Source organism: Ochotona princeps, chromosome 6, assembly GCF_030435755.1.
Source record: "Ochotona princeps isolate mOchPri1 chromosome 6, mOchPri1.hap1, whole genome shotgun sequence".
NCBI lineage: Eukaryota > Metazoa > Chordata > Mammalia > Lagomorpha > Ochotonidae > Ochotona > Ochotona princeps.
The window spans coordinates 9,827,493-10,115,850 of record NC_080837.1 but is presented as its reverse complement, the minus strand read 5'-3'; the positions used below and the strand labels follow the sequence as shown (position 1 = coordinate 10,115,850).

The window sequence follows — 288,358 nt, the reverse complement described above, 5'->3', positions numbered from 1 at the left end:
GGAGATCTCTCACAGGAAACTCTACAGGCAAGAAGAGAATGGAGTGACATATTCCAGATTCTAAAAGAAAAAAATTGTCGGCTCAGGATAACATATCCAGCAAAGCTTTCTTTCGTCTTTGAAAATGAAATAAAATTCTTCCATAGTAAGGAAAAATTAAAAGAATATGCCTCTTCCAAACCTGCACTACAAATGATACTTCAAGATGTTCTCTTGACAAAGAAGAGAATTAGCACCCACCAAAACCAAAGGCAAATGTGAAGAATATCCCAGTAGAATAACAACAGAAGACAAAATCAATGAACAACCCATTGCTAAAATGACAGGACCAAAGTACCACCCATACATATTAACCTTGCATGTAAATGGCTTAAGCACAAACGTCATAGATTAGTAGACTGGATTAAAAAACAAAACCCATCTATTTGTTGCCCACACAAGACACATCTCACCAACAAAGATTAGTGGAAACTGTATCTCATGGATTTTGATGTTTTCTGTTAGTTTCATCTCTTCAAAACACTTTCTTTTGATTAAATCTTCAATGACTCATAGATCATACAGTAGCATCATTTTCTGCAAGAAGGTTCTTGATCTTCATTTCTTCAGCTGCACATTAGTCATTTAATAGCATGTTATTTAACTTCATTGTGTTGTTAATTTCTTTTTTCTTCCTGATGTTGATTTTGTTTTGGGACTTCTCATTTAAGGGGATGTATTGTAACTATGTAATGGAGACTGTCATATCTAGTAACATGTCATTTAACTTCATGGCATTGTAAATTTCTATTTTTCTTTCTATTGTTGATCTTATAATATGACTTCTCATTTGAGGGGATGTACAGTAGCTGTGAAATGGAGACTATCATATCCAGATGTGAGGATACAATGTAGTATGCATTTCTACTTCCAGACAAAGATGGACTTACAATGAAACTTTACTACTATATCTTGACAATAGGACTCTGGACTCTGCCATTGTCCATGCCCGCAATGATGGATGTATGACTGTGTATGAAGAACTATACTTTAGTAATGACATAGAGGAACTGGGGGCGGGGCAGAATTGGGGCTGGGATAGGGGAAATGCCAGGAGCCTATGGAACTGTATCATTAAAAGATAATAATAATAACAACAATAATATTAAAAATAATTTTAAAAAATTGAGGCCCATAGTTTTCAAAAAGGAGGAATGTGTGAAACTCTTCTTCATTAGATCTGATGCCAAGGTCCCAGTATTGTTGCCACTAAGTTCTTTCTAGAAAATGCATTTACAGGTTTGATGGTTCTCCGATGGGAGTGGGGGAGAAACAGATGGAATCTACAGCAGTTGGGTCCTGGACGAAAACCAAGGAACCCAGTTTCCCAGCTTAGAACCTAAGAGTATGGTTTTGGCATGATGGGGGAGGGGCAAGCTCAAGCTATCCTCTTAACCCAAGGTTTTGCCTGCAAACCCCAACCAGAGCTAATCTCCCTAAGTGCCTGTGGCACAGGCCAGTGGGGGTGGACTCACAGGGTCCCACTGCTGTGGCCCCTTTGTAGCCTATGCTCACAGCAAGCCTTTTAGATGCTGGGTCACATGCTTTAGGTTCATCCTCCTTGTAACCACACTGGAAAGAGGGTTTGGGGGAAGAAAGGAAGAAAGCAAGGAAAGGAGCACAGGGGAAAAGGGGCCTACCTTTACCGGAAACCTCAGGCTGACTCCTTACATCATCTGTGGCAAGGGAGAAGCAGGGCAGAGCACCTCCAAATCTCAGGAACTGAAGACAAAAAGGGCCATTCCCTGAGGAAACTGAACCCTACATTTCACATGTTCCCTTTCAGGTCCTCTTACGTTTGATTCTGATCTTTCTTTGAAAAAAAAAATGATTGATTTATTTATTTGAAATGGAGGAGTGAGAAAGTCTGACTTTCTGACTTTCCATCTATTGGTTCATTCCCCAAATAATCTTAATGGTTAGGTCTGAGCCATTCTAAAGCCTAGAGCCCAGAACTCCATCTGGATCTCTCACACAGGTCGCAGGGACCCAAGCACTCACTCCAGCTCCCGCTGCCTCCCAGGATCCATTGCCTGGAAGTTGAACCAGAGGGGAGTAGAAGAGACTCAAAGTGGAACTTGTATACAGGATGAGGGCATTCCAAGCAGTGACTTATCCACTGTGCCACAATGCCAGTTCCTGGAATGATACTGGGGTGGGGAGGAATCCTCAGACCCTTCCCGTAGCCCTGTCTGTCCTCCATTTGTTATTCATCTTACTTATACAACAGAGGCAGTCATGAAATTACCAGCAGCGACCCTCAGGTACAGCAGAAGTCTTACCTACCATTATTAATTCCTGCCACTGGAGGTAAAATTCCACCTGTAGCTGGTATTGCAGGAGGTGTACCTTTTCCATCTCCATAAATATCCCTTACATGAGGGTCCCACATACCTCTGAAATGAGTGAGGATGCTGCATCCACGAACTTCAAAACCCCATGTACAAGACCGGAAAGTCAGCTGTGGCATTCCCAAAGCCCACGGAACAGGGCTGCCTAGTGGTTACCCAACAATAATGTGTCTCACTGAGCTGATGACAGCTGTCCCAACAGGCTCACATGGAGGGCATGGGCATGGTCAGTGCAACGCGGGAAACTAGAGGATGTCTTGGGACAAAGGATCAAGGCAGTGGGGGCAGGGGCTGGTCTGGCTGGGGAGAAGGGGCTTTTGTACCTGGTGACATGTATTGCCCACATAACCGCTAGTGTTTATGGAATCATCGACCATTCAAGAAAGTGCAATTTTTCTTGAGGGGTTTAATCTTCAATGTTTTGGCCCATATACACACCAGTATTACAAATTCCATGTCTGAGATGGCAGTACAATAACAGTGCTTTCTGGCTCACTGAGCAGAGAGCTGGGCCTGATGGAACCTGTGGCAATCTGTCTGCTCATCTCTCAGCACATGTTGTAACTCACAGCAAGGACCCCGACTGTGGGTGCCAGCAGGTTAATGCACCTGCCTTGAGAAGTCAGGGTGTTCGGGCCCTATTGTCTCCCTGCCCTACCCTTTGCTGGATTCATTTAGCAATGGGGAAAGGAAAGGGTTTTTATACCTCAGCTTCAGGGCTGTGCTTCCTCTGTGCTGTAGCAGTGGCTCCATATGAACCCAGTAAATGGATAAAGGAATAAGGAACTGGAGAATGCCTTCCTTGGCACCTACAAAGTGCGAAATGCTGTCCTGGGACCTGGATCACAGCAGAGAACTGACAGCCAAGGTCCCTGAGCTCTGCAAGTTTCCAGAAGGAGAAATGGAACAATAAATAAATGAGGAAGTTCAAGAGTTTGAGAAACGAAATCGAAAGATTAAGTTTGCTTGGGAGCAAAAGTGTTAAAATCCATTCAAAATTGCTGCAATAGAAAAATGTGTGTTTAGCATCTACTGTGTGCTAGCCAATCCAGACACAGATGCTGAATTCATGCAGAGTTCTTCCAACAACCACATTTTCCAAGAACTTTGTGAAGAGCATGTGTATGCATGCATTTCCAATTGTTTTACACTAAAACGTTATTCCATTTTCCATAAAGCTAATAAGAAAGTGTGCATTTACTTGTTCTTGTTTGCTTATTTAGTTCATTGAAAGAGTCAATTATTTTAAATGGAAAGCAATGGAGAAAGCAAAAAAGAGAGAGACATAGAGAGATAGAGACTGAGAGAACGAGAGAACCCTTTCATCCTTTGTTCTAAAGATTTATTTATTTTATTACAAAGTCAGATATACAGAGAGGAGGAGAGACAGAGAGGAAGATCTTCCGTCCGGTGTTTCACTCCCCAAGTGAGCCGCAACGGGCCGGTGCGCGCCTATCCGAAGCTGGGAACCCAGATCCTCTTCCAGGTCTCCCACGTGGGTGCAGGGTCCCAACGCATTGGGCCGTCCTCGACTGTTTTCCCAGGCCACAAGCAGGGAGCTGGATGGGAAGTGGAGCTGCTGGGATTAGAACCGGCACCCAGATGGGATCCCGGCACGTTCAAGGCGAGGACTTCAGCCGCTAGGCCACGCCGCCGGGCCCCATCCTTTGTTCTAATCCTTAAATTAGCTACAATATCCATGGCTAGGTCAAACCAAAGCCAGGCTCCAGGAACTCTGCAATTCTGACTTTCAAACAAATCTTTTTTTTTTTTTTTCTTAAAAAGTAACATCACAAGTGCATTTTACAGCCAATCTCTAGAGATGTGCTGATGTTAAGGAGATCCATGGGAGATGGCTTCAGTGGGTGGAGCTGGGCTGACAGCACTATGAAGCCAGCATTCAGGGCTGTGGAGGCAGCCGCCTTCCCCTTGCTGAGCATAGACGTCAGATGTGTGTTAGGGGTTTTCAAAAAGGTTATGGGAAATGGCTATCATGGAAAAAAATGTGAATTTCAGATTTCTTTTTGCACTAAATCACATCTATTATTTCAGTTCCTTTTCTACAGATGTTTGATTTGATTTGTTTGCCTGAAAGGCAGTGAGATGTGGGGGCGGGATGGAAGAGAGAGAATCTTTCATCTGGTGGCTTCCTCCCCCAAAGTGTGCACCCAACCAGGGCCAGGCCATAGCTGGGAGCCAAGGACTCTACCAGGTCCCTCGAGAGGGTAGCAGAAACCAAACTACTGTGAGCCATCACAGCTGCTTGAACCAGCGCTGCTGCTGCCTGTCAGGGTGCACATTAGCAGGAAGCTGGGATCCAAAGCAGAGTTCAGACTGCAACCCAGGCATGCAGGTGTGGCATGCAGGTGTCCCATGGGGCATCCTAACTGTTGCTCCAAACACCTGAGCCTCCTGCAAGCTCTGTGAAGTGCCCTTTATGGGAGCTTATTTTCCTAAGGGGGAGGGAGGTAGATAGGCTCGGGGGACAGGGTGCAGGTGGAGGCCATGGCCAGGATGTGGGATGAGCCAGATAGAGAGGGTGAAGGACAGGGGAGTTGCATGAAATGAGGTAGACTCTCATGGCTCCATCTAAAGTCTCTGTCTCCCCTTGCTTGCTGGATTTCCATTGCCCTCCATGCTATGGAATTTCTGTTCCCTCCTCCCCCAACCCTGGTTCAGTCTTCTGTTCAGAGCGGGCTCATTAGAATTGCATAGAATCCCTTAATTCCCCCTTCTCAACAGTGCCCTTCTTTGCTCATAATGTGCTGTGATTTTTTTTTTTAAGGCAAATTTCAGGCTGGATGTGAAACGTGAGCTTACTTCCCACTTGGCTGAAAGCAGCACAGACTCCAGTTTTCTCCATTTGTTTATGTGAATGCTCCAGGGCTTAGCTTGCCGCCAGCTTTGGATGGATGAGGAGAAAGGAGCCCTCCTTGTTTCCCATTTTAGCACTCCCTTTTATTTTCGTGCCTGCACCGTGCTTGTACTGGCTATTCTCTTGCCATACAAGGAAGTTGTGTTTTGTAAACACCACTAATCATGCAGATAAGACTAGTCAGGAGCTGCTTTCTCTCCTATTCATAGAAATTTCCTGGTGAGGAATGGAGAGGACAGCCATTTCAACTCGATTACACGGGTCTAAGAGCTGCCTTCAGAACCTTCCACGAAGGCACCTTAAATCTCTGCAACCTCCCTAGTGGGCTCTCTTCTTGGCTATTCAATTGTCTTCCACTGTAAAAGGTTATAAATATGTGTTAATGTGCGCCGGCCCATCTCCCGATGAATTTCCCATGCTTCCCAATGGCTGTTAATCATCTGTCCCTTTCACTCCTGCAAATGTACAGAAGATTAAGCATCGGTGTGTGCACACACTCAGCATACAAAATAAGTGTGTGGTGGGGGGCAGCCATCCTTGCGCTGCTAAGGCAGTGAGTTCATGGGTCCTATAGGGATGACCTTCTAGGATCTGTTGGTCAACTCCAAAGTGCCTGAAGGTGAGGATGGATTCAGTAAAACATGCTCACATGGAAAACGGGAGAAAAGCAAGATGGAGACGGATGACATGTAAATACTTTCTATCCTAACGCTCTGCTGTCTGTCTGTCCAATTATCCATCTGATTAACAAGGACTTGGGAGAGGGGAGAGTTAGGGATAGTTCTGGATGAAGCATGGCTATATTCAAAGGGCTTCTCATTTAGGGTTCTTTGCAAATGGACCTGGGCAAACGCATGGATCCAACCAACCCTAGATCAGGCCACTATTTTTTAAGTTGTTTGCTGGACTCTGGGCTGGAAGAGTTTAGAAGATTATTCCAACAGACCCATTCACTTTGTTCCCTGCATCCTGTGCCCTCCCTCCCCACTCCCTCCCCCACAAAAAAATCCTAGTTTTTGAGCAGAGCAATCGTGCAGGAGTATGAAGCACCCCTTTCACCTTCCCCAGGCCTCCACATCAGAGCCAGCCCTACACAGCCAGTCCTATGTCTCCACAGTGCTGGGCATACCCTGAGCTATTGATGACTTTCAGAATTCCATAGAGTCTTGCAAAAAGTCTCATTCTCAAAGAACCAAAACAACGGGTGGCTTTAAAACCACCTTGTCACATCGCGTTCATAAATTTGTTGCCAACGCCTGACAGTCTTGCACCTGCTGTATTTCTGTGTTTTCATATTTTGGGGGAGAAACACTGGGAAACCTTGTTCCCAGAGACAGGTAGTCACTCAATTTTCAGCTCTTTCTGCCTAATGTGTCCAAAGAGGTGTCCTTAGCTGTCCGCAAATGTTTTTTGAATGAATGAATTAGGTCCCCCTGCCAGGTTGCTCAGATGAAATCATTAGAAAACAGCTTAGTTGTAAACTGTGTTCCTCATTCATAAATGCTATCTCTTACTTACATGTCTAGAAATTGTAGCAAAGGCAGTAGGTGATACGTATTAGGAGGCTGGTAATTATACCCATCACCCCTTCACTGTCAGGCACTGTATTTAATTAAAAATGGTTGAGAACATGAACAATTTACTTTTAACATTCCACGGTGAGCACAATGTTAGTTTAGAAAATATCCTCATCATTTTAGTACTTTGTAAATATTTTTAGTGTGGCTGAAATCCTGAAACTGCAGACTCAGCATACTCAGCACTGCCCAGTTAGCAAAACCTGTCTTTGTGGGCAAAACATTCAATCCCAACAGGCCTGCTCTCTTTCTCCAATAAATTACAGGCTAAGCTGCTGCCACAATGCTGGCATCCCATGTGGATGTCAGTTCATTTCCTTGCAATCCCACTTCAGATCCAGCTCCTGTAAATATGCCTGAGAAAGCTACAGAACATAGTCTAAATGCTTGGGCTCCTGCCACCACTTGGGAGACCCAGATGAAGCTCCTGGTTCCTGGCTTTGGTCTCACCCAATCCCAGTCATTGCTGTCTTTGGGGAGTGAACCGCAGATGGAAGACCTCTCTCCCCCTCTCGCTGTCTTCTTTCTAAAACTTTCCCTTTCAAACAAACAAACCACTAAAAAATTACAAGTGACTGGTTTTAATTTTTTTAGAATGTTTTTTAAAATATTTGAAAACAAACCAAGAAGCAACACATCTCGTAAGACATCATACTAAAAGCAACCAATTATAAAGTGATGAGTGTGCTCATGTGCGATAAGAATGTAACTTAGTAATAATGAAATCTATGTGGCTAAAATAGTATTTAATAAATTAAGCACATGAAGAAGAACACTGGAAAATGTGTACAGATTTGTGTGTCGAAAACTATGACTGACTGAAATAATTAATATATGCAAGTTAGAAGTGGTCAGTTACATGGGATATCATGATAAATATATTCCTTATGCATTTATTGGAAGTGTAAAAATAAACCAGTCTGATTACCAATGTAGGATGTTATTTCTGTTACAATGAGATAGAAAAATATGAAGCCTTTCTGAAATTAAATATGATAGTGGTAGACTAACTGCAATAAATTTTTTAATGATTCTGTTGTGTGAAAATAAAACATAGGGGCATAGTAGGCTAACCTTCCACCTTTGGCTCCCACATTCCATATGGGCAGATTAATGCTCTGGCTGCTCCAGCTCCCATCCATCTCCCTGCTTATGGCCTGGAAAAACAGCAGAGGATGATCTTTTGAGCTGTTGCACACATGAGGGAGATCTGGAAAAAAATCTTGGCTCCTGTCTTTAGATTGGTTCAGTTCTGGCCATTACAGCCATTTGGAGAGCAAACCAGTGGATGAAGGAATCTCTCTTGGGCCCAGTACAATGGCTCAATTGTTAAAATCCTCACAAGGGGGCCCGGCGGTGTGGCCCAGCGGCTTAAGTCCTCGCTTTGAAAGCCCCAGGATCCCATGTGGGCACAGGTTCTAATCCCGGCAGCTCCACTTCCCATCCAGCTCCCTGCTTGTGGCCTGGGAAAGCAGTCGAGGACGGCCCAAGGCTTTGGGACCCTGCACCCACGTGGGAGACCCGGAAGAGGTTCCTGGTTCCTGGCTCTGGATCAGCGCATACCGGCCCGTTGCGGCTCACTTGGGGAGTGAAACATCGGATGGAAGATCTTCCTCTCTGTCTCTCCTCCTCTCTGTATATCCGGCTTTCCAACAAAAATAAAAAATCTTAAAAAAAATCCTCACAAGGAAACCTGCCAGTAAGGGAGATAGACAAGAGGCTGCCTTTAGCGTTGGATCCTTGGAATCAAGATGTCTAAAAAGAATGCCCTCTCCATGCTGAGGGGGACAGGTGCACTTTCTGCAGCTCTTTTTTTTTTTTTCCTGTTTCTACAGGACAGGTCTTCAAGAGTGATGCTTTCTTTGCAGTATCTATGGGGATGGTAACGATTGCATTACCAGACAAAATGTCCCAGCCCAGAGCATCTTCAGGCCCTGTGATGCTCTGTTCACCCTCACAGAATGGTCTGCAAGTCTTGTAAGGGAGGAGAAGCCCACTTGTGCTGCTTCCATGGATCAGGAAAGAGAGGGCCCTGAAGACAGTATTCCCAGGTGCCCCTTTGCTTGGCTCACTGTGGTTATTTAATAGCTCAGGGGCAATGCACATATTCAGGGCAGATGAGAATGTGTTTTTCTAGTTTGTCAGAAAAAAGATAATTTGAAAAGGAAAATCTACAAGCTCCTGAGGCTTCCTCTTTAGACAGATTTGAAGGTAACAATTGAGATATCAAGTAAAGCTTCTTTTTTTTTTTTCCTTTCCAAGATTTGGACAGGCAGCGGATTTCTTCCAGAAACCATCCTGGAGTGCATTGGATACTGCCTGGCTCGGGTTTTCAACACCAGGTGGCAGTCTTCCCTAGCTGCTAGCAGGCTCTATGGCTGGGGAGACACTGGGCAAGCCTGCAACCTTGGCAGCCTTGGACTACTGGGCCTGAGCCAAAGGCAAAGGGCACACAAACCCCAGGAGCCCCAAGAAGAGGACACTCTCAGCATACAGAGACACATCACAGTCTCGTTTTCTGCTCACTTCAGCAGAGACATGTCGGGAAATGCAGGTGCACGCTTAGCAGAATGGGAGGGAGGCGGCATGGTTGTCTGGGGTCAGAATGTTGAGGGGTCTGTAAACAGGTCTTAGGAAATGTGCATTCTGAAAAACCTCTCCCCCGAATCTTTGGATCAAAATAAGTCTATTTGGGCCTGGCGGCGTGGCCTAGCGGCTGAAGTCCTCGCCTTGAACGCTCCGGGATCCCATATGGGCGCCGGTTCTAATCCCAGCAGCTCCACTTCCCATCCAGCTCCCTGCTTGTGGCCTGGGAAAGCAGTCGAGGACGGCCCAAAGCCTTGGGATCCTGTACCCACATGGGAGACCTGGAAGAGGATCTGGGTTCCCAGCTTCGGATAGGCGCTCACCGGCCCGTTGCGGCTCACTTGGGGAGTGAAACATCGGATGGAAGATCTTCCTCTCTGTCTCTCCTCTTGTATATCTGGCTTTCCAATAATAATAAATCTTTAAAAAAAAATAAGTCTATCCTTTTATTTCCGTTTCTCCCTGTTTGAAGTACTCCTATAAAGAGTTAATGAGATACTGGTTACTCAAAACCATGTCAATTCCATAATATTGCAAATTGCTGTTGATGTTATATTGGGACTCTTAATTGACTGGGATGATATTCTACCAGCTCTAACTTCAGACCAGAAATGGCCTCCCCAAGAAACTGTTCAACCCATCTGGACAATAAGTAGCTGGATTCTATGCTTGGTATACGTTTGCAAGGAAAGAATCTTGATTGAATTTGAACTGTAATACTGCATCAAGGTGGAGGAATCCACCGGGGGGGAGGGTAGGGGGAGGGGTGGGAGGATTCCCAGAGCCTATGAAACTGTCACATAATGCAAAATAATTAATAATAAAAAAAAAAGAGTTAATGAACTATTGCCAGGGACATGGCCATCCAACCGGACACCTGGTCTGTTCTGGCTTCACCTGCTTGGTAGGGACCTCTGACCCTCTCTCAGTCGCCAGAAGCTCCTCTGCATAAACTCTCCACTTTGGCCTAGAAATAATGTGTTATGGTACAGAATGTGAAGCTGCCACTTGGGTCACCCACGTCCTGTATCAGTGTGCTGGTTGGAGTTCTGGCTGCTCCGCTTCCACTTCATCTTCTTGTTGATGCACCTTGGAGGCAGTGCATGATGCCCCTGCCCCATTTCCCTCCCACCCAGCTTCCTCACAGGTCAAATGTCTGATTCAACACTTGCAAAGTAAAAACCCACTCTGTCCCCACACAGATTTAGAACCAGAACAGCACCAGCTCCAGGAGCCCTTCGTGTCTCTTGTTCATATACTAACACATTTTTCCCACGGTGGCATTTATGGGAATTGGTTATTTCTTACTTTAGTTCCTGCATTTTCTTTTAAAAATTAAATGTATTTGAGAGAAAGAAGAGAAGGCAGAGAGAGAGAGAGAGAGAGAGAGAGAGAGAGAGAGAGAAACTGACTCCCTATTAGCTGCTTCACTCCCCAGATGCTGACTTCAGCTGGGACCAAAGGCAGGAGGCAGAAACTCAGCCTAGGTCTCCCATGTGGGTAGCAGGAGCCCATCTATGGAAACCATCACCTGCTGCCTGTTGTGAGTGTGTAAGGTAAGGATCTGGTTCCACTGGACTCCTCCAAAGGATTCACTGGTTATTCCAACCCCAAGGGGAAGCCTCCCTCTCCCCCCTGTATTCTGCGGTCATCACATGTCTACATTTAAGGGGACCCACTTCTAGGTTCTCTCTTCTCATCCATTGTGTCTATGGATTGACTGGAGATTTGGGAATTGTAGCATCACGTAGGACCCATTTCCCTAAAGGATGGCCTCCAAGGTGTCTTGGCTCCTCTTGGCTTCTTGTATTTGGATGTAAATGTTAGAAACAGCTTATCATGAACACAAATCAACTGGACAGCGACTCCAAGTCAACCCTCTTTAGGGATTGCATTGAATCTACAGGTTGGTTGGGGGAAATGACAACTTGACAAAATGGAGCTTTTCCATTTCATTCCTTTCCAGCTTTGTGAATCTTCTTTAAAATTCTCTCAATAAAGCTTTAGATTGCTCTGCTTATAGGTTTTATATATCTCTTATTCTCTAGATTCTAGACATTTGATATTTCTGGATGCTACTGTAAGTGGCATTTAGACTTTTTCATTTTTTTTTTTCTTCTTGATGGATTCAAGGTGCTTCTAAATCTGTGGAAAAATTGAATTGAAATCTACATTTATTTTAGGCAAAATATTTGCAATGTATGCATTTTTTATAATATGCACTTTCTACATACAATGAAATTTTTGCACCATAATAAAGCCATATTTTTATTTCATTTTTCATAATTCTTTTGGTGTACCCTCATAAAGTAAAATTTTGCTAATCTTTGTTATTCATTTTAGTAATCTCTCTGAAGCATTTCTGGGCATTCTGTGAGTACAGTCATAGTATTGCAAATAGAGGGATTTTGTTTTTGTCTATTCCTGCCTTCATGCAATTTTTTTTTCTTGCTACTTTGGGCTGCCTTGGCTCCAAGTAAAACAGTGAATAAAAGTAGTAAGAACGTATAGACTCATCATTTCCAATTTCAGAAAAGACAGTCTTCAGCACTTTATCACCTTCTGTCTTATTACTTACATGACCTCAACAGCCAAATTCAGGTCATGCCAGAGCTAGGAGCCAGGAACTCCAAACTGGTTTCTCACATGGATGGAAGGGGTCCAGGTGTTTTGGACCACCTTCTACTTCCTAAATGCATTAGCAGGGAGCTGGATCGGAAGTGGGGCAGCTGGGACTTGAGTGGCATCGCGCCAGCTCCTCCTGTTTTGTGCTTCACCTCCATATGTTTTGAAATTTGACGTGAACTTATTATCTTCACAAATAGAATGATTAAATCATTTGTAATGCCCTTCAATTCTGGCCTGTGGGTCACAAATCCTATCTAACAATTTGTCTAGCCGTGCCTCTGTTTCACTTTCCTTTTTGGCAAATGGTTGCGTTTTGGTGCATTAGAGATCTGGAACGAGAATCACTTGCCTTCTGCTTGAGGCCGTGAGCAGTCTCTCCCTGCCTGACAGCATTTCCTGCATGTGCTGGGTGTCCCACAGCATTACCAGAAAGCTGAGGCATCCCTGTCAGTGACGATGCATCTTTCCCATGTCACAGTGCAGATGTGTGGTGATGCTGGTGGACGCCACCTGTACTGTCTGTCCCATGCAAGTCCAGCACGCACAGTAATGTTCAGTGGTAATGATAATAATGCATCATGTGATTGGCCTGTACACTTGCTGTACCAGAGTTTCATCTTCTTCTGGAGTGCATTTCTAGTTACTTAAAAAAGCTGGCAGTAAAATGATCTCAGATGACCCTCGCAGCGGTGTCCAGAAGAAGGTGTTGTGAGCACAGCCTTGGAGGGTTCCATGCCTATTGCTGACAACCTTGAAGCATGACAAGCTGTGGAAGTGGAATAAGGTGGTGTTATGGATCCAGACCGAAGGCCCAGACTCATGTACATGTGTGTCTTACTTTCCAATGAAAAGGTTCAAGAAGTAAAAAAAAAAAAAATGAAATTAGTGCACACCATGGTATTCTCAGCACAAAATTACTTAACAGTATGGTTCTCAGAATGCATCCTTGCCATTAACCAATGCACAGATATTTATTGTTCCAACATCTTTCAATTTCCATTTAAATGTTTTAAAAAATTACTTTGTTAAAAAAGTTTTTTTTTTTTTTTTTTTTTTTTTTAAAGGCAGAGCTGCAGAGAGAAGGACACACACACACACACAGGGTTGTCTTCCATCTGCTAATTCACTCCCCAAGTGGCTGAAACAACTGGAGCTGAGATGACCCAAAGCCAGGAGCCAGGAGCTTCTTCTGAGTGTCCCACACAGGGACAGGGACCCAAGGACTTGAATTGTCCTCCATTGCTCTCCAGGGTCATACATAGCAGGGAGCAGGATGGGAAGCAGAGTAGCTGGGATTTGAACCAGCGCACATATGGAATGCCAGTGCCACAGCTGGAAGTTCAGTCTCCTATGCACAGTGATTTTCATTTATTATTATCACTATTATTTATTGTTAAGAAATTAGTTTATAGACTTTATTTCCTTTGCAATATTATTTTTTTCTACTGATGAATTTAAAGATTTTCTCTTTTGCCTTTCTCTTGTTACGTGATGATGTATCTAGATGTGAAATTCTTTCTTGCTTAGGATTCATTGGACTTTTTTTGGAGCTGTACTTGAATGTGAGCAGCTGGAAATTCTTTTATGATCATCTTTTTCAGTATTATCTTTGCTGTCTGGTCTCTGGTTCTGATTTCCAGTCAATGCTTGTGAGACTTTCTTATTGCCTTTGTCTATTCTTTATGATTCACAGCCACTTCTGGTCTCTCTTGTGGCTGACTGCTTTTCCCTTCAGTTACGGTCTGCCGTATACTGCTGTGAAAGCCATGCTCTGAGTTCTCAATGTTGTTGAAGAATGATTGCAGTTCTGGAACTTATCTGCTTCGTTTGTGATGCCACCATGTCACTTCTCCTTGCTCTGCTTTGATTTTCATTGTTTCTGTTTCCTGCCAAAACACTCAAGCTTGGTTTCTTTTTCTTTGAATATTGCCATGTTAGTTTCAATATCTCAGATGATTGTGCAATAACTTATATTCATTATTTCAGAGTTTTCCCCTTCACAAAGTCTTGTTTATAGTGTGCTTAGTTAAACTATTTTTTTTTTACTTTGCATCTGAAAAATTGGAGATGCTGAGGATCTGGGAGACACGGCACACCTTCACACTCAGGACCCTCCTCAGTGAAGTCCAAGTTTGGAATCCCCTAAAACTGTCCAATGACATGAATCTAAAGCCCGTACAAGGCTTGCTTTGTGGCTGGTTCATCTTTTCTGTGAGCTGAAATTAGGATTGCTGTTATCTGACTCCTGGTTGTCTCCATAAGTGAAGCTGAGCTCAGAAGCTCTTTCTTTCCCTCTCTTATATCATGGACAAGCCTCCTCTGTAGGAGCAAAGCTTATCCTGCTAGCTTTGCATTTGCTTCTAAGATTTTAGCCCAGTAGGTTTCCATTGCCTTGTTAGTTCCTTGGTCTCTTAATGGAGAAGCTACTTGGATTTTGAGCAATGTATTGAGAAGTTTTGTTCAATAATTTGAAAGGATGAGACTCAGTGATCTTTTCTGCCAACATCAGAATGGGAAACATCCAGTCTTACTAACCCTGGATTCCAGGAGACAAAACTGGGCATGGCTGTTCTGAGGCAGGGCCTGGATTTGAATGTTGCCCGTAAGACAACTTCATGGAGTGGCTACTATGCACAGGGGCCTCTACTAAGGGCATGGGTTGCAGAAGTGAATCAGAGAGCATACCTGTCTTCCGGTCATTCTGGAAGAGGTGTGGAAAACAAGAACAAAGTGCTGCAGAGGAAGCTGGCTGTTCTGCCCGGTGACATCTGGGGAGGCTGAAACAGAAGTGATTATTATCTTTTTGTCAAACTGGATTGTGTAGGAAGGATGAGCCAGATAGAATCTAGACTGGGGAAACGAAAGACCAAATAGTGAAGGCTGAGAGGGAATGCAGAGAATTTCCCCTTTGGTTCATCTGGGTGTTCAGATCCCCCTGTCGCTGTCCTTTTGTTTTTAAATAAATGTGCTTATTTATTTGAAAGAGCAACAGAGAAGGAGGAAGAAGGAAGGGGAAAGGGAGATGAGGAAGAAGAACAAGATGATGCTGACACTGATGAAGAGAGAGAAGGAGGGAGGGAGAGAAAAAAGGGAGGGAGAGAGAGAAGGAAGGAGAGAGAGAGAGAAAGAGAGAGAAAGAGAGAGAAAGAGAGAGAAGAGAGAGAGAGAGAGAGAGAGAGAGAGAGTTAATCCATAAAACTACTCCTTGAATGGATACAACAGCCAAGTCTGGGTCCAAGCTGAAGTCTGGAATCAGGTACTCCATCCATGTCTCCCACATGGGTGGTAGGAGCACAAGCATTGGACCACTTTTTATTGCCTTTTAAGGCTCATTATTAGGAAGTTGGATTGAAAGCAGAGCAGCCAGGACTCAAACTGACACTCTGATGTGGCATGGTGGTGTACGGAGGGGTGACTTATCCAGCTGTGCCATGATGTTGACCCTTCTGCTTCCCGTTACCTTGATTTTTTTTATTATTATTAGGGGAAAATTCTTGCTAAGTGTATCTAATAATGCTGTCGAAATCTGGAGTGCTGGGCATGGGCCTGGACAGCCAGGACAGGTGTAAGGAATGTTGTGTGAGTGAGGATGGGGTAGGGATGGAGTAATGGGACCAATGACATTTTTTAACTTTAAATTTTAATTTTCCTTTTTAATATTGTTTACATAATTGAGAGGGATGCATGCCCATGTGGGTCTCTGCTTAGAGTGGAGAGGATCAAGGTATGGAGAAAGGTGAGTAAGATAAATGTTTCAGTTCTTTTCTTTCTTTTTCTGCTGTGTTCTTTATGGGGAAAGAGGAGAGACCACTTCTTGCTGTTAAACTACATCAGCTCTCAGGAATGGGGACTAAGGTATCTGATGATGCCTTGGAGATCATCAAATGGGTAAGAATCATGAGTAAGATCATCTTGGGTAAGAATGTTCTGCGGATGTTATTTGAATGGCTTTGATAGTTCTGAGGCATTGGTGGCTTTGAGAAAAAAATCTTTCCAAGGTCTATTGACTAACCAAGTCCACCTTAGTGCTTTCACAGACCCAGACACTTGCTTCAAGGCTTGGCCAGGAGAGCTGTCCAACCTATTCTTTTTCCCATCCTCTGATGAGGCACTCAGTATCCTCTATTTGCCTCGATAGTCTGGCTATCATGTCTCCTGTATACATTTGGGCATACTCTCCATTGCATAGGCATCAGCAACTGAGGAGGTCTAATCCAGACACATGTGCTCCAAAGTCAGACCACATAACGTGTGATTTTCCCTGTGGCAAGGGTCTGAGTCCAACAATCTAGTTGGTGATTCATCTCAATTTCCTAGGAGTAACACTTGACTCTTGTGTGTGTCAACCAGTGTAGGGTCAAGTTTGGTCTGTCGCTCGCACCAACCAATGCACAGACTGGTAGATGAAGCTGCCTGGTCAGTTCCACTCCCAGCCCCTTCTCTCAAATGAACTGACAGGTGCTATGGCCTAGCCCAGCCCAGTCCACAACAAGTCCAGTCTTCACAAACACCAATGGGTGCCACGGTCTAGTTGAAGTGACCCCCAATAACTTCCACCCACTCCATCCCCAGTCTCTATTTTTGCACGTGCTAGTATAAGTTGTGATCTAGCCTGGCTCATTTTATATTCCATCTAGCTTTCATGCACACCCATGTGTACTCAACCTGACCTTCCCCAGCCCTGTATCTCATGTTTACCAGTAGGAGCTGCAGCCTAGGTGGGAAGTACCCATTGTTCTCTTACCAGGCCTGTACCCAGCTCTGGATCTTGCACTTGCCAGGGGGTACTGCAGTCCAGCCTGACATGACTTGAAACCAACCCTGGTACTTGCCAGTGGGTGCTGCAGCTTAGCAGCTTAGCCTGGTTTTCCTGCACTCATTATGGCTCTTGCATGTTTCAGCAGACACAACAACCTAGCCCAGCCTGGCCTGTTCTCAGATCCAGACCACATGCCAGCTGATAGATACTATAGCTCTTCCCAGACTGACCTACCTCTAGTTCTAGCTTTCACATTCACCAGGGGAAGCAGTGGCCTTGCAAAGGTGTCCATGCAGTTCTATTAGGTCTGTTCCCAGCCCTGAGTCTTGCGCATGTTGGTGGCTGCTACGGCCCAGTATGGCATGGTCTGCCCCCGGTCTCAGCATCTGCAAGCCCTGCCCACCACAGTCCCAGCTCATGCTGGTAGGTACAGCAGCTTATCCCAGGTTGGCTCTCTGAATTGGCAGGTGTTATGGCCCAACTGGCTTAGCCTGCACCCTGAGCAATGACGTTTCTATCATACATGAGCAAGGCTGCCTCAGTCTCTGAAAAGCTCACTCAAAAAGGCCTTCTTCAGAGACTGGCCTGGTTAAGTCACAAGCTATGACACTGGCATTCCACATGAGCACGCATTTGAATCTTTGCTGCTGCATTTCTGATTCAGCCCCTACTAATGCACCTGGGAAAGTAATGGACAATGGTCCAAGTGCTTTGGCTCCTGAACCCATGTTGGAGATGCAGGTGGAGTTACAGGCTCCCAGTTTTGGCCTAGCTCAGTCATGACTGTTGTGACCATTTGGGGAATGAATCAGCAGATGGAAGATTCCCTCTGTCTCCACCCATCTCTCTCTGCCTGTCAAATAAATAAATCTTAACAGCAAGCGTATGTTTAAAAAGCTTGCTTTGCTCAGAGACTTCCCCAATGGCTTCGTGTGCCTTTACAGGACGTCAGCGCTTGCAGAAGGCCTGCCATCTCCATGCATCTATTGTGACAAGTCTCTCTTGGTTCTGATGACTGAGTCTGACTCATCCTTCTACTGACAACCCAGGGTTTTCTGAAAAGTACACAGGATCAGGGAAATTTGCAAACAAACTTTACATGTTAAAGTCTAGCTGTTACTGGAGCAGCTGCTGTTGGACCCACAGGTTGGCACTGGCATCTCACTTCCCATCTGCTCCTGAGACCACTGATGGAGGGTTGGAGGATCGTTTTCAGTGTGCACAGGCCCCATCTACACTTGGGCTCTCCCGGAGATGAAGGAGGGGCTGCCAATGGGGAGGAGGCCCTTGCATTCTCTGCCCTGTTATGGTGTCTCATTCCTTATCTTAGAGAAAATCCTTTGAGCTCTTCCCCATTCAAAATTATGTTGGTTGCTTCACTATATTAAGATGTGTTACTTCTATATTTAATTTTCCCCCCAGGTTTTTGCTATGGATGAATGACACATTTTATAGAATGTCTTTTTCTGTATCTTTTGGGGTGAGCATATGAGTTTCGTGTTGCTAACAGGGAGTACCAATTACATCCACTAACTTGCATGTGTTGAAACCATCCATGCATCCCTGAAATAAATTTCCCAGTGCTCATGATGAATGATCTTTTTGATGTGTTGTTGGATCAAGCTTCATTGTAGCTTTTTCCTCTTTCCATTGTGGTCAGAAAACAAAACAATTATAAACTTGGGTTAGTTGGTCTCTTAATACCAAAATATCAATTTATTGAAGCAGGCACTTAATCAAACTTACACGCCCATCCTTACCCATTTCTCTATGTTTTGGCATTGTTTCTTCTTTTTCACATCTTCTGTTTTTTTAATGAATCTGCTAGTGAAAGTCTGTGGGTGGTGGTGTCAGTCTTTGAATGTTGACAATGCAGTTATTTTGCTCTTTTTCCTAAGGAACCCTGGGTCTCAGAAGAAATGCTTAGATGGAGACTGCATGAGTCACGCAGCTCAGCTGTTGCTGATGGGAAGTCACGGTCATTCTGAATGTCAGCCTACCTGCTTGAGAAATGCCTCTCCTAGTGTTGCTTTGATATTCCTCAACTCAGGCAGTTCCACAAGGAGGCAAAAACAAATTGCCTCTCCGTCTTCTGACTTCCGTATCCAACATCTGTTTTTATTGCTTTATTCATGTTTCCTACCTGAGTCCTTAGAAGATTCTGAAGTTTCACTCTATTACAAATATTTTGCCTCTGTCGTTCCTACTCTACAATTTCTTTTGCAGGAAGTCTTTCAAAATTGGTACAAAATATGAATCACACACAAAAAAAAATCCTCATGAGCTTATAAAGGCTTTTGCATCAAAACAGACTTATCCTTATATTTCACTTTGCATGAACTTCTTGAAATTTCTTCTTATTCAGGTGGGAGCCCTTACATGTTCCAGACAGCCATTGTTGTATAACCAATCACCTAAGCATGTGGTGCTGTAGAGCCATGGCAATTTCATTATGCATATGGATCCTATAAGTTGGGATTTTATATATACAGTGAACATGTCTGGAAACTGAGTAGCTGAGGTTGACTTCAGTAGCTAGGGCTAGAATCTTTATCCTCATCTCTGGCATGTGACTGGCATGACTCAGTGGCCATGTTCAGTGGCAATGCCTATTATAAAAACACATACTTTGGTCATTTCCAGGAAGCTTGGTAGCCTCTTCAAGGCATGGTAGCCCCAGTATAGTCGGACTTGTTACATTGTAAGTATCCCTGGGGTGAGCAAGGTGGAAGCTGCCTGGAAGTGTGAACTTGCTTTAGAAATCACCTGGCATGTCTCTTTTCATAGTCTGTTCTCCAAAAGTCTTTTGTCCTTCAGGACACTCACTTTGCTATTTCACGTTCTTGTCTGTTCACTTCATCCTTTGGTTTCTGTGTTGGAGACCTTCTTGCCCTCTAGGGATAGCTGTTATTTCTTCTGTGCTTTGTGGGGAAAGGAAAAAAAAATGTGCTCCTGAGACACACATCTTCAGAGTGGCTGACTGTGCACTAGTCGGCCAGGCCCCTTTCATCTGCTCAATTGTTTTGAGTTGTGCCATCTGCCTGCAAGAAGAAAGGTGGCAATCCCGTCACAATAACCCCCTTCCTTTTGGAGTAGCAACCAGAAACAGAAAATTGGCTGCCTATTTCCTGGTTGGACTCAGAGCTGGAAGTGATGAAAACACAGAGAATCAGAGTGTAGGCCTATCTTTGATCATGGTGCCTGCATTTTAGGAAGAGTAGATGGGCAAGGTGGCCATGAACTACGCTTGCCTGCTGTTGGCTTCAGCTACTCATCACTAAGATTCTTGAATCAGCCTGTGAATCAGTTAATCAGTCAATACGCACACATCTGTTTGCATTTGTCTGTATTTTAATAAGATATCAGAGAAGATAGTACTGGAGATTCTAGCCACGTGTCATTTTGTACCAGAATTCAGGACATAATTTTTAGTAGATTTATTTTTGTTTCTTTAGAACAATCTTATGCTCATAGAAAAACTGAGTGGAAAATACAGAGTTCCAATATGCCTTCTTCCCCCAGCCCCATCCATAGGCTCCCATCCAGAGTGGCATATGCATTACGATTGATATAGCTATGTCAACACGTTGTAGCCATCCAAAGTCCATCGCTTCTATTAGCGCTCACTTTTGAGACTGCACACTCTCTGAAGTCTGTCAGTGAGATGAATCCATCATTGCGGTCACACAGTGGGTTACCTGCCTGTGGACCCCTCTGTATTCTGCCTGTTCATTCCTGCTCCTCCTCCCTCCAGCCCCAGGCAATCACTGATTTCCTTTCTGTATTCACAGCATTGCTTTTCCACGGAGTCGCCCAGCTGGAGTCATACACGATTCAGACTTCTCAGTTTGGCTTCTTTTCAGTTAATAATGTGCTTTCAGGATTCTCTCTCCGCTATAAAGCTTGTAGCTCGTTTCTTTTGAGTGCTGACTATTATTCCCTTGTTGGGATGTGCCACAATTGATCCATTCACCTGCTAAAGAACATCCTGTTTGGGTCCAAGTTTTGGCAACTGAGTGAACTGTACACAGCCATAGGCAAAATTTTGTGTAGACATGAGTTTCCAATTTACTTGGGTAAATACTAAGAAGCATAACTTCTAGATGATATGTAAAAAGCATACATTTTAGTTTGGTAAAACATGGTTGAACTTGCTTCCCAAAGTGACTGAATCATTTTGCATTCTCACTAGTAATGAGAGTTCTTGCTGTTCTAGTCTTCTCCAAGATGATCATTTCCAGGATTCTGGATTTTGGCTATTCTAATAGGCATGTAGTGGTATCCGCTTGTCATTTGATTTGCGAATCTCTAATGACCAGTGATGTTGAACATCTTTCCTTATGCTTATTTTCCATGTTTTTGGTGAAGTGTCTATTTTGTTAATTTTGAATCAAAGTGTTCATATTCTTACATTGATTTTTAAGAGTAATTTGTATATTTTAGATAACAATCATTTGTTAGGTGAATATTTTGCAAATTTTTAAGACTTTTTAATTTATTTTATTTTTGTTGCAAAGTAAGATATACAGAGAGGAGGAGAGACAGAAAGGAAGATCTTCTGTCCAATGATTCACTTCCTAAGTGACCACAAATACCAGAGCTTTGCTGATCCGAAGCCAGGAGCCAGGAACTTGCTCCAGGTCTCCCACGTGGGTGCAGGGTCCCAAGGTTTTGGGCTGTCCTCTACTGCTTTCCCAGGCCACAAGCAGGGAGCTGGATGGGAAACAGGGCAGCTGGGATTAGAACCTGCGACCATATGGGTTTTTGGCACGTTCAAGGGAAGGACTTTAGCTGCTAGGCCATCATGCCGGACCTGAGGTGAAAATTTTGCAAATTTTTTCTTTAAGTGTATTCTCATTCTCTTGACATTAATTTTTTTATGCTTTTAAAATTTATTAATTTATTATTTTAAAACATTTATTATTAAAAATTTATTAGTTTTTATGCTTTTAGAGCACAATTTTTTATGCTTTTAAAATTATTTGAAATGGAGAGTGATATGGAGAGAGAGGAAAGGAGAGATGGAGGGAAGGATAGAGAGGAGAGATGATGTAGAAGAAAAAGAATAAATAGTAATAATGAAAGAGAAGAAGGAGGAAGAGAAAGAGGAGAGGAGGAGGGAAAGGGAATAGAAGAAAAGAGGAGAGAATAGAAAAGGTCCTACCCATTGGTTCACTCTGCAAATACCCACACTGTTTAGGCCAGACCAAAGCTGGGAGTCAGAAACCTAGTCCAGGTCTCCAAGGTCGATGCCAAGGACTGACTCCCAAGGTCTGCCTTAGCAGGACACTGAATTAGTGCAGAATCCAGATCATCAATTTTGAGATAACGGTGAGGGGGTTCCAACTGGAGTTTGAACCACTAGATCAGACACCCATCCCAAAGACACACTTTAAATTTCAATTTCTACTCATTCATTGCTAGGATATAAGGAAGTGATTGATCTTTAGATATTAGCTTTGGGTACTACAAATTGGTACAATCATGTGTTAACTCCAAGAGCTTCTGTCAGTTCTTTCAGATTTTCTACGTATGCAATCTTGTCATTGGTCAACAAAGATATTTTCTGGTTTTATTGAATTGTCCAGGGCTTCCAATATGGTATTGAGAAATAGTATTGAGACAGAATATTTTTGCCTTGTTCCTGATCTTAGTGAGAAAACTTTGAGTGTCTCATTATTAACCACAATGTTAGTTTTAGTTTTGGGGTAAATGTTCTTTAGCAAGATCAGAAAGTTCCTCTCTATTCTTAGTTGGCTGAGCAATTATTTTTTAATAGTCATTAATGAGTGTTGAATTTTGTCAAATGCTTTCCTGTATCTGTTGATGTGATTTATTATCTTATCATGTAATTTACATGAAATTATCATGTAATTTATCATCTTTAGCCTACTGATGTCACTGATTTTTCAATATTGAACCAACTTTATATCCCTGGAAGAAATCCAATTTGATTACGTTATATCACTTTAACACATTGTTGGACTTAATTTTGTAATGTATTGTTAAGAATTTTTCAACCTCCAAGCAATATTTGGGTTTGGTTTTCTTTTGCAGTACTATTTTAGACTTTCTAAAAAAATAGGCTATGCTGGTTTTAAAGAATGCATTGGAAGTGTTCCTTCTGACTGTATTATTGCAATAATATGGGGAAATCAGTTGGTAGAACGGATTTTGGGGAGGGGGTAAGGGAAATCCCAGAGCCTATGGAATTGTATCATAAAATTTAAAATAAAATAGAAAAATGTTAAACATTTAAAAAATGAAATGCCATCATGAAAATTAAGTAAGTCATGGGAAAAAAAGAAAAATACTATTCAGTATCAACTTTGTGATCATGTCCATGATTTATTTCTGTATCAATACACCATGTATTATTATTATTATAATATGAGAAAAAGAAAGTGCTCCTTCTGCTTTCTTTTTTTGGAAGAAATTGTTCTGTTCTGACGTAACTTCTTCCTTAAATATTAAAATTCACAAGTGAATCCATTTGAGCCTAGTATTTTGCAAGAATGGTTAACGTTTTGATTTCTTTATTGGGTGCAGATGCATTGGGATTCTCTTTGTCTTCTTGTAGTTTGGCAGATCATAGCATTCAAGGAATTCACTCATTCATCTATTGTCAAACTTGTAAGCATCTTATACACAGTGGGTCCCATGTAATTTTTTTTTTTCATTTCCATGTGGTGATTTTTGCTGTTTCTTTTCCAATTTTATGAATGGGTGTCTGCTCTCTTATTTCTTAGCCTGGCTAGAGGCTCATTTATGTTATTGATCTCTTCAAATAACCAGTCTTTTGGTTTTGTTGATTTTCTTTAGTTCTTGTTTTCATGTTCATTGATTTCTCTCATTTTCGTAATTTCATTTCTGCTGCTTACTTTGAACTTAATTTGTGCTTCTTTGTCTAATTTCAGGAAGCAGTTTTTAGATCATTGGGCATTTGGCAGGTGAAACAAACAGTGGGGGTGGAGTTCTCTCTTTCCCTCTGTCTCCAGGTGTAGAGGAGGAATTTTGGGCCTGAAGCACTGGCTCCTAGCATCTGCAAAGAGGTGAGGTCTGAATCTGTCACAAGGGAAGACTCCTGAGCCTCAGAGATGCTTCAGGGAGGCCTCGTGTCTGGGAATGGAACTTGGGGAACAGAGAAATGTGGTTGAGAGAAAGGAAGAGAGCTCAGAGAGAAAGATTTGAGAAGTCAGGGTATTCTGGGTCCAGCAATGGGATTATCTCTTTGCTGTGTGGCTTTGCATAGATCATTTGGCCTCTCTGGGCTTCTAGGTGCCTCACCTTCCAGATGGCAATTGTAAGGATCTCTGCTCCCAGATGTGTTGAGGGAGTCAAAGTAGAATGGATACAGAAGTACACTGCGTAGGGACATTAGAGGAACAGTATATTTTCTGAGGCCCAGAAGGAGGACCCACAACTTTTCCATGTTCACATTTTTGTCCTGCTGTCTTACTACAGCAGAAATTAGGAAGATGTAAGATCTCCTGGCTTGATATAGATTTATTTGTTCACATTCATAGCCTCTGTCTCAGGTTTGACTATATTTATTTATTTATTATTATTTTCTTTTGAAGCCAGTAACTCGCAAGATGTAGAAGCAACAAGAAATCCTTGGTGCTTGGACACCCACATGGGGAGGCACCCTGCAGTGAAAGCAGGCAGGCCCAGGAGCTGTGGTCAGCAGGTGCAGAGAACAGCTTTTCCTGGGAGTGAAGGTATATTTGTTTGTAGTCCAGAGGAGCTGCTGTGGAACCTCCTGGCTCAGTTCAAGGTTTCCAGATTGTCACTGCCAAGTCTTCCAGCCAGAGGATGCCCACACAAGTTTCTATAGATGAAACTATTAGAGACAATCAATGTGTTCCTGCATTTCTCATTATAACCCAACCGGAATGCCCCAGATACAACCCTGGGTGAATCAGGAGCTAATGATTGGGCAAGGGGGAGGGGAGCCAGGCAGTGTTCTGCAAGTCAGAATCCTGGTTTAGAATCTATGCAGATGGAACGATGCCACACGGATTTGCGGAAGGGCGATTTCCCATCTCTACCCTCAGTCTTGCCCCAGGGTTGTCAGAATAGAGTCCTCACATCTCTCTTTCAGAACTGATATTCTCCCCTCTTCAACTGACCATTTGGACTGATAAGAACTTTTTGTCTGAATGTTTTCCTCTCCCTTCTGCTTGTCCTGGAGAGCACTGTCTGGCCTTGTAAGAGGGTCTCTAGTTTGCCCCGGAGCCTATTGTGTGATCCACAACAGTGTGTCTGAGTGAAGAGGTTGAGGTGCTGGTTTGGTTGCAGCCAACTACAAGTTCTAGTCCAGTTGCACATGCGCATTGATATGGAAAAGTTCTGAGTACAACTCTTTGTAACTGCAAAATAAACCAGTGTATTGACAAGAAAATGGTAGCTTCCTTTCCCCTGGAGGGAGTCAACTAATTATCTACTAACCTGTGCTGATAAGCGGGTCCTGAATTACAAGATAAGATATTGTTGATCAAGTTTAGTAACATCCAATAGTTACTAGTTAATATTATATAACTATATGGTAATATAAGGATGAATATTATTTATGAGAACAACCTAGTGTACTTGAATAGGTTGTCATATTTCCTGTCTTTGCATGCCTTTTGTATTCTATGACCTTAACACACACACACACACACACCCTACTACCTGTTCATTAAAAAACAAAGCATTTAAGTGAAGCAAGTTCATAGAATAGACTTCGGGTTCTTTCCTATTCCCTTCCAGAAATAAAACATATGTCTTGTTCCCAGTCTACCTTTCCCTTCGATTGTCACCCTCTTTGTTCAAGAATAGAAGATGCTGAAGTAAAATGACAAATAAGCCATTTGATTTTCAGGAGGACACTAAGAAGTGTGCGAAGGTCCAGCCCTCAGCAGAGAAGAGTGGAACACTCTCTTGGAATTGCCTCTTCTTACTTGACAAGAGCACTGGCAGGGGCTGCTGTGGTGAGGCCCATCAAGCAGCAGCAAAGATAGCAGGGATGCCAGGCCCAACCATCACTGCCATCAGCTGGAGATACATTTAATATCAAACTCCAGCTATTTGGGACCTATGGAATGTTGCCTAAAGATTTCTCATGGGTGTCTAGGCTTCAGATGGTGGAGAGATAAGGAATATATCTTATCTGTATGCACATTTCTACAGAGGTATGTAAGGGAACCACTGCCCCTCGGATAGAGGGGCAATAAATGGTGCAAGCTGGCAGCAACATTTCAGCAGCAATGATGTGCTTCTGAGTTCCAACTCCCCAACTCTGTTGTGATGCAGCGCCAGCAATAGGGCCCACCTTTTACATGAGAAGGCATGTACAAGAGGAGAGTAACTTCACAGCAGGGTTTGTGATGTGGTCGTGACCTCTGACTTCAGAGCATCCTTTGTGGATTGGTCTTTCTGACTGGATGTGCTGGTCACTCACAATGAGCAGAAGCCAATTTGTCTGACCAATCCTAGGTCACCAGGACTTTATCGTTCATGAAAAAGTGTCACAACATGCACTTGGCACATAAGTTCTCTGCCTGCCTGACCCCAGCCATGCTTACGTGTGCTCATCCTTCCCACCAAATGAGGTTATTCCCAAATAAACACATCCTTTCATTTTCCCACAAACTGGTGAAGTGCCTGCTTATGTGGAAAGAATCCAGGGAGGTGGGAGTAACTCACCTGGGCTTGCTTGGGATAAAGCAGGAGCTAGAACTTAATATACATTATGGTTCTCAATAGCACCCACTTCTGGAAGTGGAAGGTATAGACTTCTTGGCTGGGGAAGGATAATTTGGGTCAGCATTCAAGGTCAGTTCTTCTTCCAAAGACGCTGGATATCCAATAGACAGAGCATGCTGAGGGAAGACATTCTCCCCGGCAGCTCATGGTTCCAGCTCTCATCATCTGACTATTTTTATCCTTTGAACAATTATGAGATTCACAGAGGACCAGAGACCAAGGACCTGAGCTCCCTCCAAAACATCGAGCTGTCAATCATTTTGCAACTCTGGCAGCCGTGCTGGGAACTCTGCAATTCACCCCATCATTGACCCAGCAAGGAGTGTGACACACGCCAGCTGCTCTGCTGAGCCCGGTGGAGGCACAGTGCTTTGCTCTTCCATGGGGGACAAACAAAAAACCTTGATCAGGGTCTCGGTGGATTCTTTCCACGAACCTCCAGATTAGAATAATCTTCTCTAAACAGATTCAAGATGCAGTTTGAAACTGAGGAGAAGCAAGGGACTCTGGCCTGGTCCCAACTTAACTGTGTGGAAGATGTGTTCCTTGGCTGCAGACACCAAGCCTGAGACTGGGAGCATTGACGGAATGGACTACACGCAGCTGCTGTTCTGGCAGACACTGCACAGTCTGATTAGGAGAAAGAGCTCTAAGCGGGTTTTGGGCAGTACCTATATCACAGCCTCTTCCAGGGGTGAGGATGCCATAATCCTGACCATACTGTGACTGCACTACCTGGCAGGTCTGATTCGATCATAGGTCTGAGCATATCAGACTGTTTGAAATTCACGCTCTTCAGTGTGTCACACTGGTGCCTATGGATGTGGATGTTCTCCAGCACCTGCTCCATCTTCTGTTGAAATCTCTCCCAGGGGATACTCTCTGGGTGGTTGCTTACTTTGTCCTACCCTCGTTGAGGGATGGAGCAGCTCTGGACCATTCATATTCGATGTGAATTACAAAGAGGGAAGCCAAAGGAATGATGAAGTTGTTTGGGTCCCCATACTTGTCACTGTCAGATGTCTTCTCTGACCTGGGTTTTCCTGCCTTTCTTTATTTTCTGCAAGCAATCTCACACCTTCCAATCAGTTGCCCTTTTATTTAAGCTGTTCATACTGGTTCATATCCCGATCTGCTCCATTCCTTTCCAGCTCCCTGCTTGTGGTCTGGGAAAGCAGTAGAAAATGGTGCAAGGGCTTGGGATCCAGCACCTGTGTGGGAGAGCTAGAGGAATATCCTGGCTCCCGGTTCTTTCCTTCAGATCAGCCCAGCTCTGGCCATTACAGTCGCTTGGACCTGGGATCACAGTTGAGGATGGTCCAAGGCCTTGGGACCTTGTACCAGTGTGGGAGACCCAGAGGAGGCTCCTGGTTTCAGATCAGGTCAGCTCTGGCTGTTGCAGCCACTTGGGGAGTGAACCAGCAGATGGAAGATCTTTCTCTCTGTCTCTCCTTCTCTCTGTAAACCTGACTTTCCAATAAAAACAAATGAACCTTAAAAAAAAAAAAAAGACTCCTTTGTACTAGCCCCCTACCGATTGGCCTTTACTTACACATGGACTACTGATCTCCCCATTCCCACAAAGAATCAACGCTCAACCATTTTTTTTTTTTTTGAACAAATGTGTGAGTCAACAATGTGATCAGGTATAATGACGGATCTGGGCATGTGACGCAGTCAAGGCTGAAACTAGGAGAGCCTGGAGGAAAAGACAGGCAGCTGTAGGTAGGAGGGAAGCAGGAGGTGCCCAGCAGTGTGATACAAGTTGAGTTCTGGTGGGCAGGTAAGATTCAGAGTAGGGTAGGTGAGTAAGTGAAGGTGAAGGAAGATGGCACAGGTAAGGGGACTTACGTGGTTGAGGTATAGTGTGTGGGGTGGGGGAGCTGTGTGTGCCGTTGGGGAGCTTAGGAAAACGCACCCAAGTCAGAGCAACTGCGGGAAATGCTAGGAGCATAACAGGATGGTGGGATACGGGCAACTAAGGACACAATCAAACCTTCCTAGGAAGGCTTGCAGGGAGTTGGGCCTCGCTATGGCTGAGAAAACATCAGGCCTCTTCAGCACAACACTTGCCTCTTTGAGACGCTAGTTAAATCTGCTGCAGCGACTCACCCAGGCAAATGCGCTGTTGCTCATCACCCAGGTTAAGTCACCCATTCTGCTTCAGTGTGCTTCTGAAGAAACTACACTGCTGCTCGAGATTTATTTTTTAAGAAGAGATTTTTTAAAAAAGATTCATTTGTTTTTTTATTGAGGCAGATACACATAGAAAAGGAGATACAGAGAGAAAGATCTTTCATCTGCTGGTTCCCTCCCCATGTGGCCTCAACAGCCAGAGTTGAGCTGATCTGGAGCCAGGAGCCAGGAGCTTCTTCCAGATCTCTCACGTGGGTGCAGGTACCCGAGGCTTTGGGCCATTCTTCTTTCCCAGGCCACAAGCAGGGAGCTGGAAGGGAAGTGGAGCATCCAGGATTAGAACTGGTGCCCATATGGGATTATAGCAGATGCAAGGTGAGGATTTAGCCATTAGGCTATCGCGCTGGGGAAAAACCAAAGCACAAAAAACAAAAATCCATGTTCTGGGGCCCACAACTATGCTCAATGTTTCACTATTTACTCCTGAGTTCCTGTCTATAATGTGTGACATGACATTGGCCATGTCCTCCCAAACACAGGCTCCTCTTCTGAGTCCCTTACAGACGTGGCACTGTCTTCCCTCAGGAGGGTGGGGGGTTCCTTAGACATCAGTGTGACACCCCCTGATTCCATTGGTAGAATAAACATCTCTTTCCTATAGCCTCAACCTTGCTCTCCTTATTGTGATCTGGCGCTGTTGCAAGGATGGGACTTCTCGTAACAGGGCACATATCACTGCAGCTCAGTGTAGGGCTATATTCAGCTTACCAAGATGTCCAATGCTTAAGCTGGTCCCATCAGTGATAAAACATAGAGCTTCCCCACAAGGTTGCAGAACACAAGGCACACAGTTCAGCATGACTTTTGTCTGGGAAACAGAGGTTGGAGGTGAGAGGTTACCCATGTCAGGAAGGGGAATGCACAGGGGAGCCAAATGGGATTCCTCGTGCAGTTGTGGGAAATCCGTTGAGCGGTTCAGGATGATTTGACTGGTGGGGGTGGGTAGTAATTTCACTTGGATAGGGATAGGAACACTCAACTCCCTCGCCATCCTGAAACCCGCAGGCACCCACAAGGACAATCCTGGTTCAGGAATGAGGGTGCTGCATCCTGTAGGCTGCCGGTGGTTGAGCAAGGGTTGCTAGCTCCATCCGAGTACGAGTCATTTTTAGCAAGGCAACAAATGGGACTCCTTAATATGCTCTGAAACATGAAGTAGCCTACAGATCACCCGCTTCTTATCTTGCTAGTAGCAATTTCCTGGTCATATTTGTTCTTGAGAGTTCAGGCAGGATCTCATTGCTTATTATTCTTTCACCATGGGAGGCTGAATTCTTGTGATCCCCAAGCCAAACTGTTAGCAGTCATGGGAAGGTCTTAATGCAGTGGACCTGGCTTTAGGTAAGGGTGTGACCGGTCAGAGGTTTTCTCACTCAGGTGCAGTCAGAACAGCCTTCCCCAGGGGTCTGGCTGGATCTTTACCTCCTTGCTGTGCTGGGACAAAGTCAAGAAGGTCATGAATCATGAAATCCAAATTGTTATTACTGGCTGACAACACAGTTGGAGACCTGTAGAGATCTCAGGGGACTTAAAAGATGAAGGTGCCATGAGATGGGAGAAAAACATGCTTCCCCTACCTCCTCAGCTCCCTCCCCTTGTCTTATTCCCCTTTTCCACTCCCTCTTCTCCTCCTCTTGGTTTTCCTCAAGCTCTTTATTTAGCAAGGTAATATCTGCAGCCAAAGTTTTGCAGAAAAACTAGTAACTATGATTCCCTCAGCCCACCCTGCTACCATTGCTCTGTGCCTCCCAAAGTTTTGTTCATATAAGAGGGATTTTCTTTGTTGGAAGGTAATGTGCAAGCACATGATTCTTTTTGTGTTTTGTTTCTTAAAAGATTTATCTATTCTTATTTAAGAGGCAAGTTTTATGGAGAGAGAATGAGAGAGAGAAAGTTTTCCATCTGCGAGTTCACTCCCCAAGTGGCTGCAATGGCCTGAGCGTACCCAGGAGCCAGGAGCTTCTTCCGGGTCTCCCATGTGGGTGCAGGATCCCAAGGCCTTGTTCCATTCTCCACTGCTTTCCCAGGCCACAAGCAGGGAGCTGGGTGGGAAGTGGAGCAGCTGGGACATAAACCAGGAGGCTGACACCACAAGGTGGAGCATTAATCTGATGTGCCACCTCACTGGTGCTTTTTTTAAGTTTCTTTAACATAGCATATCCTAAACATGTCTGTTTCAGAAATGAATTTCATGTAGGCAGTTGTAGAACACATTTTCTGAGTGAATTTTAAAAGTGTACTACACTTGGGCCCAGCGTGATAGCTTAGTGGTTAAAGTTCTCACCTTGCACACCCTGGATCCCACATGGTCGCCGGGCCCATCCAGCTCCCTGCTTGTGGCTTTGGAAAGCAGTTGAGGACGGCCCAAAGCCTGGGACCCTGCACCCACGTGGGAGACCCAGAAGAGCTCCTGGCTTCTGGTTTCGGATTGGCTCATCTCTAGCCGTTGCAGTCACTTGGGGAGTGAACCATTGGATGGAAGATCTTCCTCTTTATCTCTCCTTCTCTGTGTATATCCGCCTTTCAATAAAAACAAATAAATATTTTTTTTTAAAGTGTACCACACTTTAAAAATCTTCCTCCTCACCCTGGGATCTTGTTCCTAGACACCCCTATGGACAGTGTTGACTTCCTACTATTCCTTTTGTATAAATGAGCCTTGAAATGCCCAGTTAAGTCCAGGATCGGCAGCTGCTCTTGGAATTTCAGCACCTGGCCAGGTTCTTACCCAATTGTTGAAGAAGGAGGAGCTGATTTGTGACAGAGCAGGGTTTTCCACCAAGCATCCCAGCTGGCCACTATCAGCTGCTGGCTGGGGGACTTCTCCCTGGGCGTCCTGACTCTCATTCAACAGATAAGAACCACTTCATTGAGAACAACCAGGAACTCTGACCAGGCTGCTAGGTAAGGAGTCCTAGACACCTGTGATTCTGGGGATAAATACCCCAATGTTACTGCAAGTTCTTGCCTCCACAGAGAGAAGAATTCAAATCAGAGATGTAAAGATAGTACGCAATGAGATTAGGACTGATGGATTTATGTTAAAAACTTCTTATTTTGAAGGCAGTGGTGCAGGGAGGTGGATGGGGAGAGATCTTATATCTGCCTTTTCACTCCTCAAATGGCTGCAATGGCTAGGATTGGGCCAGGCCAAAGCCAGAAATCAGGAACCTCCTCTCGGTCTCCCATGTGGGTTCAGGGGGCCAAAGATGTGGGTCATTCTCCACTGTTTCCCCCAGGTGAATTAGGGAGCTGGATGGGAAGTGGCGCAGCCAGGACAAGAATCGGTGCCCACATGTGATGCTGGGATCACAGGTGGGCAGGCTTACTTGCTATGCCACAACGCTAGTCCCGAAAGCAAGATGCAAGGTGAGAGAGTAGCTGTAGATTCACACTAGAATGTGGGCCACCTCAGGTGAGAGGCACCAGTCATGAGTGGGCTGGACTATCTAGGAGAGAAAGAGGAAGTACACGAGGCCAGCGAAGGATCCACATGCAAGGCTGAAAAGCAAGAAGGGATGTTCCCACTTGAAGAAGTCTTGTTAATGAGGTAGACAGGGGTACCTTAATTGAATATCTAAATGGCGTGGAGTGTGGGAGGGGGGGTTAGTGTGTGTGAGCCTGGCCGTCACAGCATCTCCTTTCTGGTCTCCGAGGAGACACAGGTGCATCATGGGAGAGTGGGAGTCCTAGATTGACAGGTCGGGGTGCAGTTTCAGAGCAGAGCCATACAGAACCTAGGAGCATCCTCCTGCCCACATGTTCTTATCTAATCTTCCTGCCCAAGTTCCTTCATATCTTTGAGGAGCTTGATCTGTAAAGCAAATACCAGCGTGCCTACAAAGTTTGCACTAAACGGGATGAAAACAGAGGTTTATTTTGTTGTATACAAATTGGAAAGGCATTCACAGCCTTTTTTTTTTCTTCTCCTAATATGTGTTTTTCCCTGGGATGTTTGAGGATCTCTTGTGCAGAGCTGAGGGTGAAACTCAGCTGTGTAAGTTACTGGAAATACTCAAGGAAGACAGGATAGAAGTAGGAAAGTGAGAAGACACAATAAATATGGCCATCTGAGGGTACTTCCAAAGATTCCTGGAAAACAAGTTTATTTTGCATGAAAAAAAAATTTCGAAGTTCACATACTTTCCAGAAACTTGTGGGAAATGGATATTGGATTTTAATTTTTTTTCCAGATTGGAATAAGCTTATCTTTTGTTCTGCCCACAAATTCACCACAGTTGGAAGGATAGGCGGGGATCCTGGGAGCTAACAGGAGGATGGGACTGTCCCTTTTCAGTGCACCAAAATGCCTGGCCTCCCAGAATATCCACCCTTAATCTTGTTATCCTCAGACAGAGGTCATGCATGGCGGGTGTGAGTTCTTCCCCCATGCGTCCCCAGTTCATCCATCTGGACTCACCTGTGGCCTGGGACACCAGCAGGATTCCTCAGGGAACCCGAAAAATCTCTGCCTTCTCTGGGAATCACAAATCAGTCCCATAGGTAAATAGCTGTCAGACCTTATTACCTTTATTGCCCAGGCACCTTTGAAATAGGTGCTGGCCTTGCCCTGTTCCTCCCACACAGAGGGCAGACTTCTGTTCCAAGTTCATTGCTTGGCAGTAGACTGCTTTCATCTTTCCTGCCCACTCAGACATACGGATTTGACTTGCAAATAACACTAAGTCCCCATAGCTCAGCTCTGTCTCCCTTAGCCATGGGGAGACTGTAGCGCGCAGTTTCAGAAGCTGTTAAACATCGGTCTGTGAAATGGCATACAATCCCAGGCACCACTGTGGGTCGAATCTTATTAACTGTGGTTAATAATCCCTTCTTCTAGGTGCAATATTTCTCAGCTGGGGCTGGACTGAGGCATCCTCTGTGATGCTTATAAAATATATGGATCCTGAAGACAGGCTTCTCGTCCAATGCGATGAGGCTGATGGCGAAAGTAGTTTGTCAGTGTCTGACTCAGGATGGAAATGCTACCTGAAAGGGCTTCTCCCCCATTCATTACAGCTCCCCACCTGGGCCCCTATCCTGGTTCTTCCCTCAGCTTCCCTGCATTTTTTCTAGGTGACTGCAAATCCTCTGTCTGCTGCCACGAGGTCAGAGCTGCACATTTCGTTTCTGCTGCAGCATGGGTTACCCATATTGTATGGGCCATGACACTGTTTTTTTATTTTCCAAAGTTTGGAGCAAGCACACATGCAGGCCATAGGGGAGGTAGCCAGACTTTGGGCAGATGACAGGCCTGATGGTCAAGGCTGGTTGGTTAGACACCGGTTGCTGGGGGCTGCCACAAGCTGTGCTTGGAGAATGCTTGCAGGGCCTCAGCAAAGAGCCACCTGTCTCTTAAGGGTTTGGAGCCGTAAGTGGTGCCATCCACACTGTTCACCTGAGGTTATGGTTGACTGGGCAAAGATAAATGTGGGTCCCACCCTTATACTAGTGTGCTTTCTAAATGAGCATTATTCAAGCTGATGAGACTTTACCATCATCCCCGGTGCAAGGGTAGAGACTGGGAAAGGGGGTGAGGGTCACTGAGTGAATCTCTTTGGAGATGAAGAATGGGATGTAAAAGGGGAGCTATGGGAATCTGGGAATTGGATGTGTCATCCTGTTGGTCACACACGGCTAGTGTCTCAAGTGGAATTGTAGGGGTGCAGTGGGTTAAATGGTTGGATGGGATGCTCACATCCCATGTTGGAGTGTTGCTTCCAGGCCTTGCTACTCTGCTGCTGACTCAGCTTCCCTGCTAATGCCTGCCCACCCTGGGGACAGCAGGTGATGGCTCAAATGATTGCCTTTCTGCAGCCCACATGAGAGACGCCAATGGGGTTCTGCGTTCCTGGCTTCAGCATGATGCAGCCCTGAGCTGTGACCAGTGTTTGGGGAGTGAACCAACAGATGGAAGATCTCCCTTTGCCTTTCAAGTAGGTAAAAATAAACATTAAAAAAAAGTAAAGGAAAAAATATAGAATTTTAGACTTGAAAGAAAATTAAAGATCACTTTGGCTAGTTCCTTCTTTTTACTAGGGAAAAACAGTTTCAGAGACATGAAACATTGTCCAAAGCTGTGGAGCAAAGAAAAAACTGGAAGCCATTTCCACAAGATGCCTTTGAAATGACCTCTTAAAAATGCCGATGTGGGCATGGCATGATGGCAATGGCTAAATCCTCACCCTGCAAGCACTGGAATCTCATATGAGAACCAGTTCATATCCTGGCTGCTGCACTTCACATCCAGCTACCTGCTTGTGGGCTGGGAAAGCAATGAAGATGATCCCCATCCTTGGGACCCTGCACCCATATGGGGGACCCAGAAGAAACTCCTGGCTTCAGATTGGTTCCTCTCTGTCCGTTGGCAGCCATTTGGGGAGTGAGCCAGTGGATGGAAGATCTTTCTCTCTCTCTTTTTCTCTGCAGATCTGGATCTGCCTTTCCAATAATGATAAATCAATTCTTAAAAACAAATGCCACTGTAAGCATCATTTTCATATTGCTAATATAGAATCACAGGTTCCTTGTCCACACCCTGTCTATCCACAAACTCTAGGAAAAAAATAAATTGAAAAAGTTCTTAAGTAGCCACCCTTATCAACCATACTGGGTACTCTGGGTTGTGAAGCTGTGTAGGGTCCCTGGAAGAGGGAAGCAGAGAGGCAGCCACTGGGGAAAGCCTATAGCAGCAAAAGGGAGGGGTGACTGGGCGTGGGCTCACTGGGAAAAGGAGATTTCACTCTAGGTGATGTTTGTTTGGAGGAGTTAAACTCTGGGTTGGAAGACACACAGCTGGCTCTAGTGGGATTCATCAATTGAGGTGTTTGGAAGGGATGGGCAGCATACGGGGGTAGCTGACAGCTCCTGCTGTGACAGGGAGTGGATGTTTACATCCAGATGGTTGGCTGCCTGGCAGCCCTACCTATTCACCCCATAGTCAGTCAGCCTGTGGAGTGAGTCATTCACCTTCTCTCAGGCTAGCAGAAAGATGAAGTCTGCGGGGTTCTCAGCTGAGACATGCATCCACAGTGAAGAGCCACTGGAAGACAGCCAGCAAAGAGGACGTTCAACCCATGCAAGACTCCCATGCTTGGGAGACCCCCAATATGCCACTGACGCGCATCGAGGCACATCATGTGCCAAAGGCTTTGTTCTTACTGTTTGTGGGGATGGGGAACAGTAACACAAGAAGAGACGGCAAGACCAGGTAGGGGAAAGGCAGGCAGGGACCCTGGGAGGCAGAGAACTCTGCCCCGCCTGGATTTACTGTCCAACTGCACTGATAAAATGGATATAAACTAGCCCAGAGAGTGCTCTTGAAGTGGGAGACCTGCATTTAATTCTTGACCTCTGGCTTTGGCCTGGCCCAGTCCTGGGTGTTGTAATAAGGCATTTGGGGAATGAACCAGCAGATGGGAGATCACTCTCTTTCTGTCTGGATTTCTCTCTCTGCCTTTAAATAAACTGCAAAACGAAGTGGTTTGATTACACTAGAAATCTTAAATATATTGTAATAGGAAAGGAAATAACCACAAATGTGATGGCAGTTTAACATCTGGACAATAAATACATAGAATTACAGCAAGTTTTGTAAACAACATTGACAGCTCACCGTGAACTCAAGCAAATCATGATTATAAATAAATGATTGAGTCAATAAACAAGTTATGAAAGACAGATAAACTTATGTGTTTGTTATTTGTAATAACTCAAAATAATTTATATAGCTATAAGAAGACTTAAATAAGTTTACAGAAAAGGGAATTTAAAAATATTTATTTTTGTGCAACATTTTCTGGAATTTGTACGTAGTTTTTTTTCATAATATTTGTTTCTCATGAACTTTTTGAAGACTTTTCAAAATGTTTTGAAGTAAAATGAATGTATGTTTAAATTCAAGTTTTTCAAAAAGATTTTAGTTATAGAGAGAAAGAAATTTTCCATTTGCTGGTTCATCCGCCAAATGGCTGCAACAGCCTAACAAGGCCAGGCCAAATCAAGGAGCCAGAAGCTTTCTGGGTGTCCCATGTGGGTGCAAGGGACAAACCACTTGGGACATCCCCCGCTGCTTTTCCAGACATACTAGCAGGAAACTGGATTGGAAGTGCAGGGGCTGGGACTTGAACCGGTGCCCCTAGGGATTTGCTGGTATCTCAGGCAGTGGCTTAACGTTCTACCCTACAACATTGGCTTCATTGATGAACTTTCTGAAGCACCCTTCTAGTCCAGCCACGAGAAGGCAGAGCTTCACTCCTTGCACTGTTACGAATAGCCCACACGTGGCACCTCCACTCCAAGGGACTGCAGCATGGAAATGAAGTGAAAGAGAACATCCTGGGTTGGAGTGCTGGTTTGAGTTCTGGCTGTTCTGCTTCCAACCCAGCTCCTGCAAATGTGCCTGGAAAACAGAGGAAGATGACTCAAAAACTTGAGTTCCTATTACCTGTGTGAGGGACCCGGATGGGGTTCCAGGCATTTGACTTCCATCTGGCCCAACCCCAGCTGTTGCGGTCATTTGGGAGAAAGAACCAAAAGATAGTAGATATTACTCATTTGTATCTCTCTCTCTCTCTCTCTCTCTCTCTCTCCCTCCTTCCATCCCCCCCTCTCTTTCTCCCCTGTGGTGTTCATCTTCCTCAGTCCCTCCCGTGTCCTTCTGCACTTATCATTACCCTGAGTAACCAGGACTTCCTTGATGTTTGTCTTCCCCAGTGGCCAATGAGATGTTTGAGGAGTGAGGTCAGGAGTCATCTCAGTGGAGTGTAGAGATTTAAACAGCACATTAGGAGTCAGGTTGCTAGGGCTTTGAATTCCTACTCCAGCTCCCAGGAGACCTTAGGGAAATAAGTGAACTCCTGGGTGCCTCTGAGTGGTCATATTGTCTGCCTTTGTAGGATCTTTGTAAGGGCACGTAATGGGGCAGCTCATCTCACATTCAGGGGCAACTGATCGAGAGCCTGGTGCATGATGGCAGCACTTGGAGATTCCGGGAAGCGAATCAATAGATGCCACCCTGTGACCTAGCGCCAACAAAGCTATCTTCCCTCTGCTTAGCAGGGAGATCATTCTGGATGATTCAAGCATTTCCGGCAGCCAGGTAGTCCTGATAGGATCAAGGAGGTGGTTATTTCGGTCGATACATGGAGGCCTGCCGGTTTGTGCCAACTCTAAAAATACTTTTTGTTTATCTCAGGGATCCAGACAATGGGGGGAGGGTAAGGAGAAGATAATACGAATCTCAGAATGAGACTTAGTTTCCAGACTTTCAGTTCAAATGGCCTGGCTTTATCTGATCCCAAACTAGCACTGAAGCGCCAGCCACCCAAGCACCCCTAAATGGATTTTTTTCTTAAGTACTCTTCCTGATTGAGTTTCCCTCCACCGAGCTTTCAGGGATGGTGACTGGAGATCCAATTTCTTTCTGAAGTGCAGTCTGGTGGGGAAGAGGTTAGGTCAGCAGTGGAAGAGCGCTCCCGTGTCCAAATGACCTTGGGGAAGTTGTATTCACAGATCAGTGGTTTTCTTCTCCTAATGGTGATAAAAGATCCACACAGGGACCAAGCCCTTACTGAACATGAGGCCATTGGGAGGTTGATGTCTACCGTAGGCTGAGAATTGCCAAGATCAGGAGCCACAGAATCAGAGTTGGTTGTGCAAATGTGCGCTGAGCATGTGCGTTGTTCTGGGACTTGCCCCAAGTTCTAGGGGTTGAGCAATGGATTAAGTTCATGCTAAATAGTGTCCACAAGGACACCTAAGTCTGTTGGTGAAAACTGATGACCTCTGACACTATTTCAAACCCTAACTTCTGTACTTGGCTACACCAGGGGGGTCAAAATCTTTAGGAAGTACACCTGCTGCTTTCCATGTCACTTGGAAACAATTCCTAAGATGCTGCTGGGAAGATGTAGCTGATCTCCACTGCTCTTGGGACTCGATTTCAACCTCCTTCTTTCACCACAAGCAATGGCATCTGTGGCTTACACAAGCATTCCTGCCGACTTGTAGTCTCAGAAAATGGGAATCACAGCTTTTCCTTAGCAAAGTGTCTGACTTGTCTATTTGAACACTGAATCAACGGACAGTAGGACCGACTGGGTGTCCTAAACTACAGTGCCTGCAATGCATTGATGTCCTCAGTAGACCTTGATGGGGGGCGGGGGGCGGTGGTAGACAATGTCAGACTCCTCCTCCACCTCTCAGTGAAATGAAAGGACTCACACCTTGGGACAAAACAAAACTTTCCTCTTCCCACTACTGCTGCTTCCCCTTTTTACTCCTTGGGTGGCAGCTCACCCCCAAAGGCATCACTCCCCGGGACATCAAAGCCAGCAGCCAGGAGGTTTAGGCACTGCTCATCCTCCACACATCCCATACTTTGTAAATATTACGCTGGTCAAGAATGCCTGAAGCAGTCTCCTCTGGCTGTAGTTTAAGAAGCCCAGAGAGAGAGAGTGCCCTGCAGGTGACACAGTTGGAAATGATGCAGCTGGGACTGCATCCCAAACCTCCCTGCTCAGGACCCCCCACACTGAGTCTTACACATCTTAGGTCCTGAAGCAGACAGGGAAGCAGCAAGAAGTCCCTCTGGCATGGTGGCTTCTGCTCCAGTGTGGCAGGGCACTCTCAGTTGAGCCTCCCTGCTGCTTTCCCATCTGCAATTTGGAGGGCATGGTGATTTAGGGTGCAAAGCCAGTCCCTCATGTACTCATCAAGGTTCTATGTTGCCAACATCAGATGCTGACTAGGCTCTGCTTGGGTGAGAAAGAAGTGCAACTGAAGCATGACACGAGCTGACTGACTCAGTGGTCAGACTGGGGCAGTGGACTTGGAAAAGGGAGGACACAGGGCGGGAAGCAGCTGGGATCACAAGCAAGGTCTCGCCACAAGGCATTCCCACCACAGGACTGAGACCATTGCATCCCAGCATGGCCAGGACAGGGCAATTTTCCAGCCTGTCTGTCCCTGGCTTCTTCAGCAACATGGATGGCTGTGGATTTGTGGCCTCCACCAAGAAGCACTGGGTGGCACAGCCTGGGGTACTTCCCTGCTTCCCCGCTCCAGTCTCAGGAGAAGGGGATGCGAAGTTTCACAAGGGAACCTTCTCCAACAAGATACTGTGGAATCCGGGCAACCAAAAACAAAAATAAACTAACCAACGAATAATTGCTTTTAGGCCAGTTACCCAATGCCTCCTCCATCACCCCCAAAGAAGGCACTTCTTGGAAAGGACATTTTTCTTTTTCCTTTCCTCTCCTCTCCTCTCCTCTCCTCTTCTCTCCTCTCCTCTCCTCTCCTCTCCTCTCCTCTCCTCTCCTCTCCTCTCCTTTCCTTTTCCTTTTTTCCTTTCTTTTATCTCTTATCTCTCTCTCCATCCATCCCTCCATCCCTCTCTCCTTTCTTTTTTATTTCTTTTTTGAAATTTGTTTTATTTTTATCGGAAAGTCAGATAAGCAGAGAGGAGAAGAGACAGAAAGATCTTCAAACCATTGATTCACTTCCCAAGCAACAAGAATGACTGGAGCTGCACCAACTGACAGCCAGGAACCCAGAGCCTCTTCCGGGTCTCCCATGCAGGTGCAGGGTCCCAAGGCTTTGGGCCATCCTATACTGCTTTCCCAGGCCACAAGCAGGGAACTGAAAGGGAAGCGGGGCTGCTGGGATGTGAACTGAATCCCGTAGGGGATTTAAGCCACCAGGATACTATGTGGGGTCCCCTTCTTCCCTCCCCTCCCCTCTCCTCCCGTCTGTCTTCCTTCCTTCCTTCCTTCCTTCCTTCCTTCCTTCCTTCCTTCCTTCCTTCCTTCCTCCCTCCCTCCCTTCCTCTCTCTCTCTCTCTCTCTCTGCCCCCAAAATGTCGACTCACAGAGAGGGAAAAAGAGACTGGGAGAAAGGAAAATCTTCCTTCTACTGGTTTATTACCCAAATGGCCCTGATGGCCAGAGTTGGACTAATCTGAGGCTGGAAGCCTGGAGCTTCTTCCCGATTTCCCACAAGGGGGCAGGGACCCAAGAATTCGGGTCATATGTCACTGTTTTCCCAGCTTCAGTAGCAGAAAGCTGGATCAGATGTAGAGCAACCAGGCATCAAACCAGGGCCCGTTTGGAATGTCAGCACTGCAGATGGGAGCTTCACCCATTAGGACACAGTGCTGGTCCAGAAATGACCTTTATAAAGGACAAGAGTAGGACCCAGAAGATCATGGAGTAGCTCAAGTCGGAGTATGGGCAGCATGGCTCCCTGGTGGGCCCTGCCTACCAGAGATGCCATGAGGATTGTTACAATCACCTTGCTCTGAAGATCTGCCACCCCTGCCCCCTGCAGTTTTCAACTTGACTCAGGGAGCCCCCCGACCAAATCCGAGATACTCTGAGCACCACTCATAGAAGCATTTCAGAATTTGTGATCTGTCCCACTGGGTACACTGCAGTGGCTTCAGAAATCAACTCCAGTTTGAGATCTGTTCTAATTCACAGAATGACTTGGAAATTTACTTCTTTTGGATCTTACTTCTGTGGTAGGCCATCTGCTAATGTCAATCTCTTAACTCGCAGCCATGGAATCAGGGTCAGGGGCAGCTGTGTACTCTGTCTTAGCCCCTAGTCTGTGTGTTCTCAGTCTCCTCCTGTGCTAGGATGCCTGTCTGTGTTGGGATCTCCCTGGGAAGAGGAATCCAATCAAAGAGTCTGTTCTTGGGTGATAAAACAAAGATAGAGGCCAGTCTTTCACTGTTTGGAGCCAACGTCTGAAATGAATCTGAGATTTATTTCTCTCGATCCTTTTAGGTACTCTGATATTCTACAGGACAAGGGAAGATTTGGAAAGCTGGGCTTCCACAGTGCTGCCCTGGTGATGACAACATCGGAGGACACAGCTAAGGATGCAGGATGCTTGGGCTGTGCAGAGGGGAGGCAGTGCGTGAGCTATGGAACAGTAACCATGGGGCATGAAGTACCCATGCCACGGCCACAATGGCATTATTGCTTTCTTTTATTTTCTTCTTCTTTCTTTCTTTCTTTCCTTTTTTTTAAAATGTGCTGCTTGCCATTGTGTCAGCCATCAAAGCAACATCTCCACTCAGGATTTCAAAGGAGCTGATACTTCAGTTCAATTCAGCCCTGAAGAGGGAACCATTTATCCAGGCCCAATCCCTTAGCCACTGTGATGGTCACGTGTGTACTTTGAGGCCCTCTGTCCTGGGTGGATTCTTCCTTCTCCTCTAAAGAGAGGAGCAGCAATGCCTAGACCTGCTCAATGCAGAAGACGGAGAGGAGGAGGTAGGCAAGGAGAGACATAGGAAGGGTGGTGTTAGGGAGAGAACTGGGAGGATAATGGAGGGTAAGGATTTGAGACAGCTGGGATGAGAAGGAGGTGTAGGGAGGGATGCAGCCTCTGAGAAATCCCAAGTGAGGACAGGATTAATTGACACATTTCTTTTGGCTGCAGGACTCAATTTTGATGAACGGAAGACTTCTTCATCATGCAGATACCCTGGATTTATAAGGGCTTCCTACTCAACTTGAGCTTCCCTAGAAAACACTCATGATTCCCAGAAACATGGTTGTTGCCCCCTCAACGGAGACTCCCCATGACACTCCCAGAAGCCCAGAACTCTGTTCTTTTGTTATCTTTTCTTGCCCACTGCAGAACTCTCTATTTTATTCTTTATTTTTGAATTTTGAAAGATTTAGTTATTTTATTGGAAAGTCAGATATACAGAGAGGAGGAAAGACAGAGAGAAAGATCTTCTGTCCAATGAGTCACTCCCCAAGTGGCCACAACGGCTGGAGCTGAGCCCATCTGAAGCCAGAAGCTTCTTCCAGGTCTCCCATACAGGTGCAGGGTCCCAAGGCTTTGGACCATCCTCACCTGCTTTCCCAGGCCACAAGCAGGGAGCTGGACGGGAAGCAGGGGCTGCCTGTACATGAACTGGTGCTTATATGGGATCCTGGCACATGCAAGGCGAGGACTTTAGCCACTAGGCTATCATGCAGCCCCCTCCCCCTCTCCCAACCATTTTATTCTTTACTGGTAGATTTCAGTCATGCAAATCAGGTAACTAAATCACTGTTTCCTAAACTGCCATCCTAGGCTTGCTTCCCCATTAAGGGATCTAAATCCATTTCCACTAGGTGGAGACTGACTCACTGAACCACACATACACCTGTAGATGACAACCAGAAAATGACACCCACCTCATGGAACCAACAACTGCTCTATGGGTTTCCACAGACCCAGGCACACAGAATCCTGCCACAGATCTCAGAAACCAGAAGGTGTCCCAATTCCTCTTGATTGATCTGCATAACTTTCTAAGACCCCCCCAAAGCCCCTCTGCAAGCAGACAGCGCTGGGGTTTCACCTGTGTCTCCAGGCTGGCCCCAAAGACTGCATTGGCTTTATACGCCTCATGAAATTGGCCTCATTTTCGAGCTCAAATATCCTCTCTAATTAGGACCCACCATTTCAGGGATTAGAGGTCCAAAGCAGGTCAAGTTCACACAGAGAATTCTTATCTTGTAACAAATGATTAAAAGCAGAGCCTCCACATCCAGTCCAAACACAGCACTGCTTCCCTTCCAATACGCTGGGGCTGGTTTTGCAAAGTGAAGTTGGGGCTCTGGGTGGGGTGTTGCTGGAAATGCAGGGCAAACGGATGCTCTGGATGCTCTGTAGTCACTGGCGGGGGGGGGGGCAGTAATCCCATGCTTGACTTCATGGTCTGGTACCCTGGGAGCTGTGATGCCATGCATTGAAATGTTCCCCCATCCCTAACGTCTGTCTTGGGTCCACACCTGTCGGGTGACTGTGACTGGATACTCTAGCACACAGGCTGAAGCTGTGTTTCCCCAAGTGGGCAAGACCAGTTGAAGTTAAAGATGTCCCCTGTGTCTATAGAATGGGGGATGGAGGTGTGGGGAAGCAGAGTACTCACCTCCTCTCCAGAGGGACCCCTGAGCACCATCACTTGGCTGAGGAGACCAGACTGGTACTCTCAGAAGGGCTGTGTGGCCAACCAGAAGGGAGAGGAATCTTTGCTGATTTAAGGAAGTGTTTCTGGGAGGCAGGCTTGGGGGAAATTCAGTACCTCGAATGGGAAAGGGGCCAGCTGTTCATTTTTGTGTGTGTGTGTGCAAACATTAAGTACCAACTTCTGGCTCAAATTCAAGTGGTGGCAAGGCCAGAGTAACAGCTTCTTGCTATTTTCAGTGGTTAAACAGTTCCAATTGGTTCCCCCCCCCTTTTTTTTAAGAAAATGTGGCAATTTGACCTCTAGCCCACCTGAGCTAAACTCAGGGGAGAAAAAAATGGGTTTTCCTGCTAGAACTTGGCCTCCACATTAGTGCTTCTCAAAGGACTGGGAGAAGCAGCACAAAACAGAGCAAGGCAAAAGTGCAGGTGCCACGGGGCTCCCTCTGCCAACTGTTCTCCCTAAGGGCCTATTGTTCCTGCGCCTGGGAGAAAGACGGAAGAATCCTTCCAGAAGTTTGTGGAAAAACAGAAGTTCAATTTATTCCAGGTGCAACACATTTTGAAATTGTGTTCATTTTTTTTCTTTTATTAATTTCATTGCATTATGTGACACACATTTTTTTATGCACTGGAATTCCCCCCGCCCCTCCCCAAACCCTCCGCCCCCCCATGGTGGATTGCTCCACCCCGCTGTATTTCCATAGTTCAAACTCAGTTGAGATTCTTTCATTGGAGGTTTTGACCAATCATAAAGTCCAACATCTTATTGTCCTGGCAAGTTCAATGGCTTCCTGGTGAGACCATCCCTGGTCCAAAGGCAGAACCAGCAGAGTATCATCCCAATCAAGTAAAAAACTCAACCTAATATTTACAACCATTTACAGCATTATGGCATTAATTGACATGGTATTGATTAACCAATATGTTACTAGGAAAATGCATGTTCTCGACCACAACCTGTGACTTCCTCATAGACATTTCAACTTTGGTTTACATTCAACCATGTTCTATATACCTTAAAATGGCTATAGATTGCTATTCAGCTGTCTCTTGTCTATTTCAATTTTATAGCATTGAAGCGTGATTTTGTTGAACCTGGCTGTTTTTCGGATAGTCCAACTCTATAACTTTAACAGGACAAATGTCAACAGTTCAGGTGAATGTTTTTGGGAGGGGTGTGCAGAGAAAGCCTCAACACTCCAGAGAGGAGTATCTGATGAAATTGTGTTCATGAAAGACGTCTTCAAAAAGGTGATAGAAATTGTACATTATTAAAAAAATAAAAAGCGCTGATACAAAAACTCATGTTCCCTTTGCCAGAAGCACTGCTTAAGTGACTGGGCCAGGAGGAGAGAGCTCGGCCAACATAGCTTCCTTCTCACTCTCTCCAACCGTTTGCGCTCCCAAACCGAGACTGAACTCGCTGCGCAACGCGATTAGAAACGCAAACGCATCTTAAAACTTGGGCGGAGATTAGCACTGGGGAATCCAGCCATGTACACTTTAATGAGGTATTGTCGGAAGTGTCCTCGCAGCCAGCCGCAGGTTCGCTTCTGTCCGGGAGTTAAGACCTGCGGGCCGCCCGCCACACCCCCCTACGCTTTCTCCGCCTCAGCCCTCCCACTCAACCTAGGCTGGCGCTTAGGTCCCAGGAGGGCAAAATCGCAGCTCTTGGAATAGCCACGGACCGAGTGGCCCAGGGGCTGGGGATTCGGTGCAGGCGTTCCGAACGCCGACTCAGTGCAAAGGCTTTGCTGTCCTTTTGAGATGAGATTCCACGGGACTGCGTGACCGTGCCTCCGTGTTTGTGCTTTTCCCAAGTGCTGCTGTCGGCGCGAGCTTCCACGCCACGGCAGGGACAGGACCAGGCTAGGTGGCAGGCTGCGGTCCTGGCGCCACTGCAGCGCCGCAGGTGACTTGCGGAAGGCCTCCAGGCTGAATTCATGGAGCCAATGGGACTTTGGAAAATCCATAGCGGATTTGGGCACAGTGCGTGTGCGTGTGCGTGTGTGTGTGTGTGAGTGTGTGTGAGTGCGCGCGCGCGCGTGTGGAGGGGGGTGGCTGAAAGGGCGAGTCACGTGGCCGCCAGTCTCGCCAATCTGGACACAAATTAAGCCGACACCGGTCAAGAGGGAAAAAAAAAATCAAAACCAATGAACGAAGTGACCACTTCGCCTTCGTTTTGCAAAGCACTGCGGAGTCAGAGGTCCGGGCAGGGCCAGCCCAGGGCAGCCGGGGCGGGGGGAAGAGGAGAGCCGAGGACGCGGTTCACCCCGACTAGGCCGCTGGGGGCCGCAGTCACCTTCAACGCAGGGAAGTGCGGAGACGCGGGCCCTGCGGGCGGCTCCGGCCGCCGGCTCCCTCCAGCGCGCAGTCTCTGAGATTCGCTCTGCCCGCGTCGCAGCAGCCACCCAGGGACCAAAGGAACATCGCCTCCCTGGGAGTAGGGGGCGGGTGTGAGGTAGGGGAGGGCCTGGAGGCATCCCTGTGCTCACCCTTCTAGGCTGCAGCCCAGAGCAGGGCACCTCCTTGGCGCGTTCTTCGGACCCGCCCCCCCACACTCCCGGGTGCGCGCAGTCACCGCCTGTGCTCCCTGCCAGGCTGCGCGCACTGGGCGGTGATGGAGAAGCCCAGCCCTGTCCGCCGCCGCCGGGCTCCCAGTTCGCGCCGCATGCAGCCTCCAAACCCATGATCCCGCGGCGCCAGCCAAGACACAAAGACCAAGTCTGGGGCTGCACCTTGGAGGATTGGGGCTGCGTCCCGGGACCGTCGTGAGCTTGAGAGCCATGCGAGCTGCTGCAGGCTACCCGCTGCCCGCGAGGACCCTGAGCGCTCCCTCCAGGCGCCGTGCGTCGTCCCCAACTCGGGCTGCAGCCAGGTGCGCGCTGCGCAGGTGAAGGCAGGGGCGGCAGAGGCTGAAGCTGCTCCGGCTCTCCCACTTCACCCTCCCGTTGTGGGTGCAGCCTTGGGGAGGCGCGGCTCCGGAGACCGAGCTGGCACCCACCGAAGAGCAGCTGGAGATCGCCGGGAGGCGTGGGCCCTGCGCCTGGGGTGCCTCGGAGGTAACTTTGGAGAGCCCTGGACTGGCGGAAGCGCATGTGCGCTCGTGTGCGGGGTGTGCTGTTCGTGTGCCCGCGACTCGGTGCACACGCGCGATTTGTGAAGTCCTGTGCTACGGGAGACTCCCGCCCCCCGCACATGCCTGGAATGGGAAGGGTGTGTGGGATGCTGGGTTTCACCGTGTCTAGTGAAAAGATCACAGATTTAGGGAGAGAAAACCACTGAGGGGAGGGGAGAAATGTGGGAAAAAAAAGATCAGGTAGTTTGGGGCAAGTTTCATGATTGCTAATTTGCTTAGTAAAGCGGTATCTGGAGGGTTAAAAGTGCGAACGAGCTTTGCTCTAAAGCCTGGCGAGTTAGAGGCGCCAAGTGAGGTGCAAAGCCTAACAGACCACAGGTAAACCGGACGAGCCAGCAGGACTTGGAGCTGTTCCGTCACTTGGGGTGTAGCGGCTCCCAGTTCTTCCCCAGGGGACCCGCGCAGGCTCCACCTCACCTGCGGAAATCCACCCAAGCCAGGCTGGGCCTGCGGGGTGCTTGCTTGTTTGCTTACTTGGCGTTGGCCACCTCCTGCCTGCGCCGCGCTCCCCACCTGCTCCTTTGCTGCCTATCTCAGAGCGCACATCCCCACCCGGGACGGGGGAGGGGGCTCCCAAACCCATCCGGGCCACTCCTAATTTGCTGCTCTCTGGGGGTGTACTAGGGCGTTTCCGGTGGTGGTTTTTGGGTAGCTCAACTCTAGCTGGCGTGCTGGCTGGCGTTGTCTGGCAGCAAGATTGCCGCTGGGTTTTGTCGTGGTTCGCATAGCCGGGAAGGCGATCTGCTCAGGTACTGTGTCCAGCAGGAACGGAGTGACATCTGGCGAAGACCCAAGGGGAGGAGAAGATTCCATGTGGGCTCTGAACCCTCGGAATCTAGCCTGGCGGGAAGGTTTTCTGTCAATTTCTCTGGCAGGTGGGGTGATGTCTTGGAGCAGAGCTGGTGGAACCAGGCAACCTCCTCAGGGCCGGGCCTGGGGATGTGTGGCTGGGATCTGCTGTGATTCCGAGCCTGACAGGCAGAGTTGCCATGGGGAGTTTCAGCAGTAGCGACTGCCACTGGTGTTGCACCCTGTCCTCCAGCAAGCAAGCTGCCTGCACCGCCTCTTGCTGATGGACAGGATCCGGAAATGGCCTGCCCTCCCCATTCCTGAAGCTTCCAGAGTCATGGGAGCCTGCCCTGCAGGTAGAAGCCAGCTGGCTAATGTGGCCAGTGGACGCCTTGGGGCTGGCGGTCCAAACCAGCATCTCTTTGGGAGCTGTACTTGGCAGTAACATCCCCAGGACTGTTGCAATAAGACATGTGGATGAGGTGGGGCAGGGATGCGGAGACAGACAAACCCTTGTTGGTGGACTTTCTTTTTACAAAGCAGAAGCGGGCGGAAGCAGAGAGGGCGGTGAGTCTGCCAGAACAGTTAAATATTGAAATTCCTTTACGTTCCTGGAGCATGCAGAGAAAGCCTTAAATGTCTGGTAAACAAAGTCTGATTTTTATTGAGTGTGTCGGAGAGATTTGTATAGGCGTGGGACTGTGTGAAAATAAATGTCAGTTGCCTGCGAAAGGGTAGATCAACAGTTGATTTGCATTTCTGATGACTTCGGTGAGAATGTGATGTGCAGCACTTAACACCCAGCAGACAGACTAGGGTTTCTTTGTTGGTGTTGTGGTCCTTTTGGATCTTAAATATATGTCTATTTTCTGGCCAGGACTAGTAGCAAAATTGCTGTGTCTTTCCAATTTGCAGAGGACTTTTATTTGTTAATTCTCTGATTCCCTCTCTCTCTCTCTTTCTCTCTCTGTAACATTTGTGTCTCTCAGGGGCTGAGATGATGTTCCTGGGCTTGTCCATGGCACACAGAGCCAGCTGGTCCCTGGTCTTCTCCCTCCGCCGTCCCAAGATGAGCCCTCTCTCAGATTCTGCCACATGGGAACCAGCCATGAGGGCTCAGGGCTGCTGCTGGGCAGGAATGTGATAGGGCATAGATGTAACCAGCCGGGCAGGCCCCCATGGTGGGTGGAAGAGGGAGACCCTGCTCTCTGCTCCAGCCTACCGGTGGTGTGTGGCTTCAGCCAGATCCCCTGTGGCTGTGTTTCTCAGGCCTTCCAATCAGCTTCCCCACTGATATGGATATCTCAGTTTCCCAAACCTCTCCTGTAGGCTCAGTGCAGATTAGAGATAGAAAGAGAGGGGATAGAGGGAAGGAGGAAGGGACAGAGTGAGAGAGAGAAACAAGAAGAACAAAACAAGAGAGAGAAGAAAAAAGGTTTTTGGAGTTTAAAGCCAGTAGAGGCAATTGGTTTGCAACAACAGGCATGACTTTGGTCAGTCACTTAACATTTCACACGCACACACACGCACACACACACAAAGGAGCTTCAGATACCATCATTGCACTCTGCCCTCTCTGTCTTAAAAAGTGCAGAATCTGTTAAAATAATTCTCATATAGAAGTGAAGTACATGGAATCAGTGGGAAGCAAAGGAGAGTCCCAGCAGCTGGCCCACACCCAGTGTGTTCCTGGAGTAGTTACGGGAACCCCCAAGGGCTCCTCGGAACACAATTTGGAAATCATGAGGTCTCTCTGCAATATGGTGTGCTCCCTCTCCTAGTGTTTCCAGATGCAACACCATGTTGACAGTGCTGAGCTGTGAGTGTGTTATGCCATGGTTCCCTAGTGCTGAGCCATGACTGTGTCATGGATCTTTCAACTGCCCCCAGATGGGAAACTGAGTAGTTCAACAGGGCAAACCCCAAGGCACCCTTCTTGGTTATCTCTGGGACCTTCTGAGTCCCACACAATGCCTGACCCATCACTAGGTGAGGAGTCTATGCTTCCTGAATGGATTAGAAAATGAACGGAAGTTGCTCTGTCTGAACAAGAACTCATGGATACGAATCTTAGGAGGGCATGAACTTATATGTATTTGTTGTCATGTCCTCAGGGCATGGCCTGGCACTGGAGATGAGGGTCTTTGCAATAGTTCAAGTGGGTACCTGGAAGTGAATTATTCCAGGAAATGATAACCAATCTATGGATGGTGGTCGTGAATTCTGATGGTAATGATTCTGGCTCTCTCTCTCTTTCTGGACTTTTCCTTACTCATGTGTGGTTAAGCACAGCACTCTGGTGTTTTTGGAGGGACAGTGCACACAGAGAAATATGCATGGAAACTTTATGAGTCAGCAGCTGCCTTTTCCTGGGCTCCAGGGCCAGTGACAACGCCAGAAGGCAGGGACCTGGATTGGGTCTGATCTGGAGTGAAACATCTAGTTGACTTACATGGAACTTGGACAGCAACTCTTGGTGTGCAAAGCCCTTGAGATCTTGGCATTGGTTGTTGCTGCAGCACAGCCTGGCCCATCCTGACCAATGCAGCACAAACATGACAGGGGCTGGTGCTGGCTTTTGAACAGAGAGTGGCAGGACAGCATCATCCAGCAAGCCCAGCGGCAGTGGATGAAACAGGGCTTCTTGGCAATCAGACCTGGGCTGGGACCACCAACACACAGACACATGTGCTGGTCGCTTTAGCTAGATAGAGAGCTAAGTTAGTTGTATGAACCCAAGGCCTGAGGCATATGCTGTAAAGTGGCAGTTGAATAGTTTAGAGGGAAGAACATGAATGTTCCCCAGTCAGGGGGAAATGCCCACCAACAGCTAGATTATAAAGAGAGGATGCTTTGTGAGCCTGGGATCCAAGTTTCGGGAAGTTGAAGAAATGTGGGGAATGGCCAATGTCACACAACTCCAGAACATGGTTTGTGGGACATAACTTAATGGCCTTTTTTTTTCCTAACAAGGACGTCAAGTTGCAAAAGCTCTCAGTGAGTTCTTTGGTGGCCTCTGGCTTAAAGTCCTTCCATCTTGTGGCTTGCTTTGTGCTCCAGTGAGCAAATTGGACCTACAACCACAGATGTGCTGTGATGACTATAGGCTGGAACTGGGATTTCAAAAGAGAACATCTCTGAGAATGGGGAGAGGCTTTATGGAAGTTTGGGTTAAGTAGGTAGAGGTTGGGGTCTGGGCAGGGAGGGGCAGTGAAGGTGTGGGGAGGTAGAGAATAGTGAGGGGGTGGTTGTAGAGTGAAATGTTAGTGAGAAGTGAGGGATTTGGGAAGGCAGTGGCTTGGAGCTTGGGTAGGAGTCAATTAGTTAGGATTGAATATATATGGTTAGACAGTGAATGGTGTGGGTAGATGGTGATTGGGGAGAGAGGTAAGTAAGTAATAAATGATGAGGGGTGGTTGAGAACTGAGTGGTGTGGGATGTGAATGGGTAGTGAGTGTTATAGGTATGGGTGGATAGTGAGTGGTGTACAATATGGGTAGGTTGTGAAAGATATGGGTGGGTGGTGAGCAGTGAATTGTGAGAATAGGTAGTTGGCTAAGGTGTGGTGCATGGTAAAAGGTATGAGTGGATAAAGGGTGCAGTTGTGGGTAGTCAGTGAGTGGCATACGATGCAGCAGTTGGTGAGTGTTGAGTAGGCAGTGACTGTGTGACTGTGGGGAGGGAAGTGGGTAAGTAGCAAGTTGTGTGGGATGTGGAGAGGTAGTAGGGTATGTTTTGTATAGGTAGTGGGTTTGTATAGATGAGATTGGGGGTGTTGCAGGGTCTGGGGAGGTAGCAAGTGATGTGGGTGTAAGTAAGTGATGTTGCTAGTAGGAAGCAAGTGGGTGAGCTCCTGTGGCAGGCAGTTGCTGGAGGTATAGGTAGTTTGTGGCTTTGGGTATGGGACGTTGGTGGGTAGTGAGTGGTTGATGTGTGGGTAGGTAATGGGTTTGGGAGTTATATGTGGTCAGTGCTAAGTGATATGGTTGACAATGAGTGAGTTCTGGTTGTGGCAGGTGTCTAGTGGTGTAGGTTGTGGCCTGTGGTGCCTGGTCTTGGTCCCTGTTTCCATTAGAGCCCCTATAGCCCTGTGAATGCTGGGAAGAATGGGACGAAGAGCTTTCTTCATTTTGTGCTGGCAGCGAGTCCAGTGTCTGGCCCAGGGGACAATGCCAGGATCTCCGTTGGGTCTTCCCAGCACACAAGGAAAGGGCCTCCATAGGGTGATTTTGAGGTCTCTGTGCTGAAAGGGAGAGGCTGTCTCTGTAGCCAGTGTAAGGGGCAGCCCCTCTGTGTCCCCCACACCCTCAGCTCAAGTGCTCCCTATGGTGGCCGCCACAGGGTCCTGAGCTGATTCTTGCATTCTAGAATCACGCAGGGGATGCTGCCCTGTTCTGCAGTTCCCAACAGGCAAGCACTTTTCCTAAGAGCACAGGGCATATTTGGGCATCTGCCACAGAGAAGCACCAGCTCCCAGCCGTGCCTGGCCCATGGATCTGAAGCCGCTGGGGGTGGGGGTAGGAAGCAATGGCTGGGTTGGAACACCTAATGATGTTGGTCAATGCAGATTTCATGGCCTCATCCCAGACCTGTCAAGTCCAAATGAATTTCTGGTTGGTGAGGTTGGAGACTCGGTTCATCCTCCATAGCTCCCAAATGTTGCTGTGAGTCACCCGAGAAAAACAACATGGGGTCAGAGATCAGACCTTGCACCTTCCTCTCCTTCAACGCTGAGGGTGCCGGCAGCTGTGAATGGGGTGTGAGAATCATGCTCAAGTCCTGCCTTCTCTATTTCTTCTTGTATAAGATTCTGGGACTGTGAGATGTACTTCAGAATGAGTTCTAAGAGATACCTTGTCAACATCCCCAGCTGTCACTACCTCTGCTGCCTGCCAGTAGAGCTTTCTAAGTGACAGAAGGCTAGGTGGGTCTGATCTGATTTCATCAATGTGTGCAAAGTCTTTGCCACAAGCCAAGGCTGCTGCCATACAACTTTGCCCACCCTTGATGGGAGGACTTGGACAAGGCAGGTGGCCTTTCCTTCTCTGTGGGCACAGGTGGCCAATGATGCAGATCCCCTGCTCACAGCCCCCATGGTGGAACATCATAAAAGATGTCCATATTCTAATCTGCAGAGGCTCTGAGCCTGATTCTTTGCATAGCCAAAGAGCATTGAAGATGCGGTTTGTTTAGGCCTTAGGGTTGGGAAGAGAGAGCTCACTGAGGAGGGTACGCTTGGTGTAATTACAAGGGTTTATGCATAGTGAAAGGACAGAGGAGTCAGAGGTGATGTGATTGTTGCAGTGGGGGTTGGAAGGATGTAACTGCTGGCTTTAATGTTGAAGGAAAATGTGGTGAGCGCCCCCCTGAGGGCTGTGAATGCCAGGATACTGGTTATCTCTCAAGGTGCTAGAAGGAGGGCACTGTGAGTCTTGAAATCCCCTGTGGGTACCCAGCTACCACAGCTATGAGATGATAAGCCTGTATCATTTTAGTTGACTTTGGGTATTTGAAAAGCAGGGAAAGAGAAGAGGTCTTCCTTTTGCTGGCTAGCTGGCAAAATAGTCTATTATAGCCAGAGATGTGCTTGGCTAAAACCAAGAACCTGGAACACAGTCCAAGTCTATGTTGCTGAGAGGTTCAGGTAAGGCCTTGCTGTGAATTGGGTGTAAGAATCACGCTCAGGTCCTTGAAAATCAAGGTAGCCTCTGTATTCCTTCTCATTCAAGACTCTGGGACTGTGGGATGCACTTCAGAATGAAGACATACCACTTGTCTCCCAGAGAGTGCAAGAGGTGGCAGCTGGAATAGGGAGCGGAGTTTGAACTCAAACCCAGGTGCTTCTGTGTAGCATGTGGGCATGGAAAGCAGCAACTTAAGAGCTGCACTCAGGTTATTTTGGACTAGCATAGCACAACCTCTGGGATGCTCAGGGTTTGTCCCTGAAATGTGAGGAGGTAATGTGGAAGAGCCAGAGGCGCAACCTTATCCTCCTTCCTCTGAGCATGGCATGTGTGGTCAGTCTGGGCTGATCTTCAGCCTTTTCAGTGTTTCTTCAGTCTCAAGATTTCTCCCCTGTCTCATGTGAGCTCTGGGAGCCCAAATGTTCCATGGAACCCGCTTTGGGAAACCTCCGTAGGACTCCAGGGCCAGCCCCAAAGAGAACACAAGCTCTGAATCTATGTGCACTGAGATGTGTCACGGAAAACAAAGTAAAACAACGTGTAGAACAAAGGCAGGGGACTGTTTGTGTAAAGGGGTTGAGAGCTGCTGTCCTAAGCGAGGAGTCAGAGCATTCTGAGCTGGTAGGCAACATTCGGCTTTCCCGGTGGTCCAGATCAGCTCCCATCATCCAGTCCCAGGTCTCGCACCTTTTCCTGGGAGGTCAGAGGTCACTTAGGAGTGGCCTTTGGTAGACAGAGTGGGATGTGGAAGGCTCCAGTATCGATTCCACTCTCAGGTGGAACACAAGTAGTATCTGAATATTGGGAAGCTATTTTTAGAGACGTTGTGGGAAAGCACAGAATCCCATTGGAGCTAAATATTACATCAGAGGTCATGCACAGATAAGTAAGGAACGACTTTTGCACATTTGCTTTTATAAAGCTCTTCCATGAGCTACCAAACACACCCGTCATGCTTCCACTTCTGGGAGACACACTCCTTCCCCTTCATGGGATGAGAACCTTCCTCCTCTGCCCTTCCTCCCCACTCCCACCCCCCAGGTGGGTGCACGGCTTGCTCCATTCCTTTCTTGAGGACTTCAGCCTTCTCTGAATGTCTCATTACAATTGCAGTCCACTGCTTCTCCTTCTAAAAACCTCACCTACTTTTCTCCATTGCGCTTTCCACCATCTTGTATACTAGGCATTTTAAACTTTCTAATTTTGCTTATTATCATTCTCCCCTGCCAAAATATAATCTTGCCAGAGGAGGGTTTTTGTTTCGTTTCCTATCTAATGTATACCCTGTTGTATTTTCACTAGCTCTAACAGTGCCCAACAATGCCTGGCGCAAAAATCAATATTTTTTGGAAAGAATGAATAAATAGACGTTCCATTTGACCTTGTTAATAATCCAAGGGGGAGGAGTTGGTATCTTCCTTTCCTGGCTGAGAAGCTCAAAGATTAGAGAAGACTATTTGCCTAGGTTTTCGTTGCCTTCCCTTTTTCGTTGTTATTTGGAGTCACCGTTTTAGAATGTTTAAGCTGGGTAGGTATTTGACAGCATGCTTCTTGCAGTGCCCATGTCCCCTGTCAGGGTAACCTAGGTTTGGGTCCTGGCTCTGCTCCCAGGTTCCAGTTTCCTACTAACACACCCTGGGAGGCACCAGTGCCTGTGTCCCTGGCCCCCACATGGGAGACCTGGATGGAGTGTCAAACACCTGGTTCTGGCTTGGCATTTAGAAGGTGAACCAGGAGATGGCTCCTCTCTCTTCCTTTCGAATACATAAATTCATTAAAAAAAGAAAGCTCTCCAGAAGTGTTTTTTTTTTTTTTTTTTTTTTTTTAAGAAAAGGGGAAACAGTTAAGTAATACAGAAACAATCATTTTAGCAGAGAGGGTATGCATACACACCCACACACACATACATATGTATGTATATTGTTGTATTATGTTGTATCATTTAGTAAAATCCTTATTCACTTAAGATTAAACCATTAAAAAATTAAGCATGACAGTAAATACATTTCTACAACAAGGCTTATTCATGCTGATAGCATTCTACCGTATCAATTTCCTATGATTTTTTTATATAACTAGTTTGGGATACAAAGGCTATTGCTGATTGATTTCTTGTTTTAAGGAACGCGAGACAGACTGTACTTGTGGCACCTTTTCACATTTGATCCTTTCCTTTGGATAAATGCTGAGAAGTGCAGCATTTATTTATTTATTTATTTATTTATTTATATTTTCCAGTTGTATTGCTGATTTTTTCCTATGAGAGTCACTTGAATTGATACCACATGGCAAATGGGCTTGCCTATTTCCATCACTTTACCCAACATTGATAACTTTGGTTACAAATGCAAGCACTAGATACAGGTTATAAAGCACAACTCAAGCCAATAATCACCATCAGATTTACCAAGACAATGTCAGATCTACTGGGACACTGTCAGATCTACTGGAACCCTGTCCGATCTACTGGGACACCGTCAGATCTACTGGGACACTGTCAGATCTACCGGGACAGTGTGCCGAAACAAAATTATGTTTCAACAATGGTTTTCAGGACAGCAGCCCAAAATATTAGGTGATGTGCTCGTTATAGAATCAAACTGATCCCATTGGTGACAGCTTCCTTACAGACTTTAAATTAACCATCTGCTTAACCTAAGTCAACACAGTGCTCCAATCTTATGTTTAGAGGCACTAAGAAAAAGAAAAGTGTTTCATTGATAAATATTAAAGGAACAAAACATTACTGCGTCGATTCAGAAATGATGTTAAAACGGCATTGTGAGGACAAGGAACATCGCATTCCACGTCACTGTTCTTTCCGTTGCCTCAATCTCACAATATTTGTTTTGCTGAATATATTGAAGAGTTCTGTTGGTTAATGTGCACAACGTTGTGTAGAAACAGCACCTACAAGATGACAAAGGTTGATTTTATGATCATTTAATTCCAGTATGATGGTAGTAGGGATGTTGGGTGACGTAATTTCTCCCTTCATTGAGGTTGGACTTAAACTACTTGAAACACAAAACGCAACAATTTAAGCTTCAGTAAAATTTTTCTTGGTAAAAATAATAAAAGGGCAAAAATTCTATTGTATTGAGTACTTATCTACTTCAGAAATAAAATATTTTTTATTTTCTTTAGACATAAATAATAAATGAGTCAAACAAATCATTGTTTCCTTTGCTTTCTGCATTTATTATGATGTATGTGTTTTCTTTGTGCCTGTCCGTAAATTGATCATTTTCTTTTGGATGGTTCATTCTTCCTTATTAATTTTTAAGAGCTTTCACTAAGATAGAAGTTTCTGCATTCTATTGCTTCAATCTTCATATTGTCTATTGATGTGGTAGGTAAATAATTTTCATTTATCCAAATGGATTAATCTTTCGGTTAATGATTTCAACATTTTGGGTCTTCAGACTCAAATGACCTCAATTTGGACTCAAATTTTCCTTTTTTTTTTTGTTTCAATTGTAATTAACTTGGTACCCAGGTCTTGCTAGCTTAAACAGTTTGCCATTTTGTCATCCAATTTTTGCAGTAACAGATAACTTACAAATGACATGTTTGTATTTATTGAGTAAACTACTGTTTTCTTCTTATTGACCTGAAATGCCACCTTCAGCACACATTGAATCTTTATCTATATCCGTTGTCTCCTTCTTGTCTCTGTGTCATTGATTTACCTGTCAAATTATAATTACAGAAGTTTTGAAGTTAGTTTTAATCTTTAGCTAGCCATTTTGGTCATGATTCTTATTTAACATAGAGCAAATGCTTATTTAGTATTCCTTCTAATATGCAGTCTCTTTTCATAGAAATGAAAACAAAACCAAGCCCTGCATGGTATTAGTGGCCCCTGTTCTTTTAGGATCTTTTTAATGAAAAATTTCCTTTGGCTCCAATGTTGACAGATCTCAACACAAACAAGTAAGTGGGAGCTTGTTTTCCTTGTCTTTAAAATTTCCTTTTTCATTAGACTCTATTTTGTTAAAGCTAAGACGAGTACAGTATGTATCTATCTATGTATCTATGTATCTATCTATGTATCTATCTATCTATCTGTCTATCTATCTATCTTTATTTGGAAGGCAGGTTTTACAGAGATGGAAGGAGAGACACAGAGATAGTTCTATTCACTAGCTCACTCTCTAACTGGCTGCAAGGGCTTCAATGGCAGACTGAGCTTATCCAAACCCGGGAGCCAAGAGCTTCTTCTGGGTTTTCCACATGGGTGCAGGGTTCCAAGGACTTGGACCTGTGTTCCAGTTTAAGTGCCATCTGTTAACCATTTTGCTTTAATTACCTGCTTTTTACCCAGAATTCCCAACCAAAGGTTATAGGGGCTGCTAAATATGTGATCTCCAAGGCTGGATGGAGAAGATCCACAGTGATTCATTAATTGCCTCTACTCATAGCTCATGGAGAGGCAGGGGGTGACCCTGACTTTGGCCAACGGTACCTGGAGATTGAATGGGGAGACAGAGAGAATGAAAAAGGTTGGTGAAAGGTGGCATTGTAGGATCCCGGGGAGAGGTAACAGGTTCTACAGGAGGATGTGTATGGCTTGCTGGAGAATTCTGTGGCCTGGCAGGGACTCAGCTCCTGCCACTCAGAAACAAGCAGGGACTCTGCTTGGTCCTTTGACCCAGGAAGGATGGTTTGGACAGGAGATCTCATCTGGGCGAGCAGAGTGGGAGGTCAGCTTGTGAACAGATCGTCAAAAGGCCCCGCTTTTACCCCATGTTAAGCCTTCAAGTGTGGGGGCCTTGGTTTTAGGCCTTCCACTGCCTCTCCCACCTTCTCAAAATAGCTATTTCATTTCCTTATTTATCGTTGTGCTCTCCTTACTGTGCACATCCCTAAACAATCTTGTTTTTTTTTTCCAGACCACATCAATGATGTGATAGATCTGTATGCAGCTTTCTTTCCCCATGCATTCTTATGTTTATTTTTAACCTTATGAATTTATTCATATTAGTGGCTGTCTCATGCCATTTATATTGACAAACTCAAGTTTACTCTCCCACTGTGGTTTTGTCCCATTAAAGAGTATTTACTAAGAGTTTTGCCTTCTTATGAATCCCTATTAGTATTCTTTTTCTTTGCTTCTTTATTATTTTTCCTGCCTTCTCTAAATTGATCCAATTTGATTTATCCCATTGTTTTCGCTGCACTGGCTTGGAAAGCTTCTGCAGATTATCTAATTTCTTCCGATTCTTTTAATGATTCTCCATTAATTGTTTTCTAACACACTTATTAGACTTAACATCTAAACTTATTTAACATCTCATCCCTCTTCCTGAAAATACAAAGTAATATTTAAAAGTTCTAACTCTGATCACTCCTTCTACCACAAAGAAATAAAACCATGTTGTAAGGTTGCTATATGATTAGCGTTAACCATATGTGTTTCACTTTCTCTTCTCTAGTCTTCCTTTTATTTTTTTTTAATTAGTGACAAACTGTCTATCTGAAAATTAAAAATCTTCACTCCTGTCTGGTAAAGGAATTGTGGATTCTATGTTATTTTCTTTTGTACTTTAAGGAACTTATTCCTGTGTTCTGCCTTTTTAAAAAAATTTATTTCTTAAGGAACATCTGGCTTTAGTTTTATTCTCTTTCAGATAATTAATATGTTAGGTAGAGTTTTCTTTTTTGAATTCTGTTATCTAAGGGTTATCTGTATCTTAGGGTTTTTTGTGTGTCTTATTTAGTTTGGATGTTCCCAGTAGCCAGGCATGTTCCAAGTGTCGTGATCATCTGCCTGTCACAGTAATCAGTACTTTTTCAGGAACTGGCTTTGGAAACATTCAGGTTGCTTCTGGTATTTGAAAACTCATGTTATAAATTCTGGAATATTCCTAAAATAATTATCTTTCTGACAGTTTCTTTTCTCTTCTCTGAAATTACTACAAGAAAATTGCTAGGAACTACATTTCTATGTGCATATCTCTTAAATTCAGCTTCATATTTTTTTAATCCTTATATCTATTTGTGCTGTCCTGCTAAATTCCTTAAATCTATCTTCCAGTTCCCTAACGTTCTCTTTCCATAATATCTAATATCTCATTTAATATGTCCAATGATTATTTCTCCTGTATAAGTATTTAATTAATTTTCTATATCTGTAGAGTTCCCCCCCCCCCAGCAGCATGTTCTTCTTTTATGTGGATTTGCTCATTCTCTTACATTTTTGCTGACCTTAAGTGTATCTGTGCCTTTTCAAGGTTGTGGCTTTGTTTTTGTGAAGTTGGTTCTTGGTTGTTTTGTGTCAGCTGGATCACTGTGGACAGAAGTTTCCAACAGCGGAACTCAACGCTGTTGTGGCTTCCCTCTTGTCTGTACACTTTGGTTGTTCTAGGTAGTTTTGCTCTTGTCTTGGGGCTCACACAGATGGATACTGTCAGCATGGAACTGATCTGTGCATGAATTTTGTACCTCAAGAGCTCTTGGACCCTGTGGCAACAAAACTTGGTTTGGGGAGGGGTGGGGAGAATCCCAGTACCTATGAAACTATGCCGCATAATACAATGTAATTAATGAATAAATTTAAAAAAAGAGAGAGAGGAAAAAAAAACACAAAACTTGGGTCCCACAATACATTCAAGACATTAGGCTTGTGTTGTATTTCCATGGATAATTTTTTAGCTTAACCCAGCTCCTTCCTGCCCATGCTGGTAAGTCCAGTTCCTTTCTGACCATACTGCTTTGTGTTTTGATTTCATCCTTTCCGCTTGGCTCAGAGAATAGTGGCCCCAGGTGCCAGCTTTGTGTCCACGTCTCCCAGTATCTCCACTCTGCATGTGTCCTAGGCAGCTGCAGGACCCATTCTCTTGGTCACCTTTGTGATTTCTGTTTTGGATACCTGAGTTGTTTAGTTTGCTTCAATCTAGGTATTTGTTTTAATTTTCTAAGCGTGCCACCTCGCCTTATCTAGAACTTGCTGCATGATATCTTGACTTCTCAAATAGGGACTTTGCACCAGGGTCACACTCCATAGGAATCCATCTTGGCCAAAGGGAGCCTGGCCCTGCCCATCTCCCTATCCCCCATCCTCTGCAATTGGGTGCTTCCCCTAATAGCAGATTTATGGGGAGGAAGGCTGCCTCTTAGACTGAAAGAACCATCTCTCCCTTTAGTGAATTGGCTTTAGAGGCAACAAAAGGAAAATAGAAAATCCCAATCACAGTTTAGAGTTTTCTAGATTGGGTTTCTGTTCATAGTCCTGACTACCCCTTAGTCAACAGCCAGAATCCAGAGGGCGCAGGGGGAGGAAAGAGGTAAAATTCAAAACAACAAGCCAGCCAGGAGTCACACAACCCTGCAGGTGCATTCTCTTATTGTGTGCTTTTTGTGGGCCCAAGTTAGAACATTGTGTTCCGTGATCTCTCTGCAGTCTGCCGGTTGTTCAAAGATCAACGTATAAGGATATGTGGGAATGCTCTAGTAAGAATCCTTCAGAGCCGAGGCTTGTTGATCTGGCTCAAGATTTCTACCATCCATCCTTGTCAGGTGTTGGACTTGTTGGATGATGGAAGGGAAGATAGAAACTTTAAAAGAGCCAGCAGAAATGAAACATGAAGTGCTTGTCTTGGGGCCACAGATTTCCAAGTGATTCTGCACGTCCTTTCTTCTTCTGCTCGGTGTAGATGAACACTTGGTGTTGGCAGTCAGAATGGTCAGAAATGCTCAAGGCTGTGAGTGGGAACACACATCCATTTCAGCCCACTCGATCGGGCAGCAGATGCGTGGATCATGCCAGGAATAGACAAGGTGCCACAGGGTAAATGGGAAAAGAAATTGAGCATCTGGTCCCTGCCCACCCCCTAAAACTGCAGACAGCTGCACTCTAGTAACAGCCACACAGTAGAAGTCAGAAGCTGTGCATATGTGGATGTTCTGGAGAGGGGAGGACAATGTGAATCTCAGTCAGTGCATCTTGTAGCCTGGAGGACTTTCTCAAAAGCCTGCACCTGACCCCTCCAGCAGTTGCTCCCCCAGAGTTTCCAGCTCCAACCACTCACAACAGCTAATTCAGACTCCCAGCCCCAAGTTCAGTGTCGCCCCCGCCCCCTACACTCCACCTACTTGTCCTACCCCTACCCTCCCCATCCTTCCTCATCAGACTCCCACTCATCTGCTGTATCCTCTATCCCCCTGCTGTCTCTCTGGAATACCCCCCATTGTCCCTGTCTCAGCTCATCCAACAAACAGCCTCCTCTGCCCTTTCCCAGCTAATCCCACTAGCAACAGGTCACGCATGTACTGGCTGCCCAGAGAAGGACGGAATGCCTCTGGGATTCTTGAAGGAGACAGGAAAAGGTGTATGGGGTGGGTGCCAGGTAGTGATGAGCTAGGAGTCATGGAAGATGAGGGGGAGCAAGCGGATACCCTGATTATTCTGAGATGACCATTGCAACCTCTAGTCCCAGGACTTGCTCACACTGCCTATTTAATAATAAAAAGAACAATGCTCCCCACAAGAGCTCACTTTCCCTCCACTCTGATGTGAAGGGAGGGAGGGAGACAATGACACATCTTAAGAAGGTTGGAGGCTGTCTTTAGAAGAGTTGAGAATGTATAGGTAAGGGACCCCAAGTTCAAGCTCTCACTTGTCTGAGAGGATGGAGTTGTTTTCCCAAGCTGATCTCGTGTGCTGCTGGAAGTGCAGCCACCAGAGTGTGGAAAGGGGAGGGTCATCTTGATGAATGGGTGCAAAATTATAAAGGTGAACAAGCTCTAGATTTCTCTAGCTATGCATATTATTGTCTATTTCAAAAGAGCTAGAGGAGAGGGTTTTGAACATTCCTACATAAAGCAGTGATCAATGTTTGAGACGATCAAAGTGCTTATTTTGCCCTGTTTTGGTCACCATGCAGGATACACATGATTGAATATGACATGGTACCCCCTAAATATGGACAGTGATTAGACCATTTAAAAATACTGTGATACCCCCATAGCCTGCAGGGGGTGCTGTCAGGCATCAAGCCATTGGCGCTGCCACAGCCTTTGCTGAGAATGAGGGAGGATCAATAGTCAAATGTGCAATGGCTGTCTTAGGGACATCTCTTTATTAAGTGCTTAAGAGGACTGCTCATTAAATCCACTGCTGCAGGAGAAAATGAGGGCTAGGGGCTGTGTGTGGGCAGGGCTGGGGGCTGAGTCCTGTTCTGTGTGTTACCAGCACTCATCCACCCCAGCCATCAGGTTCCACCACCTTAGCCACTCCCCTGTCAATCCCCCAGACTAAAGGGCCATGCTCAGAGACTGGGGTGATCTTATGTCCCAGAACACTCCAAGAGATTCTGATTTGCCTGGCTGGGGGCAGAGTGGCCCTTGTCTTTGGATGTTTTAAAGCCATAGCAGGTGACTCACCCAGTTACAAACTCCTATATGACCAGCACTGTTCTTGGGGTCCCAGAAAAGGGCTGCTGGGTACCCAGAGGGATGGTTCATGAGGAAAGTTGTGTTACATGGAGGCCAAGGTTGGGCAGACACCACAGGGCATGTGGCGGCAGGAAGTAGTGGGTTTATAGGAGACATTTGAGAGAATGTATGGGCTGTGCTGGGTAGTCAATTGGGCTGGGAGCGGAGGGCCTGATGTGTTCCAGCTACCCTCATTGGGTTCCTGGTCATGTCCAGCTCTCAGTGGCTCTCTGGCCATTTGTGGAGGTTTCCTTGCCTTGAGGGCAGAACCCAAGTAGCTGGCAGGCAGGGTGGGCTGGGGGCCATGTGACTTGCCTTTTGGAGCCTTCACAAAGACTTTGTTGCTGGACCTACCTTCTGTGGGTTTCCACTGTGAAGAATGGATTATTGGCAGATGATGGACAGCCTCCTGGGGTGCAGCATCTCAGGCCACACTATCCTTTTGGACAGGCTGCTAAGTGCCAGGGAAGGTAGATTTGTTGGTCACTTGGTTTTTTCCAAAATATGCTTCCATATATGCCAAGAACTTAAGGATGATCAGAGCCAAGAGATATGCAGGAAAGTGGTGTGTGTGTGTGTGTGTGTGTGTGTGTTTGTGGTGTGTGCCTGTGGGTGCATTTAGGTTTGTATACAAGTATGTATACAAGTATGTGCATGTGTCTTTAGATGAGGAGCTGAGGGCACTGCAGTGTGTCACTGTGTGGCTGGTATGTGTACTGGGTCATGGAAAAATGTGATAAAGAGTGGGAACAAGTGTGTAGGTATGAGTGTCTTGAGTGTATGTTTCTGATTTGGTGTGAGTGCGCATGCACCACATACATGTGAATGCCTCTGAGTCTGAGTGTATGAGTTATGTCCATGTGTTTGAATCTTTGTCTATCTGTGGGTGAGTGTAGGTGTTTCTCTGTGTGAGTCTGTGTTCTGGGTGTTAATGTGAGGCTGTGAGTGGCTCTCAGAACATGAGTGCATGCACACACATGTGTGTTTGTGGTCTGAATGAGAGACTCAATCTGAATGTGTCTTGGTGTGTGAGTCTATATGTGTCTGAGTGTTCTTGATTTTGAATCTGGGTGTGAGTGTATGTGTATGAGTGTGGCCCAAGTCCACCCATGTGGGAGATCTGGAGGAAGCTACAAACTCCTGGTTTTGTCTTAGTTCAGCCCTGGATGTGGGCATCTGGAAAATGAGCCAGTGGGTGAAAGATTTTTTTTCTTTGTATGTCTCTCTCTTTGCGTCACTCTGGCTTTCATATAAATACATATCTCTCTCTAAAAGAAAGAGAGAGAAAAAGGAAGAAAGAAAGGAAGGAAGAAAGGCAGAATGACAGAGAGACACAGAGATCTTCCATCTGCTGGCTCACTCCCCAGATGGCTGGGGATAGGCAAGATCAGGTTGAAATCAAGAGCCTGGAACTCCATTTGGGTCTCCCTCGTGGGTAGTAGCGGCCCAAGTAGCTGCTCTCCAGGTGCATTGGCAGGAGGATGGGATGTCACCAGCACAAGTGGAAGCTTAGCTCTCTTCACCTTGGATTCCTAATTCTTCCACCATGCATAGTAGGACGTATAGTTGAGATCGCTCCCAGGATCTTGGGTTTTCCAGGGATGCAATGTGTGCCAAGCTTAGTAGGCCTGGCTTGAAATGTTATTTATCTACACTACCAGCCAACACTTGGGTTCTCCAAGGCCATGTCCTTATCTGTGCAAGAGTCATAGTAGAAGTACAAGAGGCCTCCCAAGGTGTTGCGAGGGACTGAAGGGATGCGTGTGTGCGAAGGTGTGCATGCCACTAAGTCAAACGTGCTGTGTGCTGTGCTTTGCTGCTCCCCCTCATGGCATGCATTTGTACTCTGTGCTGGCAGCCACACCTATCTCTGTCCTTGGAACCTAACTGAGTGAGGTTGTCCCCACCTGTAAGGAGCCAGAGCATCCTGATGCAGAAGGCTTTTTATTAGTCAGGCTCATGCGGTGGGATAAATCACGGGTGGGACTGGATGGGGGCTGTCTCCAGGCATCCATGGGAGACACCGCTCAAAAGTTGGAAATCTGGTTGAAGTTCACAGGGGTTGGCTGTCCTTGGGGGGAAGGCCTTTGGGCTCAAGATGTTGAAAGTTAGTCCTAAGAAAATAGGCTGGACCCACAACCATGGAGTTAACTTTAGAATCATTTAAGTTGAAGATCAGAATGTCTTTTGTTCTTTTTCTTTCAAAGATTTATTTATTTTTATTTGAAAGGCAGATTTTACACAGAGAGAGAGAGAGAGATCTTTCATCCACTGGCTCACTCCTCAAATGACCACAACGGCTGGAGCTGAGCCAATCCGAAGCCAGGAGCTTATTCCAGGTCTCCCATGCAGGTGCAGGGTCCCAAGGGGTTGGGTCATCTGCCACTTCTTTCCCAGGCCACAGGCAGGGAGCTGCATGGGAAGTGAAACAACCTGGCTGTGAACTGGTACCACATGGAACTTACAAATGTTGTAAGTGGCAGCATTACCCACTAAGCTCCCAGAGAGGCCCCCCAATTTCTTTTCTACATGGTATGTGTCTAGGCAGTGAACATGTTCTGTACTCTGTCAATCTTAGAGGCCATTTCCAGATTTATTAATGAGGGAACTTATCTTCTCTTAGGAAATTTTGTGAAAGCTTGGCACATCAGTTGGTGTAGATGCTTTTTTCCTCTGTTTTTAAATAAGGTTCACTTATGTCTGTGATGAAAAAAAGTTGTATGTGCTCCCTGTAGGAATTTTAGAGAAGCTTGAAAGTTAAAAGAAAAACTAAGTCACCTACCAAAAACAAGTTAAAAAAAGAACCATGAATGACCAGGAAAGGGCTCGGAGGAATTTTGGGGAGCAAAATTCTTTATAAGGGGTTGGTTATAACACAAGTGTAGGCTTTAATCAGAACATCAGCCCATGTACACTCAGCATTTCTATACTGCTCACTGTTTGTGAGCTTCATGTTAAAAGAAAAACTGCACACATGATGGGACTGGGTCAATAGTATGCAAGTTGATGTATTTAGAGGTGAATAAACAGATGACAGTTATGTTGAAGGATATCAAAAGAAGACAGGTTGATGATGCATGGACACATGATAAAGCAAATCCAGGACAACGCTAATGTGAAGATCCATTGGTTGGCTTATGAGAGTTCACCATAGACTTCTCTCAACTTGGCTGTGAGTTTGAACATCTGAGTGGTAACACACTCCAGGGCTGGGACAAGGAGGAAAGATGACCAATTCAGATCAACATTCATGTTTACCTTTCAAGCTCAACCACTACTGATATTTTAATGTAGAATATTTTCTTTCATTGTGGCTTCCAAGAAGAGATACCATTGTCTGTCATGAAGATATTATCAAGGTAGACACATATATTTTCTAATTGTTTTGCTCACTCTTGTGTCCTAGAAAGTTTTGTGTGATTTACAAGTTGGGGCATCATTACATATGTTCAAATGCACACATTTTTAGCATGGAGTTCCATAAATTTTGACAAAGGGTATAGGTGTGTAACTACCACTGCAGCAAAGATATAGGATGCTTCTATTGTTCCAGAAAAGTCTCTTTGTGCCTCTTTAAGGACAACTGTTGCCCTGACATCCAGCCCTGGCAAACATTCTCCTGTTTTGTTGAATGTCATTACAGGGAACTCACATACACAGGAACTTCAAGAGGTCACAGAAAATGGAATTAAAAGCTGAAAGCCTTGTATTAAAAACATTTTTTGAAAAGGATTGAAAGATTGAAAGATTGAAAGGCAGAGTTACAGAACAAGAAGGAGAGAAAGAAATTTTCCATCTCTCCATTTCCCAAATGGGCGCAAGAGTCAGAGCTGGACCAATCTGAAGCCAGCAGCTCCTTCTGGTCTCCCACATGGGTACAGGGGCAAAGAGGCCATCTTCTACTACTTTCCTAGGCCATAAACAGAGAACTGGAACAGAAGTGGAACAGCCAGGACTCAAACTGGTATCGTATGAGCTGGTAACACTGCAGGTGCAGGCTTAGTTCACTATGCCATTACTCCGACCCCACCAAAAACATGTTATACTTTCATATTTCCATGAGCCGGTGGAGGTGTCTTCATCGTGTGTAGCCTTTTGGTTCTGGTTTCTTCTGCTTGTGTAGAATATATTTGAGATTCACCCATGACATGGCATGTCCCATTCACTGGAACATTTTAGTTGATGAGTAGTACTCTGTTGTAAGGATGTTCGATAATGTAAGGCTATTCAATAATGTAAGTTTATTAATATTTGCAAAGATTAATGATATATTGTAGTCAGTTTTACTTGTGGTGTTCCCGACAACTGGGCTATCTCAGATGTGTGGTTTTCCTTTGATTATAAATACCTTCATAATGCACATCTTTGTGCACTGTCATTGTCATTGATCATTTCTGCAAGGTGGAATGTTGGGAAAGGAATAGAGATGTTTTTAAAGTCCCTAATATGCTTTTAGCCACTAAAATTCTTTTTTTTTTTTAGTTGTTTATTCTACTTGAAAGGCAGAGTTACAGGGAAGCAGAGGCAGAGAGAGGTGGAGTGAGCTTCCGTCTGATGATTAATTTCCCCAAATGGCCACAATGCCTGAGGCAGGTTTGTCTGAATCCAGGAGCCAGGAGCTTCCTGTGGGTCTCCATGCAGGTGCAGGGAACCAAGTCCCTGGGCACTCCTCCACTGCTTTCTAGGCATGTTTGCAGGGAGCTAGATTGAAAGTGGAGCCACCAGGACTCAGCCTGTCACCCAGGTGGGATTAGAGCACTGCAGGCGATAGTTTTATCTGCTTTGCCATGGCTCTGGCCTGAAGATGTTTTCTTTCTGTGTGTTCATGGCATGACTGACTGAAAACTGCAGTGACGTTTTAATAATCCTCTTCCCCATCCCCCCTCTCTTCCCATATCATCCCTGTAGACCTGGCCTGCAGTTTCTGCATCGTCTGCACGCTCTCCACATCTTAATAATCATGGAGGTCAATCAGGAGACCTCTGTCTTCCTGGTGAAGATCTTGGAGGAGCTGGACAGCAAGCAAAACACCGTTTCCTATCAGGACCTGTGCAAATCACTGTGCGCACGGTTCGATCTGTCGCAGCTGGCCAAGCTGAGGAGCGTGCTCTTCTACACGGCTTGTCTCGATCCCAACTTCCCAGCCACGCTGTTCAAAGACAAGATGAAATGCAACGTGAACAACCAGCAGTCCAAGAAGATCATGGTGGCGGCCGACATCGTGACCATTTTCAACCTGATCCAGATGAACGGGGGCGTGGCCAAAGAGAAGCTACCTGCTGGCCGCCAGAAAATGCGTAAGAAGGAAGCCTCCTTTGAATCCTGCCGCTCAGACACGGAGATCACAGAGATCTGCTCTGCCGCTGACTGCGAGTCACTCAACTGTGAGCTTAACGACAGGCCTTTCAGCCGGGGCTACCCCACCAGGCAATCCTCCAAGAGCCGCAAAATGGACTGCAAGGACTGCCCGCAGTTCGTCCCGGCCTCTGAGCCCAACTTCTTGCTGGGGGTCAGCAAGGAGGGCAAGAGCCGAGCTGCCTCTCTGGACCGGCTGCAGGCCCTGGCCCCCTACTCCGTGGCTAGCCCTCGGCCCTGTGAGATGCAGCGAACCTACTTTCCCATGAACCTCGAGAGCGAGTCCATCTCCGACCAGGACTCGCTGTCCCTCAGCCAGGGCCTCAAGGAGACCTTCCTCTCCAACGAGGAGCCCTTTGTGGTCCAGTCTTGTGTGCAGAAGAGGAACATCTTCAAGCAGGACTTTCACAACCTCATGCCTGTCTCCCCTAGCTTGGTGGGCCCCCCCGGCAAAGCAGATGGGGAATGTGGGGAGCCCCAGAACCGGAAGGAGCCTCACAAACCCCCCTTCTTCAATCACAGCTTTGAAATGCCCTACAACAGCCAGTACCTGAATCCGGAATATTCCCCTATACCCGACAAGAGGAGAGTTAAACATGAAAGCCTGGACGATCTTCAAGCCTCCACCTATTTCGGACCTACACCAGTGATCGGAGTCCAAGAAGCCCGGCGCTGCCCAGGGCGGCCCAGCAAACAGACCCCATGGCCAGCCAAAAGCTGGAGCCTCAACACGGAGGAAGTGCCTGACTTTGAGCGGTCTTTCTTCAATAGGAATCCCTCTGGGGAAGAGAAGCTACGCTACCCCAGTTCCGGCAGCCAAAGCCCTGCTTTCCCCGCTCCAGACAGACGCCCAGCTTACCTGGTGCCCAAGGACCAGCCGCCCATTCTCCAGGTTGGCTATGCAGCCAAACCCAACGGGCTCAAGGCTAAAGAGATCCCGCCCCCCATCGACCTGGAGAAGCACGAGCCAGTCAAGAAGTTCAAAGACAAGAGCATTGGCTGCACCAGTGGGCAGCTCAGCTCGGACACCAGTAGCGTGGGCACCCAGACCGAACAGCAGGTTCTGGAGTCCAAGAAAGGCAAAGACTTGTGCAACTCTGGGCAGGGCAAGTACAGTGACAGGCATGCCCTGAAGCACTCCGACGACGACTCGGAGGTCGTCAGCGATGACATCAGCGACATTTTCCGTTTTCTCGACGACATGAGCGTCAGCGGGTCCACAGGAGTGATGCACTCGTCCTGCTACAACAGCACTGGATCCCTGTCCCAGCTGCCCAAGTCGGACTGTGATAGCTCTCCTGAGCGCCACCTCCCCAAACTTGCCAATGGGTTCCCTGGCAGCAAGGGGGACAAGGTCAACCGACCCGAGCGCCTCCAGCCCTCGGAGGAGGAGCTGAAAACCAGTGTGTGCAAACTGGTGCTGCGCATTGGTGAGATCGAGCGGAAGCTGGAGTCGCTGTCTGGAGTGCGTGAGGAAATCTCCCAGGTCTTGGGCAAACTCAACAAACTGGACCAGAAGATGCAGCAGCCCGAGAAGGTGAACGTACAGATGGATCTGAACTCCCTGACAAGTGAAGCTCCGTCCGACGACACAGCCTCCCCACGTGTGTTCCGGGCGCACGAGAGCTCTCACACAGCCCCGTTGGAGAACAACCCGGAGTGGTGTTGTTCAGATGCCAGTGGAAGTAACAGTGAGAGCTTACGCGTCCAGGCCCTGAAGAAAAGCCTCTTTACCCGTCCGTCCTCCAGGTCCCTGACTGAGGAGAACAGCGCCACAGAATCCAAGATTGCCAGCATCTCCAACTCGCCCAGAGACTGGCGCACCATCACCTATTCCAGCCGCGGAGGCCTCAGCGGGGAGGAAATGAAAGATGCGGGCCCGGCAGTGGAAAGTAAGGACTGGCATCGGAAACCCAAAGAGGTAAATGAGTCAAGTTCACCTGGGTAGGCAGCAGTTCATTCTAGCCTGAGTGTGTGGGTTGCAGCCAACACACCTTTGGCTTGGTTTAACCTTGCCTTGGCAGGTGGGTGGTCCTTGCGAGGAAGGACCCACATAGGGTGGGAGTGTGTTCCCCCAGAGTTGTCACTCAGCTGGAATGCTTGCAGGCTGCCACACCGCCCAGAATAGAAAGCACGGTGGGCTGCTGGACAGTTGGTGTGGGCAAGCTGGGTCAGAACAGGTAGGTGCATTGAGGAGGGCCAACCATCCTTTGAAGAAACAACAGATCACAGTACAGATGAATGAGGACAGTGATTGTTGAGTGTGCGTGTGACCCGTTCCTGCCGGGGACTGCATTACATACACCATGGTAAGCCCCTTTTCCCCTTTAAGGAAAATGGTACACTCTGCCCTAATTTTCTTTAAGAAAATTATGTATTAGAAAGGCAGTCAGATGCTCCCAGGCAAACCCAGGATGTAATGTCTGATACCATCAGCTGCTGCTTCCCAGAGTCAGAACTCAAGCCTGGGGCCTGGCGGCATGGGCTAGTGGCTAAAGTCCTTGTCTTGAACGCCCCAGGATCCCATATGGGCGCCGGTTCTAATCCCGGCAGCTCCACTTCCCATCCAGCTCCCTGCTTGTGGCCTGGGAAGGCAGTCAAGGATGGCCCAAAGATTCGGGACCCTGTACCCACGTGGGAGACCCGGAAGAGGTTCCAGGTTCCCGGCTTCGGATCGGTGCAGCACCGGCCGTTGCGGCTCACTTGGGGAGTGAATCATTGGACGGAAGATCTTCCTCTCTGTCTCTCCTCTCTGTATATCTGACTTTGTAATAAAAATAAATCTTAAAAAAAAAAAAGAACTCAAGCTTGGACACTCCTGTGTAGGATGCAGGTGCCCAGGCAGCATCTTAAACACTAGACCAAGTATCCACCGCCCAGGTATTATTCCTGGTTAAAAGTAAGAATGTTTTTGTGAGAAGTGGATGGCTAGCAAGAGCATAGGATGAGTGGGGAAGGGGTTCCTGGTCCTACCAGGCAAGATGTCAGTTTGTAGCCTATGTCTTCTATAGTTCTTAGTTCTGCATGAGCTGTTCCTGCTCCTTGTGAATGGACCCAGGGTGCCTTCTTGGGTCACAGGGAGGTGATGTCAGTGTGCTGCTTGTCTCCGTACCCATTCCTGCTTCTGCCATATTATCAGAGAGAACCTTAGTGCCTCCTGACTTCTCCAAGGAGGGAGAGAGGGGAACGGAGAGAGAGAGAATATGAGGTAGGTTGCAGGCACTTAAATCCTGAGGGTTCAGAGTTCCCCAAATACAAGGGCGTGACTCTCGCCGCTGAGTTCTGCCTACCGAGCCCAGCGTGGCACTACCTAGGGGGTTGGGCAAAATGGATCCTATCAGGGAAGCCCCTTCCAAGGTCCTTTTGCCTTGAGGAGTGAGAAAAAAGAGGCAACTCCATTTTCTTGCTGAGATTTTTGGACAGTTCCTGCTGCATTCTGTGTCTGAGTCAGCAGTCCTGATGGTTGGAAAGGGATGAGTGTTGGGCTGGGATTGGGCAAGAGCCGAGATGCTCCTGGGCGACCTGTGGGCCACACACACATACACGTGCTTCTTCCTTCTCTGCATGGCTCACTCCTGTTGACTGTGCTCTGTTTCACTTCTATAATTTGACATAGTGGCTTTCTCATCCCTGGATACTCTCTAGCTGTCATGTCTTCTCCACAGTGGAACTCCACTGACTGGTCAGGGGAAAGAGGCTGAGTGGGCAGCCTCTGCCTTCTGGGAACTCACAAGATGTCACAAGGTGGCTACAAGATAGCAGAGGGTCTGTGTGTGATTTTAGAGATCGCACAGGTGGGCATGCCCACAGTTACAAAGCTTCTGAGGGTCCACTGAGAACAGAGGTTCCCAGAGAGTGAGACAGATGAGCAGTGCTTCTTTCCCTGATACAGTGGCTCATGCTCTTCCCTGGGCTATGCTAGTGTCTCCAAATAAGGACTCAGCTGTCTTCAGGAGCTTCTAAACCATATGCTCTTTAGTGTAGCTTCCTCCTTCCAGGGAGACCAAGAAGCATCCATGGGTTCAGTTGACCCAGCCCAGAGGGGGTGTTCATGGACACTGTTGCCACCAGCACTCGTTGAAGCTGGAAGAATCAGGCTGAGAACCTGGGGCCAAGTGATCTTGAGTGTTTCCGGCCTTTGGGGTTTCTACGTGTATAGTGAGGGTTCATGATGGGAGTGATGCCATGAGGATTTCTGGTACAGACAGATGCGCTCATGCTAGGACTGACAGTGAGGGAGGAGGGGGACAAGAGATTTCCTTTTTGTATGCACATGGGCCATGATTGGTGGAGTCTGAATGTCTACAGGGCCTGGGGCTGAGAGCTGCTGGCTGCTCTGCATCACTGGGAGACCCCACGGCATTCGTGCTGCTTCTGTGCCCTTCTGCAGGCTTCGCAGCACCGCCTACCCAAGCAGCCCAAAGACGGCAGCTTCCTGGTGGAGCAGGTGTTCAGCCCTCACCCCTACCCCGCCTCCCTCAAGGCCCACATGAAGAGCAACCCTTTGTACACTGACATGCGGCTTACGGAGCTGGCTGAGGTGAAGCGGGGCCAGCCCTCCTGGACCATCGAGGAGTACACACGGAACACAGGCGACAAGGGCAAGCTGACAGCCCTTGACCTCCAGGTGAGCCCCTTGCTGTCCTGGGTGGGGGGTGGCAGTAGCGGAGGTCACCCCAACTGGGCCCTGGCGAGTGCACAGGTCGAGAATGGTTTCGGCCAGCCCAACCCTGCCCTCTCCAACATCCTGGGTTCCCTAACTCCAACCCCAAATCCCTACCCCACACGGTGTAATTTGAACTTGAATGAGTCATGTAGCCCAGCGCACAAGGGGTTGGTGGTGTTTGCTCTGTTTGTGGATTCCCCGGGCCACTCTGACCTGCTAACGATGCATTTAAGACTCTATATATGAGTACAGATTCTAGTCTTTGCTCACGAGACCCGCGCCAAACTGTTTCCCGCCACACAAGCTGATTTCTCCTTCTGTGTGTAGCGCGTGGGATAAGCATATTGGTGGGAGCCCAGCTATGGACTGTGTTTCCATATGGAGCGGCCACAGGTAAGAGCCATCGCCGGGAGCTCTGTGAAGGCTGTTGTGGCCAGAGGGCATATATTTTGTCCACTCACAGGCAGGGCTGGGTTGGGGTCACATTTTGGTCCCATTCATATCGCATCTCTCTGTGTCTTCCTGTCACTGCCAAGGCAGAAGAGGCACCCAGTTCCCCACTGTGGGCTCAGCCTTGAGCCAGTCACCTTCAGATCTCGGGGTGAGAGTGTATGTCCATCAGGCACAGTGTCAGAGAGCCGCCTGTAGGGGTCAGTGTGGCCGGGTTTTGCAAAGACCCAAAGGACTATGGGAGATGCCTGATCCCTGGGGATGACCTATGATCTTTAGTTCACCTGCTATGCCTGCATCCTTTTCTCTCTTAACTGGGCATAATCATGCAGGACTTGAAAAGTCATTGTGAAGATGGAAAATAGTATGTTTAAGGTGCCTGGTGTTGCTTAAGGATTTGGGGTGGGGGTGGGGGGTTGCTGCGTGATGCTTTGCATAGTGGTGTGTGTCCAGCAGGCTTCCAGGCCCAGGTAGTGGCAGAAATTTTGTGACTGCTCCCAACCTTACAAATGAGAAACTGTAGAAAACACTGGAGCTTTCCATTGGGACCAGGCACACCCAAGGCCGCATTGAACCCTCACACAAGGAGTTTCGTACTCTCTCCTTCCTGTTCCCTCCACAGCGTTCTTCCTCAGAGGCTTTGGTGGCGCTTCCTGTCACACAGTGCCTGTAGTGTCATTTATTGGTTTATCAGAGTCCCTAAATGAAAAGCAGTTGTGGGGCCACACACTGCAAGTGAGGTTTGTGGGTGTGATCTCCTGAGCCCCTTCATGCAGTGCAAGTGCATTGTGTGCCATCACCTGTCCATTGGAGCTGACTCCTCTTGGGTCTTCTTGCTGCTGGCAAGCAGGTTAGACAAGGATTTGATTCTCCCCCAGTTGGGCTTCTGTGCAGCTCTGTTGTGGGGTCATCAGGAGTCTTGCAGTCAGCAGGTGTGGATGGCTTAGCGGGTGTGATAAACAATGTTTGGGCAGTGTTGTGGAATGATCTTGAGAGGGTGAGTCATCAAACAACTCACTGGCTGAGGATAAAATCACACACACACACACACACACACACACACGAGTAAAAATAGGTACTTTGGTTATGGAGGTGATGTTTAGCTACATGTGCAAAGGCCAGCCTCTCCAGTTGCACCAGCTCAAAGGAGGAATGAGGGCTCAGGACTCCTGGGAGAGTGCCCGTAGGGAAGCAGGGACAGCCTGGGGCATTTAGTAAAGTCAGGGAGGCTATGCAGGGACTTGAGCCTGTGTTAGGGCAGTTTTAACATCTGTACTCTCTCCCTGGGCTCCCCCGTGGCCAGTGTGCAAACGCGCCCTCCGTGGTGCTCACCTGAGAGAATGGGCAAAGTGTGTTTATTTTTATTTCCAGGCCCCATTCATAGCTGTGTTCACTCACCGGGGTCCCTGGGAACCTCACAATCACCTCTCTGCTTCCTGGTGCCATTGGAACTTGCAGATACTAAAAAAAAAAAAAAAAGGAAAAAAAAAAAAACCTAATTAAACATAGAGTAGTTCCCAGGCTGAATCCCAGCCTGTACTATAGCGTAGAGAGCTATGAAAGCAAGCCAATTTTCTCCTGCCGAGCTGGAGGCAAACTGAAAAGACAGTTTGGTTGTCATTCGCAACACATGTCTTCTGGGCCAAGTAGGGAGGATGATGGGTCGGGTCAATGGTACTGCACCCAGGCTGAACCTGACACCCACTGGGTGACCCTTCACCCATTGTTTCAAGTCAGGCAGCAGATCCACCATGGGCCACATCTTCTTGGCTGAGCATCCACTCCACTCCTTCCATGCCAAGAACAGGCTGATTCTCCATGTAACGTGGTCCAAGTATGAGGACATGTTTTCTGGAGGCCAGAACTACCCCCACGCAGCTCAGGACAGCCCCCTCCCACCACCAACCTCCAGCACAAGGTTCTGTTGCAGATTTTTTTTCTTGCAAAGTCTGTGTGATTACGCAGAGGACCTTATATGAGGGGAATTTTTCTAAAAGATTGTTGGTGAGAGGACAGTAATGAAACCCAGGAAGGGGCAGGTTTTGGCTCAGTGGTGAAAGCGTTGGTTGTGATGCCTGTGTCCCTGACTATAGTGCCTGGGTTGGATTTCTGTCTTTGGTTCCTGACTCCAACTTCCTGCTGATGTGGTGGCAATGGTGATGGCTCACAGAGTTGGGCTCCTGCCATCCACGTGAGAGACGTAGGTTGAGTTCCTGGCTCCTGGAGACTTCAGCTCCAGTTCAGCCTCGGCTCTTTTGGGCATTTGGGGAATGAACCAGAGAGTGGGAGCTCTCTCTCTCTCTCTCTCTCTCTCTCTTCTATATTTTTCTGTCTCTCTATCATCTTCATCTCTCTGCCTCTCCAATAAAAAGAGATAAATAAAGCAAAGCCCAGGAACCCACAGCATGTTGGTTGCCAGCCTCCTGGAAGGAAGTAGATGGATGCTCCCAAGGGGGATGGGGGAGGGAAGAGAGGAGGGTACTAAGCAGGGTGCTGTTTGGTGGTATGAGCAGGTGGGAAAGGGGACATTGTCCATAGCCAGTGAATCAACTGAGGGATCCATTCTGGCGAAAAGCATTGCGACTGCTGGGTCTGAAGGGTCAGGGTCTCAAACCCAGTGCTTGAAGCGTGGGCCTGAGAATATCTGAGCAGTGGGCAAGTGAGTGAGGCAATGGTGAGTGCAGGAATAAATCCTTCAGCATCTCTCTCCCTATTGACTGGGAACAACCGGAATGCATCCATCCCAGGGAGCAGAAGAGCAGAGCACAGTTGTGAAGGCAGGTGGAGAGTCACAGGCCTGGGTTAGAACCTTACACATTCCACGACCATGTGGCACGCTCTTGTTTGAAGTCTCTGGGGGTCTGAGCCTCTGTGTGTGGTTTTTAATGCACCTGTGTTTATGAACATTTAAAAAAAAACAGCAACAGGAAAATCTTCAATATTTGAGGATTTTAAAGATGTAGCTGACTGCTTCCCTCTGGGTTACAGTGTGGTGTTGCTTTGGGGTGACACTTATTATTCAAGGCTGGCCTTAAGATGAGTGCCCCACCTTCCTTATGGGAATGGATGCAACTGTCCACATCCATGAGGAGTGGGATGATATCAGGACACAGAGGTGCAGGAAGAGGCTCCTGCAGGTGGCTGACCAATCTGAGGGGAGCTGGGAGTCACATGGGTGGGGGCTCTGTCTTTGGCTGTAGTGGCACCAAGTTGGGAATGGTCACTTAAGCCTGGTATGGGGACGATCCACCCAGAATCTCTAGACCTTGAGTTTAAGCTGTGGCCTGAGCTGGCTCAGCCCAAATGTTTGAAATGGAAATATTCTGTGTTTTGTTTGAAGCACTGATCTTAGAGTTGCCTTTGATTTTGGTGGAAGCTTCTCTGAGCAAAGAGATGATAGGGCAGTCTTCCTTCCAGCAGGGCCTGTGGGTAGAGACTACTTTCCAGTGACTTTCCTTGCAGGGAGGAGTATGTCCAGGGAGCAGCCTGCTCTTGGTTGTCTGCCTTGAAGTCGAGAACCCTGTTTGTCTCGGCTTCACTTCGTTTCTCCACACACAGGAGACCCTGAGTCAGAACCACGGTGCCATTTTTAGCAGGGGAGGGAGCTGCTGTATTCCAGAATGTGTGGGGTGGAGGACAGTTTCAAGTCCCTGTTCATCTCTATCAGCTGCAGAAGACCCAAGGGCTTCGTGAGTGACACGATTGTCCTAACGTCAGGTTCTTACTGTGTTTCTAACGTCTTCTCATTTTCAGACACAAGAATCTTTGAACCCAAACAACCTAGAGTACTGGATGGAAGATATTTATACTCCAGGCTACGACTCGTTATTAAAGAGGAAGGAAGCTGAATTCCGACGAGCCAAGGTGTGCAAGATAGCAGCTCTGATTGCCGCCGCTGCATGCACCGTCATCTTGGTCATCGTGGTCCCCATCTGTACCATGAAATCTTGAGGTCACAGACGCCACAGTCACACACGGCTCATGGCGACCCACGTCTTCCTCTGTATTTGGAGAGCTTGCAGCAATGAGGCCACTGTTTGTCACCTGGAAGATACTGCCATGATGGCGAGGTTTTGAGGACGCTGAAGGTAGCTAGCTGATTACACCTTCTCGAGAGAGAGCCACCTATCCAGTAGCTTGGCTTACTTACCCCTCCGATGCAGTTTTTAGAAGTGCAATATCTTTTCCCACAAAAAAAAGGTCATGGAGTCCCAGTCAGTCCCAAAGGAACATTTCAAGCAAAAGAAGGGGAAGATGAATGGGAGTCTGTTTCCATGAGGTTTCTGGGTGAGGGGATGAGGGATGAGTCACAAAGAAGGTATTGAATGTATGCCTTTTTTTGTAGAAGTTTAGGGAGGTAGCAAGGGGGGACCAAGCTAGGCCCTTTTCCTTAAGGTTGGTATACCATGGCTAGGGAAGGAGCAGGACCCATGTCCTGCTAGAATGTGACTTCTTTGCTGACTCTCACCAAGGGCTACCGACTTTTCCCTCTTGCCCTTCTGTTCTCACAGCAACTGAAGGTCTGCATCCTTGCAGATCTTCTTGGAAACTTCTGGAATCTTCCTCCTTGTTCCCAAGGCAACAAGGAGCTGGACTGCCAAAGTCCGGCTGTGTTGTCAGGTGTCCTTTCTTGGAGACCTGCATGTCCCCAGCCCCTTGCTGATGGCGTGAGGGTAACACTTGACAAACATGGCTACCCCCGAAGGATCCCATGTCTTTGCCAGGGGGATATGGCCGCACTACTGGATTTTCTGTCCTGCTGGTAGCAGACGCTCTGCTTCTCACACCTGAGTTGAGGAGTTCAGGACTTGTCCTTGTGCCTTGAAGAGTAGAGATAACGGCTACATGTTGACATTCTAACTGCAACCTGTGGTTTCTGCGTGCCACTTTCAGTGGCTTTAAAACGAGTCTGAAGCTTGTTCAACCCTATGATAAAGGCACTGAGATCTTCTCAAACATGTACTCCAGAGTTTTGAATACTTGTCAGCTGTGCAAAAAAAATCTATTTAACCATTTATCTATCTATATGCCTGTCTAAATGCCAATTTCTGTTTATTGTCTTCTCTGTTCAATAATTGAGAGCAAGGTTTCTCCAGTGTGCGTGAAGCTGTTGTAATTTCACGATCATTTGATCTCAGTGTCCACCTGCGGGATGGTGCTTTGATAACAAGTGAGCAGAAAGGATCATTAACCACATCTGATTCTAATGTTTTGTTTTAGGTTAAAGAAAACAAATCATGAATGGCAGAAGCTAGTCCCCTGGGTGGCATAATTAATTCCTGCAAGTGGGACCTCAATCTTTAAAGCAATAGGTGTCCAGCATTCGTCCTGATTCTAAGTAACCCTTAGCTCGCCCTGTCCCATGCGACTGTTCACCAGGAAGGGGTCATCAGGGAATTTGGTGATGACTTATTCTAGAGGTCTTCATGTTTGTTTCTGTGGTCATGTCTGTGTGTCAGTTTCCCATTAGGTGGTTGGAGTGGAAGCCCTAGTATAGAAAACTGAGGATTTACCATTGCAAGTGAAATCAACAAGTATCCTGACATCAGAATTTTCACCCTTTGGTGCTCTGCTTTGGGTTGGGCACTAGAAACAAGTTTTTGCTTTCCTTCCAAATCCCCTTCACCCATGAAGATGCCGCACCACCCCCTATGCAGATCCCGCCATGCCCTGCTTAACTGCAGATTAAGCTGTCAGAGCTCCAGAAATGGTGATTGTAAGCCTTTTGTTCTGTTATGTGGAGAAGAGCAGTCAGACACCTTCACAGGACTGGAGAAAATTTTGTCGAATCCCAACCATATCCCTCCACCTAACAACTAGGACCATGGGGAGGTAGGACCAAAACACTTTAAGCACTGCCCTGGGTGGAGTCTATATGTCCTTCCTGGGCCTGATGTGGGCCAGATGCCAACCCAGCTACTTAGTGGAGGACATGACTAGCAGCCCTACCTTAAGAAAGAGATGAAAGAACTCCACAGAATCTTCTGCAGTTTCCATCTCTAGCAAAGAAATTTTGTCTTGCTCCAAGTCTGGAGAGGCTTTAAAAATACAACCCAATGTCATCATCACATCATGGAAACATCCATGCTGGCTACTATCCCAGGAAAATGATCAGTGAAAGCCAAAAAGTAAGGTGATTTTCTCTGGCAGGGGTCACTCTCACTCCAGTGGTACAGTGGTACCATGTCTCAATTTGAGGTTACAGACCTTTGTCACGACTTGAGGCAATTGGACGCTTGGTGTCTTGGGATGAATGGAAGGAAACATTCATAGTTAGATCCTTTCCCATGGTTGATTCTAAGTCTCACCAGACTTGTGGACCTATACTAGTTCCTCTAGTTTGCAGAATGGAGCAGATCTCACTGGGGCAGGGACATCTATACCCTTTTGCTCCTTCTGCAATGAGCTGTCTGCTGGTGACCCACACACTGTCCTATTTATCCCTTGATTTGGGTGCCATCTTCCACCACTGGCATTTTTACATAAGGCAAAATAAAATGTCTTTGAAGTTATTAAAATTCATTTTCTTCTTTTTTTCATTTTAAACACTATTTAAACTTAAAGCTGGAAGGAGAGAGAAAGAAAGAGAGAGAGAGAGAGAGAGAGAGAGAGAGAGAGAGAGAGAGAGAAATCTTCTATCCAGTGATCCACTCTCCAGATAATCACAATAGCCAGCACTTGGCCAGGCTAAGCCAGGAGCCAGGAGCCAGGAACTCCACCTGGGTCTCCCCTGTGGGTGGCAGGGGTCCAAGCACTTGAACCATCTTCTGCTACCTTTCCCAGGCCATTAGGGGAGCTGGATCTGAGGTAGAGCAGCCGAGTTTCTATCTGGCACCCATGTGGGATGCCAGTTTTGTAGGTGGTGGCTTTATCTACTATGCCACAACACCAGCCCCTACTTACATTTTTAATTTTTTTAAAAGATTTATTTATTTTATTACAAAATCAGATATACAGAGAGGAGGAGAGACAGAGAGGAAGATCTTCCGTCCAATGATTCACTCCCCAAGTGAGCCGCAACGGCCGGTGCGTGCCTGTCCGAAGCCGGGAACCAGGAACCTCCTCCAGGTCTCCCACGCGGGTGCAGGGTCCCAATGCATTGGACCATCCTCGACTGCTTTCCCAGGCCACAAGCAGGGAACTGGATGGGAAGTGGAGCTGCCGGGATTAGAACCGGCGCCCATATGGGATCCCGGGGCATTCAAGGCGAGGACTTTAGCTGCTAGGCCACGCCACTGGGCCCCCTACTTACATTTTTAAAACACACAATGCAATTGAAGGAATTATTTTGAAATCCAATTCCTTATCCAATGATTAAATTTAAAATTGTTTCATTCCTTTTTTTCTAATCTGAATTGGTTTTGGACACAGCCTGGCAGAAAAAATTTCCCAGCCTACAGTTTCCAGATATTTTATATAGGTCCTCCTTTCTTTACACTGCAAAGACAGTCAAGCAAATCATATTCATGTCTTTCAGTACTACCTGAAGGCAAGTTGTTTGTATTTTACAGCATGCAGCTATACAATTCATGTCTGCAGGGCTAGTTACATCAATTGTTCTGAGTCTCTGGGCCCTAGTTATGATCTGTTTTTTGGGGGGGAATTAAGGCAGTGCTGATTTGTCCTCAGTTTATCAAAGATAAATCTTGTCTGGAAAAACAATACAGCTCAGCCAAGAGTGAAAGACTCAATTCAGCGGTATAGGAATTCGTGAAGGTTGAAATGCAACCTGCTTCAGAGTGTAACCAACCTGCAAGGATATGATGGGTGATAGAGTGAATATTAATTCATTCTCCTATATATTATACTATGAATGTTTGTGTTTCAAGGCACAAATGAGTGTCATGGTTGGTAGGGCATCTGAGGGAAGAGTATTTGATATTTATAAAGTAACGAAGAGAAATGCAACAAATTTCTTTATTTATGCCTTATGAACAAAAGAGTGTGAAATGCAAGGTGCCATTGTATGTGGAAGAGCCCCACATGCACGGGAATGTCTGAAGGCCGGGACAGTGTCTTCTCTGTGTGTGTTCTGTACAGCTCTCAGCACACTCTTGGTGCTTGATACATGTTATATAATACCAGTAACTAAGCACATTTTTAGATCTTTTTTCAAATGGCTTGTGTAAAATTTGGTTAATGTACAATGGTTGGTTTGAAGCTATTATGTAAAATCTGCCTCTTCAAAATATAATCGTAAATAAACGGAAAAATAGAAGATCGAGCTGTGCGGTTTCATTCTCTGCTTAAGTGGTACCTGTTCAGTCTTCCATTGTGGAGCCCAAGTGTCCAACTTGGATTTTTTTTTTCAGTTTGAACAATTCCATGTCATCAGTGCCTAGAACAAAGCCACAGATTATTTGAATGGCCCATATAGACATTACCACACTCTCTTCCCATTAAAAACCTGCCTGCCAAGAAGAATTCTACCCAGACTTGTAGGCAGGTTTGTTTGGCCTCTTTTTGAGCTTGAGGCTGTGCACGGTGGACTCTTGTGTGTACCGATCACAGCCATGGGGTAGCCGTGTGGTTATGCATAGTTGTGGCTTCTCGCTACCACTACCCCACTCATTGTAAATGCATCCCAGTTCATGTATCCATTCTATCATGGAATGGACCTTACAGTAGCTTCCATAAGCTTGGCCCTAAACTTCTACCCTTGACACGATTGTGTCAGTGTGCACTATCACCAGCTAAGTGTGGTTTCCCCACAGTGATTTCAGTGTCATTGTCTCTTCCATTTCAGCCACTTTGCTGTCTGTGTAGGTGCAGCTACTGTGTTCTTGGTTTGCGTTTCCTTGATGATGATTTAGAATCGCTCCTTTCTGTATGTTTCTTGGGCACTAAGACATTCTGTTTTGTGAAGCATCCAATTACTTTTCTGCCCAGTTGTTTATCAGACTGTTAGTCTTTTTCTTATTGATTAGGAAATTGTTTTATGCATTATGGAAGCAAGTTCTTTGTCAGATGTGAGTTACAAATGTATTTTCCATTCCTTGAGCTGTACTTGTAACTCCACGGATGGTGACTTTCTGACGAATGTTTTGATTTTTAAACAGATACACATTTTAAATTTTTAAAGATTTATTTATTTTTATTGGAAAGGCAGGCTTATGGAAAGGAGAGACAGAAAGTTCTTCCATCTGATGATTCACTCCCCAATGACTACAACAGATGGAGCAAAACAAATCCAAAGCCAGGAGCCAGGAGCTTCCTTTGGATTTCCCATATGGGTGCAGGGGCCCAAAGATTTGGGCCATTCTTCAAGCTTTCCAAGGACATAAGACGGGAGTTGGATGGGAAGAAGAGCAGCCAGGACATGAACCTACACCTGGGATGCCAGTGCTTGCAGGTAGATTAGCCAGTTGAGCCATCATGCTAGTACCCCATGTTTTGATCTTAATATTTAGACATTTTTGAGTTTTTCTCATTAGATAAGATCATTTGGGTCCTTTTAAAGAATTGTTTATGGAATCCAGGGTCAGGTAGATGCTCTGTGTTTTTGTCTAGGAGCTTTTTAGAGTTCAGTCAGTATTTTTGGAATTCATATCTGCCTGTGATGTGAGGTAGGGTTCAGCTGGGTTCTTCCTGTTGGGTTATCTATTTACACATACCCTTCATTAGGAAGGTCTTCTTTCCACTCTGACATAAACTGTCCAAAGCTTGTATGATTGTCTGAGCTTTCTACTCTGCTCCTTTGATTTGTCCATGGGATCTGTTGACATCAACGAGAATTTTTCCTTCCCAAGGGCTTTCCTTGACTATGAAATCCTAGTTGATTTGCACTTTAGCACAAGCCTTAATGGTAAAATTGTGTCATGGAAGATGTTGAAGAGAGAATGAGTCTGACTCTATTATATCCTTTTTGCCACTCAAATGTCACTAGCCTTCCTGCTTGAGTCATTAAAGAAAAGTGATTAAGCATGAGTCACAGCGCGTTGCAATTAAGAATGTGACGTTGGCACCCAGAAGGCAATCTTTGACAAGATCTTGGAAGTGCTTGTACAATGGAGGGGGGGGCATTAGTAAAGTATTAATTTGGGCCCATACATCCAAAGTTTGCATTTGGCTGGGCTAGTATGAGCTTGTATTTTTGCCCCTGTGCTCTAAAATACTGAATGAAGACAACGCATATCAGTAATCTTGCAGGGAAAAATATTTATACATGCTACAAGGACAAATCAATAGACAATATGCTATTGCATGGCATTTTAGTCTGTCACTAATTTAGCTTTTCCTTCCAAGTACCAGCAAACGTCAATACTTGGTTAACTCACTTCACATTATTAAATGGACTTTTAAAACATAGATGCCATCTCTCAGGGCTCTAGGACTCCAGTTTGAAACCACTCCTGTGAGCTCTCTCCATGGTGAGTCTGAATAGTGGCAATGGTGCTGCACCCATGTTTTGTTTGCATCTCCACGAGTCCTTGTGACAGAAAGGAGGAGGACAAGGTGCACATGACTTCCAGAGAAGGGAATCCTCAGTGTGTGAAACAGACACTGACAATGAAAAATAAGAGGAGACTGTCTGGGTTTACAGCCAGAACCAGGCCATACATTTCTGTCCTTGCATGCAATGCCTCTCTGCTCTGTTAAAATTGACTTCTAGTTACACTGGTTTATGAACATTCCTGACAGATTCATTAAATCCTGCACATCAAGTTATTGTGAGAAACCAGCAGTGCGAGAGTAGTTAATTGCAAATACAGTTTCCTTTCATTTGTTAAGGAAAGCACTTCATAAATTATGCCTAATAGGTTACTGAGTAGTCACCCCGCTAATAGAAGAAATGTTCACAGTATTTTCATGCTGGTTACTCCCAGCCATGTCCCACATTTTAATGATTCTTGTATAATTCCAGAAGTCCCACGGAGGGAGCCTTTCTCCAGCTCATTTTCCTCTGGACCAATGTCGTTTGATCTGTGTGTCTCAGCCAGTCAAGATTAGCATTTTTGTTGCTTTACAGTTAAAGGTCACTTTGACCACTTGCACTGAATATGTGACGTATGCATTTCTTTCTGATTCAGTTTATTTCTGACCCTTGATTTATTCCTTTGTTTTTTCAGTCAACTGATATTCATTGAGCAATTAGAATACGCGAGGCAGAGGTCTGATGCCAAAATATTGCTGCTGTCGTGTCCCTGAAATGGGCTGTCTTGTCCATTCTACAGGTATCTATTGAATGAATAAGTCAACACATGAATAAATCAAAATCTTAGACCTTCTGTGTTAGAGTGTCCACTCTCATGGGTATGTGGGTGACCATCAAGTAAGCAAATAGAGCAATTTTAATCAGCAATGGGTACAATGAAGGGGAGGGAAGGGAATGTCATAAGAAACATGAACTTGGGGCCCAGCGGCATGGCCTAGCAGCTAAAGTCCTCGCCTTGAACGCCCCAGGATCCCATATGGGCGCCGGTTCTAATCCCGGCAGCTCCACTTCCCATCCAGCTCCCTGCTTGTGGCCTGGGAAAGCAGTCGAGGATGGCCCAACGCATTGGGACCCTGCACCCGCGTGGGAGACCCGGAAGAGGTTCCTGGTTCCCAGCTTCGGATAGGCACGCACGAGCCATTGCGGCTCACTTGGGGAGTGAATCATCGGACGGAAGATCTTCCTCTCTGTCTCTCCTCCTCTCTGTATATCTGACTGTAATAAAATAAATAAATCTTTAAAAAAAAAAAAAAAGAAACATGAACTTGGAGAGGAGTGGAAGCAGCCCTTGGGTTAAAACAGCCAGGAAAGGCTTCCCAAAGGACAGGGCCAAGAGGGGAGGAGTATTTCTGGTGGAAGGCGCTTGCCTGCCAAGGTTCTGTTTGGGTGACATGGAAGGCATGGGAAGACATGGAAGAAGGCCCTTGCCATCAGAACTTGGCCAACCAGCTGAGGAACATGATGTGAGGAGACAGCAGTGATGTAGGCTGGGAGAAGATTATGTAAGCCCTTGCAGACTGCCTGAAGGAGGTGAGGTTTCCTTTTAAATATAATTGGAAGACTCTGGAAGGCTGCAAGCCGGAGCATGATGTAATCTGTATTTATATTGTTAACACAGCCCTCTGGGTGCAAGTTGGAGAGCTGAGTAAGGGGAATTGAGGGTGGAAACTGAAAGAGCAAGTCAGGAAGCCATTGTGGTAACTGAGGACCAGGAGGAGGCTGTGGAGCCAAGTTTGCATTTGTAAGTGCAGACCTCTGGACCCATTGGTGAGGATGGTGAGGGGCTCAAAGTTAGGAAGAGACACTTTGAGGAGTGGGAACTGCCTTTCTACATGGGTGGTTTATGACTGCCTCAAGTGAACCTGGCAAGTAGGGATCGTTATTGCAGACCAAAGACTTCCAGCACCTGTGTTTTGCCCTGATCTTATGGAACTCAATCTGGGAGAAAACCCAGTTTGCTTTCACTGTAGGTCCCCAGTGAGTTTAAGCTGGAGAAGTCCAACTACTCTCTGAGCCCAGATAACAGAATCACAGGCATGGATTCATATTGGGAGATTGAATTAGCTGGTTTAATCCAGCATATCTCTGTTCAAACAATGGCCATGAGACATCCAGTGCCCAGGACATGAGACAGCTGACAGGATGATACAGAAGGGGCAGGGTACTTAGAACCAGGCATATGTGGGGGGTCATGGAATCAGCCACTTTCCTTCTAAACTTGAGCAGATTTCAGCCTCTCTGGACTAACTGTGATCTCATAAGGCTTTCAGAGGATTAAGTGCAAATCCATTTACAAAGCACCTGGCTCAGAACAATTACTCAGCAGATGTAAGGTGCTTTTCTTCCATTCAAGAGGAAAATAGGCAGATGGGAGGTCACGAGCACATGAAGCCAACCTGGAAGGCCAGTGAGGTGGCAGGTGAGGACCAGATTAGATACCAATGTCCTGACCCACCATCCTAAAGGCTAGCAAGATTAGTGAGTGGTCCCAAATCCCCGCCTTCCCCCTCACCCTTGAGTAAGCCAAAAACTGAGCATCCTCTGGAAGAGAAAGACAGGAATTTGAGCTAACTTGGGGGATCTAGCATCAGGGACCAGGCATCCCTAAAGAGAGAGAAGCACCAAAGAAGCACCAGGAAGCACCAAAGAACATAAGGAACTGGCCCCAAAGGCTAAGCCCATGTTTGAAATGTGCAACAAAGTTGGAGGGGGGAATCAATTTATTGAACCCTCACGCTCAACCACTTACTGCTTATTCAACTCACACCCACAGAGCACTGTCCAGACCAGAAAAATGGTAAGAAAAGCACAGTTGTTTTCTGTAGCAGTTTCTAGTCAGCCATAGGAGACAGTTGCATCAACAAACACAGCAGAGGCAGATGTAAAGGGTATGTATGTTGTTGGGAGAGAAGCCAGTGCAGGAACACTGGGGAATCCAGAAAAGTGTGCTGATCTCCAATTCTTGTAGGAGGAACAAGAGGTCTCCAGAAGAGAAAAGAAGGGATGTGAATCCCAGCAGAGGGAGCAGTGCAGGCCAGTGAGTGCATAGAGATGTCTACATAGCAAAGATATGTCTAGAGTTTGGCAAAGTTGTATCCCACAGGAGGACATGGTTAGGTGGGGTGTGCACATAAAGGAGGTGAGTCATTGTCCCCACACTCCTACTGAAAAGGAGGGCCCTTGTCTAGTCCTGCATAGAGAAGAAGTAGAGGAGAGAGGGGAACCAACATCCTTTCCTCCTTTGCCCCCAGAGCCGGACATGCTTCCATCCTAGTATACTCTGCTTCTATGGAGGGCAGTCTAACAATTAGCTTCTAAATCAGCACTTTGGAGATCAGGATAACTTTCCTACATGGCTTCAGCCATGGCTGATTTGAGCAAAATAAGCAGTCCAGATACAGCTACCACTGCATGTGAATGTAGGCATTCGGACAAGGATCTTGTACCTCCAAGGAAACAATGGATTATTGCGGAAATTGGATTAGCACAATTGGCTGACCATTTGAGACAAGCTAGATGATGCTTCATATTGTTCAGCAAAATAAATTCTACATGGGTGAAAGAATTTAATGTTGAAAAAAAAGGAAACCATTATGGCACTGGCAGAAAATATGAATAAATGTAAAGATTTTCTAAGCATGACACCAAAGAAATTATAAGGAATTGTGTTGATAAATAGAGCAACATAACACAAATCAGTCAAAGTAGATTTCTACCTGCTACAGAAAAGCTTGAACCAGACTTCCTCTCCCAAAGTAAAAATCTAGAAAAATGGACAAAGTATAGCAAATAAATGAATCCATTGTTTTATGACCTAACTGGTATGGCAGAAGGCACAGGAAGCGATGTTTGAAGCTGAGAGTGACAGCAAGCTAGGCATTCTGGTCACCCCAGCTTTTGATCGAGAAGCTCCTTTTGGACTGGAGTACAGGGGCAGGAGCCTGGGAGAAGAATTGCTTATCTGATGAGGTCAGAATTCATGGGGAGCCAGAAGCTGGGTGCAAGGCAGAGTTCTGAAGGTTAGGGAGCCACACAATGAAACAGAAGAACTCCAAGTCTGCAGACACAGCTTACCCAGAGTTTGGCTGACTACTGAGCAGCCTACATTTCAGCAATAGGCAAAGAACCCTCTACTGGGCATCTGTGAGGTAGACAAATCTCAGAACCTACAGGGTCAAGGGGGTCTCTGACTCCCATCTACTCTAGTGAGGTGATCTCACAGAATTCTCAAGATGCCCAGAACAGATGACACAGGGGTCCTACCATATCGATAGGGCTCCAGCAACTTGGAAAAAGATTGCTCAGAAATTGTCCTAAACAATGTATCCAACAAGTCTCCAGGAAACCCCAGGAGGTCCACAGTAATGTGACCTATTCAAGCAAATGCCAGCACTCTTTCATTTTAAGAAAGAGAGAAAAAAGATTTAGTGCATTTATTTGAAAGGCAGAACAACAGAGACAGGGAGAGGCAGAGAAAGAGATCTTTCATCTAACTGAATCACTTCCCAAAAGACTACAATGTCAGGGATTGGGCCAGGCTAGGGCCAGAAGCCTGGAACTCCATCCAGATCTGGGAGGTAGGACCCAAAGTGCTTGAATCATTACCTGCTGCTTTCCTAGGTACCTTAGCAAGGAGCTGGGGCGAGCAGCAGGGACTGGAACTGCTGCCCTGATAGGGGATACTGGCATGTGCAGGTGTTGGCTTATCCAACTGCACCACAATGCCAGCTCCAATTTTAGTGCTCTTCAAAAGACACCAAAATCATGTAGATGCTAAATCATGAAACATTTACAATGTCAAGTACCCAGGAAAAACTGCTAGATGTATGAAGAAGCAGGGAAATACGAGCAAGGACCTGTGACCTGTTTCAAGAAAGAAAATTATTCAGTATTAATAGTGAGTGTGTGTGTGTGTGTGTGTGTGTGTGTGTGATGGGATATTGTCACTATCAATGATGAAGAGAGAATCACATATTAACAGAATAACAGTTCATGTACTATGTACAATAATGAGCAAAATTTCTAGCATTCACAACAGCAAACAAATGTTGTCATTGGTAACAAAATGATGGAACCAAAGATCATTATGATAAATGAAATAAGCTAAAAACACAAATTTTGCACTTTCATCTGTAGAAGTTAATATAAAGACAATCAAAATTGTGTGGATGGCACATTATTTGGCACATATATATATTAGTTACAAATATTGTCTCCACTGAATTATACCATCTCCATGACAATATCTTTTGTTTCCCACTTTAGAAACATCACAGATCCCACACCATATGTATATGATAATAACATGCATGTTTTCAATTTCAAGAAAAGGTAGTATGTATGTGTGTTTATATGTACATATGAAGTGAATATGATAAATTATGAAAAACAGTAAATTTGTAAATGGTTTCAAAAGCACAAAAAAGTCACACCAAACTCCCCAAATATGTATAATTATAGTTGGTAAAATATTTGAAAAATGCTTCCAATTAATTCATCTCTCTCCTAATGAGTTTGACATTTTATTTAATAGAGCAGGATTGGAGCTCACTGATCTTTCTCTATCGTTTTTCTGCTTTCTAGTTCATCGAATTCCACTGGGACTGTTGTCATTTCTTGCATTTATCTTGGCTTTATTTATGCCTCCCTTTCCTTGCTTTTTAAAGTGGAAGCCAACTTCATTTAGTCAAGAACTTTCTTCTTTTCTCATATAGGTGTGGAGGGCTATACATTTCACTTTAAGTACTGCTTTGGTAGCGTCCTACACAGCTTGAGCCATTGTGTTTTCATTTTTGTTCATTTCCTTCTGCAGCTAAATTTTTTTAAGGAAGAGTTAGTCTCCGGTCAATCCCAACGTTCTTTTCAGGGAGTAGATCCTGCTCCTTACACTGTTGAGGCCTTGCCTACTGTAACTTGATCTGCATGGTATGTGTATGTGTATGTGTATGTGTATGTGTGTGGGAGGGGTTCCAAACATCCCTGGTCATTACTCTGAGGATTCTAAATGTCCCAGTCGCCTGGGACTCTCAGTCATGTCTCCTTCATCCAGGGTTCTGCTGGGTTCCCTCAGAGTTCTCTCTCCCTGGAAAGTTCTTTAGGACAATGAGCTTGAGACAATTGGTCTCACTCTGCTTCCTGTCTCTTAAAATTCAGCATCTTTTAATTTCTGTTCACTGAAGGATCTGAAGTGTAATGTTAGCCCTGCCTGTCCTGTGAGTCTACTGCAAGTCCTGAAGGTCTTCTAGCCACTCAGCTACTTAGATTTTTAGATTTCACAGTTGGCCTTGGTGATAACTTTGTTCCCAAGCGTTGGGCTTGCTGCTCTGTATACTTCATTTTTCCCTACATAGGGTTAGTTGTTAGCTTTCAGGTACCTCTCATGGTATTTTTTAAAAAATATTTTGATCCACTTTTCTAAGTGTTTCCCACAAATGAATAGATTTGAAATAAGCTAAGGACCATAGCTAGAAACAGAACCCCCTTCAATTTCAATTTATAAATATTTAAATAGAACTACATGTTCACACCTTACAGTCCTGTGAATCTTACTTTCAAAAGAAGATATCTTTTATTTTGTTTTGAAAGAGTTGAGAGGGAGAGAGAGGAGAGTAAGAGAGAGCTTCCACCAATTGGTTCACTCCCCAGATGGCTGCAGCTGCCGACACCAGGTCAGGTCAAAGTCAAAGTTTCATTCAGGTCTTTCATATAGGTAGCAGGGGCCCAGGCACTGAGGCCATTTATCATTGCTTTTCTGATGCCATCAGCAGGGAGCAGTATCAGGAGTGGAGCAGCCAGTACGGACACAAGCACTACATGGATGCCAGTGTCACAGGCACTGGTGTTACGAACTATGCCACAATGCCAGCCCTAAATCTAATTTTCTAAAGCTTATTTCTTGGAAGCTTATTTAAAAGGAGTCATTCTGATTGTACTTCGCATGTGTCTGCCTTTTTCTGTCAACAGTATGTTTATGAAAACATTCATATTCGTGTTTTATTTAGATGCAATTTGTTCTAAGATGCTATTGTTGTGTTACAGTATTTTCTGCTAAAATATATCGATATTTCTTTATTATTCTTTTGTTGATGGGCATAGAAGTGACTTATAATTTGGGGGTTAATACAGCTAGTTATGCTATGAAAGTGCTGTGTAACACCTCACTAAAGAACATACACAGATGACAACTGAGCATAAAATAGCTGCTTATCATCAGGGAATGAGCCATCACTACACATTTATTACAATACCTAAAATCTAAAACACCAACACTACCAAATATTGATCAACATTCAGAACAACAGGATCTCTTATTCACTGCTGGTGTGAATGCAACATGGCAAAGCCACTTTGGAAGATGAACTGGTAGACTCTTACAAAGATAAACATAATGTGGGCATATACTCCCTCAGTCATGCCCCCTTGGTATTTACCCAATCGAGCTGACATTTTGTGTCTTTATGAAAGTCGTGAGCACGCATGTGTTTATAGCAACTTTATGACCACCCCAAACCAGAATCAACCAAAATGTCATTTCATTAGTGAATGGATAAATGATATTATGAGAATACAAGGAAACGTTATTCAACAAGAAATGAACATGAACTCTCAAATGAAGGTAATTATGAAGAAAACTTAAATATTGTGGTAAGGATAGCACCTTCTATGTTCTTCCTCCCAGTAACCCACAATCCCTGTTTTATCCTTAAAAGCTTCAGACACATTTCAAAAGCAAAAATGTGCTCTGAAGAACTCAAAACTGTCAAGGTCACCCAAATTGGGAATGTCTGACAAACTTCTACAAGGAAGAGGGCTTTAGGGAGACATGGTGACTAAACGGAATGCAGCTTTATGGATGGAGTCCTGGAAGAGAAAAGGAATAGCATGCAAAAAAATAAACAAGCAAACAAACAAAAAAAAGCAAAGAAAGTGAACAAACTATGGACTCTGGTCAGTATGAAGATCAATTAATGAACTTACATCCCTGTGTTTTCATGTGTCTATTAGCCGCTTGATTTATTCTTTAGAAAATTTCCATCACACATTTCTTGACAGAGTTTTTTGTTGTATTGTTGAGTTTCTTAAGCTCTTTGTAAATCCTGGATATTAGTTCTCTATCTGTTGTGTAATGTGCAAAGATTTTCTCCCATTCTGTTGTTTGCTTCTTCACTTTGTTGATCATTTCCTTTGCCGTATAGAAGCTTGTTAGATTGATGTAGTTCCATTTTGGCACTGATTTCCTGTGCTTTTGGTGTCCTTTTTTTTTAAGATTTATTTTTATTGAAAAGTCAGATATACAGAGAGGAGGAGAGACAGAGAGGAAGATCTTCTGTCTGCTAATTCACTCCTCAGGTGGCCATAATGACTGGAGCTGAGTCAACCTGAAGCCAGGAACCAGGATGTGTTGTTTATTCTGAAAATTAACTAGGATTATTTTCAGTTCTCTTGTCAAAGCTTAGTTGGCCATATGTATGTGGGCTTCAATCTGTTCTTATTCTGTTTCATTGATCTTCTTTATTTCTATACCAATACCAGACTGTTTTGATGACCACTGCCCTATAGTTCCTCCAGCTTGATTTTTGTTCTTCAGCATAGCTTTGGCTATTCGTGGTCTCTTGTGTTTCCAGATGAACTTTTGTATATCAGCTGTTCTATTTCTGAGAATAAAGTTGTTGGGATTTTGATTGGGATTGCATTAAATCTGTTCATTACTTTTGGCAATATAGACAATTTGATGATGTTGAATCTGCCTATCCAGGAACATGGTAGGTTTCTCCATCTTTTAATGTCTTCTGTTTCTTTTTTAATGTTGTATAATTTTCATCATAGAAGTCTTCCACATCTTTGATTAGGCTAATTTCAAGGTTTTTAAATTCTTCTCTGCTATTTTAAAGAGAACTGTGCTTGGAAGTTCTCTGCAATAGAGGTTTTTATGTATGCTAGCACCATCGATTTATGTACATCAATTTATGTACAAAAACATTCTGCCACCTGTCAGATTCTTGTGAGTTCTAATACTGTCTTCATTGAGTCTTTTGGTTCAAGTCATTTGCAAACAAAGATAATTTTATTTCCTCATTTTTTATTTGAATTACTTTAATTTCTTTCTCTTGCCTAATAGCTATAGCTAGGACTTCCAACACTATATTTAATAGCAGTGGTGAAAGTGGGCAGATCTTAGTGGAAAAGCTTCCAGCCTTTCCCCATTCAGTATGATGCTGACATTGGGTTTTTCAATTATTGCTTTGATTGTTTTGTAGAATGTTCCTTCTATGCCTATCTTTTTTTTAAGATTCATTTTATTTTTATTGCAAAGTCAGATGTACAGAGAGGAGGAGAGGCAGAGAGGAAGATCTGTCCAATGATTCACTCCCCAAATGACCACAATGGCCGGTGCTGCACTGATCCAAAGCCAGGAGCCAGAAACTGCTACCAGGTCTCCAGTGCGGTCACAGGGTCCCAAGGCTTTGGGCCATCCTTAACTGCTTTCCCAAGCCACAAACAGAAAGCTGGATGGGAAGTGGGGCCGCTGGGATTAGAACTGGTGCCCATATGAGACCCCAGTGTATTCAAGGCAAGGAAGCCGCTAGGCCACCGTAGCAGGCCCTTTATGCTTATCTTGTTTAGTGTTTGTAATAGTTCCTGATTATTTTATGTATGTCTGATGTATCTGATCCTATAAATCATTTTTCCCTCCCTTTTCTGATTTTTTTGGGCTAGTGGAGAATCTGTTTTGTTGATTTCTCAAAGAACCATCTTTTTGATTCATTTATCTTATGAGTTGTTTCTTTGGTCTCTATTTGATATATTTATGTATCAAATATATATATATATATATACTGCATATTTCCCTTTTCCTGCTAATTTTAGGATTGCTTTCCCTGTATTCTAGATCCTTCAAATGTATGGTTAGTTCATTTACTTGGTGCTTTTCTAATTTCTTGACAAAAGCATTGATTAAGATGAACTTTCCTCTTATCACTGCATTGATCATGTCCCATAAGCTTTGATATGTTGCATTAATGCCTTCATTTGTTTCAGGCAAATTTTTTATTCCCCTTCGATTTATTCTATAACTCGTTGCTCATTTATCAGCAGATTGTTCGTCCTCCAAATTGCTGCATATCTTCTTTGGTTTGTTCTTCAGCTTCACTCCATGATGGCCTGAGAAGATGCATAGTATAATTTCTGTTTTTAGAAAACTGGCTGATGCTTGTTCTTTGACCTATAATTTGATCAATCCTGGAGAAAGGTGTATATACTGATGAAATAGAAGTGTATTCTCTGTAGAAAGAAAGGCTCTGTAGATATCAATTAAGTCCTTTTGCTCTGGTGTTTGGGTGTGCTCTGTTGTTTTCTTGCTGAGTTTCTGTCTCATTGAGCTGTCCATTGATGTTAATGGAGTATTAAGGTCCCACACTATTATTGTAGTAGAGTCCATTTCTCCCTTTAAATCCATTAATATTTGTTTCAATAGCTAGGGTACCCTGGCATTTGGTGTGTCTACATTTAGTGTGATCTCTTCTTGCTGAGTGGAATCTTTGATCATTATGTGGGATGTCATTTTTCATCTCTTTTAGTGTTTTTCATGTCAAAGTCTATATTATCTGATGTAATAATGGCTACACTGCCTCATTTTTTCTTTCAATTATCCTGGAATATCTTTTTCCATCCTTTCACTTTCAGTTTTTGCAAGTATTTGTTGATGAGATGTGTCTCCTATAGGCAACAGCTAGATGGGTTTTGTTTTTTGATCCAGTCCTCTGATTTATGACATTTGATTGATGAGTTTAAGCCATTTACATTCAGTGTTAATATGGATAGGTGGTACTTTGATCCTGCCATTTTAGCAATGGGTTATTCATTGATTTAATCTTTTGTCATTTTATTGGAATGTTCTCCCAATCTCACATTTGCCTTTGCTTTGGTAGGTGCTATTCCTTTTCTCTGTCAAGGGAATGTGTTTAGTATCATTTGTAGGGCAGGTTTAGAAGAGGTAACTTCTTTGAGATTTTCTTTACTGTAAAAGAATTTTATTTTATTTCCAAAAACAAAGGAAAGCATTGTTAAGTACATTATTCTGGGCTGACAATTTTTTCATTTTAGAATTTGGCATAGATCTCAACATTTTCCTCTGACCTGTAGCATTTCCTCTGAGAGGTCAGCTGTGAGTCTGATTGCCATTCCTTTATATGTTACTTTTTTTTTTTCATACACATTTAAGGATCTTCTGCTTATATTCAACTGAAGAGAACCTGATTGTCATATGTCATGCTGAAGATTGCTTTTGGTGAATCCTATTGGGAATTCTGTGACCTTTCTGCATTTTGTTTCTCAATTCTTTCTCCATATTTGGGAAGTTTTCATTTATTATTTCATTGAATACATCTTTAAATCCAGCGTCTCATTCTGTGCCTTCTGGAACTTCCTTAATTTTTATATTTGGCATTTTAGTTGTGTCTTTTAACTCTTGAATACTTTTCTTTGCTTGACTCAGTTCCTCTTCTCCACTGTTTCCCCATTGTTAGAAGAAATATGTTTCAATTCTGAGGTTCTTACTTCTGCCTTGTTCATTAAGGTTCTCCAATGAATTTTTAATTTGCTCATTGCATTCTTAATTTCTAATATATCAGCTTTCATTTAATTACTTGTTGTTATTTTTGTGTGACATGTCCCTTGAATTCTTGTATGTGCTTCTCATTGTTGATAAGAAGTTTATAACAAGTTCTCTGAGTTCTGCATCCCCCATCTCCCTCAGTTCTGATTTTGCTTGTGCTTGGATTAAGTGAATTAGCAGGATGCGCAGTTCTACGCCTGGGTTCATGTCGCAAGCTCCCGGTGAACCCCCCTTTCCCGCTTGGCTACCAGCGAGCTCCTATCATTGATTGCTGCAACATCACTTTGCTGTCTCCACTGCTCCCCCATGCCCATGGGATTCCAGCTGTCCCTCTGTTGTCAGCCTGTCCTCTCCTATTCTCCAGGATCGTGCCCTCTCCACTTCACCCTAGCTAATAATTCTCTATCTTTAATCCTATCCTCACCCCATTCTGCCATTTTTGCCTCCAGCTGCTCTACTTCTGATCTAGCTCTCTGTCTTATAGACTGGGAAAGTAAAAGAGGATGGTTCAGGTCCTTGGGACCCTGCACCTGTGTGGGAGACCTGGAGGAAGCGCCTGGCTTTGAATTAGCTCAGCTCTGGCCATTGCGGCCATTTGGAGAGTGAGCCAATGCATGAAAGAGATTCCGCTCTGTGTGTCTCTGCTTCTCTGTGCATTTGCCTTTCCAGTCAAATTAAATAAATCTTTAAAAAAAAAAAAAGAAAGAAGTATCTTGTGTTTACTGAGTAGTAAAGATGAGATTGCAGCTCTGGATTTCTTGTTTTCTGGGACAGCACTTAAAATTTTTTTTTTGTAAACAATTTACTTCTAATTTTACCCAAATCTGAAATGCCTGGGTGTGATTTCACACATGGAAAACCACTGACTAGCCCCAGAGGGAAGCCAAAGCTCCTAAGTCAATGGTTGCATCATCACACTTCTGCTGTGGAGCCAAAGGTCTTTTCTCAGAGAAAGTCAAGGCAATATCCAATGTATAAACAAAGAGCAATTTCCTTGAATTTGTGCTATCTGTGGAAGGCTGTGCTAAACCATGAAGTCTCAGCAGAACATGAAAGATGGAGCCATTTTCTTGCAGCAGTACTAAAAATAGCATTCTCTTAAAATGTTACCTTTCTCCTCCAGACGTGGCTTTAAAAGACACCACTTTAGGCCCTGGTAGTGTAGTCCAGTGAGTTAAGCTGCTGCCTGCCTCTAACACCAGCATCCCATATCAGAACACCAGTTCAAATCCCTGCTGCTCCATTTCCAGTCTAGCTTCCTGCTAATGCATCAAGGGAGGCAGTGAGTGATTGCCCAAGCCACCCATATGGGAAACCTGGATGGAGCTCTTGGCTTCTGGCTTTGACCTAATCCAGCTCTAGCTGTTGGAGATAATTGGAGAATGGACCAACAGACAGAATTTTTCTCTCTCTCTCTCTCCGCCCCCCTCTCTTGTCGCTTGACCTTTCAGTCAAATAAATCTTGAAGGACTGGGGAGAAATCTCTGGATAGATTTGCACTCTGGGGTTTGATCCCACCAACCTTTCTGTGGGAGGCACCCCTGAGCAGTTGTTCATGTTTTGTCTTCTATTTACAGAAACTAGGTCTCTTCAGTGGCAGATACAAGAAGGGAGGAGGAAGAATGAATGAGGGAAAGGGGGAGCTTCTTCATTCAACATGGTAACTCCTGTCATCTGTTGAGCTGAACTCAACATCAGTCCTTCTTTGAGATGCACTGATCTGTGAAGTGAGAATAGCTCCTTAGGATTCCCAAGAAGATGGAAACGAAAATACGTATATGGCACAATTCTGGGAGGAGAAGGTCAGGAGTAAAACAGACCCTGTTTTAGGTTTCAGTGATCAAACAGGTCTGGAGTGAGGTCTGGAGTTTGATTCAACTCCATTCCCTTGTCTGGAATGTGAGGTCAGTGTTGTGACCTGGGAAGATGGTTGCCTCCTCTAGGGGACAAGAGCTGAGCTTCCTTCTCTTCAGCTCTGCTGGCAGATGCCTTCTCATCATGGTGGATGTGTTGACGTGTTGTGACTTCTGTTCCAAGGCGATGGAAGTGCCTGGAGTTGGGGTGGTGTGGTAGCAGGGCATGACCTGAGGCCTGGAGACAGATCCCTGAGGAATATCCATGGATGATGGATGACCTTGAAGAAAGTTACAAGAACATTGGTGGCTAGGAATGAATGGGGAGAAGATTCTGGGAGGCTTTGCAACACACAAGCATTACATCAAGAGGCACTTGGCATGGAATCCTTGGATCCACCCAGCAGGTGAGGGCTGGTCCAAGGTTGCACAACTGGGAGGTATGTGAGCCCAACCAGCTCAACCCCATCCTGAAGGCCATGTGGGTGGTGCCACCAGCATCTTGAAGACCTTAAAAGGCTTCAGTTTGCTTGGACACTAGAGCCCCTCCAGGTATTCAGGAAAGGAAAAACCCCATGGTTTAAAGAGCCAGAGCTGGAGGGAGGAAAGGGATTATGAACACTGAAAATATGGTGTTAGTCCTGAAGATCAGGGTGAGGGGAGGCAACTGAGAGGGTTGGCAGGAAGGCTTCTTTAGGAAGCAAAAATTTTGCAGGTGCTAAGGTTCAGGGGTCAGGAGTTAGGGGCAGAAGCCAAACTGAGGAACAGCCTAGAGGTTGGGAAGGAAGATTGATTGGGAGAGAGATGAGGGAGACTTGCCTCCTCCAACTCTGCCTGAAGTGGGAAAGGAAGAATTTTGTAAGGGCTGTGTCTGGGCACTGGCTGGCCTTGGCACTCCTCCACACCTTATGTCACTCATCTACTTCCCTGGGATACAGATGACCTCGTTGTACCCATCCAGAAATTCACAATCAGCCAAGGGCTAGTGCCCTGTCAGATTCTATGGCCAGAAAGTGCCTAAACAGGAATCATACCAACATCTGAAGACCTCAAATCCTGTATGCTTGGTTCCTGTGCCACACACTGCCCCCAACTATTGCTGAGAAGGAAGAAGGATGCCAGGGCAGGGATTCCTGCTTCCAGGAAATAGAACCAGGAACATTGAGGTGCAGCAGGAGAAGGAGTACTCAAGTCATCTCACTGAGGCCCTTAATTTCCAGTGGATGGGGAACAATGGTGATCGCTTTCAAAGGAACAGTACTTTAGGTGAGTGGGGGGAGGGTTTTCATCTGTGTTCTCTTCAACCCCTGCTCTGATTGTGAGTCCCTTGTGTCCCTAGGGAGGCGACACTCACAGGAGAAACCACTGGGGGCTACCCAGACCCCCACCCACATCGGGCAGCACCTCAATGAGAGACCTGTAACTCTCATTCTAAACTCTCAAGGCTTGGACGTTTCAGCTGTTAACACCAGCTCCTAATCTATCATCCCAGTATAACCAAATAACATCAGATTAAGCTGCTACTGGGGATACCCGTCTCCCATGTCAGAGTACCTGGTTGGAGTCCAGGCTCCTCCACTGCTTTCCATCTAACTTTCTGCTAATACACTTGGGAGGCAGCAGAGGATGGCCCAAGTACTAGGGTCCCTCACACTCACATGGAAAACGTGGGTGGGCCCTGGCTGTCATAGGCATTTGAGGAATAAACCAGTAAATGGAAGGTCTCTCTCTCATTCTGGAAAGGAATCCTTGAGGTCATGGACTGTATGGGGTAAGTGCACCTGCTTGCCCCATGTCCAGCGTGTCCATGTCCAGAATGAATCTGGTTGCTTTGCAGCATCAGCCCGTATAAGCCTGCATGGGAGAGGACCCTACATTGGTGCAGATGGGGTTACCTCAGTGGTGAGCACAGGAAGGCAAGGCCAGTAGCCAGGCATGCACTTTTGTCAGAAACAGAGATCCTCCAAAGCTTCTGTACTCTGGCTAGTGAGATGTTTACACCCGGTGTTTACAAGTGTGTTTTCAAGAATGGGAAAAAAAAAAAGGAGTTTTGATGTGTTCCAAAGGCCTGCTGTTGGACTTTGTTCCCTAGGGCAGGAAAGTCAGCAGTCACAATCCTGCTCAGCTGGCAGAAAACTTGAAACTCCCCTTGAGTCCTCACTGTGCAGCTTCTCATCAGTTCTCCTGAAGCAGGCAATGGCAGAGACTTTAACAAATGTCAACCTCAATGTGTAAATTAATTCATGGCCATGCTGCTGCTACTGGGTCAAGAGGTTGAGTATCACCACAGAAACTAGCAAGTGCTTTAAAAAAAATCAGTGCTGGAAGTATAGGGATGACATAACAGCACAGTGCCACTCACAAGGCTGATGTCATGATTTGGAGTGCTGGTTTGGGACTAGGCTGCTCCACTTCCAATCTAGCTCCCTGTTAATGTACCTGGGAAGGTAGCGGCAGATGGCTCAACACCAGTAGATGGGTCCTAACAACAGGATGGAATTTCTGGCTCCTGGTTTCAGCCTGGTCCAGACCTGACTGCTGAGGCTGTTTGGGGAGTGGATCTCTCTCTGTGTGTCTCTCACTCTTCCCTTGATCATTTTGCCTTTCAAGTAAGTAAATAAATAAATGCTTTTGAGAAGATGGGTGATGACACAAAAACCCACTGATTAAACCATGGGTTGAGGTGCCCGAGTCTGATGTCAGAGTACCTGGGTTCAGTTCCTGACTCTGGCTGCCAGCTCCAGCTTCCTGTTCATGCAGACCCCAAGAGGCAGCAGTGAGGGCTTAAGTAGTTGGGTCCCTGTCAATCATGTTGGTGACACAACTCCTCAACCTCAGCCCAAGCTAGTCCCAGACGTGCTTATATGGAGAGTGAACAACATATGGGAATTTATCTTTTTCTCTCTCCCTCTTCTCTTTCTCACTCTGTCCCATTTCAAATAAATAGGAAGAAAAATACAGATGTAATTACATTTATGCTTAGTTCTTTCCCTGCTATTTGTAGTAGTGCAGTTGCCAAAGCGATTTGAAGAGGACTCAGAAACTGAGTGCTTGTTCAATTGTGTCAAATATTTCCCTGGTATCCACTATTGATTGACACAGCAAGCCAACCCAAAGGAACTCAAATGAATTGCCACACATCTCCAGCTAATGCAGCTTTAATTCTAAGACACATGGAATCACAGTGGACTTCAGTGAACTGTCCAGATTTCCTTCTTTACGTGTGCTGGGAGGACCACTGAGTGTGGGATTAGCAGGTTGGGGGTTGGCGCCTGGTAGTTGTCTCATCAGCGGAAATTCTGGGTCTCACGGTGTGCTCGCTGTAACAGGATCAGACCGGCATCCCACATTCTCTATGTTAATCAAGCAGTGCCTGTGGATGCCAGCTCTCCATAGGACATAGACTTCCTCAGAGAAGACAGTTGTCAAGTCTCCATCCTGCTGCGTCTAAAATCAGCGAAAGTAGCATTGGCTGACTTTCCTACATCCTGTACCTAGAGGCTTCTGCTTATCTCTGTGAAGTCGATGTTAGAGATTCTATGCATTTTTAAAAGATTCATTTATTTGAAAGGCAAAGGGAGAGCCAGAGATTGAGAGAAAGAGAGAGATCTTCCATCCTCTGGTTCACTTCCAAATGGTTATAATGGCCAAGACTGGGCCAGACCAAGAGAGACACCTACAGTTCCATCATGGTCACCCATGTGGGCAGCAGAAACCCATCTTCCACCGCTTTCTCATGAGTGTTACTAGGGAACCCAAACTCGATTGGCAACAGAACGGACAAGACTCAATCCACAACTCTGATATGGGATACCAGTATTGCAGGTAGCCAGCTGCCAAACCCACTATACCACATACCAATCCCAGGATATTGTAGAAGGAAGTAAAATCATAGACAAGGGATGAGACCCACTGATTTCTGAAGCTCTGCTCAGTTCTCCAACCCTGGAATTACATAAGATATCAGTAGTTTAGCTAAACAGGAAGAGATGACCCAATGATTAGTATGAATATGGGTCTGCAGCTTGCCAATGCAGTTTGGGGAACTCCGTAATTACATGAGCCGTTTTCTTAGGACGTACTATGTATATTCCTCTCAACCCAGCCCAATTTGGCAATGACCCCCATTTTGTTTAAAAAAAAAAAAAGATGTTTAGCCATTTGAATTTCATCCTTTGAAAAACGGCTGTTCATGGCCTTTGGTTATTTCTTAACTGGATTGTTTGTTTTGTTGTTGATGAGTTGCTTGAGCTCCTGAAATTTAATCCTCTATTATATCCTTTGCAGTTCAGAAACTTCTTAGTTTGATGTAATCACATTTGTTTATTCTGGCTTTATTTACTTTTATTTGAAAGTCAGAGTTACAGAAAAAGGGAGAGAAAAAGACAGAAATCTCCCATCCTCTGGTTGGCTCCCCAGATGGCCACAACTGCTGGACCTGGGCTGATCTGAAGCCAGGAACTCTCTTTTGTATAGAAGAGAATAGAAGCTCTAGAACTTAGACCATCCTTGGCTGCTTTCCAAAAACACATTATTGGGGAGCTAGAATAGAAGTGGAGCAGCCAGGACTCAAATTGGTGCCCATATTGGGTGCTGGTGCCACAGGGAGAGGTTTTACCCACTGTGCCATAGTGATGGCCCAATGACCTTTAAAGTTTTTGTTTTGTTTTAGGTATTTTAAAGTCAGAGCAACAGAGGGGAGGAGAGACAAAGACAGAAAAAAAAATCTCACATCTGTAGTTCAACCCCCACAGGGTCACAGCAACCAAGGCTGGGCCAGACCAAAGCCAGGACTCTATCCAGGTGTCCCACATGGATGCAGCATGGGCCAAGCACTTGGGTCATCTTCTGGTGCCCTCCCAGGAACATTAGCGGAGAGAAATCTGAAATAGCCAGGATTTAAATCAGTGCTCAGAAATGGAATGCTACTGGTGTTACAAGTCACATCTTATCTTGTTGAGCCACAACTTTAGTCCCTGGCATTGACTCTTGTAAAGTGAGTTGTCAAAAGTCTGTGGGTTGAGTCATGGTACAGCAGAGGACTAAGCCACTGCTCCTGATACTGACATCCCTTATTAGTTCAAGTCCCAGCTATTTCATTTTTTTTTAATTATTTATTATTTAACTTCATTAATTACATTGTATTATGTGACACAGTTACATACTTGGGTTCTCCCCACCCCTCCACAAACCCTCCCACCATGGTGGATTCCTCCACCTTGTTGCATAACCACAGCTCAAGTTCAGTTGAGATTCCCCCATTGCAAGCGTATACCAAACACAGAGTCCAGCATCTTATTGTCCAGTCAAGTTCAACGGCTTCTTAGGTATACCCTCTCTGGTCTGAAGACAGAGCCAGCAGAGTATCATCCCAGTCAATTGAAAGCTCCAACATACCATCAGCAAAAATTTACATCATTATGGAATTAATTGACATAGTAATGAGTAACCAATATGTTAAAAGTAAATGCGAGTTCCCAGCCACCTTCTGTGACCACCTCACATTTTTAATCAAGTTCCATGCTGGATGAATTGCCTGGGAAAGCAGCAGTGATGGCTCAAATACTTGGACCCCTGCCACCTATGTGGAAGACCTGGATGGTGCGTCTGATTTCAGCTTGGCTCAGTCTTGGCTGTGATGGCCATTTAGGGAGTAAACCAGCAGGTGGAAGACCCCTGTCTTCATCTCTGTCTCTGTTGCTCGGCCCTTCAAATAAATACACAGTTTTTAAAATTGGAGGTTGTAAATCCAAGTCCCCTGATCCTTGTAGAAAGAGAAAGGACAGCTCTCTCTCTTATTTTGAACCATGTCTCTGTGAATGTGGCCACGAGAAGACTTCAAATAACTCTCCAGGATCTGTGGTTTCTTCACTTTTCAATGAAGAAACTTAAAGATGGACAGAAATTGGCTCAAAGCCACCGAACTACAAACTGACATAAATGAAAATCTAAGCATCTGATTTCGACCCAAGCCATTCTCCTGGGTCCTGGACTGTGGTAACCTGAACTATCACATCATGTAACGAAGCCATCCAGCCTGATTCCCAGGGACCCCTGAAGGGTGGATCTCAGTTCTCTTGCCTTTCTCATGGCTTTTCTTCACCCCACCAGCACCTGGCAGTGACCCTTCCTTATTAGATCCAAAACCAAAGCAAGCAGTGGGTAAATGTCAGACAATGTCAGCAAATGTCAGAGCCCCGCTGTCTGTCCCCAGTCTACAACTTGCCCACACCTGAATGCTCTCCTGCTACACATGCGTCTCAGAAACCAATCACTGTTTCACAACATGCTAGAATTGCCACCTGCCTCTGTACTGGCGGTAGAGGAGTTCACAGTGTTTTATGCAGGAGATTGGACACACCAGCCTTGGGCCAGCTCTTACAGTTTCATCACTAACACGCATGTGCTGGTCACACTAGGAGAGTGGCAGTAGCACGTGGGGTGTCAGGGCTGGGGAGAATCACACCTTCCCTTCTGCTTTCCCCTGGCTCTTGGGGAAAAGAGCACATTTCCTGATGACTAGAAACATTGGAACGAAATTACAACTTGCACTTTCATGAATTTTACAGAATTTTTGTTTGTTTAATTTGAAATGAAGAGAGAGATTTTTCACCCACTGGCTCACTTTCCAAAAGCTGGTTCATTCTACACATGCCCATAACAGTTGGAGTGGCAGCCAGAAGCCTGGAGCTTGATTGTGGTGCCCTCATGGATAGCAGGGAACTAAGTACTTGGGTGCCTCCTAGCATGTACATTAGCAGAAAGCTGAAGTCAGGTGCTCTGGGGCCGGATGCAGTCATCTCTGGGGTTGTCTTAAGCCTTATTTCTATCCTTAGCAATGAAAAGCATATTTGGAGGTTTTCACTAGGGCCTCTCACCAGGATGCAGAGCTCCTGCCCATGACCCATGATGGCCACAGAAGCAGAGCTCATTATGGTGGGATATGTCATCACATTAGGACCAGGGGTGACCACAGGGGACAGAAGTGTTTCTCTCTTCCATCCAGTTTCCCATGGCCAAAACAGGGCATCCTTTACCACCACAGAAACACAAGGTACAAGCCATTGTCAGGGGTGGCAGTGCTCTGGGGTTGGGGTCAGCCCTAATATTCCATGACCCTGAGAAGTCATCTTACTTTTCTGGACCTCATTTTCTTCGTTAGAACCAAACACAAACAACAGGTTCCTCAAGGTGATTTAGCCTGAAAATGAATAAAGTCCCCGTTAAATCTTTCTTGAATGATGCAATGGCAGACCCTAGCAATGTTTTCAGTTGCTTTGGTGTGATACAAGACAGCCCATGACTGCTCTCAGGTGACAGGCAGTTTCCTAGGCATTGGATTTGGGAAGAGAAGTTGTTTAACTGCATGATATTCCCCAAGAATGCAGCTGCCAAGGAATCCCATTCTGCAAACCTTCATGATACCCTGAGATTTCTCACTCATTTCTTCAAGGTGGAGGTAGAAGACCTTGTGCATACCAGGACAGGTGCAGGTGAACAGGCAAGCCACGAAGCTCAGAGATGTTCCATCTCCTTTTGTCCTCACTGGATCTCTATTTCTGAATACTGATCTTTCAGATTTAAGTAAAACACCCAGAGGTTCCAAGGAAGTGGACAAATGGAAGAAAGGATGGCAGCATGGCCCTCTGCCACGGTGCTTCCAGCAACTGATTTATTAGATGACAGAAAAGAAAATTGATTTATAAATGCCCTGAGAAGGCGAGGACTGCATCCTACATTCTCAAATTAATGTTTAATTATATATGAAGTCCTTAATTACAGATGTAATCCTTAATTACCCAAGCAACATATGATCACATTTTTTTCAAAAAAGATACATATATATATAAACATATGTGTGTACAAACACACACACACACTGAGACAAAACCCAAGCCATCTCTGAGTGAGTCTTTTCCTTGTCTTACCCTGAGCTCCTCTTTGGTGCGATCCATCTAGTATCATTTTCCTTGCTGTTATGTGATTTTAGACACAGGTAGATCAACCTGTTGCTGAGCAGTATACTTCTTGCTGTTGGCTTTTTAACTGCATGCAGAATTATTGTATAAGCCCTACACAATTTACTGTCTTCACTTGATTCCATAACTGGACTTTTCAGTTGCCTGCAAATGTTGATGGTGCCTTTAGATATTGTTTTAAACTTGACCACAATGAAACCTTTTGCTCCTGCCACTTTGTGCACATGTGGGTCTTGGATTTTATTTTGTAGTCCCACCACTTCCCATTGAAGCATTAATAATTTTATTTCCAAACGCAGTTTAGCAGTTCTCTGGATATAAATGGTAGCTCATTATCTTAAGTTGTCATTAATTAGCAAGAGTTGAGCATCTTTTCAATGATGTGATTCTGTTACTGAGCATACTCAGTGGTCATCTTTCTTTTTATTAATTTATTCACATGTCATTGACTTTTAGGAATACTGTAAACTTCCAGCTATTTGTTGCAAAGATTTCCTCCCTGGTTGTCAGTGTGCTTCTCTTTCTCCTATAATAGCTTGTGGTGTTTTCTCAAGAATAAAGATATTCTCCTGGGACTGGCACTCAGGCACAGTTGGCAAGCTGCCACCTGCAGCACCAGCATCCCACTTGGGCAAAGGTCTGAATCCTGGCTGCTCCCATCTCCCTTCTGGTGGTTTGGGAAAGCGTCAGAGGATGGCCCAAATCCTTGGGCTCCTGTACTCACATGGAAGACCAGGAAGAAACTCTTGGCTTCAGACTAGCCTAGCTCTGGCTGTTGCAGCCATTTGAGGAGTGAACCAACAGATGGAAGATTTTTCTCTGTTTCTCCACCTCTGTCTCTGAAACTCTACCTTTAAAAATAAATAAATAAATCTTTAAAAAATTTTAAAGATATGTTCTTGAGCCTGGATCAATAGCCTATTGGCTAAAATCCTCACCTTGCATGCACTGGGATCTCATACGGGTGCAGCTTTGTGTCCCTGCTTCACCATTTCCCTTCCAGCTCAATGCTTGTGGCCTGAGAAAGAAGAATGGCCCAAAGCCTTGGGACCCTGCACCCACATGGGAGATCTGGAAGAAGCTCCTAGCTTCTGGCTCCTGGCTTCAGATTGGCTCAGCTACAGCTGTTGTGGCCACTTGGGGAGTGAACCAGTGGAAGGAAGATCTTTCTCTCTGTCTCTCCTTGTCTCTGTAAATCTGTCTTTCCAAAAAAATAAATAAATCTTTAAAAAACGAAAAGATATGTTCTTAGGCAACCATGGTACCACTATTTTAGTTTCAGGAAATGTAACATCAGTACTGCCATTTCATCTACTCTACCATCCTATTCTAATATTTCCTTGCGCCAGCCTTACCTTCAAGTAACCCTCCTCCTCAATGCAAGGTACAGTATCCTAACTTTCTCCTGCTCTCCTAGGCTCCTTTCACCTTAACAATTCTATAATGCTCCATGTCTTTCACAACCTCGACATGTTTGCAAAACTGGAATTAGTCCCATTGTATCACATGGTGCTTTAGCTGGCTTTTTCAGGTGCTCATTTGTGGCTAGGGGACAGGCCATTGACAGAGGCTCACAAAAATGATCTTCTGTCCTCCAAGGGGGTCATATCTGGAGCCTTGCCACATCCATCTGTTCTCCCTGGAGGCATCAATTTTGATTACTCAGTGTTCCTGGCTTCTCTCAGTCCTCACCAGGCTGTCTACCTGGATTGAGTGCTGTTTGGCGATTCTTGCCTGAACCAACCTTTGCTATGTCTGTTGCAGAATGGCCATTTTGCACTCTGCCTTCCACATAAGTCATTTTTTTATTGTAAAGAAGAGCTCCATGTCTCCCTCACCCGGCACTCTTTCATTCTTCTTCCTACCATTGATCTAGCTGAACACATTCATGGCTTACAGTTTGGTTCCCCAGTTGCTGTGAGTTGGGACCCATGAGTTTGCTCTGCTTGCTGAAAACTGCTCACACGTCAAATAACGCACACTTATTCTCACCCTCTCTGAAATCAGTCACAGTGAGTCAAGGGGTGCAGGTTCTGGGGAGAGGCTGTTTGCACTCTTCACATTCCTCCATTTTCAAAGCCAGTAGGACAGCATCTCGCCTTCTTATTCCCAACTGCTTTCTTTTTCCTATAGTCACTTCTCCCAGGGTCTCACTTTTAGAAGGACCTGGTGAAACCATCTGGACTCATCAGTAAGTCCTCCCTGATCTTCCCACATCAAGGTCTTCACCACATCTTCAAAATCCCCTTTGCCATACTAAAAGAACATCCACAAGTTCACACATTGGAACTTGGGTGTGTTTGAAGGTCATTTTTCAGCTGGCTACATTGCTTTTGATTTGTTTTGATGCTTCAATTATTCCAGATTTGACCTGTAGGATCCCCTTTAAGCATCTCCTTTTGTCCCTTTGACATCACCACATTGTTTGATGTGTTTGCATGCTTATTTATTGGAGACCTTTGCTATTTTCTGGCACCAGAAGCTATTGCAGCCTCGTTTAGGACTCTTTGTCTCCTAACAATCCTAGAATCCGCCCTTTCTCCAAGGAGCCTGGATGCTTTCTGTTGGAAAGATATTTTAAGAGCTCAAGACCCTGATTGACCATCACAGAGGCAGCATCACCCATGAGACCCTGCCTGCAGATGGAGCTAAGCAACAGGTATTCATTTATATCCTTGTGTCTCATTCAGCTCCAATAGGATCTTCTCTGCATTCCCCTTTCTGTATCTCCCTTTACTCACAGTGTATTAAATGCTATTGTAAACATAGAGTAGTTTAAAAATGCCACAATGCAAAATAAGCCTACTTCTCTCTCTTTCACAATAATTAAAGAAATCTTTAGGAAGAAATGGGGGTCCCAGCCTGGTAGTCTAGCAGTTGAAGTCCTAGCCTTGCATGTGCCAGGATCCCAGTTCTACGTCTCAGTAGCCCTGCTTCCTGTCCAGCTCCCTGCTTGTGGCCTGGGAAAGCAATCAGAGACGGCCCAAGGCCTTGGGACTCTGTACCCACGTGGGAGATCCGGAGGAGGCTCCTGGCTTTGGATTGGCTCAGCCCTGGCTGTTGTGGCTGCTTGGGAAGTGAATCATTAGCTGGAAGATCCTCCTCTCTGTCTCTCTGTATATCTGGCTTTCTAATAAAAATAAATCTTTTTTTAAAATGGGACTGCCATTGTGGTGTAGTGGTTTAAGCTGTTACCTGTGACACAGGCATTCCATACTGCTGCATGTGTGTCCCAGTTGTTCCGCTCCCTGATAATGCAGGGATTGGAAAAAGTAAGTGGAACATGCCCCCAAGTACTTAAGACCCTGGTGCCTGGGGTCTAAGCAGCATGAGTTGGCACCTACCTACAAGGCAACATGAATGCTGGCTCTACCTTGGGTGGTGTGGTCATACAGACAAACCCATACCTGTCTCAGCAGTGAGAGATACTCAAGTAGGGCCCAAAGGAAGGCAGAGCCTCTGTGCACCTGGCTGCTGCTTCCCACCTGCAGGTAGGCCGCCAGCTCATCAACAAGCTTGAGAATTGCAGGGTGCTGCTGCTTCCCCTGGGCCTCCTGGTATTATACCTTTTGGTGTCTATTCTAGTCAATCAGGTCTCAGGCACAGTTTAGCCAAGTTCACAGGCTCCTAAGTCACCCCAGAAGGCTGACTTCTGAGTGTCTCTAAATCATGGCACGGGATCTTTCTGTCTACAGGAACCAACTCCTTCATTTTGTTCCTCTTCGTAGGGTGGTTTCCAAAGCCATAACCCTAAGTCTCACTGTTGAGCGACTTTCTTGCAGCAATGGAATCCCATGGAAGTGGTAATGTAAGAACATGGACTTGAGGCTGCACCTGACTGCATGTCTTTGGCTGCACCTGACTGCTTCCCCACAGTTCCCCTCTCCCTCTTCTATTGTTCCTTTGTTTGAGTTCCTTCCCTTGCCCTTGTCCATCACTCTCGTATCCTCACCTTCTTCTTCCTCCTGGACACCGTGAGTTGTCACTCAGATACCCCTCTTACCAATCCCCCAATGTGTCCTTGCCCTTTGCTTTTCATCTGAATGCACGCAAGAGGAAAGGAGCCAGTTGCCTCGCACTTGTTGTAAGAGCAGCAGTCTTCTTTCTACTTATGTACCATTTCCCTCTTCTTAGAACATCTTGCTTTAACTCTATCAGTTTGTCCTTTTGATACTTTCTCTGTTATTATGTTATTATATTCCTATTTACTCTGAAGTTTTCAATTTCAGCTGCCTTTGGACAATCCTCTTAGGAAAACAAGACTTGGCTCTTCCATTCTCCTCTCTGCTCCTGATTATGCATGCTTTCTTTCTGACTCTCCAAGCTCCGATGTGGCTTTTTGGCCATTGACCTACATTTAGTATTCAGTGTCAACATAATTACATGACTGGATAAGTGCTACTGAGATTGAGTCATTTCTACAAAGCTTTGTGACTGGATCAAAGTTTGTGTTCAACTTCCCTATTTTTGTTTTTCTGTCTTTGTCACAAAAGCAGTCACCATTGCTTAACATTTAGTTGCCACAAGTCTATTTATTTCAACTCCTCCAAAGAGATTGGAGGGGCTAGAGATCCTGGCTGGTTGGTTGTCCACAGCTGTGGCATGGCTGGTGTGCTGTTGCCACTTGGGGAATCCCTGTGCCCCTGTACCGAGTCCCAGGTCCTCCTGTTCCCTGGCATTCCCAGCTGCATTGTCCTGTCTTCTTTTCAGCATTTCTTCCTTTTCCTCCACATGGCAGGTTCCCCTATGATCATCCTTTCCATTTTCTTTTTTGTCCATTTCATGTAAGACCATCTGTTCAGGTGTCTGGCATCTCACTGCCACCCATTTCTGTCTGAAAGCGGAGCCAACAGAAGTTGAATGGTGCCATGAGTACCTTGCTGGGATGGCTCTCACCTTGCAGTGTCCAGCTGGCTTCTCTCACTGGACAATCCAGCTGCCAGGAGCTCACATCTCTCAGCTGGTCAATTCCTGGACAAGGCTCTTCTAGCTCCTGGCCAGAGAAGGAAGGGCAAGTGGCCAAAATAAGTGGGAGCTGCATGAGAGAAGCTGCAGCACAGGTGTCTGCTTCATTGGCTTTCCCTTTTCCAATAAACTCTGCCTGTTTGCATCCCTGCCCCTTATTCCAGAATCCAAGCATCTTCTGACCCCTTCTAGAAAGCACCTGCAGTCTCTGGCTGGAGCACTGAAGGGCTCAGCCAGTCATTTGACACTGCTCTTCAGCTCCCAGTTTGTTGTTGATGTCTTTCCTTTTGTGTGTGTGTGATCCTTCAAGTGTCCATTTTTCCACAAGGAGCAAGAGTTGATGCCTGTGCCCCAGATAGCACTCATGAGTCTCCCTCACACACCTCCAGCAAAGCACCGACCCTCAATCAACTGCCACCATCTGTAGTCATCCCTGAACTACTACTAGTGAGCATCCCCCAACTTCATGGCATTGTGCCCTGGAGAATGGGCTTTCTGAAACCACAGCTGACAGGCAGATTGCTCAGCCATCCTTGTGTGCTGTCTTTGGAAACGGCCATCTCCGCTTCCCACCCAGCCCCCAATTTCTCCTAATACCCCTGTCAGTACAGCCTGTCATCTCCTGCCCCATAGGAAAAATTAATTCATCTGCTGGGCCATTGGCCTCCCTGACCTCACCCTTGTCCAAGGTCAGCTGCACCTGTGCCACAGCTGCTCACAGTGGGAAACGTGCTCTCCCACAGTGAACCGCAGCCTTGCGCCTTTGAAGTGGGACACAGTCCTAGGTTTCCCTCCCTTCATAACTCCAGCCTTGCTCTCCTTTGATCCCTCCCATCAGTAATGTGTTCACAAGACCCCTCCCTTCCTGGTTCATTCATGCCTTCTCATCCCCCCCACATCCCCAACTCCCACTACAAGGATCCAGCCATGCAGACCATGTACAGGTGCTTAATAGACACCTGCTCTGCACTCCAGGCCTCTGCAAATGCTGATCCCTCCCTTCCCCTGGACTCTGCTCTCCTCCACACCCATCAGACCTGTCCTTAAGATCCTACTTAACATGAAGGTGCATTCCTCTCCAGCCTAAAATTTGATGGTGTCACTCCTGTGAGGGCTTACTTCGTCTACTGTATGGCCCTTGAGCTGCTGACCATTTTGACTTAAAGCAAACTGTACTAGGCCACAGACGCCCTAGATACAGGGATTGAGTTGGTTAGTGAATCAGCTGTGCCAATTCAGTGCTGGTGCATGGTGGATGTTGACTTCTTGTCTCTGTGAGCTGATTCTGGTGCCCCCTCCTGTGCCAGTTGGTTTGTTAAAGCCCTAATCCCCAATGGGATAGTGTTGGAAGATAGGACTTTGGCAGATGACCAAATCATGAAGGCAGAGCCTCATGACTATGACTGGGAAAACCAAGGAGCCCCCCAGAGCTTTTACCACACAAGGATCCCATAAAAAGGCACCATCCATGACCCTGCAATTAGGCCCTGGCCAGGCCCAAAGCCTGCTGCTATTTAGATATTGGGCAGAATCCAGAATGCAGAACTCTGAGAAGTTTCTGTGGCTTAGAAGTGAACCAGGATAGAGTAATTTGCCATCACAGCTTGAGTGAACTCAGACACTGATGGACCTCATTTCTCCTGTGGGAAGAATAAAACCTTCATGGGAGCAGCAAGCAAAGGAGAAAATAAGCCCAACTGCAGGACACCTCAGGTTGTTGCCCAGGGGAACTGCTCACCTGTTCTTCTTTCCACCTACCTACACAAGCACAGCTACATGGAGGTGACACTCTTGATGTGCCCGGGTGTCCCTCAAATTCCCAATTTGTGGGTATACCAGAAGTGAAGCTAGACAGACCTCCTGTTATGTTATTCATCCCTAATCAACTTGTGTTTGCTTCTCTGATTCATATGAGGAGGCAGACTCCATCATCAGGGTCACAGCATAGCAGGTGCCTACTTCAGCCTTTACCCAAAGCTTCACTCTGAGGTCCATCGTGCCTTTACCCCTGAGATCCAGAGAACACAAACTTGCCTCAGCTCCACAGTACCCTTTCACCTGTTTCTACATTAGTTTCTCAAGTTAATATGCTAACTGATTGCATTACTAATGTCTAGTTTTGGTCATCTCCTTTCCTCCACTGCATTAGATCTACCCATCTAAATAAAACTGTTTACTCAAGAATAAGCACTCAACAATTACAAAACAAATGAATCTCAGTCTACCTTTTAAAATTATTCACTTATTATTTATTTGAAAAGTAGAAACACAGAGACAAAAAGGCAGGGAAGATAGAGCTCTTTCATCCATTGATTCACTTCCCCCATTGGTCACAACATCTGGTGCTGGATCAGAGTGAAGGCATGGGCCAGAAACTCAATTAGAGCCTTTCCCATGAATGACAGAGGCCCAAGTGCTTGATCCATCACCCTCGGATTCCTAGCATTTGCATGAACAGGAAGCTGGCATCAGGAGCTAGGTAGCAAACATGGGCACATTGATACGGGATGCTCGTATTTAACCAGAATCTTAGTCTTTGGACCATCAAGAATATTTTCCTTCCCTTCCTCACTTGTTCTGTGTGCAATCCTTGGTCCTGGTTTGGCACATGAGGAAGACCAGGGGTATTTTGTATTGAGCTGCAGATCAGGGCTGGAGATGGGATTAGGAAAGGCCTCTGAAGAAGCTGCTCCAACTCAGCAGCTGATATTTACCCTGGTGAGTAATGTATGGAGGTGGCAGTGTGGAAACGGCAGCAGATGATTCTGGGGAAGTGGGAGCCAGGCTTTCGACAAAGACATGCACCATTTATGCAAACCCCAATGCTTCTGCTAAAAATAGATCCCTAGTGCTGAATGCTCATTCCTGATATGAGAACTACAGAGATAATAAAAGTTATTTTTCTACCTGTCTTTTGCCTGGGCTCCTGGCCCAGATGTTTATCATCTAACAGCCAATGGCATTATTTTCCAGGGACCAATTTCAGCATTTAGGCTATGGAAGTAGCATGGTGTTCTAGTCCCAGCTCCTGATGGTCTGGGATTCATTTTATTGGTAAAATGAAAGCGAAAGGGGATAAAAGAAACTTTATCTGACGCTTTATGGATCTAAGGAATCGTTTGGGATTGGTGAACTGGATAAGAAGGGGCTGTTTTTCACTTCCAGGAGGTGAGCATGGTATTGCTTGTAGCAGGCACACAGCAAATAGGTAATGAGCACTTTTATGCATCAGACTGCTCAACTTGAATTTTTATAATTATGGAAATCCATGCAGTCGGAGAACAATGAGCTCCACAAGATGCAGGCAAAAATCTGTTAAACTAGAAACTCTGTGGGCCCCTTATTTGAGGGAGACACAGTCCAAGGTCCCCAGCAGACGCCTGAAGCTGTGAATAGCACTGAAGCCATGCCTGCTCACCTATGATGAAATTTAGTTTATAAGGGGGACACAGTAAGAGATTAGCATCACTAACTAACCATAAAATGGGAAAAAAAAAAAAAAACAGAACAATCACGATCAGACAATCCGTTTTAAGCATTCAACAATCTGTTCTAACAATGAAATAGAACAATGATCACAATCACGTCCCTTTAAGATCATCAGCAAGTGAAATAAGCAAGCAGAGACTCTGTCAGTACATCTGACACTCAAGATGGTGAGTACGTGGCTAACAGATAGGTAGCATTAGCAAAATGGACAGGGGTCAATTCACTTTCCAGGCAGGATAGCAGGGAATTTTTCCCCCAAAGTACTCACATGGGTATGCAATTTAAAACTTATATGCTGCTTATTGCTGGAATTTTCCATTGAATATTTGCAGACTGTGTTCAACCACAAGTAACTTAAACTGTGTCAAGGAAAGTCAAGGATATCAACTCTTCCTTGCAAATGAAGAATGCAAAAATAAACAAAGGAAACAAAGAATTTTCTTCTTCTTCTTTTTTTTTTTTCCTTTCTAATTACATGGCTAAGGTGTGGGGAAAGGTGGTTGGGACTTGCCCTTGCAGGTGAGTGGTGCAGTAGCTGACACTGCTTAGAGTGTCAGATCAGTGCCTGAGTTGGAGTCTCAGCTTCAGATCCAGCTTCCTGCTAGACATCCTGGGAGGCACCTGGTAATGACTCAAGAGGCTGGATCCCTGTCACCCACATGGGAGACCCAGATGGAGTTCCATGCTCTAGTAGTAGGCTTGCCCAGCACTGGCTATTGTAGGCAATGAATTAGTGGATGAAAGACCATCTCTCTCTCTCTCTGATTCTATCATTTTGTCTTTCAAATAAGCAAACATAAATAGATAACTAATAGAAAAGACTATGGTGGACTCACCTTGAAACCTCAGCTGATGAAAGAAGACTGTACATTCCTGCCTACTGCAGGTTAAGAAGCAAGGGAGACTGTGGAGAAGATGATTCCCCTGGAGGCACAGGGGCTCCTCTGGGATGGAATGGATCTACCTGTTGCAAGGAGTTTTAGGTTACATGACACTTCCCATGAAACAAGCAAGGTTCTGTCTGCTGGTCTCACTGTTGGGATCTCCGTGTAGACAGAGACAAGTGTCAAGAATACAATAAGCAATGCCCTGTGGTGACTTGAGGGTGTGGACTTAAAAGAACTAAATGCAAATTATGCCTTAATCCCATATCGGAGAGTCAAGTTCTACATCTGTGTTTACTCCAGTTACTAGCTAATGCACATGGGTGGCAGTAGCAGATGGCCCAAGGGGCTTGTGTTCCTGATGGTAGTATCGCACACCCAGACAGAGTTCCAGACTACTGGCTGTGGCCTGGTCCAGCCCCGGATGTTGTGACATTTGAGGAATGAACAAGAGGATAAAAAAATATCTCTCTCTGGAAGAAACAAGATGGTGGAATAGGGCAAGGACACATTTAAACACACAGAGAATAATTAGCCAGTGTGAAGAAGAAACGGCACAATCCAGGAAATAGAAGAGGACAGAACAACAGCAGAGGGGTGACTGGAGACTGACAGAAACAGGAAAGTAGCAGACACAATGGTGTGGTGTTGCAGTGACTGATACCCCAGTGGCATTTAGCGAATGGAGATCTGACCTCCACCAGCAGCTGGGACTCCACCAGCAACCAGGAGGGAAGAGACATTTACTGGGAGCCCAGGAGGTGAACCCAGACAAAAAAAAACTGCTTGTCCTGCTGGTCTGTTTGATTTGAGCAGGAGCAGAAACAGAGCAGCAGGTCCCAGATGAGCAGTGCAGGAAAAAGAGTGAATTTCACAACCCAGTCCACCTCCTAGAGCCATATGGAGAGCCATTTTGTTTAAGGGGGCAAGGACTACGGGGCAGGACTGCACATGCACTGAGCTGGGGGTGAACCCATTTCTGACTCAGTGAACTGCAACAACATGGCACCCTACAGGTTCCACCCAAGACAGGTACGGGTAGCCCACAGGCCTGACGGCCAGCAAAACAAAAACTCTAGTAGTGGGACACCAGGCACCATTTCTTACAGTGTGGCAAAGAATTTAAGACTGCAGGGAACAACAGTGAGCTGCGCATGTGCTGAGCTTGGTGAGAACTCACTGAGTTCACTGGATTGTACTGGTCCCACAGGAAAATAATACTGACTATGCCATTGTTTGGGTCAAAATAGGTCTGTGTGGCCCTCAGACATAACGGCCAACAGATTATGGCATGATCAGCATTACCAACAACCAGCTATATAGGACACCTTGTGTCTCCCTCATCCTGGGACCTGCTCCAACTGGAAGTGGGAGAAAGGTTGTATGAATAACAGTGTAGCTTCAGCACGGTATCACAGGAAGTGGAACATGGTGAGCCAGGACCTGGGGCTACAGAGACCATGGCAGAAATCTAACTTAAGAACCCAGATCTAGAACTCACTGGAGGGATTGGCAAAAGTGGCTGCAAACAAAGAGCCAGGTACCAACTGCAATAAATAAAATTGAACTGTAGACCTGTGGGTGACAGAGCTTAGAAACCTGCCCCAAGGAGAAGAATCTGGTAACCAAAGCACAATGACCAAGAACAAAAGAAGAGACAGAGGCACAATGAATATTACTGAAGACTCCCCTGCAAAGGAACAAAAGCCTTTTGCCAACCTCAGAGTTCACTGAGGAAGACATCAAGAAAATGGGGGATACAGAATTCAAGACATTTCTTATAAAATTTCTTATCAACAATGAGAAGTACATAAAGCAGACAATCAAATAATTCAAGACATATGTCACACTGGAAATGAATCAAATGAAAGCTGATATATCAGAAATGAAGAATACAGTGGAGCAAATTAAAAGTACAGTGAAGAGTCTCCAAAATAGAATGAAGCAAGCAGAAGAAAGACTCTCAAAATTAGACGATATTTCCTGTCACCAGGGAAACAAACAAAAAGCTGGAAGCAGAGCTGGATCAGGCTAAAAGAAGTATTCAAGAATTGAAAAACACTATTAAAAGGCCAAATACAAGAGTCATGGGAGTTGCTGAAGGTGCAAAAGGGGAAGCTGGGCTTGCAAATGTATGTAATGAAATAATAAGGAAAAAATTCTCTCATCTAGAGAGAAAATTAGGAAACAACATCCAGGAGGGGTACAGAACTCCCAATAGTTGACCAAAAGCGATCCTCACCATGACACATGCTAATCAAGCTCTCTTCAATTGAACATAAGGGAAAGATCCTTAAATGTGCATGTGAAAAAAATCAACTGACATACAAAGGAATGCTAATTACACTCACAGGAGACCTATAACAGGAAGCTCTACAGGCAAGAAGACAATGGAGTGACATATTCCAGATTCTAAAAGAAAAAAAAAATGTTGGCCAAGTAGTCAAGGATGGCCCAATGCTTTGGGATCCTGCACCTGTGTGGGATACCTGCAGGAGGTTCCTAGCTCCTGGCTTCAATCGGCACAGCACCGGCTGTTGCAGTCACTTGAGGAGTGAATCATCGGACGGAGGATATTCCTCTCTGTCTTTCCTCCTCTCTGTATATCTGACTTTGTAATAAAAATAAAATAAATCTTAAAAAAAAAGAGGATATATGGTGTCTGTGTAATGGAGACTATCATATCCAGATGTGAGGATACAATGCAGCATTCATCTCTATTTCCAGACAAAGATGGACTCTCAATACTGTATCTTGACAAAAGGATGCTGGACTGTCTGCCATTGTCCATGCCCACAATGATGGACATATGATTGTGTACGAAGAACTATACTATAGTAATGATATAGGGGAACTCAGTGAGGGGGGAGGGAATTGAGGAGGGGATAACGGAAATCCCACGATCTATGGAACTGTATCATGAAATGATAATAATAAAAATAAGTAAAATTTTAAAAAGATCTCTGTTTTAAAGTAAATAAACAAATCTTTTTACAACAACAAACTGCACCATTTACCATTTTATTCCTATGTAATTGGAAAGAAGTGCATTTTTAAAAATTACCCAATTTTGCCTAAGTTTTAGTGAAATAGCTACTTTTGTGCATTGCTAAAGAATTGATAAATTAAAAAGCAATTGGACAACTGGAAAAGAAAGCCACCACAGGGCTTGGCTCTCCTTGTTCCAGTAATCTGTTTTCAAAAAGTTTCTTGTTGCGAAGTAACTAAAAAGCGAAAGCAAGATGCTCCTTGAATTTGGATTGCTGTCGGAGAATTCCACGTCATGACTGCTTTCTACCTTAAGTCCCCGGCATGTCTGCATCAGGCATGTCACTGAGTTGGTACTGTAGTGTTCATTAAAGGAATACATGCACATGCTTTTCATGAACGTATAATTTAGTATCAGCAGACAGTGTTAGGCAATAGCAGTATCTCTGACAAAACATTTCTCAGAAGTGATACTAGGCTTGTTTTTTTCAATGACAGGAATCCAACGATTTTGTGTAATCAGCATTCTGGGGTTTGAAATTTTGGCCAATTAAGATTCTTATGGACCACTCTTGAATGAGACTGATTTTAACTTTTAAATCGCGTTTCTTACAAGTAATCTCTGAATCCTAAAATAATACATGCTGCCATGGCAAATTAAGACGAACCAATTAAAATTTTAAAAGTATCTTTGTATCACAGCGCAGAAATATTAAGATCTGATAGACGTGGCCTATGAACAGGTGTTTTCACAGGGTTGACTTGTTTCTTGGTAGAGTGAAGACTTTAGGGTAAAAATGTTTAGTAAAAATGAATACTGTTCTACTTACAAATACTAAAAGATCTAATGATAGTAAAAAAAATGAACAGAATAAGCAATGAAGGGGGACTTTGGAATTGGCCTTTGATTTTAAGTATTCTTACAAGTCTTGTCAATCAAATGCCTAAGTCTAAAAAAAATGAATCGGGCCTGGCGGCATGGCCTAGCGGCTAAAGTCCTCGCCTTGAAAGCCCCGCCGGGATCCCATATGGGCGCCGGTTCTAATCCCGGCAGCTCCACTTCCCATCCAGCTTTCTGCTTTGGGCCTGGGAAGGCAGTCGAGGATGGCCCAATGCATTGGGACACTGCACCCACGTGGGAGACTTGGAAGAGGTTCCTGGTTCCCGGCTTCGGATCGGCGCAGCACCTGCCCGTTGCGGCTCACTTGGGGAGTGAAACATCGGATGGAAGATCTTCCTCTCTGTCTCTCCTCCTCTCTGTATATCCAGCTTTCCAATAATTATAAATCTTTTAAAAAAATGAATTACATGAGATCTTCTGGGGAACCTCTCTCTGCCTGTCAGGCAGGCTACATTGGGCACCAATGGAACTGGGCAAAGCCCTGGGGCCACTTGCGTGGCAGCATACTCTAGGGACTTGGGGGTGTGGCCTTACAGGAAGTCTGGAAGATGGCAAGGAGGTCAGCGGGGACCTGAGGGTTCATGTCCAGATGAGGAATTACTACTGATGGACTTCCACACACAAGGCTACTGTACATGCAGGTAAGTGAATGGGGTGAGACCAAGTGGTTTGGAAGGCAAAACAGGAGAACCGTTAAGGGTTAGACCGAAGTACCAGCATACATGGGAAACCTGAGCTGGGGTAGTTAGCATTGACCACCACCAACCACTCCCCAGCACATGCTAAAACTAGGGCTAGAGGTCTACCTGACAGGGCTAGATCACAGTACCCACCAGAGAAAGTTAAAAAGGGGATAGGTGATGTTAGGCTAGGTCATGACACTAACTAGCTTGTGAGAGAAACAGATCTGAGGGCAGAATTGGGGAGGGGTGGTAATGTGGGCTCACTCATGTGGAACTGCAATCTCTGATGGTATACATAAGATCTGTTGCTAAGAATAGGCTTGGTTGGGGAGCTACAGGGATGCCCTGGCTGGGTTGGGTTTCCCACAGGTGAACACAAGAGCTGGAATGGAGGCCCTGGACTTGGCTGGACATGGCTGCAGTCTCCCTTGACATGGATGTGGACTTGGTCTGGGGAGAGCCAGACTGGGCTAGACTCTAGCACCTACTGATACTCCTAAGAGCCAGGGTATGTATGGAATGGGCTTGGCTAGGTCTCGCCTCCTGCTGAACCACGTGAGAGTTATGTCTGGGCATTGACCAGGTGTGGCTGGGCTGCAGCACACCACAATAAGAATTGGGCTGGGTATGGGCCAGTTGGGCAAGGGCACTGCAGCTGCAGAGACAGGAGGTAGAAAAAGTCAACCTGAGCCAAGGACCCACCAGTATGTGTAAGATCTGCCACTGGAAGGAGACCTGACAGAGGAGCTTAGGAAACTCCTTTGTCATGATGCAGTCCCTACAGGTGAGTACAAAAACCGAGGCTGGGAGCAGCTCAGACCAAGCCAAGTTACTTTACCTGCTGATACACATGTGGCTCAGATCTGGAGGTAAACCAGGCTGAGCCAGTTCATGGCATTCACTGGCAGATCTGAGAACCACGACATTGTGCAGGAGGGGTCATATTGGAGTGCAACACCAGCTAGTTCACATTAGGGCTGGGACTGGGGGCTGGCTTTGCCTGACTAGGCTGCTGCACCTGGCAGCAACAGCTGGAACCTGGGGCAGGCTGGACCCAGCTAAGTTGCAGCACATGCCTGTAGATGCCAAGGTGATGTGGGCTATGCCAGCACTGGGGACAGTGGGTGTTGAGACCCAGGTGTGGGGATCCAGCGGGGCCCAAGTTGCCTCGCCTAGGTTTTTGAGCCCACCTGTGAGAACATGTCCTCCTCAGTGGAAAAGATGGAGCAATGAAAGGCAGACCCTGGTGCACATAAAAAATATGGCTGCCCACTGGGGCCTGAGAAGACATCTAGTACCATAGCAGAGGAAGGAGAAGAACAAACTGGACAACTACCCCAGCCAAAGGATGACAGCAAAAATCTGGGCGAATGGAGACTCAAAGGTTGAATATGTCAGCCAATTGACATTGGAAGGGTTTTCTCATCCTTGGATCATGAGATTGAGTGCATTTCAGAATTATCAAAACCACTTGGGCAGAACACTTGGAGTGTGTACCACATCGGGACCCTGGGTTGATATCAGATGGCTGTTCCCCATCCCTAGGTACTGGGGCAGTTGGGAGCTGGGTATGGCTTTTCCTCTTATTTCTCCCCTTCCTCCAGCAACAGGAAACAATAGAAAAATTGGAAACAATGATCACATTCACTTTCCCCTAACCCTCAAGCCTTCTCACCCTGATCAACTATGTAAACAACATCAAAAATGAAAAGTGAAAAACTAAAAGATCTTCTGAATGGTAGAGGAGATTATCATTGGAAATCAGAGATATGCAGAAAACATGGCAGGGTGGGCCAAGCCTTTTCTCAACGATGAAAGACTAGCTGGAAGGATGTGTGTCATTATTGCTACATTCTTCAAGTATGTAAAACTTATTTTACAAGAGTCCCTTAACACTAAGGCAATGAATGTTTGAAATGAATCAATACATCTGAAATGGAACTGTTCTGGAAAATGGCAAACAGCACTGATCTCTAATCTATTCATTGAAGATAGGCACTTTCCACTAGCTGGCAGACGTTAACATTGGCCATGTCATCTGTAGGTCTCCAAGCAAAGTGAACATTTGGGGCCCCTTCGTTGAAAAAAAAAGTCTATTATGATTCACAAGATGGCAACAACTGAGTGGTAGGCCAAGCATGATGCCCTGTGAGGCACAGGAAGGCTGTGTGACTGGGTAGGCTGATGCCTGTGGGACTGACCCTAGTTGTACCAGGATACTTCAGCCATTTTACAGAAAACAAAATTTTAACAAACAAACTTACTTTGATGCAGAAAATGTTTGAAATGCGTTCAAATCTGTACAGAATGGGAGTGACTTGCCAGTTCAATTTTTTCTTACCAGCAGTCTTACTCTGAACAAATAGATCATTTGCCCTCTCTGTGCCCTGTGTAGTCAGAACTTGATCCCCATGATCAGCCTTTCCCTTCCTCTGACCCAGTCTCCATTTCTACACATCTGGAGCACATCAGGAGCACATTGGAAGATGTGGAAATCCTCTGTCCTCCGCCATGCTCCTCCCTGCCTGCAAGGATACACCTTACAGATATATATATATATATATATATATATATATATATATATATATATATATATATATATGAAAAGGCAAAAATTCAGAACAGCTTTGGCATTAGCATAATGACCAAATGATGTCGGCATCCAATCATGGCTGCAGCACCAATGGGATACTAGCAAGGAAAGTAGACAAAGTTGCAACTTTGTTTCCTCCCATTCAAGCTTGGGCTGTAGCCATTTGCGGTGTTTGGATTTCCGAGGAAATCCTCTCCATTTCCATCCCTCTGAGAGTGGCAAGCAACACTACACCCCCACCACTCATGCCAAGGAGTTTCTGGGTCAAACACTTCAGGAAGCCTTCTGGTGCAGGTAATTCTTCCAGCCTTTTCCTCTGCCTGTCACCTTCAATCCCTCTAATGTGCACATCCTCTCTGGTTTGGCCCCCTGCAGCCTCATTTTCATACTATACTGATCTGGTTTCCTAAGAATTCTCCTGTGCCTTTTGAAAATCCTGTATCATTTTCAAGTGATTAATCTAAAAATTTATTTGAAAGAGAGAGCTTCCATTTACTGGTTTGCTACCCAAATATCTATGATGGCAAGGGCTGATCTAAGCTGGAGCCAAGGGCAAGGAGGTGCATCCAGGTCTCCCATGTGGGTGGCAGGGACCCCTCTGCTTGGACCACTACCACTGATTTTCAGGATCTATGTTATCAGAAAGCTAGAGACAGGAGTCAGAGTTGAATTCATGCCCTTCGATGCCAGATGTTGGTGTTTTAACTGCTTGGCTAAACCCCTGCTCCCTGAGATGGAATTTTAACATGAACTCTACTGAGTTAATTATCCTGAAGTTACAATCACAGGGAGTGGAGTGAATAGGATGACAGTATTTGCATGATGAAGTCTGTCAGTGGATGGAGAAGTGGTCAGAGACCTCTTCCAAAGGAAGTATAAGTCTACTTCTTCTCAACTAAGTTTAGATCTATTAAAACATCCTGCCTCTCAAATAAAATTCGCTTGCTCTTTAAAACCCTATCTACAGTCCGACCAGGAACCTTGTACCTAATTCTCTGTTGCTTCAACTTGTTGCCTCTATATTTCCCGTCTGGACCCCCTAGTCCCATACAGGGCAATAAGACTCACTTCCCGGCAAGAAATGGCCTTCTGAGCCTCACTTCTTCCCATCCCAGCTTCTGAGAAAATCAAAACTGTGTCCATCTGCCTGCTTCCTCCAGTCCAATACCTTAGCTGCTTGGACGTGCGGGAGAAAACTGCAGAACCAGGAAGGTGGGTGTGTGGCTTCCGAGCTCAACAAAGCCTTCACCATTGCCTGGAGATCTTTCTTACTGACCAAGGCAGTCCTCATTGCCATTCTTCTCTATAACTCTGCTGGAACCCTCCCTGGAAACCCCTCCACACCAATCTTCCATCCCACCCTCTTCTTCCCTGAAACACAATGCGTGTGTGTGCACACGTGTACATATACACACACACAAGATTATTCATGCAGTTCATAAGGAAGTACAGGTTGTCAGACTAGACTGGCATGTAGCATCTCCAAGGCTGCTTTATTGTTGGAATTTCAGCTTCTGAGGATGCCTTTTGTCTTTTTTCTTTGTTTTTTTTTTTTTTTTTTAGCACCCACAGAGGTATTTTTGTAGCTTCCTAGGAGGAAAGTTAGCTGCTTCTTTTCACGTTCCTCTGTCTCCCTAAACAGCAACAAAACTTTAACTTCAACGATAATGAAAAAAAGCCAAAATAGTATGAAGATAGGGAAAAGAAGCACATTTCCTGCAAAGATTAAAATCTGGTTGGTTCAAGCTTTTCTTCCATAGCACCAAATTCCATAAGATAAGGGCAGGGATTGTAGAGGAATTTTTTTGAGAGGGGGAGGGGGTAGAAGAATTGGAAGGACTCTAAATTCATTACCATTTAATATGAGAAAACAGCAGATAAATGACTAGAGTATTGGGTCCTTTTCACCTCCGTGGAGAGCCTAAATTGAATTTGTTGTTCCTGGATTTGGTCTTTGAGTGAACAAGCCGATGAAGATCTTCGTCTTTCTGTGTTTCAAGTAATTAAGTTTTTTTTTAAATTTTATTCTACTTGAAAGGCAGAGTTACAGATAGAAGGAGAGACAAAGAAAGAGATCTTTCATCTGCTGCTTCCTTTCCCAAATGGCTGTGCTGATCTGAAGCCAGGAGTCAGGAACTTCTTCTAGGACTCCCATGTGGGTGTAGGAGTCCAAGAACTTGAGCCATCCTCTGCTGCCTTTCCAGGCTATTAGCAGGGATCTGGATTGGAAGTGGAGTAGCTGGGACATGGACCGGCTCCCATATGAAATGCCATGCCTGATAGAGGACTAGCCTGATATGCTACTATGTCAACCCCATACTTGAGTATTTTAAAAAATAATCTAGTCTTTAGTGTGTCCCTCCTAGCTCAAGTTCCTCTTGCCTTGGTGAGCTGTCATCCAGGGGCCTAAATCACTAGATACCTGTACCAGTCTCCACACTGTGAGTTATGGTCACATCCTGATACTCAGACCTGATGACAAAGTGAGGTACGGTAATCAGAGCACATAGGTCAGACGGGGGTGGCAGGGTCTGTGGCCGGAACACAGTGTCTTGTCTCAGCCAAAGCTTCGGAGAGAAACTCCTGACTGCTCAGCTCCACTGGCACTTGGGAGCCATGATGTGTCTGGCTGGCTGCCCACAAGGCCAGGAGATGAATGGATTGTGGTGAGAAGGAGGAAGTGAAGGTGGTTTTGTTCCATGGTAGCACTAAGTGGTATGACCTCTGGGGACCCAAGGGAGTTTGGACCTCAGCAGAAGCTGGGCTGCAGAGTATCCAGTCCAGCACAACCTCTATTTTCCAGCCACTGAGGCTGCACAGTCTTGGGGCATGGTGCCTCCTCCTGACGATGGCACGAGCAGCTGTCAGTTTCCTGTGTGTGTGTGTGTGTGTGTGTGTGTGTGTGTGTGTTGCAAAGCAGCAGGGAAAAGTCATTCTCAGAGGCCGTTTGTCCTTAGGAGCCAGGGCAATCCAAGTCTACCTGGGGCAAATCCCAGAACAGGAGCACAAGTCAAGAGGCAAACCAACACCAGAAGGTTTGGAAGTTGTGAACCCAGACAACAGAGGGTCAGCAGAGTGTGCCCTGTCTCTACTGCCCAAGATTCCTGGAAGGTAGAGTTCAGATTGGGAATCCTTAGATTTTTGGAGTTCATAGTCCTGTAACGTGTAACAGGTAATGCTGGGAACTACACAGAAAAGTGAGACCATGCTGTGTGTGCACTTACTCCCCATCCTCCTGCAGCCCAGGATGGAAGCTCTTGGTGAAAAAGCTCATGGCAAATGCATATTAAGGAAAAATGTGATTTTTTAAAAGATTTATTTACTTATTTATTTACTTTATTTGAGAGGCTGAGTTAGAGAGAGAGGACACACTGGCACACACACACATGCACACAGAGAGGGAAAGCTAGCTCTTCTGTCTGCTGGTTTACTCCCCCAAATACCTGCAACATCTAAGATATGGGCCAGCTGCAGGAGTTAGTAGGTCCATCCAGACCTCCCGCTTGGCCACAGGGACAAAAGCACACCTTCTGCTGCTTTTCCAGAAGCATTAGCAAGGAGCTGTGTTTAAAGTGCAGCATCACGGATTTGAACTGCCACCCAAATAGAATGTAAACATCTCAGGAGGCAGTTTAGCCCACTGTACCACATGCCAGCCCCCACCTGCCCCTCCTATCCTCTTTCTGAGGTGCAGCTGGAAGGCATCAACTTCTCAGCAACGCTCACTCAAGAAAATTGGATGAGACCCAATCAGCCCAACAGACAAGGTTGCAGATGGATCCTGACGTGTGAAGCCATCAGGAATCTACATCAGCATTTCCAAGCTGTCAAAACAGTTCACCGATGCTAGCTGCAAACATGGGGCAATTGCCAGCCCCAGGCTGCCCCCAGACACCACCCAGGAGAAGAGACAATGAGTGGGCCCTGAGGGTTCTAATCTGCTGCTAATTGACCCTGAACAGCACAGGAAACACCCTCTGTCCATTCCCTCATCTATAGCCTGTCCAGAGGAGGCTGGTCCGGCAGGACCTCCCTGCCCCTTTTTGAAAAAGGCTTCATCACCATGCTTACATTGCAGGAGTCCTGTCCTGAGCCAAGCTCTGCATTCCTTTGGCACCATAAAGCAGTGCCGGCTGCCTTCAGAGCAGGAAAGGGCACAGCTGCTTCTTGGCATTTCTAAGCCTAGGTCCAGGCCAGGGGGTGAGCAGGGAGCACCCACCCCAGTAGTTCCACCATGTGTAGTGTCTGGGACTGCCACAACAAGGTAAGGGCCTGTGTGAGTTCAAGGGCACTCTCCCTGTATGTGTGTCTCTCTGCCTGCCCTGTGCCACAGTCCCCTTATAAGTGCCCACGTTGTAGTATAGTGGGTAATGCTATGGCCAGTTATGCCAGCATCCCATATGGGCCCTGGTTCATGTCCCAGCTGCTCCTCTTTGGATCCAGCTTCCTGCTAATGCACCTGGGAAAGCAGCGAAGGATGGCCCAAGGCCTTGGGTTCCCGCACCCATGTGGGAAACCTGGATGAAATTCCCAGGCTCTTAGCTTTTGTGACCACTTTAGGAATAAACAAGCAGAATCTCTTTCTTTCTCTCATTATGGCTTTCAAATAAACAAAGAAATATTAGAGATAGAAGGAAAAAAAAAGACATGATCACACTGGATTAGGACTCATCTTGTTATCACTATCTTAACTTGGTTATGTGCAAAGATGTTATTTCCAAACAAAACCACATATGCAGGTCCTGGGGTTAGGACTCCAATAGCTTTTTAGGGAGCACAGTTCCATCCTCAGCGTTTCTAATGGCTGGAGTTCTCTTGGAGAACAGTTCTGCACTTAAACCAGGCAATGGCCAAGGACCAAAAGTTGTTCACTAACCTCATTAGTCTCTGTCACAAAGCTGGTTTCCTCCTGGGATACCAATGGGCCCTGCAGTGAGGTAGGAGGCATGGATGGGGGTGGCAGTGTCCTCTGCTTGTCAACATCCCTTGTCAACATCCGTTGGAGGAGTGGTTCTCAGGGCCCAGCTTTCTTTTCTCTCTTAGTCTTAGGCACTAGGGGAGAAGAATATGTGCACTGGGTTCTGTTCTTATTCCCCTGATGCACCTGACACAGCCACCCACACCTGTATTCAAGCCCAGACCTTGCCACTTATGAAAGTGGGCCCTTGACCACTGTAGTAGTTTAGGTATTGGCTTGGATGCTGAACATCTCCACATGTTAAAGGCTGGTCCCCAAAGCCCTATGTTAATGGCACTGAGAGGTGGTAACTCAATCCAGGTATGGTATCTGAAAGCAGAAACTTCGAGAGGCGATTGGGAGGGTCTTTCAGGTGGAGTTTCCATGGTACAGTCCTGGTGGCTTTTTAAGAGGCCAGACAGATGTAACCCAAGTACAAGCAGGTAGGGATATACCAGTGTACCACCTCTGTACTCCACCAATGAGAACACCATCCCCAGAGGCCAAACCAATAGGCCCTGTCCAGGTCTTGCACTGGAAATCTCTAGAACTGAGACCGCAAAATAGGCTTCTTTGTTTTAGATGATTATCCTGTCTTGGTTATTTGGGGATGGTGACAACAAATGGATGCCTACAGATGTATTCTTTGATCTCTTTCATCCTCACCTTTTTCTTTTCTATAAGTGGCATCTAGGAGACTCACTTCTTTGCACCTGTTACCATGAGGAATGCAGGGGGCAAGGATTAGTGTCCCAACACTCGCCTCTTACAGCCAATGACACTTGGGCTTCAGACACTGTGGGAGGCATCTTACTGCACCCCCGTGCTGGCATGGACATCCTAGAGGTGGGCCCTGGATAGAGACCAGGTCTGAAGCAAGGCAGGAGAGAAAATGCACATTGGAGTAGAGGCTGGCCTGCTCATTAAGAATTCCGTTTATTAGGATCTACCTGAAAAACACTAGGCTGTTTGCTCATTCTCGCAGGACCCAATTAGACCATTGCCTTCTTAGATATGACTTTGACATATGAGTGTCATTTTCTCTATATATTACTACAGAAAGAGAGGCAGGGTGTGAACAGGGAACTGACAGGGGTGGGGAAGAGGGAGAGCAAAGGAGGCACAAAACATACTCAGCCCAGGCCAAGTGCAATAACCTAGTGGCTGAAGTCCTCACCTTCATGCGCCAGGATCCCATATGGAAACCAGTTCATGTCCCAGCCACTCCACTTCCCTTCCAGCTCCCTGCTTGTGGCCTGGGAAAGCAGTAGAGGATGGTCCAGGGCCTTGGGATCCTGTGTCCATGTGGGAGACCCAGCAGAAGTTCCTGGCACCTGAGCTTCAACTCCAGCTGTTGCAGCCACTTGGGGAGTGAACCAGTGGAAGGAAGATGCTTCTGTCTGCCCCGCCTTCTCTCTGTACATCTGCCTTTCCAATAAAAATAAATATATAAAAAAAACCACCCAGCTGAAGAATCAGGCATCCCAGGGAAATGAGCATTTGCTTATGTTTGCATTCCGGCTGCAATTCAACCTGCAAGACACTGTGTGCCATAGTTTCTACCCAGGGGACTCGCCTTGGTCTCATTCATCTGCCTAGAAGGAGCCATTTTCTTTCTTTCTTTCTTTTTAAATTGATTTTATTTTTATCAGAAAGTCAGATATACAGAGAGGAGGAGAGACAGACAGAAAGATCTTCCATCTGATGATTCACTCCCCAAGTGAGCGCAACAGCCAGTGATATGCCGATCCGGAGCCAGGAGCCAAGAACTTCTTCCAAGTCTCCCACATGGGTGCAGGGTCCCAAGGCTTTGGGCCATCCTCGACTGCTTTCCCAGGCCACAAGCAGGGAGTGGAATGGGAAGTGGAGCTGCCGGGATTAGAACCGGTGTCCAAATGGTATCCAAGTGCATTCAAGGCGAGGACTTTAGCCACTAGGCCACGGCACCAGGAAGGGGTCATTTTCAAACTCATCCACCAGAGAAACTTTATTCTCTTTCACCTGAATGCTCCACCGACCCCCCACCAACCCTGCAGCCAACCCTAATAGAAATAACCCAGTAGCTGGGTGGAAGCTATCTTCAGTCCAGTTGTCTTTCCAGCAAGGGGAAACTCCACTGTCCTAGTGCAATCTCTTCCCTCCGCTCCAGCCCTTCCCCATGGGACACAAGCGTAGCCCAGCTTGGACCCGACCCTATCCCATGGCCTTCCTTCTGGCAGCTTACAGTGTCTCCTTTGTCATCAGTTTGTACCAAGTCTGCAGCTATATGCCTGGAAAGCACGGATTTCTTTATTTCCCATGACAAAGCTAAGGAAATTCACAATAGTCTCTATAGAGAACTCAGCTTTTTTGAGGGGTAAACGCTCTGCATTTTATATCCATTTCCATCTTGCTCATCTCCAAGATGACAGCTGTCTGAATGAGAGAGGTGGTCTGTGGGACTTCAGGTGACAGAGAAAAGTTTGAAGCTCCCCAGGCTACCTTTCTCACATATCCTGCCCCTTCAAACGCCTCCAACCCAGCTCTTCTTGTCTGTCTCCTGGTGCCTGACATGTATACTGCTGATATCTGAGTTTAATTTGGTCCTTGAGGGCTCAGGGTCATACTGTTCTGATGCCAGCTCAGCCCCTCTCTGGAGTTGTATGACCCTTGAGGTCTAACTACGAAGCCTGGCCAACCCAGGTTGGCCACATAGCCTACAGTTATAGCACCCCCTGTCACAATTCAGTGACCATGCTCGCTACCACCTCCAACTACCCCTACCCCTGACCCTGCCAGCTGGTACCCTGAGCTCATTTCTGTGCCCTTCAGGTAAACAAAAAACTCTGGATGCTGGATTTGCCTTCCAAGGGCTATGGAAGTCTTAGTGGAGTCAATGCAATCTCACTTCAGTCTGGAGGCAGATAGAAACAGGACACACCTGTGTTGTCTACCTTCCTCCAGGAATCCCTCCTACCCACAATTCCCTGCGGGCCAGAAGTAAAGCAGCATCCATCTCTTGTCTCATGAGATAGCCCTCATGCCAATACATTTCTCTAGGAGGCTTTTTGTTCTCCCCTTTCCTAGAACTTTGGTAGCTGAATGATTGTTTTTTAATTTTTAAGATGAAAAACGATGAAAACCAGAGAAGTCTGGTTCTTTAAAAACATAGTCCCATTACATAAGAGGACAAGTTCTTCTGACTAAGCTACCTAGCAGAAGGGACAAAAAGCCATCTTCTGACCACAGATGCTCCTAACACCTCTGAGAAAGGAAACCGAGGGGAGCAGGAACAACTTAGATCTCAAAGAGAAGCTGTGTCTTTACTGCAGGGTGAACATGTGTCTGTACATGGTGCAAAAAGCTATACATCTAAGCTGTTCAAAAGAGTCTTGTGACTCAGGTCCCAGGTTGAGTCCCTAAATGAGGAACTTGGCCTTGACAGACATTCCCTTTTCAGGGACATTTTACTGGTAGTGTTCAGATTTCCAGGGTTCCAACCTACAAGTTGGAGAGGGGAGACCATTTGCCAAGGTCACACCCCTGGTTCCCATCTGTAAAGGGAAGAATCTGGTTCCAGGATCACAGGCTGGTGCCCTAGGGGTGGACCAGTTGGAACAGAAGACTGAGTGTTTGTGTCAGTAGGGAACAGGATGACTGAGTGTGGCTGACTCATTACTGTGAATTATCCTTTTGGAAAAACACAACTTAGAACTCTTACTCCACTGACTCGGGGGCTAGATTATGGTTTAAACTCTGTACCTAGAAGGCTTCAGGGAGTCTATCAACCTGCCAAACCTATAAACAAAGTGTGTATGTGTGTGTGTGTGTGTCAGTGAGAGATAGTTGTATTTAGCATAGCTTTGTTTCCCTTAACACTCAAGGATGTGTAAGGCTTTTATCAGGTGCAGTGGGGTGGAGAATTGGTTAGTGCTTGATGAAATGAAGAGCTGAGAGACAAATAGTGCACAGTGAGGGAACCACTATGTATTCAGGGAGAATGGAACCCAGACAGGCCAGGTGATGAAAACATCCTCCAAAGTGGGAGAGGCAGAGGAGAGAGACATGGCTTACCCCATCCTCCAGGCTCCCATCATCTCTTTCCACTGATTTCACACAACCAGAGGGCGGCTGACAAATAGCCCCAGAAACCCAGGCTACAGAGTCAGCTTTTAGATTCTGAACCACGAGGGAGGAGAAAATTCAAAGCAAGAAGCCTGTTCCATTCTATAATGAGTACAATAATTGTAGGACCGCAGTTCTAGAAACACTAGGAATCAATGGAGAAAGTTGTACGCTGGATTCATCTTCAAGGAGGTCAGAAGATTGGGTTTTGCTTGAGTTCTGTCCTTCACCAGCTCAGTGATTTAGTCAAAACCTTTCATATTTTGGGTCTTAGGATGTGCTTAGATCGGAAAATGAAGAGAGTTTGATGTCACATAAGCCTCCCAACTGTAATGCTTAAAACCATAATGACTGCACAGACACACACAAAGCATTTGAGACATCCAGCAGGTCAGAGACCCAGAGACCCATGACAAAATCTCCAGTCCCTTTGCTTTGAGACAAAAACTGGTAGCCTGGGGAGGTGGGTGACCTATACCTCAATAGTAAAGGAAACTCTGGGAATTACAATGGTACACTGGAAACTCCCATGCACTTAACATGGAATAAAGCAGGCACAGTGGAAATACAACATCAAAAAAGGCATGAGGCAGCAAAAGGCAAAGTGTTAAATGGTAGACATGAATCTTATCTTTTCAGTTATTCCACTAAACATAAATGAATTAAAGATTCTCATAAAAAAGCAGGGATTGACAGAACAGATTTTTAAAAGCATGATCCACCTGAGAGACAAACAGAGATCTTTCATGCACTGATTCATTCCTTAAGTACCCACAATAGCCAGGGTGTGAAGAGAGGAACTGGATATTCAATCTGGGTCTCCCACAAGGGTAGCAAGGACCCAAGCACTTGACTTATTATCACTCCAGCTCCCCAAGGTGCACATTAACAGGAAGCTCGAAGAAAGGGCAGAACAAAAGAGCCAGGACTCAAGAGAGGCCCATGTGGTGGACAGAAGTTCCTGAGAGTTACCAACACACTGACCAACCTGCCTACATGAAAGTGGGATCCTGGGTGAGTGGATTCTTAGACTCCGGGCAACCCTCGTGTCACTGCAGTCCCAGTTTCCAGCTCATGCAGAACCACCAGTCGCCCACTGTTCTCACTGCAGATAACATTTCTACACTCAGAAGTCTTGTGAGGTCATAATCACTTACTATTTTAAGCCAATGAGTTAAAATTTTTTTTTTTTGGAGAGCAGCAGATAATCAATACACACTTCCACCAAAAAAAGTCAATCCAGAAACAAGGATAAGATGTAAGAATAACATCAGAAATAAAAGTGGGGGTCCTCACAAAATACCTTACAAACATGTAAGAACATCTAAAAGACTGTTGCAGAGTTTGTGGTAATAAATGTAAACATTAGACATGAGGATCCAGCGCAGTAGCCTAGTGGGCTAAAGTTCTTGTCTTGGGCCCGGCGGCATGGCCTAGCGGCTAAAGTCCTCGCCTTGAAAGCCCCTGGATCCCATATGGGCGCCGGTTCTAATCCCAGCAGCTCCACTTCCCATCCAGCTCCCTGCTTGTGGCCTGGGAAAGCAGTTGAGGATGACCCAATGCATTGGGATCCTGCACCCGTGTGGGAGACCCGGAAGAGGTTCCAGGTTCCCGGCATCGGATCGGCGCGCATCGGCCCGTTGCGGCTCACTTGGGGAGTGAATCATCGGACGGAAGCTCTTCCTCTCTGTCTCTCCTCCTCTGTGTATATCTGGCTGTAATAAAATGAATAAATCTTTAAAAAAAAAAGAAGTTCTTGTCTTGCACATGCTGGGATCCCTAGCGGACCGGTTCATATCCTGACCACCCCACTTCCCATCCAGCTCCATGCTTATGGCCTGGAAAATCAGCAAAGGATGACCCAAAGCCTTGGGACCCTGCATCTGAGTGGGTGACCTGGAGGAAGCTCCTGGCTCCTGGCTCCTGGCTCCTGGCTTCAGATTGGCTCAGCTCTGGCCATTGTAGCCGCTTGGAGAGTGAATCAGCAAATGGAAGATCTTTTCTCCCTGTGTCTCCTCCCCTCTGTATATCTGACTTTCCCATAGAAATAAATAAAATCTTAAAGAAAAAGAGAAATGGTCAAACTACTAGTAAGTGTGCAGTTCACCAGAACTGTGACTGAAAGGAACCGGAAGAGTGCCAGAGAGAAAATCCTGAATTGTTTTTCCTCAAGAACTTTAGTTAATTTATGAGGACATGAAAACTGCATAGAAACCCTGAGAAGCATGTTTTGAAAAAGATTCAACATAGGCCAGTATCTCTGTGACTATAGATGTCAAGGTCCCAAACAAAATGCAGGAATCCAAATCATATGTAAAAATGATTTTCTTTTGTTCAAGCAGGGAATGGTCTATTTGACATTCATGCTTCAATGATTGTAGTTGAACCCTTTGATAGGTTAAATGAGAAAGAAAACATATGTATTTCCATCTCTGTGGCAAATGCTTTGATGAAGTTCATCATCTGCTTGTGTTGAATCAAGCATTTACAAAACTAGGAATAGAAGAGAATTTCCTTAATCTACTAAGAGCTATCTACAGAAAGCCTGCAGCAGACAGTCTGTTAACAGCTCACTCCCCTGAGATGGCCTGCTCCCATCCCCGTTATTCAACACTGCCCTGGAGGTTCTGAGCAGTCACTAAAACAAGAAGATAAAGGAATTAGAATGGAAGGGGGGAATTGTCTTTAGTCACAGATGACATGATCCTATCAGAGAATCCTGAAGAACTCCCAGACCTCGCACCAGGATTAATCAGTTTCCTTTGCACGTCTGCTTTCTGTCATCTGCACTTTGGGTCAAACTCCCAGTGCTGCTTCTCTGGGATCTTGACAGCTATCAAGGTGTGGAAAGAGAGTTGATGAGCCATACCTAGGCTCTGCAGGCCTTGCCCCTACGCCTGCTCTGCTGGAAACCAGCGTCCCTTGCAGCCACATGCCATTGGCCGAATCAAGCCCCACGGGAGCTTTGGAATCCTACAGGATGCAGACATTTCATCCTCCTGCAGGGAGGGAATAAAAGTTAATATAGCCCTGATGAGGGAAAAAACTATGAAGTTTCCTCCAAAAATTAAAGTTTGAATCATCGTATGATTCACCAATCGTCTTGGTATATATCCAAAGGAAATGAAACCTGAACCGCACGTGGAGATCTGCACTCCAACATCCATTGCAGCTTTATTCCCAAGAGCCAAGATATGGAAAACATCTAAGTGGCCATCAATGGCTTCTACAACTCTTGTTTCAATTCTATTTTCCATTGTACATGACAGTGTACAAAATGTACAGCATATTTTGATAGACATATACATAGTGAAATGACTGCCACAGCAGAGCAAGGGGAGAAAGTCCTTTGGCTTCTCAATCCAGGACATATGAGGGAATATTATTTGGCCATAAAAATGAGATCCTGCCACTTATGGTGGCTTGATGACAGCTGGAGAACCTTACGTTAAGTGGAGGAAGAATGCAACAATATGGGCCAAAGGGTATAAAGTTGCAGTTACATAGGGTGAATTTCAAAAGATCTGATGGACAGCAATGGCTGTCGTTAGTAATACAGTGTCTTAGCCTGGACATTTGAGAGTGTGGACTTTGGCTATCCTTAAATAAACCACACACACACACACACACACATAGAACAATGATGGAAGGAGATGGAGATGCTAATGTGCTTGATTGTGATAATTGTTTTACTATTAATCTATCAAAACACCATCAGTATATACAACAAAAATAAACTTAATAAAATAATTACTGAAGCATATTAACCTTTATATACTGCAAAGGGATATGCAGCAAGGTTTTCCTGTTAGAACTAATAAATGTCACTGAAAAAGCTTTCACGTGATCTCCGTTCTCTAATTCTGAGGATTCTGTTTTTCAATCAGCTGTTTTTAGCCAAAGGGTATAGAGATCTGGAATAATAGTCAATCCACATTTATCTTTTCTGTTTGTGTTACGCCAAAGGCAAGGGATTGTATCGACTCTGTTTCAGCACCAAGAAGTGTATAGTGTAAGTGGAAATAAAAACACTGATTTTTTTTAAATATGTAAAAAGAGAATGTCCATGGTCTTGTAACAGAGTTTATATTTGTCTTAGCTAAGATACATCAGTGTAACTAGTTGCAGAATGACCCTTGAAGAAAGTACATGTCACATGTAACTAAGAACATGTTCATCCAAAATGGATCTGAGAGGTCAGCAAGTATGTGTACCTTCAGTCTATATATGCGGCACACCATGGAGCAAGGCAGCATTAGGCTATTGTATAACCGCACTCTTACATTCTTATTTGGGTTTCCTCAAAGCCATCTGGGGTTGGCGCAGTGATTTATCGAGCTAATCCTCCATCTGCAGCATCAGCATCTCAAAGGGTGACAGTTTGAGTCCTGGTTGCTCCACTTCCTATCCAGCTCCCTGCTTATGGCCTGGAAAAGCAGTGAGGGATGACCAAAGCCTTTGGACCCTGCATCCACCTGGAGGCCCCTGGCTCCTGGCCTCTTATTGCCTCAGCTCCAGCCACTGCAGCCATTTGGAGAGTGAACCAGCAGATGAAAGATCTCTCTCTCTCTCTCTCTCTCTCTCTCTGTGTCTCTCCTCTTGCTCTGTGATTCTGTCTTTCCAGTAAAAAAAAAAAAAGTTTTTCTTTTTTTCCCAAAGGCCACCCTTAATTTGAGGGATTGAGTACAGATAGCTCTTGTAGGAGTGATTTTAGGAAATGCTGATAACAGGGAGGGACACAGAAGCAGCCAGTAAAGGATGTGATAGCAAACAGAAGATTGATCTGAGAAAACCAGAGCTTGACACTAACAACAGGAACCAGTGTAAATCCCTTGTGTCACACTTGTCCCACCAAAGAGGCAGGGGGCTGGGTAAGTGTACCCTAACTGCTTTCCTTTGTTGGGTGAGGGGTCTAGGAGGCCAGTGCTGATTCCCCAGTGTGGGGAGCCATGCAGTTGGGTCGGATGGCATGGGTCTGTGATGAGCACTGCTCCTCGGTTAGCAAGACTACGAGGAGTTTCTAACTGCATGGCAAGAGCCGGCAGAATGTCTCTGGTCACCTCATTGCTGCCTCACCCCATTGTATGGACACTCAGTCACCTCTCTGATGTTTCATAGAATTCTCCTGAGGGTGTTGTTGTTTTTCTGCAAATGTGGTATAACATCTCAAACTGATCAATCATGTTATGATAAAAACATCTTTAGTGACATAAGGCAATGACACACAGCTAAAAGCATGCAATAGTACAATTGAGCCCACAATGTCTCCAAACATACTGTTATGTGCCCACCTTTGTCCTGAAGTAATGTTTTCCTTAAGAAATGGTTTGATAATATCTTGGAACAGATGGCAATCATGGAGGTACACAGAGTTTGTTTACTATGCGCCTCAAACTGTTACAACATGATATGACGCATTTTGATTTCTCACCATGGAAAGCAGAAAGCATATGGGGCATCTTCTAAAGGGAGACAAATGTGAACCCCCCAAAAATGTCTTAAAATTTCTGCCTTATATTGGCACATATAGTTAGGGAAAGAAAACAGTTTATAAAAATTCCTACCTTATATTGGCACTCAGATTTAGGGAAAGAAAACAGTTTATAAAGATAAAAGGAAGTTTATTGTAGAGGCCCTCTGTTTGTAGAAAGGCTGAGTTGCCCTAATCCCTTTCACTGCCCTTTAACAAAAGAACAAAAAACAATTGAATCAGCACTAGGTGAAGGTAACTAATGCATGGTCAATTATAAGATTTAATAAAGAATCTATGTTATGTGCTTTTATAAATTCCTTTCATTTATGATCTTTTCTTTTAACTTTGTACTGTTGATATTTTAAGCTATATTAGTTGGTTTGTGTTTAGTGAAAATTGATTTTGAATATAAGTAAACCACTTGTCACTATGTAACTGCATGTGCTGCCAACCATGGAATTCCTGGCTTCAGCCAGGTCACTGAAGGTTTGAATGAGTAATAGCTTGCTGAAAATATTTTCTCTAATGTAAAATAATAATAATGTTTTTTAGGATTGACTTTGTAATCCTCCTTTTGTAATGAAGTAAAAATGAAACAATTGGATGTTGTGCAAAAGCTTGTGATGATTTGTGTATAAATAAAGAAGGCAACTTTTCTGAGTTGTCCATTACAAGCATCATGCCGTAATGGTCCATGCCTCTTTTCTGCCTCTCCTTCTTATCTCCTCTTCTTATCATCTCTCCGATCCACACATCCTTTGCAAGCTGGAGCAGGTCTCTGGTACTCCAGGACTGTAGGCTTTGCCATGAGTGAAATCCCTCAGGCAGGGGGACAGAGAGCTGGTGGCTGCAAGCTACAGATGATCTCAATGGCAGGAGCTGAAAGGGCAACACTGGGCTCAAGACAGCTGCTGTTCGCACCTTGCTTCTTGTCCTCTCAGTAGAGTCCTGTGTCTGGTCCTTTGTCGTCCGGTACGTCTTGCTGACTTCAGTGCCATTTTTGATGAGAGCTAAGAAACCCAAACCGTGAGGTCTCTTTTTCCTCCTGTGTACACCTCCAGTCCCCACTCTGCCTCAGCCTATTTCAAACCTGACAGCTAGTGTTTGGACATCAGTATGGTCTGCAGAAAACACAATGAAACAGTCAGGAAGAGAGTCCTAAGTGATCAAAGTGTTTTCACTCCTGAAGGGCAATGAACAAGATGCCAGCATTGATGAGCCCCAGGATAGCACACAATCGTGAGTGAGCCGGCTGCTTGTTTCTGCCACCCTTGCTTGGAGACACCCACCATCCCCAGGAGAAGAGCACCCATCTGCTCCCTAGCAAGGCATTCACAGGGACTTGCAGGTGTAACCAGAGCCTGGGCTGAACCAAACCCACTGCAGGCTAGCAGGCCTCTGCAGATCTGCACAACGCCAGTTTCCCAGCAGGGTACCAAGTAAACTAGTACTCCTGACCACCTTGGTGTGTCACAAAAGCTGGGAAGTCACTAACTTGGAAGGAGGAGGTTTTTCAAGGGGCTAACCACATCCCACCATTGTTGCATGGCAAGGAAGTGGTATGCTCAGAGCTCCTGAAGAGTTAAAAATGGAACTGGCCAAAGACAGTGATCCTCAGCAGGAGGCATTTTTTTGTCCTCTTCCCTGAGGACATACTTGATCATGTCTGGGGAAGTCACCACTGGTATGGGGACTGACCTGGCATCTAGTGGGTGATGGCCAGGGATATTGCTCAATGTCCTCCAAGTGTGAAGTGTGTTTGTTAAGATGCTTACGACCCACATCTGAGCTCCTAGGTTCAAGTTCCAGCTCCAAGTCTGACTCTAGTTTCTCGTGAATGTGTACTTAGGGAAGCAGTGGTGATGGCTCAAGTAGTTGGGCCTCCAGCCACCCATGGGCAAGACTTAGATTGAGTTCCTGGCTCCTGGCTTTAGCCCAGCCCTAAGCAATATGACCATTTGGGGAAATGAGCAAGTTAATGAGAGTCCTGTCTCCTACCTCTCAAATTAAACACACACACACACACACACACACACACACACACACACACACACACACTCCTCTGAGGCACAGAATAGCTTCCACAACTAAAAATGTCTGTCCTGAAATACCTATAGTGCTAAGGTTGACAGGTCTTGATCTAAGGAGATAGTTCTGCTGGCACTGGACATGGAGTAATCTGAATTCTCGCACAGTATTCTCTGCATACTTTTGAGAGAGATGGATCTTTGTTGTGCTGGTTCACTTCCCCAAACAACCGCAACAGCTGGGGCCTAGCCAGACTAAAGCAAAGGAGCCTGGAGTGGAAGTGAACATCCAAACGGCAGCCTGACTGCTGCACCCCTTGCCAGAACCCCAGAATCCTTTCCCTTTCCTAACCCAACCTTGCTCCTTATGCTCTTCCTGTTCTGCTCACTAACTTCAAACTCCATCTCACCTACTCTTCAACCCTTTCCTTTATGCTCTGTTCTGAGAACCCACCTCTCAACCTCCCCTCCCTCCACCAGTTCCCCTTCCCACTGCTGCCCTTTGGCCTCCTGTCTAACACCCAGAATTTCTCCACCACTTGAGCTTTGCGCAGCCACGGCTCTGAGCTCATTCTCCCCAGAATGAGCCCCTCCTCATGCCTAGATTGTGGTGTAGCCATGGCTTTGAGAGCATGCCCAGCCCTGACTTTGGATGTTCAGGGGCCAACCACACCAGGGAGTTCCAAGTTCCTGCCTGAAAACAGTAGGCCTCTGGACTTGTGGTTCTGTCACCATGGATGATAACTGCAGCCCTCCTTTGGAGCAACCATGCCACCCTGGAATGGTAAGCCCGAGGTGCCTTGGTGTGCTAATTGGGGCAGACGGACTAACCCCTAATACAATGGCAGACATCCTGTATGGCTGATTTTGTGTAGGCTTGGGGTCAATAGTGAGTCCTGGTGTTTTGGTTGGGCCTGGTGTTGGCTTGGGGCTGTGTAAGTTTTTAACACTGAAATTCCTGCATCCCAGGGAAGTCCAGCACCAGGGTTCCCCCCTCCCCTGTTTGAGGGATGTCAAGAGGAACACTTTTCTGGGATTGGCTGCTTTTACATCCTTCATACATGACAATACGCTTGTTTCTGATGCCACGCAATGTCTCTTCCTGGGCTGATGTCTGCAGGTTCATCACAAAGACTTGGATTTGATGACTTCATGCAATGTAACTCAATTTTATGATTGTCCTAGAAACACGACAATGCATGCCTCACTAAGAAAAGAGGCATGGCTCTGCCCAGGAGAACCTCCAAGGTGAGGATCCACGGGGAAAAGACAGATGCAAAATTAGGAAACCTTTTCTTTTCTTCAGCCAAGGACCATTTAGATATTTATGACAGCGTCTATGAGCCACATAGAATCACCAACTTTAAAATTAGCCCACTAAAAATATCTTGAACTTGGAGTCCCACCTGTGGTTGCCTTGGCTGGGCCAGGCCAGATGATTCTGCAAGCCTTATTTGTACAGTGTATGGGTGGGGCATTCCCTACTAGTGTCATGACGGCTGGGACTACAGCCAGGGTGGGGAAGCCCATGGGAGAGGTGGTCGGGGAAGGCTTCCTGAAGGCTTCCTGACAGAAGAGATCTGAAGAACCTAGAAGGTTGGCAGAAAAGGGCATTGGAAAAAAAAAAAAAAAAAAGAAAAGGGCATTGGAGGGAAATTTTTCACATGAATGAAGCAACAAGAAAAAATCATTGGAAACGGTTGCAAACGACCCTTAGCGCATTAGATAGAATGGAAAGAAATGTGATTTTTTCCATTTGTAAATGCAAGGTCATCTTTTAAAAATTATTTATTTATTTACTTGGTAGGCAGGGAAAGACAGAGCGAGAGAGCAAGAGAGAGAGCTATAGAATGAGCACTCAAGTGTCTAGTGTTCCCTCTAAATGCCCTCGATAGCAGACCTGAGCCAGGCTGAAACCAGGGTCTGGGCATTCATCTGGGGCTTTTATATGAGTCCCAAGGAGCTGAGTGCTGGAGCCCTCAGAGGTGCCTTCCAGGTGTGCATTAGCAGGGAGATAGAATGAAGGACAGAGCTGAGACTTAAACATACTCCGATGGCCTATGTACCTCCATGTGAGGGTGACAAAGTGGAGACCACAATCCTGACCGGCACCTGGAATAGAGAAAAGCCATGGAGGCAAGTCTCACGGCCAGTTAAGGTCTCCAGACCTTGGCCTTGAGACAAAATTCTGAAGCCCGTGGGGAACCTCCTGGGCTCCGGGACTTGGTAGGGACCCTGAGTTCTTTACAAACTCATTCCGTGGCTTTAAGCAACTCACAGAAGCCCAGCATTCTCAGCTGTGAAAGAGAGAAAATAACAGCTCCCCTGTGAGGGCTGTTTTGAGGATGAAATTAGCTAACCGATTTCAAGGACCTGGCAAGAACGTGGCGCTCTGTGTGCTGTCGGAAAGTCGTCTGTACAAATTTGGGCTCTTAATGCAGACTATCAGAGCGAAAGCTGGCTCTCACATCGCAGAGGCTGCCTTCCTTGACCCTTTCTTTTGTGGGGGTGGGGGGTGGGGGCTCTGCTGCCTCATCTTTCTAACAACCTGGTTCTCATTGCACTCAAATTAATTAAACAACCTTTCTTCAAGGATGAGAACACTGATGTGCTTTAGAGGGCCTGCTAATTACACCTGAGATCTCTTTTAATAACAGGAGATTAGAAGGAACCCAGAGCGAGATTTTTCCACGTTCAAGGCCAGCAGGGCGAGCACATGCTGATGTGGCTTAGGCCGAGGACAATATTGACTCATATTCCTTTCCTTGTTCCACGCTTTTATGCAGATTTTAGGCAACAAGCATGGGAGCCACCCTCAGAGGTAAGTCAGCCCAGCTATCTACCTTGTGTTGCCAACAGTCGGGGAGAATGGATCTAAAGAGCCTTGCTCCAACCTGCTCCTGGGGCTCACCATTGCCTATCACAATCTAGTATGGTGTCCAGCGTGGTTTATTTAATTCTTTGAATTTTTATGTATTAATTGGCTTATTTACTTGGGAGGAAGACAGGAAACAAAAGGATACAGGCAGAGTGCGAGAACTCCCCTGCACTGACTCACTCTCCCCACACCCACAGTATCTGGGGCTGGGGATAGATTCAAAGCACCTCACCACAGGTCTCCTACATGGCTAGCAGGAATCCAGCTACTTGAGCCATCACTTGCTGCTTCCCAGCATCTGCATCAGCAGGAAGCTGGTAGCAGAAGCTCAAGCCAGAAGCTGGTAACAGAAGCTCAAGCCAGCAGTCTAACCCAGGCATTGTGATGTTGGGTGTGTGTGTCCTGGGGCTCAACCACCAGGTCGATTATCTGCCCCATTGACTTAATCACACGTCCCCTTCTTCTCCTTTATCCACACACAAGGAACATCCACAGATGACTGTGCACACTGCTGGAGTGCACATCACTCTTACCTGCCTCCCTGAGGGGTGAAACTTGACAACGTCTTTCCTCTGCTCACTCTACTTAGTCATGGAAAATAGCTTACAAGGATGAGTGCAAAGAGCAAAAGCTTCTCAGATGGCTTTGGTTTCAGATATTTTAAAATTCTATTGATTTTCAATTTCTTTGAAACAGTGGAGGAAGGAGAGAAAAGAAGAGAAGAGAAGAGAAGAGAAGAGAAGAGAAGAGAAGAGAAGAGAAGAGAAGAGAAGAGAAGAGAAGAAATATCTTTCATCCAGTGGTTCACTTTCCAAAATGCCAAAAACCCAGATCTAAATCAAAGTCTCTCAAGTAAGTGGCAGGTGAGTTACCAGTTGTGCCATTACCTGCTGTCTCCCAGGGCACATCACAATAGGAAGTAAAAGAGAGGCCAGGACTCAAACTCAGATACTCCAATATGGGATTCAGGTACCCAAGAAGCATTTTGAAATAAAAAATTTATTTGTAAGGGAGATTTACAGAGAAGGAAACAAAGAGAGAGAGAGAGAGAGAGAGATCTTTCATCTGCTGTTTCACTCCTGAAATGGCTACAATGGCCAGAGCTAACTAATCCAAAGCCAGAAGCCAGGAGCCAGGAGTTTCTCTGGCTTTTCCATGTGGGTGGAGGTGTCCAGGGACCTGGGCTATCTTCCACTGCTCTTGTAGGCCACAAGCACGGAGCATCGGATATGGAGCAGCTGGTACATGAACTGGAATCCTGACACTTGCACAGGAGGATTAGACTACAAGCCACCGTGCTGCTTTCCATGCCCCTCTCCAGCCTCTACCCACAAACAGTTTACACACATACACATGAGTGCACACACATGCACATGTTCACATACACATATGCCCAGGCACACACGTGTGCATATACATGCACTTTCTCCACTTTCCTGGAAGGTGACCGCCACCTATAAAGCCACGCAGTGTTTGCTAGGTATGGAGGAACCACTAAGCATTTCCCCAAGGTGACGTCATTCAAGCCCGGACAGGGAAATACATGAACAAGAAGAAACACCACCAGGCATGTACCCCATCAGGGACTATAGTCACCCCTAAGGGTGCCAAAAAGAAGCATACCTCCAGGTACTCCCTAAGGGTGAGAAAGCAAGAAAGAGACAGCTCCAGAGCTGGGAAGTTCAGCTGCTGTGATGCAGCGCCCCTGTGTTAAGACCACAGGGGATGATAGACACACTGTGTGGTACAGGACAAGCAGCTGTCCTAGCAGCCCCAAACCAGGATTCTACAGATGCCTGAGAGAGCAGAGACTGATGAATAACTCAAGTCAGCCAATCTTGTCTCAGCAGATTGTACCAAGGAATATTTGTGCACCAAGAGGGTTTGTCTAACTCTAAGAGAAAAAGGAACAAGGTCTACATTGAAGGGGAAGACGTCTTTGGGGTTGAGTTGCCCCATGATAGAGATGTGAAAGGAGCTTGCACAATCTCTGCTGGCTCTAGCCTGGGCAATGGGCCGAGCAGAACTCCACAAATAGTAATTCAGCACAGCAGAGCCCAAGCAAACACGTGGTACCCTAAATCAAGGCCAGGGTAGAATCCTTGGCTACAGTTACCAATGCCATGGCACTGATAGCAGTCCCTAATGATTGGCACTGCTGTACTCTATTTGCTTCTGCCAAAGGAGTTTTTAATTAGTTAATTAATTAATTTGAGAGACAGAGAAATGATTTATTCCCCCAAAGGCTTACATCAGCTGGGGCAGGGCCAGGTTGAAGTTGGGAGCTGGGCACTCAATTCAGGTCTCCCATGTTGGTGGCAGGAATCCAACTATTGTGCTGTCACTACAACCTCCCAGGGGGCATGTTAGCAGGAAGCTGGAATTAGGAGCAGGACCAGGACTCAGCAGCAGAAGAAAGCAAAGCTAGAGGACCACAAGACTGATGGATGTTGCCCCCACTAAAATGCGACAAACTCTTGCTTCATTTCCAGACCTGAGGCAAAAGTCAGAGTGATAACCCAAGGAATACACAGCGGGCTGGGTCCCCCAGGACAATGGATGTGATGACATTCTGACAAGTACGCACAGCAAAACAAGCTTCCAGGGCTTTAACAAAGCTACCTCCTATCATTTACTGGGGCAGTTCCACACTGGGGACAAAGGACTGAGCAGAGATCCCAACAATGATCCTGCCATTTCTCTCCAATGGGCTTAAACCTGATGGACCTGCTCAGTCCACAGTTCCCTACACGGGCTGACCATGAGCTGCATTGATCCTGCACCTGCAGTTCAGCTTCTCTTTCTGCCCCATCTGCTTGAACTGCCTTCCATCCTTCCACAAGCACTAATTCTATTCATTCTAATGATTCACTCACAACCAAAGGCCCCACCTCAAGACACCATCACACTAGAAAGTCAGAATTTCAATTCATGAATTTAAAGAGGACCCAAACAGCTTACAGCTGGTAACAAGCACTGAATGGCTGGTTCTACAAGGGAAACAGGCATGAGGAATGTCAACAAGAGACTTTCTCCTCTCTTTCCCCTGTTAAAGTTAACAGAGGTTGAGTTTTGGAAATGTCAAAGGATCCACTTAATTGTTTTTTATGGTGTAGGGGAGATATTTTTACGAAAACATGAAGCAGAGAGCATGCTCCCAGAAGGTCATGTTGTTAGTCCTTCTCTCCCCATCAGCATTCTAGAAATAATTGACAGATGTGGGGCTTAACTAAGGGGAGGAACTTGAGTGGGATGGAGGCAGGGAACACAGACAGAGCACCACTGCCTGCTGCCAGCTGCCTGGAGCTGGGTTTCTCATCGCACTCCTGAGCCATCTCCCCAGGGGGGGTAAGAAAATGCAGCTCGCAACACACAGGCTGCTCCCTCTGGACATCCCTACCGTCTCCGAGCCAGAAACATTCATTACAAAACAACAACAACAAAAAGCAAACAAACAAACAAACAAACGAAAAACAGTTGTTTCTTCCAGCACTGAAGAGTGAGTCCATCCATTCAATGAACCATGAAATCAACTAATTTCACTCTTTGGAGTGAGGTTGTAAAGCCCTCTCCGTAGCTCCTGCTTGGTGCCAACCAAAGAGCCATCCAGGCCCTCCCTGTGCCTTTCATCATAATTACCCTAATGATGAGCATCGAGCCCCATCATCCATACATTCCAGAGCTGATCTTCCCAGAACCCTGCTAATAGGAATAATAGTTGCTTGCTTCTGCTCATTTCATCTTCAACACTCCTGTCAGAATGAAAGAAAATGATCTCTTAAAGGCCTATATGTTCAACGTTCACAGGCTAGAAGTGACTCTCAAGATTGCAGTGCTAACAATGACACAGCACAGCTCATCTCACTGTAGCCAGCGAAGAGAAGGGGAGAAAGTGACAATGTTAGCCACCAGCCAGGCTGGACTTTTCATCTTGGCCCTGTACTTGGTTACCTGGGGTGGGAATTAGGTGTAGCAGTGAAGAAATGCCATCTAGGAGACCACATCCCATACCAGAGTGTGGAGGTTCCAGTCCCATCTCTGTCTCAGGCTCCAGCTTCCCACTGATGCACAAGCTAGGAAGCAGCAGACTGAAATCAAGTAGTGGATCTCTGCCACTCATGGCAGAGGCATGGACTAAATCTCTCTCTCAATCTCTCTCACTCTGTCTCTCTCCCCTTCAAATAAACTTGAAAAAAAAAAAGAGCTATCCACTCAACATAGTAAGCCAGAAAAAGAAACCTAAATAACAGACTATTTTAGTTGTACACACGTTGACTTTACATACCTGTTAATTGGTTAAATTTATAAATAACTGAAACATTGTCAGGATGGGCACATGCCAGAATGTGAGAAGTTTCATTCTCACATGTACTCTTCAGCACTGGCATCTCAATCCATCACTCTTTTCCAATGGCTCGAAAGAAGCTTGCCTGCAGCCCCCAACACCTAAGCAGCTTGGCACAGTCCCCAGTAGTGCACAGGGGAGACAAAGAGGTACTGCTATTCAACCTGCACGTAATCTGCAAAAGGTGCTGGGTAACATTCAAGGTGTGTTATCATAGACTCATGGTCTAAGAGCCTGCCGGACCAGTGAGAGGAATTCTAATCGGCAGGGGAAGTGATTTCTTTCTCAAGGTTAGCACAGAAAGTGGTTGCTAAGACCTACCTGAGGAACACCATTGGCTGCTCTTGAGAACACAAGGGTCAGGACACCAGTGATTAGTCATCTCAAGTCCACAGGGACACATATTTCACTCTACTCCTGTGTCTACCTCCTGCCTCTCAGTTCCCAGCATCTGTTCTCAGCACCAGCCCAGAACCTGGCATGGAAGAGTTTACTCATCCAAGGAACTCACTACCTATCCTAGCACCTGCCCAGGTAGACCAGAAGGTGCAAACTGACTCCAATGCCTCCTGGGAACAGAAAGGTGGCCTCAGTAAATAAACATAACCGTGAGTGGTGAGCTACCAGGAACAGGGGTAACCCACCTATCCCAAGATAACAGTTTCTGGGATATTACTGACCATTGAAACCAGAGAATATAAGCCCAGGGTGGCTAGATACCATGAAATTTTTTTTTTTTTTTGAGACAATTTAGAAGTTGTGATTCTCCTTTGGAGTTTCCCCATGGGTGAACAACACACTTCTGAAGCCCCTGATCCTGCCTAGCATTTCGCTCTGTGCAGTGCTCCCAGTATATGCCCAACAACTTTCGAATGGCTAAAGATGAAGTCCCTTGGTGAATCCCATGCTGGCGTAGAGTGTGACTTGGCCCTGGAACTCTCCATCACCTGGTACTCATCACTCCCCGCTGCCCTGCATTCCCCAAGTAAGCCCTGGCTTCTGAAGGGATTGGAAACAGGGATTCCAGTGGTCTCACATCCCTCGTTCTCCCTCTCAAGGTCAATGATTTATTCCACACTATTGCTCCATAGGTTCTGAGGCCCTGGACTCCTGTTGCCTTTGGGATCTGCTGCTGCTTTCCAAGGCAGTGTGCTGCATTGCAAAACTAGTTCACCGAGTAAAACCTATGTTATGGTACACCATAGGTCTTCTCGATCTGCTCTTGAAGTTTTCATTCTCATGGATAGTCTCCCACTCCATCAACCAACAGGCTGGACTTTGTGTTCGGCAAGGGCAGCAGCAAGTGGATCTGAACTCATGACCAGCAACTGGATGCGTCAATCACCCCTGTGCTCTGAGACACAAAGCCTCTCTCCGAGTCAAGCACAGAACAGACAAGGAATCTGAAGCCACCGATGCATGTCAGGACTTTTAAATTGTTTTGTTAATGTGCATTAAATGGCACTTAACTGCATTAACTTCATTAGCTCTTGCACTACCTAATTATTTCCTGAGATTTGAGAATTCATCGAGCTTCCTTTCCTGAACAAAATCATTTGGTTGAGCCACAGCCCTGACTCCATCCCCTGGACCAAAAAAAAAAAACACCTGAGTCCCAGCAGAAGGCTGTTGAAGCCCAGGGTCTGACTGGGGCAAGATAGAACTGGGGTGAGTGAGGAGAGCAAGTAAGCCCGGGAAGCAGAGACATGGGAGAGTGGGCTGCACTCTCTTGTTCTTGCTCGCAGGCCCGGCTCATGCTTATGTTCCTCCATCACAGGACTTGCAACTTGCTTCTGTTCCAGTAGCCCCTTCTCTCTGAGATGTCAAGGACACCAGCCCACATCAGCTGTGCATAGTCCTCTGCAGGGTTGGTGGATCCACCCAGAATCCCCAATGCCCCATTACTCCTTTCCCAATAGCCACCAAGAGGTTTGTCTGCACCAGGAGGGCATGTGTCCAGCATGGTAGGGACCTCAGGAACCTTGGACATCACCAGATTCACCTTCCTCCTCCACCTGGGGAGAGTGAGACCAGCCTTTAGCAAGGAGAACCAAGTCTCATGTCCAGGCCCTAGCACCCCAGGACTCGGCTTGTTCTCTGCCTCCTGGGGGAGGATTTGAGCATCTAACCTGGTAACTCAGCACGATACAGGTGTACATCCCCAGCATATATTCAGTTGAGAGAAGGAGATGCTTTTCATTCATTTCCTCATCCTTTCATTCGATAGATGCCTGCTCCATGCCAGCCCCAATCTGCCATGGAGTTTCAGACCTGTGTGAGGTTGGACAGGAGACATTATCCAAAATAGTTGCAGCAAGTAAAAACAAGTGACCCTTGAGAGAAAGAAGGAGAAAGAGAAGGATGCAATGTGCTATAAAAACAGTAAGATAATTGTGTGTGTGTGTGTGTGTGTGTGTGTGTGTGTGTGTGTGTGTAAGGGAAGTCTGTGAGAACTCCCAGGCAGAATCAGGGCCAGGTTGGCATTAAATTAGGCTGGGGGAAGCACCCTACAACACAGAGGCCCCAGGAGGCTCATGCTTTCCTTGTGCTCAGGATGAATGGATGCACAGGGAACGGTGTGAATAGACAGAATGGCCCACTCCGCAGAAAGAGGCCGAGCCAAGTTCACATAAAGGAACAACAGCTGAACCATTTCCCATTTCTCAGGGGGGCAGTGTCACAAGTGATACAAGTCTCACGTCTTGTAATCAGCAAGATGGCATCTAAGAACCCAGCTTCGCCAATTAAGAGCAGTTGGTCCAAGAAAAGCTACCTCGCCTCCGTGCCAGCTTCCTCCATTGGAAACCAGGAGTGAAACTACCACCTAGGGTTTTGATGGGAATTAAACATTTTCAGGTTTTGGTTTAAAAGATCTATTTATTTATTTGAAAGGAAAGTAGAGTCATACAAAGAAAAGGAAAGAGAGAGAGAGAATCTTTTATCCTCTGGCTTACACATCAGAGTATCGCAACAGCCAGAGCTGGGCCAGGCTAAATCCAGGAGTCTAGAGCTTCTTTCAGTTTTCCCACATGGGTAGAAAGAGGCCAGGCACTTGGGTGATCTTTTGCTGCTTTCCCCAAGACATTATCAGGGAGCTGAATGGGAAGTGGAGTAGCCGAGGTTTGAACCAGCACCTATAGCGGTTGCTGGCACTGCAGGTGGCAGCTTTCCCTGCTGTGCCTCTGGAATTAAATAATTGTGGCATTCTTGGCACACAGTGAGCGAGTACTTCTCCGAGTCTTGTGGATCCACCATCTCTACAGACTATCAACTGGGTGTAATAAGCAGCAGAAACATCCTTTCCACAGTTTTGAAAGTACAGGATCAAGGTGCTGGCAGGGTTGGTTTCTGGGGACGGCCGCCATCTTCCTGTCCCCTTACACGGCCTTCCTCTGTCCCTGAGCTGTCTTGATATAGCTTCATCTTCTTTTAAGATGTCTCAATTTGTTTGAAAGGGTTATAGAAAGAGATGAAGAAGCATAGAGACACACACAGAGAGAGGTCTTCCATCTGCTAGTTTACTCCTCAAATGGCTGCAAGGGCCAGGGCTGGGCATGACCAAAACCAGGAGCCAGGAGTTTCATCCAGGTCTCCACTTGGGTGCAGAGGTTCTACATGCTTGACCCATCTTCTGCTACTTTTCTCAAATGTCTTAGTAGCTAGACCAGAAGTGGAAAAGCCGGGACCCAAAGTGGTGCCCATATGTGAAGCTGGCATCACAGTTTGTAGCTTTATCTGCTTATTACACTACTGGCCCCGTGTCTTTCTCTTTTTATGTGGACACCTGTCATTTGGACCATTCTCGCTTCACTGAAATTTAATCATTTCAACAAAATCTTATCTTTGGAGTTAGTACTGTGGCATAGTGTATAAAACTGCAGCTTGAAGCACTGACATCCCAGTTGGGCACTGATTTAAGGCCTAGCTCCTCTTTTTACAATCCAGCTCCCTGCCAGTGGCCTCTGAAAGTAGCATGTGATGGCCAAGTGCTTGGACCCCCTTCATCCACATTGGGGACCTAGAAGAAGCATTTGGCTCTAGGCTTTGGACCAGCCCAGCTCTGGCCATTGTGGTCATTTGGGGAATTTTCCAGAGGTGGATGATCTCTTTCTCTCTCTCCCTCTCTCTCTTTCTGCCCCTTTCTCTCTCCCATTCCCTCTCCCTCCCCCTTAACCCATTTTTGGTAACTTTACCCTTCAAACAAATAGAATAAAACTCTGTGCTCAAATATAGTCACACTCCAAGTTAGGCTTCAACTCAAGAACTTCAGGGAGACACAAGCCAGCCCTAACAGCACTCACTAAAGGCCATCTCTTTCTCCCAGTTGTGAAAGCAACACTGGAAGAAAATGAATAGATATTTTTAGAAGACTGCCCCATTTGCAGGGATCCGGATGTTACTCTGAGCATTGGGCCACTGGGGAAGATGCTAAGCAGAGACACCAACATCCCACATCAGAGGGCCTAGGTCCTAGTTCTGACTCTGTTCTCCCTGTTGTCTTCTTGCTAATACACACCCCAGAAGGCAGCAGGTGATGGCCCAAGTCCCTGGGTCCCTGCCACCATCATGGGTTGGCCCAGGGCAAGCTGTTGCAAGCACATGAGGAGTGAATCCACAGATAGAAACTCTATTTGTCTCTAGGCCTCTCAAAACAGCAAATTTAAAAAATTACAATGTTAATCAAGAATGTCCTTTGATACTTATTTTTTTTTTAATTTTTACTTATGTTTTTATTTGAGAGGTGGAGAAAGAACTTCCATATGCTGGCTCACTCTACAACATTTCAAAGCAACCAGAGTTAGTTCAGAACAGATGCAGAAGCTGGAGGCATAATCCCATGTGATTGGCTGGGACCCAACTGCCTGAGCCATCTCCTGCTGCCTCTTAGGTCACTCAGTAGCAGGAAGTTGGACTCAAGAGTGAAGCCAGGACTCAGATCCAGGCATTCTGATAAGGGATGTCATGACCATTGGCCAAATGCCCACTCCTATATTTTTTTTAGTATTATTTACCTGAGAGACACAAAAGAGATAGACAGGCAGACAGCATCCCCTCCACTGGCTCATTTCCTAAATACCTGCAAAGGCAGAGGCTGAGCAAGGACCAAAATTAGGAGCCAGAAATTCAATCCGAGTCTCCCATAGGGGGTGGCCGGGGCCCATTGCTTGAACCATCACTGCGATGGCATATGTCACAAAAATTGACTTTCCAATGCATTCTTTCAAAATGGAGTGGAAAGAGAAATCGGAATATGGGAAACATATTGGAAAACAGGACCATTTGTTCATTTTTAAACACAGGAAAGACATTAAGAAAAAGCAAATCACAGAACAGAAGAAAGTAGAATCAACTGTTGAGAACTGATTTTATTTACTATGGGAAAGTTGTAAGTCAGAAACAAGCCAAAAAAATTACAACTAAAAAGGACGGACATAAAAGTGGCATCAAAACTACCCTTACCAATGAAGGAGGGGTGAGAAAGGAGCCAGGAGGATAAGAGTCAATCCCACGATCTCTCTGCAGATAAAAAGGAAAGTTGAAGTTGTGGTTGTTTAGAAAACCCAGAATGAAGACTTCCAGAGGCCAGCGTCATATTTTGGTGAGTAAACACACTGCCTGTAATGCTGGCATCCCATGTGGGCTCTGGTCCAAGTGCCAGCTGTTTCACCTTGAATCCAACTCCCTGCTAGTGGCCTGGGAAAAACAACACAAGACGAACTAGACACTTGGGCACCTGACATCCACGCGCAGACCTGGATGAAGCTCCTGGTTCCTGGCATCAGTCAGGCCCAGCCCTGGCCATTGTGCACATTTGGGGAGTGAAACAGACAGACAGAAAATCTTTCTGTCTCTCCCCGTCTCTCTGTAGTTCTGACTTTCAAATACATAAATAAATCTTTAAGAAAAATGAGATGTGCAGCTTTAAGAATACATGTGGCATGACTCATAAATGGATCTCTTTTATTTTAATTAGAGTTACCTTATAAGATGCTTTGAGAGAGAAAATAAGCATGATACAATCATCTATCAAACCATACATCAAAATCAAAAGGGAAAATGGAGGAAAAAGACATAAAATGTGATGAGAGGGGATAAGCAGAGCATGATTACAGAATGGGTGAAGTGTTCTGCCTACACTATTTAAAGACTGTGAGTTTTTTCTTTTTTTAAGTTGGTGTTACGTTGCCCTTAAGATATGTTTCTTCAGCAAGAAGATATCAAAAGTTTAAAAATAAATTTCTGGGCCCACATACAGCAGTCAAATGCAACAAAGAGAATGACAGCATTGATCCTGGAGCACAGTGTTTAAAACAATTTAAGTGGGACTTGCAGGTGCCTTTAGGCAAATCCTGGGCAAGCACATAAGAAATGAAATTATGACCTCATTCAACATGCAAAAATGAAAGGCGGGCATAGCAACAATGGAAGGTACAATAAACACGGTGAAACAGCAAGAATGGTGCCAACTCTTATAACCCACACATGAGTGGTTTTTTTTTTTACTTTGGAAGTATACATGGGAACACTTCAAAAAGTGCATGAAAAATGAAATTGAAAGATTAATCTTTGTGGGAGCAGAATGAATGAAGTCTATACAATAGCGTCAGTTTCTCTAGAAGCAAAAATGATGACATACTAAATCATTAGGAATGTACCTGCAAGTACACAGGAGAAAGAATCAGAGCGCATCTTGTTTGGAGATCCTGATGCGGGAAAGTACACACTCATAATACATGTCAAAAAAAAAGATGTCAGTATTGGTGGAAATCCATAATAACACCTTACTGACATGAGGGAATTAAAGAGCATTGAAAGCATGTGGCAGGGATGGATGGGTGCATGGATAGATGATGGACAGATAGATAATAGAAGAATCAGAAGTACAAATCAACTGGAGATTTTTGAAATGGAAAAAAAATCACTTCCCAGGAAAATGGGAGAAATAAAATAAATCAGTAAAAACACTGAAAGGTGAGAAGCAATGGAACAGAAATGAAAAAAGAAAAGAAAAAAGTAAAGTGCACATCTACCCTTTAGTTCAATGGTTGTGGTTTGCATTTCTGCTTCAACACACAGAGCCCTGATTCTCTGAACTTCTCCATGTTTCTCCATGACTTACTTTCCTTCCTTTATTGTCTACAGCATATAAGTAATCACAGCATCTTAGAGGGTTGCTGAAAATTTTAAATAATGCCCAGGAAAGGTCAAAACCCAAAGTGAAGCGGCAGGTGACTAACTGATCAGGGCTAGTCAACCTGAAGAGGTAGCAGGTGCAGATACTGCTGTGGTAACCGGCAGCATGAACGAAAAGCATCAGGACTCTGCAGTAAACACATAACAGTGAAAACAAACAAGGCCTTGGCTGTGTCAGGTAGCTTTCCATCACCACAGTGAAGTGGAGAGGAGTATTAGCGCGCAGTTTTGGAAACTCAAGGTCCAGATGGCACAGTGCAAGCTTCAGCTCTGACCAGGGCCGATGGCAAATGGCGGACAGTGGCGATGGTGTGTGTACAGAGATCACATTATGTGGTGAGTCAGAAAATACACATTAAATTGGACCCAACTGGACCCAACTCAGTGGTTCTCCACAGCAATTCCCTGCAGAGAACCACTTCCTGAGGCCACACTCCCAGTGATCTCAGGACCTCCTCCCAAGTTCCACTTCCCAAGGTTCTTTCCAGTCCCAACAGCACTACCCTGGGGGCCAAGCCCTTAACACGCAGGCTTTGGGGACCACCCAAGCTAATACCCAGCCATAGCATTAGCCAACTTTGACCAGCAGATGAAACAGCCAGTTAGAGAGTGGGAGCCTGGTAGCTGCCTGAAGGATGCTTCAAATAAGCAACTTCCACATTTCAAGGATTCTTCTGGTATGTGGGATTGTACACCTGTGTGTTCTTGTACAGGGGTGAGGATGTACATGAGTAGCAAGCATACCCTCTGCCACCCCTCAAGCAGACAGGACAAAAGGCAGAAGAATCATTAAGATTTTCCAAAGGTCCTGGTGGATTTGCTTTTCCACTGTCCAAATATTTAGGACACACACAATCTCCACCTACTACCATCAACTGTTAAGCATTAAATAAAAGAGAAACTGACTTTGATCTACTATTTTCAAAGTTCCTCACTTGAAGAAGAGATCACAAGGCCCCAAATAAATGTCATAGTGAAACCTAACTGAAAACATAAAGTCAGGAAATATCAAGTTGTGATTTTAAAAGCTAAACCTGGGAAATAATTTTTTTAAGATTCACTTATTTTATTTGGAAAGCAGATTTACAGAGAGAAGGAGAGAGAGAGAGAAGGTCTTCCATCCATTGATTCATTCCCCAAGTGGCCACAATGGCCAAAGCTAAGCTGATCCAAAGCTGGGGGCCAAGAGCTTCTTCCAGATATCCTACATGGGTGTAGGGTCCCAAGAACTTGGGACATCCTCTGCTGCTTTCCCAGGTCATAAGCAGAGAGCTGGATGGGAAGTGGAGCAGCCAGGACATGCACCAGTATCCATAAGGGATGCTGCTGGCAGGCACTGGAGGATTAGCTTGCTGAGCCATGACACTTGCCCGAGAAGAAATTATTTCTTATATATAAAAAGCACAAATAATTACCCTCCAAAATTTATAAATCTGATCACTCCAAAATAGGTCTTAGGAATTGTTAAAAAAAAAAAAAAAGAAATATTTTTTGATCCCCATGAAGATAAAAGAATTTCCAAAATATGTAAGGAATGGTGGCCATACATCAATGAAGAAAAACAGATAGCAGAATATAAACAAACAAACAAAAAAAAACCAGAGTGGGTTAAGCCAACACTGTTGTGTGGCTGAACCTCCAGCTGTGACATCAGCACACCATACAGGTACCAGTTTGAGTTCTGGCTGCTCCACTTTCAATCCAGACTTCTGCTACTGAACTGAGGAAGTAACAGAGAGTGTCCTAAGTCTTTGGGACTCTGCACCCACTTGGGAAACGTGGAATAAGCTCCTGACTCCCAGCTTTGGAGTAGCAAAGAACAGATGAAAAAAGAAAAACCAACGGTTCATAAGCCTATGGAAAGATGCTGAAAATCACTTTATTGTCCAGGAAAGGCAGGTGAAATAACAAGATATCATCTTACATCCTTCAGATTGGCAAACTATATTATTATTTTTTAAAATGTCAATATTGGCCTTACTGCAGGGGAAATCGGGAATGAGTGGGGAAATTGGCACTTTCATAAACTGCAAGGAAGGAATGCAAATTTGAACAGTAGCTCTCAGAACAAATTGACATTCCCCAAGGATATTGAAAACATTCACCCCATGACCCAGCAATTCAGTTCCAAGTCTAGATTCCAGAGAACTCCTGAGCACGCTTTTTGCCAGAAGACTTAGACATCACAAGACTGCCTGGACCAGCAAGAAGAATCGAAAAGCACCTGAATAACAATAGGGAGGCAGACGAATGAAATGTGGTCTTAAAAGTCAAGCTGCTGACGGCTCCCTGCAGTATATTACTTTCGATGGAAATTTTAGAAGAACACAGGAGAACACTATAAATCTTTCATGGATTTGTATGTATGTTTTTAAAAACATAGAAGACAGACTTGGAGACACTAAATTTATCGGATTCATTTCCACTGGGTGCCTGAGAAGGAAATAGATTGGAGAGCTGAGAAAGGGGAATTAAAAAATTCTACCACCCAAGCTGGTATCGAGTATATAGGTCAGTGGCGTGAAGTACATTTGCAATGCAACAAAACAACCACCATTGAAAGAATGCCTTTCATCTATGTCTATTAAATACTAACTTCCCATCTCACCATCCTCCCATGCCCTGGCCACAACTATTCCACTTCTGTCTCGATGAGTTTGACTGCACTGCACATCTCCTATAGGTGGAATTGTACAGCATTTGGTTCTCTGTGATGCCTTAATTAACCTCACATAGGGTCCACCCATGTTACAGCATGTCAGAATTATAAAGCTGTGTAACATTTCCTGACATACAGAGGCCAGATTTTGCTTATTCGTTCATCCAGTGGCTGAATGCTTGGGTCACTGACATGTTTTCAATATGGAGAAAAAGGCTTTATGAATGTTTGTGAGCGAATATTTCTTTGAGTCTCTGCTTTTGTTTTTCGAATTTGTATTTATTTGTTTGAGAGGCAGAGATGGACTTTTGGACAGTTCAGTCCCTAAATGTTTGCAACCATCAGGGCTGGGCTGGGCCAAGATTCGTGGCGAGGAACCCAGTCAAGGTCTCCATTGTGGCTAACATAGACCCAGCTGCTTGAGCCATCACCATTACCTCCCGGAATGTGCTTTAGCAGGAAGCTGGATTCAGGAGCCAGAATCAGGCACTCCAAAAACAATGTTTTACATTGGGACACCAATGTTTTAGCTGGAGTCTTCTTCAGTGCTAGGCTAAACACTTGCCAAGGGAAATTTTATCTCAAAATTTATAGATCCTTTAGAAAAACAAAACCAGCCTTCAAGCAAATATGCCAAGATGTTTACAACTTTTTAGTTGTGAGTTACACTATTTTTTTTTTTTTTGGCTGTTAGATTTCTCAAACAACTTGTAATGAAAAGGGAAACAGCTTCAACGAAATCATAGAACCAAAATGACTAAGCTAAATCAATCACTCATGCTCCTATTTAGAAAACTGCACACTAAGCAAATCAGGAAGAAGTAACAGGATAGTCTAGAGGTCAAATGAAGTTTATCCTGTAAGTGTGATAACGAAGCCCAAGCAAGGAGAAATACATTGTAAGCTATTATTAGACCAAAATGCTATTGGCTCTAGTCATTTGCTGTAGCCCTAATAAAATACACTTTAGAACATGGATAAAGTCATGTCCTCTGGAAGACATTAAAAAGCAAGGTCTTACGGGTCAGATACTAGGACCTCTGTCTTCTTTATGCTGTGGACTTGGGCAGTTACTTATTTCTTCTTGCCCTGCGGCCCCTTAGGCCAAGAGGACATGCAGGTTTCATGTGACAATGGAATGAAGGGACAGCATATCAAGTCTGAGGACCAATGCCCAGCACATTGAGCAGGAAGGATCTTTGTTGTTGACATTGCTTGGGGCTGGTGCTGTGGCGCAGTGGGCTAAGTCACTGCCTACAGAGCCTACATGAACACTGGTTCAATTCCTGGCTGCTCCATTTCTGATATATCTCCCTGCACCTGGAAAAGCAGCAGAAGATTGTCCAAGTGTTTGAGCCCCAGAACCCATGTGGGAGATCCTAAAACTAATGGCTTCCGTGTGGACCTGCTGTGGCCTCTGAAGCTTTTGCACAGTAGAATAGAAGATGAAAGATCTTACCCTCTCTGTCTTTCCCTCTTTTCCTAACTCTGCTTACAAATAAACAAAATAGATTTTTTAATTTAAAAGCAAAAATAAAAAACAGTATTTTCAGTTCCATATCCTGAATATGACACTCACTGGTTGGCACTGTACGAACTGTTCCCTTCTAACTCAGGAACAAATGCTGTCTACATTTTTATTTCATGCAGTCTTGAAGCAATATCAGGAAAAAAGAGGCAATAATAGTGACATACACTAATTACAAAAAGATAAAACACCATTGTACATCAACACTGTTGACCACACACCTACACAGGCAGGAGATTTTTGCAAGAAACTTTCAGAATTAGCTGTACACGCAGTAAATCAACCACCTACAAGATGCATACACTAGTGGTTTCCTTGCATGCTGGTCATAGACAATACAATACAGATGAAAAATTAAGTCCATCTAAATTATAGCAAAAAACAAGGAAGTTGTTACAAAAAGGTCAATATTTCATGTGTATGACCTTGAGAAACATCAAATTTTAGACAGATGAAAAGTACATTTGGAGTAGAAATAAAGACATTTCCGGGATGTTCTCTCCGGGTTCTACTATAAACATGTTGGGTTACCAACATAAATATCCACCTAAATAAAGCTCTAGATTGAATACACTGTCTGAAATAATTTCTCTAGATATTTTCTGGGAACTGAAACAAATCCTCCATGTTCAAAAGAAAGGACAAACAGGATAGATGACAAAATTTGGGCTATGATAGCATCCCGGATATTAAAATACATTCTAAATCAACAGTGCCACAGATTAGCACTAGAGAAAACAGATGTAATCTGGTGTGTGTGTGTGATGATTTATATAACAGAGTATCAAGGAAAACACAGAAAAGGATAAGTTAATTGCTATCATGTCTGTGACATCAAAGTGCTGTAAACACACACACACATACTCAGATACATTTCACATGGAAGGAATTTCAGCTGGAGTTGAGATGTAGGAAAAATTTGACCACAGAGAATGAAAATAATACAGAAGCAAGTATTTATTTAGCAAAGTCCAGAAGAACTCACAAAGGGAAATAATAGAGACAACTAAAAATTATGGCATCTCTGTGAGCACCCAAAATAACAACCATCAGAAAGCAAACCCAACCAGGGAGGATCCATGAGGAAGGTGTTCTCATGGATCCTTTTGAGAGAGGTGTTTTGCTGTTTCTTTGTCTCCGCCTCCATCTCTCTCCTCTCTATGCTGAGCACTGGATTCCCAGCATGCTAAGGGGATCCTGTTGGATCGAGGGTGAGAGCAGAAATGCTGCGTGGAGCCCCTCGCTGCTCCACTAGGGGTGGAAAGAAAATGGCTATTTACAAAAGATGGAACCCAAACAGAAAACAGACAGTAGGGAGAAGTGGGGTCAAAGAACCGCAAATGAAGGAAACCGCACGTTCCCATTTGTCTTCTAGGTCATCACCCCGAAGTCTGGCACCATCCAGAATTCGTGGCCTTGAGCAGCAGGGCAGCCAGGCTGTAGTCAGTCCCACCCCTCCTTGGAGGGGGCACTTGCCCAAGATTTATCAGGGTAGTCTCAGCAAAGCTGATGCTGTGATTTGCTTACTTCAAAAAAAAAAAAAAAAAAGCATGAGTGCGGAGGCAGCGGGAGCATGCCTGTCCTTTCCAAGCAGCAGTCACCAACTAGTCTGGAAGGGCAGCTTTTAATTTCCTCTCCCTGTTGTCTGGGGTCTGGTCTCCCAGGCAGCAACCAGGTGCTGGGTGAACGCAGGGAAATCCATCCATCAATTGTGCTGCTGCCACAGCCTGGCGATTGTGCATCTTGCAATAAAACAAGATTAATGGGCTTGACTCTGGTCGCTTTGCCATTTCAGCCTCTGAGGCTGTATTCGCAGAATTCCTGCTCCGCTCTCCTTCCTGCCTCTCCACCACCGTTTTGCAGGGCAGAGCCAAGTCCTTGTATTCGTCTGGATTCCTGAAGAGCAGCACAAAACGAACCCAGCCTAGGAGCTCCAAAAAGACCAAATCACTCTGCTCTTTCTCTTCTAAGACCAATGGAGACTTGCTTGGGGAAAGGGCTCTCCCAGCCGTGATGGTGCAGCCAAGCGTGAAGGATCCAATTGTCTGGGTGACCATTTTACCTAGTCCCATACATCTGCTTTGTACCCAGTGCAATGTAGGCACCCGAGGGCAGGAAGGCGACCCTTCAGGAAGTACAAGCACCTCCCTCTCAGTAGGTTCCTTTGCTCAGTTTCTTCTCCCACCGACCCAGTCCTGATCCCATCCCAGGGTACCTTCCTCCTCTAGAACTTACTTCTTTGACCTCTGCTCCCTGAGAGATCCCAGTCTCTTACTAACGTTCCCATTGTTACACACTACAGTACCTTATAATTACTATCCTAATACTTCAAAGTTACAATACATTTTTTATACCAGTTTATGGGCATTATTTTTATATCTGTCTCCTGTGGTGGATATTAAGTTTGAAAATTATTTTGGTTTATATTCATTTTATTTGAAGTTAAAGAGAAGTCTTCCATCTTCTGGTTTATTCTCCCAAATGCCCATACAGCCAGCAGGAACTCAATCCAGGTTTCCCACATGGGTGGCAGGAATCCAACCACTTCAGACATCACTTGCTGCCTCCCAGAATGCACGTTAGAAGGAAGTTAGAACAAGAAGGAGATCCCGGCGGGACTCAACCCCCAGCACTCAGACGTAGGGTGTGGCTTCCTCATCTTTGCACCAGATCTTCACTGAGTTACTGAGCTTTGGGCAAGAAATAGCTCAGGGTCTAGAATATTGTTAAGTCCTCTGAAACCATTTCTTGTATTTGACCAAATGATTAGGATGAATTTACAGACTAGTAGACAGGGGGTGAAGGGGACGAGGGGAGGAAGGCAGAGCGTGGGTGACACCTCACCTTGAACAAGCACTTCCTGTCAGCTGGGGATTGAAGCGCTTTGCACGTATCCACTCATTTCATCTTCAGAGCAAACCTGTGAGGGACATGCTATGAATACACCCATTTCCCAGATGAGGATGAGGAAGTGGGGGCATCAGGGAACTCACTTGAACCCTTGGGGCCAGTGGGAGATGTGGGAGCTGAAGCAGGGAAGTTGACTGCACAGTTCTTCTGGGTTCACCTTTAACCACCACCCTGGGCAGGACACTGGCAACCAAGACATGTTACTGAAGGTAACAGGTGGCTTGGAGTCCAAAGTTTGAACGACCCTCTCAATATAGAAATGCCCAGCAATAGCATGGAAACACACAGAATAGTGTGTAATATATATCTGTTTAAACTCCAACTTTATTAGTTGACAAAGAAGCTCCTGTTTTAGAGCATTGCATGGAAAACCTCATTTAAAAGAAAACTATAAAATTCATCTTGATTGCTTTGGGACTATGACAGCTGTGCTCAGCCATGGGCTCCACGAACTTCCTTCCTCCTTCAGCATCACCAGGACACATGTGCTGTCATTATCAATTCTTTTTTTTTTTCCTTAAAAAAGGAGAAGACTGGGGTTTTGTTTCACCACCACCACCAAAACGGGAGCTAAGAAAATACAAGCATTGTTTTTGTTTTTTTTAAGATTTTATTGTTATTGGAAAGCCAGATATACAGAGAGGAGGAGAGACAGAGAGGAAGATCTTCCATCCGATGTTTCACTCCCCAAGTGAGCCGCAACGGGCAGGTGCGCGCCGATCCAATGCCGAGACCAGGAACCTCTTCCGGGTCTCCCACGCGGGTGCAGGGTCCCAAAGCATTGGGCCGTCCTCAACTGCTTTCCCAGGCCACAAGCAGGGAGCTGGATGGGAAGTGGAGCTGCCGGGATTAGAACCGGTGCCCATATGAGATCCTGGGGCGTTCAAGGCGAGGACTTTAGCCACTAGGCCATGCCGCCGGGCCCTACAAGCATTGTTAAAAGAGAAGCTGAGATGCTAGAATTCAGGTTGTGCAAACTGAGCGTGATGGTCTCTATTTGGGAACATACTGTTGCAAATGGTAGAATTTCCTTCTTTTTAATGGCTGAGTAGCATTCCACAAAGTAGATGCATCACAGTTTCTGGCAGTGGGCATTTGGGTTGTGTCCATGCCTTTGTTATTGTAGATTGTGCTATTATAAATATAGGGCTACAGGTCACTTTCTCTCTGCTAATTTTACTTGCTTTGGATGCATTCCCAGAAGTAGGATAGCTGAGTGATATTATAGATCAGTTTTGGTTGTCTGAGTATTCTCCATACTGACTTCCAGAATGGGTGTACCAGCCTACATTCCCACCAACAGTGGAGTAGGGTACATTGTTCACTAACAAATGGTGTTAGTAGATTTCCAAATGTGGGCCAATTTCATTGGAGTTAGATGAAACTAGGGAGCCTCAGCATTTTTTGTCTATTAGCCATTAGAATTTGTTCTTTTGAAAAATGCCTGCTCATTTCCGTCACCCATTTCTTTACAGGGTTGTTTGTTTTGCTGTTGCTGTGCTTCTAAAGCTCTTTATAAATACTGGATATAATCCACTATCGGTTGTGTAGAGTGCTAAGATATTCTCCTATCCTATTGGCTGCTTCTTGACTTTGTTGATCATTTCCTTTGCTGTACAGAAGCTTCTTAGTTTGATGTAGTCCCATTTGTTTATGTTGGCTTTAACTGTTTGTGTTCCTGGTGACTTTTCTAAGAAGTTTTTCCCAATTCCTGTATCTTATAGAGTGCTTCCTTTGTTTTCCTCTAATAGTATGATTGTCTCTGGGTGAAGATTTAACTGCTTGATACGTCTAGAGTTGATTTTTGTATAAGGTGACAGGTGGGGGTTTTGCTTCTATCTCTGCAGGCTGCTACCCAATTGCCTCAACAGCATTTGTTAAAAAGACCAAACTTTTTCCCTGGATTATTTTCAGTTTCCTTGTTGAACATTAGTTGGCTATGCATATGTGGGCTCCCTTTTGGGGTTTCTATTGTGTTCCACTGATCTTCTTTTCTGTTTCTGTTCCGGTATCAGACTGTTTTGATGACCACTGCCCTATGATATGTCCTGAGGTCTGAAACTGTGATTCCTCCAGCTTGATTTTTATTCTTCAGCATAGCTTTGGTTGTTTGTGATCTCTTGTGTTTCCAGATGAACTTTTGCATCATCTTTTTTATTTCTGAAAAGAATGTTGTTGGGATTTTGAATAAGATTGCATTGAATTTGTATATTACTTTTGGTGATATGGACATTTTAATGATCTTGATCATGCTGATCCAGGAACTTGATAAATTTCTCCATCTTTTTTTAATGCTTTGTAATTTTTATCATAGAAGTCTTCCACATCTTTGGTTAGGTTAATTCCAAGGTATTTTTCTCTGATATTTTAAAGAGAACTGTACTTACAAGTCCTTTCTCAGTAAAGGAGTCTTTTGTGTATGCTAGTGTCATTGATTTAGATTCATTAATTTTGTCCCCTGCTACCCTGCCAAACTTATGAGTTCTAATAATGTCTTTATCGAATCTTCTGGTTCTGCTATGTATTGAATCATGTCATCTGCAAACAGGGGTAACTCGATTTTCTCTTTTCCAGTTTGAATTCTTTTAATCTTTCTCTTTCCTGATAGCTCTAGCAAGGACTTTCAATGCCATGTTGAATAGCAGTGGTGAAAGTGAGCATCCTTGTCTAGTTCCAGATTGGAAGCTTTTCCCAATTTAGTATGATGCTGGCACTGGGTTTTATATATATATAAACCACAGGCATAGAAGATCATTCTATAAGATAATCAAAGTAATATATGTATAATTTTAATATATAATTTAATAATATTCTTACAATAATTTAATATATTATATACAATTGATATGTATAAAATGTGATTGTCTTATAGAATGATCTTCTATGCCTGTGGTTTATTTATTTATTTGAAAGGTAGAATTACCAATAATGAGAGGTAAACAGAGAGAGAGAGAAAGAGAGAAAGAGAGAGAGGTCTTCCACCTGCTCTTTTACTCCCTGAAAGGCTACAACTGCTAGGTCTGGGCCAGGCCAAAGCTAGGAGCCTGGAACTATACTCAGGTGTCCTGTGTATTCACAGAAGCCTAAGCATCTCCTGCTGCTTTCTCAGGTGCATTAATAGGGAGCTGGATTGTAAGTTGGACTCGAAATATTGTACAGATGGAATGCTGGCATAGCAAGCAGTAGCTTGAGCCTCTATATAACAATACCAGCCCCCTCATCTCTTTTCATTTAATGCCCAATAGACATAATGTGTATTGAACATCAACAAAGAAATTGATAACAGAACCTCAAATGTAAAAGCCATATGGGGCCCAGTGCGATAGCATAGTGGTTAAAGTCTTCACCTTGCATGCGCTGGGATCCCATATAGATGCTGGTTCTAATCCCGGCATCTCCACTTCCCATCCAGCTCCCTGCTTGTGGCCTGGGAAAGCAGTCGAAGACAGTACAAAGCCTTGGAACCCTGCAGCTGCATGGGAGACCCAAAAGAGCTCCTGGCTCCTGGTATCGGATTGGCTCAGCTCCAGCCATTGCAGCCGCTTAGGGAGTGAACCATTAGATGGAAGATTCTCTCTGTCTCTCCTCCTGTCTGTATATTCACCTTTCCAATAAAAATAAATAAACCTTTACAAAAAAAGCCATATGGATTCATTTGCCAAGTCTATAAAATATTTATCTTAAAAACCAATCATCTGATTTTTCAAAAAGGTAATGTCCTAAGTGGAACTTGAGTTTAAAAAAACCATCTAATTAGCAATGACAAAATGCTTAGAAAATTAAAACTGAGAATTGCAATTATCCATAGTTCAGCAGTAATCAAAAAACAAAGTTACTGCACTGAATGTGTTTATTATTAAAGAAGAACATAAGTTAAGTATTCAATTCCACATATTAAAGGCCAGGGAGGAAAATTTAACAAGAGAAAGATAAACTCATGTGAACAGAAATAATTAGTTAAAAAATGCAAAAGTCATAAGTTCATCTAGAGGCAGCTTTTCTTTTTTCTTTTTTTTTGATTTATTTATGTTTAATTGCAAAGTCAGATATATATAGAAAGGAGGAGAGACAGAGAGAAAGATCTGTCCAATGTTTCATTCCCCAAGTGACCGCAATGGCTGGTGCTGCGCCGATCTGAAGCCAGGAACCCAGATCCTCTTCCAGGTCTCCCATGTGGGTGCAGGGTCCCAAAGCTTTGGATCATCCTCGACTACTTTCTCAGGCCACAAGCAGGGAGCTGGATGGAAAGTGGGGCTATTGGGATTAGAACCGGCGACCGTATGAGATCCCGGCGCGTTCAAGGCGAGGACTTTAGCATCTAGGCCATGGCGCCAGGCCCACAGTTTTTCTCATTGAACCCATAAGCTGTGTAAAAGCAGCTTAACCAGGAGAAACAAGTGACTATTCAATAGCAGGATTATGTATAGACATCTAACTATAGGAATGGAAGAAAAAATGGCACTTTAAAAATACGTCAAGATGGTCAGCTGGGAGCCCTGAGCGGTCCTCAGAAACAGAAGAATAGTAAACTTCCTTCAGGACTCGGGAGGGGAGCTTTCTCTGGTCCTTACTTAGCTCCAACTTTGGAACCCAACCCTCTCTTACAATGACCATCAGGGTCGCGCTGGAGCCCCCACATCCCCCCCAAAAACTTAAATCAGATAGACAGAGACCAATAAGAAAAGCTTAGAACCAGACAGGAAACGGTCAGCTTGGACTCACATATACCTAACTAGGTAAGACACAAAGATTAATTACTCCTCACTAAGGTATTGAAGATTTCTCTGCCCACCCCTCCTAAAACTGTTCTGCACCTCAGTTGTTAACATATGCCTTGTTAGAGTTATAAGCCGGTTTGGACTATCCTAAAATTCACCAAGTTCAGTAAAAATTATGCTTCAGTACTATAGACTGCTAAATATTAAAAAGAAAATAGACACAAGACAGCTGAATAGTACCCTATAACCATTCTAAGGTGTATAGTAGCTGGTTTTGTATAAACTAAAATTCAAAAGTCAATGAAGTAGTCACAGGATGTGGTTAAGAACTTGCATTTTCTAACATATTTGTTACTCAATACCATGTCAATTAACTCCATAATGTTGTAAATTGTTGTTGATGTTATGTTGTGGCTTTTCATTGGAGGGGATGATATCCTGCCAGCTCTACTTTCAGTGCAGGCAATGTGGCACAGCATTTCAAGTCACCTCTTGTGTTGCTTGCATCCCATGCCAGAGTGCCTGGGGTGGAGTCGCTTTTCCACTTCTTGCCTGACTTTCTGCTAATGCACCTTGGAAGCATCAGATAAAGGTCCAAGGACTTGGGTTCCCACTAAATATGTGTGAGACCTCAAAGAAGCTTCTGGCCCCTGGCTTTGACCTAGTCCAACCCCACTGATACCAGCGTAAGAGGAACGAACCAATAGATGGGAGATTTATATTGTCTCTCGCTTTTCCTCCCTCAATCCCTTCATTTCAAACAAAAAAAAAAAATTTTAAAGAAATCAATATGGTTAAAAACACACAGCATTTAGAACCAAGTAAAACAAAATCCTAGAAAAAATAACTTTAGAGGAAATATGCAAAAGCTATGTAAGAAAACATTAAAATGTTACTAAGAGACATAAGACAACTTCAACAAATGGAAAAATCAGCATAATCTGAAATAGGACAATTCAATGTCATAAAAACCTGCATTAGTCTCTAAACAAGAGGGAGCTTATTGTTATAATGCTATCTCAATTTAGTTTGTATGTATGTATGCAGGTAAATGACAAGGGCTTAAAATGGTTCTAAGTTTCTTTTGGAAAAAGAAACCCTGCCAGATATGAGAGTACTTCGAAGAGTTTGTGAAGATTTGAATTAAAAGAGGTTATTTGGGTACAAAGCAACATTGAAATATTCGTATCATTGCTCATAACATTTATTTTCCATCAACATTTTAAAGGATCCTTGTGTTATTAAACTCCAGAAAATAAAAATATATGGTATTGAGGCAGGAATCCACAAAATTAATCAAAGGACCAAAACAGAACGTAAAGAAGCTGGCATATAGCCATTCAAAAGTTCAATAGTTAAGATACGTCAGGAGGAGTGACTACTGAGCATAGTTGGGGTTGTTAACATAGCTTCATAGTTAGGGTACTGGTTAGGACATTCACATCTAATATAAGATTACCTGGGTTGAATTCACAGTACCAGCTCCTGACTCCAGCTTCCCCCTAAAGCAAGCCTGAGAGGTAACAGTGAAGATGAAAGTAATTGGGCTTCTGCCACCCATGTGCAGGAAATGGATTGAGTTCCCTGTTCTGCCTGTTGGCCCAGTCCAGTACCAGCCACTGCAAACAACCAAGGAGTATGACTGCAGATGAAAGTCAGCCTCTCTCTCTCTCTCTCTTTCTTCCCCTCCTCCCCCGCCTTTGCCTCCCTCTTTCCCTCACTCCCTCCACCTCTCAAGAAAATAAACAAAAATGTCAATCAATCAATGAATAAAAGAATTGGATGGAAGATGCATTGTTTAAGAAACAACTGGACCAATGCCAATCATTTAGAAGGAAACTAGAATTGCAGCAGCAAGAATCTACCCATTACAGGCAGCAGATTTAAAATGGATCAAAAAGGTACACATAAAAGGTACATACAAAAAGGTACACATATAATATCAAATCACTAACCATCACAGAAGGAGTTAAAAACAATGATTTCAGAAAGTAATAAATGCCTTCCTAACTCTAATATGAGTCCCAAAACTCTCCAAAGGAAAATATGGATAGATTCACTTAGAAGATGTTTTCTGAATGACAGAAGGGCCCTTAATGAAGGCAGAGGACAAGGCTAGGCTCTGCTCCCGAGTCTAGCTGCCTGCTGATGTGCCCCCAGAAGGCAGCAGGTGGTGGCCCACGTGGTCAGATCCTTATGATCCACGTGAGAGATCTGGAATGAGTTCTCAATTCCTGGTTTGGGGTTGGTCCAGACACAGCTGTTGCCAACATCTGGAGCATCAGCCAACTAACAGAAGAGAAGGTTAACATTAAGAGGTTTCTCTTTTTGTGTTTTTATCTCTGTCTTTCAAATGAATTAGTAAACTTCAAAGCCTTTTAAAAAAAAAGAGTGGGGAAAAGGCACAAACTATGAAAAATATTTTTAATTTATCTCACAAATGAATAAATTTGTTCATGTCCCAGGGTATTTTAAATAATTTGTTAGAAAAAAGCTAAGGACCCGGTGGCGTGGCCTAGCGGCTAAAGCCCTCGCCTTGAAAGCCCCTGGATCCCATATGGGCGCCGGTTCTAATCCCGGCAGCTCCACTTCCCATCCAGCTCCCTGCTTGTGGCCTGGGAAAGCAGTTGAGGATGGCCCAATGCATTGGGATCCTGCACCTGTGTGGGAGACCCGGAAGAGGTTCCTGGTTCCCGGCATCGGATCGGCGCGCACCGGCCCGTTGCGGCTCACTTGGGGAGTGAATCACCAGACAGATCTTCCTCTCTGTCTCTCCTCCTCTCTTCAATATCTGACTTTGTAATAAATAAATCTTTAAAAAAAAAAAAAGGAAAGAAAAAAGTTAAAAACTAAATTCATTTTCATGCAAAAAAAATGTAAAACCATTTTTTTTAGTAATATGCATTTTCCAGAAAGTTTTGGAAGACTCTCCATACATAAGAACTTCAACAGTTTTTCACCAAACTAGAATTTTATCTTAAGGACATTGTTAGGAAATACCTTCAAAGCAGAAGAACTGTGCAAATCACTAGAAGAAAACCTCTCAATAGGAAAATGGCCAACAATATGAAGATATAAATAAGAACAACCGAATAAGAATGATGCTGAGGTGCTTGTATTAACCATTGGGCTGCTAAGAAACACAGACTGATACAACTTGGCACTGTTTGAAAGCCAGTGGAGGAACGGCTACTGTCCAACATTCCTCAAATAATAAACTTATGCCACTTTTCTAGAATATATTGTGATGGTCTCAATGTCCCCAGCTGGGCTAGTTCAAAGTCAAGAGCCAAGAGCTTTCTCTGGGTCCCCCATGTGGGTGCAGGGGGCCCAGAAACCTGGGTCATCTTCTCCTGCTTTCCCAGGAACATTGGCTGGGAAGTGGCACCACCGGGATTTGAACTGGTGCCAGGACTTGGGGTTGGTCCAGACACACTGGTTGTCAACATTTAGAGCACTGCATTTGATGCTGGTACTGCAGGCTGAGGCTTAATCTGATGCACTGCAGCACTGGCCCCTTGAATATTTTGTACATGTGTATACAACACCTAGCTAAAAGAAAACTATTACCCGGTTAAAATTAAGCCATAAAATAATCCTACTAAATGAACAGAAACCCCTACCCACACATCTACCAAAAAATCTACTCCAATAAAAAAAAAGAGCAAACACTTCTGGGACAACATACATTGGGCAAAAGACAAGCAGGGCACCAAAGGTAAATGGTCAGGCATCACCTGCTCAACTTTGAAAAGAAATAGGAGGAAAAAAGATCAGTGTTTCTCCACTGGAAGTGGAGGCTGGACCAGTGATCTGCTTAGATTCTCTACCGGGGATCCCTGGAGGGGAAGGAAAAAGGCAAGGAAGGGGATGGGAGCATAACTTGGATCCCCAGTGGCCAAGAGGAAGCAGCAGTCTGTATGGGACTATGACACTCCTTTCTCTCCATGTAGCAGGCAGTTTGCTCAGTTTGCAAGCTTGTCTAAAGCTTAATAGCCCCTATAGTATTTACAATTCTAGACCCATGCAAAGGCACATTAAATTCCCTTCCCTCCTACATGCTGTCAAGCAAGGCAGAGCTGCAAGGAAAGACCTTGAGTAAAGCTGAATGTGTATCCCATGACCGATTAGTGTTCCTGGGTGGATGCTCAGTTCCAGCTCCCAGCCCCAGGCTCCTACTGATGAAGACTCTGGAAGGTAGAGGGATTGGATGCTCAGCTTCAACTCCTGATCCAGCCTCTTGCTGATGCAGACCCTGGGAGGTAGAGAGGTCAGATGCTTGGCTCAGCTCCCAGCTCCAGCTGGGCTCCAGCCTGCTGCCGGTGAAAACCCTAGGAGGTAGGGATGAGGACCTGAGTTCTCTACTGTCTGTTTTTTCATCAGCCCAGTCCCAGTCATTGCAATCATATGAGGAGTGAAACAGCAGATGAAAACTCTCTCTCCCATTCTCTGCCTCTTAGATATTTTTTAATGTGACAAAAATCCCAACAATTGAAGGTGCTGATCAATGCCCTGCTTTCCATATCTCGCTTCATTTGATGCCTGCAGCAGCCCTGGGAGTGGAGGTTTTGCCCCACTTTACAGATGAAGAATGTGGAGGTTCAGGGCACCTAAATGGCTTTGTGAACATCAATAGGCATTAGGTGGGAAGGCTAGGACCAAAGCCAGGCAGCAGTGCCCTCTTAGAAGACATGAGGCTCACTTCCCCTGCACCCCAGAGGGCCACCTGCACAGTATGGAAGATACCTTCTTCAGGGATGAAGCCAGGTCAAACAGAACTACCTCCCCCTCAACAAACCTCTCTGAATCCATGGATAACAGGATTCATGGGAGCAAACGAGGCCAGAGCTGACCACTCATCAATATTAGCCCCCACCAGAGAAATGACACCCAAATGGATGAGGTGAGTTTCCATGGAAACCATCCATTTAAAGAGGGTACCAGTGAGTGGTAGATGAGGGAGCCCCTGGAGTCTGAGTCAGTGGCCTGACAGGAGACAGAAAGGCAGACTGGAAGCTGATCTCATTGACCAACCTTTGTTTTAACATTTGTTGGGTCAGGCCAAGGGGCTGTCCAAATGTTTCAGGCCAAATGACTTTTGTTGGCTATTACAGTATTTTAGAAAAGTGCTGTGGATGCGACATTAGTGCTTGCCTGTCTGTAAGACTCAGTGATGAGGTATGCCTGAAAAACCACTCCTGTACAGAAAACAAGACCCTATTGCTTACCTATTGCTTATTGTTCTTTGTGCACCTGTATGTAAACCCTTGCACACCTGCTCACTCATCTTCTTTGCGTCTCCACACTCCTCCTTCCTCCACAACCTAGGCTTTCATTTTCCTGGATCATCACTGCCATTTCTCCCCTGTCCTCTCAGTCCTCTTCCTTCCTGGAGCCACTGTGGATAGGCTGCAGGGCAGCATCCCCAGCCCTCACCCCATCTCTACCTAGATCTGGCTCCTCTGCATGACCTAACAAAGCCTTGGGTACAAGAACCCAATGCTGGCTACAGGTCTTAGCCTGAGCAACCTCTAGCAAGGCAGACACTTGCCTTGCCCTTCCTGCCCCATCTCCCCAGGATGCACCTGCCCTCTTCCTCCAACTTTCCCAAAGGTTGGCTTTTTAAACCACCTTTACCACCGCAGCAGGGTGATGATACAAGACTCACCATCCCTGTGACTTTGGTTTCTCTTCCCTAACTAGCTCTGGGGACCCAGCATGTCCATCCACTGGGGTCTATGTAAGGTCAAGTTGCCACGGGCAGACCCTGCTGGCGGCTCTTGGAGCCGAGTCCTTTCCAGCATGGAAGTAACACAGAAGTTAGCTCCTGATGAAAACAGGGGAACTGAGTAGATGGTGAAATCTCCCAGACGCCATCCTCACAATTCATACGTGGGCCAGAGAGAGGCCGGTGTGGGTGAAACACCCAGCGTATTGACTTCCCGAGAGGAAATATTGCAGCGAAATGAAGGGCATGAAGGTATCAATCTTCCGGTGTTTGGCTGCACAGAACTGTTTTGGCCACGCGAGGCGGCCAAGAAAGCTCCCTGCCTTTCTTAATACATTTGCGTCTGCACCTCGTTTTTCACTGACGCTGTCACTTGACAAATGCAGGCTTCACGGCTGCCAGTCCAGCCCAGGGCTGGCGGGCTGCGAGGCGCGCTGTCTGGAAACCGCCATTCTAGAATCCAAGGGGGGAAAAAAAACCTCGAAGAACTTCCAGGCTGGGTAGAAAAAAGGCCAGGGGCATTGCAGCTGCCCACCCCCAGTGTGAGCACACAGAGGGAGGCACAGCCTAAGTGCTCACATTCCATGCCAGCCTTCAATTCAAGTTCAAATGTTCAAAGAATTCTGCAGCACTCCCTTTGTCCCCAGAGACCCCTAAACCCACGAGGAGCCTCCACGTGCCCTGGTGGATGGCCCAGGGCACCTTCTGTGTCCAAGATGAGCCTCTTCCAGCTCCCACCAGCTGTCCCACAATGCCTACCTCTTCCCACGACATTTCTGCTTTGGTTGTCATCCTTGCTCTTCCCCCAAAACATTGTGCCCCCTTCTAACCCCGGAAAACAAAACCCAGAAGAGGCCAAAGCAGCACGTCTCAGCACCCCAATACCAAAAACTTTCTGAAGACAATGCCTCCCACAGCCACTCCGTAGGAACTCTCACCCCAAAGTGGCAGGTTGGGAAGTCACACATTGTCTCTTCTCCGACAGCCTTAGCTGCCAAAGCTTTAAGCCTTATGCCCCTCCCTTCTTTCTTCAATCAAAGCCAACTGCCTTATAGGTCGACCCACCCACTAAGTTATGTCTATTCTCTAAAGCGAAAGAGCCAGTGCCTATACAACAGCCTCAACTCCCCCATCCTCTATTCCCATACCTGGTAAAATACCGGTGGCTCCTACGCAGGTTATACACTTAACCATGAAGAAAATCTTCTTTGAAAATGGGAGAAGTTACAGATCTCTCTCTCTCTCATTCTCTGCCCACCTCCAAAATCAGTCTGGAACTTCTCAGAACTCAGCTCCAGTCACCCCTTGTTATAATCACAGGGGTGAAAACCAGCAAGTTAGGCTGCGGTAAGTGCATTAGAGACAGACTTTCCCACTCAAAGGGAGCCACGTGCAATCATCAGGTGCCAAGTAACATTTGATAGTCCCTGCACATCATCAGGCCAAGAACCTGCCCACTGCAGGAAGTCTCTGCATGAATACTTACTAAGAGCCATACAGTGGTAGGAGCAGAGCTTGTTACCATCATGGTATGTTGTGGGTTGGTGTTGTGGTACAACGGGTTAGCCCACCACTCACAAAGCTGATATCCCATTTCTGAGTGCCAATTTGAGTCCTGGCTACTCAACTTTTGATCCAGCTCCCTGCTAATAATGCAGCTAGAAAGACAATAGAAAATGGCCCAAGTGTTTGGATCCCTAATACCCATGAGGGAGATGGAGTGGTGTTCCTGGCTTTTGGCATCAATCTGATCCAACCCTAGACATTGTGACCATTTGGGGAATGAGCCAACTGACGGAGGATCTCTTTCTTTCATACTCATTTTCTCTCACTCCCCCCCACCCTTGTCATTCTGCCTTTCAAATAAACAAACAAATACATCTTAAACAAACAGAAGGGGGCCAAAGGGGTGTCCTCACCAACGAGCTTTTCCTTCATCTGTTAGTGTTTCTCTCCACCTCCTACCTCTGCCGCTATAAAGCCACATAATGCTAGATAAAAACTGCAGGGCCAGTTTTTCAGAAACCCCAGACTTAGCTCCGTCCCTCAAACATGGCTGTTTGGAATCCATCATCTGTTTTCCTCTTCAAGTTTGTTCCCCTTGCCAACCATTCTTGCCTTCAGGAACTGAGAAATTTAGACAATCCGTGTAAAAGAACACACAGCAAAGCCTCACAAAATAATCATCAGACAAATCGACTTTATCACCAGTCTTCTACTGCGCAGAGCTATAGGTCTATAATGCTCTGAGTGCAGGTGGCCATCTTGGCCTGTTAGCATGCATTACTGCCCCAAAACACCTCTGACAACACAGACACCCGGGCATGTCTCAAGTGATTGGCTGTAAATGCAAAATAAGCCCCCTCCTCCCACCACGCCCCTCTCTGTAGCAGTCAAAACCTGCAGCTCTGTGACACGGCAGCCACAATCAGCCAGAGAACTCATGGATCTGCAAGGAGCTGGCCCAGCTTTTCTGTTTATTTATCCTCCTGGGACCGCCTTTGGCCAATCTACAAATTTGCCCCCTCCCGTCAACCTCCTTGGAGAAGAGTTTTTAAATTAAGAAACTTCAATATAAAATAATTCAAACTTATTAAAAGCTATGGGAAATAAGATTACACTCAGGATTCATCAGCCAGATTTAATCAACATTTATCTGTTGTCAGGCTCGCTCTGATTGTTTTGGGAAAGAAATACAAGTGACAGCAACCTCCCCCTCCAACTCTCTCCTCCTTTGTCCCTCTATCCAGAAGTAATCACCTCATTTAATCCTAAAGTCAGTATGCTTTTTTCTAAATGTGAAAGACAATGAGTTTGAGACCAGAATCTCAGATCCTATAATCACTAATTAAATTTTGTCATCTGTAAAATAAAATTGGTAGGATTAAATGAGGTGGTACATTTAGGTCCCTTCAACCATGTTTAGCATGTATAAGGATTTTATAAGCCTTAGCCACTACTACCATGTAGCATCTTTCCGTACTTTCCTTTAAGTTAAAAAAAAATTATTTGTTGGAGAAAGTTCTTCCATCCACTGGTTCACTTCCCTAAGCACCTGCAACAGAAGCTAGAGTCCAGACCTCAGTCCAGGCCTCCACAAAGAGGGGCAAGAACCCAGCTACTTAGCCATCCCTACTGCCTCCTTAGGTCTGCATTAACAAGAAGCTAAAATCAGGAACTAGGGCCAGGACATCAAGCCAGGCACCCTGCTAGGGGATGCAGGCATCTTTGTCTTTAAAGTTGGTTTGAAAGGCAGAGGGAGAGAATCTTCCAGCTACTTGTAATCTCCAGGGCTGAGACAGGCTGAAGTCAGGAATCAAAAATGCTCTCTGGATCTCTCACATGGATAGCCAGAATTCATGTCCTTCAGCCATCCCCTACTGCCTCCCAGGGTGTACATCAGCAGGAAGCCCAACAGGAGGCTAAGGGGAAACTCAGACCCCAGGCATTCCTACAGAGACCGTGAGCATCTCAGGCAGCAACTCACACTAACACGCATAACACCGCCCCCTTAATTGGTCCCAAACACCCACCCTGTTTGTGTCTTGTCTAATGTAGATGACCAATCATAAATAACACCTGTGTTAGAGTATGTGATGAACATATGAAAATAATACGTTGCACACATCATTTAAAATGGCTTTTTAAAACTCATTATGTTTTGAGATTTGAGTCTGTTGATAATTGTATATCCAGTTCATTGTTAACAAGGCAAATTATCCCATTGTGTGAATATACTTCTATTTAATTATGCATTTCACTCTGATGGGACCTGGAGTTCCCCCTAATTTTTCACAATTACCATATTCAAACAGAACCCATATTCCCACACATACATACAAGAATTAGAACTTCTGGAAGAAAAACTGTTGATTCTGCATGCAGATCACAACTATAATGCATGAGATAACATCTGCATTACCAAAATAAAATGCCTGGAGGACCTACAGGTACCAAGCACTGTTTATGAGACTTAGCTGTGTCATCGCATCTCATTCACTCAATCATACGACGAGACTTGCCTTGAAGTCCTGTTAGGAGGACCAGTTTGTCCTTCAGTTCCTACCATGGATTACTTCCCCTAACACCGTCTAGTATGAGAATTCAGCCAAAGATGCAACACTTCTTATATCCCTCAACAGATCTCGCAGGCTCTCTCAGCTCTGCAGCTCTATCTCCTTTTACGCCATTCCCTGTGTGCTGCAGCCTCCCGTCCTCTGTGGATGGCTCTATTTCATCCCTTCAAGGCAGCCACAGAGTTCACAGGCTATGCCCCAGTCCCACACTGGGCATTCTTGGAGGGGAAAACTGTGGGATTTGTCTTGCTTTCCGTCTCCCAAGGACAGTCCTGGGCTGCTGGTGTTTGGTGTCCCCTAGAGTCCCTTATAGCCTGCCCCTTTATAGGGAAGAGGTGAACCTTATCACTGGGATGCCATTTTAGCCAAAACAATCATGCAAATTAGCTCTTGGAGGTGGCCAAAGCCAGGATCAATGGTGAGGAAATGTTCCAGATTCTACGCATTGCTCGGTTACCAGTCTTCTAAAATCTTCCATCATCTCGCAGTACAAGTGTCTAATTTCACATTTCTCTGATTACCACGGAGATTGAAAATCACATATTGGTGCATTAAACATCTTTTGCAAATTTTCTATCTGGGGCTCTGCCTGTTTTTATATGGGATTATTCATCTTCTTCATATTGATTTCCACAAGAAACTCCTGATGTATTCTGGATATTGAGCTTTATTTTTTCTTCAGCCAAATGCATTATAAATGTTTTCACAGTTTGTGACTTCAGTTGTATAAACATACTATTTTTCATGGAGTTAAATTCATCAGTCTTTTCCTGTATGGCCTGTGCTTTCATGTATTACCGAAGACACCCCATCCTACCCTGAAGCAATGATGGTATTCTCCTGTGCTTGCTTTAAAGGTTTGGCACGTCAGCTCATACACTGCACCCTCAGTCCACCTTCAGTCTTCAGGGACGCTGGGGGTGCTATCCTGTTTGGGTCTGTCTTTCAGGTGTGCTGAATGTCCTTCTGATTTTAATAATAAGCCTGTCAAAGGCTCTAGGGCTTCCTGCTCCTGTCTGTATGCCTCACTGGCAACACCACCAACCTGCTTTAATTACTCTCTTTTTAGAAAAATGTCTCATACCTAAAAGGACAGGACATTATACTCCTTCAAAAATTCCTTAGTTATTCTTGACCTCTTCTTAGTCTACTTTCCAAATCAGCTTCTCATATTCAATTAAAAAAAAAAAACCTGCTGGACTTTCATTGAAATTTCTTTAGATCTCTGAGGGAGTATGTCCACTGATGTTTAAGTATTGAACCTTTTCATCCCTAAAACAAAATACATCTCTCTATTTGAGTCTTTCTTCCCTTAAAATATAATTTTGATTTCCTCCATAAGCCTTGTACACCTTTTGCACTTATCCCTAGAGACAAATAATAAACATATACTTCTTGTTCATATTCAACATGAATTTTTGCATGACATATTCATAGATTACTTAGCAATCTTGTATTTTCTGGATGTCCCAAAGCCTCTAGGAGCCTTCTGCTTTCAGGGGGAAATGACCTGTTTGCTGGGGAGCTCTCCCTGACCAGTGACACATTGGGTTCTTCCCTGCTTCTTGCACAACTCCTGCTCAGATCATCAAATGGCTCATGCTTGACTTCACTGGGGGGAGGCCGAGGACAGCACAGGAGAACACTGTAGTGCGGCAGCTCAGCAGCGGTGGGAGAACCAGTTGGGATCTGAGCCAGAGCTGCCCAGGCGTATCACGCCCAGAATTTTTTGTAAAGCCTACCTATGATGTAATTTGCGGGTCAGGGCCAGGCTTAACTCTTTGGCCATGAGCAAACATCCTCTAATAAACAAGGTTTTTCAATACAAACCTAGAGTGTAGTCTTAGCTCACAGCTAAGACTCCTAGTGGAGGATTAGATCAGCTTTCATTTGGTGAATGGTTATCTAGGAAATTCTATTGAACATCCCTCTGTCCTTGTATTTTAGATGTGTCTCTTTTAAGTAACCATTGGCTACATTTTTTAAAAAGATGTATTTATGCTTATATGGAAGGCAGAGTCAAGGACAGAAGTAGAGATAGAGAACTTCCATCTGCTGGTTCACTCCCCAAATGACACAACAGCCATTGCTGAGCCAATCCGAAGCAGGAGCCAAGAGCTTCGTCTGGGTCTCCCAGGTAGGTGCAAGGTTCCAAGCCTTTGGATCATCCTTTGCTGCTTTCGCAAGCCATACACAGCAGGCTGGATCAGTAGTGGAGCATCCTTGCTCTCATATGGAATGCCAGTGCCACAGGAAGGGAATTAGCCTGGTCAGGTTTGCTACTGTGCTGGCCCCATTGGCCACATCTCTAAATTCATTTTTTAGCTACTCTGGGAATTAATACCTATTGACAGATAAAAATAATTCTTCTATATTTATTATGATTAATAATATTCTTGACATTACATGTTTACTAAATTTTGGATTTTCTTTTCATTAGGTGTTCTGTTTCGTTATTTTAAAATTTTATGTGACAAGTAGAGTGACTGAGACAGAACAAGATCTTCCTTCTGCTGGTTCACTCCTCCAAACAGCCTCAGGGGCCAGGGCTGGGCCAGGCAGAAGCCAGGAACATGGAAGTCTGTCCAGGTCTCTCACGGGGATGGCAGGCCCCAGTGACATAGGGCATTCTCTGCTCCTTTGCTGGGCATGTCAGCAGGGAGTGGGATCAGAGGTGGGGCTCTGCAAACCATAGCCCATGTGGGATGCTGGAGTTGCTGGTGGTGGCTTAACCCACTGCACCACAACAATAGCCCCTCAGATTTATTTTTATATTTCCTTTACTCTCCTCCATTGAACTGTTAAAACTGTTTTCTATTTTTCCTTGTAATATATCTGCAGTTAGGGCTCACTGAATTTTCTTCATTCCACTGAGGCCTCTCTGCCAATTTTGAAAATAGGTATTCAGCTTTTATGTCAGATACACAATTAAGAAAAATCTAAAGCTAACTAATACCTGCTTTCCTCTCGAACTATGCAAAAATCTTCCAACGCATTGCCCTTAGTCACTTTCTGCCCATCTCCCAGGTAATTAATTATTCCTAAGAATCATCTGTCAGAAACATGCCCTGGGTCACAGCTTCATCTTTATATTGTTGGTAGGCAATCAAAAAACAGTTAAAATTGTTTGTAAAATGTGCTTTACTTAACCAATATATCCAAAATACTATCACTTTATCACATAATCAATATGATATGTAGCAAACGTTTTTATATTAAGTTTTTGAGATTTGATTTGTATGTTATATTTATACCACATCTCAATTTAGAAAATAAATAACTCATCAGACATAATGGATTTCTATTTAGATTTTATAAAATTGCAACTGAACAACTATTTTCTATATTCAAGTCATTCCAAAGATATTATGACTTTTTTTTCAACATGAATTTGACTGGTGAAAAACTCATTAAAATTCTTTTTACAATTTGTTTATTTAAAATAATTTAAATTGTTTTACGTGTAAAATAATCACATGATATGTGACACCACGCCCCAGAACTTTCTCATTTTCCAAAATTTAGACTCTCTAGTAATCCCACAGCAACTCTCGCTTCTCCCTCCTCCCTGCCCTTGGCACTCACAAGTCTGTTTTTTGTTTCCGTGAGTTTGCCTGCTCATGGATGAAATAGTAGTGATGAGCTGTCTAACTTAGCAGCTTGTGGTCCAAGTTTATCCCTGTTGCAGCTTATGGCAGGATCTTTTTTAATGATGAATAAGAATCCATAGTACATTCTCGACAGGCCTGAAGGCATCTCCACCTTTTGGTGATTGTAAATAACAATTCTATGAACAGGGGTGGCTCTGCTCACCATTTTTTTAGATGGACCAAAGTACTCCAAAAGGTTATAAAAAGGATTAAAGTTTATTTTGGTACAAAAAGTTTGAACTCTATGGACAGCTTCTTTTTTTCAGTATATGCATTTCTATAAGCTTTTTAAAGATCCTTTTGTGCCCAGAAGCAGAACTGCTGGATTATCGGAAGACTCTACTTTTAATTTTTTGAGAAATCATTGTACAGTTTTTCAAGAAAGTACATTATTCACTATTCTCTACAACACTACATAGGGATTCAGAGATCTCCAATCTCATTATTTCAGGTGTCAATGATGGTAGTCACCATATTGGGTATGAAGTGATATGTCATGGTTTTGATATGCATAATATGTATTTGAGTGATGTTGAGTATGTTTTCTTATACTTGCTTGGACATTGGGATATCATTTTAGGAGAAACTGGGTTTTTTAAATTAATTTGTTAATGTTTAAATAGGATTGCTTATTTTTTATTGTTGAGTTGTAGGAGTCTGTTACATATTCTGGACATTGACTATCAGATACATATGATTTATAAATCTTTTCTACACTTTTGTGGGTTGCACTTTCACTCTTCCATTCATATTCTTTGACACAGAGAAGTTTGTACTTTTGATGTAGTCCAATTTAACTATCTTACTTTTAGTATCATCTTAAAAAATAATTGCCAAGGGGCTGGCACAATTGTGTAGTGCACTAATCCCCCAACCACTAATGCCAGGATCCCATATTAGCACCAGTTCATGTCTGGGCTGCTCCACTTCTCTTACAGCTCCTTGCTTATAGCCTGAAAAAGCAGCAAAGGATGGTTCAAGTCCTTGGGACCCTGCACCCACCTGGGAGACCCAGATGAAGCTCCTGGCTCCTGGCTTAGGACAGCTCAGCTCTGGCTGTTGCAGCAATTTGGCAAGTGAACCACTAGGTGGAAGATCTCTTCGTCTCTGCTCTCTGTATGTCTGTTTTTAAATGAATAAATAAGCCTTTAAAAAGTTCATTGCCAGATTCACCATTATTTTTTTTCTAAGTGTGTGAGTTTGGCTCTTGTTTAGGTCTGTCTCTACTTTGAAGTCAGTGTTGTTTGTGGAGTAAGGTCTGGGTCCAGCTTCCTTCTTCTGCAGGTAGATGTCCAATCTTTCCAGCATTGTTTGTTGAAGAAACTGACCTTTCTCCATGTGGAGTCCTTCAGTCATCTATGGGATTGTTCATCTCTAGGCTCTCTATTCTATTGTTATTGATTGTATTGATCTGCATAGTTATTTCCATGCTAGCATAACACTCAGTGTAAATACCGCAGTGTTATAAGAAACATTAGTGAATCTTCCAACATTGTTTTTCCAAAAGTTGTTTTGGCTATTTAAGGTCCCTTGACATTTCACATAAATTTTAGGATGTGTTCCATCTTCTCATTGGGATTTTGATGAAAAGTGCATTGAATCTGTAGTTTGCTTTGAGTAGAAAGCCCACTTTCATGATATGACATCCTCCAATCCATGAATACAGACTATCCTTTCATTTAGTGGTATTCCCTTTGATTCTTTTTAAAAATTTACTAATATTAAGTATCCTGGTGGATTTTTGAGGAATTATCTGCATACAAGGTCATGGCACCTAAACATAATTTTACTAGCTTTTAAATTTGCCCTTTTCCAAGAATAAAGATGGCAGATTGGGTAAGGACGCATTTAAACACACAGAGAATAATTAGCCAGTGTGAAGAAGAAATGGTACATTCCAAGAAATAGAAGAGGTCAAAACAACAGCAGAGGGGTACCTGGAGACTGACAGAAACAGGAAAGTAGCAGACACAATGGTGTGGTGTTGCAGTGACTGATACCCCAGTGGCATTTAGCGAATGGAGATTTAACCTCCACCAGCAACAAGGTGGGAAGCTCTGGAGGCTAACTGCTCACCCTGCTGATCTGTTTGATTTGACCAGGAGCAGAAACAGAGCAGCAGGTCCCAGATGAGCAGTGCAGGAAAAAGAGTGAATTTCACAACCCAGTCCACCTCCTAGAGCCATATGGAGAGCCATTTTGTTTAAGGGGGCAAGGACTATGGGGCAGGACTGCACATGCACTGAGCTGGGAGTGAACTCATTTCTGACTCAGTGAACTGCAACAACGTGGCATCTTACAGGTTCGACCCAAGACAGGTACGGGTAGCCCACAGGCCTGACAGCCAACAAAACAAGAACTCTAGTAGTGGGACACCAGGCACCATTTCTTACAGTGTGGCAAAGAATTTAAGATTGCAGAGGACAACCGTGAGCTGCGCATGTGCTAAGCTTGGTGAGAACTCACTGAGTTCACTGGATTGTACTGGTCCCACAGGAAAATAATACTGACTATGCCATTGTTTGGGTCAAAATAGGTCTGTGTGGCCCTCAGACCTAATGGCCAACAGATTATGGCAAGATCAGCACCAACAACAACCAGCTATATAGGACACCTGGTGTCTCCCTCATCCTGGGACCTGCTCCAACTGGAAGTGGGAGAAAGGTTGTATGAATAACAGTGTAGCTTCAGCACGGTATCACAGGAAGTGGAATATGGTGAGCCAGGACCTGGGGCTACAGAGACCATGGCAGAAATCTAACTTAAGAACCCAGATCTAGAACTCACTGGAGGGATTGGCAAAAGTGGCTGCAAACAAAGAGCCAGGTACCAACTGCAATAAGTAAAATTGAACTGAAGACCTGTGGGTGACAGAGCTTAGAAACCTGCCCCAAGGAGAAAAATATGATAACCAAAGTACAATGACCAAGAGCAAAAGAAGAGACAGAGGCACAATGAATATTACTGAAGACTCCCCTGCAAAGGAACAAAAGCCTTTTGCCAACCTCAGAGTTCACTGAGGAAGACATCAAGAAAATGGGGGATACAGAATTCAAGACACTTCTTATAAAATTTCTTATCAACAATGAGAAGCACATAAAGCAGACAATCAAATAATTCAAGACATATGTCACACTGGAAATGAATCAAATGAAAGCTGATATATCAGAAATGAAGAATTCAGTGGAGCAAATTAAAAGTACAGCGAAGAGTCTACAAAATAGAATGAAGGAAGCAGAAGGAAGACTCTCAAAATTAGCCGATATTTCCTGTCACCAGGGAAACAAACAAAAAGCTGGAAGCAGAACTGGATCAGGCTAAAAGCAGTATTCAAGAATTGAAAGACACTATTAAAAGGCCAAATACAAGAGTTATGGGAGTTGCTGAAGGTGCAGAAAGAGAAGTTGGATTTACAAATGCATTTGTAACTCCCATCAGGGTTGACCAAAAACAATCTTCACCATGACACATGATAATCAAGCTCTCTTCAATTGAACATAAGGAAAAGATCCTTACATGTGCATGTGAAAAAAATCAACTGACACATAAAAGAATGCCAATTACACTCACAGGAGATCTCTCACAGGAAACTCTACAGGCAAGAAGAGAATGAAGCGACATATTCCAGATTCTAAAAGAAAAAATTGTTGGCCCAGGATAACGTACCCAGCAAAACTTTCCTTTGCCTTTAAATATGATATAAAGTTCTTCCACAGTAAGGAAAAATTAGAATATGCTTCTTCCAAACCTACCCTACAAAGGATACTTAAAGATGTTCTCCTGGTAGAGAAAAGGAATAGTGCCCACCAAAACCAAAGGCAAATGCGAAGAACATCTCAGTAAATCAATGAACAGCCCATTGACAAAATGACAGAACCATATTACCACCTATTTGTATTAACCCTGAATGTAAATGGCTTAAACTCATCAATCAAACATCATAGATTAGAAGACTAGATTAAAAAACAAAACCCATCTATGTGTTGCCTACAGGAGACATATCTCACCAACAAAGATCAGCAGATTTTTGGTTTTTGATGTTTTTTGTTAGTTTCATCTCTTCAAAACACTTTCTTCTGATTAAATTCTTCAATGACTCATAGATCATACAGAAGCATCATTTTCTTCAAGAAGGTTCTTGATTTTCTTTTTCATTTCTTCCGCAACACATTAGTCATTCAGCAGCATGTTATTTAACTTCATGTTGTTGCTAGTTTCTTTTTCTTCCTGTTGTTGATGTTGTTTTGTGGGTTTTCATTTAAGGGGATGTATAGTAACTGTAATGGAGACTATCATATCCAATAGCTTGTTTTTTAACTTTATGGCATTATAAATTTTTATTTTCTTCCTATTGTTAATTTTGCATTGTGACTTTCCATTTAAGGGGATGCACAGTACCTGGGTAATGGAGACTAACATATCCAGATGTGAGGATACAATGCAGTATGCATCTCTACTTCCAGACAAAGATGGACTTACAATGAAACTGTTTACTATATCCTGACAATAGGATGCTGAACTCTCTGCCATTGTCCATACCCGCAATGATGGACACATGACTGTGTATGAAGAACTATACTATAGTAATAATATAGGGGAATTCAGGGGGAGGGAATTGGGGAGGGAATAAGGGAAATCCCACGAACTATGGAACTGGATCATAAAATGATAGTAATAAAAAGAATTTTTTTTAAAAAATTGCCTTTTCCCCCCTTTTCTTATCTAGTTTCTCTGGGTCAGGTTTGTGGATATTAGGGTAAGAGCAGACATCCTCCTCCTGATCCTGTCCTTCTGGGGAGTTTTCAGTTGATCATCACAGATGGTCATCCTGGGTTTTTCACACAGAATTTTATTATTTGATTGGGTTTCTTTCTGTTGCTGCTTTGTTGAGCACTTTTTCCATGAACGTGTGTTACATTTTTGTCAAACACTTTGGTACTTTGGGATGATCATGCGATTTTTTTCCCTCTTCATTCTCTTCATGTGATATATAGGATGATTGACATTTGTATATTAAGTTACTCTTGAATCTCATGATCCAATCCAATTTGGTTGTGTGTGCTGATTCGTGCTGAGAATTTCTACATTATCTTTCATTTGAGGTGTTGTCTATTATTGCATTCATACTTTATTTTTATTGTTCTTTTGTCTGACATGGGTCTCAGGTCATTATAGAATGAGTTTGAAGTTTTCCTTTCTCTTCACTTTTTGAGAGTTTGTAGAGGGCTCATCTAGTTCTGCAGTTGGCAGAGTACTTCATCGAAGCCATATGGTCTTGTGTTTTCTTTTTTGGGACATTTTGATTACTGATCCAATCTCTTTGCTCATTTTAGTTCTATTCATATTTTCCATTTATTCATGAGTATATATTTATCAGAATTTATTTTGTGTAGATAATCCAATTTTTGCCATAAGATTGCCTATAGTATTCTCTTCCATTTCTTCAAGTTAGTTATAGTTTTCACTCTTTGCTTTCTGATTTTATTAATTGGAATTTTCTCTTTTTAACTCAGTTCAGCTAAATGCTGTGATTATCGCTGATCCTTTCAAAGAACCAAACCTTAGTGTTGCTGATTTCCTTTATAGATTTTTGATATTTTCTAGTTTGGTTCTGCTGTGTTTTCTATGGCAGTAGTCTCCAACACCCTCTTTTATCCATGGATTCAGTTACCCACAACCAATCATGGTCTGAAAATATCATGTGAGAAATTTCAGCAATAAATAATGTGAAAACTTGAAGTTGCACGCTGTTCTGTGTAGCATTGTGAAATCTTGTACTGTACTCCCGAGAGGGAAACTCCTCTCTGCACAGTGCATGCTCCACAGTTCAAGGCATCCTTTGGGGGTCCTGGAATGTACCCTGTGCAAAGAATGGGAAATGTACCTTGTAATTCCTTATGGTACAATGTTAAGGTATTGACCTGGCATCTTTCTTATTTTTAAGGTAAATATTACCACCACAAAATTTTCTCCTTACAATGCTTTGCTGCTTTATATAAATTTTGATACATCATGTCTGATTTTATTAGTCTCACATTGCTTCCCATTTACTCTTGAAAGTTCCTTTTTGATCCATTGGTTATTTCATAATAGAACTTGTAATATTTACAGCCACATGGACAAAAGTGGTTCAATCTTTCTATAAGAACTTGTCTTTGAAGCAAATTTATAGATTGTAAAACCACATGTTTTCAAGTTGAGTAAACCCACAAATGCCATCTTGTATCAAGAATTATTAGCATCTAGCTCAAAAGAGGGTATTGCATAGATTGAAAATAACTATAAATCAATATTAACATATTATTCTTAAAATTCATCTTATCATTTTTTGCTAATGTGTATAATGTTGCAAGTTAGGAAAATGCATGAAATCATCATTGTTCACTTGTGTTATTTAAAGGTTCAATTTCATCATTAATTCTTGTAGCTGTTTGGTTATAAAGATGTTCATTTCCTTGAAGCTCCAAATGTATATCAAATATGCATATGTATATAGTTACTGATATTACACTATAACTATATAGTGTGACATAACTCTACATATATAGTGTGATATCAGTAAGGAACTGTAAAATCATTATCATTTTTGTCTTGAATATTTACAAAACAATTATTCTGCTTTAAGATAATCTTGTGCTAAATATTTGTGAAAACGCATAACTCAATCAATAAAAGTTGACAAGGTTTAAATGATCACTGAATTTATTGTCATCTATTTCTTTCAACAGTTTTATAAGATAGATGTAATTCATAGCATTCTTATGTGTATGCTGAATGTTTTTGAAAGCTGCATAAATAACACTTTTTATAGTCTAGCTCAGGAAAATGAGCACAAATATTTTCAATAACATGTCCTACAATAGTATGAACCATAACACAACAGTCTCTCATTTTAAAATATTTGTTCTATGTTATCTATCTTACATGTTAAAAATTCAAATTAGTCACAAATATCTATTTCACAAGTTTGATTCTTCAGGCCACTATATACTCTCTCTTTAAAATTTGAGAAGTTCTTTGAAATTTGTTGTACAGCAAACATTAACTGAACAGTGTCTACTACTGTACAACTTTTACAAACATAAAAGAAAAAAATCAAAATTCTTCCATCTTTGTGTCAACTGATCTTTGCTATTATTATAAAGATCTTCTTTCCTTTAAGGAATTGTTGGTGGCTTCAGTTGCAGATTTTTCCCTTTTGGTAAAATACCATTTTCCTTAAACATTTTTTTTTTTAAAGATTTATTCATTTTATTACAGCCAGATATATACAGAGGAGAGACAGAGAGGAAGATCTTCCGTCCGATGATTCACTCCCCAAGTGAGCCGCAACAGGCCGATGCGCGCCGATCCGAAGCCGGGAACCTGGAACCTCTTCCGGGTCTCCCACGCGGGTGCAGTGTCCCAATGCATTGGGCCGTCCTCAACTGCTTTCCCAGGCCACAAGCAGGGAGCTGGATGGGAAGTGGAGCTGCCGGGATTAGAACCGGCGCCCATATGGGATCCCGGGGCTTTCAAGGCGAGGACTTTAGCCGCTAGGCCATGCCGCCGGGCCCTCCTTAAACATTTTTTACCAAGGTAACTGTAACTGAAGCAAACAAAAAATGCTTTCATCACCTTTACAAGTGAAAAATGGCTTTGTTTTTTAGTGTGATAACCCAAGTCTATACAATCACAGTCAAAGTTACAAATTCAGATTCTGTAATTTGGGCTGCCTCCACAAAATAATGAAATTCATTGCAAGGCTGCATCCACACAGAGAGGAAAAAATATATTCAAACTGAGAGTTTATTGATTCTAACTAGATGAGATTTTTGTAATTGACTAGTTCAATTTGTGCATTTGTGTGTTATGTTAGAAGCAAGGCATGTGGCCAACATGATATAGTCGTGAATATGAAGCACATTTCTACTCCAAACAATAGAATTCTGCCTAATAGGAATATGTTTTCCATTGCTGTAAAGTTCAAACTTAAAGTTGAATCAACTAAAATTGAATAACATCTAACATTCAGGGTTTGGTGTATATGTTTGGCACAAGTGTTGAAGCCACCATTTGAGGTCCTTACATCTCATACAGAATTGAGTCCTGTTTCTGAGTCCTGGCTTTGTTTTCTGTTTTGGTTTCCTGTTCATGTTCATCCCAGGAGGTTCAAATCCTTGGAGCTGAGCTGTCCTTGTGGAAGACTCAGATTGAGCTCCTGGTTCCCAACTTCAATCTGACCCAACCGTGGCTGTTGCAGGCATTTCAAGACCAGCAGACAGGTTGATCAATAAATCAATAGATGAATAGGTAGATCCCCAACCTCCCTGTTTTCTGACTCTGAAGCCAAATTCCTCAAGGCATTGGGGAAAGAGCTTGGGAAAGGGATGCATGCGCACAAGTTCCAGAAAGGAGTTGATTCACGAAGGCTTTTGAGGATGCTCCTGTCTGTTCCTTTGAAAAGCCTTAGACAGGCTGGCTTGCTGACAGGGGCTGGAATTGATGGCTTCACCTTTCTAAGCAGAGTCTAGACACACACCACAACTGTCTGGCTCAGGGACATAGATTTTAGTTGCCTCTTTTCATGCTGCCCACAGTACATTAAGATAAAGGAATGTGGAAAATCCACTTATGGCTGCTTCGGAAAGCAAGGTTTGATAAAACCTGCAATCACAAGGCAGGAGTCCTCTGGTCTCTGGAACAGACAGTAATTCTAAGGTAGAATTGGGAGACTCGTTTTCCCATGTTAACCCTCTGATTCCAGGGCTGAGGTCCAGAAGGAACCACTTGGGTCACCTGCCTGCTCCCTGGTGATGGCTGGAGAGTGGGGACTGGACATAGAACATTGTTACCGACAGACTCAAAGGTTGCACAGAGAAGGGAGAAGGGAAGTGGGAAGACAGAACTTAGCAGATTTTCAAGGCCTGTAGGAACCGGACACAAGTGCAGGGCTGGAATTTAAATAGTCCCATGCAGACAATGGGCTTCCAAGACTGCATGTGACCCTGCAATACAATAGGCTCTCAATTTATTCTTTTTAAATTACATCTTAGGTGTGGCTGATACGTAGTGACACCCTGAACAGCTGGACCCATGTGTCATAACCCAGGGCATGGATATGCTTTCTCCTCTTCCAAATTCTCTGACCCAAGATTGCCAGATTACATGACCCTTAGCACCAGACCAACATAATAAGTGGGTAAACAGAGGCAAGTAGGAAAGGGCAATTACTGCGAGAGAAAATGGGTACTGTTCAAGATGGCAGACTCCCACTGACTCTCAGTCTTCCTAGGTCAGGGGTCAGCCATGGAGACCTGCTGCTGAGCAACCCTGACCCTGAGTTGGGAGTTGGGGACATTAAAGAGTTGTGGAACAGGCAGAAGGCAATCACCCCATTACTTGAGTCCCTGCCACTGGGAGGTCTAGTTGATGGCATCTTGGCTCCTGGCTCCTGGCTTCTGCCTGGCTCAGCCCTGGCAGATGTGGACAATGAAGGAATGACATTAACCTGCATTTGGGAGTTCTCGCTGCCTCTGTCTTTATCTTTGTGCCTTTTGAATAAAAGGAAAAGAAATATAAGAAAAAAAATGTCTCAAGAAAGGAGTTGTAAGGGTGGGGACATCACTGCCTGCCCACACCTACACTAAATGTCAGCATGGCCTTTACTGAGCTCCAACCTGCTATTGCCAGACCATGGTATAAGTCCAGTGATGCAAGACTCAGCAAGTTTCATAAGAGAAGTTGGACCTTGCATACTTGCATGAAATCCTCCAGTTTCAAAACATTGACTGAAATTATGTTTCATTGCTGCTTAAGCAAAACATATTATGGATGCACTCCAAGCTACCTAATTCTTCCCTCCAGGCATTTCTAGTGCAGAACTCTAAATTCAGAGGGGCTGTAACCTATGAGGAAAGCAAAAACTATGAATGGATTTCAAAAATGTGTTGCTCCAAAATAAGCATAGCTTTCAATTCCATTCTCCTACAGACTTTGGGAAGACTCAACCCCTGCCCACCACCTCATAGACTATTAGTAGGAATAGACATAGGATGGGGACCATAGTGGGACACATAACCACAAGGGGTACAGCAAGTCCATGGACAATGGCTTAAACAAAACCAGAAGCCATCCTTTGCCAAAAAAATAAGCAGAGACTCTAACAGGGAAAGCAGAACTCATCAGAACTCTCTCTCTTCCCACACACATGCACAAACCTTGGCTTCTCCCTTGGCTGGGCTTAAGAGTTCCCTGCTCCAGCACACCAGGACCTAAAACAAAACTGAGTCATGGGCACACAGGTGCATGCCTTTCTCACCTGAGTTTGCCCTATGAGGTTAGTTGCCATTCAGTGCCTAGTCAGCGGGGTAGCTCATGCTCCTCTCCATCACTCTGGAATGCTTCAGAATTTGGGCACACACAATGTTCCATCAATGTCTATTTCATAACACTTCCTAATTTTAAAATATGCTCAAGGGAATGGACATTCCTAGGAACCTGCTTGACCTCCCTGCTGCCAGCCAACTGGGAGCTTCTCAGGGGCTAACCCTAGGTTTTGCTTCTGCCTTCCCGGTGTGTAGCTGGAGCCTAGAAGCAGGAGCGGCAGACTCTCGGGGATGTTTATTAAGTGAATCAGGAAGAAATCAGCAGACCAGCAGGCAGTCTCAGAGAGAGGAAGGCTGTGCTGTGCAGCCGGAGAACTAGGAGCCGGAGACCTGTTCTGGAACTTACTGCCTGCGGAGAGCTACACAATCCTAATTTTTCTACTCGCGAAATGGAGATGATAGTACCTATCGCAGGGACATGCTTTGAAGCTTAGAATAAAGGAGGTGGCATTTTTGACAAAAGGACTTTGCCAGTCAAAGCATGCATGAGGCCTTTGAAACCTCTGACAAACAAATAATCGAAAAACTTTCTTGCTGATGACTGGTGGTGGTGTCATTTGAAATACTCATTTCTCCCAGAACCAGAGCAAGAATAATATCCCCTAGCTCTGTGGGATCACATCTGCTTGAAATGTCTTGTGCATGCGTCGATTAAAATGGCAGTCTTGGTTAACAAAACAAAACCGGTGTGGGCATCTGACCTCGCAGTGGAAGGGCCCATAGCCTCATCAGAGTGCCTGAACCCTATTCTCAGCTCCTGACTCCAGCTTCCTGCTGGGCCCTGGGAAGCAGCAGCAGCAATGACCCAGGGAGTTGGGTCCCTGCCACCCACGTGGAGACCTGGACTAAGCTCCTGGCTGCGAGCTTTGGCCCCAGCTCATCCCTAAACATTGTGAGCATTGGGAGAGTGAGTGAGCATCTAGGAAGGCTCTCTCACTGTCTCTCTGCCTTTCAAATAGATGTATATTTTTTTAAGAAAGGGACAAATTCTTTCCTATGATCCTATAATATGTATGTTCAAATTATCCCTATAATAGTATTCTCTGGTATAATCTTTTCAATAGAAACCCAAAGTCAACATCCAATGTGTTTTTTTTTTTTTAATGGGAAAGGTGGAAGTTTATTGCAAACACATGGTCATTAGATTACCTGACAATTTGATTAATCAAATATCACCAAGCTGCTCACATATGATAAATCATCTCCATGACACCTGGATGGGCAGTGGCACTGACAGCTGTTCCCGCAGCCAGGAGTGGTGTTGGGGTGGGTGTGGGCCTTGCCTTGCAAGACATGACTCATGGGGGACACACTCAGCCAGGCAATAATTAGAAGCAGTGCAGGCAGTTTGCAAAATGCCGGGGGCAGGGGCTCTCCAGGAAGGTTTCCTCCACTGCCCAGGAGGGACCAAGTGCATCCTGCAACATTGAAGGAACCCTGGCCTGGGGTGGGGGCAGTGTGGATGACTGCTCAGCCTAAGGTCTTCCTGTCCTCCCTGCAGCCTCCAGCAAGGGGCTGATTACTTTGCTTGCTCCAAGGATAGTGTCCACAGGTGTGACTGACAGGGGTCTCAAAGGAAGCTGGAATTTTGTACTGTGGATAGTAGACAAAGCCTTTAGGCTTTTTTTTTTTTTTCAAGCCAAAGGAGCATTAGGGAAGGCCTCAGAAATAAACCACAAGTCCCTGTTTTAATGGATTCAGCGTGGGGTAAGGTGTAGGATCTGTTATTTTACAAATGAGCATTCGCAACCTGTGGTTGAGAATAGCTGCTTTTAAGATCCTCAGGCCTCAGACTCACTGCAGAGTGGCAAGGCTGGGTCACTTCGGTCAGCATTTGTCTGCCCTGGTCAGCTGGCCATGCTGAACCCTACGGAAGATGTCTTTTCTAGGGCAAGAGGTAGGACAGTGGGCCTGTTATCGTCTCTGGCGGTGACTGCTTTAGCACAAGCAAAAATTCTGCACACTGGTGAGTGAGAGGGAAGCCACTGAGAAAAAAAAAATGAACTAAATCTTTTATCTCTGTCCCTAAGAGTGTGATCCAATCACAGGATCCTTGACCAACCAGCTCCACCTCCCAAGGTCCACCTCTAGGGGCTTCTCGAGCTCCCCCTAGATGCCAGAATGTATTATATCAGGAACCGCATCCCCACCCCATCACACCCCAACCCCACCCTCCACCAGGCTAGATCCAACCATTAGACTTAACTTCTATAGACAAAGGTGTTGCCAGCACCCTGTCACAGCATTGGACTCTCCTGTGTCCATCAGGTCCTAGTCTTCCTCTGGCCCTGTCTTCTTTGCTGTCTTCAGCCATGTAAACACCATGTCACTTTGCTGTCATTCTTGGTTCACACATGACAGACTGGGTTGGGAGAAGGATGTGCTAGATTCCACTCTGAATGATCTGCCCATCAGAACTAAAATGTCCATGATCACACAATAGATGTTGCTCTATGCCCTACTCATGCCATCTGGGAGGGTTGCCAAGGCCAAGTTGAAGTCAACCCCAAATCACGATCTAGTAAGACTGGATCTCACTCCAAGGGTCTCCTACAGCAGGGACCGTGCTCCCACTCCCACCCAGTACCCTCTTATCAACGCTCTCTGCTAGCCTCAACTGCTGAGGTATCCCCCTGGCTGCGGTTGAGATAACCATGGACTTTAGACATGGCCTGGGTGGCTGAGTAGTTAAGATGCTAGAGTCCCACATCCAAACAACTGAATTTGATACCCAGCTCCTCCTACTCCTGCTCTGGTGTTTTGCTAATGAGACAGAGGGAGAGAGTGAGTAAGAGAGAAAGAAAAAGAGAAGAGAGGACTCAACCATTTGTTCACTTTGTAACTGCTCTCAATGACTAGGGCTGGGCTGGGGCAAAAGCTGGATGCTGGAAACTCAACCCCAATCTCCTGTGAGAGTGACAGAAAGCCAGCTGCTTAAGCCATCATTGCTGTTTCCCAGAGTCTGTCCTTGCAGGAAGCTGGGCTCAGAAAGAAAACTGAGTATTGAACCCAGGCACTCTGGTACAGAATGCCAGTGTCTTAACTCAATGTCAATCCCTGATAAGATTCACTCTTAACATATCTTGAACTTGTTTTTATGCCATGCTGCTGACGGTCACCAGAGCAGAGCTGTGGCCACATATGTCTCAGTTCAGGTCATCATCTTCCTCTCTGTCCTTCCTGCTGGTCTTGTTGAACAGGCATGATGAACTGACTGATCAATTGCTTAGTGGCTGACTCTGTGATTTACTGACCTCAGGTCCTTGGCGTTCCTGGTCCATGGCTCTCTTCATCTGCCTGATGCTTACCCTATGCAAGGCTCTCAAAGTACTCATAAGACTTGGGTCTGCTTCTCTGGTCCTTTCCCTCCCTGACTGTCCTGGTCCAGGTCCTGGTCATGATTCATGGTCTCGGAATCCAAAGCTGTCATCTGTTCTGTCTCGCCTTTGGAGGACTTTTAGAGAGGTTATAAAGTGTATTGATTTTTGTGTGTGGAGGAAGAGAAACAGCAAAAACCTGCACATAAAATAACAACATGAGTAATCTGAGAGGTGAGGAGAAAATCAAGAGTTCGTAGAAGTCAGATGGAAAAAAATTCCCTTCAAGGATACTGAGCAACAAGCTCCAAGGTTCCATGAGACCCACAAAGACTGCCGTGGTGCTTCTCCTAGAAGAAGGTGGGAGCAGGGTTGGTTACAAATGCTGCTTTCCTGTAGTTCAAGAATACAATGAGGTGATGAGCCAAGGGACCCCAACATAGATGTTCCATTTTAGGAAGCATCCTCCTGAAGCAGAAAGTAGAAATGGGCCCTGGGAAAGTTCAAGGGAGACAAGAAGACTCCAGATGGGAGAGGGTGCAGTCCATGGGCCCTAGGGAAGAAGAGTCAGGAAGGACAGAAGTGAGAAATACAGTGGAGTGTATCGTAAAGAGAGGTCCCCGAGAAGGTGGGAGGATAGAAATACAGAAGCTGCATCCCTGGAGGATGGACATTGAGGCTTCGAGGGAGGAAGGTATGTTTCCCACAGTGACAAGGCACCACTGAGCAGGATGCTTAAAACAATGGAGAAGCATTATTTCACAGCTCTGGAGAGAAGGTCTGTTTCAGGTTCCAGTTTGACTGACATCCCTGGGTGCTGTCTCTGCTTGTGTGATCATGGGGCATCCTCCCATGTAGGACCATGTCCACACTTCCTTGGTGCCTAAGGATGTGTGTCGTGAGATTCAGGGCCCACCCTCCTTTCCTACATCGGTGCGGCCTCATTTCTGTCTCATTAGGTCCACAGCAACCTTAGTCCAGCTAAGTCAAATTCTGCTGTTTTGGGGGATTCAGGCTACAGCACTTCTTTCCGGAGGGGAGATGCAGATGAGGGTACCTTTGCTTGGTAGCTTTGCTTTTCAAGGAGTTCTGTGGCTGCAATGCAGTAGGGGCAAGTGTTAGAGCTGATCTCATTCCAAGGGCAAAAGCTATTTCTTTTCTCTTGTTTTTTTTTCCCCCCAAGAGATATTTCATGTATTTGAAAGGAAGAGTTGAGAGAATGTGAGTGAAAGAGAGAGAGTGAGACTCTCCTGCTATTAGCACATTCACCCAAGATGCAGGGCTAGACCAGACCAAAGTACTTGGACCATCTTTCACTACCCTCCCAGTAGCATTAGCAAGGAGCTAGATTAGGAGCTAAGCAACCAGACTGGAACCAATGTTGAAACAATGCCTAGTGTCCTATCCCCCCAGCCCCTGGCCAGTGGATATGTCTTGGAATAAGATTCTGATGGTAACTGACCTATTCGCTGTTCCTTATCATTCCCTCATGACCCTCACTCCAGGCAGAGCAAGAGTGAGTCTGGAAGGCAGAGGAAAGCTGAAGGACAGAGGAATAGAGGAAATTCTCAGCTTTTGATTTCCAAATTAGACTTCTGAAATCCCCCACAGAGGCAGCAAAGGTGAGAAGGGCAATCTGAGTCTAAGAGAGTCGTTAAAGGTTATATCACCTACAAGAGTGCCATGGATACATGATTTATTAATCAAAGAGCCACATTCATGCCCTAGACTTGACTGCAGTCCCACAGGCTGGAGGGGAAAGCAGCAGGAGAAGGAAGTGAGACAGTGAGCTTAGCACCAGCTCCCAACACCAACTCCATCTCTGGGCGGAGTGCCCACCTCCACTTTAATCTGATTTATAGATTGGGTTGCCACATGCAATTAGGTGCAGGCAACCACTTGCTGCAGATAATAACCATAATAATAATTGTAGGTGGAACCTATTGACCGAGGTCAGTCTTCATGCTTCTAACCGGATGTCCAAGACCCGCAGAGAAGAGCGAGAACAAGAGTGCGGGTCTTTTAATACCTGACCATGCTGGCTGCCTATGTAGCACTGACAAAAAGAATGAAGAATCTTGGCTTAAAACACAATCCAACATCAGAGACATAATTTGCTCCTTTTGTGTCTGAATCTCAGATATTTAAACAAACCTCTAAGGACAACAAAATCTCCAGCTAAATCTTCTTTTCTTTGCTCTACTGATGAGGGTCTAGAAAGAACTCATCTGGGGAGGCCAGTGTTTACTTTTAATAGCAGGTGATATACATTGAATGTCTAGAGTGTGGCAGGCACTGCACTAAGCACTTTCCTATAGCACACAACAAAATCAGAACAGTGAGACAACTTGCATACAAGCTATGTGGCAGCATTCAAACCCAGGAATCTGCTAGAATTCAAAATTCTCCTAACTGTGGCACTCTACTGCCTCTACCTACAACACATGTTAGTTTTGCTTTAACAGCTTCCTTATTACAGAAAGAGATGTGTACAAATGACTTCCCAGCGCGTACCTACTGTGCACCAGGCTCTGTGCATTTCCACACATTTATCTAATGTATACTACTAAGAAATTCCACCCATCACTAACTTTAATCTTCCTGGAAGAGAGCCAAGCTTCCAGAAAAAAAGCACCCAATTGATGTACGGATCAGTGATTTCACTCCATTTACACCTAATGAGGCTCGTCTAACTAATCCTGCAACTCTGGTGCTCAAAGAATCACATTGCTTCTCCCTTTCAAGTTATCAAATCAAGTCCAAGTTCTCAGTCCAGCTCACAAGGGTCCTCCTCATATAAGCTCTGGACCCCACACAGCCTGAATTAACCTCTCTGCTGAGCTGTGCACACTGAGCCATGACCCATGGCATTATCAAAGAACCACCCCTAGCTGGTTCTCTGCAAGAGTCATCTTTGCTCCAGGCGTGGGACACCCTGAGGGCACATTATCACTTGGTAAGGATTCAGTGGATATTAAATGAATGCATTCTAAAAATTGAAGACACTAACCTTGCCTCATGGGAAAAGAGCAAAATACATGACAAAGGCCTTGGCATAGGGAAGCCTTGGCTGTAAGCAAGTCCAACTAATAGAGACCAGGCAATTTCACTTTAAACAGTTGAAAGAGCAGAAAGACTCAAATATGGAGGAATTCAGATGCTGTAAGCAACTACGCCAACTCTCCTAGACTCAGCTAAGAAAGAATTTAATGGACAGATACCCACACACTCACTCACTTTTCTGGAACTGATTCTATCAGACAAACCCAGTACCATTGGACTCCTATTCTTTCTTTCTTGGTTACTTCCATTCAAGGATCAGCTCCAGACAGAGTGCAATTAGCTTAAATTAGGTCGATGCCTAGAACCCTGACTGAGACACATGTATGGTATAATGAAACTTCATGTACCCCCTCGGCTCTCATAGGGACAGGATTGGGCATTTGTAAACATCAGAGCAATCTGGTGGTTCTAAGTGCTTTGCATCTTGTAAATCCACCCAGGTATCCTGGTTCCAATGATCTAGACCCACCTGCTATTTCCCAACAATTATTCAATTTTCCCATGGGCCCCAACACATTGTTACTCAGCAATCCAGAGGGACAAATTCTGAGCTCAGTATTCAGCTAGTCATGAAATGATAAGAATTAAGGGCTTACGCTGGTATTGTCCCAAAGCCTCCCAGGGTTTGTTTCGGCCCTTGAAGTTACACTGTAGGTATTGGAGCCGTTGGATGTGGAGCTTACAGCTCTTCAACACTGTGAGAGACACTGACCTTGGCCTGTCGTGTCAGGCAGTGTTTCCAGTAACAAGCAGTCAAGACTTTATAAGTTCTTTAACATACTTACGGAAAAGCTATTAAGAAGCTCACAGAGTTCACTGGGAGGCTAGACCACCAGCCTTGGAGATAGAGTCAAAACCAGATCAGACATAACTCAACCCTCAAGGACCCACAACACAGAAACAGAGATCTGCATGGCAGAACTTGGGGGAGAGTCACGCCTTGGCTGCACAGAGAAAGGATCTGGAATCCTTCCATTTCTGTCGTGGGGAAGCAGGGCATTTCAATCTATGCCAAGGAACTTGAGTGTTGCAGGGAAATGAAGAAGCTGTAAGTGGCTCCTGGCTCTTTAGTCAGGTGTGTCTCTCTGGGAGTGTCATTCCCATCAGACCCTGCCTTGGGCCAGACTTCAGGAATGCCGTGTCAAGATCCCCTGATTCCTATGGGCAAGGACAAAAAGTATGTTTACGTTCAGGTTCCTAAATCTTGCCTTGCCTGATATCAGATCACCAGGTCTCTGGAGGCTGGCCTGCACCCCCAGAACTTCCTTGACTCACCTGTCATTCAGCCACCTGGACTGACACAGCAGAGTTCCTGTTTGATAAAACTGCCCTGGAGACATCATTTCCTCTATGACTTGACACTCTATGTAAAGAACTATGTGATTTACCAGCATTCAGAAAAATTAATTCCTAATTCTTTCTGGAATCTATCAGTGATAAACTCCTAACTCATCCCATTTCTTTATTGTGCTGGATATGGGACAGTCTGCTGACTTCTGAGCTCCTGGTATCCATTTTCCCGCCTCCAAACCACATTTAACTACTATCAGAATGGTTGATCCTTTAACTACTAGGACTATAATCACAGCAAGCACACACATGTGTGTACACGGCCAGAGAACACACATACATACATGTCCAGGAGAAGGGCTGGATGCTCCCTCTTCATGACTTGAATTTTGAGAATGACAAAGAGACTAATATGGCTGGCCATCCCCTGCCCCCCAAGGCTGGGTCCTTCCCAGCCATGTGTCTACTGCCATCCCTCTGCTGTTTTCATTCTGGAGCTGATCACTTCCCCTTCCATTTCCGCATCTGCTTCTACAGCTTTCTCTCAGCTCTCTGGGTCCCCATTATAATCCCATTGCCCTTTCTCCTGCTTAAGTTGGCCTGAGTTAATGTCCATCACTAGCAACCAAACATAACCAATCAATAAAGCATCAGGGGTTAGGAAGATCACAGCAGTAAACGGGAGTCTCCAACAAGTTCAAGGAAGCTTGCATTAGGAAAAGGTCATGTGTGGATTTCAAAAGCATTTTGTGCTGAAACAACCCTATTTTCATTTCATTTTCTTGCACCAATGTCTGGAAATGCTTTTATATTTTGGTCCAGGGATTTTTTTTCACTATTTTGCTTTTTTAAAGCTGTTATACATTTTATCTGTTTTGAAAGGGCAGCTGTTTGTGGCAGTGGTTGAGATGACACTTGGGTTGCTGCATCCCACATTGGACTACAGGTGTTCGAGTTTGGCTCTGCTTCCCATTCAAGCTTCCTGCTGGCGTGCACACTGGAAGGCAGCAGATGATATCTCAAGTACTTGGATTCCTACCACCCTCCTGGAAGAGCTGGACAGAGGTTTGAGCACCTGGCTTTGACCTGGCCAGTCCCTGCAATTGTGGGCATTTGGGGAGTGAACCAGAGATGCAGAGATCTCTCTTCGTCTGTTTCCATCTATCTACATCTTTCAAATAAATACAAAAAGAAATAAAACATAAGCCATGAGAAGCAAATACTCAATGCTACTACATAATATACTGGTTAAAACCATAACTTTTATGTTGTGCATATTTTACCTCCATTAGAAATAACAAGCCAGGCAGCAGATGTCTGAGACCTGACATGTTGATTTTTGCCTGGGTCCTCACCCATAGCAATCTCTGAGATTCCTTACATTCCCAGTGGTGATTTCCCTGTCTTGAATCTCTGGTCCCTGTGTGGCGATCACAGACCACATTTTCTGGGTCTGTGGACATTCACCCAGCACTGTAGGTGGTCAGTGACTCTGTCCACCCCATTCTCAGAGCTGGTCATAGGGTGTTGTTGGCTGTAGCTTCCCATGACCCTCAAACAGAAAGGGAATATGTTGTGAACCGCTTGCATGCAGCTGGACAGCTTGTCTCACACATCCAGCTCCAGAGGGTCAGTTTAGAGGCTAATGATGCCCACATGGACAAGGCTCGGGCAGAAACCATGCAGCTGTTGGGATGGCCAGAGCCAGATGTTCGGGGGGCAATCCTCTTGTCTAATGATGAAAATGCCCGAAGTGGTGCTCCCAGGAGACTCTTGGCTAAGAAACCATGGCTTTGACTTAGAAAATCGCTAACAGAGGAGAGGACCTGGGTGTTAAGGAATTGGGAATAGAGATTGGTTATGGTCTGGGAAAGCAGAGGTTGTCCTGGGCTGGTTGTGAGATTTGTAGCTGCTGTATTAGGCCCTTTTGCAATTGACTGACATCATCTACACATTGCTCACTCAGGTACTGCTTCCTCCATCTCACACCTGGTTTGCTTTCCCTCTCCTGTATCACTTGCCTGGCTAGAATATGGATCTGTGCTTGTCCCCCCACCCCACCCCAGATTGAGCAATTTAGAGGCATGATGAGATTAAATAGACTCATAAGCTGCTGCTCTTTTCTGCCTTAGGTCTCGTGAACAAAGCTTCCATGCTAAACATGTGCTGGTTCTTTGTACCAAAAGGAGTTTTGAACCTTCCTGCTTGCCTTGCAGGTGCGAAGCAGAGGTGGCAGACCCCATGCAGACACCCAGACCCTCAGTTATCACTGGTGGCAGCTACCTGTTGAAGGACAGCAGAACCCTCACACAGCTCACTGCTGGAACCTTATCTCCCAGAAGGATCTTGGAGTTAGGACCTAGAGCAACTAACACTTCACTCAGCCCCACTTCCTGCCCTCCTTCATCATTCAGCCAGCCCACATTTCCCAGCCTCCTTTGCACACCGGGGAGCCAAATTCCAGCCAGTAGGACACACACGGTTTTGCCTTCCAGAATATTCTGTTCTGCTTCTTTTGCCATGAGCAGGAGCAGGAGGATCTGAAGCTTTGAGGAAGGGCAGAGTCCCACATGCAACAAGGACCCTGAGCCACCTCTGTCAGACCCTTGCAAACAAGTGATAAATAAAACATCAAGTGGGCTATGCCACTGGAATTCTGAGGTCATAAACTGCAGAAATTAGCCTTCCCGACCAATAACAGTTTTTAAAAATGAAGATGTCTACAGAGAGAACACAAGTGCATAAATTGAATTTCAGGGACCAAGAGAAATGTAGGGAAGAGATAAGAGCTCCCAGATGGGATCGGGGCCAGTCTCTGACCTCACCCCTCACTGATTCTAAGTCTTGTCAGGGATTGCACCCAGGCAGCAGGCCCACTGCAGGTTCCTGGAGTGCCATTGGACCTGGGTAGAGGGCAGCTGGCGCAGACACAAAGGCAGCCTCCCTACAACCAGTTACACATGACAGTTAATTTTACAGTAAGAGCCTGCATGCTGACCTGAGTAGAAATGGAAGCTGGGGCTGCAGCCTGAAGGGGCAGGATTTAGTAGCAGAGTCTGCTTGGGGCGGGAGAGCTGCCAGCTTTGAGTCAGATTTCACACACTGGATCACGCAGCCCATGCATTGTGCTGCTCGTGTGTTAGTCCCAGAAGATGGCAAGGGCCAAGCAGCTGGGGGCTCATGCTTGCTTTTGACTTCCATTAGACAGATAGTAACTGCTCTCAACTATGCACATGGCTGGTTGGGTTCAGTACAGCTCAACATACAAAAAAATCCTTTTAACATATCCTCTTGCAATTCAACTATCCTACTAGCCAATCTGGGGGTTATAGATGAGAGCCCCCTAAATGTCTCTGAGGAAATTCATCAAGTTGTACTGGTAACATTGGCCAGCTTTTTGCTTACTTAATTTATCTTCAAACGAAAGGAAGGCTATCCCCAGCTTCCTCAAGGAAATTGGGAAGAATAAATAAACACACATTGCTGAAGCAGTTGACATGCGCAGAGGGCTTGCTGACTGTGAGCAAGTAAGAATTTATAAATCCCACTCGCTTCATGCCATCCATCTTGGTGTCTCCTTGTTCATTCACTTTACCATCATTTATTTTTAATCAGAAAAATAAGCTACCTCGGCTCAGAGGATTTTTAAAAACATCTTATAGAAAATATGAGTGAGTGATATTGGAAAATGCACCTGCTGCCAGCACACTAGGTATTCAGATCACTCAAACCTGTGCTACCTTCAGTTAGCCTTGGCTCCTGATACTTGCCACCTCTATTCAATCCAGGCACTGGAAGGCAAATGGATGATCCCCTTTCCTTTCCAGACCTTGGATAGGGTTTCAGGCAACCTCCTGAGTAGAGCAAGATGGTAAAAGACTAAGAAGCATGGGGCCCGGCGGTGTAGCCTAGCAGCTAAAGTCCTCGCCTTGAACGCCCCGGGATCCCATATGGGCGCCGGTTCTAATCCCAGCAGCTCCACTTCCCATCCAGCTCCCTGCTTGTGGCCTGGGAAAGCAGTCGAGGATAGCCCAATGCATTGGGACACTGCACCCGCGTGGGAGACCTGGAAGAGGTTCCAGGTTCCCGGCATCGGATAGGCCCGTTGTGGCTCACTTGGGAAGTGAATCATCGGACGGAAGATCTTCTTCTCTGTCTCTCCTCCTCTCTCTCTGTATATCTGACTTTGTAATAAAAATAATAATTAAAAAAAGACTAAGAAGCAAAGAGAAGAAATGCACAATCAATCAATGATGCTAAAAGACAGAACTCACCAGCTTGGATATAGGCCACTCATATTTGAATCAACATACAGGCATTATTTTTATATGGTTGCAGATGGTTTATCTGACCCACCATGGACATTTTTGTGTTGACTGTATCTGGGTTGGTGCTTGGTGTAGAGCATAAACCGCTGGGTACAAGTGACATTTGTTTCAAAGGGAGAACAGTTAAGGCTAGGTACTTACCTGTCACTGACACGTTGCAAATAGTCATGACTTTGGAAACCGAAGATCACAAAGAGGAAGAATTACAGAAGAGAAGCTGGGCATGCAGACACATGTCAGAAAGGAGGTGATGCGAGCTGGTGTTGTGGCACAGCAGGACACCCACAACCCCTACCAGAGGGCTCAGGATCCCCAGGATCACGTCTCATCTCTGCTTCAGATCCAACTTCCTGCTGATGCACTTGGGAGGCAGCAGATGGTGGCCCAACTATTTGGGTTTCTGCCACTCATATGGGAGCACAAAATGGAGTTCATGATTCCTGGCTTTAGCCTGACCCAGCCCTTGTGATCACAGGGAGTGGACAAGCTGATGGGAGATTCTCTCTGCTACTCCCTCCCGCCCCCCTCTCTTTTCTCTCACTCTGCCTTTCAAACAAATCAATGAAGTTAGGCTGACAGAACCAAAGAAGCTGTGGGAAGTGGAATCTAGAGGTCAACAGAACTACTAAGGGTAAAAAAAGAAACAAACTGAAGACTGGGAGGCCCAAGTGTGTGCCTCTCAACTAGAAGAGGCAAGGAGAAAGCAGACCCAGCAAGGACTGGCCATGTGAGCTGGCCCAGGAACAAATCTGGTTTTGTGTAAGGACAACCCAAACTGGAACTTGACAATCTCCCTGCAGTGCACACGGGTGCACAAACACACTCACACACACACACACACACACACACACACACACTTTGGCTGTGCTTGTATTGCACAGAAAAGGAAGCACAAATATACAGAAGACAAATTGTACCTGCACACTCCAGCTTGGTCTTCTGGGCCCACGGGGGATGCTGACAATGAACCTCAGCTAACCAGAGCCTGAATCTTCACTGGAGCACTCAGATCCATAGGAGGCTTTGTAACAAGGCAAGAAAACCTGCCAACAGAGAAAAGTTTTATAAATCAAATTTCACAGTATGCCCCGCAGATAGTTCAAAGAGTAGTACAAGGCAGAAGCCAGAGCTTATTGTATCTTGAAACTTCAGTCCGTTTCTTTTCACCTAGGACCCATCAAAGAATTCATTATGACTCTAATTGAATAACCACATTTGTTTAACAAAATTAATGAATTTAAAATTTTTCTTTGACACAAAGTTCGATCACTGTGCTGTGTCTCCATTCTCTATGTTTGTGCTGCTTTAGCTACCATAGCCTTCAGATGAGCTCCTGAGGGAAAAGTAAACCAAATCCCCATTTGACTCTTGGTCAAAAAAAAAAAAAACATCTGATTTTTTTTTTCATCATGGGAGCAGCTCCTAACTTGTCTAGGGCCTATGGAAGGCTTGAGGATCAGTTTCTTAAATGTATTTTAAAGTTAACACATTTCAATAGTACCTTCAATAGATGAAAATCCTCATTGACTTAGTAATAATATTTTGGGGGTGGGGAGCAATGACTGTTTCTAGAGCCAACAGAAGCGGTATTGTATTTTTCTGAAATAGATAATAAATTCTCCTTGTTATTTAATGAGTTTTAAATGCTTTGGAAATGTGACTTGCATAATTGTGTAAGTTAGAATAGCTGGATATGAAAATTAATATTCATTTAAAATTGTATCAACTGGGGCAAAAGATTATTTAAAGCTTGCATTATACAGAGAGAGAGAAAGAGAAAAAGAGAACATTATGTGGAGTTATTTCAAACAGTCCATAGAAATTGGAATTAAACTTATTTGATACCAAAAAAAATGCTGAAATTCATGCAGATTTTTTGCATTTCCATGAGATTTTTGATGTTTACTTGCTGGCACAGATTGCAAAATCTTTGCACCAGAATAAACTTATTCTTTAATCCCACTTTTCCACGAACTTGTTAAAGTTCCCTTGTTTAAGCTGAAATTGTCTCAGAGTGTTAACATAAATAATTCATTTTTCTCCCCACTGCATTTAAGTTCTGAATAAAATGATATCTGTCAGATAGTTTTCTGGAAACTCAAGTGTAACACAACTTATTTGGGGTTTATTCACTTAATTTTTCCAGAATAATGCGTATGGGAAACAATTCCCTGTGTTTGTTCATGCTTCTAAATGTCCTCCATCAGGGCATGGATTCTATAGGTTCTAAGCTGTTGTTCTAAAAATATCTGAACAATGAGAAGGTGTCTCATAAAACAAAGGAAGGGGGAAATTCCATCACTGGTCATCACAGGAGTCGTTCCTGAACCCACAAGTTCCCAGTCCACATTTTCAGCTACCTACAGTCACCCAAACCCTGAAATCATCTATGGGACATTCCAGAAATAGGCAACGGATCAGTTTTGAGCTGCTTTTCTGAGTAGCATGATGGAATCTTGCCCTGCCTCTGTCCTATCAGCCCTTCCTGCAACATGTTTTGCTGTAAAGGCTGAGCGAGGCCACACTCACAAAACTATCATTCTAGAATATGGTCATAAGTGTTCCAAGACATTGTTAGCTATTGCTGGTCATCTCTTACTGTGCTCATTATATAATTTAAACTGTATGTGTTGCTTCGGAATAAACCTAGTTTTGCAAATCAGTATTAAGCACAATCTCAGATATGTACTGAGGGCTGGTACCAGCTATTGAGAAAGAGCTGGATTTCCCAAGCTCAGTGTCCCTCAGCTGTGACACTAAAATGAATTGCAGGCACCCAGGCCTCACCTCATTGTCCCCTGGAGGACTTTGGGGCAAATAGAATGGATGCAAGCATAAAGCTCACACTGCTGTGCAAGAAGTAAAAAGACTTCCTGATATCTGATCCTGGAATCTTGTGCCTTCCGCCAGCATCTCTGAGACCATCGCCAGCCAACATGCAGGCATAGAAGTAGGTTACTTTAGCCACAGTGGGACAATAACTGGGATAAACATCTTACTCCAGAAAACCAAAAAGTAGTGGCAGCTACTAGATTCAGGAATCACCCAAAACATGGTGTTATGATAAGCATGCACAGGTCTGACCAGACTCAAAGCATGGAAAGGCCGTTGGATGAGCTGCATATAGTGAGAGAAAACTTGCCTTGCTTGCTTGCATCAAGCAACTCACTTTTGTGTTCACCCCAACACTTCATCCTCTGCCTTCAGCATCCCTAAGGAAAACGAGGATCAAGGGAGAAGCTGAGGAACCTGTGCCCAAGGAGGACTAAAGTTGGATGATTCATATGGACTTGCTGAGGAGCAGTGGGGAGAGAAGGGGCTCAAACCTGCACAGCTCTGTGGGACACAGGCACCTTAGTAAACATTTTACCTGGCCCATGATAAAAAAGGAGCCCCAAATGCAATGGAAGAGGTTCAGAAAAGCTTCTGTGGCCATGAGGGAGGGGTCTTTAGGGATGATGCAAGCCGCTACTATTGAGGTGTCCACTGCTACATGTAAAATTGGATTGATATTTCTCATGCCCATCCTGTGCGTGTTCATACAGTTTCAGAGAGTATTGTCTATCTTGGGGAAAGTCAGACATAGAAAACCATTTGCACATTTGGGACTCCCTGATTCTAACGATGTCCTAGAAGACATGTCCCTGGGAAAGATACTTGTACCCATCGGTGTGTCTGACCAAGGGCCACAGCCTCCTTAGGAACCGTTGTCTCCCTTCCACAGTTATCAGACACATTTCTTCTTATTTCTTAAAAAAAAGTTTTGGATGGCACTTTTTATTTTGGGAAAATTGTAGATTGACATGCAAGTATAAGAAATAAGACAGAGGGGCCCGGCACGGTAGCCTAATGGCTAAAGTCCTCATCTTACACATGCCAGGACCCCCTGTGGTTTTAATCCCAGCAGCTCTGCTTCCCATCCAGCTCCCTGCTTGTGGATCTGGAAAACAGTTGAGGACGACCTAAAGCCTTGGGACCCTGCACCCTCATGGGAGACTGAGAAGAGGTTCCTGGCAGTGGATTGGCTCAGCTCTAGCTGTTGCTCCTCCTCTCTGTGTATCTGACCTTCTAATAATAATAAACAAATCTTTAAAAAAGAAAAGAAATAAGACAGAGATCCCAGCTGCCCTCCACTTAGCAATATCGTGCAAAACTCTAATGAAACAACTGCCCCATGAATTCTTCACAGTACAGCTATAGGCTGGGCCAAGCTAAATGCCAAACTGTAGAAGTTTTGTGAGTATCTGACTTCATAATCCATCTGGGGTCAACTCAGAGTCAATGACTGGCAAAGGTGATAGAATCTTCCACAAGGCAGTCAGTTTGGCCCCAGCAACAACTCAGCTTTATGCAAAGAAGTGGCACCCGTCCTTTAGAGGGAAACTTTCTCCCAGTCCACTGTCTGAAGGAACATTGCTAGGAGAACCTGTTTGCAGTGATTTTTCTAGATGCCTGGGCTTTGTGAAACCCAGCAACCAACCTGCTTGTTTTGTATGGAGGCCACATGGCATGGGGCCTGGCCCCTCCTGCTGCTGGCAGACTGGCTGTAATGGATCTTCAGCTTCTTCCCGGAGGTGTCACTGGTGATATTTTCCTAGGCTTCAGGGTTTCTGTGCCAGCTCAGTGAGCAGGCTGCAACTGTCTATTGGGGCCTCTGAGGGTGATCTGCTGGAGACACCAATCTGTCATGTGGCCCTAAGCCCACGTCAGAAATGTGGAGTCCTTGACTGGGTGCCCTGTCTGGGGCCATGGGTTTGTTGCTACATCCAGTTAGCATGATCCATGGATTTTCCCCAGCCCAGAATGTTTTGGGGCGTGAACCACTGGCTAGAGTTTCTCTCTTTCTCTCTCACAGCCCCCCTCAAACAAATCTTTCGTCTTTTTTCATGAAAAAAGAGTTTTTAATCAATCTGAAGGATTTCTGACTCGGCCTCATCTTGTCTAAGTGCCTTCGTAAGTCCATTTGTCATCAGATGCAATTGTCTCTGGATAAGGATCATCTGTTCATGGTCAGTTCCCAGATACTGGTCAAAAATAAAGAGAACAGGAATTATAGACGTGACTGCTTGGTCACTTCTAGGTATTCTGTGTCTTTATTTCCCCTGATACCAATCCCCAGGCCAACCCAGAAATAGCAACTCAGCCACGAGGTGTTCTAGGGAATTCAAACTTCTGGTCCCACCTCTGGAATTCTCTTCTCGGATTAGTGTGGCCAATTAAGGCGACCTTAACTCATTGACCACTTCTCTTTTAACTCTATTTTTTCACAACATCACTGAAGAAACTTTGTACGGGTTTCACGCATTTGGTATTAAATGCATTTTTACAGTTAATGGTTTATTTTACTTTTTTTAAAACAATGAAGAATGAATTCTTTCATACCTTATTTTTTTTTATTAAATGTGTCTGTTATCTTGGAGGGAAGACATTTTTACATACTTATTTTATAGCAACCTCACTAAGTTCTGACAATTCTCTGGGTGATTTTATGTGACCACCTCGATAGATAGACAAAACAAAATAACTATATGATAAGCACTTTATCTCTTACTTTCCAGTGTTTATATCCCTTTTATTTATTCTACAGCTACCATTTTGGTTAGAATTTCCAGCAAGCTATTAGATAAATAATGGTCATGAATGTCTTGATGCCTGGTTTGCATCATCTTTTACTATTGCTATAAAACTGATTCTTTGGAATACAGTATTGTGGTAATAAAGCATCCTTTCTAAGCCAGTTGTCAAAAGCTTCTATTAGCAATTGGTCTTGAATTTTATTGAAGACCTTCTTGTCTCTAAACCTTCCTGTCCTAACCCACAAGCCTCAGAGTACTCTCTTGGTAGAGCTTAATATTTCTCTGTTTAGAAAATAAAAAAGAATTAGAATGGGAATTCAGCCTAGCAAATGAGAATGGCCATATCCCATCCTGGCCTGCTTGGGTTTAAGTCCCAGCTGCACTTCCAATTCCATTCTCTTGTTAATATGCACCCTGGGAGGAAACAGTGCCAGCTCACACAGTGGGCTCCCTGCCGCCCATGTAGGAGATCTGGATTGAGTTTCTGGCTTCCAACTTTGGCCCTGCCTAATTCCAGCCATTGTAGGCATCTAGGGAGTGAATCAGCAAACAGGAGTACTCTCTCTATCTCCCTGTCTGTCTCTCCATCTCTCTGTCCCTCTGCCTCCTAATTGAAATTTAATCTAATTAACTTTTCAAATATTTGAAGGATTGTTCAACAAGTTTAGAACTTGCTGTTGACAACTACTTTTAAAACTCACTATGAACATGATTATACTAAAACTTCTTAATAGTGCTCTAGTGAAAAAATATGTTTAAATTTGTTTTTGAAAAAAAGATTTGTAGATTTATGTATTTCTCTGTAAGGTAGACCAACAGAGAGAGAGACATCTTGCATTTGCTGGTTCACTTCCCAAATGGCCACACCAGCTAGGGTTGAGCTGAATCAAACCCAGGAGCCCAAAACCATTCAGGTCTCTCACCTGGATCACAGTGACCCAACCACTGGGGTCATCCTCTGCTGCCAGAGATGCATTAGCAGGGAGCTAAATTGGAAGCAGAGTAGCTGGGGCTTGGACTGGCACTTAGACATGGGACACCAGTGTGGCAAACAGGAGTAGTGTAACCCACTGTGCCTCCATGCCACCAATCCCTGTATTTTACCTGTAATTTCCTAAAGTCACATAGCCATGGATTAGCAATCTCAGCCAGACCTTGCCCTTCCCCAGGGTCTTGTTCCCTCACAGGCAATAAGCAGACTCTCCTTCCAATTGTTCCCATGGTATGCTGATGGCACTGGGGATCGAATGCTGTGTCTCCCTAAAATTCCTATACAGAAGTGCTCAGCACCAAGGCAGCAGCACTTAGAGGTGGGGACAGGATCTATGGAGCTGGCACCGTTGCCAGGAGACATGAGAAGGTTGCTCTCTGCCACATGTGGGGCTCATGGGGAACTGCACGCCTGTGCCCTCACAGGGAACCACGCTTGCCAGGACTTTGATCTCAGCCTCTCTCCCTAAGCTCCAGAACTGGGGTGGATGAAACTCGGCTGTTGGAGCTCCTGATCTGTGATTTTCTGTCACAGCAGCCTGAGAACCATGGAATATTTAATACCAGGAGCAAGGCTCATTCACGTTGCTTTCTTGAAAACCTGTTTTTTTTTTTCCTTTCCCTGTCTGGATACATAGAAAATCTAGATTTACCAGGCGAGATCTATATACTGGTCTATTTTGTTGCTGGTTATCAACCTGCAACATGGACACAGGTAAAAGTCCTGTTAATGATGGGTTGGATTATTCAGTTGCATTTTGCTTGCTCATCATTTAGCATGACCAATCATCCCAAGATGATGCCGGTGGCCTGTACACCACAGCCATTATTTTCTCCGACTACTTTGGAGTCTCCTTTATTTTGCCTTCAGGAAGTAGTCCTCATGGTTCTTCCCCATCAGGACTTTCATTGCCTACATTCTGCTCATGATTCTGATTTCACCGCTACAGCATTCCTTTTCTTGCACATTGCACACTCTTTTCTTAGCTTTGCCAGCATTTTATGCGTCCCTACTCATCGTTGCCATCTGAGACCTTGTGGCACCTAATATGTGGGTTTTGATCTCATGGTCATGATAGAATGGCACACTGGGCATGGCTACCACCATTGGAAGGACAAATTGAATTGACTGGTTGTCACAGGGTCTGCTATTGTCAGACTGCTACTTTCTCCAGAGAATACCAAGATGAATATATTTGAGTCCTATTGATTTTTGAGCAGATGACAATATTCCAATGTTTAAAATGAGATTAATTAACTTATTTGAAAGGCAGAGTTACAAAAAAAAAAAAAAGATTTCTTTCATCCACTGGTTTACTCCCTATGGCCATGACAGCTGGAACAGAGCTGATCCGAAGCTAGGAGCCAGGAACTTCTTCTGGGTCTCCCACATGGGTGTAGGGGTCAAAGCACTCAGGCCTTCCACTGCTGCTTTCCCAGACACATTATCAGGAAGCTGCATTGGCAGTGGAGCAGCCATGCCTGCAATGCATACTCTGATATGTCATGCTGGCACCACAGGCAGCACAAGGCTGGTCCTGGGGTAGTGATTTAAGCATGTACAACCCAAGGTTAAAACTTAGGTATTGTTCAGCTCCACTTCCCATCCAGCTCCCTGCTTGTGGCCTGGGAAAGCAGTCGAGGATGGCCCAATGCATTGGGACACTGCACCCACGTGGGGAGACCCGGAAGAGGTTCCAAGTTCCCGGCATTGGATCGGCGCGCATCGGCCCGTTGCGGCTCACTTGGGGAGTGAATCATCGGATGGAAGATCTTCCTCTCTGTCTCTCCTCCTCTCTGTATATGACTTTGTAATAAAAAATAAATCTTTAAAAAAAAAGGAAAAAAAACTTAGGTATTGTTACTATTCAGGAGGGAAAAAGCAAGCATTATGAATAGGTTCACACATGAGAAAACACACACACATACATACAGCTGTAGCTGGCTTCCTTGCTAACTAATAGGCTGTAAATATCTGACTTTTGTTTTCACACAGCAGGGCAGGCAGGTAGAGTTATCACCCAGGGAGAACCACAAGTGGATTGTCCCAATGTGATTGGCACCTCCATATCACAATGATAGGAAACAGGCGGACCTGGGATGAAGCACAAGGCCTGTGGTCAGCACTGTGAAACTCCCCAGGAAAGACCTTGTGTAGGAGGTGAAAAACTAGGAAACTGGAATCAAAGTGAAAGGACGGAGTCAGTGTGTTCTTGGGTAGAAATGCAGTCCAATCAGACTTACTCCAAGTTCCTCGTAGGGGATGGGTGACGGACAGCAAGTCAAGGGGCCTCCTATATTGGTGAAGTAATGCTATAGTCCGAAGAAAACTTGAGTCAGGCAAGAGCCCCTGTGTGCTCTGTGTGTCTGTTCTGGCTGACAAACAGCCTGGACAACGTTTCACTGGGGTTTCTCTCCTGATCCCAAACCCATTCAGGAATTGGAGGGATCGTTGGTGAACAGAATTGTCCACAGAAGCTCAGAGAGGTTGTGGGAGTCACTGAAGGTCACTCAGTTCACATGTGGAGGGTGGAGGTGTCAGTGCATCACTGTGACCTCTTGTCCCCTGAATCCCCTGGCTTTCTGAGGTTCCAGCAGCCCCACCTCCATTCCATGCACGTGTCTTATTCCCTCAGCAGGCAGGTCCACTGGCCACTTTGCAAGTATCAGCTGGTGTGGAAGTCAAGGCTTATAATGGGAGACTTTTAAAATTAAGATTGATTGATTGATTGATTGATTGATTGATTTTGGAAAGGCAGATTTACAGAGAGAAGGAGAGACAAGCATCTCCCATCTGCTGGTTCACTCCCTAAATAGCTGCTATTGCTGGAGCTGAGCCAAAGTCAGGAGCCAGGAGCTTCTTCCAGGTCTCCCATGCTTTGGGCCATCTTCTACTGCTTTCCCAAGCTACAAACAGGGAGCTGGTTGGGAAAGTGGAGTAGCTGGGACATGAACTGGCACTCATATGGGATCCTGGCACTTGGAAGTGGAGGATTAGCCATTGAGCCATCGTGCCAGGCCCAATCTTGGGAGTCCTCAGAGTTGGTGCCCCAGTTCCTGCAGAGAAAGCAAAGCTAACTGGGTTGGAAATGGGAACAGGGGGTGAGGGTAAGGAGCTCTAATAAAGTTGTCAGTCGTCTCCTAGGAGACTTGATGCCAAAGCAGATCCAAGCAACTTCTAAGAAAACAGAGTGCTTAGAGGACATGAGGCATCCACTTCTCTCTCTTGTCAAACATCATTGGATGAACTTATTTTTAGCTCAAGCAGGTGCTTTATGCACAAAGTCTCTCTTCATATTAAATATCTCCTAGTTCATATATTTCTAGCCTGAGATGAACTCAAAAGGTATTGGAATTGTCGAGGGAAATCGGCCGAGGAGGCATCATTAGAAACAGATTGTCTCAGCTGATGCCTTGAAGAAGTTATTTTAAAACAGAGCGGTGGTGGGTAGGGGGGAGATAGGTGTCTATATGTGAGGAGGGGCCAAGCAGGAAGAGGCGTGGCATTTGTCATGGCTGACAGAGTCAGATAGTACACACTGGAAGCCCTGGAGCCTCAGTGTGGTTGACAGTGGCAGATTCCAGACAACAAATGAGATCACTGGTCCATGAGTCCTTAGAAGACATAAAGCATTCAAGGGCTGGGAGGTGTCATCATTATAATGATGGTCATCATTTGCTCAGTGTGCTGACCCGTCTGTCTTTGGGAGGACACTTCCAGACCAGAGGTTGAATGAGAAATGTCTTTAATATGCAACTGGCATCTCTAGCCAGCGTTTGTCATCCGCAGGAGCTCATGAGTCAGACGGCGAGACCCAGCAAGATGGATGGCCTACATTCAGAATGTTCAAGGCTCCACATTCGTAGTAAATGGATGCCAGGTGTGCCTGGCCACGCGTGGCTGGCCCAGTGTTTTAGACCCCATCGTCTCAGCATTTCCCACCAGCTGAGCAAGCAAACCCCTGAGAGTCCTCTCTCCAGGGACAGTGACAAATCTGCTGGCCTTTCTGCCTCCTCTGCACCTGTGTACTCAAAGGTGATCCATCTGTGGAGAGCAGAAGACAGGCAACTGGAGGATGGCCAAGTTCATTAACTGTTTGTGTTCTGCAGGGTGCTTCAACCTATCCCAGAGGAAGTTGTGAGCTGGTGACTGTTTCCTTCCCCCATTTCCTCATGCACATAGTCATTCCTGCATCTGGGAACCACAAGACCAGGCCCTGGCTTTTTTGTCTTTGCCTGTCTGTTCCCTTCCATGGCGTGTAACAGGAAGTGAACTGATTTCACCCTAAACAGAATGCTCATCAATATTCTGGTTGAATGGGAATGAGTGAAGGCTCCGCCCTGCTGAGTTGTTCTACCAGTAGGTGCATTCAAGTATCTGGGGCCTTGAACCTGACCCTGCCCACATACAGAGGACATTGCTGTGGTCATTCTGCCTGGCAAAGGCTGATTCTGCTCTGGCATCTGCCTTTCCCACACCACCCTCCAGAGAGCTCCCATTTGACCAAGCATGGCATTGCCCTTGGCAAGCAATTATTCACTGAAAATGCACTTGCCAGGAGCCCTGTTTCTAGTAACTCAAATTCATAGGGTCTGGGAAACTGAATTTATGACTTCTGCAGGTGGTTGTTATATCATATCAACCCTAAGTCTCCTGATCTAAGCTAAGTGAAATGTCAGCCCTAAGGCAGGTGCGCTTTGTCAGAGCAACACTGAGACTCAACTGGACTCATAACACTGGAAAGGAGCAGAAGCATCCCAAAACTCAGAGAGAGTTCTTCTTGCCAACTCTGCATGTGGAAGAACATATGCTGTACTGAACACCACTGGCCACCACCCCTGTTACCAGAAGGGGAGCCAGCCTAAAGATCCTACCACTCTAGAGAATGATGGAGAGGAAACAGCAGAGCTCATGTGTCCTTGCTGTCATCAAGGAGACCCCAGAGCCTGCCTTAGGTTAAGCTTTTTATTATGTGCAACACTAATGGCCTCTATTGGACATGTTGTTGCTGGCCAACTAATCCAGTTTTCTGCACTAGAAGAAGTAGATGATGCAGACATCTGTGAGCAGAGATAGCTGGAACAGAAGTCCTTGTCTTCCTGTATGGAAAGAATTTTAGGCAGGAGACAAAGAATGGCGGCAAACAAGGTGGCAAGGTTTAGTGAGTTAGCACATCAGCAGGGAGGGTGAACAGCAATTCAGACAAGCCTGAGAGAGTGTGGCCAGTCTGTGTTCAGACTAAGGTGCCTAGAGGGACCAGGGTCTATTTCTTTCTGTCCCTTCTACTCCCCTATTACTTCTTCTTCCTGGGCAAAGTGCTTCTTGAGTGGGATATTCCTCCCAATGTTGCATCAGCCAATGTTATCCCAGTATAGGACTCACCTCTGTCGCTCTTATTTCTTGGAGTGGATTAACTTTGAACCTATTTAAAGGGGGTTGCATTGTAAGAATTGAACAGGAACAAAATACCAGTCCCCAAACAGCCAACAATGTCTTTGAATAAAAACCAACCACCAACATCATAGTAACTCAGAATCAATCAACGGATAGAAACAGCCAGACACTTCTTGTTTTCTAGGGCTCTGAATCCACATAGATAACCAACTGTTCTAGTACACAAATGGTAGCATGTCTATTTTCTTCTTCTTCCTTTTTTTTTCTTTTTAGTATACCTGTGTCTGCCCTTAACAGATGTATAAATGTCCTCCAAGTCCTTTGATAGGTGATATTTGGGTGAATTTCAGATGACTAATTCTTTGCACATCTCCCTTAACCCAGACATCATTATGCAACAATAATTTGCTGCCCAGAGTGGTCCCTGGATTGGCAGCCTCATCCTTACCTAGGAACTCATTGGAAACACAGGCCTCGCCACACCTGTGAACTGCTGGACCAGATGCTGTCTTGAAGCAAGCACCCTTTGATGACTCTACTACAATTTACAGGGTGAGAAGTGTCTCTTTGGAGAGCTACAAGACCAAAAAGATGGGGCCCTGGGTCTTCAGGAGAACAAAAAATAAAGGAAGAGAGGAACACAGCATGTGTGACAAGCACAGTACTCTACACTGGATGCTATGATGGAATAAGGCTCAGAAAGGGTCTTGGGAGCCCAGAAGGGGTCAGGCTGGCCCTTGGGAGCTAAGGAAAGGTCCTGGCGGGAGAAGATATGGAACTGACCTCCTGGAACAGAACTCCTGGAGCAGATCCCCTCCCCAGCAAGTGAGGAGCTCCTGGGCCAGGAGTTTGGTCACAGTGTTAGGACACCTGCTAGAACACCATATCCCAATGCCCAATTCCAAATACTGGCCTTGCCCTCTATTGCTAGCTTTCTGTTCATGTGCACCCTGAGAGGCAGCAAATGACAATTCTAATACTCAAGGCCCTGCTGTTCATGCAGGAGACTTGAATGGAATGCTGGACTCCTGGCTTTGGCCTGGCCTAGCAGGTGGAGAGTGAAGCAGCAGATGAGAGATTTTTTTTTTTACCTTGTTTGTCTCTGTCTGTGTGTCTATCTACATTGCAAATAAAAATCTTAAAATTTAATTTAGAAATCGTGCCCGGCGCCGTGGCCTAACAGCTAAAGTCCTCACCTTGAAAAAACCAGGATCCCATATAGGCGCCGGTTCTTTTTTTTTTTTTTTTTTTTTAACATATATTTTTATTGCATTTCCTTTTTTAAAAAAACTAATTACATTGCATTATGTGGTACATTTTTTTATGCACTGGGATTCCCCCCGCCCCTCCCAAAACCCTCCCCCCACAGTGGATTGCTCCACCTTGTTGCATTTCCATAGTTCAAATTCAGTTGACATTCTTTCATTGGAGGTATTTACCAAGCATAAAGTCCAGCATCTTATTGTCCTGGTAAGTTCAATGGTTTCTTGGTGAGACCATCTCTGGTCTAAAGGTAGAGCCGGCAGAGTATCATTCCAACCAATTAAAAGTCCCAACATAATATTTCCAACCATTTACAACATTATGGCATTAATTGACATGGTATTGATTAACCAATATGTTAATAGGAAAATGCAGGTTCTCAACCACAACCTGTGACTTCTTCATAGACATTTCAATTTTGGTTTACATTCAACCATATTCTATACACCTTAAAATGGCTTAGATTGCTATTCAGCTGTCTCATGCCTATTTTAATTTTAGTCTTTAGCAGTTTATAGCATTGAAGCATGATTTCGCTGAACCTGGCTGTTTTTCGGGTGATCTAACTCTATAATTCTAACAGGATATATGTCAACAGTTTAGGTGAGCATGTTTAGGAGGGGTGTGCAGAGAAATCTTCCATACCCCAGTGAGGAGTAACTAATCTTTGTGTCCCAACCAGTGAGGTATAAGTGCATCCCCGCTGACCGTTTCCTGTCTGGTTCTAAGCTTTCCTTGTTGTTCTCTGTCTATCTATTCTAGTTTTGTTTGTTTGTTTGTTTGTTTGTTTGTTTGTTTTGAGGGGGTTCTGGAGCGCTCCTGATGGTTATTACGAGAGGGAGGTGGGGACCCAAAGTTGGAAGCAGGCAAGGACCAGAGATCCTGGTTGTTGTTCCGATGACCTTGGAACCTGCAAGGCAGGATTTGGGCTTCTTCCATCCCATATGGTAGATCCAAATGGGGACGATTGACCTCAGAGTTCTTGGTCTCCAAAGGCACTCCATTTCCCCGTGGTCTCCTTGGCAGTAGGGATGTAGTCCTCGGTGCTCCTTGGTGAGGATCTGGGAGTCTTCAGGATTGGGATAAAAGCCTCCTCCTGTCCTAGGTGCCGGTTCTAATCCCAGCAGCTCCACTTCCCATCCAGCTTCCTGCTTGTGGCCTGGGAAAGCAGTCGAGGATGGCCCAAGGCCTTGGGTTCCTGCACCCGCGTGGGAGACCCGGAGGAAGTTCTTGGCTCCTGGCTCCAGATTGGCACAGCACTAGCTGCGGTCACTTGGGGAGTGAATCATTGGATGGAAAATCTTCCTCTCTGTCTCTCCTCCTCTCTGTATATCTGACTTTGCAATAAAAATAAATAAATCTTTTTAAAAATTAATTTAAAAATCAATTTTAAAAACTTTTAGAAGAATTAAGATGACAGAACAGGGTAAGGACACATTTAAACAGACAGAGAATAATTAGCCAGGGAGAAGCAGAGAAGGCACATTACAGGAAACAGGAGAGGACAGGCCAACAACAGAGGGGTACCTGGTCACTGACAGACATGGGAAAGCAGCAGAGACAACAGTATAGTGTTGCTGTGACCAGATACGCCAGTGGCAGGCAGCAAGTGGCAATCTGAGCTTCACCAGCAACTGGAACTCCACCAGCAGCCAGGTGGCCAGGGGAGTTCACTGGGAGCTCAGCAGTTGAACCCAGGCAAAGAACTGCCCATCCTGCTGATTTGTTTGATTCAGCCAGGAGAGGAGAGAGAGAGAAGTAGATCCCAAACAGGCAGTGCGGGAACAGGGTGGATTTCACAGGCCAGACCCCCACCAAAGCCGCATCTGGGACTTTGTGTAGAGGCAAAGGCTATGTAGGACAGGATTGCTCATGCTTTGAACTGGAAGTGAACTCATTTCTGGCTTAGTGCATTGCAACAATGTAGCATCCTACAGGAGCTAAATAGCTCTAAATCCTACAGGCCAAAATAGGTCTGTGTAGCCCCCAGATCTAATGACTAGCAGATCCAGAACTCCACAAGTGGCACATCGGTGCCATTTTGTAGAGCATGGCAAAAACTGGAGGGACAACAGTGAGCTGTGCATAAATTGAGCATTCCGGTATTATCAGCACCACCAACAACATTCCGGTATTATCAGCACCACCAACAACCTAGTTATTTAGTACACCTGGCGTACCCCTAATCCTGGGAACTGGTCAAATCAAAAGTGGGAGAAAGGTTGTACAGGACCTGGCATGATAGTGTAACAGATAAAGTCCTCATCTTGAATGCACCAGGATCCCATATGGGTGCCGGTTCAAGTCCTGGCAGTTCCACTTCCCATCCAGCTTCCTGCTTGTGGCCTGGGAAAGCAGTCAACGAAGGCCCAGAACCTTGGGACCCTGCACCCATGTGGGAGGCCCGGAAGAAGCTCCTGGCTCCTGGCTCCAGATTGGCACAGCTCCAACAGTTGCAGCCACTTGGGGAGTGAACCAGCAGGCGAAGATCTTCCTGTCTGTATATTTGCCTTTCCATTTTAAAAAGTGATTTAAAAAAGAAAAAAAGAAAGGTTTACAGACAATGGTGCAGACTCAGCACGGCATCACAGGAGGTGGGGACTGGTAATTCAGAAGCTGGGGTTATGGCGACCATGGTGGAAGGCTAACACAAGAGCCCAAACCTGAAACTTGCTGGAGGGTGTGGCACAAGTGACTGCAAACAAAGAACTGGGTACTAAATGCAATTAGTAAAATTGAATTGTAGACCTATGAGTGACACAGCTTAGAAACCTGCCCCAAAGAACAGAATTGATAATCGGAAGTACAATGACCAAGAGCAAAAGAAGAGACAGAAGCACAATGAATATTGCTGAAAACTCCCTTGCAAAAGAGCAACAGCCCTTGCCAACCTCAGAGATCACTGAAAAAGACTCAATAAAGTGGGGGATACAGAATTCAAAACACTTGTAATCAAGCTTCTTATCAACAATGAAAAGCACATAGAGGAATTCAGGAATTCAAGGAATATGTTACACAAGAACTAGCAACACAGAAAGAAAATTATTGGAAATGAAGGATGCAATAGAGCAAATTAAAAATTCAGTGGAAAGTCTCAATAACAGAATGAATGAAGCAGAAGAAAGATTCTCAGAATTAGAAGATATTTCTTATCACAGTGGGGAAACAATCAAAAAGCTGGAAGTGGTGCTGAGTCAAGTTTAAAAAAAGTATTCAAGTATTAAGAGACACTATTAAAAGGCCAAATACGGGCCCGGCGCCGTGGCCTAGCGGCTGAAGTCCTCGCCTTGAAAGCCCCGGGATCCCATATGGGCGCCGGTTCTAATCCCGGCAGCTCCACTTCCATCCAGATCCCTGCTTGTGGCCTGGGAAAGCAGTCGAGGACGGCCCAAAGCTTTGGGACCCTGCACCCGCGTGGGAGACCCGGAGGAGGTTCCTGGTTCCCAGCATCGGATCGGCGCGTACCGGCCCGTTGCGGCTCAGTTGGGGAGTGAATCATCGGATGGAAGATCTTCCTCTCTGTCTCTCCTCCTCTCTGTATATCCGGCTTTCCAATAATAATAAAATCTTTTAAAATAAATAATAAATAAATAAATGGCCAAATACAAGAGTTATGGGTATTTCAGAAGGTGCAGAAAGAGATGATGGGTTTAAAATGTATTAATGAAGATAATAAAGGAAAACTCACCCAATCTGGGAAAAGAATTGGGAAACAGAATACAGGAGGGACACAGAACTCCCAACAGGGTTGAACAAAAGTGATCTTCAGCACGACACATGATAATCAAGCTCTCTTTAACCGAACATAAGATAAAAATCCTTAAATGTGCGCGTGATAGAAATCAATTGACCAATAGAGCAATGGCAATCAGACTCACAGACCTCTCACAGGAAACTCTATAGGCCAGAAGAGAATGGAGTGATATATTACACATTTTTTTCTTTAAAGATTTATTTATTTTTATTGCAAAGTCAGATATACAGAGAGGAGGAGAGACAGAGAGGAAGATTTTCTGTCTGATGATTCACTCCCCAAGTGACTGCAACAGCTGGTGCTGTGTCGATCTGGAGCCAGGAACCAAGACCTTCCTCCAGGTCTCCCACGTGGGTGCAGGGTCCCAAGGCTTTGGGACCTTGACTGCTTTCCCAGGCCACAAGCAGGAAGCTGGATGGGAAGTGGAACTGCTGGGATTAGAATCAGTGCCCATATGGGAAAGGTGAGGACTTTAGCCGCTAGGCCATGGCGCCAGGGCCCATATTCCATATTCTAAGAGGAAAAAAATTGTAGGCCCAGAGTAACGTACCCAGCAAAGCTTTCCATTGTTTTTGAAAATGAGATAAAATTCTTCCACAGTAAAGAAAAGTTCAAAGAATACACCTCTTCTAGACCTGCCCTACAAATGATACTTAAAGACATTCATTCTCTTGACAGTGAATAACAATAGCATCCACCAAAACCAAAGGCAAATGTGAAGAACATCCCAGTAAAATAACGGAAGACTAAATCAAACAATGAACAACACATTGCTAAAATCACATGACCAAATTGCCAACCTATTCATATTAACCCTGAATGTAAATGGCTTAACCCCATCAATCAAATGTCAGATTAATAGTCTGAATTTTTATTTATTTATTTTTAAAGATTTATTCATTTTATTACAGCCAGATATATACAGAGGAGAAACAGAGAGGAAGATCTTCCGTCCGATGATTCACTCCCCAAGTGAGCCGCAACGGGCCGGTGCGCGCCAATCCGAAGCCGGGAACCAGGAACCTCTTCCGGGTCTCCCACGTGGGTGCAGTGTCCCAATGCATTGGGCCGTCCTCAACTGCTTTCCCAGGCCACAAGCAGGGAGCTGGATGGGAAGTGGAGCTGCCGGGATTAGAACCGGCGCCCATATGGGATCCCGGCGGGGCTTTCAAGGCGAGGACTTTAGCCGCTAGGCCACGCCGCCGGGCCCCAATAGTCTGAATTTTTAAAAAAATCTATCTGTTGCCTACAAGAGACATATCTTACCAATATAGATCAGCAGAAACTATATCTCATGGACTGTGATGTTTTTGTTTTTATTTTCATTTCTTCAAAGCAGTTTTTTTCTCATGAAGTTTTTCACTAATAGGTCACCTAGTAGCATCACTTTTCAAGAAGGTTCTTGATTTTCTTTTTCATTTATTTCTTCAGTGACACATTAGTCATTCAGTAGCATGTTATTTAACTTCATGGCATTGTAAATTTTTATTTTTTCTTCCTGTTGTTGATTTTGCTTTGTGCCTTTTCATTTAAGAGGATGTATAGTAACTGTGTAATGGAGACTAGCATATCCAGATGTGAGGATACAATGCAGTATGCATCTCTACTTCCAAATCAAAAATGGACTCCCAATGAAACTATTCAATATATTTTGACAATAGGATGCTAGACTCTCTGCCATTGTCCATGCCCGCAATTACGGACTTATGATTGTTTATGAAGAACTGCACTATTGTAATAATATAAGAGAAATAGTTGGGGAAGGCGAATTGATGAGGGTATAAGGGAACTCCCAGAGCCTATGGAACTGTATTATAAAATAATAATAATAATAATAATAATATGAAAGAAAAACTCTTTTAAACAGAGTGAAGAGGAGCTCCTAGCATGCGAGGGACATATCTGAGGTGCTTCTGCACATCCCAACCTCACTGGAAAGCACCAGCAATGCTCTGCATTGGGCCCCAATGACCTAGGCAGGGCACAGCAGAGGGGTCTTCACTGGCACCTCCGAATCCTAGAAGCAGGAAAAGGTAGCAGTGGAAGATGAGGCTGGCGCTGAACACCAGCTGCATGATCCCCGTGACATACCATGGTGCATCAGTTGATTTTCATGGGGAAATCATGTGGTCTGTACCTGCTCCTGGGATTATTCGCAGTAGGATGCAGGGGCAATGGATTTGTGTCTATCTTTGCCTGCTACAGAGAGGAGGTCACCACCCAATGGTGTTGCTGGCAGTGCCTGATATAGTTTAAATGACTGAGACAGATCTATAGAGCTATCCTGAGCTGAGGGACACAGCCCAGGGTCCCTCAGACCCTGAGAGAGTCTTGGGGATGGACAACACAGCTTAGAGAAAGGTTGGAAGGAGACAGAGAGCTAGCATGTGCAGGGCCTGTTGTGTGCTAGAGCTGTGGTAGATGGCTTTCTAGAACGGTCCTCTTCATAGATACCATAGTAGAGGGGAGAGAGACTGTGGGTGAAGCATGTTGAATCCCAAACTCCTCTCAAGGCCCTACTTCCCTGAAAATTGTGCCTTTCTGTGCCTCCTGTTCGTTTCATCCCTTCCTCAACCCTCTGTGGCCCTAGGTGCTGTGTCTCGGGCCACCTCTGGCAGGGCCCATCCACAGGGCACCCACCAGTCCTGTTGTCACCCCGTTGGCAGGTGTTCCTCTGCAGCCTGTGTTTCTGCCCCTGATTCCCGGCCTCCATTCCAGCTCACTTCCATCTTGCGAGCCCTGTCCTGAGTGCCTGAGGCCCGGCATCACTTTTAGCACCCTGGATTTCACATTCCCTCAGTGTGTAGTGTTCATATTGCCACTCACTGACAGCACCATGAAAGCTGATTTTGCAGTGGGGCTGGTGATATTGAGCCAGATCCAAGGTTTCCCCACACTTAGGTCATCTTTCACTGCTTTTCCCAAACATGAACAGGGAGATGGATTACGAAAAGAGCAGCCAGGACACAAACTGGCACCCATAAGGAATGCTAATATTATGGGCGGTAGCTTAAACCACTATGTCAAAATGCCAGTCCTCATTTTTAATCATTCAGGTAAACCAGAATCATCCATAAATCTTTCTTTTTTAAAAATGCGTGTAATAAAAATCTTTCCAAACCGGCCAGAATTGGGCATCTGGGGACAGGAGAGTTATTCTACAGAATCACAATACCATCATTTATTCATGCACATAAATTATTGAATCTCTTCTTGATGGACACCATTGTACATAATATCCAAATACATTCTTAGGAAATTTTCCTAATTTTTTCATTTCCGGATGGTCAGATCATAAAAATGTTCAGGATTTTAAAGTGCTGTTTATGATGACACTATAAGTTCAGATTTGATGACACAAAACACACTCATTGTCTCTAAACCAGTGTGAGGGTTAAACTTAAAGATAGCCCCACTAAAAGTAAGCAAGTGTCTTTGTGAGCCGGAAATGGGTGAGCAGCATAAAATCTCAAGTAGGACAAAGACCATGGGCCTTGTGTTGGTCCCAGGATCCGTAAGGAACCTGCTGTGAGTACACTCTCACTCTCTTGAATAAATAGATTCCTATAAGCTCATAACGAATCATATGCCGGAAGAGCTTTCTTAGCAGGTGAATTGCCCCAAGGATTATGCTGAGAATCCTCACAGGAAGAGGTGGTCAGAAATCTCAGGCAAAAGATCAAGTGTAGCACTGAGCAGAAACTACTAGGATTACAGCACAAGTTGCTCAGAACAGAAAGTCTTGAGGAAAGTGGGAGAAAGATTCGTACTTATTTTAGTTTTTATTGGAAAGGCAGATTGAGAGAGAGAAGACAAGACAGAAAGAAAGATCTTCAATTCACTGACTCAATCCCCAAATGGATTGCCAAAACTGAACCAGGAGCCTCTTCTGGGACTTCTACATGAGTACAGGGTCTCAAGGATTTAGGTCATTCTTTACTGCCTCCCCAGGTCATAAGCAGGGAGCTGGATTGGAAATGGAGAAGCTGGGACACGAACCAGTACCGGTACCCATACGGAATGTTGGTGTTGCAAAAATAGAAGATTAGCCTGTTGAGACACATTGCTGGTCTCGACATTTGTATGTTGAACAGATTCATTTATTCATGGAACAGGCAAAGAAAAAGGAGAATCTTCCATCTGTTGATTCACTCCCCAAAAGGCCATCCTACCGAGGATGGGCCACACTGAAGTCAGGAGCCAGGAACTCCATCCCGATCTCCCATCTGGGAGGCAGGAGTCTAAGGCTATGGAAAGTCCATAGCCTTTCCAATTGCATGAACAGGGAACAGGATAGGAATTGGAGCAATCAGGATGAGAACCAGTGCTCCTACGGGATGCCAGCATTCACAGCAGCCATGAAACCTGCTGGGCTACAACGCCAGCCCCAAAGAGCCCAATTTTACTAGGGAAGCTGACCAGGAAAGCTGGACCTCATGAAGAGGAGAGAGATCATGGGAAGCTAGGATTGTTCTAATCAAAGAGCTGATGAGAAGGAGCATGTCATTTCCACAGGTGCCAACAAGACCATTCCAACTTGTCAGAGTCAATGAGATTAAAAACAAAGGGAAATTCCCCAAAACACAATGGAGTAATATCCTGCAGCCCTGAGCTGGCAATTTTATCTGTCAAGAAATCACCAGCAAACATCCTTAATCCTGCTTATTAATGCACCTATTAGACAGGCAAGAAAAACAGCATTGTTTTTCCACTATTCTCCAAGAGGAATGTAGCTATGTAGCATCTTCTTCCATCATGAGTCTAGGAAATAAACCACAGCATTATGCTAAAAAAAAAAAATCACAAATATTTTCACATCATGCTGCAGTTGCTGCAGGTATTTCTAAAATTGCATTTGCATTTCCCACTTCCTTAGAAGGTATATATTATGAGTAAAATCTAGATGACTGTGTCTAATGGAGTAATAGGATGTCAGTAACCGATTCAGTACTTAGCTTCCTTTAGAATCCTATGTATTTTATTTCATTCATTCAAACATCTCAAGTTGGAGAAGAAGTTGATAAATTTCACCTCCCAGGGGACTCTAGGGGATAGGAAAGGTGGTAGACTCTTGCATTTAAGACCAACCCAGCAAAGTCAGGAATCAACCACAGTAGCTGAAAGCTCCAAAGATGCCAGGGATACTCAGATTAGAAGCTCAGCAGTCTGCAGATCACCAGGTCCAGCAACAGACCTCTGGGCCTGGTCTTAGATTAGAAACACACATGTGTGAACACACACACACACACACACACACACACAAATACTTTTACTCTCTTGCTACGGAGTAGACCAGGGAAAGAAGATAAAGGATGGGAAAAAGAAGCTAAATCCACAGTGCAATCCTCTGACCCCAATGTGCATATTTCCAAGCTTCTCAGTCAAGCTTATAGTCTCATCATTGCAGAATTCCCAAGCCCATCCAAGCCAGAGCCAGTGCATTTTTGCTCAGCATATCTCAGAGGCAAGCTCTGAGTCCACAAAAATGCCCCCAACACTTCTCCATAATTTTGTAGCCCCTTCTAGCCCCCTGGGATCTCTTTGACTTCCCAGACTTACTCCGGTTCTTCTACAGCCATTACAGCCCTACGTGAACAGCTCTTTGTTCCCCTATCTGGAGGCCTGATTCCTTGTCTGACTGTGACAGTGTCGTGTCCAGTGGGCTCTGGTTCATCTCAGCTGCTCTACTTCCCACCCAGCTCCCTGCTAATGAACCTAAGAAAACAATGAAGAATGGCCAAGTGCAAAGGCCCCTGGCATACACCCCCTCTCTGGATGGAGTCTTGGGTGTCTGGCCTTGGATTGGCCCAGCTCCAGCCATTGCAGCCATTTGAGGAGGGAATCAATAATGAAAGAGTTGCGCTCGCTCTCGCGCGCGCTCTCTCTCTTGAGACCATCCAGGTCTTGGCCACACCTTCAGATGGGCGGCACCAGCATTGCCCACTCATTTTCTAATTAACTAAGAGACCACCAATGGGGAACATCTTACCTGTAGGTTCCCCACCCAACAAGGAGGGGTCAGGGAAGGCATAAAATCCCAAGACCCTTCCTCAAACCTTTGGTGTCTCTCTCTCCCTCCTCTTTCGAGAGGCACCCCACCTCCCGGCTCTTAGGAGGTGCTTTCCCCTTCCTCTCCCTTCCCTGCTCACCTGGTCCCTTCACAAATAAACTTACTTGTTTGCAACAGATTCCCGGCTTTTTATTTCTATACTAAGCTGAGGAAAGAACCCACCGGGCATTTCTGGTAACATCTCTCTCTCTCTCTCTCTCCAACCACCACCTCTTTCTGTATCACTATGCCTTTCAAAGAAATAAATAAACCTTTAATAAAGCAATCTCCCAGCCCCCAAAGATTGGGTTCTAGAGGAAATGAGCTAAGCTATCTACCACGGGATTGCACAAACTCGCTGGAACTGAAGTGACCATTTTGTTGTGCCTGATGCAACCATAAATGTCACCCATGCTTAGTGGAGTGTTGCAAGCCAGCCACCTATACACAAAGGATTAATGAGCGATGAGCTACAGGAGTGCAGCCAAATCAAGCACATTGACTTAATGTGTAAAACCATACACACATCATGATGTCAGCCAAACATAGTGAGTCCTCAGGCTTTGTTTAGCCCTACCAGTTTGCTGCCTGCAGCAATTCCTACTGCCTCTACAAATCACTCAGACCACTGGGGAGAAGTTGGGCATATAAACTAAGCCCCCACACAGGACATTCCTATGTACCCCATAGTCTGAACTACTTGTTCCTTCCAAGCCCCAAGCTGAGAGGCAAACTTCTGCCACATCATGTCCCCTACTGATTTCCACCAACTCAGCTGCAGAGCAGCCAGCACACCTGGTGTCTGAGAAATGACCTAAGTTAGCACATCCTCATGGGAGTCCTGAGGGCTTCTCCTCTTAAATGCCTGGGGGTGATAGACTCACCACAGGGAGGATCCGTTTTGCAGAGCAGAATGCTGGCCCGAGGCAGAGTGAGAGTGAGTCCAGGATGCTCCTCCCTCCTCAGGAATGCCTGGAGTGCCCTGAAGGAACCACCCCCAGACCTTGTCCCAGTCCACCGAGATGAGCACCCTACACCAAGGGTCACTTCTTGCATGCGCAAACTGAGGAGCTGCCTCCTTCTTCCATCACCAGCACCTAAGAGCCCAGTGCTGTATACCCTGGGTGGCCATTTCCCTCAGTCACTCTGCCATGTGGAGTGGTCCTGGGCTGTCCCCCACCAAGGAGCTATCCTTCCTACTCTCTCCCCTGATTAGTTAAAGTCCTTTGCCTGAACTAAAAGCCTTTCTTTCTCACCCTCAATCCCTCTGAACCTAACAGAATCCAAATGTAGCTACTAGTCAGGTGTGATGTCTTCATTGAGCAAACATTGTCTAAGCCAGAATTGTGCCCAACTCTGAGTAAAATGTACCAGGGTGCATTTCACTCACGAATCACTCCTTTTCCATAATCCACTCATTTTAAAAACTATCCTTGTCACTGGACTGCCTACAGAAAGGTTAGGTTGACCAAAAAATTAGTATCAACAGTGTGTGTAAATTGCAGGCTTTAATAGCTCCAGCCACGGTCACAGGAATAACCAGAGATTAAAATTAAGCAACTGGGGCCTGGCGTGATAGCGTAGTGGTTGAAGTCCTCACCTTGCACACGCCAGGATCCCATATGGGCGCCGGTTCTAATCACGGTGGCCCTGCTTCCCATCTGGCTCCCTGCTTGTGGCCTGGGAAAGCATTCAAGGACGGCCTAAAGCCTTGGGACAGCATGGGAGACCCAGAAGAGCTCCTGGTTCCTGGCTTCAGATTGGCTCAGCTCCAGCCGTTGCAGCCGCTTGGGGAGTGAATCATCGGACAGAAGATCTTCCTCTCTGTCTCTCCTCCTCTCTGTATATCCACCTTTCAACAAAAACAAATAAATCTTTAAAAACAAAAAGTCAAGCAACTGGAGCAATCCAAGAGGCTCATAGCAGAGGAAGAAAGAGCGATTCCTCACACTGAGGCACAGTCTGTGGCTTGCAAAGAACTTTTACATACATTATCCACTGGGATGTGCAAAAGTCATCTGCCATGGTGTTTTTAGCCCTGCTCCATAGATAACGAAGCTGAATCCAAAGTGGCCCCCTTATTGAAGCAGTTAATGAGTGCCAGAGCCAGGATTTGAAATCAGAGGTGCTGGCTCCAACACCACATGGTTCTAACACATGGGTCAGCAATTTTCTAAGGTTTACTTATTTTACTTGAATGTCAGAAATACAGGGAGAACGATATCTCTTCAGTTCATTCACTCCCCAGATGGCTGCAGTGACAAGAGCCAAGCCGATCCGAAGCCAGGAGCCGGGAGTTTCCTCCAGGTCTCCCACGTGGGTGCAGGAGCCTAAGGACCTGGGCTATCCTCCACTGCTTTCTCAGATCATAAGCAGGAAGCTGGATCAAAAGCGGAACAGCTGGGACATGAACTGGCACCCATATGGGATGCTTGGGACCCTGGTGCTGCAGGCAGAGGGTTCATCTGATACCCTACTGTGCTGTCCCCAGTCAGCAAATGTTTTCTGTAAAGGGTCCCTGTCTTAAACATTGTAGTGTTTATGGCCAATAGGATCTTTGTTAGAAATATTCTGCTAGCATGAGGAAACTTCAAAAAGCTCATGAGAAATGGGTTTAAAAGCTTAGGTTTAGGGCCTGGTGTGGTGGCCTAACAACTTAAAGTCCTCACTTTGAAGGTGCAAGGATCCCATATGGTCGCCGGTTCTAATCCTGGCAGCTCCACTTCTCATCCAACTCCCTGCTTGTGGCCTGAAAAGGCAGTCAAGGACAGCCCGAGGGACCCTGTGGGAGACCCAGAAGAGGCTCCTGGCTCCTGGCTTCGGATTGGCTCAGCTCCAGCCATTGTAGCCGCTTGGGGAGTGAGCCAGCAGACAGAATATGTTTCTTCTTTCCATCTCACTGTATATCTGCCTTTCCAATAAAAAAATAACATTTTAAAACAAAAGTTTGTTTCTGCAAAAAAGTCAAAATCCACACATAGTTTTTCCTAACTCCCATTTTTCATGAACCTTATGATGACTCTTGGCATGTAAACAACTGGACATGACTGCATTCTGATAAAACTTCATTTTCAAACACAGATGGAAGGCTCAGCCCGGCCCACAGAGCAGTTTGCCGGCCTCTGCTCTTCCTTGGTCTGATGAGCCAGCTCACCACTGACATGGCGCAGAAGAAAAAATGGCGCTGAAGGAACAGGAGGAAGAGAAGCCAAGCCGAGCATCACGATGGTGGAAAGCAGCTATTCATTATTTAGTCACACATTAACAGATTAGACATCTGACTCCGTATCTTTGCTAACCAAGCATTGGGCTGCAGTAAACACGGATGTGCAGGAACCTCTTTCAAATGCCAATTTCACCTCCTTTGAATATATATTCTCAGAAGTGGGATATCCAGGTCCTATGATAGATCTGTCTATAGTTTTTTTTTTTTTTTTTTTAAGGAATCTCCACACTGTTTTCTATAATGACCATGTTAATTTGAATTCCCACCAACAATGTTTAAAGGCTCCCTTTGTGAGGAGTGGCTCAAATATCACCCTGGAGATTGATGAGACCCCAGCATCTTGGACCTGGCGCCACCTTGGATACAAACTCCCTCTTCCCAGGGCTCGCACACTCCTCACTGCTCCAGTTGCACACCAATCCACCATAACCTCATAAGCCCACCTACCTACCCTTCCCACACTAATCTGCTGTAACCTTACGACGCCTTGCCTGACAACTCCACCCACCAATTGCTAGCAGGCCCTTTCCCTGATCCCCACCCACCTACCAATCCCCTCAGCTCTGATAATCTTAGCCACCAACCCCTCGGGTCTCACCCAAAGCCTCCATCAACCAATCCCTTGGGGTACCTGGGCACTCTCCAAGATCCACCCTGAAGGCATAAAACAGTCCCCATGTGTGTCCTGCTCTCCCTCTGCCTCTGTTCCCATCCCATGGCCACCTACCCTGCTAAAAAAAAGATCTTCAGTTCGTCTCACTGCATCTGGTTTTTCAGCTTATCGTGGCAAACTTACAAAGAAAAGAGTTATTCCAAAAAGATCTAACACCCTTTTCTCCACATGCTCATCAGCGTTCACCATTTTTTGATCCTTGGTTGTGGCCATGCAGACTACTGGTATGAGATGATATCCCACTGTGGGTTTTACATGCCAAGACGAAGACCCTGATAGCTAGTGATGAGAGAGGAGCTAGACTGGGTAGTAGGCAGTTAGGGTTTTCTGGGTCCCCAAGTCATCATTTTTACTCAAATATAAAGGGGTATTTTCCCCACCATGTCTTGGATTCACCAGAGCATGTCTCTCCCGAGACAAGTGCATATTTTTTTAAAGATATATTTATTTTTATTGAAAGGCAGATATACAGAGAGGAGGAGAGACAGAGAGGAAGATCTTCCATCTGATGGTTCACTCCCCAAATGACTGCAGTGGCTGGAGCTGAGCCAATCTGATGCCAACAGCCAGGAGCTCCTCCGCGTCTCCCACATGGGTGCAGGGTCCCAAGGCCTCGGGCCATCCTCGACTGCTTTCCCGGGCCACAAGCAGGGAGCCAGATGGGAAGCAGGGCCACTGGGATTAGAACCGGCGACCATATGGGATCCTGGTGTGTGCAAGGCGAGGACTTCAACCACTACGCTATCACGCCAGGCCTGTCAAGTGCATATTTTAGCATATCAGGAACACCATTCCCCAAGAGACAAGGGCGACATTAATAATCAATTCCCCACCTGAAGCATCAGCCATTGCCTCTGGCCATTGTGTGGGAGGACTTCGGCATCACTGAAAAGGGACCAAGCAAGTAGCATGTCTGACATCTTTCTGGGCCTTTTGTCTCAAAGCCAGGTACCATGGGGACCAGGAATTTCCTTTTGTTTTTGGAGATATCCCTTTGGAGTAAACCTTTAAAATGTGCTTTCCCCACCATTAATAAGGGTCTTTTTTTCCCACTTTTCCTCCTGCCACTGTGGCAGGGGATAAGGGCCCTTTCTATCTCAGAACCCCCTCCTGTCACTAGGATGGGAGTCTGCTTTCTCAGCTTTTCTAATAAATCTTGCTTTAAAACTAAACTGTCTGCATGAAAATTCTACTTTCCTGCGAGACAAGAATTGAGGTTGCTGCTGTATTCAGGGTCAGAAATCCTACAACAGTGATTCTAAGAACTTTCTCCTGTGATTATTGGCCATTTGTATTTCTTCTGTATGTAAACTATCTAGCCATATCTCGGCTGGTTATTATTAATCCTCTGTCAGATGCAGAGTTAACAAAAACTTCCTCCCATTCTGTCAACTCACTTCCTTTGCTGTGAAGAAACTTCTTTTTTGGACACACTCCCATCTGTGCTTTTATTGCTGGTGCTTCAAATCTATCCTGAAGAAGTCTCTGGCCCATGTGTGAGAGAGAGGCCTGAGAGAAAAGGAACAGGTGCAGAAAGGAACGGAGCAGCCTCAGAAGCTCATCTTAAAGCAACGCAGCGTCTTACACAATAAAGTCCCATCCCTCCTCCTGATAACTTTGCGGTTTTCCACAAGCCTCCCTTACTCCCACCCCAGGAAAAGCACATGAGGGGAATCCTCTCTATGTTTAACACCAAGTAGGCTACCCAGTCTGATAACTTCGGGAAACTTTCACACCCAGGAAGCCCTTTTGTCCAGGACAATAGGGTCTGGGGACAGACAAATGGTGCTGTTAGGGTCTGGTTTAGTCAATTTCCATGAACAACAAAGAGCCTCACTGATAATGCAAAAACAAGCAGAGTTTATTGTGCCAGCATGCTGGGGTCAGACCAATCTTGGGGCACGTAGGCCAGCCAAGGAGGGGTCGGACCCTGAACCAGAGAAAGCCAGAAATTATATAGGCCCTTTCAGCCATTACATACATCATAACCCACACAAATCCAAACGCAGCATTCAGCTTAAAGAGTAACAAACTTCAGACATGTCATCTTTATGGCTTCCAGGTACAAACGGTCCACTCCGTTCCCAGACACATTATCTTCATGGCTCATCCTGTTCCTGAGACCAGATGATTGTGCCATTGGCCTCCTGCACCTGGGTGCATTCTATAGATAAGGATTGTGACACTGTTCACAAGGTCACAGAGGAAGAAAGAACATATTTATCACTATATTGGAGTTTTCCCATGGCCAAGACGCATCCTGACCTAGCAAAGTAGCAGTTTTTTGGCACAAAGGGGCCTAATATTGCCTAACGCTAACATTGTAGCATACTAACATTATACTAACACTCTAACAGTGCCAACACCTCAACCCATTTATCTCTGTATTCAGCTCCAATCTGAATGCAAGTAGGACTTAGTTCTTTGCTGAGATGCTCATCTGACCTTTCAGGTGTATTTTGCTCCCTTGCGGGTGAAATTTTGCTCCCTTGCCTGCTGCTACAGAATGTAATCTGGGCACTCTCAGATTCATCTGGAGAGGTGTCCGTCCACACTTAACCTTGCCACCTTGCTTACCACTACTCGCTCACTTCTGAAATCCTTTGCTTATGAGCAGCCAAGACACAGGCAGCTTCCTAACTGGTAGGAATGCCCACCCCTAACATGTCATTCTTATCATTGAGAATGGAAGAGTGAGACTGAGGGACATTAGCACAAAGAGATCTTAAACGGACCCCTATTCTCCTGATCTCACCCAGCTGACTATGAAGAACCTAAGTGTTTTCTGCTTTTGTGATTTCTGCCTGTGACACCCAGCAGGGCACCTGGCAGGTCACGTAGGCAGAGCACTCCTCAGGAAGGAGGTCCCTGGTGTTAGATAAGACCCACTGCCCTATAGCCCCTCAGTTTGTGTCTTTTGAAAGTTTCTTGCTTCAAACCCACCAATAGAAGCCTGCCAACTTGCTCTTTTTGAAAGTTAACAGTTAAAATTGACCAATCATGACTGTATAATTGTATGGAATTGTCCTTAAATATATAATGAAAGGGAACATTTGGGATTGGAAAGACAGTGAAGGTAAAGGACAGTGAATAGTTGAACAAACATTTCATGATAGAGCCTGGGAGCCTGAGAGATAAGGGGCGCCTGCAACTAGCCTCCACCCCTAATTGCATGGCCCCCCTGTTTATGTTTAGGGTTCCCCCTCCCTGTTTATGTTTAGGGTTCCCCCTCCTTGTTTATGTTTAGGGTTCCCCTTCCCTGTTCATGGTTATGGTTTTATGATTTTAGCCTTGGTTTAGCCTTTAAAAATGATGCTATACCATGACTCGAGGTCGATGCCTAGCCTCCTGCGTGAGGAACTGGCCCCGGGCCCCAGTGCGCTGGTAATCGAATAAAGCCTTTTGCTTTTGCATCAAGCCTCGTCTTCGGTGGTCATTGGGGAAACTCACTCTCTCGAGACAGATGGTAAGGTGTTCCCTGTTGGGGGGCCTTACAATAAGAACCCTGTACTGTTGAACCTCGGTCCTTGTTTTTTCCCACCTGCTATTCCTGCTGCAGCCTTGGCTGCTGCTGCTCACTCAGCCCTGCTGGGAGACCTAGGTTAACCAGAATAAATTGCCCTTTATGCGTTAGTACCAACTTCAGACTTGATGATTTTCTGGGGGTTTCAAAGTCCAGCACAACAACTATGCTAGCACAAAAAGCCTCTGCCTTGTCACACTTTCACAATCTACCTCTTTGTCCGATGGAGAACATCTGTGTCTCCAACTCTGTGTCTTGTCTTTATGAAGATTTGTATGCCAAAGGTTGTATGAATTAAATACATATGTCTTTCCTCTGTTGCTAGTATATAAGTCCAACTTAGAGACACAATTGAAAAATAAAGTTCAATAAAGGAAATACAGATGAAATGTTGCCTTCCCTGTAACACCAATTTGGTAATGATATCATTGCTGGGACTGCCAATAAAATCTAGTATTGAGCCAGCATCGTGGAACTGTAGGTTAAGTTAATGCTGGAGTCCCTCCCATACTGGAATGCCAGTTCAAGTCCCAGCTGCCCCATTACCAATCTGCCTTGTCCAGTCTTGGTTCTTGGGATCATTTGGAGAGTGAATTAACAGATGGAAGCTCTCTTTCCTCCATTTCTCTTTATCTTTCTCTCCCTCTCTTTCCCTCATCTCCTCTCTGTCACTCTACCTCTCCAACAAATCAAAAAATAAATCTTCAAAAGCATAGCCTGCTCCATTTTCTTTCTAAACACCCCATCCCTTCTTCCCTGGACAGCACTGGCTTTTTGGAAATGTGTCCTGGGGTGTCCCGGGGAATAAAGTCTTAGATAACAAATATGTAAAAGGCTCTAGAATCCATTCATAAGAGTCTCCTCCATTGAATTCACCCCTTCAGAAGCCTCAGGGGGCCCAGGATAATTAAACCACATTAATTAAAATACTAAAGAACAGGAAAGGGCAACCCCAGGAGGGACAATGGAACAGCATCAAGGAGATGGGAAATCACAAAAATAGCAGCAAGCATTATGCATGAGAGCCTAGGAGGTTGACAGCTTGGCTGGGTGCCTTTACAGGAAGTTTTTCGGACTTTCACCCAGAAGAGAAATGAGGAAGGAAATGTTCCAGTGGGCACAGTCTCTTCTCCCTCTCTGCAGACATCCCAGAGGTCTGTGGCCTTGGGAGATCAGATGGAACGCTTTCATACGACTGCCTGCAGACACCTCTACACACACAGCCTGCACTTGTGGACTTGAACAGATGACTGCACAGACTCAGCACCTCAATTGCCCTTAAAAGCCAAGAATTCCAGGCTTTTGCTGACATAAAAGGAATCTCTCATATTTTTTTTTCTCTAGACCAACCTTCACGACATTTGAAAGAAGCTCATTTTTGCACACCGTGAAGAGAGCAGGGAAGCACAGTGCATTAAGCTGCTGCTCACATTGGCTTCCCATGTGAGAGGGCCTACTGGAACCCAAGTTGCTCCTCTTTCTATCCAGCTTCCTGGTAATGTATCCTGGGAAGCAACAGAAGGTGGCCTAAGGACCTGAACCACTGACCCCAGGAGATCTAGGAGTACTTGGCTCCTGACTTTGCGCTGGCCCACACCCAGCTGCCGCTGTAGCTGTTTAAAGAATGAGCCAGTGGATAGAAGAGCTCTCTCTCTCTCTTTCTCTCTCTGCCTTTCAAATAAATAAATCTCGTAAATAAATAAACTCACCACCTGGAGTGGTGTGGCTTTAGTTTACAAGGCTGAGACGCACTGAGGAAGACTGTTAGTGTTAGTTATTTAAAACAGTTTAGAGTTCTAGTTCATAGGATATGACGATATTATTACACGCAGCTAATTCCCACAACCTGGTTCTTTACCGTGAGCCGAAAACACCAGACGCATCTTGGGAGGTTTATTGTGGGGAGCGGAGCGGCCGGCCCCACGCATATGAGGGCCCACAAGATGGCGGCTGGCCGAGGGCCAGGAGGCGGGATTTGTCCCACCAGTAGGCAGGCAGGAAGTAACAAGGATAGGCTAATCCTCCCCCTCTGCGATTGCTGGCCTATCAGATGGCGCCCCGTGGACCCATGGGGAAAAGCGATTGGTGGAGAACTGTTATATAAGCAACCCATTTTCGGCAATCAACCGTTTTGTTCGCCTGTGGCTTTTTTTCATTCGCCTTTTCGTTTGCCTCCTCCTTTTGGTTCGCCCTCTTCTATTTGGTTCAGCTTTTGTTCGTTTGTGTGTGTGTGTGCCGGTCACGGTGGTGGTTCCTGGTTTTTCCAGGCCCTTGAAATTCCTCGACATTTTAGTGTCGCTGCAGGGCGGGGACAGTTTATTTCAGTGGGGCAGGAACGGGGTGGGGGTGTTGGGGAGGCGAGGAGGAAAAGGAGAAGGGAAGCCAGAAGGAGAAGGGAGAGATAGCCACACTTGGGTGTTGTAGGGTTTTTGAACCCCGAGTACTGCAGCAACCTCAAATTTTTGTCTCGCAGGAAAGAAGAATTTTCATGCGGACACAGTTTAGTTTTAAAGTAAGATTTATTAGAAATAGTTGAGAAAGTAGACTCCCATCCTAGTGATGGGAGGGGGCCTGGAGATCCTCTGCCATAGTGGCAGGGGGAAAGGCAAGAGAGAAAAACCCATATTAATGGTGGAGAAAGCATCTTTTAAAGGTTCCCCTCAAAGATGTTTCTCCATAAACAAAGGAAATTCCTGGTTTCCATGGTACCTGGCCTTGGGACAAAAGGCCAAAAAGGTGTCACTGGCTAACTTCCTTGGTCCCTTTCTAATGATAAAGAGGCCAGTCTGAAGCCCACCCCCTTGGCAATGGCTGGAGACAGAATTGGGTGGAGGCTTCAGGTGGGGAATAGATATGTTAATGTCATCCTTGTCTCCTGGGGGAGCATTCCCGATAAGATATGCATTTGTCTTGGGAGAGACGTGTTCTGGTGAATCCAAGACATGGTGGGGAAAATACCCCTTTATATTTGGGAAGAAAAATGACTTGGGGACCCAGAATACCCTAACTGCAGGGACCCAGAATACCCTAACTGCCTACCACCCAGTCTAACTCCTCTCACATGGGGACCTTTTTGTCTACAAGGTGTGGGGGCAGGGATTGGGAGGGATTGAGGGCAGGCCCCAGGGGATTGGTGCCTGCAGGTGAATGCCTAGAGATGATTGGTGAGTGGGCAGGGTTGGGAAAGGGGCTGGAAGATTGGGAGTGGGGTTCTCAGGTGGAATGCCAGGTTACATCTGATTGGTGGATGGCTAGACTAGCGCGAATTTTGTGAGCTGTGAGGAAGAGGAAATGGCATAGGGTCCAGGGTGGGATATTCGAATAACTCCTTACAGTTAGTTATTTAAAGTAGTTAAAGTTCTAGTTATTGCAATGTTATGCTCAGCTAATTCCTGCAGCCTGGTTCTTTACTGTGAGCCGAAAACACCAGATGCAACGAGTTATCATAAGAGGTTTTATTCCAGCAGGGCAGGAATGGGATGGCGGTGGTGGGAAGGCAAGGAGCAAGGCAGAGGAAGGGGTTGAGGGGAGGCTGGGAGGAGGAGAGAGAGAGCCGCATCTGGGGGCCTTTATGTCATTCAGGTGAGCCCGCAAGGTGTGTGGGCTGGGATTGGGAAGAATTGAGGACAGGCCCCAGGGGATTGGTACCTGAGACTGTCACAGGTGACTGCCTAAGAAAGCAGGCTGAATTGGGGAAGGGGCTGGGAGGTTGGGGGTGGGATTCTCAGGTGAAATGCCTGATTGGTGGATGGCTGGACAAGCACGAATTTCGTCAGCTATGAGGAAGAGGAAATGGCGCTAGGTCCAGAGTGGGATATTCGAATAACTCCTTACAAAAGTGACCCCAAGAAGGAGTGTAGCTAGTGAGATCACTCCAGACAAGGCTGAGGTTTGTTAAGGAACCTTTATTAGCCAAGCAAGCCTGGTGACAACGGGGCCCACGAGACACAGAAAATCACAAATCCATATGGCAATCCAGTCAATCAGAACCCCAAGAGGAACAAAAGGTCATTACCCTGAAGTCCATCTGTTAGGCTGAAGACCTATATCCCAGCTTCCCCAACAATATAAGTTATCCTAAGAGACGTGCAACGAAGAACCTGGACACACTTACAAAGCTTCAGAAATTCACCTTTCTCTGGCTTCTCTGTCCTCATTCCACTACTGCCAGGCCTTACCTCTCCTGGAACTCCTGAAAGTACACAAACTAGAAATACAAAGCAGTGTGTCCTTGGGAAGCCAGAGAGCAAGCAGGCACTGGGAAAACTGAGAGAGTGCCAGAGTAATGGAAGCACATGACCAACAGAGCCCCTCCCTATCATGGGCCTTTATAGGTGCTTGCAAGGGGAGTGGTTATACAGCAATGCAATACCTCCCCTCTCAGGTTCCAGGTGATGATAGGTGAGCCTCACAGGTGGGCAGGAGGGACCACGTAGGTGGGGATGAGGGAGGGAGTGGTTTTCAAGTTTGTGACCTTGAACTAACTGCCTACCTCACTACAGGAGGTTCAGCAGGAGGGAAACCTGGCAGATCCAAGGGGTACTGACCTGAAGCAGTATAACTCAATAATTTTACTCCTTAAAATAACACTTATTTTCAGCTTCTTAGACTTTTGTCCAGAGATCACCTATGCACAGATACTTCATATAAAATGGTAATATGCAAGGCCACTCCAAAAGGTCCTTGGAGGCCCGGGCACGGTAGCCTAGCAGCTAAAGTCCTCGCATTGCAAGTGCCAGGATCCCATATGGGCATTGGTTCTAATACCTGTGGCCTTACTTCCCACCCAGTTCCCTGCTTGTGGCCTAGGAAAGCAGTCGAGGATGGCCCAAAGCCTTGGGACCCTGTACCCATGTGGGAGACCCAGAAGAAGCTCCTGGATCCTGGCTTTGGATCGGCTCAGCTCTGGCCATTGCAGCCACTGGGAATGAATCATTGGTAAGAAGATTTTCCTCTCCTCTGTCCTCCTCTTTATATCTGACTTTCCATTTTTTTTTTTTTTTAAGTAAGTCTTTAGAAAAAGAAAAAGGTCCATGGAGCAGCCAGCATGGGAACACAGTAAACTAAATCCTCCACCTGTGGCACTGGTATCCCTTATGGGTGCCAGTTCATGTCCCAGATGTTCCACTTCTGATTCAATCCCTTGTTAATGGCCTGGGAAAGCAACGGAGGATGGCCCAAGGTTGTTGGCCCCAATACCCATGAGGGAGACTCGGAGGAGGATCCTGGCTCCTGGCTTTGGATCTGCTTAGCTTCAGTCAGTGTGGCCATTTGGGGAGTAAACCAACAGATATTTCTCTCTCGCTCACTTGCTCACTCAGTAATTCTGACTTTCAAGTAAATAAATAAATCTTTTGGTTTTTTTTTTAAAAATGTTGGGGCCCAGCGCAATAGCGTACTGGTTACGGTCTTCACCTTGCATGTGCCGGGGTCCCATATGGTCGCTGGTTCTAATCCCAGTGGCCCTGTTTCCCATCCAGCTCCCTGCTTGTGGCCTGGGAAAGCAGTCGAGGATGGCCCAAAGCCTTGGGACCCTGCACCCGTGTGGGAGACCCGGAGGAGCTCCTGGCTCCTGGCTTCAGATTGGCTCAGCTCCAGCCGTGGTGCTCACTTGGGGAATAAATCATCAGATGGAAGATCTTCCTCTCTGTCTCTCCTCCTCTCTGTATATCTGCCTTTCCAATAAAAATAAATAAAAATCTTAAAAAAAAAAAAAGTCTGGGCCCTACAAGGTAGCCCAGTGGCTGAAGTCCTCACTTTGATTGCACTGGCATCCCATATGGGCACCGGTTCATGTCCTGTCTGTTCTACTTCCCATTCAGCTTCTGCTTGTGGCCTGGGAAAAACAGTGGAGGACAGCCCAAAGCCTTGGGACCCTGCACCCATGTGAGAGACCCAGAAGAAGCTCCTGGCTCCTGGGTTCAGTTCAGTTCAGCTCTAGCCATTGTGATTATTTGAGGAGTGAACCAGCAGACAGAAGATCTTCCTCTCTGTCTCTCCCCTCTGTAAATCTGACTTTCCAATAAATATCCAATAACAAATATATATTTTTAAAAGTCCATGGACAATGGAATTGAAAGGTAAGTTTAATTTGGTGCCAAAAAAAATCTGAAATGCATGTGTATGAGGGATCTTTGAAAGATTCATAAAAATGCAGATTATGAAAAAAATACAAGGTTTGAGTTGCAAATTTGGGGATACCAAAATAAGCTTATATTTCAATCCAATTATTTTCCTACAAATTCCCTTGAAGTACCTTCCTACTCCTGGGAGAGAGTCAGCCATCTCACTCCAAAGGCATTGCTTTGGCCTATATTGAGCTGATTATGCAAAGAAATTGTAGACTTTCGCAGACACAGAATTGGCTCTGAAAAGCCACTGATTTGTGAAAAACAAAATTCACATCTGCCTACGCTGGTGAAGGTCAGAGGGTGTGGTCAGAGGGCTTTCCTTCTGATACTCTACTCCAAACACAAACATCCTGCTGCCCAGAGGAGGTATAGTCCTTCCAAAAAGACTGAAGGGTCTGAACTCGGGCTCAACCCCTTGAAGGCAGTTGCTACTCACCTGCACTGCAGGGAGCCTGGCTCCTCCACTAGCCTTGTAGAGCTTGTCCCACCTCCTCCCTGTTCCCGAGACCCCAGGCTCTATGTTTTCCTTCAGATCAGTGAAAAACTGATCATCCTGCTCCTATTTTTTCTTCAGTTTTTCTTCCCTCCAAATGTCATTTAATTTCCAAGAGGATAAATGCATCTTTGCTTTTCTTTGAGCCTCACACCCACTGGAGGTGTCTCCCATGCATACTAAATTTGGCAGATTTGTTATCCAGCTGTCTATGGTCAGTTTAGCTCATAGATTCCAGCTGCCAGGTCTTCAAGTTCCCCATGTTGCTGAAGCAAGATGAGACAAGGATCACTGGCCACGGATATGGAAGGCATCGTCATTACGGAGAAAACACTTCTCACACTGTGGCCGAGCAAGGACTCAGGAGTAACGCTCAGTTCCGACTCTGGACAGAGGGGCAGTGGAGTAGGTAGGAGGAGTGGGCATGCAGACACGGCAGCAGGGACATTTCTGATGGGGGAACAGGGTTGGAACCAGGCCACAGAAGGGGCTTTCATCTATTTAGTAACTGCCCAAGAAAGCAACATGCAGACACCACTGCATCAGCCCCTATGGTTTTCAATCTGGCAGGAATGAAGTAAAGAAAAAAAGTAAACGCTGTCACCTTTGCTGACAAAATTATAGATTGTTCAAGAAAAAAGTTTTTCCTGAAATTGGAAAACAAAGACACTTGTTAAAGAACCCTAATGTTTTGCATGAAGGATATTAAATGTTGGTGCATTTCATCAGTTCGTTTAGTTCTTGCCTTGTTGGTTCTTTGCCAATAGCTTTATGAATCCATCAGTGCCCTTATGCAAGTTATGAACATTTTTCCTGAAAGCGCTGACCTTAAAGTTATCAGAAACCCAATTCTAGGCATGCTTGCTGGAGACTTCTCTGTGAATCTGATCGCAAACATTTTCACAGAGGGATCTGAATTGAGGCTGATTCAAGCCTTCGACTTGCTACAGTTGAGGCTGGATCACAGTTGAGCAACTGACAAGCACCCTTGGTTATTTACATAGTGCAACTGTCAGGAGGGCATCTGGAGGCTGAGGAAATGATTACATCTTTCCATCTGCTGTGGCGAGGGGGGGACCTCAGAGACCTCTGCAGTGCCCTGGGTCTTCTTTCCCAGCATGACAGCCATGACCAATAATGTCCAGCCAGGGCCAACAGCCTTTTGGAACTTTTACACTCTCTTAAAGTTTTATATCAGGGCCCGGCGGCGTGGCCTAGCGGCTAAAGTCCTCGCCTTGAAAGCCCCGGGATCCCATATGGGCGCCGGTTCTAATCCCCGCAGCTCCACTTCCCATCCAGCTCCCTGCTTGTGGCCTGGGAAAGCAGTTGAGGACGGCCCAAAGCCTTGGGACCCTGGACCCTCGTGGGAGACCTGGAAGAAGTTCCTGGTTCCCGGCTTCGGATCGGCGCGCATCTACCCGTTGCGGCTCACTTGGGGAGTGAATCATCGGACGGAAGATCTTCCTCTCTGTCTCTCCTCCTCTCTGTATATCTGCCTTTCCAATAAAAATAAATAAAGCTTTAAAAAACAAACGGAAGAAATGAGAGTCACATTTCTTAAACTTATGTTAGAACTTTAGCAGCATGCTAGAATGCATTTATCCTTTCATTCCTCCCCTGTGGGTGGACACCAACACCACAGACTGCCATCAATCCACACACTCATTTCAGATGGACGAGACATACAGCACTGGAGGAACCACTTGGCCAAGAGCAGGGACCTAGAAGAAATGAGGCAGGAATACACCTCTCTAGATGGAAACACTCAGGAATGCAGATGCCTGAAGGCTGGGCCAGCTCAGAATGATAGAGCAGCGGCAAGAAGGCCAATGTGGTGAGACCTGAGAGAGCTGTAGGAAAGAGAATGAGAAAAAGCTGGAGACCAGGTCGCAGAGAGCCTTGGGAGTCTGGAAAAGGCGCTTAGGTTGAACTCACCATGATGGAAGAAGCCATCGGAAGGTGTTAAGGAAAGGCAGCAGCTGGTTTACATATGAAAGCATCACCTTAGCGAATGTGAGAAATAATTGGGCAGGACTAGAAGCAGAGAGACTAGAGAGCCAGCATTGCTACTGCAATTTAGAGTCAAGAGAAACAGATAGTGAATGGAAGCTGGATGTTTCATCAAACTCTGTGTTTTTTAAAAAAGACTGATCTATATTTATGTTAAAGGCAGAGTTACAAAGAGAGATGGAGAGAGAGAGAGATCTTCTCTATGCTGCTTTGCCACCCAAATGGCTGCATCAGCTGGAGCAGAGCTTATTGGCAGCTAGGAGCCAGGAGCTTATTCCAGGTCTTCCCCCACGGGTGCAGAGTTCTAAGGATTTGAAGCATCATCCTCCGCTACTTTCCGAGACCATAATCAGGGAGCTGGATGGGAAGTGCAGCAACCAGGACTCAAACCATGGTCCACATGGGATGCTGGCGCTGCAGATGGAGGATTAGCCTGATCCGTCATTGCACAGTCCCTAAACCAAACTCTTGAGACTACAGGATTGCTACAAAAAAAGGTGGGGGTGGATTATTGAGCTGTTACAGATGATAGTCTGGGAAAGGACCAGGCCCTGGGGGAAAAAATCCTGCAGCTTCCAGCAGCAAGGGCTAGTAGCAGTTAGATAATGACTTTGTAGATCTGACCGCCAGGACTCATTTCCAAGGAAAATTGACAGAAGGCATCAGCTGGTCACCCTGGGCACTCACTGGCTGTAACTGGAAGGAGTGCAATCAGCAGCAAGGAGAGCACTGGGGTGGGAAGACCAACCATGAGCAGAAAGACGTGCTTCTGGATCGGCCAGGGTTGTAAGCAGGACACGGTGATGCCCTGGGGATTGAGACTGTAACACACATTCAGGACTGGAAAAGGATCTTTTCCGCCTGTAGCTTCTCACGGAATAACCTCCCACATCGCTCCTCCCTTCTGTCCTCTGGCCCTGTAATTACATTGAGCAGGTCTCCAAATTCTTCTCCTGTCACAGGCATGTGCTAATGAGCTGGGATGTGACAACTAAACACTACAAACTCAGTGACTAAAGACAATAGCAGTGTATAAAGTCACAGTTCTGGACAGAACTAGATGTCTGATATCAGAGTGTCCACAGGGTCCGTGTCCTCTCTGGAAGCTCCGGGGCATCCATCCCAACTTCCTCTTTCCTGTTGCTTTGCTGGTTTTCCTTGACATTCTTCAGCCTACAGCTGCACAGATTCAGTTCTGGCCTTTACTGGCCCTATTTGCCAACTCAGCATTCTCTCTGTGAGGCTCTCTTCACAAGGCCATGTTCTTAGAAGGATACCAGTTACACTGTGAGCAGGGGTTCACTCTCTTCCAGCATGACATTTTCTTTCGCTGATTCCGACTGTAACATCCTCTTTCTAAGTAGTCACCTCCACAGGTCCTAGAGTTAGGATATCAGTATATATCTAATGGGGGGAGGGGAATGCAGGAGACACATTTCAATCCATAACACTACGGAAAGGGTAGAAGCAATGGGAAGATTGTCTTACTTGTTGGCCAAGGCAATGGGGTGAATAGTCATGCTATTTACAGAAACAGGAGAATGAATGAGGGGGAGTGGGACAGACTGGTGGCAAAAAGAAATTGCATTGAAAACATCATGTTTGAGATTTTATGAGGATGTAGAAAAAAACAGTTAAATTTTCAAATTTGGATGTCAGAAGAGGGCAATGGGCTGTGGAGCTAGACGAGAGTGCCCAGGAAGAAAATACAGACGAACAGAGCAAATACCTAATGCCATGACACCTTGGGATGCTCTAACACTTAGAGATGATTAAGAAAGAAAAGGAATACTGAGCCCAGATGGTGACAAAGTTGGCAGGGAGGTAGGATGAGAACCAGGCAGGGAAGGATTTCAGAAACCCAACAAATAAATCACATTTCAAGAAGGAGGCCATACACTCATACATCAACTACACTGAAGGGTCTTATCAGATGAGTATTTTTAACTGACTGGTAGATGTACCAAGGACATCATTGGTGACCATCACCAAGATAGCTTCAGTTGACTGGTGGCAATTAAACTCTGCCTCAGGGAACATAAGAAGTATAGGAATCAAGTACAGAAAATTCTTTAAAGATCGATCTGCCACTAAGAGAGAAGATAGGGGTTGGCATTGTAGCAAAAGAGGCTAAGCCACCACCTATGAATCAGGCATCCCATATGAGCACTTGTTTGTGTCCCAGCTGCTCCACTTCTAATCCAGCTCTCTGCTAATAGACCCCCAGCTTTGGCCTAGCCCAGTCCTGGCTATTGTGACCATCTGGGGAGTGAGTTAGTAGGTAGACATTCTCTCTCACTATCTGTCTTTCAAATCAGTCAATAATTGTTTTATAATGAAAGGGAGATAAATCAGGTAGAGCCGATGGAAGTGTGAGATCCTAGAGGAGTCATCTTATTTTAAGGGAGCTATTGAGGTGATTGTGAATGGTGAAGGGTATGGTACAATAGAGGGAGTTGGGAATTGTGTCTGAAGGGGAGAGATGGTAACTGCAGGTGTAACAAACGTTGATAGAATATAGGGATGGGATCCAGGACACAAGGAGAAAAGTTGTCCTTGGGCAGAAGCAGGAAGTTATCATTTAAACAGGGAAGACAAGGTCTCTAAGTTGTGGTAGAACTGCAACCCTGGTAATGGAAGATAAGGAGGTTCTACTCTGGCTATTTTATTTTATTTTATGTTATTTTAAAAGAAAAAGTTAGATTGCTAGTTTAAACTGAAAAACAGGTTGGGAGAGTGGAGACCTGAGAAGAAGGTTAAGAGTTATTTATGTGAATGAAGAAAGAAACTGACTATAAAAATGTGGGAGACTGCAACACTGAGTGACCCTACATTTAGACCATTCAACATGGTTGGGGTTTTTCCCATTTCGTTGCATAACTGCGGGTAAAAATTAAATACAGACTGACACTAGGTGAGTATGGCAGGGGGAGACAGGGATGACAGCTGGTAGACGAGCAAATGAGTGATTACACTGATGAACTATAGGATTTCTGACAGATTAAAACAGCAGTAAAGAAAAAAGACTTGATGATCAGATGTCCTTGTGGAGTCATCGAAATGGTGAAGTTCAAACTAGAGGAAGGGCAGTGGAAAGATAAGAGCTGGTGAAATGGGAAGCTGAAGAATTTTAGATGTGGGTTCTGGTACTTGGCAGCTAAAAAGTAAGAGGAAAGACCATGAGAGAAGACTGAGAAATCAGCAAGTCAGACCTTAAATGTTTGTTTTATTTTATGACCGAGTTACAGAGAGACAGACAGAAAGATCTTCCATCTGCTGATTCATCCCCTAAATGGCTTGAAACACCTTTGTTCTGAGCCAGGCCAAAGCCAGGAGTCAGGAGCTTCTTCTGGGTCTTTCACATGAGTGCAGGGCACCAAGCACTTGAACCATCTACCTCTGGCACATGAGCAGCCAAGACTTCAATGGCACCTGTACGGGATGCTGGTGATGCGGGTGGTAGCCTTATCCACTATGGCACAGTTCTGGCCCTAAGCCATTTGGATGAATTATCTGCATCTATTTTGAAACCGGCAAGCTTAAAGACCAGAGAGATAGAGAGCAAACCAACTGGTAACAATTCAATAAATGATCAGAATGGATGACCACAGAGATTGAGCACAAGGGCTACAGAGCAAGCTAAGAGGCAGTGCAACTAATGACCTTTGCTAAGGGTGCTAAAAGGCTCTGGGGGAGACAACACGTGAGTAAGATGAGTAGACATGCATAAGAGAGAGGAGCACTCAAGGACATGCACTCCTATGCCAGGGAAAGACATTGGGGTGTTGGGTTAATGGGGACTTCGGCTCTTTTACGCTTCTCCCATCCACTTCTCTTCCTTGCCGATACATAAAGCATGTGGAAAAAGTGAATTTAACATGTTACTTCGCTATCCTTTGCCACATCTTGAGATGATCTTACAGGTTTCTTGGTTACTCCAATGGGAATATTGGTGAGGTGGGTTACACCCTTCTTATAACTCCAATTCTTGGCACCTGGCATGCAGAGATGGTTTCTCCCAGATTCTCCTTGTTTCAGGGACCACAATTCCTACAATAAAAAGACTATGCCATCCTCCTCATTACGCCTTCTCATTCCCTGAGTATTGAGATTTTTGCTTTGCTTTGATTTGATTTTTCCTGGATATCTCAATTGGTTGAGTTTCTTTTTCTGTGAGGATTTGTTGTTGTTGTTGTTCACATCTACTTTATTCATAAAAACCTAAGAAATGCCTTTGCTACTCAGAAAACTGCTTGGCCATATAGGACACACTCATGCATTATGTTTTCTTCCACCCAACACACGATAGCTATGTCTCCACTGGCTTTCTGCTCTAAACGGTCCACCCTCTACAGTGAGTGGGCTGTCCTCCAGTGAACTGGCAGCCTCGAGTTCAAATCTGAGGAGTTTTATGATGCGCTTTCTCCTGAGAGAAGCTCACAGATGATGCTGTAATTCTCACTGGAATGTCCCACATAAGGTCTGCATGCTTGAAGAATGGTCTGGCTGATAAGACACTGTCAGGTCAAACCCTCCTGGTACCTGGAACTTCAGATATCACGCTATTGTTTCCTACCATTGAATGCTGTGGAAGGTTGTGAGATGAGATGATTTAGATTTCTCTCTTTTGTAAACGTCTTGGTTTTCCTGTCCAAAGAGCTCTAAGAACTTTCTTGCTTCATTTTTTTTTAAGTTGATAAGTTAACAAGATGTGTTCAGTAACTCCCAAGCTTCCAAATCAACATCATATGCTAGTTTTTCCTGAAACATAATGGTTCAATCCCATCTGCATCATGTGTTCTTCACTTATTCCACGGAACATTTTTCCCACCTGTAAAATCGTTGGCTTTATTTGTTTGTGGTTCCTGACTTAACAATGGTTATGACTTCTGACTTGCAACATTTTGCTTTTTTAACTTATCAATGGTGTAAAAATGGTGCGCATTTAGTAAAAATCCTACTTTGAATTTTGATGCTTGCACTAACTGGTAATATGTGGTAACATACCCTCCGATGATGCTGACAAGTGGCAGTGAACTGCAGTAGCATGGTTACCAAGGTAAACAACCAATGGTCTACAGCATCCTGCGTAGCTACGTCATGAGCTCAGTAGGTTGGGAGCATTAAAAGGCTCCTTCAACAGTTCGGTTTACCATGTTCTTACCAAGGCGCAACCCTATTGTAAGCCAAGGAATATCTGTACTTTCCTGTCCACTATTTACTTTATGTTGGATTACCCTTACTTGCCATTTATGGTTATCCTTTCTAAGATGCCCTCAGATAGCCTAAACAGTGTGGCTGGGCGTGGCTAAAATCAGAATCCAGGAACCCCATCCTGGTCTCCCACATAGGTGTCAGGAGCCTAAGTAGTTGGGCTATCATCAGACTCATTAGCAAATGCAGCTGAGACTTGAACCAACAACTGGCATAGGGAATGCCAGCATTGCAATGTGCGGCTTAACCCTCTGCACAAAATGGGTCCCCTCTTAGGCCTGCTTTTACCTGTTCATTCTGTGCATTCACTCAGCCTTCTATGCTGTGATTCCAGTCTTCAGTCTCCTTGATCATTTCTAATTTAGCTTTCAATTAGGATGCAGCTATTTTGACTCTCTGCATTCTTCTTTCTTATCTTATTATGTTATATTCTTTCTCTCTTTTTTTATTCTGTCTCCCAGCACTCATTGAAAGGGACTCAGAGTTTCACATAGATCTTCAGAGTCCAAAAGCCATGCAGCTGTCTTTTTCCCAGCTTGTGTTCTCTGACAGCCTGCTCCCTGAATTTTGTACTTACCTAAAGCACAATATCTAGATATGTTGGTCTCATCCATCCCTACAGAATCAACTCTAGTGACACGTATCTTTTAGTTCTAACCTCTTCCACCTGAGCACCAAACAAAGCCTGCCGGATTTTTCTATCTAATTCAAATTAAGCTTATCACAAACCAGCTTCATCTGGGCCATGGTCACACTCACTAGGTTGCTACTTCTCTCAGCAGCACCTGGCACCGCTGATGTCCAGCACAAACTCCCAAATCGCCCTGCACCAACACTCCTCTTTACTTGCTAAGGAGCTAGGTCTACACACCTACTGCTGAAACATCTCTCAGCGGTTTTCCTTTCCCCCAGGATTCACCACCTTGTCTCTTACCTGTGAGCTCACCATGTCCCAACCAGTCCCCATGGCAGACAACATCTACCATGGCACTGATGACTCTTGGCAGACCTCGCAGGAGTCTGCAGAAGGTGGAGTTTTTCCATGCCCTTGAACCTGTGATCTGACTCAGCCCAGTAATTGCAGCATGGTTGTGGCTGGAGTCTCAACCTGGAGAAACCTGCAGCTTTTTTCTTCCTTTGCCACATAGAAGGCTCTGCCTTAAAAACTGACCTCCATGTAACAAGTCCAATGACCCTAGAGACAGGTAGAGCTTTCAATCATGCAGAATCTTCAGATATTATCATAAAAGGTGTCAGGGTTTAAACAGGAGGGAGCCCTAGAGAGAGCCATGTCAATAATTCAAGTTGCCGGTAGGCGTTCTAAAGCCTGGAAAAGCCTTTTTGGGCCAGCTAGGAAGCAAACTGCACCTCCCTTACCCTCTCATGTAAAACAGTTAATCTGCCATGAATTTGATGTTGAGCTGAAGGCAAGCAGTCTGCCTCCCAGCACACTCACAGCCTCAGCACTGCCCCCTGCCGGCCCCCCAGTGCCTCCCTCTGCTGCCCTGTAACCCAGGGTCCCCGGCTCTCCTCCGTGTGGGACAGCACCTGCCTGCTCACCTCATTCTCCAAGACTCCTGCTTTCCCTGGTGGTGAGTCACGTATCCCAGACACTCAGCCCAACGTCAGTGGCCTTGACCTGCTGATGTTTTCATTCCTCCTGAAGCAGAGACTTGACTCTGTCATTGTATTTATTCCAAAAGTGCTTACGAGGGGAGAACATTTGGCATAGTGGTGAAGGTGCCATCGAGCACACCACATCCCTGATGAGAGTGCCTGGATCCGTTCCCCATCCCAGCTTTCTGTGCCTGTGAACCCTGGGAAGGCAGCAGGCCATGACTCCAGGACTGGAGTCTTCCCATCCATATGGGACACCCAGGTTGAGTTCTGGGCTTCTAGCTTCAGCCTGACTCAGGCCAGACACTCAGTGCGTGTAGGCATCCGCAGAGGGAAGATCTCTTTGGCCCTGCTTCTCAGTTTTCCTCAGTGTGTCTTTCAAATAAAATGTCGATCAATTCTGATAACTTTTTAAAAATTGTTTCTTTTTATTTGAAAGGTATATTTACAGAGTGAGAGAAGAAAGAAAGTGCTGGTTCATTCTCTAAATGGCTGGAACTACCAAAGCTGGGCCAAGCCAAAAGGAGCCTGGAGCCTCTTCTGGATCTCCCACATGGGTATAGAACCTGGTCATTCTTCTTTGCTTTTCCAGGCACATTTGCAGGGAGGCAGACCAGAAGTGGAGCCACTGGGACTCAAACTGATGTCCTTTTGGGATGCCAGAACTACAGGCAGAAGCTTAATCGACATGCTGCTGCAATGGCTCTGATAATTCTTTTTATTTTTAAAACCCAGTCACTTGCTGAGTGCTGGGGATGCAGCCAGAAAGCCAGGCAGACCCTGCGACCCTGTGTCTGCTCCATCTAACTTGTCTTCTTCGTGGAGAAGGATCTCAGCTGTCAATGTGGCAGACTGCACTAGGCAGAAGAATATGCAGGGTGGCATGCAGAGGGATGCTTTCTGCAGAGATCCCATTGGAGCTGTAACCTGTGGTAGGTAAGCAATGGAGCAGGAATCCGCAGGAAACACTCTCCGTGCAGAGGGTATTGGAAGTGCCAGGATCCTGTGGTCAGAACAAACCTGGGAGATTTGCATACTTGAGGGTGGGACAACAATGAGAAAGGAACAAGGCTTGCACCCTTGCAGCCAGGTGAATCTGCAGGCTGGCCCACGGGGAGGGCTAGCCTAGGACGCTGCAGCCCAGTTGGCAGCAAGGCTCATTGCCAAACAGTGGAAACAACGGGTGCTGGAGCAGACAGGTCTCCAAGACCTGCTGGGAGACGCTGTGTCTCTCTCTGGAACATTGGGGCTGGAAGGAAGGAAGAACGGGTTCCAGGCTCCAGGCCAAGTTCATGGGCAGCTTGCCAGCCACTGATGCTGCAGGATGTATAGGAAAACCCAGCCTGGACTCAGAAGGTTCAGTGCGAGGTGACAGGGGTTAGAGGGTAGGAGAATCAGAGAGAAGGTACATATTCAGCAGGCGTGAGGAGAGCAAGAGGGGGCTGGCTGATCCAAGAGACAGTGCAGCAAAGGGGCTCCACCCCCACTGCTCTCAGAGGAGGCGTGGCCACTCCCTGCCCAGGACCTTTGTTTAGCGCCTTCAGAGCAGTGGGGTGTCCCAGCCAGGGAAGGGATAGAACAGATGACTGGGAACCACTTCCCCCAACCCAGACAAATGCTGAGTATTTTCCACCTCCCATTAACAAAAGAGAACATTACATCACAACTGCCAGACGAACTCATTGTTAGCAACTGGGTGGCTTTCTCTTCATTTATTCTCTGAGGAAAGTTTGAGTGGGTTGTGCCAGAAAACTAATGGAGTTATTTCTCATCTCTACATCTGACTCTTGCTTAATTATTCTGCAAAGCAGAAAGCCGACTTCTGACGCATGCCCACAGCTCCACCTCACTCGCTGTCTAATGAGGGGATAACAAACACACATTCATTTCGTGAATGTCCTTTGGCATGCACGTGACACTGTCCGAGCTGAAATTTAGCCAAGACACACTACATGTTGATTTATGATCTTGTTTTTATAACGCTATAAAATGGATAAATTGCATTAGTGCTGCATCATTTTAATCCTGACTTGACTGATTTTATTTTCTAGCCTACCTACAAGATGAGTTCCATAATTTCTTTTGCCAGTGGTATTTATAACAGCCTTTGAAATGTCTATTAGTATGTTTGATTGAACTGGTGGAAAATTAGATTTTTATCCTAACAGAACGTAAGAATGACTTGCCAGATTGATTTTATGGGGAGGATGGACTTTACCAATTAAATGATGTGATAGAAATTTTACGTATATTTAATAAGCCAAGCTTACAATTCCAAAAGTTTAATGAAAACACATTCACATGCAAAACACATAGACTAAAAAAGCACTATAATAAAAATGTTGTCTCACTGATAGTGAAAAAAAGCACTGATTTTTCAAAACAATACTGTATTGATTATAATAAAATATTTTTAAAACAGTTATTTATTTTTATGTGAAAGGCAAATTTGTAGAAAGAAGGAGAGATACAGAGAGAGGAAGATCTTCCATCCATTGGCTCCCTCCCCAAATGGCCACAACAGCCAGGACAGGGCCAGGCTGGAGCAAGGAGCTTTTTGTGGGTCTCCCACCAGGTTGCAGGGTCCCAAGGCTTTGAGTCATCCTCCGCTGCTTTCCCAGACCACAAGCCAAGAGCTGGATAGGAAGTGGAGCAGCCAGGATGCAAACTGGTGCCCATATAAGATGCTGGCACCATAGGGTAGAGGATTAACCCATTGAGCAACCGGCCCTAGATTAAAAGTGACTTTAAAAAACATTGAAGCCTCAAGTGGCAGTGGCATAACCGAGTTCCAGGTCCGAGGGCTTGTTTACACATATGATTTCTCAGTGCTCACATTCTCAAAAAGGACAGTAGTTGAAAACACTGGACGCTGGGTTCTGTTGGGCTGTGAGTCAGAGGAGACCCTCATGAGCTGGCAGAAAACAGAACTGTTCGTCATGTCCAATAATGATCACTTCTCCTTAAGGTTGATAACAGGTGTGTGTATGTTTCTATTTTTGGACAATTAGAAATTCCTAATTACTATCCTGATAAACTGGTGGTGAAGACTTTTTCTCAACCCTCACCTGCTCAAGGCCTCAGAAAAGCAAGCAAACTATAAAACTGGAATGTGTATGACACAGGCTTATTATGATTGGTCTGATAGGAGGACCCATGGAAAACTTACAGGCAGGAAATACATGTGCATTTGTAGAAGGTTAGGTGGGCAGAGTGAAATGAAAATGCGAATTTGTGGATAAGAGGGAGATAAAAACTTCAAAATGTTGTAAAAAAAAAAAAAGAAAAAACATGTTTATGTAGTTCTTCAAGGGGATGACGAGGGTCTGTCTCAGCCTTGGGGTGTTAAAATATCCTTAGACATGACTGAGAACATTTAAATTCAGTTTTGCGATGGGTCCAATTTTACAGCGTATTGGAAAAATCCTTCACAGCTATTTCTACAGAAGATGCAAAATACCAGGCCTCAACTTCAGCATGTGCCAGGAGCCGTTTCTTTCAGAGCATCGTGGAGAGGGGATAGTTGAAGAACACTGTGGAGGGCTCATGGGATGGCTCAACTGGCTGACCCTCTACCTACTGGACACTGGTCCTCGTCCCGGCTGTTCCACTTAACATCCATCTCTCTGGTTGTGGCCTGGGAAAGCAGCAGAGGTTGGCCCAATCGTTTCTTGGTCTTTGGCCGAGAACAAGTGAGGCTGGCCCAAAGCTTGCTCCTGGCTTCAGATCAGCTCACCTCTAGCTGTTTTGGCTATTTGGGGGAGTGAACCGGCACATGGAAGATCTTTCTGTCTCTCCTTCTCTCTGTTAATCTGCCTTGCTAATAAAAATAAATAAATCTTACAAAACAAAAACAAAAACAAAAAACACCATCCTAAATGGAGCCATCAAACAATCTGGAGGCTCAAGTAGCCCAGCCTGCCCTCCTGACCAAGAGTCCCATCTTGGACCTTCCTCTCCCTCCCTGCACCTGCATTTGACCAGGGCGTTCAGTCAGCACATTTAGAGCTGGGTATAAAGCCAGGCACCCCGGGCTGTCCCCCAGGGCTCAGCCTGTCCTCATACTCAATAGTGGCAACTTCTCTCTCACGTGTGGTTGACATCTGCAGTAACAGTCACACCTGCCAGGCCTCACCATGCCACTCCCTTCATGCTGCTCTCGCCATATTGCACATTTCTCTACTCAATCATTCACAGGGAGGGTGGACAGCTTTCTGCTGTTGCTAATATTGCCACTGGAAAGACGATGGGGACAGAGAGAGGGAAGTGAACAGGCCCCCCAGGCTGGGCCCTCCACCAGGACATGGCCAAGCTGGGTAGGAGACAGCAATGTGGACAGCCAGTGCTCCACCCCCAGCAAGGCCCCACCCCAGTGTGCCGCTAGAAACTTCTAGAGTCATCCAGCCCCTGTCACACTCAACTTCAGTTTTTCAGATCTGAGAACAGGCATGAGCTGAGAACCTGAGCAGCAGGACACTTAGGGCCACAAACATGATAAGGCAGGCAGATTTTTTGAGCCTGAATAATTACAGACTTGCAAAGGGACATGAATCACCTGCACTGATTAATCGGGGTGCAATGACTATTATCAAACTCGATTTTTGGCATCTCAGATATAAAATGAAGTTGCTTCCTATTTTAAAAAGTATGCCACCTTTGGGTACTCTATAGCTACTACATACATGCATACATATACACATATATACTGCAGTTTTAAAGCTTAAGCCTTATTGGAAAGAAAATTAATACATTTGGAATTTTCAAGTCAAAAACAACATGTAAATAAGATGAAACTTCATCATAAGCCATTTCATTCAAGTTAAACTGAACAGGAAAGTTTTTTTTTTAAGATTCATGATAAATGAGAAAAAAATGAATCAGAGGCTATACAGCTAACGTTTACTGACATTTTTCTAAAAAAAAAATAGAGTCCAGGGTTGTGGCACAGCAGGTTAAGCTAGGGGTTCCCATATTCTATGTGGGAGTGCAGGTTCAAGACCTAGCTATTCTGCTTCCAGCCCAGATTCCTGCCAATGCACACTCAGAAGGTGACAAATGATGCTCTAATATTGTATTCTTGCCACCCATGTGCAAGGCCCAGGTGGAGTTCAGGACTCCTGGGAGTGAACCAGCAGATGGAAGATACATACTCTCTCTGCCTTTCAAGCAGTTGAAAATAAACATTCAAAAATAGAAGTAATATGGATACAAGAACAAAATGACAGGGCACAGACCAGGAAAAAAGCTTTATACACCACGCATCTAACTAGGACCTGTATTCAGAATACATAAAGAACTTTGAAAAAAAATCAATGTCAAGACATTTTAATTAATTGATTAAAGTAATCTAAATAAGTCTGTAGTTCAGAAAGTCAAAATATACTAATATCATTGTCTTAAGTTTTGACAAGTACCTTGTGGGATAAAATATGCCAACAAGTGGAAAACAGCTGGGGAAATGTTGTGTGACAAGTCTCTGTACTATTTTGGCAGCTTTTCTGTAAATCTAAAATTGTCCCAAAGTAAAGTTTAATTAAAAAGAAATGCCACAAAATTAAAATAAACAACTAAATGTAAAAATAGACCACAAATACTTGACTAAAATTTTCACAAAAGACAATGTGTGAACATTGAACACTGTGAAAAATGTCACAGAGATCAATGAAAATGGCAAAATAAGGACTTCCGAAATTTCTCTCTCCCCAAGAAGACACAAGAACATCTGCCAAAACTGACTAAATCAATTTAGAGTCTACATTCCATATAAAAAGACAATTTGATTTTTAAAAAAGTGAGGATAAAGTGAATGTTTGGCTTAGTGGTGGAACTACCACTGGGGACACCCATGTTCCCCATCCAGTGCTGGGGTTCAGTGCTGCCCTGGAGGAGCCCCTGATTCCAAGCCCTTGATGATGCAAACCTGGAGGCAGCCAGTGGGGCTAGCTCAAGTGCTTCAATTCCTGCCACTCATGTGGGAGACCTGGATAGAATTCCAGGCTCTTGCCTTCAGTCATATGTTTGAGGCTATAAACAAGTAGTAGGAAGCTCCAAATGAGTAATAATATATGTCCACACACACAAAGCTTTGTCACAGACACTGTAGGACTGAAGGGCAAGAAAACCAAAGAGCTGTGCTGAGTTCATTCATAGCCAAACAGAATGGGGGGAGCTGGCTGGGGCACCCAGGTGCAAAATGCTGCTCTAGGGGATATGACCCCACTTGCCCTGTGTTCCTACTTAGTAAAATATTTTCACCATGAAAAATCCTGTTTTGTTCATGCTGCTCTTCAGTTTTGTCTGTTCAGTGAAGGGATCACAAAAACATGAACTGGCTGAGATCGTTCCAAAACTCACCAATACAGTGACACAAACACCTCATACGGGACTATCTGCCTACCCGGAGAGGCCAGTCAGCTTGGGAGCCACCTCTCGTACCAAAGATCCCAGAACTCTCAGCATCTCTTCAACACAATGAAGGAAGACTGCAGGGAAGAGCCCAAGGAGAAAACACACATTTGCTTGGTGGAAAAAAAACCATTTCCCTACCTTTCATCACAAACCATCTGATTTCTACTGTAGAATTTATGAGATGAAAGTAAATGCAATGAAGGATATGTGATCATTTTCACAAAAGCTATGATCAAAATCCATACCTTCTTTTCAGTAAACATACTTCCATGTTACACTAAGAAAAAAAAAAACACACATATTTCTTTTAAATGTATTCGTGTGACAGAGACAGACACAGAAGTAGAGAGAATGCCCATCCACCGATTCATTCCTCAATTGCTGTAACAGATAGGGCTGGGCCAAGCTGAAGCTGGGAGTCAGGAACTCAGTCCAAGTCTCCTGCATGGGCAGCAGGAACCCAGCTGGCTGAGCCATCACCTTCAGCCTCCTAGGGTCTCCATCAGCAGAAGCTGGAATCGGGAGCCAGAGCTGAGATTCATCCAATCCAAACACTCTGATGTGAGATGCAGGTGCAATCAACTCACATTTTAATCAGTGGCTGAATGCTCACCCCATGGATCATTTCTTTAAAGACTGATTTATTCCTATTGAAAAGTCAGATACACAGAGAGGAGGAGAGACTGAGAGGAAGATCTTCCATGTTATGATTCACTCAACAAGCAGCTGCAACAGCCCGAGCTGAGCTGAACTAAAGCCAGGATCCAGGAACCTCTTCCAGGTTTCTCACATAGGTGCAGGGTCCTAAGACTTTGGGTCATCCTCAACTGCTTTCCTAGGCCATTTGTTGGGAGGTGGATGGGAAGCGGAGCAGCTGGAACTTGAACAGGCACCGCTGAGATGCCAGTGCCTCAGATGGAAGTGTAACATACTACACCTCAGCACCAGCCCCAGGATCTTTATATTTTTTAGATCCCCCTGATTCTCTATGTTCCATCACGATATGGATTTGCATAACTATTTTCCATTCAGATCTTGCTCTAATTCTCAAACCTGAGGGATCGTTCATCTTGGAAACCTTTGGCCGGTATCTGTTTTTTGTCACCTCTCTCCTGGCCTCTACTTTTCTCTCTGGAATTCCCAGGCAGTAATGGCTAAACACAGCCTTCTGCCTTTCTTTCATTTCTTTTAACTTCCTTCTCCTTTTTTTTCTACTTCTTTGTGTCTTTAGGTCCCACTTGAAGAGACTTCCTCATCTATCTCTTCCACTTCACCAATTCTCTCGGCAGCTGAGATTAATCTGTCCCATCATTAGCTGAATTTTTACTCCAAAAGGCATCATTTAGAAAAATCATTTTCCATGGAATTTCCATTTCATCCCTATTCCTTCAGCCCTTCAAATAGTTGCAGGCACCTCACAAAGTCCACGGAAAATGAGATGCTAAGGATCCCAGCCAATTTCCATGAACATGTGCGAGGACCTTTCAATCCACTAGACACAACATTTATCATATTTCTCTATTTAGCTGGATGCTTATTCTACCACAACTTGTATCTGCAGATGCCTTCGCACAGTGATTAATTTCCTTGTGTGGGTTCTCATGCTTGGATTATCAGTTCAGCTCTTGAAGGACTCAAGTGAAAAGTTTGTCTATAAAGTAGTTCTCTATTTGCTTCTGCTGAGGAGGCACAACTTACCCTATCAATGAGTGTGTGTGTGTGTGTGTGTGAGAGAGAGAGAGAAAGAGAGAGAGAGAGAGAGAGAGATTTCCTCTCCTTGGATTTTCCTGCAATGTGTTGGGGGGAGGGGCAAGGGGACGAGGATATGGACAGACTCATGACTCACACATGCACACATGACACAGCCTTGGGTTTTAGATTCCCATGTACAGGTGGCCCTGCCCTGCAGGTCTTTTCCATGGCACTTCATTTGTTCTGTGATCCCTTCTAAGTATGGGGCCCAGAACCCACAAATTCTTCCAAGAAAGTTCACCAAAGAAGAAAGTGTCCTGGCCGGGGCTACATGTCACTTGTTTACGTGTGAAGTCTCCAATTATCGTCTAGGTGATCTGGACCAAGGGCTCTGTCCTCCCCCTGTCAATGCCCAGTCCTGGAGCCCATGGAGTACCCTGACACCCGGGACAATGTGTCAGGAGCAGCAGGGCCAGTGCCCTCACACAGTGGGATTCAGTGCTTTCAAACTGTACATCCTGCCCAAGGCTGACAGCACACAGCATTTTCCTTCTTCCCTCATCCTTTTTCCTCAAAGGGCAGGTAGCCTCATTCTCTTCACAAAGGGCTAAAGCAGCCCAAAACAATACAGTTCAACCCTACCGTCCTCCAGAGAGAAGAGCCACTCACAGTGTGTTGCGTTCTGTCCCACAGCCTCCTTCTCTGTTCATTTGGTGTGGGCATGATAGCGACACATTATCATTAAGGTGGAAACATTGCCCTGCAACCTGTCTCCTTAGCAATATTCCGAAATTGGGGGGCTGGAGTGGTGGTGTTGCTGCTGTTCATGACCCTTACAACTCACCTCAGAGCACCAATCTGAGTCCCAGCTGCTCCACTTTTCATTCAGATTTCTACTAAGGCACATGGGAAAGCAGTGGAAGATGTGATGTTCCAGGCTCCTGGATTCGACCTGGATCAATAGCAGCTGTTGTAGTCATTTGAGGAACGAACTACAAGTTGGAGGAGCTCTTTCTTGCTGTCTTTCAAATAAATAAATAAATAAATTTTCAAAAAATATTTCTGCTAGTTTTATTTGAAAGAATTACAGAGAGAGAAAGAGAAACAGAGATTTTCCATCAGCTGGTTCACTCCCCAAATGGCCATAACAGCCAGAGCTGGGACAGTCTGAAACCAGGAGCCTAGAATTTGTTTCTTCTGGTTTTTCACCTGGGTGCAGAGTCCCAAGCACTTGAGCCATCCTCTGCTGTTTTCCCAGGCTGTAAACAGGGAGCTGGATTAGTAGTACAGTAGCAAGGACACAAACCGGCACCCACATGGGATGACAGCACCACAGGCGGGGCTTAACCTATTATACCACAACGCCATCCCTAGTCAACATGTCTGATCTATGATTCTGTGGGATCCCCACAACCATCCAGTGGGACACACAGAGTAGTATGTCTGCTTGCTAGATGAGAAAAACCTAGAAAGCGAGGCAATTCTCTCAAAGTGACTGAGACAAAGTCAGTCTCAGATTCTGTGGCCTCCCAGTGCGTTTTCCAAGCTCTAGGCTTCACATCTCTGCATTGCACATGCTCCATAATGTATGTCAATACTTTCCTATTGAAGACGCTATAGATGGTTTCTAATTTCTCACCCTCATCAACAGTGCTGCAATTAGCATCTTTCTACATGTAATCAGGACTATCCATCTCTCCGTTCCCAGCATCGGAGTCTGTGTGGGAGGAGCTCTGTTTCCCGGGTTATAAATAACCATTCTTCATTTTCTCCTGTAACTGTTACAGTTTGACGTTATTCATTTAGTGCTCAAGTCCTTCTGGAATTTTTTTTTTTTTTTTTTTTTTTTTGATGTATGGCATTAGCTAGGTGTCAGATTTGATTGTGTTCCATGTGGATAGCCAATTGTCCCAACACCATTGTTGAGGTGTCTTTTTTTAGTTCAGGAAATTTCTCCCAATAAAATATTTGCAGACCTGAAAACTGCTTACGTTGACTCATTAAGATCTGCCCATGCCTAACCAACTGCTAAGGAATCATACACACAAAAAGGCTCAGTAAACACACGGGGAAAATCTAGTTTACTGGACGGGGAAGACAAAAGAATTAACCAAGACCTTTCCTCCCATATCAATGACATTGAATAATCAATATTTCATAATGGAAACATTTTAGACTCAATTTTACCCCTTAAAAATCACTAGACCTGAAAAATAGAGAAATGAACGAAAAATGAATTCTCAAAATAGAGAAATGAACGAAAAGATAACATCCCCTTTCCATAAACTTTTGAGGACCCTCTGCATGTGTTGTATTTTCTCATCCATCAGTGGGAGGATGGACACTGAGGATGCTGGTGCGATCATTAGTGCACCTGTCATCATTCAGCAGAAAAGTTTAACCTCAAGACTCCAGCTTCCTGCTAATTCACACCCTGGGAGGCAGCAATGAGGGCTCAAGTACCTGGGTCACTGCCAGCCACATCCCTGCTTCCAGCCTGGCCATGTCAGCATCATTAGCATCCTGGTCTAAGATCTCTTCCTTTTTCTCTGTACTTGTAGTCTGGGTGTAGCTAAAGGACACACGGTCAGTTAAGCCATGGGCTTAAAAACCTCAAACCTGCCTTGTCCAACAAACCTATGCCCATCCTCCTAATAGACAGTGACTGGGACTGATATTGTGGCATAGTGCATTAACCAACCATCCGTGATGCTGGCATCCCATAGGGCACTGATTCAAATCCTGGTTGCTCTACTTTCTATCCAGCTCCCTGCTATAATGCACCTTGGAAAAGACATGGTGGATGGCCCAAGTGTTTGGACACCTGAACCCATGTGGAAAACACACATGAAACTACTGGATCCTGTTTTTCTCTCTCTCTCTCTCTCTCTTAAATAAATAAAACAAATCTTTTAAGAAATAGTGCCACTTCACCACCTGTCCCGTACTCTTGAAGTACGGCATAACCACCTGCCCTTCACTTCCGTCTTCCTTCACTTCCACCTTCAGCACCCGGGAAGAAGGCCGGAATCCCAAGGCATCTTCCAACCCAAGCACTAGCTTTTCTACCTCTCGACCTCTCTGTGGCTCCACAACCATGAGGCTGGCTGCAGGACCCTGTGGCCATCTCCCAATCAGTCTCTCACCATCATTCCTTCCTTTCTCCTGTCTGGCCTGACATGGCAGTCAGAACAATTGCAAAAATCTCAAACCTGACATTTTTATTTCCTGATACCTTGTCAGCTTCCTAATAAAGTTGTTTATATAGCGTAGGACCCCGCAGAATCTTATCTTGATCTCTCTCTGCAAAGCTATCTCCAATCTCTCTCTCTCTCTCTCTCTTTCTCTCTCTCTCTCACACACACACACACACACACACACACAAGTGAATTACACTGGATACGTTTTTATCCCCCAAGCACCCTTTCTGACCTGCACAATTACTGTTTTCTCTCCCTGGAATATTCTCTACCCCAAACCACCATTACTCCACCCACCCTTCCTTCTAGTCACATTCAGACTTCTGGGATATCTCTCTTCCTCCAGGAAGCCCTCTCTGATTCCCCTCCCAGGAGCTTCTGGAGTGATCCAGGTCATCCTGCACCCGGCCTTGCGCTAATGTAGTAAGTTGCAAGTTCTCAAATTCATGTGTCTCCTTCACTGAAATCAGGGACTGGGTCTGTTTTTGTGACCATTTTCCATCACCTTGCCCAGCACTGGGTCAGAGTTGATACCGAGCAATGTGTGTGATTGAATCATTGGGGCCTTTTGATGGCATTCACCTTGTGGGTCAAGAAATAAGTCATTTCCAACCCTGATGTCCAGGCCAGACAGCTCAGTCAAGGTTAAGAAAAAGCTTTAACTAATATGACTTCGTTTTTTGAAAAAAAAAATTGTGATCAGTACTTACCAAAATAAATTCTCTTTACAGATTATAAGAGACCCTAAAAATCCATGAAATGCATAATTTCGAAAATAAAACTGTGTAGACATTTCAAGTTTTTGCAAGAAAACAGTTACCTCTGAGTTTATTTTTCCACAGACCACTTGTAGGTAAGATGCCATCGATAACCCAATCTGCTTTTCAAAAATCAGCCCTGGGCAGGTGGGAGTGCATTTCATTTTCCTCTGCTCCATACATTTCCCACTTGACTCCCTCTAGGACACCTGCTACTGCCCATCACCCTCACTCCCAGAGCCCAAAAGTTGCTCCCTGGTCTCAGGATATTGGGGACCATTTTCCCCCCAAAGCCTGGACCAGAAACATGAGAGCTGAGCAGCCAAGTGGCCTCTTTAGGTCTTGAACACTTTGCTCCCCCAGCTGCGACCATCAACATCACATTTCTCTAGATCCTAGCAGTTTGTTTTAACATACTAACAAACAAAAACATGTTTTTCTGACACGATTCACCTGAACTGAGACTAAAGCTTAAATAACCAGTGTGCACATGGCTTCCCCTATTATCCCATCAGAAACAATCCACCACTCTCTACAGTAATTCAAATCTCGTTTAGTGGGGAGCCGTCTAGCATACTGTCCCCTCAAAACCACTGACTTCCTGGTCAAACCCAGTTGCATTCAGCATCGAGAGTGGCAACACTGCCCAGAGAATGCCCAAACACACACATACTGGCTTGCGTTTTTCTTGGGAGTTTACATGCTCTCTCTGAGTTTCTGTTTTCTTATACAAAAAAATTCACAATGGCATACCAACTTCCTTAGGTTGGTAGGAGGACTTAATGCACTTTACAGTCGGTAAATATTGGTACTACCCTCCTCTTTCCCCATATCCTGGGGATTCTACAAGGTTTGGTCCAAAGAAAGTCACCAAATGAATCTCAAGTGCCTGTTAATAAGAGATACCTCCAAAGTATGAAGATTCGAAGACTTCATCCCAGACCATGAGAAAATGTCTTCTCATAGCAATGAGGCATTTGGGTTGAGAAGGTAAGGTGCCTCCAACACGCAACAGAAAGGTCCTCTGTGAGCTCAGAACTCCTGGTGGGTAGAAACCAAGAGTTGAAGTTCAGAAGCTAGAGTCACGGCAATCTCATCCCAATCTGGAGAAACCAAATCAGTTTACATTGATTCATAAGTAGAGTAATCTATTCCCATCCACTGGGTCTGTCCTGGATTGAGGATTAAAAATTTATGTCCCAGAAATTTCCCCCAGCCCCCTGGTCTTGGGGATAACAGGATAACCAATCACTTCCACCAGAACCTTGTGAAGCATCCTGGTGGTGAACATTCCAGGGAAGCCTCTACCTGCTAACACAGCAGGGGTGAGGATGCGGAGGGCAAGGGACCCATGTGTACTGCCAGTGGGAACAGGGATCAGTGCAGTCATTGCAGAAAACAACACAAAAGAATAAACTACCATGTGATCCAACAACTCCACTTCTGGTGCAGATCCAGAGGAAATGGAAAACTGTGTGCATTCCCACACTCACAGCAGCATTATCCACACCAGCCAAGCTACGGTGTCAACATCAGCATCCACCAAGCGAAGGGTGAACTGAAGAAGTTGGCATCTATGCATAATGAGATGTCATTTAGCCTTCAAAAGAAGGAAACCTTCATGCTTGTTGTCATGTCGCAGAATCTGGAGGACACCGTATTAATCAAAAGAAACCAGAAAGATAAACACTGCATGATTTCAATCCAGTGTGCAATCTGAAAAAGTCAAGCTCACAGAAGCAAAGAATGGGATGGCTATTGATGGTACCAAGAACTAGGGCAGGGGTTGGAGGTCAGGGGTTGGAGGTTAGACATTGATGAAAGGCTGCGAAATGTGGCTTTGATAGCAGTAGGTTCTAGAGATCTAGCATATAGCTTACTATAGTTAACAGCAAGGTGTTTTATTCTTTAGAATTGCTCAAGCACAGACAAATCTGTGAGGTGACACAGATTTGTTAACTTGATTTGGACATTCCCCCTGGATTCCAAGTATCAAAGTCTCATGTTAAGCATATTCAATTTTTACTTGACAGTTTCAAATAATTTATTAATTAATGACCATCTTCCACTATTTTTAAAAGATTTCTTTTTATTTGAAAGGCAGAGTTACAGAGAGATCTTCCATCTACTGGTTCACTCCTCCAAATGGCTACAATGGCCAGAACCGAGACAATCTAAAGCCAGAAGCCAAGAGCCTCTTCTAGATCTCCAGTGTAGGTGGCAGAGACCAAATCACTTGGACCATCCTCTGCTGCTTTCTTAGGGGCATTTCAGGCAGCTGGATCAAAAATGAAGCAGGCAGGACTCGAACTGTTGCCCATATGAGATGGAGATGCCACAGGCGGAGGCTTAGCCTACTACACCACAGCGCCGGCCCTAATAGAAGTGGGCATTGAGAGCTTTCTGACCTTCACCTTTTCCTACTGTGCAAATCTCTGAGGAAACCCTGCCGAGAGGCTGATCTCCTTGGTGTGTGGTGGGACCTGGGCATACATTCTGAAAGCATCTCTAGGCAATCTGAATGTGTAGATGGGATGGGGAAACACCGAGTCAATTCTGCCAGCAGGTATTGTCCCCATAGTCACCCTTCAGAGACTTCAAAATGGCTTTCGAATGGTAAAGGGGGGCCTGAAGAATACCAAACAGGCACTTTTCCCATGCGTAAGCAAAACTGAAATATGCTTAGGAGTAGAAAATGCAAGAATTCATAGTAAAACTGTCCAACAACTGAATTAAGAAAAAAAGAGCTTTTGAGGAAAGCTTTGTGTTCCACAAAGATCCTAAGAGTCATATATTTGAATTATTATGTCTCTTACAAGTTGTTCCTGTGTGAAGATAAGCTATAAACCTCTTTTAATGATGCTGCCACTGTAGAAACATAAATTTATTAGAGAGAAATTGTGCTTGGAGGCTGCAGCAGTTTCATTAAAATATCACCAAAGGTGGACAATTTTGATCTTTGGTTGCAGATGTAAGCGCTGGAATCAAAGTCAAGTGAGCTGGAAGGCAACAGAGAGGGGCACATTCACTGTGGGCACTGTACGGCCCTGATAAAAACCATAGTCCCCACAGAAACGATGATTGTGCCCTGCCCGAGATGCAAGCCCCGTGAGGGAGCCTACACGCACCATTAGGACAGATCACATGGCCTGGAGAAGAGCCAAGGAAAGGCTGGAGCAGTGAGGGCAGTAAGGGTGTGCTTGTCCCCAGCATGCCACGTTCATATAACACACAAAGGAGAGGCCACAGCCAAGTTGTGGTGACTGTGAAAGGGAGACAGCTGCTACAGGGGACTGCCCGAGATGTGGTCTGACCTGCGGCCCCGCAGACTCACTGTCAAGGGAGCTGACCCTTCACCCTGGACTCCCCACAGCCAAAGTACTGCCCAACACTGGAATCCCAGCTTCCTTACCCATGAGGGGAACAAGGCAGCTGCAGGGTGCAGAGGTTAATCTGCTAACCTAAACCAGCAGGCCCGGGGGTGCTGGGGGAGGGGAACAATGGCGTCCCAGCCCCATTCGGAAGCAGTGTGGTGAGCAGGAGGTCATGACCAGGTGAAGGAGCAGTTGCATGGTTAGTGGGAGGTTGCATCCAGGCCGAGGCAGTCAGGGCTCTAGAGGCCAGGACTGTTGGCCTCTGCTATGCCATGTAAAAGACCCCTCTAGATGTGGCTTCATTTTCATTTCCATCCAACCTCTCCTCTGGTTGACGTATTGTTTTTCTATCTCTGTGAATACATTCACTCATGCCACAGTGTTGTTGGATCCTATCAAAACAGGTCTTTGTGCTTCAGAACATTTTGCACATGCTGAAACTTTATTTGCTTGTTGTGAAGTTCAGGAATTGTATCCACGCCATTATGTTCTTCTTTTAAAGCTTTATTAGTTGGGCCCAGTGAGATTGCCCAGTGGCTAAAGTCCTTGCCTTGCATGCACCACTATCCCATATGGACTCCAGTTCATATCCTGGCTGCTCCACTTCCCATCCAGCTCCATGCTTGTGGTCTGGGAAAGCAGCTGAGGATGGCCTAAAGCCTTGGGACCCTGCACCCACGTGGGAGACCCAGAAGAAGCTGCTGGCTCCTGGCTTCAGATTGGCTCAGCTCTGGCTGTTCTATTGTGGCCACCTGGGAAGTGAACCAGCAGATGAGAGATCTTTCTCTCTGTCTCTCTCTCTGTAAATCTGACTTTCCAATAAAAGTAAATAAATCTTTAAAGATTTATTAATTGATTTGCAAGGCGGGGTGATAGAAAAAAAAGGGGGGGAACAGAGAGAAAGACAGATCTCCCACCCATTGATTCACTTTCCAAATGGCCTACAATTGCCAGGCTGGTCTGGGCTGAAGTCAAGGACCAGGAGCTGCATCTGGGTCCCCACACAAGTAGCAGGGACCCAGGACTTTGGGCCATGATGTGCTGCCTTCCCAGGAGCACTAGCAAGGAACTGGATAGGAAGTAGAGCAGCTGGAATAAGAATCTGTGCCCCAATATAAAACACGCAAATGACTTGATCCACTATCCCTCAACACCAGCCCCTGGTCCATTATGTTCATGGCACTGTTCTTCTGTGGTGAAAAAAAAAAAAATTCAGAAAGAAAAAATGTTCTTTTGGAGGCAGTGTGATAGCTCAGTGGTTAAATCCTTACCTTACAAGTACCAGAATGCCGTATGGGCGCCGGCTCGTGTCCCAGTTGCTCTGGGAAAGCAGTGGAGGACGGCCCAAAGCCTTGGGACCTGCACTCACATGGAAAACCTGGAAGAAACTCATGACTTCTGGCTTCGGATTGGCTCAGCTCCAGTCACTGCGGTTACTTGGGAAGTGAAGCAGCAGGTAGAAGATCGTTCTCTCTGTCTCTTCTTTTTTTCTGTAAATCTGCCTTTCCAATACAATAAATAAACATTCACACACACAAAAAAATCATCCTTTCACTCAGTAAATACGGATTGTGTCTGATACTTTCCTTCATGCTGGACACTGACTAACAAACAAAACAAGTAAGCCCCAAGCCTCCTGAGCGTCCGTTCTGGTTGATGGACAGAGGGCGAATGAGGGAGTAAGTAGCTGATAATTTGACAGGATGACAAGGAACAGAAAATCAGAAACTTCTATTAAAATGTGCATTTGCAAATCAGAAAAAATGTTACCTCTAGGAGATTATACAAGATTTCTTATATGGTCTCCAAATGACAGTTAGTATAGAAAAATGACAAGAAGGAGGGTCCCACTCCCATAATCATGAGAACAGGGGCTTTGGAAATGCATGCTCCCTGTGACGAGGAGAGCAGGGAACATGATGGCCGGCCAGTCCCAGAAATCTGTGCCAGCAAATTTTCTCCACTGCAGAACTTCTTGTATTTTTGACAGTGTCCTCAGGATCTATGGCCTTAAGCGATGCGTGGAGAAGGGAGAAATGGAATTACTTCTTTGTGCCTTACCTGAATTTAATGTCCAACAGCAATGCCCCAGATTTTTGCTTCGGGTCTTACAACAGTAATATCTCACCACTAAGAGAAGACAGGAATGGAGGCAAGAAGGGTCTGCTTAGATCTGTGACAGCGAGTCTATAATAATAATAATAATAATAATAATAATAATAAGCAAACAACAGCCAGAATTACGGTCATTACCACACATACCATTTACTGAGAACTCACACCAGTTCAGGCACTTTGCATATTTTACCTAAAGAAATGCCCTTACCCAGAGTAACTCAATCTCCAGGTGAAGTCACCTTCAAACAAATACAATCCACCAGCCAAAGAGAAATGTGAAAACAATGTTGCACCTTCTTTGCATTTTTTGAAATAAAACTCCTCAAAATGCCTTCTCCTATTTTCACAGACCTTCTGCGGTTCTACAGCCTGCCCTCCTCCCCACCTGCTGTCCCCACCCACCTCCATCACTGGGTCAGATTCTGATCTTTTCTTTATCTTCCCTGTCTCCTCTCATTTTTCTTCCTCTCTCTGTAACAATCCTCCTCATTCTAAAGCAGAAACACCCAGTGAGCCAGACAAACAGAACAGAGTTCATCTTACAATATGAGGAACGGATGCAACCCTCTGGGCTGACACAAGGGAAAGTAGTAGGAAGGGGCAAAGGCTGAGAACATCATGTGAAATTGCAGGAGACGGATGAAAACAACGGCTCCCATCCATCTGCTCGTGGCTGTAGGACAGGCCTGTCCTTGAATCAAGCTGATTTTTGTGATTTGTTTGGGTCAGGTATCACGTCAGAGGTGCTGTGTCGTCTCTGGAGCTCTGCCCAGAAAAACACACACACAAACAACAAAAAAAGCATATGGAACCAGAATGCTTTGAAAACACTCAATCTAACATAGGGAGGACGAAAGCTACCCCAAACACAACCAGTTCCTGAGACCAAGCCCATGACGTGGGACCAGCTTGGATTCTCTGGCCCCCTTTGAGTCATCATATGGTCCAGCAACATAACAGATCCCAGACAAGAATGCAATAAGACCCAGCTGGATAGCTGAGTCACAAAATTCTAAGGAATAACAAGTTTTTGCTTGGAGATGACTTACAGCAAGGTAGAGATGTTTTGTACCTAGATGATTAACTTAGGCGATTCGTACGACAAAAAGTAGAGTACCCCTAGTCTACAAGTGAGAAGCCAAGTGTCTGCCAAATTAAGTATGGAGTTCAAGATCACATGTCTTCCAGGCAGTTTCACCAATATGGACAGTCTGCTGTCGCTTAACATCTCTCTGCTACACAATTCTGTCTTTGTGAATCCATGGGGAAGGTGTACTGAGACACACTCCTTCTGTTAACCCTACTGCCCCTTCCTCTACACATCTCCTTTCCTGAAATTCTTATCCAGATATTTATTGGAGAGGCAGAGAGAAGAGAAGGAGAGAACTCCCACCCACTATTTCCACCTGTCAATCCGGACCAGTGGCAGGCATTCTGATACAGGATGTGGATGCACCAGGAGGTGTCCTGACCCCTGTGGTCAACGCCCACTCCTCTCTCTGTAAGACTCACGCATGCAACTCCCTTCTGTAGGGACTGTGTGGTTCATGTCTCCAAGTTCACGTTGAACTTGAACCTTACAAACATTTCAATAACTGACCTGACTTCATTTTTGTTCATAAATTCAATCTTGCTTTTGATATTTTTTCCAACTTCATACTTTATTCTTTTTTAATTTTTGAGATAGTATGATCTTAATTTATATGAAAAGGCTTAATGCTCTAGTACATAAAGTGTTTGACAAAGAAAAATTAAGATATAAATTCAGCAGGAAGAGAAGCAAGGGCCATAAACAATAATCCAATGAAACTGTGTTCAGCTTCACACATACATATTTTCACTAGCCACAAAACCACTAAATTTATAGTATTACATAAGGCTTATCAATTTGTTTGACAAAATGGAAATTTAAACAAAACACTGTATTTGCACCAAAACTCACACACACACAGAGGCATCCTTTTTTGTTAACTTTTTGTTAAATTTTGGCTCCCACTTAACAGGGAGAACACACAATATCTGGATTTCTGTGTCCAGCTTATTTCACTCAACATGATTTCCTCCAGTCCAAACCATCTTGCTGGGAATGATGAAGTGTCACTTGTTTCAGCAAAAGCAATTCCTGTTGGTTGCTGCTGCTCACAATGGGTCAGATGGTCTACCAAGCATGTTACACTTACCACCTCACCCAGTCCTTCCATCAGCCCCATAGTGCTGATAGTATCACCTTGCTTTGGCTGATAACATAGTCTTAGAGAGTAACATAGCTAGCAGGCCATGGGACCCAAACCTAGGGCTGTCTGATAGCAATTATGGGCATCTAATCACCAAACTACACTCACTGACTCTCTCTGAGAAGAAAGAAAAGCCATGATGTGCAGCCTTTGCAGACTCCCTTGGCATAAATACTCCCACCACAGTCAACATCAGGTTCACAAAGTGATTTCACTGAAGACAGAGTCAGGCAAAGACCCAGCCCCACACTGGAGGCAGCACCCCTTGTTCTGGGCCAAGCCTTGAGCTAAACCCTGAGAATACACATGGTCCCACAGTGCAGGGGTTTCCACAATCACAGTCCAGGAAGCGATTAGGCTGTACTTCATATACTCTGGCATGCCAGCCAGTCCCAGCAGAGAGCTGTTTTCCCATGTCTTTGTGCTATCAGGCACAATCCTACATTCCTTGCCACTCTCCCAGTGCTCATACACTGGACAATGCCTGGCCTTGGCCTGTAAGCTGAAGTTCAAAGAGGTTGGTAAGGGGATACCACTATTTCATTGATGTTGGGATAAAACATACTCTCCAACCCAACACAGAGGTCATGGAGACAACACCTTTTTGGTGGAGGACACTACAGAAAGTCTAGGAAGATCCCACATCCCCACCCCACACCTGTCCCCTGAGCCAGATCTGACCCATGAAACCATAGGTGTGAAAATCTACAAGATAACTGGCCACCCATTGTAACAGAGAACGCTCTTGAAGGACTGAACATAATCCAGGAACTGAACTTGATGTTCAGGCATCTCAAAGATGCTGTCATACTCCTCTGAGAGGCTCTGACTATATACTGGGCATTATCTCAGGAGCTTGCATGCTGGGAGGCATGCTACCCACCCCCTCTAACCTGGAACTTGGCAAAGTTGGATGGCAGGAAAGTGGACCTCCAGGGAGATGGGGTGGGGGCAGGGGGGCAGGGCCTCCAGGGAGGTGGGGGGCAGGGAAGCGGGACCTTCCAAGACCTCTAGTTGTTTTTTTAAATTTTTTTAAATATATTTTTATTTTGAATTTTGAATTACACGGTACAATTTCATATAGGCTGGGATTTCTCCCCCCAACTCCTACCCCTCGTCAGATTTTCCCCATTTTGTTACAATAGTGTAGTCCTTCATAAAGAATCATAATTCTATCAGTCTCTTATTGAAGTGTATCCTGACATTGTTGGTACAGACAATGTCAGACAGTCCAGCATCCCATTGTCTACACATGTCCAACAGTTTCATTGGGAATCCATCTTTCGTCTTGAAGCAGGGATGCATGTTCCATTATACCCCCATGTCTGTATATGATAGACCCTAGTACTCCATCACTATACATTTCCATAAATGGGAAGTCATGAAACAAGGTCAACAAATGGTATGAGTTAGAACAGGCACAACAACAACAACAACAATAACAACATCAACAACAAATTACAGCACCATGAAAAAACTCACCACTGAATAACCAATACATGAGTGACAAAAGGGAAACACAAAAGTCTCTTGGGAACAAGACTTCTAGTTCAGCTTTCTTCTCTGAATAGGTCTCTTTGTCCTCATAGCCAGGGACCTCCAGGGGGTGTTAGCCTTGTGCTGGGAGGTTCCAGGGAAGCTCAGATGAGCATAGCTACAGCAAGGACACCCCAGAAGTGCAAGACAAGAGGAATGAGTGAAAATACGGCCAGTGGCCACGAGAGTGACCCCTGTGATCTCACACACCTGGGGATTTTCCCAGACCACCCCCAGCCCACTCCACCCTCACCCAGGATTGGTGCACCTTTCACAACCTAGTTAAGCTTCCTGTGCCTCAGTTTCCTCACCTACGAAGTAGAGATGTTAGCAGTATCTTCTTGTTATGCATATGCTAACATAGGGAGCTCCAAGCCTAGTGCCTGGCACGTTTAAGATGCTCAACAAAAAGAAACTCCCGAAGTATTAGCCACCAGACCCTTAGGGAGGATGTTGAAGTTGCCACAGCAAGAAGATGCAACACAGCATCTGAGCCTAAACAGCAAGGGCAGAACAGAGACCAGAGTGGCAGAACCTACAGCAGGGGCACTCAGCAGAGACCCTTAGCTTCGCTTTGTGTTTTGAATAAAACTCTAAGAGGCTACAAGCATAGATTAGACAGGAAGAAAGGAGATTCCCTAAATCCCCCTGAGCGGTGATGAAGGGTAAGGCAGGAGTGAAACCACAAGTCAGTCTTCAGAGAGATGGAAGGGAGCCTGAAGCCTGTGATGGAGGCATGGGGGGAGGCTAAACTGGGGTGAGGGTGAGTCTGATGGAGAAAGTTCTGGGCATGGGGAAGGGGTGGGGCCTGAGCCAGTGGCAGGTGGCTGGGTGGTACCTTGGGAGCCCTCCTGGAGGCAGAGCTTGGAGACAGCAGCTCTCAGGATTCTAGTCAGCTCCTGGGGCTCCTCCTCCAGAAGCTGAAGCCAAGGACCACATTGATCTAAGTCTCAGCAGAGCAAAGCACTTGGGCAAATGGGCAGAAGGTGCAAGAGTCGATAAGGAGGAGGGCAGACAGCTGCGCCTGGGAAGATAACAGCCTTGAAGGCAGCCAACGTGGGTTTGGGCAGGAATGTGAACACCCAGGAGAATGCTAGACCCACCTCAGGACCTCTCAAGAAATTAAGAGAACTGCAATTTCATGTTAGCATGAAGTACTTTTTCCTATGGAACAAATTGGTTTTCTATTATGGTGTATCTGAGAAGATTTTTTTTTAAATGACCAAACAATGGTGAGATCGAGACAATTATCACAAAGTGGCATCAAAGAAACACTACAGTTATGAACATTTTTAGATTTTTTTCTTCCTATTTTATCATGCCTTTAATATACATACCTATAAACTTTGCATTTTGATTTTTTCATTTAACACTACAACAAAAGCAGTTTTGCAAGACTATCCATGATAATTCAGTTAACAGGAAAAGCGCGGCTTAAAATAGGACAATTCATCTCATTCTGAAAACAAACCATTAAAAAGCAATGGTTTATCAATATGTGGTGCTAGCAAATTGTTTAGCTGGGAAGAAAAGACATTTATTTAGGTCTTTATCTTGCCAGCTGCACTAAAACAAACCCCTCATAGGTTAAAATACTTCTTTATAAAATCAAATATAGAAACCAGAGCAAATACAATTAAATATTTATTAAGCTCCTGCAGGGGGAAAGACTACATCCTTTCCAAGACTTGGGAGAATAAATCAAATAAAACCTACAAAGTTCTTTCCCCTTTGAGAACTGAATTAAATCAGTAAGAAAATCGTGACAAATCCTAACGGTAAAATGGCCAAGGACACAGACAAAAAAAAAAAAGTTATACAACAAAGAGGAAAAACGATGAATGCATGGCATTAATAATAACGAACTAGGGACAGGCCTTTAACCTAATGGTTAACATGCTTACATTTCACATCAGGAAGATCTAACTTTGGGTCCTGGCTCCAGCTCCTTGCCTTTGCAGACCTCAGATGCTCAAGTATTGAGTCCCTGCGGTACACACAGGACCCGGATAAAGTTCCCAGCCCTTGGCTTGGGCCTTGCCCAGCACTGACCATTGTGAACATTCAGGGGATGAATCAACAGCTAGGAGCAATCTAGCTAACTAGGAAGAGGAGCAGAACTGAGCCTCAAGTCTGGGTGCTGTGAAGTGGGAGTTTCATCCACTTCTTATACCAGCTCATGTGGCATGCCCATCGTGCCAGTTGTGGTGACCAGCAAGTGACAGGCCATGGTGCTAAGGATGTCAGAGGGATGTCAGAGGGACAGACCATGGTGTTAAGGATGTCAGAAGGACAGCAGCAAGAGTCAGGTCTATAAAGCTACTTGCTCGGTTCGGGCCTTGGGATTCGGGGGCAACTGCCGCTCCTCACAGTGTGGCGGCTGTGGGGGGTGCGCCTGCCGGGTCGGACTCAATGCTGGGGGCTCACGCCAAAGACACTGCCGCAAGGCAGTGAACGAGTCCTCGGCCTCATCCAGGACCCAAGAGAGCTCATTCCTCAGGGTAAGTGCGCCATGAGGGAACTTGGGAACTGGCTTAAAATTCCTAGCTCCACCCAGCTGCTAATATCTGGCAGCTAGGTGAGTTTGGGAGGGGTTCGGGCCTTGGGATTCGGGGGCAACTGCCGCTCCTCACAGTGTGGCGGCTGTGGGGGGTGCCCCTGCCGGGTCGGACCCAATGCTGGGGGCTCACGCCAAAGACACTGCCGCAAGGCAGTGAACGAGTCCTCGGCCTCATCCAGGACCCAAGAGAGCTCATTCCTCAGGCCAAGGTTCAGCCAGACGACCAGATGACATGATCTGACTGTCCATCTTCCAATGGTTCCTGTTGTACTTCAGCTCAGAGTGAGCCAAGCGACGTGCCAAGCATGGTGATCTTTCAGTGGAAGTTGTCTGATTCTGAGAGACCAGAGGTGGCAGTTTGCAGTCTTGTGCCACACAATGGATGCATGCTGTGGAGGAGTCCTAAGTAGCTGGTAGGAACCTTTTCCCTGAAGAAGCTTCAAGACATGATGAAAAGTTACCAGTGATAGAAAAGAAAGGTGGAGAGAGATCTTCTGTCCACCTATTCAAGCCCATATGCCTGCAACAGCCAGCCTTCATTCAGGTCAACCAAGCAGGTGGCAAGGACTTAAGCCATCACTTGTTGCACACCAGGAGGAACACGAGCAGGAAGCTGGATTCCTATCAGAGGATCTTGGACTTGAACCCAGCTTTCAAATATGGGATGCAGATGTCTCAACGAGTGACTTCCAAGTGATGTATCACAAACACACATCCGATTGCGAAATATTTTCACAAATGAGAATGTTATCTTAGAAACAAAAGGAACTTAGTTATAGAATTTGGCACAAGGGCCTGGCACAGTAGCCTAGTGGCCAACGTCCTTACCTTGCATATGCTGGGATCCCATTCTAATCCCTGTGGCTCCGTTTCCATCAGCCAGTGTCATGGGAAAGCAGTCAAGGACAGCCCTGAATGTTGCAACCCTGCATCCCGCACAGGAGACCCAGAAGAAGCTCCTGGCTCCTTGCTTGGGAGCGGATCTGGCTCAGCTGTGGGCATTGCAGCCACTTGGGGAGTGAATCAACAGACGGAAGATCTTCTGTGTCTCTCTTCCTCTCTCTACATTTACTTTTCCAATAAAAATAAGTAAACCTATTTTAAAAATTAAAAAAATAAATAAATAAATATAAAGCTACTTGCTCGGAGTGTTGACTTTGTACATGGTGCATGCATTGTGGATAAGATCAGTGTTTCCAATATGTAAGAAACTGAAGCCAAGTGAGTACATAAAACGTCTCACAGTGCCTGGCACATCAACAATCACTCAACAGCCCATAAACCAATGCAGTGCTTTCTTATGATCTTCTTCCTGGGCCCAATCTCTTTGCCTGGTCCTTTTAGCTTGTAGCCAAGACCTGGATGTCACAATTGGCCTTGCTAAAATTCTGACGTCTATTGTTGAATACCTGCGTTTGCTCCTAGCTCTAGCTCCATTCCTCCTGCTAGAAAGCGATGTACTGCAACACTAACTGACGTCTCTGAAAACCCCTGACTGTGGCTTCATGCACCTATTGTCCACTTCCTAAACTGCTGGCCAAGAGCTGACCATACCTAGCTTGGTCCTGGGAATGAAGATTCCCATCCTGCCAAAAAACAATTTCGTTCACTCATTCACCAATTCAGCAGACATTCATTGAGGGCCTCCGCAGAAGTAGCCACCGAACTGGAAAGCAACAGGTCACAGCCACTAACACCACAGTCCAGGGCAGGGGTAGACAGGTCATATGCACAAACTGGCAAAGTGGACGCAGGCCCGAAGCCTCCAGGGCAGAAACAGGACGCTCCTAGTTGGCTAATATGTTTTGTATTCTAAGAGGGAAGATGGAGCAACGGCTGTGTATGTCACACTTGGAGAGCAGAAAATGCCCCCACTCTAACGGGCAAAGCCATTGAAGAAGTCCTCGGCCCAGCATGCTCCAATTCCCCTGAGTTGGATTTGGATTCCATCAACCGCCTTGCTTGCTGCTAGTCAAGAGGGATCTCTAACAGCCCCTGGGTTAGCTGTCTGTGTTTCAGTGGCTGTGGCCCAAGCAGACAGCTTGAGCCTCCTCCCCCAGGCCAGCACCTCCCTGCAGACACCCTGCAGGGAGACCATGTGGAACCCATCTCCAGAGAGGGTGCTTCCTCTGTTACTTCTCCTCCCTTTTCCTCTCCAAACTCCCTCGCATGCCCTGGAAGAAATCACAGGGCACCATCTTGAGTCTCAGCCCCATTCAGCACACTCCAGAAGGTTCTGCCCACCTCCTGCAAAAACCTGGGAGAGGCTGTCTGTGCATCACTCCTTGTTGGCAACGCCCGCATCGCCACGTAATCCGAGCTGAGCGGAGGGACTAGGGTTACAACACAGACAACGCACAGAGGACAACACAACACGCAGTACACCGAATGCCGATCGATGATAGATTGATCTTTATTGCAACTCCAGGCTTTCTTTTATACTCTGTCTAGCTCCTCCCAGTGTTTATCCAGTCCTCAAGTGGCCACCCTAAATCCCTTGAGTTCCTCCCAGTGTTTATCCAATCCTCTAGTGACCACCCTAAATCCCTTGTGTTCCTCCCAGTGTTTATCCAATCCTCTAGTGGCCACCCTAAATCCCTTGAGTTTCTCCCAGTGTTTATCCAATCCCTTGGCAGATAACTTGACAGATAGGAAGCAGGAATTTGCGGTTAAGCCAGTGGCTAGATGTATCAGGCCAAAATTGCCCATCCTGTTACCATCTGAGAAACAAGCTAAGCTGTGGAGTTAATCCTTGGGAGACCGGGGCCTGCAACTCCTTTCCCTGCACCCCAAGTTGCTCCATGGCAACAGACGCCAGGACACTGTCCCAGCTTCCCCTGGGGGAATTCAGGCCTAAGCCACATGCCCACTGCACTCTAGGCAGTACAGTGTCAACTTGAACCAAAGGCGAAGAAAGGGCCTAGCTGAAGCGTCCATGATGCCCCGGATTGCGCTGTCACGGGTTTGGTGATGATTACAGACCAAAGCCTAGAGAGTAGCAGGCTTAAAATAAATGAAAACACATTCCATTTCTCACCAAAGCCGGAAGTCTGGGGTTTTGAGTGTTGTCTTGGGCTGCTCTATTTCCAATCTCCTGCTTCAACCAGCTGGAGCTGTTATAAAAATGCTATCCTACTCGACATCGAGAAAGGAAGCACTTGACTTGCAATGGGAAAAACAAAATCTACACTGGGTCGTAAAAAGAGAAATCAAGATGTTTGGCTAGCTCGGCACATATCGCAAACATACCGGCTTCGTAGTGGTGGAAGGAGGCTCCCGTGCGTTTCACTGGCAGCAGGAGCCACACAGATGTGTGAAGAGGTTGAAGATCATGATCACCGCGTCCATGGTCCAGCATCCCCAGGGTGCCCGCCGTGCCTTCTCTCTACGACTGCCATGCACAGAGTCATAAACACTGACATCTCAGGGTAGGGCAGGGTGCAGCCCAGCTGGTCCTGCCCACTCAGTTCAAAATATACCTCCGTTTCTTCCTCTTCTTCTTCATCTTCTTCTTCTCCTTCTCCTCTTTTTTCTTCTTCTTTTCAGAGATTTATTTATTTGAAAGGCACAGTTAGAGAGAGAGAAAGATCTTCAATCCACCAGTTTACTCCCCCAAATGGTCACAACAGCCAGGACTGGACCAGGCTGCAGCCAGGAGCCTTAACTCCATCTGGGTCTCCCACATGGGGCCAAGGGTCCAAGCACTTGAGCCACTTTCTGGTACTTTCCCAGATGCATTAGCAGGGAAGCAGATTGGAAACAAAGCAGCCTAGCCTCACACCTGTGACCAAATAGATGCTGGTACCGCACACAGTGGCTTAGTCAACCCACTGCACCACAAGTCTGGATGCCAGTCTTGGTTTTGTAATCTCTGCAATTAATGTACTTATGACACATTTGTAGAGATTACAAAACCAAGACTGGCATCCAGAGTTGTGGTGCAGCGTCTGGGATTTGGGGTCTAAGGATGGGGCTTGGGGTCCTCACCGTTACCATGGTTGAATGACAACCCTGAGGGGCCCCGTGTGCCCTGGGGAAGGGTGTTGGGTCTTATTAGGTTGGGGTGAGCAGCTGCCTCACAGAAGCATGTCAGGGGTCAGACCTGAGTGTCCCAACACTTGCTCTGAGAAGGAATTAGGCAGCAGAAGAGCGAGCTCAGGGCTGCAGCAGAAGAGCGAGCTCCAGGCTGCAGCAGAGCTCATGATGGGGAGCCTAAACTGCACAAGAGCAGCAGGAAGATGTGGAGGGAAGAGAAGGATTTAGAAAATGCATGGCTGGAGGGAAGGGGTACGTGCAGTGCATGGGAGTTCTCCCTTCTGCCACTTTCCTGCTAATTAGTTAATTTCACTTTCAGATGAAAAGTTCAGGGGCTGGTGCAACAGCTCAACTGGCCTATACTCAGCCAGCAAGCACCAGCATCCCATATGGGCACCAGTCTGCATCCAATGCTCATGATTGTTTTGTCATAGATACAAAAGGTTGCTGGAACTCCCACCTTCATATCTGCATCCCAGGCAAAATAAATAAATAAATAAATAAATAAAAAGTCAAAGCCCAGCAGTAGAGTATGTTCCCAAGAGCAAAATGAGGACAAATAAGACTGATGACTCACTCCATCCTGAGAGAAGGGGATCATTGCCTTTCCTGAAAAGCAAGACATGAGCATAGCATGTTGCTTCTCCCCTCTCTCTTACTTGCTCTCTCTGCACCACATGTACTGCAATAGCCAAAGCCAGGATCCCAGGTGAAGGGCCTGGACCTGACTCCTTCCTTGAGTCACCCCCCACTCACTTCCAGGGAAGCTGGAGCACGGAGAAGCTGCTGGGTGCCAGGCACTGCGATGTGGGACACGGGCATCTTCATCCGAGGAGCTGCCCACCTGCCCCTCTCCTCTCCTTGTTCCAGCGGAAGGTTTTACTATGACTGTGCAGTCCAGTCATCATCCTGCACTCCCTGCAACCAGCAGTGCATCACAGAGGTTTAAGTGAGGATGACATTTAATTATCTCCCTTTGTGATGTGAGAGAAAATGAGGTTCAATTCTGGTGAGTAGTTCAAGTGCACCGTCAGGAACAAGCTGCTCTGTCCCCTGACTGCTCGGCCATCCTCCGCAGCTTGGCTCCTTGCACTTGGCTGCAGAGGACTGAAGATATGGAGTCTCAGGTGAGTCGGGGTCTGAGGTCTTTGGAGATCAATTCCCCTAGAATATGGAAAGGAGGTATCTCCAGCCTAGGTCCAAACTTGGAAAGGGGGACATTGCTGTGACACCACCATCTGCACTCTTGGATTCACAAACCCCAAGGAATGTGCCCACGGCCATCCCCTTTGTCCTTTCCTTTCTTTGTTTACAAATTGTGTGGTCCAAAAATTCCACTGCTAGGTATCTACCCAATGGAGCTGAAAACAGGGGCCTCCAAGAAACCCCCGAAGACTCATGCTCCTAGTAACACTACTGCAGGCAGAAACACTTGGCAGAGGAATGGAACAGAAGGGAACGTGCACACACTGAGGGTAGAATATTATTCAACCTGAGAAAGGCAGGCAATTCTGACCCATGCTACAACACGGGTGAACCTGGAGGTCACCTGCCAGGTGAAGCAGGACCAATACTGCATAATTCACAAAAGGATCCCCCACTGTATACAACAACTTGTGTGCAGGACGCACGGTCATAGTACTCACAGGGACAGAAAGTGGCAGGATGACGACCCACAGTTGGTCCAGAGGACATTGGGAGGTTACTGGCAAATGGGCTTTGCTTTGGTTTGGTAAGAGGAGTGAGTTCTGAAGATGGGTTGCCCAACAGTGTGAAAGAAGTTAACAGGACTCAACAGGATGATCATGCTGGACAAGGTGGTCCCATTTATGTGATGTAAGTCTCACCATACGTTAAAAGCTTTCGAGAAGAGTTGAGCCACCTGATGGAGAAGGAGGAGAGGGGGAGAGAAAGAATAAGAAAGCACTGAGCAAAGTCCTGGAGAATCACAGGTAAAGAGAAGCTGGGAAAAGACAGAATCGGTGTGGGGACCAGGCTGAGGCTTGTGGAAAGGAGGCCAGGGCATGGAGGTGGGAGCCAACCAGTTCAGATGTTCCCAACACTCCGAAGGGCTGCGTAGCTAGAGGGCTTCCACACAGCTGATTCAAGGGACCCACCGAGAGGGGCTTTGAAGATGGCAGGCTCCAGAGTGCATGTGAAGTGAAGGAGACAATACATGGGCCTGGCTCTCAGTGGACCTTGGAAGACCAACCCTCAGGGGCCATCCCTGGGCACAGCAAGCTACCTGGCACCCCATGTTAGAGCATGAGTTCGGATTCCGGCTGCTCTGCTTCCATTCCAGTTCTCTGCTAGCATACCTGGGAAAGCCGCGGAATACAACCCAAGTGCTCGGACTCTGCCAATCATATGGGTGTCCCAGATGGAGTTTCTGGCTGCAGTGTAGCCCACCCTTGGCTATTGCAGCCATTAGGCAGAGTGAACTAGTCCACGGAAGGTCTGTCTCTGTCTCTCCTCTCTATCACTTTGTCTTTCAAACAAAGAAATCAAATCTTACAACAACACAGATCCTCATTCAGCATCAAATTTGTGAGTACAGATTGTAGATGATGACAGTGAGGCTGAAACTGTGAGCTAGCCCTCTTTAGTTACATGGACAGCTAAGGGTAGAAAGACCCGTTCTTGGTGAGTCCCAATGCCTTGTCCCATGGACTTCCTGCTAACAACCCATTCAAGTCACCCTCCAAGTTTCAGGTAGCTTGTGGATTCTCCATCCTTAGGCCATACTCTGCTTTGGTTACTGGACCATGTCTGACCTTGGACAGGAGGGACCGAAGCAGAACCAGCCTCATGCCCCAGCATGGCACTCCCACACCCTCAGCAGGTGAAGGCGTTCTGCCCTTGTGCTGGCTCCTGGAATGAAACCAGCTCCCGGTTCCTGGTTCTCTGCTCTCCTGCCACATCCTCTGTGGGCCCTCCTTTCCCTAGCTCCCTCCCTAAGGCTGGACATCTGACATCAGCATGGGTACCCATTGGCAAGGGGAGCCCACTGAACAGCCTTTGCACATGATTGTTTATGGAATATCAACAACCATCTAATCAGGGCTGGACCAGACTGCAGACTCATGCCCAGCTAGACTAATCACAATAATCAGGTCAGTCATGTACCAACCCAAGTCCACCGCCTGCATTATTTCCCACAAATAGACTCCCATCCAGGCACACCACACTGGCTCTCTCTATCTCAAGGGCACCTGCTACTTGTCCTTGTTAATACACAAACACAGCTTCTTCCTACCCAAAGGCCTTCACCCCTACCACCTCCCTCTAAATGCAATCTTCCCTTGATCACCAAGATAGGGGCCATAAGCCAGGAACACCAGATATTAGCAGAAGCCTGTTAGCATTGCAGAATCCAGGGCCCTACCCAGATCTGATAAATCAGAATCTGAATTGTAACAAAAATCCCTGATGCGAAGAGGTGGAGGTGTGCACTGAGGCTGAGAAGGGCCACTGCACATCAGCCAATGACCAGATTTTATGACTCCCATCGCCCCACCCCCACTCAACAGGAACAGCTCTCTCTCCATGTCCAAGAGAGTCCTATTGGCTGCAGGGTAGCTACATCCAGAGAGGGCCAGAAATAAAGCAGATTTAATTCACTACTCCCATGAATGGGATAACATATTTTAAGGCCTGTGGGAAGACTCCCTCTCCATACACTAGCTTCTGTAAGCCTTTTTCCTTGAGGGATTTAACCGGCATGTGATGACTGCTTGCATCTGGAAAGGGATTTCCATTTTTAACTTTTTATAAATAAGTCAACACCTGATGTTGCTTGTCACATGCTGTCGGCGCCCTGCCCCTAAACTCATTCATCAGCACTCACAGTTGAAGACTTCCAGGCCCCACTAGCACCAACCCAGCCCCAGCCTGCAGCCGAGGCACAAACTGTTGGAGCTCAGATATTGCCTGGGTCCTCCACGTCATTCTGGTCCTTCTGCTTAGGCCCTCCGTCCCACCCACTCATTCCCTCCACCGCACCCACTCATCTCAGCTCATCCTACTGGCTTGAGGCTCCGCGTCTCAAATTTTGTTGACCCACTGTTCCCACACTCCTCTTCTCAACAATGACTAGGACTGCCAGCACTTCACTGCCTGCTCCTCTCCTCCTGCAAGAATGCACACAGCCCCCTCTTTACCAAGTCATCAAGGATCTGTCACAACCATGGAAACCCTGCCCAGGCTCAGACCCACCAGTGTCAGACAAGTGGATGCTTTTGGCAGGACATCCAAGAACAAACTCAGAAGGATAGGGTTGGTTAATTTACTTTTTTTGTTTTAGATGAGCGGGATGGATTTTATGTCACCATAGTCTGCACACAGATTCTTTACACCCTACAAGCTGTCCTGTCTAATACTGCTTTCTTTGCAAGGTTGTCTGGAAATGCCTGGGAATGATGGGCTAGAAACAATTGTCCAAGAGTAGGGTCCCTTGGGGTCTGGCTGGGCTCACACTCCACTCGGGGACAGAGTATCCATTGAAAGAATCCCTGGGATCAAAAAATGTGGAATCTCAAACCAAAAAAAAAAAAAAAGTCATCTGGAGAAGGAGGTCAGGTGAAGCAGATAGTCAAGAGCTGCCATTCAAAACAGCCAGCACAACAGGTGCAGGAGGCCCCGAGAGAGTGGGAGGGACACCTGTCAACCTGCCAGGGTGGAGGGCTCAAACACAGGAAGAAACATGCCACTAGGTACTGCAGTGTGGATAGGCAGAGGAAGTTCCAGAACAAGCACACTGGCACAATCTCCTCTACCCCTAAGGATGCATCATCCAAGATGAGAGCTGGCATTGTGGCTTAGCAGGTTGAGCCACTGTCTGATTCCAGCGTCCCATACAATCATCATCAGTTCAAGTCCTGGCTGCTCCACTTTCCAATCCAGCTCCCTGCTAATGCACTATAATGCATTTCATTTACTAAGAAAAACCTGGAATGTGCAAAACAGCCTATAGTGACAGAAAGCAGGACAGTGGGGACCTAAGCATGCGGTGGAAAGAGGCACAGATTGGCAAGGGGAGCAGGGAGCCTGTCCAGGCAACAGAAATGCTCATTGTCTTCCTGGTGGGGACTGGAGCAGAGGCACACGGAGCTGTCCACCTGCATCCAATGTACACAGTTTGTGATGCCTCCACCACACCCTAGCTTTGCCAAATAACTTAAAACAGAGCCAAGCCTCTGTGTGAGTTCATCACATGCCTTCCTCCCTCCTACCATGGTGACGAGTGACAGACAGGAACCACCCCTGGCTTCCAATCATGAGAAACATCAACCTTTATTGTCATCAACAAGTAGGAGTCAGGTAGGAGCTGCTTATTTCTGCAGCGTAACTTAACTCCAAGGCCAGTGACTTATCTCCAAGTCTCATGGGAAAAGAAGAATCAGCAGTTCTAACCCTAATGTGCATTGTGTAATGCCTGCCCCCAAGAGTTTGTGGCCCATTAATCAAACTTCTGTCTGATGAAATGACAAAGCCCTCATTATGTTTATCGGAGATGCATGCTCCCAACGAGGCCCATTAGGCCTGTCACAGTGGACATGCGATGGTTGGAAGGGGTTGATGGGAATATTGGAAATGCTCCATGTCACTCATGTCTAACACCAAGATCCTGTTGAGAGCAGACTGCAGATCTCAGAGTACCTCTGGAGCAAGAAGGAAAGGGTAAGCATAATAGCAGAAACAGCCCCTGCTTTTCAGGAAGGCACTGGAGGTGACACACAAACTATATGAGAATGGCGTATTCCACCCGGCTGGCTTGGCCAAGGCTTTCTGCACTGATACAGGGGCTCCCTGGGGTGACACTAGACTCAAGGGGGAAACCACAGCTGATGTTTCCTGGGAAAAGGCCCTGGAAGGAATGGCAATAAGAAATACAAACTCCTAGCAAGAGACTAGAATTGTCTTTGAGGGGACAAAATGCAGCGTGGAGATGACCAAGTATTTTGCTTGAGGTATTTTAAGAAGGAATCAGACCCTGGCACATCTGAAGAAGTAAGAGTAGAACATAGGTCCAACACAGGGCCCATCACAGGAGGAACCCAGGGAAACACCTGGCTCACCCTCAGCTTCCTGAAGACCTACAGGTGCAGGGTTCAGCATCATCTCCAGGGGAGGGCTCAGTCACAGAGCTACAAAGATCAGATGGAGAGAAGATGGTCTCAGTGGGGCTGCTGGCCCATCTCTAAAACCATAGGACAGCAGGTGTCGCACTTCAGACTTGGCACAACAGTGAAATCACTGCCTGGAAGGCCATCGTCCTCATAACCGAATGTCGGCGTTTGATCCTACACTGAATTTCCTGAGTCCAGCTTCCTGCTAGTGTAGACCTAGGAAGGCAGCAGCGAAGGTGAATTCTTGTAATTTGTCCCAGAGACTGGGTTACAGTCCTGGGGGAATGAACCATCAGACAGAAAATTTCTCTCTCTCCCTCTCTTTCTAAATGAATGAATAAATTTTTAAAACGCATTGCTCTGGATTCCTAGCCCTGGGTGCTTATCACAATCCCAGACACAGGAAATGGACTTCATCTCAGCACCAACTGATCGTGACTTGTTGGTCCTGGGTGACTGAAGGACAGTGTTAAGAAAATAATTCTGAGGTTGCCCTTAAGCCTGCTGGGCAAGAGCATCCTAAATGAGTGGCAATGCCGTCCCCAGTCCACAGGAAGGGAGAGCAAGCACAGCGAGAACAGGGACTGGCCCTCTGCCTTGTCTTATCCTAGGCTGGATGCCATCCTGTTTTCAGAAAAATCCTCATTCAGCTTTAACCACCCCCTTCTCTGACCCACACAGTTCCTTGGGTATGATTCTTAAATAATAGAGATGAGAATATATATACACATGTATGTAGCTATGCAATTAAATTTGAGAGATCACAGGAAAAGAATTTCCTTCAGAAGTAAGAGGTGCTCCTCTGGGGACATGAGATCTTCCCTCACCTGGGAACAGTGTCTCTCTTTCTGCAGGAAAAAAATATATTTTGTATATATATATACAAAATAAAGCAGGAAAGAGGGAAAGATGAACCCCAAACCAATTCTAAATCTGAGAGGGACACCAGCAAAGGCGAGGGAGTGATTTGCCACAGACAATCATGGATTCTCATTTCCCCAAATCCATTACAAGCCGCATAACCACTAAAAAGGGTGATTATGGCTACTGCCCAATCCATAGTGATGACTGCTCCATGATGAAATTTCTTGTGCATGAAGACAGAAGCTGGGACAAAGCACAAATTCGCAGACAGCTGGATTTGGGGTAGTGGCCAGAGAACGGGTTAATTTTTTGTTTACTTGCTCCCCTTAATGTTGTTTCTATAAGCAATAATTTGTTTTTTAAAAAGTCATTAAGGTGCCTTGATGACAACTGAAAAGCCAATTATGAATTCTGGCACCTCTAAAATGAGACTGAACCATTGGAGCAGAGCCACAGCACAGACGCAAAGCCTCGTGCACAGCACTTTTTTTTCTTTTTCCTAGCTGAAAGGAAGGCTTGATTTAAAATGAAAAAGTGCTTGCATCTGAGTAGTGTTGATCTACGTTTTGATTTAACAACGTTGCCTACTTACAAAAGTTGGCATAAATAGTTTCTGAGATGTATCCCATGGGTGCACTGCAGTGGAATTATTTTGAAAACAATGACCCACGGCTACCAGGCCTCAAACTATCCCAGAAATCCTCACCCTGGAGCAAGTGGTGCTTCTAGGCAAAGCTTGTCTGCTTGTCTGATGGCTGGAGCAGCACCAGTAACATTAACTGTGCCACCATCAGGGTGGGGTCAGTTACTGCAGCTCAATGTCCTGAGATGGGGAACCAGGATCCAGAGCTGCTGAGTGCACATTCTGGGTATCTCCATCCTAATCCTTAATTGAGGAACCGCATGAAGGCACATCCTGACTGTTCAATGCCAGTCATGAAGCTTCTATCATCCTACCAATAAATACGTCACGTTCCCAGGACGATGCAAGTCAAGTGTCCTTGACATTGACTCGATCAGGGCCAGTGACACAAGGCAAGGTTGCTGAGGGCTTCTCCCCATAGGGGTTGCTATGTCTATATGGTGGAGGGTAGATAACAGCACCACTGTGCTGCAAATCAAGGCCAAGAGAGACCCAGGGAAGCAGAAAGGGTGCTCCTTGGCCAAGTCAACCTCAGCCCCACCCCTCCTAGCCTGGGGAGGGTCACGTGGCTCTTGTTGATCCTACCTGACCTCCATCTTCTGCCATGTCCCAGTGAACGCTCCACTACACCTCTGAAATTCTGGATGAGCAGGACAGGGGAACTTGGCTGACACAGAAAGTTGAGGCAGATAGCTGAGACACCATCTCAAGAATTCTCCACTCAGATCTCCCCACTTGAACTGCTGGACTCAGAATTCTAACCAAGAAAAGACAGAAGACAGAATAGGACAATCATTCATCTCAGCTACATGTTGGCAGCGAAATATGGGACAAATGGAGACTTCATGATGGACCATATCAATCAGTGGACCACCTCATCGAGCGAAACTGGCAGTGACTCATAACTGGAGAACTATTAACTCCACTTGAGCACATATCTCAGAGCATGCCCCACATCCGGGACTTGGGGTGGGCGGGAAACCGGGTGGGGCTTCTCCCTCAATATCCCCTTTTACCTCAGACACATGATGGAAACAATATGGACATAATAGCATTGCCCACCTCCCTATTCCCCTGAACCTGTTTTTTTTTTTTTTTTCTTCTCTTTCTTGATTTTCCTTCAACTATAGTTAACTATGTAAAGATTGTCAACAACAATACAATAAAATGGATTATAAAAAAAAAAAAAAAAAAAAAAAAAAAGAATTCTCCACTCATCTTCATTAGTATCTCCTGTACACTTACCTACAAGTAATACATGGGAGATTAAACAGAGATCTTGGGAGAAAAACGTACTTACCAGCTACTACTCATAAAAGTAAGATTTCATCATTTAATACCCAGCTAAAATACCACTTTATCTGCCAACTTTTCCCCAACAATTACCTCTCCCACCACTTATTTATGTGGTCATTCCTTCCCCCATTGACACTAATATTCTTTATTCTATTCTAAACAGCCCTAAAACAAGGTGTAAGGATTGAAACCCACTAACCTGTGTGCTTATAGAAAGCAGGGGAACCCTGTATTATTGCATGCCAGAACCTGCTTTGAGTGTTGTTAAATAAACAGGGAAGTTATCTTTGATGACATCTGATGTCAAACCCGCTTATCCCAACTCTGTCCACATGGAATCTGTTGTGTTTTTTTTTTGGGGGGGGGAAATGTGTCTAGCGTAGGCAAAATTTCTAAAATGACTCCTCCAAGGTATTCTGCTCTATCCCCAGGAATCTGTAAATGGAATAAAGTTTCATTCCCACAATTATTTTTTAAAAGATTTATTTAGTTTTATTTGAAAGTCAGATATACAGAGAGGAGGAGAGACAGAGAGGAAGATCTTTCATCTGCTGGTTCATTCCCCAAGTGGCCACAATGGCCAGAGCTGAGCTGATCCAAAGCCAGGAACCAGGAGCTTCTTCCAGGTCTCCCACACCAGCGCAGGGTCCCAAGGCCACAAGCATCAGAAGATCCCTCTTCTGCTTTCCCAGGCCACAAGCAGGGAGCAGGGAGCTGGATGGGAAGTGGGGCCACAGGGGCATGAACCAACACCCACATGGGTTCCTGGCTCATTCAAGGCAAGGACTTCAGCCACTAGGCTACCACACTGGGTCCAACAATTATTTTACATCATATGTCTTTCCTGGTCTTTAAAAATAGAGGTGACCCAAAGGGGCCTAATATAGTTACATAAAATCTTCAGAGACCATTAAATGGCTGGAGGGCCAAGAAAGAGAAAGAAAACGAGAAAGATCTCACACATCTCTGGAAGTTTTAAAGGAGTAGTGGGGCTGCACGAAAAGGAATGCATGCATGCTCTAAGACTGAGAACACTCCCTGGCCAACAGGCAACAAAGAATGGAGAAACTCAGTCTAACAACTACCTGAATGGAATCAGGCCTGCTCCCAGAGCCTCACACACCCAGGTCACCAGATCCTGGAGATGGATTCCTAGGATTATTTATGGGGTGAGAAGTGGAGGCCTTGCTTAGAGGATTCCTGGAATGAACCAGAGTTTAATTCTGTTGCTAACCTGCACAGAAATGCTCAGTTTCTAGGAATTTTTTTTTAATATTTGCTTAATTTTATTGGAAAGTCAAATATACAGAGAGAAGGAAAGACAGAGAGAAAGATCTTCCATCTGCTGGTTCACTCCCCAGATGGCTGCAATGGCTGAAATTAATCCAATCCAAAGCCAGGAGCTTCTGTTGGGTCTCCCACATGAGTGTAAGACCCCATAGCTTGGGCCATCCTCACTGCTTTCCCAGGCCACAAGCAGGGAATCGGATGTGAAGTGGAACGGCCAGGACATGAACCAGCACCCATATGGGATGCCAGTGCGTACAAGGTGAGGATTATCCAATTGAGCCATTGCTCCAGCCCCCAGTTTCTAGGGATTTTGGAGATTACTTGGCCCTGAGCAGGCAAGTTGTAGTTTAGGTCATCTCTCACCAGCTGATGGGGTACTAGGCGTGGTTGGCTGAGAAACACATGGAAGCCAAATTCAGGCTCAAAGTGGAGTGAATCTGAGATTGATCAGCGCTAGCTATCAGCAGCAGAGGATGTGCTGAACTGGATGCGAGACAAACGGCTGTTGCTCTGACTCTAGCCTAACCTGCTGGGTTGGGACCCACAGACAAGCAAACACCCAAGAAAGAACTGAACCAGGAATCCAAGCATCGAAACACAAAATGTCCTTTGCTTTGTAGACTTCCCTAATCTCAGCATAGCTAAACACTGGCCCCATTCTAATACATGCCTCAGGATACATCCATCTCCTAGTAGTACCCTGTGGCTCCCTCAAGGAATGCTGAAGCCTACCTGGGGACAGATCCACTCTCAGGAACCTGCACTCTTGCACCCACTCAGAGCTACGCCATGTTAGAGATCATCTCTCCCTTCTCTGCTCCCATTCCTTCAGCAAGCTACAGTCACAGGCTGCTATGAGAGGGCTGAGAGCACCAAGCGGAAATCAGGGACACAAGGCAGACATCAGCAGGCGTGCAAAGGTTAAGACAGCAACTGGCAGACTAACCACTGGGACCTCTCCATGCCGCCATGTTTGCTGGGACATCTACCTTGCCAGGCCCCAGGTGAACAACTCAAGTCCCCTCTTAGACTCTTTTTTCAAAAGATTTATTTATTTTTATTTGAAAGACAAATTAAACACACAGAGAGAATAAAGAGCAAACGTCTTCTAGCTGCTTGTTCACTCCCCAAACGGCCATGACAGAGCTGAGTTGATCTGAAGCCAGGAGCCAGAAGTTTGTTCTGGCTCTCCTACGTGGGCCCAAAGACTTGGGCCATCCTTCACTGCCTTCCCAGATCATAAGTAGAGAGCTGGATTGGAAGTGGTGCAGCCAGGACTTGAATCGTTACTCATATGGGATGCTGGTGCTGGAAGGCAGAGGGTTAGCCAGTTGAACTACCACGCCAACCCCTCTCTTAGACTCTGGTTGAGGCTCCTACCGTAGCCATTCCTCATCTTGAGTGGGATCTGACATTTGCTTCCTTCAGGAAAACCTGTGACTGCAATTAGAAGATACCACAGTACCGCCCAGTAAAGAGCACCCCTACTCTTTCCCCCAATCCTCGAGCCTCTCTCCAAATATTTGCTTCAGGGGCTACAAAGCCTCCACACCGTTCTGTGGGCTCTGGTATGCTGTTCGCTCTTCCTGTCTCCTCTGGGCTCAGCCTAATGGCCTTCCGATTTAGCAGTCCCAGGGTGAGCCCAGCTCACACAAGGGGAAAGGATGTCAGCAGGAAATGCTCACCTGCTGATGCATGCAAAATGAGCTGCTCCCTGGAAATGCAAATGGCGAAGGATGAAAAATCTCCCTGCAGAATGCCTAACGGTCCCTAATTAGCTCCCAGGTAATTAGAGAAATTACCAGGGGCCAGCACAGTGTGTGTGTCTAGGTCCTCTTTCTCTAGGGAACATAAACCCCAATAATGAAACCTCCTTTTCAGCCAAGATGATACTTCTCCAATCATGATCATGGAACCAACTTCAGCTGTGTGGATAGACAGAGATGTTCCAGTGAACAGTGTGTTCTGGGACTCACTGGCGGTAGGACCCCAGGTTCTCCCTGGGCCTGGGGCTGAGCTTGGACTCCAAGCCCTACAGAGTCAGCCATGTTGAGTCAAGGGCATGGCTAGCTCTGGAGTCTGTGAGACTCTTCCGAGACCTGGGACTGTTCAGAACTGCTCCCCTCCGGGTCCTGCAGCAAGAACCTTTATAGACAGAGGATATTACTGCAAATGATGAAAATATTCCACGTGCTGACTTCGCCTAGCTGGCCAGAAAGCAGAGCGGACGCTCCAGAACTTAGCTGCTGTGATTTTCCTAGGGGATTTCGTATCAGGGAAGCAGGGCTGGGGACATGGGGAACGAAGCAGCCAAGGGACATGAATCAATGGAAAGGAAGCATTACCGTCCTGGCCATGCCTGGGTATGAAGTGGGGCTGATGGCCAACCCTCACAAAATAGCCTCTTCCTGACCATATAACCCCTGGGGAGCAAGAGATTCTGCAGGACAGTGTGGGAGAAAGGACAAAGGACATCCCCTGGGACTTTCAGCTCCCATGGTCAATGTTTCACCCCACAAGGCACTCATTCCTTTTACATGTCCTGATGACACAGGGTGGATGGGGTACTGAGAGGTCCCCACAATGTCCCACACAGGACATTTTCCTTAGCTGGCCGCCTCACAGTCACAAGACAGCTGCTGCAGTCCAGACTTAACATCTGCCTCCTCATATGGAAAGAAAGGGCACAGGACCTGAACCAGGGCAAAGATTTATCCCATGCCATGGATTAGAAAAGCATGCTCGAGAATCCAACTTTTTGTACCTGTTTGGAAACTATCTTTATGTATTCCACATTTCTGCTTGCACTGCCTAACAACTTTGATGTTCTTTCTTCTGCTCTTGGGACATTGAAGTTAAGTGGCGTGGGGCTTGGTATTTACAAGTTGATGGACTCAGCAAGACTCAGCAAGGCCTAGCAAGATCAGCCGTTGGTCCAATGCTACTATTAGTCCCTCAGGCTTCTGCTCTTCTGCTGTGCTGGAGCTCCAAGCCAGTCCCTCCTGGTCTCTGCTCACTGCAGGCCCAGCCTCAGCCTCCATTCCCCAGAACAGAGGGCATGTCCGGGAACCGCCAGTTCTGTAAACCTTGCATGAACTCTTGTTCCCAGCCCACACTCCCAGACAGCTTTCTCAGCAAGAAAATTGAAATCATCACTCTTACCCCGGGAACTGGCTCGCTGATGTCCGTACTCCACAGATGGGCCATCAACTGCTCTGCTGAACACCAGCAAGCCTGAGACTTAGGGAAGCGGCTGCATGATCCAAGAGGATGCTCCATCTTTCTCAAACCTTCTCGTGATGGATGCTATGCCACTTTCCTTCGGGCCACAACATACGCCAAATATCTGGAGTTTCTGGGCTAACAGCAAACTATCCGGGAAAGCCCAGCCTTGAGGCCACTTCTGCCAGGAAGCCCACCAATGTGGATGCTTTCTTTTTTCTACAAATTACATTTGTATGGGGAGAGGGGTTACCCAACCAGGGATTACACTCACTGTCTCAGAATCCCAGAAAGGGTCATATATCTGATTCTAGCCAAGGATGAGGGACGGAGGGAAGGAGGAGTCTCTTTTCCCTGCTAGAATATTTGCCAGGTGGTGGGCCTTGGTGTAGTGGTTAGATGCCCACAATCTACTTCAAACTGCCTAGGTTCCAATCCCAAGCTCAGCTGCAGGCCCCAGCTTGCTGCTATCACACACCCTGAAATACAGCAGCTCATGCGTGCCTGCCTCCCATGTCCTGCATTTGAATCCTAGCACCTGGACCTGTCCCAGCCCTGCTCACGGTGGGAATTTGAAGAACAAACCAAAAGACAGGATAAACTTCTCTCTTTCTCTTCCTGTCTCTCTCCCACCCTATCCTTTTCTCTTTCCTTCTCCTTCTCACTCTCTCTCTCCCTCCTCCCGTCAGCTGACCAGAGTTCAATACTCATACAGATCCCAGAAGCCACAGTGTGGCTGCTCCTGCATCCCATATAGCTGCTAATTTAAGTTCCGGCTATTCCACTTCTGTTCCAGCTCCCTGCATAAGGCCTGGGAAAGCAGCAGAGGATG

The 288,358-nt window shown here is 45.4% G+C and overlaps 1 protein-coding gene and 1 long non-coding RNA gene across 2 annotated transcripts; one reads left to right on the top strand and one right to left on the bottom strand.

The window, feature by feature from the left end:
- The first annotated feature begins 67,673 nt into the window (after nucleotides 1–67,673).
- On the top strand, nucleotides 67,674–77,521 carry MINAR1 (membrane integral NOTCH2 associated receptor 1). The gene is made up of 3 exons (XM_004578300.2): nucleotides 67,674–70,063; nucleotides 72,533–72,769; nucleotides 77,012–77,521. Exons 1-3 carry the CDS (start codon nucleotides 67,748–67,750, stop codon nucleotides 77,207–77,209), a joined length of 2,751 nt encoding a protein of 916 aa, XP_004578357.2. The 5' UTR covers nucleotides 67,674–67,747; the 3' UTR covers nucleotides 77,210–77,521.
- On the bottom strand, nucleotides 73,963–263,773 carry LOC131480517 (uncharacterized). The gene is made up of 3 exons (XR_009245578.1): nucleotides 263,662–263,773; nucleotides 74,657–74,719; nucleotides 73,963–74,279 (listed from the first exon to the last, which is right to left on the bottom strand). It is a non-coding gene; the product is annotated as an uncharacterized LOC131480517 (long non-coding RNA).
- Nucleotides 263,774–288,358: the final 24,585 nt, after the last annotated feature.

Excerpts from the sequence above, each read along its gene's own strand:
- MINAR1 (XM_004578300.2), top strand. The coding sequence starts at position 67,748 with ATGGAGGTCAATCAGGAGACCTCTGTCTTCCTGGTGAAGATCTTGGAG. Across the intron at positions 70,064-72,532 it reads GGCATCGGAAACCCAAAGAG|GCTTCGCAGCACCGCCTACC; the intron begins GTAAATGAGTCA and ends GCCCTTCTGCAG. Across the intron at positions 72,770-77,011 it reads TGACAGCCCTTGACCTCCAG|ACACAAGAATCTTTGAACCC; the intron begins GTGAGCCCCTTG and ends TCTCATTTTCAG.